The sequence below is a fragment of the Camellia sinensis genome, chromosome 7 (assembly GCF_055761805.1).
Source record: "Camellia sinensis isolate YWXY chromosome 7, ASM5576180v1, whole genome shotgun sequence".
In the NCBI taxonomy this organism is placed as follows: domain Eukaryota; kingdom Viridiplantae; phylum Streptophyta; class Magnoliopsida; order Ericales; family Theaceae; genus Camellia; species Camellia sinensis.
The window spans coordinates 56,153,532-56,441,889 of NC_138967.1; the positions used below are offsets into that span (position 1 = coordinate 56,153,532).

A 288,358-nucleotide genomic window follows, 5' to 3' on the forward strand; every position below is an offset into this window, starting at 1 on the left:
GTTGAGGAAGTTACAAGAGTTGTTAGTCAAAGGTTTTATTGGACCTAGTGTTTTACCTTGGGGAGCACCTGTGTTGTTTGTGAAGAAGAAGGATGGGTCTATGAGATTGTGTATTGATTATAGAGAACTGAACAAAGTCATAGTGAAGAATAGGTATCCTTTGCTACTTATTGATGACCTATTTGACCAATTATAGGGAGCTCAAGTTTTTTCTAAGATTGACTTGAGGTCAGGCTATCACCAGTTGAAGGTAAGGAATGAGGATATTCTTAAGACAGCTTTTAGAACCCGTTATGGGCATTATGAGTTCTTGGTGATGCCTTTTGGTCTCACAAATGCACCAGCCACATTCATGGATTTAATGAACAGAGTATTTAAGCCCAACTGTATAAATTTGTGGTAGTGTTTATTGATGACATCCTAATTTATTCGAGGAGTAAGGAGGAGCATGAGCAGCATTTGAGGGTAGTACTACAGATCCTTAGGGAGAAAAGACTATATGCAAAATTTAAGAAGTGTGAATTTTGGTTGAGCAGTGTATCCTTTTTGGGTCATGTAGTGAGTAAAGATGGGGTATCTGTGGAAAGCACCAAGGTGACAGCAATTGCGGATTGGCCACGACCTACTTCTGTGGCAGATGTACGTAGCTTTCTAGGGCTTGTTGGATATTACAGACGGTTTGTGGAAGGATTCTTCCGTATTGCTTTGCCATTTATAAATCTCACTAGGAAAGAGGTAAGTTTGAGTGGAATGATGATTGTGAGTGTAGCTTCCAAGAGTTTAAACAAAGGTTGATATTAGCTTCAATCCTTGTCTTTCGTACAGGTGGTGGTAGTTTTGTGATTTATAGTGATGTTTCACAATAGGGTTTAGGATGTGTGCTCATGCAACATGGGAATGCGATTGCTTATGTGTCACGATAGTTGAAAGTACATGAGAGAAATTATCCTACGCACGACTTGGAGTTAGTAGCAGTGATTTTCGCTTTAACATCTGGCAACATTATTTGTATGGAGAATCATGTGAGATTTACACTGATCATAAGAGTTTGAAGTATATTTTCACACAGAAAGAACTAAATTTGAGGCAAGGAAGATGGCTTGAGTTGTTTAAAGATTTTGATGTAAATATTTTGTATCATTCGGGGAAGGAAATGTGGTGGCAGATGCCTTGAGTAGAAAGGTCACAATTGGAGATGCAGCTGCTTTGTGTATTAAGAGTCGTTTTGTAGAAGACATGAGACGTTTGAGGCTTGAGGTTATTAAGCCTGGTGATGGGGCTTATTGTAGTCAATTGATAGTTTAGCCAACCTTGAGAGAGCGGATTCATTTAGCTCAGGAGATTGACCCCCAGTGTGAGCATATTAAAGGAGAGATGCAGAGGGTAAGCATGTAGACTTGGTGGTTAGTGATGATGGGTTGCTTAGATTCCGTAGCCGAATTTGTGTTCTTGCTGGTGGTGATTTGAGGAAGGAGATTATGACGGAGGCACATAGTTCTAGTTATAGCATTCATCCTGGAAGCACTAAGATGATTGAGATCTTCATGAACATTTTTGGTGGAATGGTATGAAGGGAGATATTGCAGAATTTGTGGCTCAGTGTTTGGTGTGTCAACAGGTTAAAGTAGAACATCAGAAACCCACAGGGAAACTACAACCCTTATCTATACCAGAGTGGAAGTGGGATCATATTAGCATGGACTTTGTGTGTGGTTTATCTCGTACTAGTAGTAATCACGATGCAATTTGTGTAGTTGTTGATAGATTAACCAAGTCAGCACATTTTATTGCAGTATGGATGAACTATTATCTAGCTCGATTTGCACAGTTGTATGTGAAGGAGATTGTTAGATTGCATGGTGCACCTGTGTCAATAGTGTCAGATCAGGACCCTTATTTTGTGTCTAAGTTTTGGGGTGTGTTACAGTCAGCTATGGGTACTCGGTTAAATTTTAGTTCAGCTTATCACCCTCAGACAGATGGGCAATCAGAGAGGACTATTCAAACCCTTGAGGATATGTTGAGGGCTTGTGCTTTGGAGTGGAGAGGTAATTGGGATGATTATTTGCCACTCATGGAGTTTGCCTATAATAATAGTTATCATTCTAGGTTGGGAGTAGCTCCTTATGAGGCTTTGTATGGGAGGAAGTGTAGGTCTCTTTTGTGTTGGTATGAGGTTGGTGAGAGGCAAATGTTGGGACCTGATTTGGTGGAGGATGCTACACAGAAAATTATCACCATTAGAGAGAGATTATTGACTGCTCAGAGTAGACAAAAAAAAAGTTATGCTGATCATCGTAGGACAGATTTAGAGTTTCATGTGGGGGATATGGTATTCTTGAAAGTATCACCATGGAAAGGAGTCATTAGGTTTGGAAAGAAATGAAAGTTGAGTCCTAGATACATTAGTCCATTTGAGGTATTGGAGAAGGTTGGTGAGGTTGCGTACCGCGTTGTTCTACCCCCTAGGTTGGCAGGAGTACATAATGTGTTTCACGTGTCTATGCTGAGGAAATATGTGCACAGTTCGTCACATGCGATAGATTATGAGCCACTTCAGATTAGAGAGGATTTTTTTGTATGAGGAGATGCCTGTTCAGATTTTGGATTCGAAAGAGAAAATGTTGCGTACAAAGACAATTAAATTAGTTAAGGTATTGTGGCGTAATCATCTAGTTGAAGAGGCGACTTGGGAACGCGAGGATGAGATGCGCAAGAAGTACCCACATCTATTCTCATGATTTACTCGGACTAGTTTCGAGGACGAAACTTTTCTTTCAGGGGGGGAGAATGTGAGAACCCGAATATAAAAATTAAGTAAATAATTAAATAATAATATTACAATCTCAAATATTTTGGTGGTGAATTCTAAGGTGCAAATTAAATATTATTGGAGGATCTTTTAATTAATTTTAAACTTAAAATAAATTTATGATGAAAGTCTTTAATTTAGAGGCAAGATTTATTATATAAAATAAATAAATAAATAAATTTAAGTGCCAAATTAGTAAGCATATTTTGATCTAGTAATAGTTATATTTTATTTAAATTAATGGGTTAGAAAATAAAATAATATTAAGAGATAATAATTTAGGGCCTTTGTTTAGATATATAAAGTAACCCCAGGTTGCCTAATACAATATATAACAACACTAGGGTTCCTAATCAACACTATAACAGCAGCCACAGTAGCCACGGGGAGAGAGAGAGTTTGAGAGAAAAGAAGAAGAAAAGAAGAGGGGATTGCAAACAATGAGTAATTTTTGGGTATGTGGTAGGTCTTTATCTTTCTTCTTCCTTTTGGTTTTGTTTTTATCCTTATTCCATTATTATTTTATACATTCATGGAGGTTGTAGGTTTATATATTTTGTATATATATATATACTGTTAAGAAATTTGAGGAGTTAAATTCATGTATAAAGAATGGGTATTATTCTTAGTTAAAAAAATTCTACGCATAATCAGGAACTTTAAAAATTAAGAAACCATATTAAACGGATGAATTTTAATCTGAAATTTTTACAGTAGATCACTTACATATTGTATTGAATATCTGATTTTTTTCATAATTTTTGGGAGTCGAAATCCATATAAATTGAGGTATTCAAATCTGTCCAGGAAACCAGTCCGAAACAGTAAATTCGGGAGTGTTGTTCTATTTGGGTATAAATCCAAAAATTATCAAATTAGTGTCATTAGAACCGGTTACGAGTCTAGTTTCGTACGTTTTTGGCCTTGCATTGATTGCTCGTGTATATTAAGAGAACCGTCAATTTCTTTAAAGTGCTACAGAAAACAACCTGTTTGGATATAATAAATTGTAGATAATTATTTTGATAAGCAAATCAAGTGAAACCAATTGAGTTTGAAACTTAGGATATATTAGTTGATATCTGGAGGTTTTTGGAATTTTTTGAATAGTGTGGAGTGGGTTTTGTAATTTTCAAAGTTAACGAATAGGTTAGGAAGGCTTGTTTGAAATTCTGTTTTATCTTAAAGTCACAATTAATTAAGTTTTGACCGGAACCCATGTCTTGGGTGATTTTAAACCTTAAAGAACATGAACTTAGGTAATATTTAAGAGTAACGGTGAGTTGGGTTGAGCCGTGTTAGTGCGCTTTAGTTGAGGTTACTTAGTTCCTATTTTTTTGTATTTTTAAAGTAGTTGCGACGTGTAGTTTTTATACTTGGTTCAGGGCACTAGTTGGACTTTTACACTCTATTCGAGGATTATATTATTTCGTTTTCAGGTGAGTAGTTTCATGCTACATATTTTTATAAATGTTCTCCTACCCTGAACTATTGAAAAATTAAATTGTTGTTTTAAGATTAAACTGTTTTGATAAATTATTATATTATTAATGGAATCAAATGATTTCTAAAACATGTGTGAACTTGGCATACTGTAAACTATTTGTTTTGGTCTCATGTTTATAATGATGAACTACCATGTTTTGCGAAACTGATGTGTATTGATTATTGGGACCATGTGTGTATTTAATCCAGGGAAATTATTCCATTGTGTGTGGTGACTCTGGCCACTAGAGAACAGATCCGGGTTGGGCCGTGATGACTCTAGTGCTCAACGATTGTAAGGAAAAGACCTTTAAAAACAACTAGGTGACCTTCAATCGGATCGTCTTTGAGAAAAGGCCCAGGTGCCACCCTGAGGATGACTCTTAGTTCGGTATTGGATCCAACGGGGCTTATAGTCTTGAGAACTGTGTGGCAGATTATTTGTTTTTATTGGTACCCAGAAAATTATTGATGTTCATGTTATAATCTGTTTTAAGTGGAAAATGTTGTTTATCATGTTCTTGCGAGACACGAGTATTTTAAGTGTTGAACTGTGGAACCTTCTTTTTGAAACAGATTGTATTTACCAAACTGTATGTCAATCTAGTTTCTATGATATATATCTTATTTTGGAATTGAACCCGGTTTTCAAAACTGTATTTACTATCCATGTTGCTACTCACTGAGCTATCAGCTGACTTAGTTGTTTACCATTTCCAAGTGTTAGAAGGACTTAGAGTCGACTCATGGCGTAGCGGGGACTCAATTGCATGGACCTCTAGGGCATTTATTTAATTTGTTTTAGGTTGCTTTGTCGAGTTTTTTGCATACATAGTGATTGGGTTTTATTTAGAATTATTTTAATTTATGGGCGGTTTGTGTCCCATTTAGTATATATATATTTTTAGGAAGTTGGTTATGACTTGTTTTCACTTGTGGTATGTCACTGGATTGAGTGTTGATTTATTTATTTCTGGGCTATCATCACATTTATTCTTTTTGGTTTTTGGGTTCATGTTTAGGCTTACGTGTGCCTTGGGCTAAGTCCCTGTGGGCTACGGCCGGTCATGCCCGGATTGGGGGTGTGACAGTGAGTAAACATTTATCTGATTTGTCAAAATCAATCTATCACAAAATGAACGGTTTTAATGGTCTGAATGGACATATGTAGATATAATTTTTTTTAATCTACCTAAATTAGGACAGATGATGGTTGACCCAACCCGATTCAACAACTCCTAAGAAAATGAAATTATCTTTTTTATGCTGTGTGTTAAAAAATGACATTTTTTTTAATAATTATATTTTTGCTTTTTATGAAATATGAAAGTTGAGATTGTATTATAAAAAAGTTGAGATTGTATTTTTATTATAAAAAATAAATAATAAAAAAAATTGGCACAAAATGGTAAAGAATTATTGAAAGATAATTTGGAAAAAGGTCCAAAATAATAATGTATTAACTGCCAAACCAATTCATATCCGCTAACTAAATAAATAATAAAAAAAAATTGGTGCAAAATAATAAAGAATTACTAAAAGATAGTTTGAAAAAAGGTCCAAAACAATAATGTGTAAACTACCAAACCAATTCATACCTGTTAACTAAGCGAACGAACGCAAATTGATTTTTTTCAATCTACCAAGTTTGGACATATAGCATATGAGAAGGGATTGTGATCCTCTCCTTTTCATATTTATAATGGAGAGATTCCATTCCATCATCTAACATTGAGTGTAATGATCTTTTATAATTTAATTAATTATAAATTTACATTCCTATTTCATAGTCATTAGATATGCAATGTAAATTTTCCATTATATATATAGAATGGAAATGATCAAAATCCGATGATAGCAGGGAGGGATCTAGAATTACCATTATGAGAGTGCGAAATCCTTATAATTTTAAGAGAGATTAACCAATAAATCCTATATTTTGGATTTGTGACCCATATAATTTCATATTTTTTCCTGGAGTGTTGCTATTTGCACCCCATTAATTATTTTAGACCTTCCTTTTTAGTTTTTTGTTTATTGCAATAATAATCTCAAATGAAATTACTAAAAAGGACATCAATAATCTTGGAACACCCATCTCACAATTAAGCCTACACACCCGCTACATCATGAGTTATGATTTATGAGAGCACCCACCTCCATCACCACCCATCTATTTTCCCTAAATTCCACCTGTCAAAACTTACCTATCCTCAAAACCTTGAAAACCCTTTGAATGTAATATTCTGGCGGTAATGGTGACAACCATTTGATAACCCACACTTCTCCGGCAATGACAATGAGTGGAAGTTTTTTCGGCAACCATAACTCCATGAGACGAGAAGAGTACAACAGTAAAAAGCTCAGAAGAGGTTCATAGATTTGATGGTGTTTTTAGCTTAGAGGAGATTGATCTTGTAAGGGTGAGTTTCTTGAAAAGAAAATGACAAAAATAACAAAAACTGTTTGTCATTTTTTTGGGTCTGAACTTTCGATTACATGACCGAAATTCGAGAACACAGTCCCGAACATTGTTTATTTGTTCGGGAACAGGTAACCGAACATTTATTATTTGTTCGGGAACAGATAACCGAACATTATTAATGAACCTTTTCCAAACTTTAAAATCACAAAACCCGGGTAAGATAAGGAACAAGAATTGAAACTGTCAAAGAATTCAAAGAAACTCACCTGCACCAATCCAAACTCCTGGAGTTCACAAAGCTCACAAAAGCAGAATTTTGAATCAATAACAAAAAATCCTACATTTATTTTCTCAGGTCATGACCAAGTATGTGGAGATGAAATAGTTATCACCTTCATGAATTTTGTTAGGATTTTTGGAAGAGAAACTTTTTGGGGGTGTGTATTTAATTGAATGGATGAAATATTTTTACAAAGATAAGTTTGGTATTATTTGGGGGGATAAAAGAAATTTTAAGAGCTTTAGAATTTATAAATGGTGGTCCAAAGAAATGGGGGGTCCAAAATAATTGATGGGGTGCTAATAGCAGCATTTTTTTCTCTTTTGCGATCCATTTAGTCCTTTTAGATGCGTAATAACTCATTTGCTCACTACATTGGAGTATCACATTTGGAAAAAATACACTAAGGAGTTTTTAATTTTTTTTTAGAGTGTTACATATTACATTTGGAAAAAATACACTAAGCAGTTTGTAGTTTTTTTAGACCATGTTTGATTCATAAGACTAATAGTGAATGAATTAATAATCCCATCAAATTAATGTGGTATTCACTATTCAATTAGATTAGTAAGATAAATTATCTCCTTATCCATTGTTTGATTTGTATTGGATAAGAAAGCATATGCATATAGAATTACAACTATATTTATCTTCTTTTCCAATCTTACCCTCCATTAATATTTCTTCACAATCTTTATTTTATCAAAATTTCTTCATATATGTGGTTTTGAAAAAAAAATATAAATAAATAAATAAAAGCAAAATAAAAATACAAAATACAAAGGCCATGTTTGGTTTGTTTTTTAATTTTTTTAAAAAAAATATAAACTAATTTGATAAAATAAATATCAAAAAATATTTTTAAATTTTTAAAAATTATTTTTAGTCTTCTAAAATATAAAATTATATAAAAATAATAAGTGTTTTAATTTTTAGTCAATGGTAAAAGAGTTTTTTATTTTATTTCCCAGCTCAGAATATATAATCCCATCCCTATCTCATTACTAACAATCTTACAAATTTGTTGGATTACTTATCCATTGGATTAATAATCCTAAAATAAAATTTCAAAACAAATACAAGATTATTGGGCCTACAGATAAATAATCACAATCCTATGCTCTAATCTTGTCAATCAAGCATGCCCTTAAAATGTTACATCATACCCTTTACGTTGTCACATTTGAAAAAAGTATACTAAGAAATTTTTAATTATTTTAGAGTATCATATTATATCCGCCAAGTTTTCACATTTGAAAAAAATACACTAAGAAATTTTTAGTTATCACATCGTACCTACCATGTTGAAGTGCCACATGTTACATTTGGGAAAAGAATACTAGGATTTTTTAGTTTTTTTTGGAGTGTTACATCATACTTGTTACGTTGGAGTGTCACATTAATATATGTAATATTAGAATCTCACATCGTATCTACCATATTAATAAAATGGTATAACCATCTACCAAAACATTATCAAAATTAAAAATAGGACCAAACGAAAACAAATTCTCTACTAATAATAAAACTTAACAGATCAATAGAAAAAATTAAAAACTAATTGAAGTACTTATTTATAAGATGAGATTTGTTGATAAATATCTTAACAAATTTTTAATTATTTAATTGTTTTAATATAATATATAATATTTTAAAATTTTTTGAATCCGGCCCATCCTATCCAATCCCATTAGCAAATAAATACAGACTTGGTTTGGGAAGTGGGTTGGTTTTTGATTTTTTTGACTATTTTAGTCTGAGGTTAAAAAGCCTAGTTTTGGAAGGACTTTTGATTTTTTTGATTTTTTTTGTAAGAAAAAAATATATAATGATTATGAATTAAATGTGATATTTTATCTTATTAAACTTAAAAACCAATTTATTTTTTGTGACTAAAATAACCCAAACCCACTTCAAAAAACAGAGGCAGAAACTCTCAAATTTATTGAAAAAAAGATAATGCGTCTGATTCTGACGCTGCTTGCTCCAAAATCGGGGGCTTTTCCCAAAATAAGCCAAAATACAAAGCTATTTCCCAAACTAGGCTTTGTTCGGACGGAATTCCCAACATAGGCTAAAACGTGATTACAAACCACGCTTTTACCATTTTTGTGGTTCTTCCGTGGAAAATTTGTAAAATCGTAAAGCGTGGTTACAAACCACGCTTTTAACAATTTTTTTTTTCCAGAAAACGTGATTAGGAACCGCATTTTTGATTAAAATGTAAAAACGTGTTTTGAAAACACGTTTTCAGTGTTGCACTCACTCTTCATTTTCATTCTCACACTCACACACACAGACTCTCTCTCTCTCTGACACACACGCACACCCACCACACTCACATCTTTTTAATATATATAAATTTTATTTTATAAATTTGGGACCAATATTAAATAAATAATAATAATAATAATTTATAATAGCAAATAATAATCAACTATATAATTTTTATAATTTTTGTAAATACAAATCATTTTTATATTATTTTTATTTTTCGAGTGGTTAGAATTAATTTTTTACAAATTAAATTGAAACAACCAAACGTATGTATATAACCTGCCCAAAAGTTAAAACGATAATTATATTTTACCCTTAAATGATAATTAGTTTTTAATTTTTATTTCTTAACCAAATTAATTTTTAATTTTTTTAAAAAAATTCTAGAAATCAAACCATACATAGCCTAAAAATCTTTTGATAGGTCATTTCTTACGTTGATAACTTATTTAATTATTTGTTAATTTTATGACATTTTTACCATTTGAGGCATGTTTGGTAACCATTTCGTTTTCAGCTTTCAATTCATATTTACAAAAATTTTAAAAACTATCATAAAAACTTCTTTGATAATTTTCTTGGTTTATAAAAGGTTGTCTCAATTTGTAAATTTGAGGAAAAAACGTAAATTCAAAAAATGAGTTTACGTTGGTTTTTAAACAAAAATTAAAAAATTTTACTAATAAATTTTTTTTTCAATTAATTTTTTTTCAAATAAATTCAAAAAATGAGTTTACGTTAGCTTGTAAATAATTTTTTTTTCAAATAAAATTAATTGAAAAAAAATTTTATTAGTAAACTTTTTAAATTTTTGTTTAAAAACCAATATAAAATCATTTTTTGAATTTACGTTTTTTTCTCAAATTTACAAATTGAGACAACCATTTATAAACCAAAAAATTTATCAAACAAGTGTTTATGATAGTTTTTTAAATTTTTGCAAATATAAATTGAAAATTGAAAACGAAATGGTTACCAAACATGTCTCAGATGGTAAAAATGTCGTAAAATTAACAAATAATTAAATAAGTTACCAACGTAAGAAATGACTTATCAAAAGATTTTTAGGCTATGTATGGTTTGGTTTTTAGATTTTTTTAAAAAAAATTAAAAATTAATTTGGTTAAGAAATAAAAATAAAAAATAATTATCATTTAAGGGTAAAAAATAATTATCATTTTAACTTTTGGGCAGGTATATACATACGTATGGTTGTTTCAATTTAATTTGTAAAAAATTATTTCTAACTACTCGAAAAATAAAAATTATATAAAAATGATTTGTATTTACAAAAATTATAAAAATTATATAGTTGATTATTATTTGCTATTATAAATTATTATTATATATATTTAATATTGGTCCCAAATTTATAAAATAAAATTTATATATATTAAAAAGATGTGAGTGTGGTGGGTGTGTGTGTGTCAGAAAGAGAGAGAGAGAGAGAGAGAGAGAGAGAGAGAGAGAGAGAGAGAGAGAGAGAGAGAGAGAGAGAGAGAGAGAGAGTGTGTGTGAGAGAGAGAGTGAGTGTGAGAATGAAAATGAAGAGTGAGTGCAACACTGAAAACGTGTTTTCAAAACACGTTTTTACATTTTAATTAAAAGCGCGGTTCCTAATAACGTTTTCTGAATTTTTTTTTTTTGTTAAAAGCATGATTTGTAATCACACTTTTACGATTTTACAAATTTTTCATTAGAGAACCACAAAAATGATAAAAGTGTGGTTTGTAACTACGTTTTAGCTTATTTTGAGAATTCCGTCCGATCTAAACCTAGCTTGGAAAATAACTTGGTATTTTGACTTATTTTGATATAAACAGAGGTCATTTAATTCGACGAAATCAACGAATTTTTAACATTGAGAGGGGCTAGGTATCATAATTTCAAATATGAAAGAAAAATAAAATAAAATGAATACATAATAAATGGTTACCTCACTAATTTTATTTGATACCTAATTTTACATTAATTCATAGGATTATAAATCATTTTACTGTTAATCCTGTTAATCAAAAAAGGCCTAAGAAAATTTGGTTCCGATTAGGAACCCTTAATAGATTTATGGACGATAGCAAGCATGGCGGACATTGATAATAATAAAACACAACTCACTCATATATATAAACCAAAACTTGTAGAGATGTATGACCTTCAGCTCCTAAGGAACTCTCCTATTCAATGGAGAATGCGCTTTGGAGAATTTTGTGGAAGTTTTTGTAACTCTTTTGATATTGTGTGATCATGTGATGCAAATTGCCAATTGGTATCTAGGTGTGGTGCCTAGAATTTTGTTTTCCTCATTTTTCTTAAATCTTTTTACACTTTTAGCATCTAATAACCCCTTAACCAGATCTGATTGAACCTTCTTTCTAAATCTTGATTGAACTTTATTTTATATCAATAAACCCTTCAAACCACCTCAAGTCAGCCCTTTATCATTCTACAAATATTGCACACAAAAGAGTCAAAATTTAGCATGGTACTGTACACATTACCCAAAACAGGCACCAAAATCCTTTCCTTTCATTTCTTACCCTTACCCTTTAGTCACCCCATACAAACCTTAAAATCTTATCTTACATATTTTTACCAACTTATCAATCACACTATGTTAATTTTTGGCATTAGGACTGTAGCACTCTGCTGCTGCTGCACATTAATTTTGGACTTGCTAAGAGACTCACTTATGTAGGAGACTGTGTTGTGCACTCTTCCTACAGCAAAGAAACCACTTAGTTTTTAAGATGTTCAAAACCATCTGGTTCTAGATTTCTTGGATCCTTAATCATAAACTGCAAACAAAAAATGCTTTAATTGTTAAACTACACTTAGAAAAATTGACCAAAAAAAGGCTTTCTTGAAATTTTAAGCAGCAAGTGTGTGGCCTGGTCTCATGTTTAGAGCAAATCATTCTTAATGATTGATCATAGAAATGATATTGCTAATATTTTGCTTTAATTGTTGGTAGGCAGCTGGATCCTTTAACCACCATGGGATGCGATACTCAACTACAGTGCCAAATTATCCTGACACACATGAGGACTTCATGCCCACTAATAAGCTTCAGAATTCTGACCCTTCTTTGAAGGACATTGTTGAGCAAGTTGACAGTAGTCATCTGTACCTTTCACATTAGATATTGAGTCTTAAGCCTTTTTTTTTTCTCTCTCTCTAATTATCCAGATTAAAGTTTTAGTCTTGTTTTTTAGTCTTTTTTTATTGATAGCTTTTGGCTTCTATGGCAGGATGTCAATGACAACCCTGTGACGATTTACATGAAAGGATTGCCTGATCTTCCTCGGTGTGGATTCAGCTCATTAGCAGTGAGAGTGTTGAAAGAATATAGCATGTGTTCTATCGCTTCGTTTTTCAACAATATTCATACATTCTCTGGTTCAGTTGAGGGTTGAGCAACCATATATTTATGTGAGCTTGAATAATTTGTGATTTTTTATGTGGTGTACATGTGACTATTTGGTATGGTAGGTGGCCTCTTCTAAATTTTTGAAGTATGTGTTAAGACACTGAACACTTGAGTAAGGGTATACCGTATATGATGTGTGACCAACATGCTTATTTAGAGATGCACCCATCAAGTATGGATAAGTGGTCAGGTTTCCTATGCACAATACTCCCATTATATGCATAAAATGTTGTATGTTAGTTTGTAAACTTCATTTTATCATAACAAATAAAAGAAATATTTTATAAATATGACCTCTAGCCTTGTCCTAGTATCCTTGGATATGAATATTAGATAAATTTGACACTTGAACACATACCTTCTAAGAAGTATAGAAACGGGCATGTGGCAGGAGACGGACACAACATCGATACACTAACACAGAATTTTTCAAAAAAAATAAAGGACACATCACGTGGGGGACATATGCAAAATATATAATTTTATATATTTATTGTATGGCATACATAAGAATAAGCCTTTAGTATATGTCATATATGTTAATAATCAATTCAGAGATAATAGTTTTTAAAGTCTAAAAAAGATGAGAATAGGTATGAATTTACTTTGTTTTTTTTTTATTATTATTGTTGGATTTCAAGTGATTTTATTCAAACTTGTAATGTGTTTTATGTGTGTTTAAACAATAGACATGTGTTTTACAAGTGTCTGAATTGTGTCCAAGTTCTAAAAAAATTTAAAAATAGTTGGACATATTTGGATGTGCTTGACTAGTGTCATTGTCGTGTCGGTGTACACCACCTCTTTAGAAGTGTCCGTGCTTCTTGATATACCTCCAGCCAAGACTTGCCTTTGGGTGTTTAGTCAACTATGTCAAAATGACAAATTAAAGAGCATTTTTGTTTTTGTTTTTGTTTTTTTTGGTTTTATGAAAAAAGAATAGTTGTGAGAGATGACCATGTAGTTGGCTTAAGTTGTCTTAGGAAAGCACAAGAAGATGAGACAATGGAAGCTCTAAAAGAGGAGCTGACTGGAGCTAATTTTGTAGCTGGAATTTTATTTAGTGTCATACTTCTTGAACTTTGAGCTGGGCCTTGCACCTTGCCGACTTGACTACATTAAGTTGTTTGTGGCATTCTACTGTTGATATGCTTTTTTCAGATGTTCCTTTGAGTGCCAGAAACATATTGGAAGACCCTGAGCTTAAGAATGCTGTCAAATCATTCAGGTAACATAGTACTTTATATCGTTCTCTAGAACATCCATTTAGCATTGTTATACATCTAGAGAGCAGCAAGAGCCCGCTTCTCAGATATAAAGCACCCTCCTATTGGCAATTCTTAATAATACAGGATGAACTCAAATTACTGTAATAATTGACATTATTGTTTATTGGGAGATATGAGTTGCATCAGGGGCAATGGTTGCAAAATTGTATAAGTTCTTCAAGGTGTATGACTGCGTGTTCTGTTTTTGCATTTTGTTTTCTTGATGTTTCAAGAACTGAGCTAGTGCATAGATTACATCGTTTCAATTGCCCCCTTGCAATAAAAGTAGCTGGTGTTTGTGAATAATTTTTTAATGTGAGACTTAATGTTTCTTGTTGTTTCCTTATCTTTTGGGCAAATTACATGGACCTCCCCCGTAGACACCTCAGGAGATCAATGTTAAAAAAAAAAAAAAAAATGGAAAGTAGGCAGAGAACTTGTTTTAATTAAGAACATGATATCATAAAAATAGAGTATATTTATTCTAAAATTAACATGGTGTGGAACTTAAAATGAATTTCCTAATGATGTATTTGAATAGCAGTTATTTCAAGTGAGGTTACAATTTATCTAATTGAATGTTCCATCCAACAGTGGCCAAAGGATACATGGCCATGCCAGAATATTTTCAAAAGTTGGTGGGTTCAGGTAGTTTTTCATTTATCAAATTTATTTCCATTTCAACAGTTTACTTTTATAGTAATTTTCCTTGTTGCCTTATTGATAAAGGTATATGTTTTTCTTTTGGGAAAATTACACGGACGTTCCCTAACAATTGCCCAAACTACAATTGCCTCGGAAGTACGGATACAGGCCATGGGACACAGTAATTTCAAAAAATTCAGGACATGGATACAGTGGGGGGATATGTAAAAAAAATATTTTATTTGCTATGTATGTAAATATTACATTCATAAACAACTAGAATTAATAAAAACCAGCACTAATTTAATATAAAAAAAACTAAATTTTAATTAACCAGAGACTAAGGCTTTGTTTGGCATGTGTTAAACAATTATCTTATTTGGGTCACATCGCCTCTTATTTGGATCACATCACCTCTCTACTACATCACTTCAACCCCAACCCACATTTCATATTTTTTCGTAAAAAGTCAAAAAGTATACTAATGTAGCACTGTGCAAACAATCCCTAAATCTGTGTTCCATTAGGCTCCAAGGATTGTTAGAAGGTTGTTTCTCCACTTCACAAATGTGTTTTAGATGTGTGTTACATTGCTGATGATTTCATATGATTTTTATATTTTTTAAAAAACCAATCATTTTGTTTCCAAATATTATAGTATGACCCTAGAAATTAGCTTTGAAAAATTAAAATAAGACTTGTCATGTCCCGAATCGTGTCCCATCATGTCTAACATGTCTCTCGCCGTGTTTACATGCACCCCTGTTGTGTACCCTAAAAAAAATGGACACGACTACAACACTTATTTTGAAGTGTCACTGCTTCATAGATAGTTGATCCCATTAGCATAGGACAATGACACTGACTCCCCTAACATTTGAGTAGGCATATCATTGAGTGCCTCACTGTTAGGTGTCAAGAAAGAGAGATGGATGGAATATTATGGTGTCGATAATTTTTGGATTAAATTTTCTATTTTTACCCTTCAAGAAATGGGTCAACTCTTTAACCTTTACTAGTTTACCTTTATTCACTCTTACTCTTTTCCCCTATCCATTCCCCCTCTCTTTGTGTTCCCATTTCCCCTCTTAGACTTCGCTACCACTCACCATGCCACGACTGCCTCCTACCCCACCCCACTGCCCCCAACGATCCCTCCCTCATGCCATTGCCTCAGCTCCCCAAAGACCATACCTTTCCTTCCCTCAATTCCATTGTGTCGCCACCAACCTCTCACCTCAACCTGCTTGCCACCCAACCTTCTCGCCCAGACACAAACAAGAGATATATAGCTTGGCTCTAGGTTCATGTCAATGATGATCCCCAGTGGCCTCCACGTCAAACCCCATTGCCTTCTATGGCCCTCCAATGCCGCCTCCAGTACAATCCTAGTTGCGACCCCAACTCCAGTGCCATCTATGAAACATGGGTACTTTGAAAAATATGTCGAACCCGTACCGGTTAATTATCGGCGTATGGTACCTCATATGATACTTCTGCATACATACCGAGTACACAAAACACGTATCCACATTTTTTCTTCTTAATTTTTGGTGTACCTAGACGTATCTGTTATATACCCAAGCCGTACCATACCTCAGTTGAAACAATATTTTCTTCTGCTACAGAGATGAAACTCCTTTCACTAGGCTTCTTTTCTATTTTTAGTTTTATACTTAGCATGTTTTTGGTTTGTAAGTTATTTAATATATTGACATTTAATTTTGATTTATACCTTTACTTTTGGCATTAAATGTTAATTGTAGGTTAAATCTTAACAAATTAAACCATTTAATTAATTTTTGCATTACTCTAAATTAAAAATAAATATTTTTTTACAAACGTACCAAGCCATACCCGTACCCTACTTTTTTTAGATTTTACTTTATCGACGTATCTGTATCGTACCAGTACCAATACTCGTACTCGTACTCGTACCCATACCCGTACCCGTGCTTCATAGAGTGCCATGATCCAACGCCTTCCAACTTCAAAGCCCCCCCATTCCTTTATCAACTGAACATGTTTGATTTGTGTTTTTTTTTTTCGTTGATTGCTTTATGAATTTTTTTTTTTGTTTTGTTGGGGGCTTAATTTAGGGATTTTTGGTGAAACCTCCCTTTTGGGCCTTTTTATTAGGGTAAAGGATAACCCAATCAATTTTCTTTCAAAATGCCCCTGAGTAGGAAATGCCTACCTTAATAAGGACATTTTATAATTTCTATTTTTTTATCACAATATTGCCCTTCTATATATACGTATCATACATTTGAAATATTTGAAATCTGAGCTGAAGATCTCGCATGAATGAAATCAGGAACGAAATTGATGAAGGCGATCTCCAAATCTAAAGATCTCGCAGCCAAAGATCTCTCACTTGGACAACAATAGACGATCTCGTCGCCGATGATCAACACTCTCAATTAAATGAGAGTTTCATTGAGATTTGTGATTGTTGATTGAGTTTTAGAAGTTTTTCTTCTCAATTAGATATGTTGATTTGTTGATTAATTTGTTTTGTTTTGTTTTGTTTTTGTCTGTTTGTTTGTTTTTTTTTTTTTTTTGGATTTATTTTTGTTGTTTTTGATTTGATTTCATTTGATAGAACCAGAGTAAAATTAATCAAAAACAAATCATCGGCGACGAGAGTAAAATTTTACTCTGGTTCTATTGCTCTGCTTTTTGTTTTAGATAATGAAAGTAAAATTTTACTCTTGTTCTATTGCTCTGTTTTTTGTTTCAGAGAATTAGAGTAAAATTTTACTCTGGTGTTAGAATGACAGTAAAATTTTACTGTCAAGAGGTGGTTATTGCCAAACACTTCAGCTGCCACAAACACTGCCTCTACTTTTTTACTTTTGTGCAGAGTAACATTTTACTTTTAGATTCAGAGTCTAACATTTTACTCGTTTTTCACAGTAAAATTTTACTTTTATACAGAGTAAAATTTTTCTTTTGTGCAGAGTCTAACATTTTACTAGTTTTTCAGAGTAAAATTTTACTTTTATACAGAGTAAAATTTTACTTTTAGTTTCAGAGTGTAACATTATACTCTTATTCAGAGTAAAATTTTACTTTTATACAGAGTAAAATTTTACTTTTAAATTCAGGGTGTAACGTTTTACTCTTAGATTCAGAGTATAACATTTTATTCTTATTTCAGAGTAAAATTTTACTTTTACATTCATGTCTCAAGTTGTGTTGGTGACACACTGTATGAGTTGTTAATCTTTGGCAAACCTAATAGTAAAAATTAACTCTAAAATATAGTACAATGTTACACTAAACCACAACAAAATTTTATCAACACAAATTGACTTTTGGACTTGTGGTGACAGTAAAATTTTACTTTGATAGTGATAGTAAAATTTTACTTTGATTGATAGTAAATTTTTACTGTTAATTGTTTCATATTTCCACACTTATATGGAAGGACATTTCAGTCAATTCATGACATTTTTTTAATTGAGGGGCTTTTGGAGTCATTGTTTAATTCCGTGGGCTTCACACAAAATAGGCCCAATGGGAGGGGCTTTTCACCAAAAATTCCCTTAATTTAGAGGGGATGAAGAGGGTGTTTGATGAATCAAGGGTAGAGTTTTTTTTTTAGCCTGATTATGTTGTGTATTGTTTTGATTTTGTTGTGTATTGTATTGATTTGTGGTTTTCTTGTTCTTTGTGTGTGGTGGTAGTGGTCGGTGTTGGATTGTTATAGGGGGAATTGGAGGATGAGGTAGGGTGGAGGAGATGGTAGAGGAGTGTGGTAGAGGAAGGTGAGAAAGATGGAGAGAGGTAGGGTGGAAAAATGGCTTATCGGCCCGAGGCCCGACCAGGCCTGCCCATATCCCCTCGTGCTAGGGCATGGGCCATTGGTTTTTTGGCCTGGCCTAGCCCAAGGCCCATTGGCCCAATCTGAGGCCCGGCCCGTGCGACACATAACTTAATTTTTAAGCTATTTTTGATTTAAAAAAAAAAGACTAAAAAAAAACCAAGCCCTCTTCAGGCCCAATTACCCACTAGGCCCAGATTTTGCACAAGTGGCTTGACCCGATTTTTTTGGGGAGCTTGACAGGCTTGACGGCGGGTTGACTCGGGCCGGGCCAAAATTACACCCGTAGAGAGGGCATTTTTATCACTTCACATTTTCTATTAATGGAGTTAACTTTTGAGGTGGATTAGGGGATGCCAATCTCATTTCTCCATACCATTGGGCCTGTTGTTATTTGGGCAATAGTTAGGGAAGGTCCTTGTAATTTGCCATTCTTTTTTTAATGGCACTTCATTTGTTGTTTTACATATGTGGCCAAGTCTTGATTGAATTTTTCGGGATGTGGTTGCGTTATATATATATCCACAAGGTTGTCTGTTTGTCTGTCGCACATGTTGTTGGGATCATTTGTGAGAATAAGCTATTAAGCTCAGTTGTCATGACTCCTGGTTAATTGATGCAAATTACTGAGAAACAACATTTTCGAACGGAGTTGCTGTTGGTCTTTACTTAGCAGCCATTTTGGTCCAAAATGTTGATAAACAAATGTCTAGTTTCTAAGTGTTTCAATTTGTCCCATGGTCTTTCATTGCAGCAACTGGCCCACGTTTCCACAGATATTCATCAAGGGGAGTTTGTTGGAGGATCAGACATCATTCTCAACATGCACCAGGTATTCTCATACCAAACTTGCTATTCTTTAGCCTGGTATACATTACTTTAATGGTTTGGTCTGTCATGTAGACTGGCGAGTTGAAGGAAATGCTTAAAGATATTGCAGCCAACCAGGAGAATTAAGAGTAAGTTTATCATTACTGAACATGTAGAGTCACCAAGGAATATAGTTGTCTTTGATGATGAAGAATTATGAGATATAAGCATGTTCAGCTTTGAATGTTTGTTGACTTGATCCAATAATGTTTAGTTAAAGTACGGATCCCATTCCTTTGATGTTTAATGTTCTTGGCTACCAAAATTTTGAATGTGAGTCTGTGTAGAAAACTTTGTGAATAATTGGACCATTGAGGATAAAGTAAGTTAGCCCTCTCTCTAAGCTTTTAGATGAGTTGATGACCAATAATTCAACATGGTATCAGAGTTCATATTGCAATCTTATGGTGAGACAATAGCAACAATCATATCAACTTGTCTATTCAAGCATATAAAGACATCATGCATGTATTTTGAGGCTCCTCAGTTCTTGTTCTTTTTATTTTATTTCCCTCCAAATTATTTCCTTTTTTTTGTCTTCGTTTTTGTGCTTTACTCTTGCAAGTTGGTAGGTGCCTCCTGAATACATTTTGTAGTAAGCTTGTATGGTATGGGTATTGGTAAGACAGTCCTCTTTCTGCAGGTGTTATGGCAACTAGCCTGGTTGCTTAAGTCGCGGTGGTTCCTTCAATGTTTTGAGGTCTAGAAACTTCATTTTATGTAGATTTTGATTTACCAGATGAAGGGTTTGTCTAGTCAAATTGTGACCCAGTTTCATATATTAGGGTCAAGTTTGACAATGTTACAGCACAAAACTGATGTGTGTCCTGAGCAGATAAAATATTGTGGTTCACTCTTGCTCTTCCGTAACACGTTCATGCTGATTCATAGTTTGGATTTGAGGAACATAATTCATCTAGGTGAACCTAATTTTGTGATGAGAGAGGATTTTGGAATTAGACTTTTTGTTTGTTAATTTATTTTTTTTTTAAACAACCTGGATTTGGAATATGTCTGTGGTTGGCATCATTCTCTCAAAAAATTGTCATAGTCTATGGACAACAATCGTGAGGGAAACAAGTGTGCGGGCATATTATGAATAGAAGGTTTTAACCAAAATGGTCCTTCACTGTTTTTTCTACTATTCTGGGTTGTATTTCATTCCAATTATTTGAAGATGTTAGGGGTGTTGAGTACCGCCAATATGTAACTTCTTAGTTTTTAATAATGTAATCTTTTTTATTTGTCAAAAAAAAAAAAAAAAGCGGGTGGCTTACTTGGGCTTTGGTTTCAGCAACAAAATTAGCATTCAACCTATATGTTTTCAAACATGCCAAACTCCTCACTTTCAAGATGGTGCACGTTTAAAAAATATAAAATTGGAAAGAGTTTGTTTCTTCCTAAAAAATAGGATTTTTTTTTTCTTTTGTGGCTGCATCGTGCAAGAATGATTATACACTTCTGAACAGCTCCTAGTATGAACCAGGGATGGTGCCAAAGAAAAACAAATATTCAATTTCTCTTTTAAAAAGTGTCAACGTAGGGGGTTCTGGGGAAGATGGTGATGTTTTTGTTCTGGGCCCCCTTCTTAGTTAATGGACTGATAGTTGAAGGGATGTGATCATGATTTGCCCTCTAGGTTTGTAAGTGAAGGAAGGAACGACTGTAAGTTAAGATTTCAATGGAGTTGAACCTGCAACCAAGCTAGAGAAGGAACTGAAGGAAGCTAGTAGTTCAGTTTCAATACTCAAGTTCCAGCGCTTGTAGAAAGAGGTAGGTTTGTCAGGTTAGCCCCATTTTTTAAAGCTTAGGGAGGGTAGCTTTGCTTAGAGAAGAAATCCACTTTGTTTTTTTGGAAAAGACAGATGTCAATTTCTTGGGAAGTTATACTTCTAGCGCAATTGGCTTAGAGAATATTCCTTTTGTTGCTTGGGTGATTTAGCTCTTAGGAAAAAAGAATCCATCCATCAAGCTCTTTTAAGCTTTGAAGACTAATACTCCCGTTGTAGGCACTCAGCAGTAAAGTTGGTTCTTTTTGCATTGGCGGTAGAAGAGAGCTATGGTTGCATATTTAGTTCAAAGGACCTTTCAAAGCAGCGCTTGCTCTTTCATCACTATCTTTAACTCGTTTATCAAAAGTAAGCCCCTATCACACACATGCAAGCCAGACTGTTTTGGATCAATTTGGTTCATCTAACTATGGTCTAATCTAATCATATGAAAAGTAAGGGTTTGTTTCTGGTTCAGAATTGATGCTGGTTCACCTCTCTAATTAAGTGTGTACGTGTCTTGTTTCCTGCTCATTGAGTAAAGAAAGGTGATCCTCTGCCCAATAGAGCCTGGCCCAAGAGACTGAATTCTCTGGAAGCCAGTCCCCAAATTGTAGAAGTTCTTCTCTAACTTGAAGAGTAGCAACCTAGACTTCTGAGAGAAAAGGTTTATTTTAGTTTTATCAATACAATTATCTAACTAAGAAAGTAGTCTACTAATGTACTCTAGCTTTGCTAATTAGATAGGGTAGTTGACTTATTTGTTAGAGAGAAGAGGATGCTTGTGTATGGATGAAAAGAGCTTAGGATGAAGAGGTGGGACTAGACAAACGAGCCAGCCATTTGCCTTCTGTAAACTGGAATACAGAAGTGGGAGTTAGTCTAGTCTGCTCGCTCTGCCGTCATCCAACAAGCTCTTTAACACTAGCTAGCACTTAAGCCCACTTTAGCTTATCTGTCCTCTCTTTTTTTTTTTTTTTTTTTTTCCTCTGAACAGTAAACTAGTCACTTAACTTTCTAGCAAAGCAAGTAGGCGCATCTCTTCCCTCTTCGGGCCAACTATTCACTTCCTCTCTTGGTGGTAGAGGCAATTTTTATTTCCTCTAAGGAGCGAGTAAACTTTGTTCACCACTTATTACGTTCTTTCCTTAGATTCCTTGAAAGTGAGGGTGTGGAACAGCAGTAGCTAACAAGTATACGAGTAAATATTGCGTAAATGAACGGAATGTTGTTGGCATGTTTGAGCTTTTGGATGATGGTGTAAGGCGAAGTCATCTCCATGAGTTGGGAGTTAGTCTGTAGGGGTGCTTGTCCTTAACTTTGAAACGGAAGTGAATGGAGCAAAAACACCTCTAATGTTTAGTTTAGGTAGTGCTCTACTTGCTCTATCAGGGAAGTACTCTGACTCATCAATATCTATTCTTTTTAACTTGCCTTGTTATTGTAGGAGGATTCATTAGCATTAGTTGTGGCATGAGTGATTACTGATTCACCTTCTTACATCTGTGATCATGGACCTCTTCTCTTCTCTTTTGTTGATTGTTCTATTCTCCTTGCTCTGAGACCTTCACTAGTAAGCTCTTTATTACTTGGTACTCTCCTCAAAATAAGAAGGCCTTCCCGTTTTTTCTCTTTTGTCTCACCTCGCGGTGTAGGCTTAGGAAGAAGAAAAACAATGTCTAAGAAAAGTTTTGTTATCCACTTCCATGGCTCAGGCCCTCACAAGAAGAAGTTTGAGAATGGGGAATGGCAAGAAAAGACATTTCATTTTATTTGACGACATCGTGTTGGTCAAGAAAAGGAATGTCGAGACTGCTAACAATCTCAAGAAAGCAGTCCATTGCTAATAGAAATGACTCCTAAGGAAGAGGGCCCCCTCTGGAGAATGTGTTCTTGAGATAGAAGTAGTAGATGCAGACAACAAGACACGTCTTCGGTTGATAACTAGGAGAAATAAAAGACACCCAACATAAAGGCATAGATTTGATTCTAGGTTGGACAAAAAGGATATCTATTAAAATAAAGGAATTTGTGGTAGATTGATTGATTTTTTGTCTTGCTCTCGCAACCCTTTGGCCGCCAATGTTGCCATTTTATACGACAAAGCAATATGGTACATGGAATGGCCCGTATCGCACTTTATCTTATAGGTACTATTTTTTCTAGTAATGGTATTCAAACTCATCTTGAGGTTAAAGGAGAAAAACAGAACTGTGAATATTGACATTTTTTAATGTGTTTTTTGGGATTTTAAATGAAGGTCTTATATAATGTACTTATATAACATTAAGGCCCTATTTCGGAACAAGTTTTGTGGCTAAAATAGCCAATACAGAAAAAAGAAGAAGTTAAAATAGTCAATTAGACAAAATGTAACATCTTACACATCAATCAATCACTTTTTTTCTCACAATCATCTATTCAACTATCAAAAAAAAAAAAAAAAAAAAAACTACAAATCATTCCAAACTCAATTTTTCTTTTTTTAATCTTAAAAAATGGCTAAAAAGTCAACTAAAATAGTTAAGGTTCCAAACGAGGCCTAAGTTTCACCTCAAGTTTTTAGCTTTGTGAAGTCCCAAGTGTAACCAAATGACCAAAATACTCATTGGTATATTGTGTATTACCTTGTTTTGGTCCCTTCATTCCAAGTTGACAAAAGGCAGTCCCTCACTTATTAAAATCCTTATGGCCTGTTTGGTGCAGTTTATTATAAGTTAAAAGTTGATAATTAGAAAGCAGAAAGTCAAAAGCACCCTTCTCCAAACTTCTAGATAATCAATTTTTTTTAGCTTATTCAAGTTATTTTTAATTTATAAGTTGTGATGACCCCGCCACGTATAATATTTTATTTGGTTAATTAAGGAGATTTGAGATTTTAATTAGTTGTTATCCTAATTTAATTTAGGATTTATGAGAATTGTGGAATCTGATTCATATATGATTCTATTAAAGATTTATTTTGAAATTAAAAATTAAGGGTCCAAATGGCTTAAGGAAGTAAAATTAAGAAGTTGAATCAATTTAATTTTAATTACGGACCCATTCAGGAGTTTAATTAAATATTCGATTCAATTTAGTAAAATTGAGATTCGATTAATTAGGTCCGAATTGGAGTTAATTAAGTTAATTAAGTTATGAAGGTTGAGAATTGTGATTATTACGAATTAAATTTACTTATGAGGTGTCTAATTCGAATATGTAATTTAATTGATGGAAATTTGAAGTCTGATAAGAAATTGAAGGCCTAAATGATTTGAGAAATCAAAATTGATGATGACAATAAGTTTAATTTAATATTTGGAGTTTTTGAGAGTTTGATTAAAAATCTGATAAATTTAAACATTATTAATTGGGCTCTAAAGGAAGTTAAATTAGACTAATTAAATTAAGTGGATTTGTGATTAGTCATGATTGATTTAATTATGTGTTAATCAAGATTTATTAAGACTAATTGTTACTTAATTAAATTAATTTTGATCATACATTAAATTGTTGAATAATCTAAAATTGAGCGTGTATTTGGAGGTGGGTGTGCAGAGAAATCTGTGTGTGCAGAGAAAGCTGTGGGTGTATGTGTATAAGTGTGAATATAAGGAGAGAGAGAGTAGGCAACTTCTTCCTTTCTTTGTACTGGGTAAAACCGTGAGTTAGAGAGAGAGAGAGAGAAAGCTTTGTGCTGGTGGGTTTGAAGGAAATTCAAGAAAGGAAAATGCAAGATCATCAAGAAGCTATCAATTGAAGATTAAAGGTAGGGATTTCAATCTTGATTTTTGAAGAATTCATGTATTACACTTGAAATTAATGATGGGTTTGAATTCAATTTCATATAATTTGGAAGAAATTAGAAAACAAAGATGAAGAGATTAAGTTAGGTTCATAGTTGTGGAAATTAATTGTTTTGGGTTTAATGTTGTGATCTTGCATGAAATTAAGCCTCATTGTTACATGCATAGGCAAACTCTACAAGATTAATACTTTAATTAAACATGCATTATAAAATTTCAAGGGTTTGAGATTTTAATTCATGTTTAAAAGGCTTATGGATTTGAATTTGGGTCTAATATGGAGAAAATAAATTAAATCTAAATTTGGACAAATTTGAATATAAATTATAAGTTATATTTGAGAATAAAAAATTAGTTCGATCTTGATTTAAATTTCTTACATGTAAATATTTTTGAAAGGGCTTTATAGCTTAAATTTATGTTTTATAAAATAAAGAAAGAAGAGTGTTGGAATTATTATATTCATGAAATTATTGGTTTACTGATCAATTGGATGGCCGTTTTGGAGATTGAGATTTGAGTTAATCTAGGTTTGAATGTGATGTAAAAATTGGGAATTTCGGTGCTAGGAAATTTATATATTGAAATTGATTTGATAAATGGTGGATTGGGTATCTCTATGTTCAATAAACGATTTTGGAGGAATTTTATTAATGATTGAAGTGGTTTTACCTAAGTTGTTGGGTTTATGAAAATGTTCATTTTTGACTTTTGTGGCTTAATTGATGGTGGTATTGTGCATATAAATTGGTTGGATATTTAAAAAGGTTAATAACTCAAAAATGTACAACGGATGGGTGTTGTGGAGATTGGGTAAGTTGTTTGTTTGGGTGACTTGAAGTTGGAGGAGTTCTTTAGCTTGTCATGCCATAGCATGTCTTATTTAGGATCAATTTTGTAGATATTGTAATTTTCATTGAAAGCTTTTCCTTAATTTTAGATCCTATTTACTAATTGTTAGGATTGAAGGAAGGCGTCTCTACACCTCTTGGGAATTAATTCGTAGGGTTTCAAATCTACGCTTTTGCTATTTTTAGAGGTGAGTATACTTACGATGGAAATTTACCTTATCTCTATCTTTAATACAAAGTTTGAAAATATTTTTTGAATTAAAGGAAGTAACACATTTCATCATGATATATGTATAAGAAGAAAATCTATAAATTTATTGAGGTCAAATGTTAAGCTTAAATAAATATATGATTTCATTTGTATAATAAAGCACTAATTTTTTTTATGAGAATTTATTTAAGTTGAGTCCTTCAAAGTTTATGATGATGATGATTAAATGACAATGAAACATCATGCGAGAGTATTTATTTTTATTGATCATATAACCGAATATAGCCTTTGGGGCCACAAGGGCCGAAATGCTTTGCGGTCCTGGGGACCGAAATGTTTTAAGGACCATAAGGGTCGTTGTACATAAGGGGTCCTAGGGACCGAAACATTGAAATGAGAATTGAAGTGCTACGATGACAAAAGTTATGTTCCTATGATTATGTTTTGGGTAACAGTATCGTCACCACCTAAGTCGTGAGGTAACGCGACCCTAAGGCTATGTAATGGTTTGTATGATGGACATGAAATCTTAAGGTATTGAAAAGTTGTATTTTTGTTTATTTTCCTTATTAAAATGTATTTTTCCTGCATTATGAGATTCTTTGAAAAAATCTTGATAACGGTTTATGCAAAATTTTCTCAATTTTTAAAAATTTCAGTCCAATTAAGCTATTGTGTTTATTATCTTATTTTGAACCTAATTGGAAGGAGCAAGCTTTATAACTCCATGGGATTGGTATACTCATTGGGCTCTAGAACATTTTTTTTAATTTTTTTTTTTTTCCAAATTTCTAGACTTTTGTGTGGCTCGTCTCAACTTGGAAGATTAGAGTTTTTGGAGGATTAAATGTGAACATCTGGTAGTTGAGGTTTTGTTTAGGGTCACTCTAGGATGTAGTTTTATCCTTTGTTTTATGAAGCTGGTTGATTATAAATATTTGCTTGTGAAGTTGGATGTATTGATAGATTCACGAATAGTATGATTTATTTTGGGGGGTAGTGGTGCATGGGAACTATCTTAGTAACATGATGATATTTTTGTCTTTGAATGGATCATCTCATATATGTTGCCCAATTGAAGGGTCTTATGCACTATTGGTGATGTGATATAAGAATTAAACAGGTGATTATTGTGTACAGACATTATAGCATTTGATCTCGATAAATAAATTTCATAAATATCAAATTTAGACATTGGATGCATAGAATGAAAGATGATGTTTTGAAGATTGACAAAAAAAAAAAAAAAAAAAAAAAAAAAAAAAAAAAAAAAAAAAAAATTTACCTAACAGCTGAACACACCTTTGACACCCTTGCGCATCTTAAATATAAGGGTGACGCCATCTGACAATAGATGATAATTTAAAAAGGCTTTTAATCTCCCAAACAGTTTTAATGTGGGTTAACAAACTTACGTTAGGACCTATCCTTTGATAAGTTCTTATGGTTAAATGTTACACTAATTTTTCGTATTATTTTGGCCCTCTAATTAAGTAAAATGATGTAAAAGAATGCTAAATTTAAAATCTTCCTTTTCACTGATTTAATCTACCAAGCAACCTGAGAATACAACTAAATTGTTAAGTAACCTAACAATCAACACAAAAATCCCTATTAAAGAAGATTTATGTAGTCGATCCTACTTGATTGGAACATAAGACTAATTTGATTTAGATTTAGTTTGATTTTGTATGAAGGTCTCACAACTTTCAAAATACTTATTATTCATCAAATGTTTTCCAAAAGTTGAGTTACATGGTATGAACCTTCTGTCCATTTACTTGATATGAAAAATGAGATCAACTAATGTCAAAATGTCAACTTGATCAAAAAGTGGGATGCAACATGGGTAGTGCCAGCATGAGCTTTTTGGTTCGTAAGCAAACTTTTATGATGGATTCTTCATACATATTCAAAAAAAAAAAAAAAAAAGAAAAAAAAAGAAGAAAAAATTGTGAGTAAATAACAAGTACTCACATCCACATAAAATTTACTTGTATATATAATTACTTAAATTATATGCTAAAATTTGCTTCCGTACATTAGATCTGAAGAAATCATTATAAGAACTCAAAAACATAAAATCTGGTCTTGTTTCATAGTTTAACAAAATCTAGTTTATAAGGAAAAAAAAAAAAAGCCAAAAACAAAATCCAAAGTCATAATAAAAATGAACTAGATCCAGTGAAAAATTACTATGAAACTCATCTATATATTTGTTTCAAAAAAAAAAAAAAAAAAACAAAGAAAACTCATCTATATATCTTGAATTTTAGATTCCATTCTTTTCTTGCTAAATGTAAATGAAATGGCTCTTTGGATGCTGGACTTGAATAGAGACCCTCATTTGAATGAGGATTAAAAGGATAATTTTATTCTATTTATGAGTAAAAAATTGGAGCTTTTAGCAGTGATTTGTGCGCTTATGCACAAGGCCAACCTTGGTGGATCATGAATCACCCCTACAACGATAATATTTGGAGCAACCTCTACTATAAGGGTTAAATTGTGGTGGAAGACAACCACCAGTCTTACTGTAAGCTTCACCACTTGCACCACCATTGCATACTGGTTGATTTCTCTTTAAAGCTCCTGGTGATATGTACTTCTTCATCTCCAGAAACCTTTGGCTTACCTCTGACTCCATCACCATCTCCAAGTCGACATTACATTCTGCTATCGATTCGTTGCATTGTACAATTGCATCATTGGTCATAGAGAGAGAGAAACATCTAGACAAAGAAGGCAAAGGAGTAGGAGAAAGTAGAGATGGAGAGGTATAATGGCAGGGCTTGTTTCCATGGCTTCTGTGGCTTTAGTTTGTTCCTTCCCACTATGAAGCACTTATAATGGAAATGGAGAATCCAAACTTTTTAAAAGGATGATAGTGGAAGCCAAACTAGATGCAGATGGACGACACTTTTACCGACCTTGTGACCTTACTTTGATGGTGTTTGTTTAGAAGGATTTAAGTATGGGATCGAACTAATAATAGTCAATTCATATTAATAGTATGTTGTTTGATTGAAAATTTTTACACCGGACTATGAATTCCAAATCTACGGGATTATTTTATCTTAGGGGATGGGACACCATCTATAGGATAACTCATTCTATGAGATTAGGTAGTGAAATTAATTTTTTGACCCTCTATTATTTAATATCTTTTTAAAAATAAAATTTATGTATTAAATTATTTATACTATTATACTTAATAAAATTTATTTATTAAATTATTTATACTTTATTAAATTATTTATTTTAGTAATATGGTATTAATTATACTTAGTAAATTAAAATAAAATTTCAAAATCTCAACTACAAATTAAAATAAATTTGTGTAATTTTTATTAATATTCTATTTATTTATTTTTTTAAAAGTTCTAGTAAAAAAATAAATAAAATTTATAATTCATATTTAGTATTCCTATTATTTAGTAAATAATTCAAAAGGGCAAAATAGTCTTTTGAGCATTATCATTCTCCATAATATTCCAAACAAACATAGGATTCAATAGAATAGTTCAATCCAGACATATAATCCCATGACGAAACAAATATAAGATACAAATCCAGTCTAACCAAATAGTTTGGGGGCAATATATCTAAGGACTAACAGTTTGGTGGATTACAATCCTCCCTTATCCAGTCCGTTCAAACAAACACACTCTTTAGTTATTATAATAATGTCTTTTTTTAATTAAAAAAAAAGTAAGTTTTTTTTTGTTGTGAAATATTTTTAGGTTGTGTTTGACTTTTGAATTTGTAGAAAAATTTATGAAGAATAATGAAAAATAGGGGGAAAAAAAAAACCTTCTACTTTATTTATTTATATTGCGTTGATTAAGAGTTTTGTAAGTACGATTAATTCTTGATTACAATTGTAGTTTTCAATGGCTTTGTGGGTTTGGTTGTGAATTGAAGTGATTTTGATTACGAGGCTTTGTGGTGTTTTATTATGAGCTGAAAGGGGCCTTGGTTATGAAGCTTTTGTGGTGCTTTTGTAGTGAATCACTTTGGCTTTGGTTATGATCCAAATTCGTAGAACTTATGAATCTTTGTGGCAGAAATTTTTAATGCATACGGTATGTATCTTTCAGGAGTGTGTATAGTTTCAAGAATTTTGTAGGTAGATTCTACTGGTACATTGTTAATTTTTCTTGGGATAAAACATGATGTCCAGTGTCCACAAAGTTATGGTCGTTTCTTCTCTTTAATGATTATCAATTTATTAGTGCCGCTGATGCTGACATTTTTAGCTCATCAAAACATTCAAGTAGGAAAAAATTGCCCAACATAAATCCACTAGTATAAATAAACTTAACAAATATAAAAAAGACCCTATACACACATAAGAAACAAAGACATACATATACACAAAAAGTGAAAAGAACCAAATTCAAGCTCTCTTACAGAGATGCATAGACTCTTTGCTAACCGATTTACTCATCATAATCCGAGTCAGACATTGATCCACTCCGTCCTGCATCAGAATTTAAAGTTGGAAACAGTTCATCAGACATTGATCCACTTCGTCCTACATCATAATTTGAAGTTGGAAACAGTTCATCAATAGAGAAGACGTTGCTCAGTTCATCAATAGAGAAGACGTTGTTGTAAGAACTAGGTTCGGTCATAGATAACTCAACACCAATCTCGATACGAGTCTCCCAAGTCTCCTGCAATTGCAATGCTAGCTGGAGACTCGTTACCACATCATTCATCGAGGGTCGTTGGATTACCCGATAAAGAATACAACTCAATGCAATCTTGACAAACTCCTTGAAGCATTCTGGTGCTATTTTCCCAATCAGATATGGATCAATGATTTGATCAATGGTTCCTCTTTTGCAGCTACTTTTGAACCAACAGTGAAGGGAGTACTCACCTTCATTCGGGCCGGAAGTATGCAATTTCTTGGCACACAATAATTCCAACAACACCATACCAAATGAATATACGTCAGATTTTGTTGTCAATTTTCCATGTAAGTACTCTGGTGCAATATATCCAATAGTGCCACAAATCATTGAAACTGTTAATGATTCATTTGCAAAGTTATTGGGTATTAGTTTAGAGATTGCAAAATTAGTAACTTTTGCAACCCAATTCTCGTCCAACAGAATATTGGCTGGCGTTACGTCGCAGTGGATAACTCTATGCTTCACACTCGAATGGAGATGTTGTAGTCCACGTGCTACAGCAATGCAAATCTTGAGTCGCTCTTTCCACAAAAGTGGATTGCGATTTATTTTGAATAAATGATCTTCCAAGGATCCATTTGTCATGTAATCATGCACGCGGATTAACTCTGGTTTCTCATAGCAGAATCCAATTAAAGAGACTATGTGGGGGTGACTGTCGATTAGGGAGAGTACCTCAATCTCAACCCTAGCTTCTTTCCAGAGTTGCAATGATTTCGACTCCTTGAACCTTTTGATCGCAACAATACCAGTTTCCCCATCCAAATACCCTTTGTACACCTTGCAAAGCTGACCTTCTCCAATCAAACGATCCTCACTGAAATCATTTGTGGCTGCTCGAATATCAGCTAGTGAGAAGCGACGGAGTTGTCGGGTGACACTATCTGGAAGTGGTTCCCAAAGTGAATCATTTGATGGTCCATTCTCATTTCTCTCCCTCCACCAACGATTCATACCTTTAGGCACAGTTGCAATACCCCGAAGCACCTTTCCGATTATTCCCCCTGATCGTCCTTTACGTTGTGACAACAATGCAAGACCAAGAGTCCCCACCACTTCAGCCATTGTAGGCCTTTCCTTTGAACCAGTATGTAAACAATTGCAGGCAACTTCTACAAAGTACTTTAGACTTTGTGGTGTTATTTGCCCAATCAATGAGGGATCAATGATTCGATCAACCTTTCCCTTTTTAATGTGTCGTTGAGCCCAAAGGATTAAGCTAATTTCCTCCTCCTCGAGTCTTGTATTCACCGGCGGCCTCCCGCAGAGAACTTCCAACAACACCACACCGAAGGCATACACATCAGATTTCTTGGTTAGTCTCTGGGTATAGAAATAAACTGGATCAAAATACCCAAATGTACCTTTGACTTTTGTGCTAACATGGGTTGCTGAATTGCTTGTACTGCCTTTGGACAGCCCAAAATCTGAAATCTTGGCTACGCAATTCTCATCCAACAGAATGTTTGTGGTCTTCACATCTCGGTGTATGAAACTTTGATCGGTACCAGAATGAAGGTAGTCTAACCCTCGTGCTGCACCGATGCAAACGTTGAGCCTTCGCTCCCATGTGAGATGAAAAGTACTAATTTCAGTCTGGTTTCTACTGGTTTTATAGAGATGATCGGCTAGGGTCCCACGAGCCATGTATTCGTAAACAAGGATCATTTCTTTGCAGTCGCTGCATTGGCCGATCAGAGAAACAAGATGTGTATGTCGGAGCTTAGACAACATCTTGACCTCATTCCAGAACTCCTCTGCGCCTTGATTGGACTCTGCTTTCAACCTCTTTATGGCAACAGCTGTAGCACCATTGTCGATGAACCCCTTGTATACCTTACCAAAGCCGCCAATCCCAATAACTAATTCTTCATTAAAATTGTTGGTCATTGATTGTATCTCAGCTAGTGAAAAGCAACGGCATGGGTACTCAGATTTAATCACAACGCTTGAAATTGCATCATCAGCACTTAAATCAGACATATCTTTGATATTTGGTACCAGTAACCCTAGAAGATGATGAAAAAAGATGAATTTTTGCCGTATGATTTGTGTTGTATCGGAAAATATATGAAACAAAAGATGAGTGTTTTAGAAGATGATCAAAAAAGATGATCAGAATATATGAAAGAATATACCAGTAACACTAGAAGATGATAAAAAAAGATTAGTTCTTAGAGATGAGAAAGAAACAAAGAGTGGTCTCTGATTGAAACAGGAGTTAATGTAAGTCGCGGTCAATGTAGCACACCGACGACTTGTCAACGAACCCATTAATATACCTTACCAAATCCACCAAACCCAATAACTAATTCTTTATTAAAGTTGTTCGTTGTTGAAATCGCATCCTCACCGTCTAAACCTGACATATCTTGAGCTTTGGGGGATATATATATATCAAAGAATGTGGCAGTTACACTGGATTCAGATCTCTAGTGATGTTCAAAGATGAGTTTTCAGAGACGAGAAAGACAAAGTGCTCTCTGGTTGAAACGGTATTAATCAATCAAACTGTCCTCTGCTCTCTTTTTGAAACATTGACTTCAATGTTTTGCCCTATGATTTGCGTTGTATCGGAAAATATCATTTCGCCCATTAAACTTTCATGTATTTTTTAATTTGACTTCTATATTTTGATTAATATCAATTTCACATTCAAACTTTTAAAATTTTGATAAATTTGGCCCCTGTTATAACATTTCGCCAATAATTGGATGGAATGTGCTGATGTGGAGGGCTAATTGATTTTTAAGGTATAGTTTGAGGAGTACAATGAAATTTCAAATGAACTTTAGTGTTACGTCAACACATTCCGTCCAATTGTAAATGAAATGTGATGACAGGTCAAATTTATCAAAATTTTGAAAGTTTGAATGTAAAATTGATATTAATCAAAATCCGCAGGTCAAATTAAAAAAATGCGAAAAAGTTTAAGGAGCAAAATGATATTTCATCTGTATCCTTTTAGTAGTGATGTTTAATGTAGAATTAAAATTATTACTGTATTATTGTTATTATTATTATTATCAACGGGAAAAGGTCAAGGACCAAAAAAATAATATACAATTTGACTTTTTTTAGTCATCTTTTTATACAGAAAATATTGGAAGTGGACTAATGAGCAGCCACCATTATTCTAACTCTACCCTTTGGACCCCCACTCCAACAACCTTCCTTTGGTAGCTCCCCCTTCTGTCACCTCCTCCGGTTCCCATCCCCTACTGCAAATCCTTTTCTTCATTGGTGACCCCCTCTCTCTTCCTCCTTGACAACCCTCATCTCCCTTGAAACTATAAGTGCATGTTTGATTAGTAGAATTATAGCATATGATTCAAATTGTTAATTCATGGATTCACAACCTTATATTTGATTGCAAATTTTATTAATCAAATTACATGTACAACGGTCATTTAATTCGATGAAATCAACAAATTTTTAACATTGAGGGGATGTGGATCATAATTTCAAATATGAAAGAAAAATAAAATAAAATGAAGATATAATAAATGGTTACTCCAACAGCTGTAGCACCGTTGTCGTTGAACCCCTTGTATACCTTACCAAATCCGCCAATCCCAATAACTAATTCTTCATTAAAATATTATGTTCGTTGTCTTATAAAATCTTAATACCATGCCTTTAAACTAAAATCCTTTGAAAAAATCTATGAAATAAAAAATATATCATTCAAAACGGACTTGTAAAATTATGACATGTTGAAATTTTAAAATCATAAATGATTTGTTTTTTACTTTAAGCTTCAAGTACCTATTTGTCCAAATCAGGGCAACAAATAAGTTAAAATAATTTGAACAAATAAATAAAAATATTAGGACAAATAAATTAAAATAATTTGGATAGATATGTTAATATATGGGAAGATAGGTTAAAAAAATTTCAATAGATAAATAAAAAGGATATGACTTCCCTTAAGTTGTGATCTCAGTTTGAGAGAGCATTTGAATTTGATAAATTCATTTTAAAATGAATTTCGATGATCCAAACTATTAAACAAATACCCAAAATTATGAATATTTTAATTTCAGCCAGTGAACATGAAAATTAATATCCATTAACAACACTACAATTTATCAAACCACATACATGTAGCATAAGTGATGATACAAAATTCAATCTCTTAAATCTTAGAAATATATATGATCAAATATATTTGATGCATTTTTTTTTTTTAATTTTTTTATTGAAACAGGAGTTAATCTAAGTAGCGGTCAATGTATCAAGCCGACGACTTGACTCAGGCAATAGAGTTCAACAGTCGGTGTGGTGTGATTTCAGTGTGGACCCATCAACAATCATTTCGTCTCCTAAATTATTACCTATTTTTTAATTTAATTGTTAAATTTTGATTAATATTAATTTTATATCTAAATTTTTAAAATTTTGATCGATTTGATCATTGCCGTCACATTTCGTCAATAATTAGATAGAATGTGATGATGTGGGGGATAAATTGATTTTTAAGGTATATTTGAGGGACAAATTGATTTTTAATTTGGGCGACAAATTAATTTTTAAGGTATAATTTGTGAGGTAAAATAAAATTTCAAATGAACTTTGTGCCACATTAGTACATTCCGTCTAATTATAGACGGAATGTGACAGCAATGGTCAAATTGATTAAAATTTTAAAAATTTAAATATAAAATTAATATTAATTAAAATATGAATGTCGAATTAAAAAATACGTAAAAATTTGAAGGACAAAATATTTTCTCTATATTCTTTTAGTAGTGATGTTTAATGTAGAATTAAAATTATTAATGCAGTATTGTTATTATTATTATTATCGACGAGAAAAAGTCAAGGACAGAAAAATAATATAAAATTTGACTCTTTTTAGCCATCTCTTTATACAGAAAATTATTAGTAGTTGACTAACGAGCACCCACCATTATTCTGACTCTACCCTTCAGATCTCCACTCCTACAACCTTCCTCGAGTAGCTCCTCCTCCTGTCACCCTGCCCCAGTTCCCATTGCCTATGGCAAATCCTTTTCTCTATTGGTGACCCCCTCTCTCCTCTTCCTTGACAACCATCATCTCCATTGAAATTATAAAAGCACGTTTGATCAGTAGTATTAAAGCATAAAATTGAAATTGTTAATTCACAAAGTCATAATCTTATGTTTAATTGTAAATTTTATTAATAAAATTATATGTACGAGACACATTTAATTCGACGAAATTAGCGAATTTTTAACATTAAGAGGGGGCTAAGGATCATAATTTCAAACATGAAAGAAAAATAAAATAAAATGAATACATGATAAATGGTTACCTCACTAATTTTATTTGAGAACTAATTTTACACTAATTCATAGGATTATTAATCATTTTACTATTAATCCTGTTAATCAAACAAGGCCTAAGAAAATTTAGTTCCGAATAGGAGCTCTTAACAGATTGATGAACTCTATCAAGTATGGCAGACATTAATAATAATAAAACACAACTCACTCATATATATAAAACAAAGCTTGTAGATATGTACGACCTGAAGGTCGTACATGGCTCCTAAGGAGACACAAATACCTCAATAAAAACTCTATATATTCAAATTTCTTTTTTTCCTTTCTTGTTTTGTCTTTATTATATTGTTATAATGATCACTAACCTCTTTATAGAGAGGACTTTTTACATTCACCAAATACATTCATGTACTTTCCTAAATAAATACATTCACCAATACACATTGAACTTAACCAAATGACACTTCAAACTTTAAGATTCTAATACATAAACTAAACATTTTAATGTATCTAACATTAATTCTAAATTAAATTCCAACAAATTCCTCTTTAATTTTGAATTTCGTCACTCCATGTTTTCACCAATGATTCTTCACTAGGATCAAACACATCTTTCAGCTGCTTCTTCAAGTTTTCATTTTCAGCAAATTTTTTTTTGTACGAGTCACACAAATCTGCATACAAACTCGTTAAAGTTGATATTATAGCAATTCTAGTTTAGACTTGACCCATTTGGTGTTTTGAATCTGGATTTCATTGTCTTATATGGTTGTTCATCTTGTACTTCATTAAGTTTGGTTAGTAGAGTGTCTTGTTGGCGTTTGGAACAGCTTGTTCATGTCTTTTTGGCCTCTTTGCTCTAGCGTAATTCTTACGCTCGAGCAGTTTTTGAGAACTCGCAGTACTTTTACAAGCCTACAAAGATGCTGGGAGGGTGGCATTCTTCGCTGAAGCAGTCTTTATTGTGCTCAAGTGGTGTTGGCTCGAGCGATGTTTCTTTAGCTCGAGCTGTGGTCCTCTGCTTGTAAAACTTTTGAGAGTTGGTATTCTTCGCTTGAGAGGTCACTTTGTGCACTCGAGCGGTCCCACTTATTGTGTCTGGTTGTTCAAGCGACATTTCTTGCGCTCGAGGGGTCTGAGCGTATATGAGTTCGTAAAAGTCACTTTTTGGGTCACTTTTTCATCTCTCTGTCTCTAAACATTCTAAAACCCCTAAATCTAGAGCCTCTCTCTGTAGAACTCACATTCTCTCTACAAATATACCTAAATCCCTTGATTTCTTCACCCTAGTTTCCTTGTAAAAAACGTAAAGCTCGACGAGGGCTTCCATTTAATTTGAGCGGATCGTCTTTTCGTTGTCGGTGGTTTTTTCGGCTTGTCTTCTCTTCACTTCAAGAGGTAGGGTCTATTTCTTTAACTCGACGTGAGTTTGTTGGTGTATTTGTGGTATATTTTGATATATAGATCTTGTGATGCTTATTTTGATTTTTGGGGTATATTTTGTGGGTTGAAGGTTTGTTCAAATTGGGGGTTGTTAGTTATGATTTTGCTATTAAAAGTATTGTTGGTATACAAAACTTGCATACGAATTTGTAAAAGAGAAAACCCCCAATTTATAGAAGAATCCTAAATGAAGTTGATTTTGGGAATTTGGGTAGAATTATGGAAAATGGATTTGGTTGGAAAAGTATGTTGATGTTTTGGAAAAACACCGAGTATTAAATACTCTTTTGGAAATGTTCTAGAAAAGTGATTGTTGAAATTGTTGGATTGTATATCCGTAGTGTTGTCTTTTAATTATTGTATTAGAGATAACTGTTTTGGCAATTCGGTAGAGAATAGCATTGCCGTCTGTTAGAAACTGCATGTGGATTAGGCAAATTAAAATCATACATGTCATGTGCACGTTATGGATTTTGAAATGGATTTTGGAACTGGAACTGGAACTAGAACTGTGTATTTTCGAAAATCTTGTTTTGGAAACTCTCGTATTATGTGTTGGAACATTTGCATTGTTTTGGAAAACAATATTTTGGATCATATGTATTGTGCTATCGGAAAAAGGTAAATAAAGTGATAAAGCTGTGAGGGGGTGTTAAAGCCGAATTAAGTTGGCTTTTGTGTCCATGGTGCAAGAAGTAAACTTGCACAATAGGTGTCAAGCCTTCTAGTTAGTGCCGGTAAAAATGACCTTGTAACTTGTATAGTTACTCGTATGAACATCAGCCCTGGAGATTTATCCATTTTATTTATTATCATTTTGGTTTTGGAACATGATGTTTGGTTATGGTTTTAACAATGTATTTGTTGGCTGGTATTGAGATACCTAGATTGGTTTTTGGAAAGAAATTTTATATCTACCAGATGTTTTGAACTCGAAAAGCGTTTTGATTAAACGTAAGGTTTTGATAATTGGAAAGAAAGGATTTTGTTCAGAAATCAAATGGATTTGAAATTGCATTTGGGGATGTTGTATATATGTATTGCATCATGATCATTTATGCTGGTGGAGTATGTTTAGTTTTTGAAATATTCTCTACTAGGCTTTATGCTCACCCTACGTGGTTGAAAATATTTTTCAGGTGCACATGTGTGGATGTGGACTGAGATTTGAAGTTGTGTTCGAAACCGTGTAGGGTGGTTCTGTTATTTGTAGGCCATGGCTATTCATGCCATTTATTGGCTGTGTGCCATTTTGTTAAGGGTTACACCCTTTGTGTATGATATAAGCCTCTGGGCATTCAATTTAATGTATAACACCTGTGTATGTTTTCATTACAGGACATCTATTCGATTTAGATGTTGTATCTAGGAATATATGAAATTGGATAAACACACGTATTGTGCAACTATATTATATACATCTGCATGAGGATTGTTATCTATTATTTATTGTTGGGTGGTCTATTCACGTGGGCCAGACTCCATAAATCCAGGGCGTGACAAATATCGCGAATCTAAATTCCATAACGACTTTTCAGATGTTCAGTTGCTTGAAATGTAGCTTGTTGCTCAGCTTCTTTATTTCACTACTAAAAAAAGTACTTTTTGTGACCACTACAAGCCATCGCAAATAATAGATACCGTCGCAAAAGACCTTTTGCGATAGCCCATGCAACGGGTAATGGGGGTTGCAAATGTGGGGGTGAAAAATACTTTTTGTGACGGCAAAGCAGCTATGGCGGCCGCTATTTTGCTGTCACAAATATCAAAGAAAAAATGCTAACATGTTTTTTAGCGACTATCTTGTTATCGTCGCAAATAATTTTCAATGACATTTGTCGCAAATAATTATTTATTAGAAGATTTAGATGAAACTCCAAAGTAGCATTATTGTACCACGCATATCACAAGCAAGAAAACAAAATGAATAACAATAATAATAGGTACATCCGTAGCGCACAAACACAAAAGCAAACCGCTAGATATCAACTAAGAGACATCAAAACATCTTTATTGCTTCTCATATGTAAGCTTACCATGCCCCATCTTTAGATCATATGGCCTCAAATTCTAACTCTGATAGATCTGGAACCTTATCTCCAGTTTTTGAAACAACATTTATTGTAGTCACAGCAGCACTTATTGTATCTAGAACGTTGTTGTTTGTGCTTCTCATTTCTTTGCGGCGTGTAGGCCAAAAATAAACAGAAAGCAAAAATTTAGGTTGAATAATTGCAGGAAAAAGTAGCATTTGAAAAAATGCTTTAGAAAAAACACGCAAGTAAGGGCACCATAAAAGCACCCAATACACTTACATAGAGAGTAGTGATAAAACCAAAAAATGCACAGCATATGTGCACTTGAGCATGTAAAATGCGAGGATCAGAACACCTCTATGCATTATCATCTTACTAATTCGTAAGTTTACATACCTCAGTATTGCTGTGAGGTCTAAAAGAAAATGCATCACTTGGAAGAATACTAAATATCTTGCTAACTATAGCAGGATATACTCCCTTAAATATGTCATGCATTGCAGTTTTAAATTTTTCTTTATCTAGTCAAGTACTTTTCAGATATTCATCTATGGGAGCAGTACTAAGTGAAAAAAAAAAAGAAAAAAAAGTAATACTAAGAGCAATCAAAAGAGAGAGAAGGACCAAGGTAAAGTACTTGCAATAAATAAGTGAACTTCAGCACTGGAATTTTGCTTCCTCAACTCTTCTAGTAACTGCAACATAATGTCAATACAAGCAAGATTTTAGATGGTGATGTAAATGAATGAAGAAAAGAGGATCTAAATTTCAATAAAATAAGATCATTGCCCTCGTCAATTAGGAACATGAAGGAAGCGAACTGTTTAAGGAATTAAACATGTAGATATAGATGCTGAAAAATTAAAGAAACTGGAAAAATAAAAGAAAATTATAAAACCATAAATTAGAGAGAATTTACCCATGTTGGAAATATTCAATTCCAGTATATGCACATGTTGTGGTTATTGTAATCCATTTCTTATATCTATTTATCCAAAAAAAAAAAAAGCCATTTCTTTTATCCATTGGAGAAGAACTCAACAGTCTAATAACTTTGTTGATTCATGTCTGAACATCTGAATAAAAATAAAAGGGCAGACAGTATATGTGCATAGGTCATACCTCTCTAGGATGTATAATAGTTTTGTACTTCTTCACAAATGGTGAGCATGCCTTTTCATTGAACTGAAAAAATAAGCAATGCAACAGTAAGCAGAACTACAGGTGAATAGTTTGTGAACACAAAAACTAACAATTTCTTAATTTTTTTTTATTATAGAAAATTGGCCTCGGTACTTATGGAATCAATTCCAAGTACCACCAAATTAAAAAGTATTCAGATTTTTCCCCATTGATGTCCGTGAACAAAGTGGTGAATTTTCTAATGCAGGTCTACTTTGTTCTAAATATGGACTGAATTCATCAGAAAATCCCTAAAAATTAAAAATTAAAATAAAAGAAGAACTTAATCTCTTGCAGACCAAAATTTTCAAGGAGCACATTGCAAATTTTGTTCCAAAAATTACAAAAAGCCTTTACAGCACCATTACTCTACATCTTACATATAATGCGCTCGTGTATATATATGTACGGACAAAGAAAAATAAAATGAGAAAAGTTAGGGATCAAGAAAAAACTTTCATGAAAATGATCATGAAAGATTTATGACTCTTGGATTACCTTGATTAGTGTGTGGTGCTTTATTTTAAGTGTAATCCAAAAGTTATAAATCTTTCATGATCATTTTCATAAATTTTTTTTCATGATACCTTGCATTGCTGAAATAAAATTAGATATATAAAAACATACAAACAAAATCGAGAGAGAGAGAGAGAGAGAGAGAGAGAGAGAGAGAGAGAGAGAGAGATATTACCAGCAAGTGGATTTCGGGACCTCTGAACTAAAGAGGCCTCGAACTAAAGAATCTTGGGAGTAGCCTTCTCAGTCCGCCATGCCCGCTTTAAGAGCTTCACATTGGTAGTTGAAATCAGCGACTCATAGTCAAATTTTGGGATCTGTTGATTTTGTTCGATCAACAAGAAAATAAATTAGAGTAGTACTCCAATTATACTGAATCAATACCTCTAATTCAACGAAACCCTATCGTTCATGAACCAGAAAAGTATATATGTAAGGTAATGTATGGTTGGTAGATATAGAGATTGAGAGAGCAAGAGATCGAGAGAGACATTTATATCGGTGTTCTTCAGACTATGATCAGTGAGAGATAGAGAGAGAGAGAGAGAGCGAGAGCGAGGAATGTCCAGATTTGGCTAGGGAAATTATAAATCAAAGAAAATAGGAGAAATAAATGGGGCAAATATAATATTTTTTGCCACGGCTAAACAGACGGTGGCAAAAAAATAGACAAAAAGTCAATTTTCTAGTAGTGTTTGCTGTTTTTTTCTTCCATAAATCCTCTTTTTCCAGTACTCATCTTCAACAGTTGTTATGAAAAATGGATTATGATTTGGACCATACCTCTCAACTGCATAACTTGCTGGTGGAAGCAACAATTTCTCAAGAATTTCCTTGATTACAACTTTGAATGAAATCACCACTTCAATTTGTCTGTTCTCCATTATGGTCTTGCACTGCATCCAAAAACACACTTCGATAATTACCTATCCTCAGTTTCAGATTGTCTTTGGGCTTCACACTTTTCAAGACACTCTTGTCTTGTGTTCTAGTCACTGTAAACAAATTTTTTTTATCACAATCTTCTGAACGAGTCAAATCCATATGAACCCGGAGAAACACTTGTTCAACGGGTCAAATCCTTATGAATTTGTAGACACACGCATCTAGAGAGTATCAGACAACAATTTTTGTTTTCTTCTTTTTCTTTTGGACCATCCGATCATATACTCTTAACTCGCAGAAATTTGGAAAAAATAAAGACTCAAGTATATACATATATATATATATATATTATGGGGATATATTTTTGACTACCAACACGTGGCAAGGTGACGCCGACGTATCAGCCGAGGTGCCACGTGTCCTGGTCGTTATGCCGAGGTCATCTCGGTTAGGCCGAGGTTATCTCTGAAGATATCGAAATCCGAGATAAGCGGATAAGGGATAAGGGATAAGGGACAAGAGTCCTAGAATAAAGAAGAGACTTAGCCAAGATAAGGATAAAACTCTTAGGGAGTTTATCTTTATCTCTTGAGGAGTCCAAAGTAAGTACTGAACAGGAATCCATAGAAGTCAGGCTTCTATTGGGATTAGGATTGAGGTAACTATAAAAGAGAGGCACCCCCGTGGGTCTAAGGTACGCAATTTATATTCGGTCTAGTGAGTTAAGCACTATTGATTATCTTTGAGAGATATACTGACTTGATCGTCGGAGTGCCCCCGGGTGGACAAACCACCGCCGGAATCTTCTCTTTCTATTACAGGTTAGCCAGGTGTCATCTATTCTACCAGTATTCTCTAGCTGAATACTGAGTTGGGCAGTGTGATCGGAAAATCACTCACACAATTTGGCACTGTCTGTGGGAAAGAAAGGAGAATAGATGGCCAGTAACGGATAGAAAGAAAAGGTTAGGGACGACACGCCCACTGGGAGTGGCAGACCAGTTGACCTTGATATCACAGGAGACGAATGCAATGCAGAAACTCGTGACCAGAATCACGGAGTAAAAGACATCGGCCAGACTGGCGACGCACCAAAGAAACCAGATCAAAGTGGGTACTACAACGAGGACGACCTCCAGGTATGGAAGGATAGGTGCCTGTGAAGGGATGAAGAGGTAAGAGATATGGAAAACAAATTGGCAGACCTACAGTCGGTCGTCAATTTCATGATGCAAAATAACATCATGCAGCCACCATTCCTGCTGCAGGACACGCCGATTCCAGTGGCCAATACCCAGAAGGGAGGGCAGAAAACAATTCCCATAGCCCCTCAGCACAACGGGAGCGAAAGATACTCTCACCGACCATCTAGGGAGGTCGGACGAAGAGAATCAAGAAGAGAAAAATCATGAAGGACGCATCGCACAAAGAAGGCAGACCCTAAAGGACATCGGCATGTTCAGGGGTAGGCACTATGCTTCGACACAACTCATGGAGAAGGGTCGAAAAGGGCTCACCACGAGGCCGAGAGTAGTATACCGAAAAGACTAAAGTCGAAAGATATCCGAGCTCTTGGGCGGAGCAAAGAAGACTTAAGAGATTATATCAAGAGGAAGCAACAAAATCCCGATGCCGAGGTAACCTCCCTAGATAAGCTGAGGACACCATTCTCGGTGGAATTAGATAGGTTTGAGGCACCGAGAGATTTAGTATGCCGAGGTTTCAAATATATGATGGTAAGTCAGACCCCAACTTCCACGTTGGACTGTATTTGAACTCAATGGCATTATATAGTGGGAACGAGCCGTTGCTCTGCAAAGTGTTCCCCTCATCCTTCGGGGAGATTGCATCAGATTGGTTCTACAAACTACCGAAGGGAAGCGTGAAGACATGGGAAGGCCTGGCCGAGATGTTTGTGGCCAGGTTCGTGACAAACAAGTTGCAGCCATTAAGGGCGGACGCATTGATGGCTCTAAAGATCAGCAAAGATGAAGGCCTTAGGGCCTATGCAAAAAGATACTATGAGGTGTTCAATCGAATACCCGAATGTAATCAAGAGGTGGCAGTCGTATCTTTTAAGAACGACCTGAAAGACAACTGTCCACTACGAAAGTCTTTGGCAAAGACATTACCAAAAAGTATGGAAGAGCTCATGAAAAGAATCGAGAAGTATGCCAGAGTCGAAGAAGACACGTCGGGGGCTAAGGAGATAAAACAAGAGAAAGGAAACGGCTCGTCGAAGCCAGGCCGAGGTAACAATGGATTGAGCAAACAAGAAGCAGAATTGAGAGCCACACAGGCAGTAACAACTGTGTTTTGAATCCCGATTTACAAAGTCCTGGATCAAATTTGAAACCAGCCCTATTTCAGAACGCCAAAGAGGACTCCAGAAGAGTTCATGGGAAGAAACATTGGCAGGCATTGTGCCTACCATAATGAAGATGGGCATACAACTCAGGGTTATAGAGCCCTGAAAGCACATTTGGAAGACCTGGTGAGACAAGGACATCTGAGAGACCTTGTCGATGAGACCAGGATAATGGAAGAACGGGCAAGATTGCCTCAGGCACCAGCAGCCCCACCTCCCCCAGCACAGCAGCCATAGGCAGGAGGACCTCGGGTAATCAACGTAATCCACTCGAAGGTCAACGAAAACGAAATTCGAGGAGAGACCCAGGAGGTAAAACACCTACAACATGTCTACCAAGTCGGGGAGAAAAGACATCGGGCAGAAGAATGCCAGGGACCAATGATACCCTTTACTGAAGCCGACCTAGAGATGGTCCAACATCTGCATAATGATGCCTTGGTAGTATCCCTCCAGGTTGGGGAGTGCCAAGTGAAATGCATCCTGATTGACCAAGGCAGCTCCTGTGACATCATGTACGTCCGATGTTACAAGGAGCTCGGCCTTCACCCAGATGATATGGAACAATCCAATGGCCCAATGGTTGGGTTCAATGGAACGCCAACATGGGCACTGGGAACAGTAAGCTTGGAGGTGCAGGCTGGCACTAGGAAGATCAAGATAGAATTCACCATCATCGACACACCCTCCCCTTACAACATCATCTTGGGAAGGCCATGGTTGCATGCAATGGGGGCAGTTCCCTCAACATTGCCTCAACTATTGTGATTCCCAACAGAGCATGGGATAGAAGAAGTCAGAGGCGATCAGCTGCAGGCGAAGAATTGCTCCATGGCAGCAATGAAATCTACCTGCAGCATACGAGAGCCAAAAAAGGCAGAAATTGAAGATGAGGACATAGAAGTCCTAGAAGACGTCGGCAATGAGCCAGCCGAGAAGAGTGAAGAGGCACTGAGGAAAATCCTCATCCAGGATGGAGATGAAGAACGCTTCTTTCTTCTCGGCTCGGGCTTAGCCGAAGAAGACGAAAAAGAATTGGAAGCTTTTTTCAGAACAAATATTGAGGTGTTCACTTGGACACCTTATGAAATGCCTGGCATTGACCCCGAGGTCACTTGCCACAAACTGAATGTTGACAGGTCGGCCAAACCTGTAATTCAACGAGTCAGAAGACCGACGTTGATGCACGTCGAAGCAGTAGAGGAAGAAGTAGACAGACTTCTAAAGGCCAAGGCCATTAGAGAAGTACACTACCCGACATGGTTATCCAATACAGTGGTGGAAAAGAAGAAGAACGGTAAATGGAGGGTCTGCGTAGACATCACCAGCCTCAACAAAGTCTGTCCCAAAGACAGCTTTCCTCTACCCAAGATTGACCAGCTAGTAGATGCCACTTCAGGGCATGGAAGAATGAGCTTCCTAGACGCCTACAGGGGGTACCACCAGATAGCCATGTACCCCCCAGATGAAGAGAAGACCGCGTTCATCACCCCAAAAGGCTTGTACTGTTATAGAGTAATGCCTTTCGGGTTGAAAAATGCAAGAGCAACTTACCAAAGGCTGGTAACCAAAATGTTCAAACACCTGATTGGCCGAACAGTAGAAGTCTACATTGACGACATGGTCATTAAAACCAAGGAGCCTGAGGGTTATCTCGCAGATCTAAAAGCAGTCTTTGAAATCCTTAAAACATATCGGTTCCGACTCAATGCATCGAAGTGTGCATTTGGAGTTGGATCTGGTAAGTTTTTAGGATACTTGGTGACTAGAAGGGGCATCGAGGCCAGCCCAGATCAAATCAAGGCCATCCTAGAGTTGAAGAGCCCGACGTCAGCAAAACAGGTCCAGATGCTAGCTGGAAGGGCCACAGCCCTGAACAGATTCATCAGCAGAAGCTCAGATAAGTGCAGACCTTTCTTCAACTTAGTGAAGAAAGCCATAGACTTCCTGTGGACAGAAGAATGCGAAGCCGTTTTGGCCGACCTGAAGAAGTACTTGACCATAGCTCCAGTTCTTTCAAATCCAGAACCTGGGGAGGAGCTGTTCCTGTACTTAGCCGTTTCAAAACATGCGATAAGTGCAGTACTAATCTGAGAAGAAAAAGGGGAGCAAAGGGCTGCTTACTATGTAAACAAAACCCTAGCCGATGGAGAAACGAGGTATCTACCCTTAGAGAAATTGGCACTAGCTTTAGTAATGGCTTCAAAGAAGTTGAACCACTACTTCCAGGCCCATAAAATTGTGGTGTTAACAGAGCACCCCTTGAAGTCCTTACTGCAACAAGGAGACCTGACAGGAAGAATAGCCAGGTGGGCAGTCACCCTAGGCCAGTATGACCTGGAGTACAGGCCAAGGACAACAATTAAAGGCCAGGTTCTGGCCGACTTCGTGGTTGAGTTCACACCAGAATCCATAGAACATCGGGCTTCGTTGAGAAAGGATGAACGATGTCCAAACAAGCAGGGCGAAGCCCAGGCAAAGGCGAAAGAACAAAAGAAAGAATAAAAACTCAGACCCTGCAGCATTTACATCGGCGACTCCTTTCGACTGTTTGTTGATGGGAGTTCAAACCGACAGGGAGCAGGGGCAGGAGTAGTGTTAATATCCCCAGATGGGCAGGTACTAGAACAGTCAATTCGTTTGGGGTTCAAGATGTAGGAACCCACATTTTATGTCCTCATCATGTTCATGAGCATCGGTATGATTATGACTTGTTTAGCTTGCATGTGTATGTTGTGATTTGTTTAGCTTGAGCTAATGTGATCCATGCCTTGTTTTGAAGCGTTGTGATTTGTCTAAGTGTAGTATGCTTGTCTTGTTCCTTCCTTGATGTGAAACTTAGGTCACGCCTTGCCTGAGTTATGCTAGCCGATGTTATTCCAAGCCGAGGTCATCCTTAGTCTAGTAGTAGCATCTTGGAACCCCCTGTTGACCTCCGTTCTCGCCTTGACACATTAGCCGAGATGTTACCTTGCACCCAAGCGATCTCGTCCTGGAGTGGTACGACCTAGGCCGAGGTGTGGCGCATCTAGGCCAAGATGTGGCACAGCTTAGTCAAGTGTTGTCCTTCCTAGCCGGGGTCATTGTCACCTTAGTTGCCGAAGTCCTCTTGTTAGCCGATGTCACCCATTGCCGGAGTGCCATTCCGTGTAGCTTGTTAAATACGTCTTGTTATTAGCCGATGTCATTGCCTCGTCAGAGAGCCCATACCGCTTTACTTGTTAAACACCCTTCCACCATGCTTTGTCTGGTCTGTCAGCCACCTTTCCAGGGAAAACCCAACCAGTCGCCGCCACGTGTCTCAGCAGAGGGTTAACCCCAGAACCGGGTAAAGAAAACTATCATTTTGGTATCATAACCTTGCCTTGTAGAGAGAGAAACTCTAGGAGGAAGAAGGAGTTTTAGAGTGAGGAAGTAGATCTTCAAGCTTGATTCCTAGAGATCGAACCGTCAGATCTGTGTTCTAAGGTTAGATTCTTGATCTGCTCAAGATGTTCTCTATGTTCATGTTATTGCATTGCATGATCGGACTTGATTTGTAAGCCATGCATCGTTTTGAAGTTCGATTTTAGAAAGAGAAAATGACATTCATGTGTTCTTCAAGAAAGTCTTGTTTTGATCCGAAAGCTTGCATAAAGAATCATGATTTTGTGTTTATTTCTGCAAGAATTCCAAGAACGGGTACCCAGGTCCATGTTTTCAAACTCATAGCACGAAAATCCCAGATTTGTGATGACAAGATTATGATTGAACATCCATATTTTTCATGTTTTCACACTCATGTTCTTCATGTTCATCAGCAGAGGGAAACCCAGAGTTTCCCGACCTCTTTTCCTTGCATGTGGCCCTCGGGAACACACCTCGGCGAGGAGGTGTGGAACCTCGGCCTAGACCTGGTTGGTGCCCAGCATGTTTTCCGAAATCAATTGTGTACATACGAAACTGTTGAGGGTGCATTCAATAGGCTTTGCCATGTGTTTGTAGGACTTGGGGCTTGTCTCGACCCCGACGTTTGAAGAAACTATGTGAGTGGTATTTCTAATAAAGCTATGTTACACTTGCTTTCATAAATCTCGTCTTGCCTGGTTTTGAAAAGTACTTGTTCTAGCATGAATGACTATCCCTACTTGTATATCAAGCTCTATCTTGTTTTGATGACATTTCTTGAAAGTCCTTAGTTGCAGGGGACTATAATGCAACTGCACTCTTGTCTTGAAAGTCCTTAGTTGCAGGGGACTATAATGCAACTGCACTCTTGTCTTGAAAGTCCTTAGTTGCAGGGGACTATAATGCAATTGCACTCTTGTCTTGAAAGTCCTTAGTTGCAGGGGACTATAATGCAACTACACTCTTGTCTTGAAAGTCCTTAGCTGCAGGGGACTATAATGCAACTGCACTCTTGTCTTGGAATTGTCATCACCCCCTTGTATTAAGTAGATGTAATAACATCCAAAGAACTTGAAAGGCCGGCAATGAACTTGATTTCCCCCCTTGATTGTAAAGTATGCTATGTATTGTTGTGAAAGAAATCTTGGATATCAATCATGCAAAACCTTTATTTCTAATATCATTCACTGAGTATCCAAGCCCACCCTCTCTATATATATGTAGGTGATGAGCAAGAAGGCAATGAGGCCTAGACGTGTAGCCGATGTGTTTTTGGGTGCATTGCCGACGTGTTTTGGATTAGCATTTTGTACCATCTTGAAGATTATGCTTCTTAGTCTATATTTCATGTGTACTTGTATATGTCGGCTTGAGAAGCCTTTTGGTCAAGATGTATTTTGTATCTCATTTTCTTATTGTATCTAAGTTGTAAGACCTTGTAAAAAAAAATGTATGTCATCTCATTGGACTTAAGCACGGCTCTCATGGACTATTTAGATTCTGTATATGTATATATATTATTTCCGTACTTGTAAGCCCCATATTTTATACTCTGGTTGTGTGTGATTTTGTAAGTCGGCCTTCGGTAATCTCGGATTACTGGCCATCACGGCACCAAACTACTAGGGGCGGTTTGGGGGCGTGACACAAGGCCTCAAACAATGAAGCTGAGTATGAAGCACTCATTGCAGGACTGAAGTTGGCAGCAACAGTGCAAGCAGATGAGGTAATAGTTTTTTGTGATTCACAACTGATAGTTAACCAGACAATAGGCGAGTTTGCAGCCCGAGATGAACGAATATCGGCCTATGCAAAGGAAGTCATCAGACTGTCAGCCTTGTTTCAGAACTGCCGACTACTTTAGGTAAGCCGAGATGATAACAGCTACGCCGATGCGTTGGCCAACCTAGCTAGTGCAGTATAACCTGGAAAAGCAAGGACAATAATGATTGACTACCTGTTGGGCCCGAGCATTGAACCAGTAACCACAGAGCATGAAGCAATGTACGTAGACATGGGACCAAGCTGGATGGACGCAATTGTTGCGTTCCTAAAAGAAGGAAAGCTGCCAGATGACCGCAAGGAGGCACACAAGATCAGATTGAAGTCGGCAAGATTCAGTCTGACAGTAGAAGGACATCTCTACAGAAGGTCCTTTATTGGACCCCTTTTAAGGTGTGTACACCCTTTGTAGGTTGAAGATTTTTTATATGAAATCCATGAAGGAATTTGTGGAAGCCACGCTGGGGGCAGATCACTCGCCCATAGGGCCATTACCCAGGGGTATTGGTGGCCTTACATGCAAAAAGATGCAGAAGCCTACGTGAAGAAGTGTGAACAATGCCAAAGGTTTGCACCTTTGATACACCAGCCAGCTGCTGACCTGAACCCTGTATCCAGTCCTTGGCCATTTGCCCAATGGGGCATGGATCTCGTTGGGCAATTACCCTAAGCAACTGGACAAAGAAAGTACTTGCTGGTAGCAACGGACTACTTCACAAAATGGATAGAAGCTGAACCTCTTGCTAAGATCCGAGATATGGACGTGAAGAACTTCATTTGGAAAAACATTATCACCAGGCTTGGGATTCCAAGAGCAATTGTTGCAGACAATGGAACTCAATTTGACAGTAAGCTAATCAATAACTTCTGTGCAAAGTTCAAGATCAAGAACTACTTTTCGACCCCAAGCTTTCCACAAAGCAATGGACAAGAAGAAGTATCCAACAAAGTAATTCTAGATGGAATAAAGAAGAGGCTACAGGCAGCAAAAGGCAAGTGGGTAGACGAATTACCCAATGTACTCTGGGCATATCGGACTACGCCGAGAAGATCAATGGGGGAATCCCCCTTCGCCATGGCTTATGGCACAAAAGCAGTCATTCTGCTGGAGATCGGCATCCCAGGAATCAGAACCCAGGGAGTAGAGAACAGGACTAATGATGTACTCTTAGCCCGATATCTGGATCTTTTAGAAGAAAGAAGAGAGAAAGCTGTAATCCAGCTCGCAGCATACCAGCAGCAACTTGCAAAAGCTTATAACAAAAAGGTTAATCCGAGAGAATTTCAGATTGGTGACCTCGTCCTAAGAAAAGTCATCGGCAACAAAAAGGATCCTAGAGAGGGCAAGCTCGGCCCAAATTGGGAAGGACCCTACAGAATCATCTCGGTATTGGGTAATGGGGCATATCGGCTTGAAGATAATGAGGGCAAAGAGTTGCCAAGACCTTGGAACACTTGTAATTTGAAATTTTTCTATCATTAGAATTTCTTTGTTCCTTTGCCATTTGCCGAAGTAAAGATTCAGCTGGTTCTCTTTTCAAAATACTTGACATTATCTCTAGAATACATGCATAATGAGAACCCAAGTGGAACTTAGGTTCACATTAGGGGGTAGAGAGAAGAAGAAAGAAGAATATGTTTAACACTTGTTGAAATTTGTAGCAATTTACAAGTTGAAGTTAAACCGAAATCATTGTTTAACACTTGTTAAAATTTGTGGACAATTTACAAGTTGAAGTTAAATCGAAATCATTGTTTAACACTTGTTGAAATTTGTGGACAATTTACAAGTTGAAGTTAAACCAAAATCATTATTTAACACTTGTTGAAATTTGTAGCAATTTACAAGTTGAAGTTAAACCGAAATCATTGTTTAACACTTGTTGAAATTTGTGGACAATTTACAAGTTGAAGTTAAACCGAAATCATTGTTTAACACTTGTTGAAATTTGTAGCAATTTACAAGTAGAAGTTAATTCGAAATCATTGTTTAACACTTGTTGAAATTTGTGGACAATTTACAAGTTGAAGTTAAACCAAGATTATTGTTTAAACACTTGTTGAAATTTGTGGACAATTTACAAGTTAAAGTTAAACCCAAATTATTGTTTAAACACTTATTGAAATTTGTAACAATTTACAAGTTGAGTTAAACAAGTATGATGTTCAACACTTGTTAAAAGTTTACAAGTTAAAGTTAAACCGGGAAGTTTTCCGAGGTGTGTCACCCCGAGAAGATTGCACAAAGAAGGAAGAGTATGTTAAAGACATGCAGAATATTCTAAGTATAGAATCACGCAAAAACAGTCAAAAGAAGACAAAAGTACAAGCATTCAGAGAAGGAAAGTTATATTAATATTCAGAAAAGGCACGTCGGCCAAAAGCTTACAATTGTTCCCACAAAAGGAAAGCAAACATGCAAAAGACAAAAAAAAAAGACATGAAAATTAAGATTCCTCAGCATCGGCAGTAAGATGGGTTGGGACCTCGGAAGACTGTTGAGAAGCCACCTCGGCCGCCTTCTCCGCCACAAGCTCAGCATCAATCTCTTGCAAGGTTTCATCAATACTCTTGTCGGCGATAGGGACGTCGGATAAAGCTTTCTCAGGAGCAGCTTCTTTGCGAACCTCCTCATCCTCCTCATATTGAGCCAAGTCTAGGACTTGCTCATTTTGAGGAGGAGACTTGGCCCTAGTTGCTTCCTTGGGTCTTCTCACCAGGGTCTCGTCTTCAGATTCAGATTCGTCATCGAATTGAGCTGGTGGAGGAGTTGAAGGAAACGGAAGAGGAATGGCGTCGGCTTTCCGAAGTGGCGAGTACTCGGGGACCTCAAGCTTCTTTAGAAGAGACATCCAACCAAGGGTGAAACCCTTGTTGCATGCCTGCTTCACTTGAATTTCATAAGCCTCCGTAACGTCGGCCATATCTTGAGCATATGCCTTCTCATCGGTGCCCTTAATTTCAACCTCTTTGGTGGCCATGGCTTCTTGAAGCTCTTTTTTAGCTTGGGCCATCTTCTCCTCAGCCCCTTTTCTTTGAGGCTCAGAAGCCTTTCTGATGGCTTCGGCAGATTCAACCTTCTCTTCGGCGTCAGTTTGGGCTTTGATTGCAGCCTCAGCTTGGTCCTCCAACTTTTTCATCTTTGATTGTAAACTCTTGTTGGCTTTTTGAAGAGTAAAGAACTTCCTCTTCATCTCGGCCAGCTTCTCCCGATTTTCAAAAGATTGAATAGAGAAAGAATGGGCATGCTGGATAGCCTAAAAAAAACACAAAACAAAAGTTATTAAGAAATTTTCTAAGTATAAGAAAGAAGGAAAAAATGCCAGATGAAAGACACTTACTTGAATAGAATGTTGAAGCATCAAAGCGTAGTTTCCGTGCTCGCTCATCTCGGGGTTTCGATTAAGATCGCCGGGGAGGAGCAGAGCAGTACTGAGGGCTACGCCGATTTGATGTCATCAGCACTGTCGTTAGCCATGACTGGCTTATCTTCCAGAGTAATTTTTGGAGCCTAGGGGGCATCATTCTTTTTAGACCCCAAGGTGGTCGCAGAAGATGACCTCGGCTTTTTTGATTTTGGGGATTCTGATGGCTGGGCTTCAGAGCGCCTCTTCCCAGTAGAGGGTTGAGATTTGTCACTCTCAGCCAACTTGGAGATCATCAAAGTATCCATAGATTCAGTCTGAGTGACCTTAGCCTTTGGTTGAGCCTTCTTGATTCGTTTTGGCTTTGGAGGAGGCAGGGTTTGTGTTGGTTGTGCATCAACATCAGAAGGGATGCTGGCCAAGAGATCTTTTGCAATTGGTTTTGGGCGACCCATCTCGGCAGTAGAAACTGTTCGGTGTCGACGACGGCGTTGTGATATTGGAATCAAGTATGGAGCCGAGGTTGATGGCTGATCAGCTGGATCAGAAGTTGACCCTTGAACTGTCCGAGATGTGGACGCAGTCTGTGGAGTTGTGGCAGAAGGTGGAGAAAGGCTTTTCTTCTTCCTCTTATGGACGTTGGGCAAAGCTGACTTATAGGTTGGGATAAAGTTGAGAAGCAGAGGCGCCTTCCGTTTGTGAACCAGAAGGTTCAGTAGCTTCTTCAAATCCTTGCTGGGGAGGAAGGATTGGCGAAAGTTCTTTGGAGGCTGAGGAAGAACTGCAAAAATAAAACAACACAGACATTAGAACAGAATACTAAAAACTTTATGCAAGAAGATAAGAAAACTTATGATGGGTGGCCGTTACCAGCTCCTTCCCCGAGAACTGTTCGGCTTAAGGGATAAAGATGGAGGTCATCGTTAGGCTGAAACTCCCAATTGCCCGAGACGACGAAGTAATCGTCTCCAGCTCCCTTGTTAGAGTCTGGGAGGTCGGCTACAATTTTATTTTCAGTGGATCTCGGCTTGAGGTAGTAGACATAATCCGTGTCTTTTCTAAGACGACACATGGTATAACAGTACTGGAAATCGGCCAGCGTAATCCTGGCATTCTCTTGTTTGACTAAAGCTATGGTACCAGTAATAACTCGGTAAGAATTGATGGCGAGTTGCATTGGGTTCAACTTATAGAAGTGAAGGATTTGACGGAAAAAAGGGTCAAGTGGAAACCGAAGTCCACACTCAATAAAGGCAACCACAGGGAAGGGCATGGAGTATTTGTAGGCATGATGGAGTCATCATCCCCAGCCAACCTCAGATTGACATCGGCTGGGATTTCAAACTCTTGCCTAAAAAATTCTAGCCTGGAGGGGGTGTCTACACGATGTTTCCACATACCCATAATATCGGGATAAATAAAGGTATTGGATTTCAGAAAGAAGGTGTTTCAAAAAGGGTTATTGGGACCTCGGCAAAAAACCTAGGTTTGAGCTGGTGCAAAAATTTGTAAGGGATGTTTCAGTTTTGCCCTAAATTGTGGGTTCTACAGACAAATCCCAAACCTAAGTCTATGGAAACAAAGTTGAAGGTACGAATCTGGAAAAGACACAAAAAACAGAAAGCAAAAACGGAGTTTCAGAATCAAGAACAGAGATGGTCTATCAAGAGCATAAAGAATACAAGAAGTATAGGGCCAAGAACAGTGGCAAAAATATAGGGAAGTGGTGAAACAGTGCGTGTGTTCAAGATATAAGCAAGGGAAAAATCGTGAAAAAAACACATTCAGATGTATGATTCACAAGATCGAATGTTTAAGCAAAGCAGTAATGGCAACAAGTTCAAGAAAAAATTAAGAAACTGAAATAAAAAGGAATAGTATATTACCAGAGGAAGAGCGAAGCCGGTGTTAAATATTGCCGAGGTCAGACGACGGTGGCGGACTGGAGAATCAGCATGAACCTAGTCGAAGAAAGTGAACGCCGGTGGCTGCAGAACTTTGGAAGCTTGAGCAATGGAGGATTTCGAAGGGTAAAGCAAGAAAGAGAGAGAAAGAGCTTCAGACGCGAAAGAGTAAAGTGAAAAGACGGGAGAAAAAGAAAGAGTTTTGATTAAACTTAAAACGGCGGCAAAAAGGAAATTAATGATTCTAGAAAAACGAATCTGTCAGACGGCGCATATAGGCGCAAAAACGATCTACAAGCACGTCCGGAGTACGATCCAGTAAGAAGAAGACGCGTGGCTGAAACAGTTGAGTTGTTTGTCCACGACAGCTCACAAACAAGGAAGAGCACTTAGAATTCTTGATCTTTAAGAAGACATGTCGGCCTACGATGATGATCTCGGATTAACCCGATGAATTAGCATGAGGTACTGATATAGGTTCCATCACCTCAGAATGCCGAGGTAATAGAACCTAGGGGGCAGTTGTGGGGATATATTTTTGAGTACCAACACGTGGCAAGGTGACGCCGACGTATCAGCTGAGGTGCCACGTGTCCTGGTCGTTATGCCAAGGTCATCTCGGTTAGGCCAAGGTTATCTCCGAAGATATCGAAATCCGAGATAAGCGGATAAGGGATAAGGGATAAGGGACAAGAGTTCTAGAATAAAGAGGAGACTTAGCCAAGATAAGAATAAAGCTCTTAGAGAGTTTATCTTTATCTCTTGAGGAGTCCAAAGTAAGTACTGAATAGGAATCCATAGAAGTCAGGCTTCTATTGGGATTAGGATTGAGGTAACTATAAAAGAGAGGCACCCCCGTAGGTCTAAGGTACGCAATTTATATTCGGTCTAGTGAGTTAAGCACTATTGATTATCTTTGAGAGATATACTGACTTGATCGTCGGAGTGCCCCCAGGTGGACAAACCACAGCCGGAATCTTCTCTTTCTGTTACAAGTTAGCCAGGTGTCATCTATTTTGCCAGTGTTCTCCAGCTGAATACTGAGTTGGGCAGTGTGATCAGAAAATCACTCACACACACACATACACATTTATATACATATATATATCAAATCCTAAATGTTGATTAATAAACTCAACTCGAATCCATTTGCAATCAATCTCGCTCTCATACCATGTTAAAACTATAAGAGAATTTAGTTCTAATTAGAAACTCTCAACAAATTTATGGACGCTGTCAAGCATGATGGACATTAACAATAATAAAACATAACTCAGTCATATGTTGAATATGGGCTTCTTAATTGCTATGCTAAGATTATCTTATTGTGTTTTAGATCATAAATTAGATAAAGACTAGCGTAAAACCCGTGCTATACACGAGCAAGTAATAAAATGTAATAAACAATACTAAAATATATTAAAAATTAACTAAATACTAGGATATTAATTTAGATGGGTATTTAAATAATAGATTTAAGTAATTTTACTATGTTTATATAGATATTCAGGACTAATTAATTTTTTTGAAATACACTCAATGGAATAAACTTAATTGAAAATGGAGAGTAAAAGTGAAATTCCATAAATATAAGATAAAAATTAAAAAAAAAGAAGTTTAAATTTGAAGATGAATATAGAAAGAGAAAATTAGATAAATCTACAAAAAAGGAATGAGCTCAATTGAAAATCAAGAGCGAGAGTAGATGCTATAAATATAAGATAAAAATTAAAAAAAAAATTAAGTTTAAATTTGAGGATGAACTATAAGAATATAAAAAGAAAAAATTAAGTAAATTATAGAAAAATGAGGTAGAGAGAAATTCAGTAAATATCAAATGAAAATTGAAAAAAAGAAATCAAGTTGAAATTTAAAAATTCAAAAATAAAATAAGATAAACTTGGAAAAAAAAAAAATCTAATATAACTCTAATACTAGAAGCACACAACATGGTGGTAGTTTAAAAATTAGATATGAGTGAAATATTACCTATAATTTTTTAAAATTTGTAAAAAAAAAAAAATCTCAAAAATAAGAACTGAGATGTAGTAAGTTAAAAATTAGATAAGAGTTAAATGACAACTATAATTTTTTAAAATTTAAATTTTGTGTAGTTAAAAAATAGGCATTTACGATATCTTATTATAAAAATTTTAACTCTATTTTGTGTCTACTACTAATAATTTTTAACAATTTTTGTATTCTGAAGCTACTTAATTAAAAAAATATATATTGAAGGGATCACCTTTTATTTCTTAAATTTTATTTTCTGTCAATAACCTATAAATTTTAACAGTTTTTGTATTTTGACGCTACTAAAAAAAAAAAAAAATAGCATCACTTTTCTTTTTAAAATCTTAGTCAGTTTCATTTTAATTTTGTTGTGTGTCAGTAACCTATAAATTTTAGTAATTTTTGTATTCTGAAGCTACTAAATAAAAAATAAAAAATCACTTTTCTTTTTAAAATTTTAGTTAGTTTTATTTTTATTTTGTGTTAAGAGTCGGTAAAGTGGTCTTCGTAGTGCTATGCATGAGTATAAATAAATAATCAAAAATTAGTTTTAAAATTAAATAATAATATAAAATTTATTAGTAAAAATTACTTATAATCAATTAAATTTTATTCCTTTTTATCAGAGTTACACATGTATATTTATGCCAACGTAACCTTCACCTAATCATTAAAAATTGTTTTGGTCTATGCCCGAACTTATGAATCATTTGACCTATTTATTTATTAAATTGGTAAATAAATATCTCTAAGTATTTTTTATTTTTTAAATAAGAAATATGAACATATTTTATGCATATCTATTAAAAAATTTGAACTTAGGTAAAAAATTATATATTTATGTTAACACTCTGAAATAAATTGTCACATATATTCATATATTAAAAAATTATTTAAGATAGAGCCGTCCTAAATTATGTCATACTTTAGCTTCAATCTTAGTAAAAATATTTGATAATAATAAATTTAAACATTATGTATAAACTATATAATAATTTATCGATTCGTGACCTGTATAAGCTAATTTGAGGGGTTATAATATCGGATTAAATATTCAATATGCCAATTTTGGGGTCCCGTTTTGATAATCCAAAACGTTCACTTTTTATGATTCGTTGAGTGCATCATCACTGCAAAAATTCAAGTCGATCAGATAACAGAAATAATGTGTTTGAATCAATTTTGTCTGAATTGTTTATTTTCTCATTGTCTATTTTTTTTTTTTTCATACAAAACTAATACAAACATATGGTTATTGTTATCTGATTGACTTAATTTTTTTACAAGGATGATGTACTCCACGAATTCTAAAATATGAATAGTTCAGATTATCAAAACATATGGTTATTGTTATCTGATTGACTTAATTATGGTGTACATTCTTTAAAGTTATGAATAATCATTGTTATGCTTATTGTAGTAAAAGTTATACTTTTTTATGAGTTCATCTCAATGAAATTAAAGCCTAAGGCTTGCACAAAAATCATTATATCAAATAAACAAAAGGAAGCTCTTGGCTCCAAGTTCTCCCAAGCTATGTCCTTAGTGGAGGCATATCATTAGCACCTTAAAGTTGTTTTTCACATAGGGTGAGTTAAAATCCAGTAGAGATATTGTAACACAATATATGAATATTAACAAAGTCATAAGGTGGCTGCACATGCATGCTAATTGTCAAAAATTTTACATTTCCATCTCAAAACAATGCAATGCTAGATTATATATCAATTCATGAAAATAACCTTTTATATAAGAAAATATAGCAGTATATACAAAACACTGGAAATCTCTAGGTACGTGTCTGCCAATAGGCTATACATGCACTACCAAAGCCATTTTACCGGTACTAATCGAAAAGTCCAGCACCTAACCGCATGGGTTTCTAGACTTTCACCACGGACACACAGGCTAACATAATAACCAGAACTACACCCCTTAACCAGATTCACCAAGGTATTCACCTCTTTTTCTCAAGGACCCATTTGAAAATCCCTATTTTACAATTCAAAATGAAACCCTAGGTATAACCCAAACTCCCTAAATCACTAGATTTTTTCAATGGATAGATAACTAAGGTAAAAATCATACCAAAGGTTGAAGAAATCCCTATCTCAAGATTAGAAGACAAGAGAGAGCAAGGGTTGAAGTCTGGCAAAGTTGAAAATGAGATTCTCTCTGATTAGAATGAAGCTTAAGACGATCTACCTTTTTCTCCAAAGGACTAGGGTGAAGAAATCAACGGATGATGGAGTATTTGGTACTCTAAGTCAAGAACTATAGAGAGAGAGAGAGAGAGAGAGAGAGAGAGAGAGAGAGTGTGTGAAGAACTAGGGTTTTGGAATGTTTTAGAGAGATAGGAAGTGAAAAGTGATTCAGAAAACCCTTTTTCAGAAAACCCTGACACGTGCCAAAGGCCACGTGTCCATCATCGCCAAAGTTGCCTCGACTCGGAAACTTGGGTACGAGGGGGGAAGGTCATGAAATGAGCACCCCCGCTCGCCCGATCAAAGGATCGGCCTTTACTAATCATGATATGTTGTTTTGAAAACATATGTGTTCTTATTTTGGTCATTTAGCTAACTTACTATGTGATGCGCATAGCATACAAGTATTGACTAGATCGCCTGAGTTGGAACAAAACAATTCAATGTTTGTTTTCGAAAATGGTTTGAATTTGCCACCCTCAAGTGGGCTTAAAACATGATGATTTGCCACTCCAAGTGGGCTTAAAACTCACATTTTGATGAATTGTTTCAATTCAAGTAATGAAGCCTTCATCCACAGGCATTCATGCAGTTATAGCAATTAAGCAAATAGCCTCATGGCAAGCATGCTATCATGGCAACACTTACACACATGCAAGGATGCTAAAGCGTAAACACTTACAGTGTACTCCGAGCCAAAACAAAAGCTAGTTAGAAATCATGCATGATCCTTGCTATGTTAAAATGCCTAATGCAACACATGTAAAATGCAACTAAGTAGGCTCAGCCACCTAATCATGACATATGAATGCGACATTTGATACATGTATTCAAATCGGTATTGAAATACAATGCAGTTTGAATGATGCGCCGAGCCCGGTGCATGCAAAAACAAATGAATGAATGCAAACATGCAAGCATAAGGTATGCTAATCGAAATATGCCCTAAACTAATACACACACACACACGCACCCTTATTACAACATTATGCCCTCTCGACGGAGGGTTTGAATAAACAAACTAACTAGCTACGCTAAGCTAATTAGAATATTACAAACTAACTAATTAACTATGCTAAGCTAATTAATTACAAACCGAATTGAAACTAGCTATGCTAAGCTAATTACAATATTACAAAGATGAATTAAATGAGCTAAGCACATTAACTAATTAATTACAAAAATAGGCAAATTAACTAACTAAGTGAAGTAGTTAAAATGGCCTCGAGCGGAGAGAGACATGCATACTCGGTTTGCTTCGCCAGGACATGCATTGCTTTGCCATGAGTTGTCTCTTTTTGCACTCGTGGTGATCTCATAGCATCATACACACTTCCAGGTTGCATCTTCCCCAAAACAGGAACATTTTGGAAAATTTTGCCACAAGTGGCCGGCCGGCCACCTCAACTGGTCGGTAGGCTACCCCAACTGGCCGGCCGGCCAGTGCAAGTGGTCGGCAGGCTAGTGCAAGTGGCCGGCCGGCCACTTCCCTTTCCAGAATCCCAATTTTGCTGCAACAGAGATCAACAAAGGCACAACAATGCATTTGCATGGAAATGTGTGTGCAACTACTCCCCTTATCATTTCTCAAGCGCAAAGGAGCGTAGTGCTCGGCTCTCAAGCCACCAATCACGCATCTCAATGCATGATGGCCAAAGAGTCAAGCTTGCACAATGTTAGTGAATGCACAAACAAGACTCGAAGAGCCTACACCTTATCATGCATGATCAAGGGTGTCAGCGACCGAGAAACGCAACACGTTTCATCACTTCGAGTATGAAACGTGCCACATTCCTTGTGTTTGAATTAACGTCCGATCCAAACACAATGCAAGGCAAATAACATGCTCATCTTTCAATGCTAAAGTGGCATGCACAAGACTCTATCATGTAAACAATGCATGCAAGACATGTTAAGGGGCCAAGAGCACTAAAGCAAGTAAAGAACATTACACATGAGGCATGCACTATCGATCTCAAATGGTCAAACCAGCTATGTACAGACCTAAGATACTCCAAAATAGTGGCCAAAACACACTAAAACTTAGGCACAAAAAGCAAGAAATGCATGCTCATTTATTTGCTCGCAAGCAAGGCACAAAGCTTAACTTTCAAACACATTGAAAGAGTGATATCTATGAGAGCATGACAGAGGTACAAGCGCTGAAATCATGTGCCAAATGATGACATATCATGCAAACAACACAAGTATAGCATGTTAGACGACTTAAGCATTAAAACTAGTGAAGTACACGACACTAAGACTATGCAATACAATGCTCAATGGACTAAATCAGCCCTAAATAGACGTCATGCATGCCAAGACAGTGGCCAAAACGCTCTGAAATGATAGCATGAAAGGTAAGAAAATGATGTTCATGCATTGGCTCATCCACAAGGCATGAGACACAACTCTTAAACACAATTAAGGAGTGATATACATGAGAGTATGACAAGGCTATATGCTCTGAAATTATGTGTTAGATGATGACATATTATTTAAACAACACAAATAAGGCATGCTAGAAGGCCTAAAGCACAAGATTAGTAAAGAGCACTACACAAGGAGCATGCAATGCATAGCCTAAACAACCAAACCAGCCTTGGACAGAGCTCAATTATGCCAAAACAAAGGTTAAAACATGCTGAAATGGTAGCCCAAACGCTTAGATAAGCATGCATACGTATTGGCTCATGATCACGGCACAAAGCACAACCCACAAAAGCTACGAAAGAGTGGAATATGTGAGAGCGTGACTATGCTATATACGCTGAAATCATGTGAGAAATGAGGCTAAGGCATGCAAACACCACATGCATAACATGTTAAGGCCTCAAAACTCGAAGCTAGTCAAGGCCCTTTACACTACAACCATACTAAGCAATGCTCAAATGACCTTAACCACTCAAAATAGACCTAAGGGAGGTCGAAATAGTAACAAAAACATGCTAGACTTGTAGCATAGATGGCAAGAAAAATAAGCTCATGTATTGGCTCACAAACAAGGCATGGGGCTCAACTTCTCAAAAGCATTGAAAGAGTGATACATATGAGAGTATGACAGTGATATATACTCTGAAATCACATATCAAATGATGCCAAATCATGCAAACAACCCAAGCAAAGCATGGTAGAGGACTCAAAACACAAAGCTATCAAAGCCTATCATGCTATAGCCATACAAAGCAAGCCTCAAAGGGCCAAGACCACTCAAAATAGAGTTCAAGCATGCTAAAATATGAGCAAAAACATGCTGGAGTGTAGCCAAAATAAGCTAGCATAATGGACTAAAGTAGCAAACATGCAAAGCTAGTGAGCAAGGTTACACTACAAGTGTAAGAAGCATGCAAGAGGTGACTCAACCAGTCCAAAGCAGAGTTACAACATGGTAAAATAAGACCAAAAATAGGCTTAGGTTAAGCCAACACATGCTAGAATAACAAGCTAACTCATTAGGCATGCAAGGCTATTGAGCAAGATTACACTACAAGTGTAAAGAGCAAGCAACCAATGATCAAACAAGCCAAAAACAGAGTTATGGCAGGTCTAAAAAGTCACAAAAACATGCTTGAACAAAGCCACAAAGAAGTAGAAACACATGCTCATTTAGTAGGCCATCAACACATGCAAGCATGACAAGAAGAGGGGGGACCACCCCCTCCTATTTGGGACCTCAAAACCGCATTTCCACCACTGAAATTCCTTTGGAATTCAGTGGTTAAAAGGCCAAAAAGAGATAGTTTGAATAGCCTTAAAAGGTGGTACAAAAGCTTAGCAAATAAGCAACCAAAGAGGGTAGACCACCCCTAACCTCAACAAGGACTCAAACCAACATTTTTAACACTAAAAAATAGAGCTTTTTGTAGTTAACAACCAAGCCTAAAACAGCATGCAAAGGTGGCTAAGATTGTATACAAAAATAAGCTTAAAAAGGGAATATGCTCACCCTTGAAGTACAGCAGCAAGGCAGGCCTTCCTCTTAGCCAAAACTAGCTTTTTGAGCTCCAAACAAACCTTCAAGAACCTCAGCTCCAAGGTAGTGGTGTTTGACTAGGTGTTCTAGTGCAAATATGTGAAGAAAACACACTTTTGAACTCAATATAGCACAATATAAAAAGAGAGTGAGAATTCTAGAGAGAGAGGGAGATTTTGGCTTAGAAATCTTGTGTACCTCAAACAAAGGGGAGGGACCTCCCCTTATATAGGAAATGCAAGCAAAAGCTAGCTTGACAAGATAAAAGCTTGTCTCCATCCCTCCAGTGTATAGAGGATAGCTTCAATGTCCAACAGCTGGCTGAAAAGATCTGAAAATATCTAAACAAGGAGAAAAAGTGGCTGCCGACTAGTTAAGGTGGCCGGTCGGCCACTTTCCCTAGCTGACTGGCCACTCCAAGTGGCCTACAAGAGTGAAAAGTGGCTGGTAGATGCCAAAAGTGGCCGGCAAGGCCCTCTTCTGCCCAAGGCAAGAGGCAACAAGGTTTGGCCCAAAAACCAAGGCCAAAACACAAAGTGTTAAGAGGCTCAAAGACAAGGCACTCAGCTGAGACCTTCGAGCGCTCGAAACAAGCACAAATATGCGCAATCATCGCGTGCACAAACGATGACGTCAAAGTCTTAAGGTCGATTGAAAATAGGGTGTCAATAGTTGCCCTGTTTGACAAAACTTGGAAGTCATGAAATAACAGGAGTGAATCTCAAAACCCAGAGACGACCCATTTTTGACAAGGCCGAAGACTTAGACAAACAGGCAAGATATCAAAAAAAGATGCGCCTGCAGGCAAGGGCAAAATGCAAATGACATGCACAATGCAGAACGTAACTTATGATTATGCAAAGAGGGCTGTAAAGAAACATCTAGATGCAAATGTTATGCAAAGAAATGCTACAGCAAACTCGTACATAAACAAGTAAACACGCCACGCGTGGGAATTACAGACCGAACTACATGTCATGCAGAAAGGATGTAAGAAAATTATGCAATCATCACTGCGCCTTTCGTGGAGAAGGCCCAAAGCGATCGTCGGGAACACCCGAAGTCTCAAACAAGATCCCGACGCGTTGCACACGAAAGGAATAGGAGTGGTACAAGCATTCCGAACGCTCTCAACCGAAGAAAGTCTAACCCGTCGCACGAGCGAGGAGAAAAAACAATAATGCCCAAGGCATACGAGATTAACGGTGATAGATACACAGAGTAAACATATGCGATGGATACATAAAGCGAACGTGTGATAGATACACAAAGTGAGCATGTGTGATAGATACACAAAGCAAATGTGTGTGATAGATACACAAAGTGAACGTGTGATAGATAAACAAAGCGAACGTGTGTGATAGATACACAAAGCGAATGTGTGATAGATACACAAAGTGAGCATGTGTGATAGATACATAAAGCGAATGGGTGTGATAGATACACAAAGGGAGCATGTGTGATAGATACACAAAGCGAGCGTGTGATAGATACACAAAGTGAGCATGTGTGATAGATACACAAAGCGAACGTGTGATAGATACACAAAGTGAACATGTGTGATAGATACACAAAGTGAGTATGTGTGATAGATACACAAAATGAACAAAGTGTGATGGATACACTAAGTGAAGAGAGTGTGATAGATACACTAAATGAACAAAGTGTGATAGATACACTAAATGAACAAAGTGTGATAGATACACTAAATGAACCAAGTGTGATAGATACACCAAGTGAAGAGAGTGTGATAGATACACTAAACGAACAAAGTGTGATAGATACACTAGACATAATCAATCTTAAACGGAACTTCTCTGAATGAACCGTACATACAATATTGTCTGGTTGTGCCAGCTTCAAATGAATCGTATATACAATAGCGTGCCTCTATAAGAAAGAAACCCGGTAGATATAATGCAATACCATGCATGTCTCCTGCGAGACAAACGACAACGATGCATGTGCAGTACAAGATAACCAACATCGCATATTTAATGCAAGATAATCAATAGTGCATATTCGATGCCAAATAATGCATGTTCAATGCAACAATTCATAATGCATACTCCATGCAATAATAAAAGCGATGTTCATTCTATGCAACGATAAAAGCATATGATAAAGACAACTCAAAGGTAACTCCCGATTTACCTCTTGGAGAGTTGCACTATGTTAAAAAAGATACACCTTATGTGTGTTGAAGAGCGATGATCACCGTGTACAAAGAACACAATTCTGACTTTTGCAGAGGCATTTTGAATCAAACTTTGAGCATTCCTTGCATTTCTTGGAACCCAAGGACACATAACAGTCTGAACACACTCAGAGAGTACATCGGGCACCTGCCGGCCACTTTAAAACATTGCCGGCCACTTTTTTCAACTGCCGGCCACTTGAGTGGACGGCCGGCCACAAAAACTAGCCGACTGGCTAGTTTAAGAAAATCGAGGTAGTTTGGACCTTTTGCACACGGGTCTTTAAAAACTCAAACCCCAAACACTTTTCCTTACACACCCATTGCCAAAAATCGTTGTTCTTCATCCCTAGACCTTTTTTCTCCCTCAGATCCGCACTTTATACGCGTGTTCCAACACTCCCGCGAAGTTGATTCGCGAAAACCTTTCGATTCTCTTCGTTTTGAACTGAACAAAAGGTGTTTTCAGATCCTTTTCCTCCATTTCGACCATTTGAGGTTTGTTTCTCCCAACTTTGACTTGAGTTTTGCGCCCTTTTCCCGAGTTTTGACTTTTTTGACTTTTTTCTCTTCCCGAGAGTTGACTCTATGTTGACTTTGTGCATTTTTCGCCCACTTTGCTCATTTTGTCTGTCTTTCACCCTCTTTTCAGATGGCAGATGACGCGTCACACGGTGGGGATCCTCCGAGGATGGAGGAGGAGCCGGAGCACATCTCGTTGCCGCCCTGAGTTTGGCCATTTGATCCAGCGGCATACCACCCTGAGGTACACGTGCTACCACCTAGCATGGTGCGTCATTTTACCAGATTTGCGCGGTGCGCGCCCACAGATCTTCTGCTACGGGAGCCCGAGTACCATTTATCCCATGATGCCCCAGAGGTACACACTGCACTTTTACATTTTCTGCGATGTACTCTACATTTATTGCATAGGCTCGCACTTTTTGCATTGTATTTCATTTGCTCATTCTGAACATTACCAACACTGTATCTCTGCTAATTCTGAACACTCACACACTGTATCTCTGCTCATTTTGAACATTCCCGACACTGTATTTCTGCTCATTCACATAGATTGACTCCTGTTTCACTCGCGGGTACGGGTCGACCACGACGAGGGAGTGGTACTTGGAGCTCCCTGACAGTGCCCAGCAGATTATCAATGAGGCAGGGTTCGGCCTATTTTGCTCGGGGCTCTCGCATCTCTTTGCGAGTAGGATCATCTTAGGCGTATTGGTAGAGAGATGATGGGACACCACCAACTCTTTCCATTTCTCTACCACGGGGGATATGACTATGACCCCATACGACTTCGCGATGCTGACAGGCCTAGAGATAGGAGGCCAGCCGATCCCATATGATTCCGATATGGGTGAGTGGGAGGCAGCTTAGACCTACTTGCTAGGAGCACATCTACCTATTTACCGCTCATCAGGCTCCGTTCGGTATACTTGGTTCGTTGACCACTTCAGAGGGAGAGAGCCTACGACGACCGAGGCTACAGAGCAGTACGCTCATGGTTTCCTCATGTTCCTCTTCGGCACTACTCTGTTTGTCGACAGGGCGAACACTGTGGGGCTATATTTGCTGGGTGTCTTAGTGGACCTGTCCCAAGTGTGACATTATGATTGGGGGGGCGCCACCCTTGCCACCTTCTACTGCTATATGAGCTCAACCTCCCGTAGGAGCGAAAACAGAGTAGGCGGCTACTAGAGAGCCTGAGAGGTATGCTTTACTTTTTAGTTTTACAGTTTTTTTCGTGCTTTCTGCTTTGCACTTGCTGCACACCGTACATACCGCACACTGCACATGCACAATCTACTTTCCGTTTTGCATCTATACTTTCTACACACTGTACTGTACTCTACTTTATGCATTTTCTATATTCTGCATTCTCACTGCCACTGTCTTGTTTTTCATAGTTGTGGGCATATGCTTGTTTCCCGACACTTGCACCTGAGCTAGAGGTTGAGACGCTGCCTAAAGTACCCTACTAACGTCGCTATGACGGCTGGTGCTAGCTGAGGACCCGAAAGACACTTTCCTACCTGCGCCAGTACTTCGACACAGTGAGACCAGCAGAGGTAATTCAAAACTCACAGTTTTTTTTCCGCTTTCAGCTTTACTTCACTTTGCATATCTACTGGCAACTAATGCACTTGCTGGCTGTAGATTACATGGCATCCTTGGAAGGTGATGCCAGAGTTTGCCCGATTCCATTTTATTGGAGCTCGGGGCGCCTCCGGATACCGGATCTTGTTAGAGGGACCAGTGGGTTGAGCCTGGTTCTTAGGTGAGCGCTTCAGGCGCCAGACATTAGGCTTGCAGTTATAGTCGATCCCTTTGCCACCTCCACCATTGATGCAGGACACAGAGAGTTTCTCCCCCTCAGAAGCTCATTGATGTTATGTAGGGCGCGGATCCAGATTGATTCACTGAGGAGGGGGACTACACAGCTTACATCCTAACATACCTCATGCCTCTGTTGGCAGGTGCTCGCACTCCTGCGTGGAGGACAGTTGCTACTGCTTCGTCAAGCAGGGCTAGAGCGGTAGGTGCCCCTTGATGAGTAGGTCTCGAGCATAGAGAGGCAGAACTGGGGAGATGTCCACCACCAGACAAAGTGTTGGATGGCCAGACTTGCCTACCTCACTGACTTACCGGAGACGTTTTGGGAAGACTTGCCAGATTCCCATCGAGCCTGCACCGGCCGGGTGTGCACTTGCTGGAGTTCGAGGCCGGACCCCAGTAAGTACCGAACTTTACATTCTGTATATTTACTTTATTTCAATTATGCTTTATGGAATACTAATCTCTTTAATGCACTTACAGGCACCTATTGAGTACACAGGACAAGCTCTTGACTAAGTAGCTTCCTTGACAGAGATGATGCAGATGAGCTTGGACCTACTCAGCCTCTACAGGATCTCGGTAATCTTTCTTCAATTTGCATTTCATGCCATGAAACCCTCTGCTATTGCATTAGCATTTACACAGTTCCATACTACACTGATATGATACTTTGCACTAAAACACTGCATTAATACACTGTTCTCATACACTGCTCACAGCATACACACTGCAACCATTTACTGCTCAGGGCACATCATCTCTTGCATCTAATATACTGCATCTACTATATACCATAATTAATACATTCTGACAAGCTCCTCTTTTTTTCAGATCCCTTTCGAGACGTCAGCTCCATCAGGTGCCCTAGCAGGAGTGGCGGTAGGACCTTTAGTACCACCTCCAGCAACACACAGTCGAGGGAGACGTAGGAGGCCTACCAAACGCGGTGATGACGATGAGTCTAGTGAGGACGAGGAGGCAGCAAGTCCTTAGTAAGAGTCAGCCGAGGATGGCTCCGAGGATCAAAGCTAAGATGACTCTGGTTCAGACAACAGTGCTGATGGAGACGATGTTCAAGAGTTCCTTCAGTCGAGAAAGAGGATGAAGAGGGCCTCTGAGTCCTGAGTTGGATGACACCGATTCAGATTTTTTTTTGCTTTGTTTTCTTTTTGCTTTAGTATTTGCCCATTGTACAGCCTTAGGCAGTTTTATTTTCTTTAAAACTTTGTACTTTTTGTAAAGAGAAACCATGATGGAATGAAAATAGCTTTTTGATCAAAAAGTGTTGCATTTGTATTGTAAGCATCGCATCGCACCATTTTGCACAAAAATGAGATTAATGGAATATGAACATTTGTTTATTGCATAGTCAAGTAGTGAATCGCCATAACAAAAAAATCAAAACAACTTAAAGAACAACTCGATAAGAAAAATGACTCGATAAATAAATTGCAACAACTCGATAAGCAAAGTTCAACAACTCAATAAGCAAAAGCGACAAACTTGAGGATAAGTTGAAAAAACCACAGCAGAACGCATCCAGAGTGGAACAAAACACAGATTTTCAGCACTCCCAGCACATAGACAAACCAAGACAAATCTGCTGGGGACAAACAGTGGCTGCCGGCCACTTATAGCCATTGCTGGCCACTTTTTGTTTTTGTGGACCACTTAAGTGGCCGGCTAGCCAGTTAAGGTGGTCGATCGGCTACTTGAATTGGCCGGCCGGCCAGTAATTCTGGGAATCTCCAGATTTCTGCCATCTATTCTCCACACAATGCTCTATCTTCTATAAAGGTTCCAGCTTTGTGAGTTCCTCATTCCAACTTCATTTTTACCCCAAATGGAAGCATTTCTTGCCCAAAACCTCACAAATTGGATTGCAAGCTTAGATGGCTCGAAAAAGTTAAATTTCTGGGGTTTCGGAATAAATGCACTATTCACGTTGAGCCGCACCCCGCTGTGTTTTCCGTTCCTCCATGGCGCGGCCAGGTGTTGGAATCCTGTAACTCATGTTTTTAGCTTTGGCGAACAAGAGATATGTCCCACTTTTGAAGATTTCCAAGCTTTAATGGAATCTCAGCGTGATGAAGAGATCTTGCCCCAATTTCGCTTTGGCCACATCTAAGCCTTAGGACGGATGTGTGGGCTTACTTTGCATGATGCTCGGTATTTGATTCGCGACGGAGAAATGGACATTCTGAGCTTGATTCATCAGTTTTTTGACGCCGGTGACCGCGACGACCATCTTTGGCAGAGTTTTCGGTGACACGCCCTCTACTTATACATGTTGTCTTATTTCTTGCTTGCTCCAAGCTTTGGAGGGTCTAGCATCCGTTTGATTAAGGTTGCCCAAGGCTTAAAGGAGGGCAAGAGCTGCATTGCCATGACACTAGCTGAGACACTGATGGGTTTGGATGCCTTCCATTGCTGGGAGACAACTAGATTCGCGAGGAGTCCACTATTGCTGCAGGTATGTTTCCCTCCCTACTCACATGTGTGTCTCACATCACTCGGCCCTCAGGCTTTGTTTTTCTTTCAAAACCCTTTTCTCTGTTTTCTCTCTACATACACCTCTCTATTCTTTAATCTCTCTCATTTTTCATCCCTCCCCAGATATGGTTGATGGACAAGTTGAGAGTGGTGGAGTCATGCCCAGCATATTCAGCACGCGACTATTTCTTCCGGCAACGACTAGTTGATGCCCCAGATGAGGGATGGTGGTGCGAATGGATGTGCAGCTTATCTGCTGCTGACATTGCTTGGTGCTGCCCCTGACTTAATCTGCCGGTGATGAGCTACAACATGTCTCGCTAGCCGGGCATTCAGCTGGTTGGCCTGACACACTATGTCTTCTACTTTCCATTCAGATTTCGGTGTCAGTTTTGGCATGATCAGACTTGCCCAAAAGATGGGGTAGAGTACCCTACTGCGTTTTCAGTCCAAGGCTAACATCTGGCTCAATATGCCACAGCATGGAGGCCCCCGCTCCCACTTTTAGTTGCACCCTTTCTGGCAAGTGCATAGTTTGGCTCAATGAAGAAGCACAGACCTGGCCTACTTTGGCCTCAGAGGCTTCCACACGCTCTGGGAGGGGATGCAGGAACACTTGACTTATCTATGCCCCTAGTTTATTTTCTTTAATCAGTACTTTCAAGTTTTCTTTATGAATGTAATAAAAAGCAACTTCAATTTGTATTCAAGAGTAGGAGAACTCTCTACTGAAATCAAAGTAACTGAAGGTTGGGTATTGAAAATTTTCCATTATGGTCCAAAAATGGTCTAAGTCGTAAAAAGATTAATTTGAACAAAATCAACTTTTATTAAAACTTTTCAAAACCATTTTCTATATGGATCACAACTGGACACACCCGAGATCTATCCCTAAGATGTACAACCCCAGATCCCAACAACTGGAAGGTTTTCCCTAGTCTGAACAGCACTACACTGGAGATCACAACCGAGCTCTTGGATGCAGAAAAGACAAAGATGACCAACATGATCACATGGACAAAGTTGATTTGGAAGTGTTTATGGCTGGACTTCAGAATGAAGTTGCCTACGTATCCCAAAGATGGGAATCAAACCTTACGTAGTTCAGTTCGGGTTCAGTCGTGTATTAACACTCTCATTTTGCACTCTAACTTTTGCCAAGGCTGCCCTTTCTTGGTTTTCAACCTTGCGAGCTCAGTTTTTATTATTTCAAAATTTTCATGCTCTAACTTTTGCCTAGGTCGCCCTTTCAGGTTTTCGACCTGGTGAGCCACTCAGGGATAATATTTCTTCAACTTGTCCATGTTGATCGGTTGGGAGAACTCAAGGCCATCTAAATCCATCAGAATGACAGCTCCACCCGACTAGATAGACTTGATAATGTAGGAACCAGTCCAATTAGGTCTGAACTTGCCCCTAGGGTCGTGGATGGGAGCTCGGTTGTCTTTAAGCACCAAATCCCCTTCCTTCAAATTCTTGGACTTAACCTTCTTGTTGAAAGCCCTGGCAATTCTTCGTTGATAACCTTGGATGTGATACAGTGCTTTCAGCCTTCTCTTGTCAAACAGCATGAGTTCTTCAAATCTGCTCTGCTGCCAATCTGCCTCAACTATAACCCACAATGACGGAACCTCAACTTCGATAGGCAGAACATCCTCCATCCCATAGACCAAGGAATATGGAGTTGCCCTAGTAGAAGTTTGAATTGAAGTCCAGTAGCCCCAAAGAGCAAATGGCAGCTTATCTGGCTAGTCCCTGTAGGTTTCCACCATCTTCTGCAGAATGTGTTTGATGTTCTTGTTGGCAGCCTCAACAGCTCCGTTGGTTTGCGGCCGATATATGGATGACTTATAAAAAGCCACGTTGTACTTCTCCAACAAGTTGATCACCTCCTTCATGAAGTGGGAACCATTATCTGAAATAATCTCATTCGGGACTCCATAGCGACAGGTGATGTTGTTCCTGATGAACTTAGCAACATGCAACGCCTTCAACACCGCGTAAGATTAGGCCTTAACCAACTTCGTGAAGTAGTCTATCGCTACCAAAATATACTCATGCCCGTTGGATCCCTTCGGAGTAACTGCCCCAATCACATCAATCTCCCAGACTAAAAATGGCCATGGCGAAGTCATGTTGTACAGCTTCGACGGCGGAATGTTCATGTGATTTGCATGGATCTGGCATTTGTGGTATCGCCGAACAAAGCCAATACAATCCTCCTCCATGGTTGACCAGTAGTAACCCTGTCTGAGAATTTTTCGAGCTAGCATCACCCCACTCATGTGCGCTCCGCACTCTCCTTCATGAATGGCCTCCATTAGGCACTTGGACTCTTCAGCATCGACACACAGTTTATGCATCCCAAGATGACCCCGCTTGTATATTTTACCCCCGCAAATGATGAACTAAGCAGCCATTCTTCGTATTTCCCTCTTGTCTTTGGCATTTGCCCCTGGTGGATAAGCCTCCTTTTCCAAGAAGTTCCAAATGTCGTAATACCAGGGGTTTTGATCTTGTACTTCATCTATGGTGGCAATCAGCTCGTAGGCCGATACATACCACTGTTCAATGATGATTGGACGCATCCGGACTCCCAAAAGGATGTCTATTATAGAAGATAGAGTTGACAAAGCATCTGCGAACCTGTTGCTCTCTCTCAACAGATGGGTGAAGGTTAACTTCTCAAACCTGGGAATTAGAATGTCCAGAGTTTGGTGGTAGATTTTCATCCTTCACCTTCCAGTCTCCTTTAGCCTGAGACACAACTAAATTCGAGTCCCCGATGACATCCAACCTTTTTGCCCTTAGTTTCAAGGCGGCTTCTAAGCCAGCGATACATGCCTCATACTCTATTTCATTATTTGATACTTTGAACCGGAGTTTGAAAGCTAAGGGTATGTGGGAATTGTCGGGTGCTATCAATAACACCCCTATCCCATACCCATACTGATTTGACGCTCCGTCATAGTACATAGTTCAGACTTCTTCTTCAACCTGCAGAATGGCCTCATCTGGGAACAGATACTCTACTGCTTCATCCCTACTGGGTGATCGACTAGGAACTCTGCTACCGCTCTCCCTTTCACTAACTTGCGCGTCATGTACTTCAGATCGAATACGGAGAGAAGAAGCAACTAACGAGCTAGCCTACCCGTAAGTGCTGGTTTCGCGAAGAGATACTTGATGGGATCTAATCTCGAAACCAGTATTACAGAGTGAGTAACAGGTAGTGCCTCAACTTCCGGGTAGCCCATACCAAGGCCAGAAAAGCCTTTTCCAGCAGCGTGCAGCGGGTCTCGTATTCTAGCATTTTCTTACTCAGGTAGTAGATAGCCTTCTCCACTTTATCCTCAGATTCCTGTGCAAGCATGCAGCCCATTGTCGTGTCGGTCACTGATAGGTATAGAATCAACGTTTTTCTTGGCTCTGGTGGTGACAACATAGGTGGGTTCTGTAAATATTGCTTGATCTACTCGAAAGTAACTTGGCATCGGTCGTCCTATTGGAATTTCTTTCCTTTCTTCAGGAGACCAAACAGTGGTTCACAAGTCAAGGTTAATTTTGCAATAAACTGTCTTTTGAATTGCACATTACCCAGAAAGCCTCGCACCTCCTTTTTAGTCCTCGGTGGTGGCATTTCTAAGATGGCCTTGATTTTGGAAGGATCGACCTCGATACCCCTTTGTGTGACCAAGAACCCCAGCATTTTCCCTGCTGTAACACCGAAAGTACATTTCTGAGGATTCAGCCACAACCGATACTCTCTGATCTGTTGGAAAAATTTCTTTAAGGCGGTGTAGTGGCCCTCAATTTCCTTGGACTTGACAATCATGCTGTCCCCGCACACCTCAACCTCTTTGTGGATCATATCGTGCAAAATCGTGGTTGTAGCTAGTTGATATGTAGCCCCAGCATTCTTCAAACTGAACGGCATCACCCTAAAACAGTAAGTTCCCCACGGGGTAGTGAAAGCAGTTTTCTCCCTGTCTTCGGTTGTCATCAAAATCTAATTGTAGCCTGAAAACCCATCCATGAACGAGAGCAGCGCATACCCAGCAGTGAAGTCCACTAATTCGTCGATATGCGGCAGAGGAAAGTCGTCCTTCGAACTGGCTTTGTTCAAATCCCTGAAGTCTACACATACCTGAATTTTGCCGTCCTTCTTCAACACCAGAACTATATTGGCCAACCAAGTTGGATACTCAGATACTAACAGGAACCCTGCGTCGATCTACTTGGTGACCTCTTCTTTGATTTTCAGGGCCTAGTCCGGGCGAATCCTTCGGAGCTTCTGCTTAACAGGTTGGACCTCTAGGTCAAGAGGGATCCGATGCTGTACAATCTCAGGATCGATTCTAGGTATGTCTTTGTAGGACCACGCGAAAAACATCTTTGAAATCTTTTAATAAAGCGACTAAGCGCTTGCGTTCCTTAGAAGACAACGTGGACCCGATCTGGACCAGCCGCGGATCCTTCTCAGTACCAATGTTAATTGAGGTGATTTCATCAACCAAAGGCTTTACAAACCTCTTCTGCTCTCGATCAATCAAGTGCTTTAAAACTGGAGGAAATTCTTCCTCGTCGTTTTCATCAAAATTTTGAAAATCCTGATTAATGCAATAAACTAAAGGCACAGAAAAGTACTCAAAAGCCATAGCAGCACCATTCTCATTAGCAACTTCTAGATCGTCTGATTCTTCGGTTACAACAGACTCAAAGGAAAATGAAAAAGACGACCTGGACAGGACAGTGGCATCCGGGTTATCACCCCCAGGAATACCTGACTCCGACTCAGATGAACTAGAATCTGATTCTGACTCCACGGACTCTGTGGAATTAGATTCTGGTTCATTACCTAATCCAGAACTGCTTGATAAAAAGCCTTCCTCGTATCGCCAGATGAGGGAAGGTGCGATGGATGCATCCAGAATGCCAGAAGATGGGCACACAGCCGAGCTATCTCCAATCATGGATACCGAGAAATCACCCCTTGAGCACTCCGATGTGATCTGAGGATCTGAGAGGAGGCAAACTAGTGCTACCCCCATTTCAAGTTCTGCACTATAAGACTCATCTTTATTGCACTGCTCAGCCTCAGCTGTTGGGTCAGTCTGCTCTTTGGCAACTTCATCCTCGGACAACTGCAAGTCAAAAAAGATCTTAAAACTCGGCAAGCGTCGCCTCTCTGAATTCAGCCATGGCTCCGGAAAGCCGCAAAATGGGAAATCTTCCCCCTCCTAGACGAAGCGTTCGTTCAGGGTCCCTTGTATAGGTCTATGCACTAACTCATAGTGCTTTCCAGCTTGTTTAGCCCTGGCTCTTCTAGCGATCTCCCTTCCTTTCCTTGCCCAATCCTCCTTGGTAGACGAGTAACCTAAACCAAAGGTATATGGGTTATGTGGTACTTCAGTCAATGCGGCAACACCATTCCGGCCACTCCGTCCTAATCCTATTCCGAGCATGTGTTGAAGCTTGTTCATGAGGTAAACAGATTGCGCGCTGATATACAACCCGAGCCTCAGCCAAGGTGAATCCTGACAAAAATACATCCTCCACGCCGTGCTCAATTTCCAGAACTAGTGTAGAAACCTCTAGCGGCGGATATATTGAAGAGTTCCCAAAAATAATTGCCACCCCTTTTACGTGGGGGTACTTCAATATACGGGCCAGCAGGACATTGAGTTTCATGTCTTAGATATTCCAGCTACCTTCAATTTACTCCTTGGGTGGTCGTGGCTACACTAGGTAAGAGCCAACCTGAGTTTTGATTTGTACTGTCTACATCACCTCCCGACTAGTGTTATCATAGGCCCGTATCACTTGGGCTGTAGGCACAAAATCCCCGGGCTTCAACCCGATAGCATACTCCGTTCTCGACAGACATACATTGATTGCAGACCCAGTGTTGACCAGGATCACCGGTATCCATTTCTCTCCACATTCCATAGAGATATAGAGCGACTTGTTATGATTAGAGCTCTCAGGCGGTAGTTCTTTGTCTGTGAAGGTTAAGGTCGGGGAAGCTCTACCCGGGAAAACCAACCCCACCAACTGCTCAGGCGTTGTATCAATTGAAAGCTTAGCTTTGTCCATGGCGGAAAGGACAACTTGTCTATGCATCCTCAAGGCCAAAAGCAGTCCCCAGATGGAGATGTCTACTTGAATTTTCTTTAGCTGTTTCAGCACAGCTTCCTCCTCTAGCAGTTTTTCTTTCTGCCTCTTAGCTTCTTTGTCCTTCCCAGACGCCTCCGGCTGGTCCAAGTGTAGGGACTTGAAGTACTGCCCACTCCGGGTCATATGGTCGACCTCCTCAATACACCAGGTGTCATCTGGGAGATTCTGTCCTCAGTCTTCGTCAGTATGGGCCAAACGTAGATCGTTGTCTTCCCACCACATGCCCTCAGCAACTGACAGACAATTGTCTGGTCCTGCTGTAGTTGTTTCCGTGCTCACAGCACATTCCGTCCCCGCAGGGGCCTTGGCCTTTCTTGCCCTATCTTCATTCTAGATCTTCTCTTGCTCAAACTGCCTTAACGCGACTTCCTGTTCAGTGTCTGCTGTACACGTACTGCCCAAGTCCCGAGCAAAATTCTTCGCATCGGTGCTCTGCAGCGATTCTTCCTGATTCTCGGCCATTCCGGCCACTACAGATGTTCCTGTTTCTGACTGCCCCTGTTTCGGCTGAGACTCCTCAACAACATCTGGCTCATCACTAAGCCACCCTGTAGCATCTGTCGCTCCATTCAGGTCAAACCAATTGACGCTCACATCCCCTAGATCCTGCTTGTTAATGAACTGCAAACTGGCAATATCCTCTTCCAACTCTGCTAGGTCATCTAGCCCCTGACTCGGTCCATCCTCCCGAACCACATTGATCTCTACTCCAGTTGGCAACTCCATCCTTGGCTTAGCTTGATCTGTTGACACAATATAACCGCATAAGTTATATGCTTCCTCAGTTATGCTCCCAGGTCTATCAGATTCTGAACCAACATTCCCATTCTCCTCCAAGGTCACCCCAGTTCTGTCTTCGACAGTCACCACCACTGGCTTGGGCTGGGTTGGGGAGGTGCTCATCATGCACAAGTCTATGCTATCTGGGAAGAACACCTCAGGCTTAGGCAGGTGCGAGGGAGTGATGTTTATGGTGGGGTCATACGGGATGGCCATGGTTTGGATTAGGTTTATCTGCCTGGGTGGTGGAGCTTGGTTATGTGGTGGGAGTGGGTTGGTAGTGACATTTGGTTTGTCGGGGGGTGCAATCACCTTGTTGTCAATGAGATCTTGAATCTCATGATGTAGTTTGAAGCAAAAGTCGGTGTCGTGACCTTGCTGCTGATAGAAAACATAGTATTTAGTCGGGTCATGCTTTGGAGGGAGAGGATCGGGTAAAGGCCATTGTTCTAACGATTTTAGATGTCCTTTCCTGAGTAGGACCCCTAGAGCTTCAGACAAAGGCATATAAAGTGGGGTAAAAACCATCTTGCCTTGGGGTGGATTCTTTGCTGGTTGTGAACTGGTTCCGGATGTACCGGTGAAGGGTGTAGCGGTTTTGGGCGTGGTGGTGACCATGTCGACGTCTGAAGTTCTTGTGGCTGTAGCACTGTTCGTGGCCATATTTGAACCACGTGCAAATGCCCTCTTGGGCTGTTCCCTCTCTTGGTCAATCAGACCTTGCTTCATAGCATCTTCAATCTGTACCCCAATCTCATGCAAGTCAGCCAAGATGGGGAGGGGTAAGACGATCATTTTCTGTATTAGCTTGGGTTAAAGGTTGCGCACAACCATCCTTATCTGATCTTTCTCAAGTGGCCGAGTTGTCATCAGGGAGGCTTTAGCCCTCCATCGAGTGACAAAGTTAGAAAAGCCCTCCTTCCGCTCTTGCCTGGTTGCCTCAAGATCATGGGTCGTGACCTCGATCTGGGTGTTGTATGAATATTGTGCAACGAAGGCCTCGACTATCTCCCCCCAACTTCTTTTCACTGAGTCCTCCAGCTTGCCATACCAGATGGCCGCAATACCCGACAGGGTCCGACCGAAGAGTGAAAGTTTCTAGAGTCTCGTTAAGCCCATCGGGCGCAAAATATCAGAGAACAACCTCAGATGAACCATAGGATCACCTGAACCATCAAAACGATCTATGTGAGGCATCTTGAACTTGTTCGACAAGGTCTCCGCCGAATTAGTGTATCCATCTTCTATGTCTGGGATCAAGTTAACTCCCTGGGCTCGCTTGAATAGTTTTTCGAGCTTACTCATTTTCAAAGCAGTTAGATTAATCTTAGATTCAAACGGGGTATCTGTTGAGAAGGCTGGTGTCTTTGAAGTCTGTGGTAGGAACGGTGGCGGGATTGGCCCTGTTGGAACGTCCGTATTTTCCTAGACGTTTGCTGTATCCCTGAGTGTTGGAACTCTAGGTGGGGGAGGGGGTGGATTCGAAGCAGATGCTCCGGCTTGTTGTGGTTGCTGCTTTTGTTGAAGCCTGGAAATCAGTTTTGCCTATTGAGCTACAACCTCTGCCTGACGAGCAGTATCCCGCTGCATGGCCTGCATGGTCTCTTGGAGTTGATGCATTATTTCTTCCATATTGATTGTAAAGTGCTGATCTGACTGAACAGGTGTATATTCTCTCTCTGTGGTAGAAACATAAATCTCAACCCAACCGCACACAGGTGGGGTAGACAATGACTGCTGATCTGGTAACCGCTGTACTGGTGATCTGTGCCTAGACGACCTCCGTCTTGTAACCGGGGGTAATGACACAAACACTGGTTGTCTGTCAATAAGATCCTCAAATCTGGAAAGCCTCCTACCTCTGATCCAGAGTGCTCGGGGGGTAACTGCCTCGTCGGAAGCAATGATGCAATACTACCTTGCAAAAAGAAAAATAAAGCAAAATAAGGAAACGACAAGCAGAAAAACGGATAGCATCTCGGCTTAGATAAAGACAACACACAGTTGATATCATAACCTGAATAAACTGTTCTCAAACACCTATCTCTACCCCCAAATCACTGTCTCAAATCTGATACCTCCAAATACTGATGTCCTCAGACCGATACCCAGACTTGCAACGGATACATACAACTTGTAGAGATACACTCTAGCAGCACATATCAAGCAAGTAAGAGCCAAAACACCCCTATGGTAGGGTGGGGCTTCCCTGTCCTAGTTTCGTCAGGAGCTAGGATTTCACTACGCACACATGCAGTTTCAAACAACCTACATTTGGGTAAATGACCTGTCATAGTTTGGAACAGTCTCTAAAGCTTCTGATATGCACCAGGTCGAATGGTCAAAAAGGGTGCCTCGGTAAAACTGTGGTTTGTGTTTCCATCGTGGCAGGGCCCGTAACCGGTTAGCCTTATGGCACGCTTTTCCAAACAAGTCTCTGACAAATCGTTCAGTAATAACAGATGGCAAACACTGTGACTTAAGCACACCAATGCAAATGCAATGCAAAGAAACACATAAGTATAAATAAAACAACATATTATGATGTTCGAGTCAAGTTCTGTAAATCCCCAACAGAGTCGCCAGAAACTGTAGACCTCCCGAACTCGCTCCGCGCAGCCCCCTTTTAAGAGAGGGCACGGATTTGGGTTCTAGCTACAACAGTTCGGACTCCTCTCATGGTTCTGTATCTAATCTCACAAAGTGCAGTGTAAGACTGATAAATCACCAAAAAGTCCAAATCCGGCAAATCGTTTTGGAAAATCAATTTTAATCAAAAAGGGCCAAACATGGACTGCTTTGCCAGATTACAGAGTCGCCACCTAAATGTTTTATTTTTGAAAAATTTAGGAAACTCTGACTCGTGCCAAAGGCCACATGTCCGTCATCGGCCTCTACTAATCATGATATGTTGTTTTGAAAACACATGTGTTCTTATTCCGGTCATTTAGCTAACTTACTACGTGATGCGCACAGTATACAAGTATAGACTAGATCGCCTGAATTGGAACAAAACAATTCAATGTTTGTTTTCGAAAATGGTTTGAATTTGCCACCTTCAAGTGGGCTTAAAAAATGATGATTTGCCACTCCAAGTGGGCTTAAAACTCACATTTTGATGAATTGTTCCAATTCAAGTAATGAAGCCTTCATCCACAGGCATTCATGCAGTTATAGCAATTAAGCAAATAGCCTCATGGCAAGCATGCTATCATGGCAACACTTACACACATGCAAGGATACTAAAGGGTCAACACTTACAGTGTACTTCGAGTCAAAACAAAAGCCAGTTAGAAATCATGCATGATCCTAGCTATGTTAAAATGCCTAATGCAACACATGTAATATGCAACTAAGTAGGCTCGACTACCTAATCATGACATATGAATGTGACATTTGATACATGTCTTCAAATCGGTATTGAAATACAATGCAGTTTGAATGATGCGCCGAGCCTGGTGCATGCAAAAACAAATGAATGAATGCAAACATGCAAGCATAAGGTATGTTAATCGAAATATGCCATAAACTAACCATCAAAAGCTGATAAGTAAGAGGGAGAAAGAAATGGGGTTGGAAGACATGCACACACACACGCACCCTTATTACAACATTATGCCCTCTCGACGGAGGGTCCGAATAAACAAACTAACTAGCTACGCTAAGCTAATTAGAAAATTACAAACCAACTAATTAACTAAAATAAGCTAATTAATTACAAACCAAATTGAAATTAGCTATGCTAAGCTAACTAGAATGTTACAAAGATGAATTAAATGAGCTAAGCACATTAACTAATTAATTAGAAAAATCGGCAAATTAACTAACTAAGTAAAGGAGTTAAAATGGCCTCGAGGGGAGGGAGGCAGGCATGCTCAGTTTGCTTTGCCAGGAAATGCGTTGCTTTGCCTTGAGTTGTCTTTGTTTGCACTCGCGGTGATCTCATAGCATCATACACACTTCCAGGTTGCATCTGCCCCAAAACAGGAACATTTTGGAAAATTTTTCCACAGGTGGCCGGCCGGCCACCTCAACTGGTCGGTAGGCTACCTCAATTGGCCGGCCGGCCAGTGTAAGTGGTCGGCAGGCTAGTGCAAGTGGCCGGCCGGCCACTTCCCTTTCCAGAATCCCAATTTTGCTGCAACAGAGATCAACAAAGGCACAACAATGCATTTGCATGGAAATGTGTGTGCAACTACTCTCCTTATCATTTCTCAAGCTCAAAGGAGCGTAGTGCTCGGCTCTCAAGCCACCAATCACGCATCTCAATGCATGATGGCCAAAGAGTTAAGCTTGCACAATGTTAGTGAATGCACAAACAAGACTCGAAGAGCCTCCACCCTATCATGCATAATCAAGGGTGTCGGTGACCGAGAAACGCAACACGTTTCATCACTTCGAGTATGAAACGTGCCACATCCCTTGTGTTTGAATTAACGTCCAATCCAAACACATTGCAATGCAAACAACATGCTCATCTTTCAATACTAAAGTGGCATGCACAAGACTCTATCATGTAAGCAATGCATGCAAGACATATTAAGGGGCCAAGAGCACTAAAGCAAGTGAAGAACATTACACATGAGGCATGCACTATCGATCTCAAATGGTCAAACCAGCTATGTACAGACCTAAGATACTCCAAAACAGTGGTCAAAACACGCTAAAACTTAGGCACAAAAAGCAAGAAATGCATGCCTATTTATTTGCTCGCAAGCAAGGCACAAAGCTTAACTTTCAAACACATTGAAAGAGTGATATATATGAGAGCATGACAGAGGTACAAGCACTGAAATCATGTGCCAAATGATGACATATCATGCAAACAACACAAGTATAGCATGTTAGACGACTTAAGCATTAAAACTAGTGAAGTACACAACACTAGGACTATATAATACAATGCTCAATGGACTAAATCAGCCCTAAATAGACCTCATGCATGCCAAGACAGTGGCCAAAACGCTCTGAAATGATAGCATGAAAGGCAAGAAAATGATGCTCATGCATTGGTTCATCAACAAGGCATGAGACACAACTCTTAAACACAATTAAGCAGTGATATACATGAGAGTATGACAAGGCTATATTGTAATAACCCACATTCATGTCTTAGTCATGTTCATGAGTATTTGTATGATTACGACTCGTTAAGCTTGCATTTGTATGTTTGTGGCTTGTTTTGCCTAAGTAAGGTCCATGCCTTGTTTTGATGCCTATGTGATTTGTCTAAGTGTTGTGTGCTTGCTTTGTTCCTTCCTTGGTACCCAAGCCTAAGTTATGTTAGCCGTTGTTATGCCAAGCCTAGGTTATGTTAAGCCTAGATCATTCCAAGCCGAGGTCATCTTCAGTCTAGAAGTATCTTGGAACCCCTTCGTTTGACCTCCACCTTTGCTTTGACATATCGGCCGAGATGTCATTGTCTAGGCCGAGGTGTGAATCACCAAGGCCGAGATGTGTATTATCTAGGCCGAGATGTTACCTTTGCACCTGAGTGACCTTGTCCTGGAGTGGTATGACCTGGACTGAGGTGTGGAACATCTAGACCAAGGTGTGGCACAGCTTAGCCAAGAGTTGTCCTTCCTAGCTGAGGTCATTGTCACCTTAGTTGCTGAAGCCTTGTCCTTAGCTGATGTCACCACTTGCCGGAGTGCCATTCCGAGTAGCTAGTTAGATATGCTTTGTCATTGCCTTGTCTTGTCAATCTATCACCTTTTTGAAGAGAATCAACCAGCCATTGCCACATGTCTGAGCTGAGAGTTAAGTCAGCCGATAGGGAGGGAGAACCCATCATTTTGTTGTATCTTTGTTTTGAAGAGGAGAGAGAAGCTCTAGGAGAGGAAGAAGAGTTCTTGAGAGAGAGTGGATTTCCAAGCCTGATCCCTAGAGATCGAACCGTTAGATTCGTGTTCTAAGGTTAGATTCTTGATCCGCTCTTGTCATCCTTTATGTTCATGTTATTGCATTGAATGATTGAATATGATTTGTAAGCCATGCATTTCTTTGAAGTTCGGTTTTAGAAAGAGAAAATAGCATTCATGTGTTCTTCAAGAAAAGTCATGTTTTGATCCGAAGGCTCATGCCTAAATCCATGTTTTTGTGTTTGTTCTTGCATGATTTTCAAGTATGGGTACCCAGGTCCATGTTTTCGAACTCATGAAATGAAATCTCAGATTTTTGTAACAAGTTACGATCTTGCATTCATCCTTCTCATGATCATGTTCATCATGTTCTTCATGTTCTTCAAAGGGAAACCCAGGTTTTCCCGACCTTGCTTTTGAATGAGGCCATCGGGACCACACCTCGGCAAGGAGGTGTAGGACCTCGGCAGCATGTCTCCCTGACATGTAAAACAGTGTTTTGACTTCTAGCATGTTTTCCTCGAGATCATTTGCATGCATGTAAGACTTGTTTTGAGATGAATGTTCAGTAGATTTTGCCATGTGTTTGTAGGACTTGGACCTTTGCCTTGACCCCGACGTCCCAAGAATTAATGTGAGTGGTATTTTTAATAAAGTTATGTTCTTAAGGTTTTGATAAAGCTTTGCCTTGTTTTGATAAAAGTATTTGTTAAGCAAGAATGATATCCCTATTTTATGTATCAAGTATAAGCTTCGTTTTGAATGGCAATGTATCAAGTAAGCTTTGTTTTGATGACCTTCTCGGATAGTCCCTTGTGCTGGAGGACTCTAAACTTTCGCAGTACTAAGTATAAAAGGATACGGTCCTTTCTTGGAGAGACTACTGTGTTAAAGCGGGCTACGGGCCTAAGTAACACAAGTGCCATCGTGTTAAAGCAGGCTATGGGCCTAAGTAACACAAGTGCCATCGTGTTAAAGCGGGCTACGGGCCTAAGTAACACGAGCTCCATAGTGTTAAAGCGGGCTACGGGCCTAAGTAACACAAGTAAGCTTTGAAGGACCAAGGTTATGCCGAGGTTATGTTATAAGATTTGACGCATGTTAAGTATGTAAGTTTTGCAAGATCAAGTTTGATGAACAAGATTTATCTCATGTTTTGTACAAGCTATGATATGTATGGTTTTGACAAGGATATACTATGTATTGTTTTGAAAGACCTCGGGAATCATTCATTTAACCCTTTATTACTTATACCATTCACTGAGTATCCAAGCTCACCCTCCCTATGTATATATGTAGGTGACAGGCAAGAGGTCGGCTACGTCGAGATGTGTGTTTTGTATGCATGTTATGTCGGCTGTAAGGATGTCGGCAATCCTGAAGATTATGTTCCATGTTTTGTAACTCAAGTGTTTTGTTTATGTCGGCAATTTTTGAAGCTTATGTATTTTGAACATGTCGGCTTGAGAAGCCTTTTATCAAGATGTAACATGTATTTTGTACCTTATTTTATTTGTATTGAAGTTCTAAAAGCTATGTAAAGATGTATGCCATTTCATTCGACTTATGCACTGCTCTTATGGACCACTTGTATTTTAGATTATTGCTTCCGTGCTCGTGAGCCCCCCTATATCTATACTCTGATTGCGTGTGAATTTTAAGAGTTGGCCTTCGGTAATCTCGGATTACTGGCCATCACGGTACCAAACTACCAGGGGCGGTTTGGGGTCGTGACAGAATGGTATCAGAGCACAAGATCCTTATAGTACGTTATTCACACACTTTGAGTCCTAAAGAGCATAGGATGTCCCTTAGAAGAATGTTAGGATTGCATCATGTTGCTTGCTACTTGACAAGGTGTGGATCATCTCGGCATGATCATTTATTACTTGCATGCATGTTTACTTGCTCATTTTGTTTAAGAGTCATATCTTGCATACCTCTAGCATCATGAGAAGGGCTAGACCCCCAGTCGGCCGAGAACAATACGAGGACAGAATAGATAGATTAGAAAGATTGGTTGAAAGTTTGACCGATGAGTTAAGGCAAGCAAGGCCGCAGAACACCGGTACCACCTCCACCCAGGCCGAGCAGACAGATGGCCGACATGCAGTTCCGCCACCGCCAGTACCACAAGTGTCTCCGCAGCCAGCTATGTACGGAGATGACACATTGACCCTGATAAAAGAATTCGAAAAGATGAAACCGCCGAAGTTCCATGGAGGTATAGAGCCAATGAAGGCAGAAGCATGGGTTCTTGAAATGGAGAAGTTGTTTGAGGTTTTTCCCAGCACCGACGCTCAGAAGGTGTCACTAACAGCATTCACATTGGAAGACGACGCCCGTAGATGGTGGATGATGATTCGAGAAGGCAACCCAGACTTGACTTGGGCCAGATTTTTGAAGCTGTTCTATGACAAGCACTTTCCACTCAGTGTCCGAGATCGCAAGACTACAGAATTCCAGATGTTGACACAGGGTGGCAAAACAGTGGCAGAGTATGATCGTGCGTTCACTGAGTTGGCAAGGTATGCACCTCACATGGTCGGCAACGAATACATGAAAGCTAGGAAGTTTGAGAGTGGACTTCGAGGGCCGATACAAGATCAGGTTAATTTACTCGACATGCCGACGTATGCTGGAGTATTAGATAAAGCCATCCTTGCAGACGCGAACCTGAACAGAAGTCAAAGTTCGGGGAAGAGTCAGAGGAAGAGGCAAACCTACGACAATCGCGAAGAAGTGGCAGACCCGAATGATGCCAAGGAGAGGATAGAGGAGGATAGTCCCAACAACGCGAATCAGGAAGGTGGCACCAGGCCAACGTGTGCGAGTTGTGGGAAGCTACATTTTGGGGTTTGTCTTCGGGCGACTGGAGCATGTTTTGGATGCGGAGAGAGAGGTCACTGTATTAAGGATTATCCCAAGATAAAGGCTAGAGGGGATAAGCAGGGATGAGAACTTGACAGCCGGAGTCGTTTTGGGAACAAGGTAAGTGAAGTTTGGGGACCAAACTTCTTTAAGGAGGGTAGACTGTAATAACCCACATTCATGTCTTAGTCATGTTCATGAGCATTTGTATGATTACGACTCGTTAAGCTTGCATTTGTATGTTTGTGGCTTGTTTTGCCTAAGTAAGGTCCATGCCTTGTTTTGATGCCTATGTGATTTGTCTAAGTGTTGTGTGCTTGCTTTGTTCCTTCCTTGGTACCCAAGCCTAAGTTATGTTAGCCGTTGTTATGCCAAGCCTAGGTTATGTTAAGCCTAGATCATTCCAAGCCGAGGTCATCTTCAGTCTAGAAGTATCTTGGAACCCCTTCGTTTGACCTCCGCCTTTGCTTTGACATATCGGCCGAGATGTCATTGTCTAGGCCGAGGTGTGAATCACCAAGGCCGAGATGTGTATTATCTAGGCCGAGATGTTACCTTTGCACCTGAGTGACCTTGTCCTGGAGTGGTATGACCTGGACCGAGGTGTGGCACATCTAGGCCAAGGTGTGGCACAGCTTAGTCAAGAGTTGTCCTTCCTAGCCGAGGTCATTGTCACCTTAGTTGCCGAAGCCTTGTCCTTAGCCGATGTCACCACTTGCCGGAGTGCCATTCCGAGTAGCTTGTTAGATATGCTTTGTCATTGCCTTGTCTTGTCAATCTATCACCTTTTTGAAGAGAACCAACCAGTCGTTGCCACATGTTCGAGCTGAGAGTTAAGTCAGCCGATAGGGAGGGAGAACCCATCATTTTGTTGTATCTTTGTTTTGAAGAGGAGAGAGAAGCTCTAGGAGAGGAAGAAGAGTTCTTGAGAGAGAGTGGATTTCCAAGCCTGATCCCTAGAGATCGAACCGTTAGATTCGTGTTCTAAGGTTAGATTCTTGATCCGCTCTTGTCATCCTTTATGTTCATGTTATTGCATTGAATGATTGAATATGATTTGTAAGCCATGCATTTCTTTGAAGTTCGGTTTTAGAAAGAGAAAATAGCATTCATGTGTTCTTCAAGAAAAGTCATGTTTTGATCCGAAGGCTCATGCCTAAATCCATGTTTTTGTGTTTGTTCTTACATGATTTTCAAGTATGGGTACCCAGGTCCATGTTTTCGAACTCATGGCATGAAATCTCAGATTTTTGTAACAAGTTACGATCTTGCATTCATCCTTCTCATGATCATGTTCATCATGTTCTTCATGTTCTTCAAAGGGAAACCCAAGTTTTCCCGACCTTGCTTTTGAATGAGGCCATCGGGACCACACCTCGGCAAGGAGGTGTAGGACCTCGGCAGCATGTCTCCCTGACATGTAAAACAGTGTTTTGACTTCTAGCATGTTTTCCTCGAGATCATTTGCATGCATGTAAGACTTGTTTTGAGATGAATGTTCAGTAGATTTTGCCATGTGTTTGTAGGACTTGGACCTTTGCCTTGACCCCGACGTCCCAAGAATTAATGTGAGTGGTATTTTTAATAAAGTTATGTTCTTAAGGTTTTGATAAAGCTTTGCCTTGTTTTGATAAAAGTATTTGTTAAGCATGAATGATATCCCTATTTTATGTATCAAGTATAAGCTTCGTTTTGAATGGCAATGTATCAAGTAAGCTTTGTTTTGATGACCTTCTCGGATAGTCCCTTGTGCTGGAGGACTCTAAACTTTCGCAGCACTAAGTATAAAAGGATACGGTCATTTCTTGGAGAGACTACTGTGTTAAAGCGGGCCACGGGCCTAAGTAACACAAGTACCATCGTGTTAAAGCGGGCTGCGGGCCTAAGTAACACAAGTACCATCGTGTTAAAGCGGGCTACGGGCCTAAGTAACACGAGCTCCATAGTGTTAAAGCGGGCTACGGGCTTAAGTAACACGAGCTCCATAGTGTTAAAGCGGGCTACGGGCTTAAGTAACACAAGTAAGCTTTGAGGGACCAAGGTTATGCCGAGGTTATGTTATAAGATTTGACGCATGTTAAGTATGTAAGTTTTGCAAGATCAAGTTTGATGAACAAGATTTATCTCATGTTTTGTACAAGCTATGATATGTTTGGTTTTGACAAGGATATACTATGTATTGTTTTGAAAGACCTCGGGAATCATTCATTTAACCCTTTATTACTTATACCATTCACTGAGTATCCAAGCTCACCCTCCCTATGTATATATGTAGGTAACAGGCAAGAGGTCGGCTACGCCGAGATATGTGTTTTGTATGCATGTTATGTCGGCTATAAGGATGTCGGCAATCCTGAAGATTAGGTTTCATGTTTTGTAACTCAAGTGTTTTGTTTATGTCGGCAATTTTTGAAGCTTATGTATTTTGAACATGTCGGCTTGAGAAGCCTTTTTGAAGCTTATGATGGACCACTTGTATTTTAGATTATTGCTTCCGCGCTCGTGAGCCCCCCTATATCTATACTCTGATTGCGTGTGAATTTTGAGAGTTGGCCTTCGGTAATCTCGGATTACTGGCCATCACGGCACCAAACTACCAGGGGCGGTTTGGGGTCGTGACATATATACTCTGAAATTATGTGTTAGATGATGACTTAACATGCAAAAACAACAAATAAGGCATGCTAGATGGCCTAAAGCACAAGACTAGTAAAGAGCACTACACAAGGAGCATGCAATGCATAGCCTAAACAACCAAACCAGCTTTGGACAGAGGTCAATTATGCCAAAACAAAGGTTAAAACATGCTGAAATGGTAGCCCAAAAGCTTGGATAAGCATGAATACGTATTGGCTCATGATCAAGGCACAAAGCACAACCCACAAAAGCTATGAAAGAGTGGAATATGTGAGAGCGTGACTATGCTATGTACACTGAAACCATGTGAGAAATGAGGCTAAGGCATGCAAACACCACATGCATAACATGTTAAAGGCCTCAAAACTCAAAGCTAGTCAAGGCCCTTTACACTACAACCATACTAAGCAATGCTCAAATGACCTTAACCACTCAAAATAGACCTAAGGTAGGTCGAAACAATAGCAAAAACATGCTAGACTTGCAGCATAGATGGCAAGAAAAATAAGCTCATGTATTGGCTCACAAACAAGGCATGATGCTTAACTTCTCAAAAGCATTGAGAGAGTGATACATATGAGAGTATGACAACGATATATGCTCTAAAATCACATATCAAATGATGGCAAATCATGCAAACAACCCATGCAAAGCATACTAGAGGACTCAAAACACAAAGCTACCAAAGCCTATCATGCTATAGCCATACAAAGCAAGCCTCAAAGGGCCAAGACCACTCAAAATAGAGTTCAAGAATGCTAAAATTTGAGCAAAAACATGCTGGAGTGTAGCCAAAATAAGCTAGCATAACGGACTAAAGTAGCAAGCATGCAAAGCTAGTGAGTAAGGGTACACTACAAGTGTAAGAAGCATGCAAGAGGTGACTCAACCAGGCTAAAGCAGAGTTACAACATGCTGAAATAAGACCAAAAATGGGCTTAGGTTAAGCCAACACACGCTAGAATAAAAAGCTAACTCATTAGACATGCAAGGCTAGTGAGTAAGATTACACTACAAGTGTAAAGAGCAAGCAACCAATGATCAAACAAGCCAAAAATAAAGTTATGATAGGTCTAAAAAGTCACAAAAACATGCTTGAACAAAGCCACAAAGAAGTAGAAACACATGCTCATTTAGTAGGCCATCAACACGTGCAAGCAAGACAAGAGGAGAGGGGACTACCCCCTCCTATTTGGGACCTCAAAACCACATTTCCACCACTAAAATTCCTCTGAAATTTAGTGGTTAAAAGGCCAAAAAGAGATAGTTTGAATAGCCTTAAAAGGTGGTACAAAAGCTTAGCAAATAAACAACCAAAGAGGGTAGACCACCCCTAACCTCAACAAGGACTCAAACCAACATTTTTTACACTAAAAAATAGAGCTTTTTGTAGTTAACAACCAAGCCTAAAACAACATGCAAAGGTGGCTAAGATATTATACAAAAATAAGCTTAAAAAGGGACTACGCTCACCCTTGAAGCATAGCAGCAAGGCAGGCCTTCCTCTGAGCCAAAACCAGCTTTTTCAGCTCCAAACAAACCTTCAAGAACCTTAGCTCCAAGGTAGTGGTGTTTGACTAGGTGTTCTAGTGCAAATATGTGAAGAAAACACACTTTTGAACTCAATATAGGACAATAGAGAGAGAGAGAGAGAGAGAGAGAGAGAGAGAGAGAGAGAGAGTGTGAGAATTCTAAAGAGAGAGGGAGATTTTAGCTCAGAAATTTTGTGTACCTCAAACAAGGGAGAGGGACCTTCCCTTATATAGGCAATGCAAGCAAAAGCTTGCTTGACAAGCTAAAAGCTTGTCTCCATCCCTCCATACACGCGTATGGAGGATAGCTTCAATGCCCAATAGCTGGCTCAAAAGATCTGAAAATATCTAAAAAAGGAGAAAAAGTGGCTGCTGGCCAGTTAAGGTGGCTGGCCAGCCACTTTCCCTAGCCAACCGGCCACTCCAAGTGGCCTACAAGAGAGAAAAGTAGCCGGCAGATGCCAAAAGTGGCCGGCAAGGCCCTCTTCTCCCCAAGGCAAGAGGCAACAAGGTTTGGCCCAAAAACAAAGGCCAAAACACAAAGTGTTAAGAAGCTTAAAGACAAGGCACTCAGCCGAGACCTTCGAGCGCTTGAGACAAGCACAAATATGCACAATCATCGCGTGCACAAACGATGACATCAAAGTATTAAGGTCGGTCAAAAATGGAGTGTCTACAGAACCATACGCTTCCACTTTGCCCTTTTGCATTAATACATAACCCAAACCTTCTCGAGATGCATCATAATAAACCAAATAAGGCAAACCCCTCTCCGGAATAATCAATACTAGAGCAATGTTGAGTCTAACCTTAAGCTCTTGAAATGAATTTTCACAAGTCTCACTCCACGCAAATTTAATTCCCTTCCTCGTCAGTTTAGTCAATGGTGAGCCAATCTAGAGAAGTCTTTCACAAAACATCGGTAATAACCGGCTAAGCCCAAGAAACTCTAGATCTCAAAGGCATTCTTAAGTTATTTTTAATCTTGCATTGCCTCTATCTTAGAAGAATCTACAGTCACCCTTTCTCTGGATATCACATGGCCTAAGAACATAACTTCTTTTAACCAGAACTCGCACTTCCCAAACTTAGCATATAAATAGTGTGCTCTAAGCAACTGAAGTACAACCCACAAGTGTTCCTTGTGTTCCTCTTCAGAGGGTGAATGGATTAAGATGTCGTCAAAAAAAATAACCACGAAACGGTCTGGGAACTCACGGAAGATTTGATCCATCAACTCCATAAACAAAGCCATTGGTTAGCCCAAAAGGTATTATTAAGAACTTGTAATGGCCATATCGCAAACGGAATGCCGTTTTCTAAATATCCTTCTCCTTCCTCAACTGGTGATAACCCGATCTCAAGTTAATCTTAGAAGAACAACGAGACCCTTTTACTGGTCAAACAAATCATCTATACGTGGTAATGGGTACTTGTTCTTACTAGTTACCCGGTTCAACTTTTGGTAATCGATGCGCAGTCGCAATGTGCCATCCTTCTTCTTAGCAAAGAGAGTCGGTTCTCCCCAAGGCGATGTACTAGGGCGAATGAAGCCCTTATCTAGTAGTGCTTGGAGTTGAATCTTTCACTCTTACAAATTGGCAGGTGCAAATCTATACGGTGCGATGGAAATTGGTGCTGCGCCAGGCACTAAGTCAATGGAGAACTCAATCTCTTTATGGGGTGGCAAACTAGTAAGATCTTTTGGAACGATGTCTAGGTATTCACAAACTACCCTCGACTATTCAACTCTGACCACATCACTCTCATTACCCAAGAAAGTTGCAAGAAGGAAATTAAGCTCGCCCCGACCACATGAGTTAGACATCAATGACAAAACTCTCTCAGCTCGGTCCCCTAGAAAATAAAAATAGTCACTACTCGAGGTGTACACCATACTCTCTGACGGTAACAATTTACAATTGCACGGTATGAAGACAACAAATCCATACCTAAGATGACATCGAAACCTGACATGTCTAACAATACGAAAGCAAAAAAAAGTCGGCGACTGGCAACCTCTATCTCTCAACCGCGACATCCCCGGTCTAAGACAACCTTACCCCCAACTAGTGACTCTACCTTGAGCAGGGATGCTAACTAAGCCACTTCTAACCCCAAAACTAATGCCAATGCAGATGAAATGAAGGAATGAGATGTACCAGTATCAATCAACACATTGGCAATAGAGTTTAATAATAAAAAGTTATCTCTCACAACGGAAGGCGCTGGCAACTGATCTGGCATGGTAACATCATACACGCGTCTTGTGGGTCTCTGCTCTACATGCTCACCCCTCGAAGCATAGGTCTGATACACTGATTAAGCCAAAGAGGCTTCCTAATTGGCCCTCAAGGCTTATGCTGAATGGGTAGGTTGATGGCTTTGTGTCTGTCTCGAACCAGACACACCAAATGTGCCACCCGCTCGAGGGAAAAACCTCTTCAAGTGCCCTAACTTCCCACATTGATAACAGGTAGGCAGCTACCCTCTCCCCTAACTCTAGCTTTGAGAATGAGCCAAAGATAGTGCAGACTGTTGCCCCCTCCTCTCTGCGAGCAAACTGAAGACTTGTGGCCTAACTGACTACAGTTGAAACAAGTGATCCTACCCTAACTACATATCCCTGAACTAGAACTCGATACAGGAAAAATGGATCTGAATTGTGCTGCCTAGGATTGCTACGGGGTGGAACCCTCTACCGTTTGTTGTGTCGTAGCTCCCCCTAACCTTCCTGACTCTTTTGCTTGGAGCCCCTCATTTGTTCCTTCTCAAATTGGATCATGGTCTCTAGGTAAACTGCCGTCGCCTCCACAAGGTGACCGTAATCCCTAATCATAGACCCAACCACCTTGAAAAGGAGCCTGGTCCTTAAGCTCTTCTCGAACTTGATGCAATGGCATTCCTCTGTCGTCACAAGTTTCAGTGCTAATCTAAAGAGGTTAGTAAAAACAGCCTCAAACTTAGCTATAGGTGTGTTCAGCTACTTGAGCTTCAAGAATTAATCTCTCAACTTTTGCCTAACAGTGGGAGGCAAAAGCTTGTCTTGGAAGGCGTTGACATAGGCTTCCCTAGTCACCCCAATGCGCTTGCACACATACTTCCACCATTGACCCGCAACTCCCTTCAGCTGGAAAGATGCCAAGGTCACCCTCAACCTGTCTTTCTCGATGCCAAGCATCTCAAACGTCTTCATTATCTGCTTAAACAACTTACCTGCCTTCAGTGGCTCTTTCAAATCCCCCAAAAACTCATCCGGATTCGACCGAAAGAACTTCATCTTTAGAAAGGACGACCCTGCCTCTGTAACATAGGCCTGGACTTGACTCTTAGCCTTGAGAATGTCCATGGATTCTCGTAAAGTTCCAAACATTTCATGGGCCAAAACACCCATGGCTTGCTGACCTGGTGGCTTGGCTACAGTGGCCAGACCAACTCTCTCCTCTTATGCCAGAATATCATCTGGTAACTGCATCTCTTGCCTCCTAGGCCTGCCACGCCTACCACTACCACGTCCTGACATCCCAATAAAGGTAACCCAATAGATTAACACATTTAAAAATATGCTAAAGATAATTCACTCACGTCCTAATATGGTAGACAACAAATAATTCACTCCACATAAGCACCTAATCACATAAACACAAACAAACTTCCTTTCTAGATTATGACTGTTCTACGACTTTGCCAGAGTTCTAGTTAGAAATAGGAGTGATCAAGTGCTCTTTTAATAGGACTTCTAGAAACTCGTAGACCCAATCAATATCTTAGAAATTAAATCCCATACTCATTTAGTCACATAAGTATGTTATTACATAGTATACTAGGTCTACTTCTAATATCATCTAGCGAGATAACCCATTATGGTAAAAATCACATCCCATGATCCTAAAGTATTCAGACTCGGTAGCTCTAGTACCAAGTTGTAATGCTCCAAAATAATAATAATAACCCATCTCATAATATTCCTTATAATTGATTAATAACATTTTATTTTATATTCTATTTATAATCCTTGATCATAAAAAAGATGACATATGCATGTATACATTCATAAATCCTAGATCCTGAATCTATAGCATATGACATACATACAAACATTGAAATAAAAGAAAACCCAAGTAATTATATGCCCTAATGGCTATATCTTTCTAAGTCAAAATTTGGGTACATCAAAATGAGTTTATCTTAATACAATTAAAGCCCAAGGTTTGCACAAAAATCATTGCATCAAATAAATAAAAGAAAGCTCTTGGCTTTAAGTCCTCCCAAGCCATGTCCTTGGTGGAGGTATATGTAGACACCCCATTTTTGACGGCCCTTACGACTTGGACATCTTTGCAGGTACACCCGATGATGAGTTTGTTTGCTCACCAAGCCCTTGAAGTCCTCGGCGGAACGCCACAACTTTGAGCCTTTCTCATCCTCAATCATTTTTGTCATATTTTTTGGACCATGCCTTGTATTTCTAGCCTGCATGCTATCCCTAGAGGCTGTCGGCCATCACTTTTGGTTTGCCATCCACTAATGTTGCTTGCCGGCCACCAGTGATGGTCGGCCGACCACCAGTGTTTTCTGCAGATATTTTATGCCAGTTGTGCCAGCTGTTTGCACAGATGCATGCATCTGTCCACACGTGGAGGGCTAGATCTCCTTGTAGCAATTTCTTGTTTTCTATACATAGGGACCCCCTCTCTCATGTTTTGGGGTTAGAAAATTTTAGACTAAAAAATTTTCCTCTCTCTCTAAGAATTCCCTACACTTTTGCCTACTTACACTACAATCTTGCTTATACTTCCTTAACCAAATCCTCTCACCTTTGAGCTGAGGTTCCTTGAGGCCTTCTTGGAGCTCTTAAAGTTGGTTTTGGCTTAAATTGTGGCCTAGAATTACTCTTTGCTTCAAAAGGTATAATATTTGCTTTATTAGCTTGCTTTGCATATTTGTTTTTTCTGTCTTTTGCCACTGTTTTTGGGCTGTTTTTGAACTGTAAAAAACTCTATTTTTGTGGGCTTGTTTTTGGCCATTTAAGGTAAGGGGGTAGTTCACCCCTCTTCATTCCTTGTTTGAAAGGCCATTTCACCTTTGTTTCCCATTTTCAAACCATCTATTTTTGGGCCTCTAAACACTGATTTTCAGAGTTTTTTCAGTAGTAAAAATTAGATTTTAAAGTCCAAATTTGGAGGGGTTAGCCTCCCCTACTTGTGTCTTGTTTGCTAGCCTAGTTGGTGCCATGCCTGAGCTTATTTTTCTAGATTGTTGTAGCTTTATTCCAGCATGCTTTACGCTCTATTTTGGACTATTTTAACTTTATTTTTGGGTTGGTTATTGCATTTGAGTCTTGTATTGTTTAGTTATAGTGTAATAGTCCTCACAAGCATAGCATTTTAGGCCTTTAGCCACCACTTGTTTGAGTTTATTGCATGTTTTTAGTGCTTTTCACACTTAATTTCAACACTAATCATCTCTGCAACCTTCCTCACTTCTTGGCTTTTAGTTTTTCTTTGAAAATGGTTTCAAGTCGCTTGCTTGCCTAAGTGTGAAATTGAGGTTTCATACTTAATGGTTTAATCCCTTAGGGGGTTCATTACCAACGGTATGATACTTCTTTCATACCTAAAGCAACTTGTGTTTTGAGCCCTCTTTCCATTAGAGGACTTTAATTCACCTAATGGACTTAATTGGATTAAAGAATGGTTGGTAAACTAAAATGAGTAACTAAAACTTAGGATTAAAAGTGAGCAAGATAATAACTTGGTGTGTTCAATCGGACGTTAATTGAACACAAGGTAGCTTGGGCCATTTCATTCTTGTTAGTGATTGAAATGATCCAAGTCTCCAAGGTCAACTTCTTCCCTTGATCTTTCATGAAAGGAAGGAGGTTTGTGTCTTGTTTTGCATTTATTGAGCTTGCATTTCTTCCCTTGATCTTTCATGAAAGGAAGGAGGTTTGTGTCTTGTTTTGCATTTATTGAGCTTGCATCTCTTGAGTCACAAGCCATCATGCAATGAAGTTGCTTGAATTGGTAGTTTATGGCATAAGTTCACCACTCCTTGGACTTACTCATGAAAATGAGGGGTGAGTTGTGCAAACAATCTGTGAGAATATCCTATTTTTGCTCTGTTTGTCCTTTATTGCAGCAAGATAAACCAGTGCATCAGTGGCCGGTAGGCCACTTTCCATGGCCAGCAGGTGGCTGGCAGAATACCATCCATGGTCGGTAGGCCACTTTCATGGCCGACAGATGGCCGACAATTTTCACCAATGGCCGGCTGGCTACTAATGCAAATCTCAACAAAGTGTTGGTAAGGTGGAGCAAAATTGTTTTAGAGGTGTTCAATTGTGCAAACAGAGACTTTTGGGAGCCAAACGGTGGTCTTTTCGGGTTGAGATCGAGCATGCGCATGCACGTCCTTCGTTTCCCGAGGCAGAGTAGCTAATTAGTTTAATTTACTTGCTTAGTTTAATTATTAGTTGCAATTGTTTTGTAATTATTTAATTAGTTAGTTAGCTAATTAGTTCATTTGTTGTTGTAATAATCGTTAATTAGTTTAACTAGTTATTCATTTTGGTTTGTAATAATTAGCTTAATTAGCTTAGCTTAGTTGTCCATTTGGACTCTCCTTTGTGAAAGCGTGATGTAATAATGTGTATGTCTTCCAAGCCCACGTCTTTCTCCCTTTTATTTAACTGCTTTTGATGGTTAGATTAGGAGGAACATGTTTCAATTAGCATACCTTATGCCTGCATCCATTCATTTTGTATTGCATGCACCGAGGCTTGGCACATCATTCAAACTGTATTGTCATTTCAAATATTTCATTGAATACGTGCTTAGACCACATGTTATCAAATCAATTCATATGCCATGTTTAGTAGTCGAGCCTATTAGTTGCATTGGGCATATTGCATAAGTTAGGAATCATGCATTTTTCTAACTAGTTTCTTTTCTCGGCTTGGAGTACTATGTGAGTTTTTAGTGCTTTAGCATACTTGCATGAGTGTAAGTGATTGCCATGATTCGCATGCTTACCATGAGGCTAAATGCTAACTTGTTGAACTACTTGAATGTGTGTGGATGAAAGCTTGTTGTTTGAATTGGAACGATTCAATAAATGTATGTCTAAGCCCACTTTGTTGAGTGGCAAATTTGCAAACTTTAAGCCCACTTGAGGTGGAAAAATTAAATCCTTTTCGCAAAACAAATATGAAATTGAATTGTTCCAATTTAGGCAAACTAGATTGTACTTGCTTGTGTGTACATCACATAGTAATGCTAGCCTAATAATTCGACGTGGAAGGGTGCTCAATTCATGACCCTTCCCTCTCATACCTAAGTTCCCGAGTGTAGACGTCCCCGAACGCCCCGGGAGGATGAGTCCCGTTCTGTTCGTTTTTCGTGTCTACTACAGTTCAGGACTCTCAAATTGTCACGGTCCTTAATCTAAACCAAAGAGTCCAAATCTGGCAAATGGTTTTGAGAAATAGATTTTTGAAAAGAAGTGTCAAACATGAACTGCTTTGCCAGATACAGCGTCGCCACCTAAATATTTTTTATGGGGGAATTTAGGAAACCCTAACTCGGTGCCAAAGGCCACGCGTTCGTCATCACCAAAGTTGCCTTGGCTCGAGAGCTTGGGTACGATTGGGGAAGGTCAGCTATGAGCACCCCCTCTTGCCCGATCCGAAGATCGGTCTATACTAACCATGATATCCAGTTTTGAAAACATTATGTATTCTTATTCCATTTATTAGCCTAGAATTACTATGTTATGCGCGCAGCAAACAAGTATAGACCAAATTACCTAAATTGGAACAAAACATTTCATGCTTGTTTTGAAAGTGGTTTGCTACTCGCAAGTAGGCTGAAATGTAGGTTTTGCCACCCTCGAGTGGGCTTTAGAAAAGATGGTTTTGCCACTATCTAGTGGGCTTAAAACTCACAGTTTTAATGCATTATCCTAATTTAGGTAATTCAACCTCCATCCACAGGCATTCAAGCAGTTATATCACATAAGCAGCTAGCCTCATGGTAATCATGCTGTTATGGCAACACTCACACGCATGCGGTATGCTAAAGCATAAATGCTTACCGAGTACTCCAAGCCAAAACAGAAACTAGTTAGTAATCATAAGCATGATCCTAGTTTAAGATGGCTAATGCAACACATGCGAAATGCAACTAGAAATGGGCTCGGCTGTTCTAAACATGGCATGTGAAATGCTACAACTAACACGTATTCAATTTGGAATTGAAACACAATGCAGTTAGCATGATGTGCCGAGCCTGGTGCATGCAAGACAAATGTATGAATGTACGCATGCATAGAATAAGGTATGCTAATTTAAATATGCCCTAGTCTACCATCATAAGCGGGTAAATAAAAGGGAAGAAAGACGTGGGGTTGGAAGACATACACACACTCACGCACACTTATTACACAATTGCCCTCGCTTGGAGGGTCCGAATAAATATTTCAGTCCGAATGAATAGTGCTAAATTAATTATTACAAAATTTCTAATTAATTAACAAATTAAATGCAGAAAGAAGGAGGCCATAGCCCCGTATCGGGATGTGTGAATGATGCATGCTTGACTCGTCTTGCCCGAAAATCCGTACCATGCCACTGTTGCCTTTGTTAACACTGCCTTGCTCCTCTGAGGACTGCCAAAGTCCAAGGATATGCTCTTTGGATGCTGGGGGGTATCACCGACCAAGTAGAAACGCCACCCGCCGGAAGATATGATCACCGGCCACTGAATAAGCTATCAGCCAAACATGTTTTGCCAGTCGGCACCCAACTCTGCCGGCCGGCCAATTCTTTCTGCTTAAACCTGCAGCTGGCAGCAGCAGAGGGCAAGCAGTGTATGGCATGGAATTTTCAGGCAAATTTATGCATGGCTACACCCCCTATCATGCAATGGACTCGAGGGAGCATGGCCCTCGACCCTCGGGCCATCAATCATGCATTTCAATGCATGATGGCCCAAAAGGCAAGTGTGTAACTTCGATATCAAATGAAATGCAAGCACAAAATACATCAAAGGGCACCAACCCCTATCATGGTTGATCAAGAGGTAAGGGATGCATGCTTAATGAAATGCAACCTAGGCATGGAGGCTAAGTATGCAACATGAACATGCAAATGAGTAATGTATACTAGGCACGCAACCTAAACATGTAAGCAAACATGGCGTGCAACAACGTGCGATGATGGACTTAAACTAATATGGATAGCTCGCAAGCATGCCAAAATCAGTGGCCATGTGATGAAAATGAGGCAACCAAGATGCATGCAAACATGCACGATGCAATGGCCCCGAGTTTGAGGCACAAAACACAACTCCACAAAGGCATTGAAAGGATGAATTATGGCATACAATGGCATATGTTCCAGAACTAAAGTATGATGCTCAATGGTCCCGAAACATGCAAATATGCCACCCAATGCATGAAATAGCCCCCGAAACTCAAAACTATGCACATGTATTGAACTATAACTATACAAAGTATGCATTATTTGACCATGAAGCACAAAGACAGAGCCAAGGCGGTTCTAAAACATGAACATTTCTAGTTCAAAGCATGACCAAAAGATGCTAGCATGATGGACTAAAATAGCATGCAACTTTGACTAGCAAACATGGTTTACAAGGCATGCATATGAAGCATATGAAATCTTACCAAACTAGCAAAAATCAGTGAATAAAACATGCCAAAATATGTCCAAATAATCACTGAAATGCATCCAACATGTGCAAAAATGAGGGGCTTCTTTGGAAGGGTATACAAGGGGTAATTAAGCACATGCATCAAGGACACTTAGCATGGCACAACAAACTCTAGAAATCAAATATGACAGCCCTAAAACTCACCAAATTGACCCTAAAATTGGTCTAGGGAACATGCAAAGAAAGGCCTCTTTGAAGGGCCTTGAACGGGATTGGTCTACACATGCAACATAGACCTAAAATATGGTGAAATGGGCCTCAGAAAGAGCCAAGGAAGGCCTCAAAACCCTCAAAATGAGGCTTGGAAAGTGACTTCGATGTATGAAAAATAGGGTCCCTTTGGAAGGCCTAAAAGACCCCCAAACAAGAGAAGGAGAGAGGGGGTCACCCCCCTCTAATCTTGGCTCTCAAAATAGTGTTCCAGCCACTGAAAATCCACTGGATTTCAGTGTCTAGAGGTCAAAACAAGGCCAATGCAAATGCTCCCATGTATGGCTCAAAACATGAAGAAATAAGGCATGCAAGGAAGGAGATGACTTCAAACAAGAAAATGACCTTAATCAAACATCAAGAGGGCCTCAAAACAAAACTTTTTCCAGTTTATAATAAATCTCAAAAACAAACACAAATAGGGCTAAACTATCATGCAAAGATGGCCCTAAAAGAGAGAATAGAGACAAGGGATAGAATCTGGCCTGAAAAAGTGAAGAGCCCTTCAATAAAGTTTAAGAGAGGCTCAAAATAAGGCACTTTACAGTTTGGCTTGAAGCCTAGAAATGCTTACAAACAGGGATAACATATCATGCAAGAAATAGCCATAAAAGAGGGATAAAGGGAAAGGGGTAGCAGGTGGCTTCAAACAGAGAAAAACCCTTGATCAAACATGAAGATGAGCTCAAAATATGACTATTTCTAGTTTGGGTCGGAGCTCAAAAATGTAAGCAAAAGGAGCTAAAATATAGAGAAAAATAGTACAAAAAAGGGGAACATAGGAGCTTACCCTTGTAGAACAACAACACAACAGCTTTTGGTCCAAGGAAATGAGCTTCTAGCCTCTAGAAATCAGCCTCAAGTTGTTAGAATGGAGTATGGAGGTTGTAGGCTATGAGTGGTAGTGTAAAAGGTGGGGAGAACCTTAGGGCTTGAAGGGTTTGGAAGAGAGAGATAGGGATAGAGTTGAGAATTTTAGAGAGGAAAATGTTTTTCTTCTTTCAAGTTGTATCTCTCTTTTCTTCTCCTCTTCTTTCCCTCTTGAGAGAGCTTGATTGATATAGATATATCAATCTGCAGCCCCCCTCAGAACTCCCACGTCCAGGCATGGGCTGGGGTATGGCTTGGAATGACAGCTGCCAGCTGTCTACAGAAATATCTGTTGAAAACCACATTTGGCCGGCCGGCCATCAAAGTGGTTGACCGGCAGTCAAATTGGTCGGCCGGCCATCACATTTGGCCGATTGAAAATCAAGGCAGCCGGTGGGCAGGAGACTTGGTCGACAGGCTCCCCCCTTTCCTCAGGAACACATCCACAAGCTCTTGGTGCAAAACCAGACACAAAGCAGTCGAGCCAAGAGATTCTGAGGCAAGGCGTACAGCCGAGGCCTCCGGGAACTCAAGACGAACACAAACAAGGAGGATCACCGATTGTTCAGACGGTGACGTCCAAGTCTTGAGGACGGTCAAAAATGGGGTGTCTACACCGAGCCGAGGCTACTTTGGTGATGACGAACATGTGGCCTTTGTCACAAGTCAGGGGTTTCCTAAATTTTTCCAAAATAAAATATTTAGGCGGCGACTCTGTATCTGGAAAAACTGTCCAATTTTGGCATTTTTGATTCAAAATCAAATTTTCAAAAGATTTGCCAGATTTGGACTCTTTGGTGTTTATCAATTTCACATTGCACTTGTGAGATTAGATTCAGAACCGCAGGAGTCTAAACTGTAGGGCTATTTTCGAGTTTTCGAAAGGAGGCGCGAAAAAGTCGAGCTACAGTTTCTGGCGATTCTGCTGGGGATTTAGAAAACTTGACTCGTAGTCATGATATGACATTTTATCTACACTTATGTGTTTCTTTCCATTTGCATTTGCATTGATACGCCTAAGTCACTGTGTTTGCCATATGCTATTCTTGGACGGTTTGCTGGAGACTTGGTTAGAAAAGCGTGCCAAAATGCTGACCGGTCACGAGCTTTGCCACGATGGGAACACAACCCTTGGATCTGAACTACCACTGTACCGTTTGATCCTCGTTTCACTTCTCGGTGTTAGGTGTGAGAGGTATATTAGGTAGTCTTGCTAAGGTACCCTTTTTGACTAATCGGCCTAGATGCATATCGAAAAGCCATAGAGATTGTTCCAAATTAGGACATGTTGCTCACCCAAATGCAGAATTGTGTGAAACCACTTTGCTTGAATAGTCAACCCTAGTTCCTGACAAAACTAGGACATGGTAATCCTACCCTCTCATAGGGGTGTTTTGGCTCTTACTTAACTGGTATGTACTTTTAGAGCGAAACTTTATAGGAATGTGAGTATCAGTTGCAAGTTTAGGTATCAGATTTGGGGGGAAAAATTAGTGTTGAGTGCAGTTCTACAGCTTATGATTACAACTGTGTCTTGTTCACACCCGAGCTAAGGTGCTGTGCGATTTCTGATTTTCGTTTTCCTTTTTGCTTTATTTCTTTTTTGCAAGATAGTTTATCACAATTGCTTCAAACGGTTCTATTACCCCCCAAGCACTTTGGACCAGTGTAAGAAGACTTTACAGATTTAGGGATCTTGTTAGGGGGATAGCCTATGTTTGCTTCACTCCCACCGATTACTAGACGAAGAAGGGTTAGGCATAATTCACCAGTGCAATAATTACCCGTATTCAGTTAGGCTTCATCTTCTACATCTAGGCCAACAAGAGATTACTCGCCTATTCAGATGACTCAGTACCCTGCAGCTAGTATGGAGGACTTGATCCAAATCTCCAACAAACAGTGGAAACCATGCAACAAGATCCTGCCCGCCAAGCTGAAGTTACAGGCCATCAAGCTGCAGTGATAAATAGGTTACAACAACAGCAACCACCATAGCAAGAAGTGACTTTTGCTTCCCATGCACCTCCTGTGGGAATACTAGCACCCGGAATCACTGTTAATGTCCAAGAGAATCTGGGCAATCCAGTAGATCTCATTCTACTGCAAGCCTCCAAGGCACCAGTTTACCAAACCGAGCCTCTAGTAGAATTCAAAGTTGACCCAACTGTACTGAAGGTCAACAAGCTGGAGAAGCTTCTCAAGAGAGTACAAGGTGTGAACTCAATCCCCGATATTGAAGATGAATACACCGACACTGCAGTAACTTTGCCAGATCAGTTCAAAATGCCACATATAGACTGGTTCGATGGCTCTGGGGATCCTATGGTCCATTTGTAGTTGTTCTTCGATATCCTACGACCGATGGGCCTTACTAGACTTCAAACGTTGTCGCTTTTCGGCCAAACCTTGTTAAGAATAGCGGCTATCTGGTATGTAGAGCTTGAAGACTCTACGAAACGGAGCTGGGAGGAAATGGCTGAGGCTTTCATCGCATAGTACTCCTATAACACCCAGATCGAGGTCACAACTTGTGATCTTGAAGCAACTCATCAGGGGCCAAAAGAGGGCTTTTTGGACTTTGTGAGGAGGTGGAGAGCCAAGGCTTCAATGATGATTACAGGGCCGTCCGAGAAGGATCAGATCAGAACGGTGGTCCGCAATTTACAAGGGAAATTACTATAGATGATGATTGTCTTACCATTGTTCACATTCACAGAGCCCCAGAAATAGGAGTTCAGATTAAAGATGCAATGAAACAGGGGTTGATAACCAATGAAAAGGAATAGGTCAAGAGGCCTTTCACATGCAGTTCCAATGCAACCATGACTGGAAGCACAACTGTGCGACCATCTGATGTGAATGTCGTCACTACTACAGCCAAGACAGCCAGCCCTTTCGCCAGCACAACTCCACAAACCTCAAATCACCAGGCCCAATCTTAGAGGACCTTCACCATGCTCTATATGCCTTTGTCCCAAGCCCTGAGGGTGCTAATCGAAAAGGGGTATCTCAAGCCGTTAGAGCCTCGCCCACTACCCGATCCTCTCTTGCCTAAACACAACCCAGCCAAATATTATGTTTTTCACTAGCAGAACAGTCATGACATCGACCAATGCTACAGGCTGCGCCATGAGATTCAAGATCTTATCGATAACAAGGTGATAACACCACCCCAAAAGCCAAATGTGACCACCAACCCTCTTTTGGCCCACAACCAAGTTCCCCCACCCTGGAACCTAAACCTAATACACACACTGGCATATACATCACCCCAGCCCATTTACCCAAGCCTGAAGTGTTCATTCCAGAAAGCACAAACTTGTACATGATGGACATGTCCACACTCCGACTTGAACCCATGGTGGTGACAATGGCAGAAGGAGGGAAGTTGGCCTTGGAGGAGAATGCCAGTCCATTGTCTGAGGGCTCTACGGACTTATCTGAGGGGGGTAAGAACCGTGCTGTTACATTGTGTCAGTTGATCAAGCTAAACCAGAAGTGGTATTGCCGACAGCGACGGAGGTCAATGTGGTAAAAAAGGATGGCCCAAGTCAGGGTTTGGATGATCTAGCGGAGTTGGAAGAAGACTTAGACAATCCGTAGTTTTATGACAAGCAAGATCAGGGGGACGTGTAGATTGATTGGTTTGATCTGAATGGGTCGACAGACAACTTTAGGTGGTTGAGCGATGAACCCGACGTGGAAGACGGAATTGAACCAAAACCTGCAGTGGCTGGAATGGCCGAAGAAAAAGGGAAATTGCTGGAGAGCACCGACATCAAGAATTTTGTTCAGGAACTGGGCGCCGTGAGTACCACAGATACAGAACAGGAAGCCGCGTTGACGCGATTTTTGCAAGAAAGGGATCAAGACAAATAGGAAGCTGGAAAAACCTAACTCCCTGCGGGGAATACTTGTGATGAGAGAATGGTCAGACCGGAGTCGGACAATTGTTTGTTAGTGACCGGAGGAATATGGTGGGAGGACGACGATTTACTGCTGGCTGACATCGATGAGGACTAAGGTGAGTCCCCTCTAGACAATACCTGGTATACTGAGGAAATTGACCACATGACGAGGAACGGGGGGTATTTTAAGCCCCCGCACTTGGACCAAGCTGAAGCTTCCGCGAAGGATAGAGAGGTTAAGAAGCAGAAGGAAAAAAAGTTGGAAAAAGAGGCAGTGCTAAAACATCCGAAGAAGATTCAAGTCGATATTTCAACTTGGGGTCTGCTCATGGCTTCTCGGGTGCATCGACAGGCTGTATTATCAGCAATGGGCAATGCCAAATTGTCCATTGACACCACTCCTGAACAGGTTGTGGGACTAGTTTTCCCAGGTGGTGCTAGTCCAACCCTAACTTTTTCCGAGAAAGAACTGCCGCTAGAAGGCTCAACACATAACAAACCTCTGTACATATCAGTGGAGTGCAGAGAAAAGTGGGTACCAGTGGTATTGGCCAACACCGGATCAGCAATCAGTGTCTGTCTATTGCACACAGCCTATGCCATCGGTCTGAAACCAGCAAATTTCGTGCGTACAGCCTAGGTGATTCGGGCGTACGACAATATGAGCAGAGATATGATGGGTACAGTACAGATCAGAGTTCAAGTGGGCCCAGCGCCACAGGATATTGAGTTCTATGTCCTGGATGTGCCGGCCACTTTCAATCTATTGCCAGGAAGGCCGTGGCTACACCAAGTAAAAGTTGTCTCCTATTCCCTTCACCAAATGCTGAAATATCCCCGTGAAAAGAGGGTGGCTATTGTGTTCGGGAATTCATCTATCCATCCTCCGCCAGAGGTAACTACACCTGTGCTGGAAATTTTTTATGGCGAGGAGGATGTTTTCCTTTCTGGATTGTGACGCCCCAAATTTTTGAAATATCAAGGGAAATTAAATAAACAAAATGACTTAATAAACCAAAAAGTTGACATCTTAATAGGGTAATCCAACTCTCGTACATAACCAAATGTCCAAATAACAATAGATAAAAACTTAAAATTATCCAAATACAACATAAAATGAAATTATAAAGTCCTTAATAGCTATTATATAAAATAATATAATTTACTCAGCTTTACTCGGGTTTTCAGGTCAGACAAGGCTCTACGTTAGCGTCGACTCTATTTTAGCTTCAATTATTTTCTCGTCAAGACCTGACATAAAACGCCAGGGCAACAAAAATATATGCCATGAGTTTTGCAACACAGTAAGAAAACATAACCAATCTACCATTCTTTTTAAGAGAAAAGTAATGAGATTATAAACACGAGATAATAATATAATTGTAAACATGAATTACAACCATTAAAATAATTTCAATAATTTTAATAAATTAGGTGACACTCGAAATCTCACCAAAGAGATTGAACTTACCAACCACTAGGCATGGCAACGGTTAATTTGAAACCCTCCCTTGGTCAAATATTTAAGTGTTACCAACCGTAACTACCAGGGATGCCCATGTCCGGAGTTATATACCCAAGTAGTAGCATCCGTGGTCTGCCCCAAGGAAATGGTCTGCCAGGGGTACGTAACCTCCCTGTGTGCCACCGGTACATCCACCCTTATTCCAAAACCAAATATCGAAAAGGGTTCAAATAAGTCTCGTGCCATCTTAGAGTTTCGCAACACAATTTACGTGAGAATTCTCAAAACCAGGGCTCACCCTGAACAACCGGTATTAACCGTCAATCCCTTGGTTTCATACACTCTTTAAAACCAAGACTCACTCTGAAAACTAGTATTAACCGTCAATTGTTAACTTTGTATATGCCTTTAATCCTTTCAGTTAATTTTGATATTAATCACAAATAATTCCAATTTTTAATCACAAATAATGTTATACTAACTCATTAAAATTCCCAACATAAGATATTACACATGTCGCACAATAATAAATAAATGTACAACATTTAAATAAACAATTTATTTAAACCATGGTATGAAATAATAATTTAGATACAAAAAAATAAACCAAAGTCACACACGTGCATGGATTTTTAATTTACAAGATTAGACTACCACAATATTAAATAAACCACAATACACCCATACATGGATGACTAATTTACTATATTTGATGGATTAGACCAACACATTAACTGATTTTTATCCAAATAAATAATTGAAGTGATGATCTTAAACCTGTCTAGAAATTTTCAGGTTATACCTTAGGTAATAAAAATTATAAATAAATTATTTATATAGTTCTAAAATTCGTGAAAATGTACAGAATATTCAATAAACATGTTTGGGTCATTTTTCAGAAATAAATTCCCAAAAATAAGTTATAAAAAATTCTGTAAAATTCCCAGAAATTTTATGACATAGATTTATCATATTTTCTTAAATTAATTCCATACTTAAATTTATAAATCAAATCCATAATCTAAAAATTTAGGATGAAATTAGACTTCTCAAATTTCATATTTTAGTTAGAAATTACCAGATTTGGTTTAATATAGAATTTTTAATAAGTTTTTAAACATATAGTAAAATCTATCTTACAGTAGCATATTTAATTATAAATTTGTATAAATTCGTACCAAGCTCAATAATTGTTGAAACAATTCCTAGATGAACTAGACATCATTATCAACAACTTTGTAGAAGAAATCATTTCAAAATTTTGAGCATAAAATTATCTAAAAATTCGTACAAGTTTCTGGCAGATTGAAGAGTTATATAATCAAACCAAATAAAATCTTTAATCATCTCTTTAATGGCACAAACTACACATGCAAGTCTAATTCGAAGATTATATCATGATTTTAAGGCTACTAATAAAGAAATGACCTTCAAATATTTAACATACCAATCACAAATTTACATATAACTATAAACAAAATTTTATCTAAAGTTTTAGCTATGTTAACATATGAACACAAATCTAAAAATTTAACAATTAAAAAGAATGAGATGGTTATGAGAATTTTCTTACTATGTTAGGTTGCTAACGATTTATCGTCTGAATTTGATTTATGATTCTGAACGTAAGATATGATCGTCCTGGCTCCATGATCGTCTTGCTGAAATTTCACATCAATCGGACGCGATCTCACCGTTGATCTGCCATTGGATTCTCTTAGAACTTTTAGTTGTTCATCATCATCTTAGACTCAGAATTTATAAGATCTAACCCCAAAAATGGATTCTACACGTCGAAAAACCTAAGGGTGGTCATCCCCAAAGTCATAGGACCACTCAATTAACCTAAATGTGCTAGGATGCACCGTAGCACCATGAGTTGAGAAACACTGGATAAAATTTAGTTCATCTTCTCCAACAGCCACAGCATGCACGACAAAGAGACCCAGAATTTTAGTTTCAATGTCCCCAGTTCATATACTTGTATCTTCTTCATCGTAACTCCGTTTTATCTTATTTTTCTGTCATTGGATTTACCTCACGGCCTAGTTTTTGGTTCACTACTCACACGCCTTGTTCCATCTCTTTTTGCATGCCGTTGGATCTCTAAAATTTGACGAAAAATTAGATTTTTTCCTACCATCTCGGACATTTCTTCGAACCATCTTTTGGACCCCATAACTTTCTTAATTCTTAACGGTTTTACTTCATTCTTTCGCCAATCTCTTCAACTTACTTCGTACTTCATCTTACATGGCCTATTTGTCTCACTTTTTCCTAGAATGGATGGTTTTGGCATGCCGAAACTAAGCCGAAAACCAACTTTTGAACTTCAAAATAAACTTCTCTAACTTTGCTTCTTTCTCCTCCATCTTCCTTCTTCTTCTCTTTCTTCACCTACAACACTTTGTGAATGGTGGTTCTAGATGATAATGGAAATAGGTGATGGTGGTGGTGGTGGCAGTCCGACGGTGCGCCAATGGTGGTGAAGTTCGCGGGTTGGTGGTTCGGTGGTGATAGTATGGGTTGAGGCCATGGCTATGGAGGTTGGGGGGAGGAGGAAAAACATAGATAAAGAAGGAGAAAGAGAGTTTTGAGAATGAGAGGTGGAGGGAGAGGGAGAACCGAGAGAGAGAGATATATGAGACAAATAGAGAGAGATATCAAATTAGAAGAGAAGCAAAATGAGGAAGATGAAAAGAAATTAAAAAAAAAGGAGAAATAGAACACTTGGTGGTATGGCATCAGCATGTTCACCACGTTTTGTTTTGGTAATGATAGCTGAGAGAGGGGTGAATGTGGAATGTGAGAAAACATGGGGAGCAAGCCCATGGTTTTTTTTTTTTTTTGGATTGGATTTTAGTACATAAAATATTAGGTTCCAGTGTAATTTGATTACAAAAAAACATAGAGAAAAATATAATAAAAATAGCATAAGGTTCAGAAATTAATATTGAGTAATAACATAAAGTCAAAAAATATTTTATTTCATTTTATTTTGAATAAATGTTCAGTATAAAAATATACAAACTATTAAATTCAAAATATTGTGAATAATTATTTAAGAAAATTATATATTATTTTTATTATATAAAAATACAGGATTTCACATGGATTTACCCTAGCTGAGGCCCAGGTAGTGCACAATATCTTGGCAATAGATGAGGGCTTGTATGTCAGTGCCCAATCAATCAATTTCACGAACAAGCTCCAACATGTGCCAGGAATGGGGTTGGGAAGAAGTGGCTGGAAGGGCGTCACAGCATTGGCTGATGTGCCACGTAATCCACGTGCCTTTAGTCTTGTCTATACACCCACCAAAGACGATTGGGTTAGGAAAGGAAAAGAGATGGCAGGAAGAGCCAGAGCTAAGCAGATTGGGAAGCGCTATGAGCTGGTGCATAGACCAATCCGGGGAACCCTAAATGGTCAGTTTCCTTGAACCCTAGTTCAACTCTGAGAAGCAGCGAGTTCCTGGCTTTGAAAATTTCTTTGATTTGTAGCTACAAGACAGTGATACAGAGGAAAGGGCTGAGCCAATTACTGCTGAAGCTGAAAAGATCATAGAAAATGACTCAAGCAGTAGCGAACTTGAAGTAGGGGCAGCACTGGCATGTCTCATTTCGGATCCCCCACTTGACTCAGAGAGCTTGGAGGATAACCTGACTGTTTCCATGATTGGGGACCAACTGGGTGTGAACCCTTCTAGCTGTATTTTGGATGCATCTGATGTACCATCTCTCATTTGGCAGCTGGAGGAGGGCTACTTGCCTAGTAGTTTTGAGTTGGGTAGTGAGCCAGAATCTAATTCCACAGAGTCTGCGGAGTCAGAATCAGATTCCGGTTCTTCTGAGTCTTAGTCTGGTATTCTTGGGGGTGATAACCCGGATGGCAATGTCTTGTCCAGGTCGTCCTTTTCTTTTTCTTTTGAGTCAGTTGTAACCAAAGAGCTAGAGAAGCTGGACTTTATAAATGAGAATGCCACTGCAGATTCTGAGTATTTCTCCATGCCCCTTGTTTATTGCATTGATTAGGACTTTCAAAATTTTAATGAAAACAATGAGGAAGGAATTCCTTTGGTTTTGAAAATTTTGATTAATCGAGAGGATGAGAGGTTTGTAAAACCCCTTGCTAATGAAATCATTTCTTTTAACGTGGGTATTGAGAAGGATCCACGTCTAGTCCAGATTGGGTCCACGTTATCTTCGGAGGAGCGCGAGGGCTTAGTCTCTTTATTAAAAGATTTCGAAGATGTTTTCGCATGGTCCTACGAAGACATCCTTGGAATCAATCTGAAGATTGTACAGCATCAGATCCCTTTTGACCCTGATGCCCAACCCATCAAACAGAAGTTGCGGAGAATACGTCCGGATTGGGCGTTGAAGATTAAGGAAGTGGTCACCAAGCAGATAGACGCAAGGTTCTTGTTAGTATCTAAGTATCTAACTTGGTTGGACAACATTGTCCCAGTGTCGAAGAAAGATGGCAAAATTCGGGTGCATGTGGACTTCACAGTTTTGAAGCCAGTCCAAAGGACGACTTTCCCTTGCCGCACATCGATGAGTTAGTGGATTTCATTGCAGGCCATGCATTGCTCTCCTTCATGGATGGATTTTTTGGGTATAACCAGATTCTGATGGCATCCTAAGGATAGAAAGAAAACTACTTTCACTACGCTGTGGGGAAACTACTGCTATGGGGTGATGCCGCTTGGGTTGAAGAATGCCGAGGCTACTTATCAAAGGGTTGCAACCACTATTTTGCATGATATAATCCATAAAGAGGTGGAGGTGTACGTGGACGACATGATTGTCAAGTCCAAAGAAAAAGAGGGCCACTACATCGCCTTGAAGAAATTATTTCAACGAATCAAAGAATACAAACTGAGGTTGAATCCGTATAAATGTACTTTCGGCATAACAACAGGGAAAATGCTGGGTTTCTTGATCACACAGAGGGGCATTGAGGTCGATCATTCCAAAATCAAGGCCATCCTAGAAATGACACCACCAAGGACTGAAAAGGAGGTGTGAGGCTTTCTAGTATGTAAGCATGATGTGTATTAGATGCAAGCATGATGTGCAGAATCAGTGTATGTAGAAGTCAGATACAATGTGTGAATCTAGTATGTAAGTGCAATACGACAGATGTAGTGTATCATTACAGTTTGGGAAGTTTTCAGTTGAATTTTCAGCGTCAGTGTGTCAGTGGAAATTTGATGCCTGGTATGTGAAACTGAAGAAATTACCTGAATACCGTAGAGGCTAAGCAGTGCCTCTCTCATTTGTACTATCCCCATCAGGGAGGCTATAAACTCAAGAGCACCTCCTGTATACTCGATGGATGCTTGTAAATGTAGTTTGAATGATCAGTATCAGCAAATAAACATATCTGAGATGAAGTATGGGGTGCAAATGTAAAGTGTGGTTCATACCTGAGTCAGGCCTCGGACCCCGACAGGTCGTGACCAGCCGCCATAGGCTCAATCAGAACCTGGTAGGCATCCCCTGCGTGTCACTAGCAAGTCAGCGTGGTAGGAAGCTCTGGCCAGTCAGTCCTCTGCCTCGCCCGAGAAGCTCCTCTACCACGGGCCCTGCTCGCCCGAGTCACTCTAGGCCTTTCTCTTGTGGCAGGCGCTCTCACCTCCTCACCTCCACGAACACCAGTTAGAGGCAGCATCAAATGTGTCTGGATGAAGGCTGCATAGTCACCCTCCACTGGTAAGTAGTCGGCGTCCAGGCCCACCATAAACTGGATGACCTCCTCAATGGATAAGCCATCTGTAGATCGCATAGACCATGACAGAACCATCGGAATGATCGAGTCAGGTAGGCCCATAATCTGGTGCACGAAGCGCTCGCCCAAGAACTAGGCCCAGCAGACTGGGTCCTCGAGTAGAATGTGGTAGCGGGAGGTGGTCCAGGCCCCAGCATACTGGTCCCGAATCCCAGCTGGCATCAAGGCCCATGGCTGCCACTTGATCTAGAAATAGAGGTTGTACAGATTATTAGTTGCTGTCAGTTGCTAAATGTGAATCAGAATAGTTTCAGAGAAAAAATGACTATGTTTCGGATTGCCTCATGGGCAGCTACTGTGTCGAAGTGATGCCTGAAGAATGTGAAGGGCTCACAGGTCCTACGTTGGAGTCGACTGTCATATCTTTACGAATAGGGGACTGCCAATGGAAGCTCCTCTATAGGCTCTGAGGCGAGAGTTGGAAAGTATGCATGCACCTATAGCTGCGGGGAGAATGTAGTGGTATGTGATCAATACAGTGTGAGCAGATATAGAAGTGCAAAGCAAAAAGCATACAGTATGAGCAGATACAGAAAGTGCAAAGCAGAAAGCATGTGTGTTAAAAAAGATGTAAAGCAGAAACTGTAAAGAAACTGCAAAGTGCTAAGTGGAAATTGAGATGTGTACCTCCCAGGCTCGCTAGTAGCCTCCAATCAAGTCTCCTCGCAGACGGGAGGTAAAGCTCATGTATCCGTATAAAGTGGCGAGGCCGGTTCCACCCCAGTCGTAAAAACGAACCTGAGGGAGGGTCACCAGGGCACTTAGCAAATGCAGGTGTACGGTGTTCCACCTGATCAAAAATAAGGTGGTACCGAAGACGAACATCAGGAAGCCCCTAGCGTATTGCTCTGTCTCCTTTACTGTCTTGAGCTCGCTACCTTTGAATCTCTCGGTAAACCAGGTGTATCTGACCATGCCCGTCCGGTATGTAGGTGGATGTGCCCCCAACAGCTCGAACCAGGCTGCCTTCTACTCCTACATGTCTATATCAAGAGGGATCAGGTCGCCCCCTACGTCCAAACCAGTGATCATGGCGAAGTCATAGAGAGTTATCGTCTTCTCCCCTGTGGTGGAAAAGTGGAACGAGTTGGTGGTATCCCACCACCTCTCCATGAGCGCTACTAAGAGAGGACTACTCGTGACTACTCGAGTCAGGCCAGAGCAGAAAATGCCAAAGCTAGCCTCATCAATGATGTCGTGAACTCCAGTGAGGAGCTCGTCCTACTAATCTCAAGCAATCGTAACATCGTAGCCTCTGAAGGCGCAAGACTCACCATGCGGCAAAGACAGATGAATCAGATATAAGGCAGTGCATGAAATGCAATCAGATGAAGGCAGTGCAAGAAATGCAAGTAAAGAAAGGCAAAATGCATGAAAATAGAGTTCATACCTCAACAACAATAGCCAACAAGTGAAAAGCCAACTCCCTCTGTAGGAGGTCCTCCGGTGCGTCGCAAGCAAACTCAGTGAAGTGTTTGATGCCTCCGACAGTAGGCAATATATGTGTATAGGGGTGATATCTCTTCGGATTGAAAGGTCGTACCCTCAGCGGTAGCGGCTCTGGCTCAGCCTTAGGTTTGAACTCTGCCTCTAGGTCGGCCTCAAGGGTAGCTACTGGATCCTCTACCTTGGGAATAGGTAGAACTACTGCGGAAATCTCGGGAGGAGCCCCGTCATGAGGAATCTCGTCCGCCATTTGGAAAATGGGTGCGAAGCAAGTGAAAAAGTGAAGAAAAATGCCAAAAAGAGGGTAAACTTAGAAAAAGTCAAACCCTAAGAGAGAGAAAGTGGAAGAAAAAGTCAAAGCTGAGAAAAGTACACAGAACTCGAGAGAAACTTGAGGGGAATAAGCCTAGAATGGTGGAAATGAGGAAAGAAGCACCGAAATCAAATTTCAATCGGTTTATAGTGAAGGAAACAAAGAGGGTTTAGTGAATCAACTTCGCGCGAGGCGTTGGAAAATGCATAGAAAGCACGAATCTAGAGAGAAAGAGTGTCTAGAGAGAGAGGAAGGAAGATTTTGGATATGAGGTTGTGAGGAAATGAAGAGTTGTGGCCTATATTTAAAGCCCCGAGGCTAAAAGACCAAAAAGCCCCGAATCTGCCATGGATGGTTGGCAGAGGGCCGGCAAAGCCCATCGGTGGCCGACAAGGCTCATTAGTGGCCGACACTTGGCTAGCAGCCTCCCCTTGTGGCCAACAGGTGTCCCATGGCCTCCCTTGGGGTCTTGATGCTGTTTTGTGTCCTTGGTTTCCAAGAAGTGTAAGGACAACTTACTGCTTGGTTCAATTTGTCTCTACGAAAGCTTTAGGCTGTGTTTTTCGGTGCACGATGTTCGTCACTTGTCAACATGAACGAGGTGTATCCTTTAAACATATGGTAACTCTTCCGGGAGGTAAATCAGAAGTTTGCTATTGACTTTGTTTTTGTTATGCTTTTGTACCTTGCGTAGAATACGCATTTTGTTTTGTTGCATGAATATGCATTTCTCCATTGGTGTATCGAATATGCATTTCACGTTGTTGCATGAATATGTATTTCACTTCTTTACGTAGAACATGCATTTCATATATGTTGTTACACAAGGTATGTATTTCACTCATACTGCATGTCCGTCTTGTATCCGTTATGAATCATGCATAGAACATGCTTCCGCTCTTGAATCACGTATATAATATCCTTTTTTTTTTGTTTCGCATAGAACATGCCATTAACATTGCATCTCGAGTGTTTGTTTCTCATAGAACATGCCATTGCCATCATATCTCGGTTGTTTGTCTTGTATTGAACATGCCTTGTTACTGTATCACACTTGTTAAGTTTCTTTCTTACACATGCACGATATTGTATGTACGGTTCATTCAGAGGAGTTCTGGGTAAAATCATTTGTCCCATTTTCGGATCATATCCTTTTCTCCCATCGTGTGAGACGCGTTAGGATTGTTACCTTTAGGTTAAAAACATTCAGGTACGCCCGGTGTTCACACCACCCTTCAGTTAAAAACATTCGGGTACGCCTGATGTTCACACCACCCTTCAGTTAAAAACATTCGGGTATGCCCGGTTTTCACACCACCCTTTGGTTAAAAACATTCGGGTGCCCCTGGTGTTCACACCATCCTTCATTTAAAAACATTCGGGTGCGCCCGGTGTTCACACCACCCTTCGATTAAAAATATTTGGGTATGCCCGGTGTTCAAACCACCCATCGGTTAAAAACATTCGGGTGCACCTGGTGTTCACACCACCCTTCGGTTAAAAACATTCGGGTGCACCCCGTGTTCACACCACCCTTTTTCTCCTCACTCTTGCAACACGTTTGGATCTCGATTGAGACCACGGGTGTGCCTGACGGTTACATCGCTCTTCGCCTTTGCTACAGGACGCATAGTTAAGCTTTAGTTTTCTTACATCCTTTCAGCATGAAATGTGGTTTGGCTTGTGTTTCTCACGCGTGGTGTGTTTATCTACTTACTTCTTTTCATGATTGGAATTGTTGTACCTTGTTTCAGTTTGTTTAAATGTGGCATTTTCTTTACATTGCATTTGCATTCAATTGTTTCAGTGTACAGCCACATTGCATGATCATAAGTTATGTTCTTGCGCATATCATTTGCATTTTGCTCCAGAACTACACGGGTTTGATTCCTTACAAAGGGCTACGTAGGCAGCCTATGGGCACAACCATTTATTTTTGTCTTGATTGTTTGTCCAAGTCTTACGCCCTTATCAAAATGGGCCGTCTCTGGGCTTTGACATTCACTCACGTCATTTCAAGACTCCGAGTTCTATGAAAGGGGGGCAACTGTAGACACCCTATTTTTGACGGCCCTTACAACTTTTACGTCCTTGCAGGTACACCCGATGATGAGTCTATTTGCTCACCAAGCACTCGAAGTCCTCGGCGGAACGCCACAACTTTGAGACTTTCTCATCCTTTATCCTTTTTGTCTCATTTTTTGGACCATGCCTTGTATTTCCAGCTTACAACCTCTGGTGGCTTGCCGGCCATCCCTAAAGGCTGCCGACCATTACTTTTGGTTTGCTGGCCACTGATGTGCCTTGTCGGTCACTAGTGATGGCCGGCCGGCCACCACTGATGGCCGGCCGGCCACCACTGATGGCCGGCCGGCCACCACTGATGGCCGGCTGACCACCAGTGTTTTCTACAGATATTTTGTGCCAGCTATTTGCACAGATGCATGCATCTGTCCACACGTGGAGGGCTGGATCTCCTTGTAGCAATTTCATGTTTTCTATATATAGGGACCCCCTCTCTTATGTTTTGGGGTTAGAAAATTTTAGACTAAAAAATTTATCTCTCTACAAATTCTCTACACTTTTGCCTACTTACGCTACACTCTTGTCTATACTTCCTTAACCAAATCCTCTCACCCTTGAGCTGAGGTTCCTTGAGGCCTTCTTGGAGCTCTTAAAGTTGGTTTTGGCTTGAATTGTGGCCTAGAATTACTCTTTGCTTCTAGAGGTATAATATTTGCTTTATTAGCTTGCTTTGCATATTTGTTTTTTCTATCTTTTTCCACTGTTTTTGGACCGTTTTTCAACTGTAAAAAACTTTATTTTTATGGGTTGAAATTCGTGTTTTTGGCCATTTAAGGTAAGGGGGTAGTTCACCCCTCTTCATTCCTTATTTGAAAGGCCATTTCACCTTTCTTTCTCATTTTCAAGCAATCTATTTTTGGGCCTTTAAACACTGATTTTCAGTAGTAAAAATCAGGTTTTGAAGTCCAAATTTGGAGGGGTTAGCCTCCCTCTCTCTTGTCTTGTTTGCTACCGTAGTTGGTGCTATGGCTTAGCTTATTTTTTTAGGTTATTGTAGCTTTAGTCTAGTATGCTTTAGGCTCTATTTTGAACTGTTTTAACTTTTTTTTGGGTTGGTTATTGCATTTGAGTCCTGTATTGCATAGTTGTAGTGTAATAGTCCTCACAAGCTTGGTGTTTTAGGCCATTATCCACAACTTGTTTGAGTTGATTGCATGTTTTTCGTGTTTTTCACACTTAAATTCAGCACTAATCATCTTTGCAACCTCCCTCCTTTCTTGGCTTTTAATTTTTCTTTGAAAGTGGTTTCAAGTCACTTGCTTGCCAAAGTGTAAAATTGAGATTTCATACTTAATGGTTTAATCCTTTAGGGGGTTCATTACTAACGGTATATACTTCTTTCATACCTAAAGCAACTTGTGTTTGGAGCCCTTTTTTCCATTAGAGGACTTTAATTCACCAAATGGACTTAATTGGATTAAAGAATGAAATGAGTAACTAAAACTTAGGATTAAAAGTGAGCAAGATAATAACTTGGTGTGTTCAATCGGACGTTAATTGAACACAAGGTAGCTTGGGCCATTTCATTCTTGTTAGTGATTGAAATGATCCAAGTCTCCAAGGTCAACTTTTTCCCTTGATCTTTCATGAAAGGGAGGAAGCTTGTGTCTTGTTTTGCATTTATTGAGCTTGCATCTCTTGAGTCACAAGCCATCATGCAATGAAGTTGCTTGAGTTGGTGGTTTGTGGCTTAAGTTCACCATTCCTTGGACTTACACATGAAAAGGAGGGGTGAGTTGTGCAAACAATCTGTGAGAATACCCTCTTTTTGCTCTATTTGCCCTCTGTTGCAGCAAGATGAACCAGTGCATCAGTGGCCAGTAGGTGGCTGATAGACCACCATCTATGGCCGGTAGATGGCCAGCAATCTTCGCCAATGGCTAGATGGCTACTGATGCAAATCTTAGCAGAGTGTTGGTAAATTGGAGCAAAATTGTTCTGGAAGTGTTCAATAGTGCAAACAGAGACTTTCGGGAGCCAAACGGTGGTCTTTTCGGGTGGAGATCAAGCATGAGCATGCACATCCTTCATTTCCCGAGGTAGAGTAGCTAATTAGTTTAGTATAGTTACATAGTTTAATTATTAGTTGCAATTGTTTTGTAATTATTTAATTAGTTAGTTAGCTAATTAGTTCATTTGTTGTTGTAATAATAGTTAATTAGTTTAACTACTTATTTATTTTGGTTTGTAATAAATAACTTAATTAGCTTATCTTAATTAGCTTAATTAGCTTAGCTTAGTTCTCCATTTGGACTCTCCTTCGTGAAAGCGTGACGTAATAATGTGTATGTCTTCCAGGCCCACGCCTTTCTCCCTTTTATTTAACTGCTTTTGATGGTTAGATTAGGAGCAACATGTTTCAATTAGTATACCTTATGCTTGCATCCATTCATTTTGTATTGCATGCACCGAGGCTTGGCGCATCATTCAAACTGCATTGTCATTTCAAATACTTCGTTGAATATGTGTTTAGACTGCATGTTATCAAATCAATTCATATGCCATGTTTAGTAGCCGAGCCTATTAGTTGCATTATCGCACCTGTTGCATTAGGCATATTGCATAAGTTAGGAATCATGCATTTTTCTAATTAGTTTTTTTTTCTCGGCTTGGAGTACTAGGTGAGTTTTTAGTGCTTTAGCATACTTGCATGAGTGTAAGTGATTGCCACGATTTGCATGCTTGCTATCAGGCTAAATGTTTACTTGTTGAACTGTTTGAATGCCCGTGGATGAAGGCTTGTTATTTGAATTGGAACGATTCAATAAATGTATGTTTAAGCCCACTTTGTTGAGTGGTAAATTCGCAAACTTTAAGCCCACTTGCGGTGGAAAAATCAAATCCTTTTCGTAAAACAAACATGAAATTGAATTGTTCCAATTTAGGCAAACTACTCTATACTTGCTTGTGCGCGCATCACAGAGTAAACCTAGCCTAATAACCAGAACAAGGGCATATAATGTTTATAAAAATCATATCATGATTAGTAGAGGCCAATCTTTGATCGGGTGAGGAGGGATGCTCAATTCATGACCTTCCCCTCTTGTACCTAAGTTCCCGAGCCGAGACAACTTTGGTGATGACGGACACGTGGCCTTTGTCACAAGTTATGGGTTCTCTAAATTTTCTCAAAATAAAATATTTAGGTGACGACTCTGTATCTGGCAAAATAGTCCAATTTTGGCATTTTTTTATTCAAAATCAATTTTTCAAAAGATTTGTCGGATTTGGACTCTTTGGTGTTTATCAATTTCACATTGCACTTGTGAGATTAGATTCAAAACCGCAAGAGTTCAAACTGTAGGGCTATTTTTGAGTTTCCGAAAGGGGGCGCGAAAAAGTCGAGCTACAGTTTTTGGCGACTCTGCTGGGGATTTAGAGAACTTGACTCGTACTCATGATATGACATTTTATCTACACTTATGTGTTTCTTTCCATTTGCATTTCCATTGGTGTGCCTAAGTCACTGTGTTTGCCGTCTGCTATTCCTGGACGGTTTACCGGAGGCATGCTTGGGAAAATGTGCCAAAAGGCTGACCGGTCGCTGGCTCTGCCACGATGGGTACACAACCCTTAGATTTGGACTACCGCTGTACCATTTGATCCTCCTTTCACTTCTCAGTGTTAGGTGTGAGAGGTATATTAGGTAGTCTTGCTAAGGTACCCTTTTTGACCAATCGGCCTAGATGCATATCGAAAAGCCATAGAGACTATTCCAAACTAAGACATGTTGCTCACCTGAATGCAGGATTGTGTGAAACCATTTTGCTTGAATAGTCACCCCTAGTTCCTGACGAAACTAGAAGAGGGTAACCCTACCCTCTCATAGGGGTATTTTGGCTCTTACTTAACTGGTATGTACTTTTAGAGCGAAACTCTACAGGAATGTGCGTATCAGTTGCAAGTTTAGATATCCGATTTGGGGGTAGAAATCAGTGTTGAGTGCAGTTCTATAGCTTATGATTACAATTGTGTCTTGTTCACACCCGAGCTGAGGTGCTATGCGGTTTTTGATTTTCGCTTTCCTTTTTTTATTTATTTCTTTTTTGCAAGATAGTTTATCACAATTGCTTCAGACAGTACTGTTACCCCCCAAGCACTCTGTACCCGTGTAAGAAGACGTTACAGATTCGGGGATCTTGTTAGGGGGACAGCCTGTGTTTGCTTCACTCCCACCGATTACTAGATAAAGGAGGGTTAGACATAATTCACCAATGCAGCAATCACCCACATTCAATCAGGTTTCATCTTCTACATCTAGGCCAGCAAGAGATTACTCGCCTATTCAGATGACTCAGTACCCTGTAGCTTGTATGGAGGACTTGATTCGTCATCTCCAACAAATAGTGGAAACCATGCGGCAAGATGCTGCTTGTCAAGCTAAAGTTATAGCCCATCAACCCGTAGTGATAAATAGGTTGCAGCAACAGCAACCACCACAACAAGTAGGGACTTCTACTTCCCATGCACCTCCTGTGGGTATACCAGCACCCGAAATCACTGTTAATGTCCAAGAGAATCTAGGCAATACAGTAGATCTCATTTTACCGAGCTGTAAGCCTCCAAGGCATTAGTTTACCAAACCAAGCCTCCAGTTGAATTTGAAGTTGACCCGACTGTACTGAAGGTCAACAAGCTGGAGAAGCTTCTCAAGCAGGCATAGGGTGTGAACTCAATCCCTGATATTGAAGATGGATATACCGACCCCGCAGTAACTTTGCTGGATTGGTTCAAAATGCCACATATAGACCGGTTCAATGGCTCTGGGGATCCTATGGTCCATTTGTGGTTGTTCTTCGATATCTTACGGCTGATGGGCCTTACTAGAGTTCAAAAGTTGTCGCTTTTTGGCTGAACCCTGTCAGGAATAGTGGCTATCTGGTATGCAATGCTGGAAGACTCTGTGAAACAAAGTAGGGAGGAAATGACTGAGGCTTTCATCGCACAGTACTCCTACAACACCCAGATCAAGGTCACAACCCGTGATCTTGAAGCAACTCGTCAGGAGCCAAATGAGGGCTTCTCGGACTTTGTAATGAGGTGGAGGGCCAAGGCTTCGATGATGACTACCAGCCGTCCTAGAAGGATCAAATCATAATGGTGGTCCGCAATCTACAAGGGAAATTACTGCAGAAGATGGTTGTCCTACCATTGTTCACATTCACTGAGCTCCTTGAAATAGGAGTTCAGATTGAAGATGCAATAAAACAGGGGTTGATAACCAATGAAAAAGAGCAGGTCAAGAGGCCTTTCATATGCAGTTCCAATGCAACCACAAGTGGAATCACAACTACGCGACCATCTGATGTGAATGTCGTCTCCACTACATCCAAGACAACCAACCCTTTTGTCAGCACAACTCCACAAACCTCAAATAACCAGGCCCGATCCCAGAGGACCTTCACCCCGCTCTATATGCCTTTGTCCCGAGCCCTAAGGGTGCTGATCGAAAACGGGCATCTCAAGCCGTTAGAGCCTCCCCACTACCCGATCCTCTCTTGCGTAAACACAACCCGGCCAAATACTGTGTTTTTCACTAGCAGCACGGTCACGACACTGACCAATGCTACAGGCTGTGTCATGAGACTCAAGATCTCATCGATAACAAGGTAATAGCACCACCCTAAAAGCCAAATGTGACCACCAACCCTCTTTTGGCCCACAACCAACTTCCCCCACCCTAAACCTAATACACACACTGGCATATACATCACCCCTACCCACTTACCCAAGCCTGAAGTGTTCATTCCAGAAAGCACAAACTTGTGCATGATGGACATGTCCACACTCCGACCTAAACCCGTGGTGGTGACAATGGCAGAAGAAGGGAAGTTGGCCTTGGAGGAGAATGCCAGTCCATTGTCTGAGGGCTCTACGGACTTATTTGAGAGGGCTATGACCCGTGTTGTTACATTGTGTCAGTTGATCAAGCTAAACCAGAAATGCTATTGCCAACAGCGACAGAGGTCAATATGGTCAAAATGGATGGCCCAAGTCAGGGATTGGACGATCTAGCGGAGTTGGAAGAAGACTTAGACAAACCGCAGTTCTATGATGAGCGAGATCAGGGGGACGTGCAGATTGATTGGTTTGATCTGAATGGGTCGACAGAGAACTCTGGGTTGTTGAGCGATGAACTCGACGTGGAAGAGGGAACTGAACCAAAACCTGCAGTGGCCAAAATGGCTGAAGAAAAAGGGAAATTGCTGGAGAGCACTGACATCAAGAATTTAGCTCAGGAACTGGGCACCATGAGTACCGCAGATACAGAACAGGAAGTCACATTGAAGCGATTTGTGCAAGATAGAGATCAAGACAAACAGGTAGTTGGAAAAACCCAAATCCCTGCGGGGAATATTTGTGATGAGAGAATGGTCAGATCGGAGCCAGACAATTGTTTGTCGGTCGTCGAAGGAATATAGTGAGAGGACGACGATTTACTCCTGGTTGACATCGATGAGGACTGGGGTGAGTCCCCGCTAGACAATACTTGGTATACTGAGGAAATTGACCACACGACGAGGAGGGGGCGGTATTTTAAACCCCCGCACTTGGACCAAGCTGAAGCTTCCAGGAAGGATAGAGAGGTTGAGAAGTAGAAGGAAAAACAGTTGGAAAAAGAGGCGGTGCTAAAACAGCTGAAGAAGATTCAAGCCGATATTTCTATTTGGGGTCTGCTCATGGCTTCTCGGGTGCATCGATAGGCTGTATTATCAGCAATGGACAACACCAAATTGTCCAGTGACACCATTCTTGAATAGCTTGTGGGACTAGTTTTCCCAGGTGGTGCCAGTCCAACCCTAGCTTTTTTCGAAAAAGAACTATCGCCAGAAGGCTCAGCACACAATAAACCTCTGGACATATGAGTGAAGTGAAAAGAAAAGTGGGTACCAATGGTATTGGTTGACACCGAGTCAACAATCAGCATCTGTCCATTGCGTACAGCCTATGCCACTGGTCTGAAACCAATATATTTCGTGCCTACAGCCCAGGTGATTTGGGCGTACGACAATATGAGTAGAGAGGTGATGGGCACAATACAGATCAGAGTTCAAGTGGGCCCAACGTAACTGGATATTGAGTTCCATGTCCTGGTTGTACCGACCACTTTCAATCTATTGCTAGGAAGGCTGTGGCTAGGCCAAGTAAAAGTTGTCTTCTCTACCCTTCACCAAATGCTAAAATACCCCTATGGAAAGGGGATGGCTATTGTGTTCGGGAATTCATCTATCCATCCTCCGCCAGAGGTAACTACACATGTGATGGAAATTGTTTATGGCGAGGAGGATGTTTTCCTTTCTGGATTTACCCTAGCTGAGGCCCGGGTAGTGCAGAACATCTTGGCAATAGATGAGGGCTTGTATGTAAGTGCCCAATCAATCTATTTCCTGAACAAGCTCCAACATGTGCCAGGAATGGGGTTGGAAAAAAGTGGCCGGAAAAGCATCACAACATTGGCCAATGTGCCACATAATGCACATGCCTTTGGTCTTGGTTATACGCCCACCAAAGAGGATTGGGTTAGGAAAGGAAAAGAGATGGCAAGAAGAGCCACAGCTAAGCAGACCACGAAGCACTATGAGCTGGTGCACAGACCAATTCAGGGAACCCTGAATGGTCGTTTTGTTCGGGAGGGAGAAGACTTCCCATTTTGCGGTTTCCCCGAACCCTGGTTCAACTCTGAGAAGCAGCGAGTTCCTGGCTTTGAAATTTTCTTTGATTTATAGTTACAAGATAGTGATATAGAGGAAAGGGCTGAGCCAATTACTGCTGAAGCTGAAAAGAGCAATGACTCAAGCAGTAGCAAACTTGAAATAAGGGCAGCACTAGCATGTCTCCTTTCAGATCCTCCAATTGACCCAGAGAGCTTGGGGGATAACCTGACCGTTTCCATGATTGGGGACCAACCGGGTGTGAACCCTTCTAGCAGTATTTTGGATGCATTTGACGTACCATCTCTCATTTGGCAGCTGAAGGAGGGCTACTTCCCTAGTAGTTCTGAGTTGCGTAGTGAGCTAGAATCTAATTCCACAGAGTCTGTGGAGTCGGAATTAGATTCCGGTTCTTCTGAGTCTCAGACCGGTATTCCTGGGGGTGATAACCCGAATGCCAAGGTCTTGTCTAGGTCATCCTTTCTTTTTTCTTTTTTTTGAGCTAGTTACAACCGAAGAGCTAGATGAGCTGGACTTTATAAATGAGAATGCCATTGCAAATTCTGAGTATTTTTCTGTGCTGCTTGTTTATTGTATTGATCATAACTTTCAAAATTTTAATGAAAACGATGAGGAAGGAATTCCTTTGGTTTTGAAAATTTTGATTAATCGAGAGGATGAGAGGTTTGAAAAACCCCTTGCTAATGAAATCATTCCTTTTAACGTGGGTATTGAGAAGGATCCACGTCTGGTCCAGGTCGGGTCCACGTTGTCTTCGGAGGAGCGCGAGCGCTTAGTCACTTTATTAAAAGATTTCAAAGATATTTTTGCATGGTCCTACAAAGACTTGCTTGGAATCGATCTGGAGATTGAACAGCATCGGATCCCTCTTGACCCTGAGGCCCAGCCCGTCAAACAGAAGTTGCGAAGAATACGTCTGGATTGGGCATTGAAGATTAAGGAAGAGGTCACCATGCAGATAGACGTATGGTTCTTGCTAGTATCTAAGTATCAAACTTCGTTGGCCGACATTGTCCCAGTGCCGAAGAAAGATGGCAGAATTCGGGTGTGTGTGGACTTCAGGGATCTGAACAGAGCTAGTCTGAAGGACGACTTTCCCTTGCCATACATCGATGAGTTAGTGGACTTCACTGCAGGCCATGCATTGCTCTCCTTCATGGATGGATTTTTCAGGTATAACCAGATTCTGATGGCACCCCGAGGATAGAGAGAAAACTGCCTTCACTACGCCGTTGGGAACCTACTGCTACGGGGTGATGCCATTTGGGCTGAAGAATGCTGGGACTACTTATCAAAGGGCTACAACCACTATTCTGCGTGATATGATCCATAAAGAGGTCAAGGTGTACGTGGATGACATGATTGTCAAGTCCAAAGAAAGAGAGGGCCACTACACCGCCTTGAAGAAATTCTTTCAACGGATCAGAGAATAAAGACTGAGGTTGAATCTGCAGAAATGTACTTTCGACATAACAGCAGGAAAAATGCTGGGTTTCTTGATCACACAGAGGGGCATTGAGGTAGATCCTTCCAAAATCAAGGCCATCCTAGAAATGCCACCACCAAGGACTGAAAAGGAGGTGCGAGGCTTTTTAGGTAAAGTGCAATTCATAAGACGGTTTATTTCTAAATTAACCATGACTTGTGAACCACTTTTTGGTCTCCTGAAGAAAGGAAAGAAATTTTGATAGGATGATCGATGTCAATTCGCTTTTGAGCAGATCAAGCAGTACCTTCAGAATCTGCCTGTGTTTTCGTCACTAGAGCTAGGGAAGCCCTTGATTCTGTATCTGTCAGTCACCAACACAACAATGGGATGCATGCTTGCTCAAGGATCTAAGGATAGGGTGGAGAAAGCCATCTACTACTTGAGGAAGAAAATGCTGGATTACGAGACCCGCTGCACTTCGTTGGAGAAAGCTTGCCTAGCCTTGGTATGGGCCACCAGGAAGTTGAGGCACTACTTGTTAGCTCACTCCGTAATTCTGGTTTCGAGATTAGATCCCATCAAATATCTCTTTGAGAAACCAGTGCTTACGGGTAAGCTAGCCTGTTGCTTGCTTCTTCTCTCTGAATTTGATCTGAAGTATGTCACTCGCAAGTTGGTCAAGGAGAGAGCAATAGCAGGGTTCTTGGCAGATCACCCAGTAGAAGGGGATGAAGCGGTAGAATACCTATTCCCAGATGAAGCTATTTTGCAGGTCGAGGAAGAGATTTGGACAATGTACTTTGACAGAGCGTCTAATAAATATGGTTATGGGATAGGTGTGTTGCAGATAGCACTCAACAATTCCCATATACCTTTACCCTTCAAACTCTAGTTCAGCGTATCAAATAATGAAGCAGAATATGAGGCATGTATCGCTGGTTTGGAAGCCACCCTGCAACTATGGGCAAAAAGGTTGGACGTCATCGGGGACTCAAACCTAGTTGTTTCTCAAGCGAATGGAGATTGGAAGGTCAGTGAAGAAAAGATGAAGATCTATCACCAAACCTTGGACGTTTTGATCCCTAGGTTTGAAAAGCTAACTTTCACGCATCTGTTAAGAGAGAACAACAGGTTCGCTGACGCCTTATCAACTTTATCTCCCATGATAGACATCCCGCTTGGAGTCCGGATGCATCCGATCATCATTGAGCAGAGATATACACTGGCCTACGAGGTTATCGCCGCAATAGAGGAAGTACAAGATCAAAACCCTTGGTATTATGATATCTGGAATTTATTGGAAAATGAGGCTTATCTACCAAGGGCAAATGCCAAAGATAAGAGGGTAATATGGCGGATGGCCATTCAATTTATCATCTGCAGTGGTAGGCTGCACAAAATGGGTCATCTGGGAATGCACAAGTTGTGTGTCGAAACAGAGGAATCAATGCGCCTAATGGAGGCTATCCGTGGGGGAGAGTGTGGAGCACACATGAACGGAGTAATGTTAGCTCAGAAGATTCTTAGGCAAGGTTACTACTTGTCTACCATGGAGGAGGATTGTATCGATTTTTTTCAGCGATGCCACAAATGCCAAATTCATGCTAATCGCATGAATATCCCACTGTCAAAGCTGTACAACATGACTTCACCATGGCCTTTCTCAGTTTGGGGATTCGACATCATCGGTACAGTCACACCGAAAGGGTCAAACAGGTATGAATACATTCTAGTGGCACCGATTACTTCACGAAGTGGGTGGAAGCTCAGTCCTACGCAGTGTTGAAAGCAGCGCATGTGGCCAAGTTCATCCGAAACAACATCATTTGCCGATATGGGGTCGCAAATGAGATTATATCAGACAATGGTTCCCACTTGAAGAAAAAAGTGATTGACGTATTGGGGAAATACAACATGGCTTTTCATAAGTCATCTACATACCGGCCGCAAACCAATAGAGCTGTTGAGACTGCCAACAAGAACATCAAGCATATTCTACAGAAGATGGTTGAGACCTACAAGACTGGCCAGACAAATTTTTGTTCGCACTCTGGGGCTATAGAACTTCAATTTGGACGTCTACAGGGAAAACTCTTTACTCTCTTGTCTATGGGATAGAAGCTGTTCTGCCAATCGAAATAGAAGTCCCATCACTGCGAGTTATGGCTAATTATCAAATAGCAGAGGCAGACTGGCAGCAGAGCAGGTTCGAAGAATTGATGCTGTTTGATGAGAGAAAGCTGAAAGTATTGTACCATGTTCAAGGTTATCAACGCAGGATTGCCAGGGCTTTTAACAAGAAGGTTAAGTCCTCGAATCTCAAATAGGGGGATTTGGTGCTGAAAGACAACCAAGCTCCCATCCATGACCCTAGGGGCAAGTTCAGACCCAATTGGACTGGTCCTTACATCATCAAAACTATCTGGTTGGGTGGAGCTATTATTCACATGGACCTGGATGGCCTAGAATTTTCCCAACCGATCAACATGGACAAGTTGAAGAAATACTATTCCTGAGAGGCTCACTAGGCCGAAAACCCGGAAGGGCGACCTAGGCAAAAGCTAGAGCACAAAAAATTAGAAAGAAAGAAAAACTGAGCTCGCAAGGTTGAAAATCCTAAAGGGAAGCCTTGGCAAAAGTTAGAGCACCAAAGGAGAGTGTTAATACTCGAGTGAACCTAAACTGAACTACGTAAGGCCTGATTCCCATCTTCGAGATATGTAGGCAACTTCATCCTAAGGTTCAACCATAAACACCTCCAACTCAACTGTCATGTCCATATGTTGAGTCATCTTCGTCTGTTCTTTATCTAAAAGTTCGGTTGTGATCCTTACTCTGAGAGAAGAACTGGTTACAGTGCTAAGCAGTGTTATTCAATCAAGGGGCAATTTGTGATCTTTGGATTCGGGGTTGTGCATCTCGAGGATAGATTCTGTGTGTGTAGAGTGGTGATCCTTTTCAAAAATGGTTTTGAAAAGTTTTGATAAAAGTTGATTTTTGCTCAAATTTTACCTTTTACAACTTGTACCATTTTTGGACCAAAAGGAAAACTTTTAATGCTCACAACTTTAATTTCGTTGATTTCAATACAAAGTTCTCCAAACTCTTGATACAAATCAAAGTTGCTTTTATTACATCATAAGACTTGAAAAGTAAAGATCAAGGCAATAAACTAGGGGCATAGATGAGTCAGGTGCCCCTGCGTCCCCTGCTCGTGCTTATGGAAGCTTCTGATGCCAAAGTGGGCTCGGTTTGTACCTCATCTTTGAGCCAAGTTAGGTACTCACTCGAAAGGGCGCAGCTGAAATTAGGGGCAGGGGCCAGAAGTTCTCTCGTCCTCCAAGCAGTGAGGTACCTAGCCAAATGTGAACCTCGGACGGGAAATGAAACCAGGTACTCTACCCCCTCCTCTAGACAAGTCTGATCATGTCTAAACTGACGTTTGAACCAGAAAAGGAAGTAGAATACACAGTGTGTAAGGCCGATCAGCTGAATGCCAGGTTGTCGAGTCATGCTGTAGCTATAATTTTGGTTGGATTAAGTCAGGGGCAACACCAAGAAATGTCAGCAGCAGACATATGGCACATCTAATGGCGCCGCCATTCCTTATTCGGGAAATCCACTAGCTGTTGGCGGAAAAAGTATGCTCGAGCTGAGTATACGGGGAAAGAGTCCACTACCTTCAGTTTGTCCATTAACCACACCTGAGGAGGCATGAAAGAAAAGAGAAATTAAGGAATAGAGAGATGTACGTTGAGAGAAAAGTGAGAAAAGGGCTTTGAGAGAAAAACAGAGCATGAGTGCCAAGAGATGTGAGAAACACATATGAGAAAGGGTGGGAAACATTACCTAAAGGAGTATTGGACTTCCTGCGAATTTGGTGGTCTCTCACCGATGAAAGGCGTGTAGGCCCATCAAAGTCTCGACCAGCACCAAGTCGATGCAACTCTTGCCCTCTTTCAAACCTTGGGCCACTTCAATTATCCGAATGCTAGGCCCGTCGAAATTAAGGGCAAGAAGGAAATGTGCCAGCATACATAAACAAAGGGCGTGTTACTGAAAACCCTGCCAAAGAAGATCGCCACGGTCACTGATCTCAGGAAATCGGTGAATCAGACTAGGAATATTCAGCTCTCCATTGTGGACTAAGGATCGAGCCTTGTGTAGAGTGAGCCCACACATCCGTCCTAGAGCTTGAATGTGGCCGAAACGGGGCTGAGGTATGATTTCCTCATCGCGCCGAGACTCTATTTGTGCCTCAAATTCCTCTATTATTGGGTATATCTCTTGTCCCCTGAAACTAAAGATATGTGTAATTGGGTTCCAGCATCTAGCCGCGGCATGAAGGAACGAAAAACAAAGCGGAGAATGGCCCAGCGGGAAAAGTGCATTTATCCCGAAACCCCAGAAATTCATCTTTTTCAAGCCGTCTAAAGTCGGGATCCAATCTGAAAGTTTTTCGGTGAAAAATGGCTCCATTAGTGAAGAATTTGCAGCTAAAATGAAGAAATCACGAAGCTCAACCTTTTGTAGAAGATAAGGCAGTAAATGGAAGCCAGGTGTCAACAATCTGGAGGTCCTGCACATTGATGGCAGGCAGGTAGCTGGCAAGCCACATTGGTGGCCGGCAAGGGACATTGGTGGCTGGCAGACCACCTCTCATGGCCGGCATATGGCCGACAACCCCCATTTGTGGTCTGTAGTCTCTCACTCTAACCTACTATCCTCCTTTGTACTGAACAATGCTGAAAGCATGTGTTTTGTTTTGCTCTTTGTGTGTCTTGAGGTCTTGTTTTTAGTCCTTTTGGCTTTTAGCAAGTTTGTTGAGTTTGTATCTTTGTTGTGTTGTTTTGTTTATCGAGTTGTATGTTGTTTATCAAGTTGAATATTGCTTTTTGTGTCAGCTGTTGGTCAGCTCGTTACCCAATTAAGTTTTTTATTTCAATCAAGGGTGCTCCTGGCCAATTCAATTCACTGTCCATTTCATGCTATATGGTGTTCATGATGCAAAATACAACACTTTTTCATAAAAATTGGTTTTCATTCCAATCATGGTTGTTTTTACAAAAGTGAAGTACAAGTTTTTAAAGCAAACAAAACCTGTCTGAAGCTACAATGTACTAAAAACATAAACAAAAAAAACTAAGCAAAAATACAAAAAAATCAATGCTGGTTGCCTCAGGCTCGAGTGGCCCTCTTCGTTCTCTTTCTCGGAGGGGAAGACTCTGGAGCGTTGTCTTCGTGAGCGCCACTATCTGAACCTGTATTAGAACCCGAGCTGGCATTATCTCTACTATCTGCCTCAAAGCCCTCCTCAGCATCGTCATCATCGCTCCCGAAACTAGAGCCAGCGTCGTCATCTCCACTCTCAGATGATTTCGAATGCTGACTCGCTGCCTCCTCAGAGTCGCTCGTCTCAATGTCATCATCATTCAGAATAGGCTCTGAAGGACCACCCTCTGCTCGGGTGCCCCTAGCTGTTCCTCGATTGTGTGCCGGAGCCTCTCTCTCTCTCTCTCTCTCTCTCCTCCCTGCTGTTGGAGGAGGTACTGTTGGTGCAGGTACTGCAGCTGCCGCTGGTGCAAGTACTGCAGTTGCCGCTAGTGCCATCGGTATAGGTGGGATCTGAAAAGACCGTTGTCACATGTCAGTTACAATATGCATATTAGATGCAAGCATGATGTGCAGAATGAGTGTATGCAGAAGTCAAATACAGTATGTGAATACAGTATGTAAGTGCAATATGTCAGATGTAGTGTATCAGTGCAGTTTGGGAAGTTTTCAGTTGAATTTTCAGTGTCAGTGTGTCAGTGAAAATTTGATGCCTGGAATGTAAAACTGAAAAGATTACCTGAATACCGTAGAGGTTCTCATTTGTATCATCCCCATCAGGGAGGCTATCAGCTTGAGAGCACCTCTTGTATACTCGATGGATGCCTGTAAATGTAGTTTGAATGATCAGTATCAGCAAATGAACATATCTGAGATGAAGTATGGAGTGCAAATGTAAAGTGTGGTTCATACCTGAGTTGGGCTTCGGACCCCGACAGGCTTGTGACCAGTCGCTGCAGGCTCAATCGAAACCTAGTAGGCATCCCCTGTGTGTCGCCAGCAAGTCAGCACGGTAGGAAGCTCTGGCCAGTCAGTCCTCTGCCTTGCTCGGGAAGCTCCTCTACCACGGGCCCTGTTCGCTCGAGTCACTTTAGGCCTCTCTCTCGCGGCAGGCGCTCTCACCTCCTCACCTCTATGAATGCCAGTCAGAGGCAGCATCAGATGTGTCTCAATGAAGGCTACATAGTTACCCTTCACTCATAAGTAGTCGGTGTCCAGGCCCACCAAAAACTGGATGACCTCCTCAGTGGATAGGCTATCTATAGATCACATGGACCCAGGCAGAGCCATTGGAATGATTGGGTCAGGCAGGTCTATAATCTGGTGCACGAAGCGGTCGCCCAAGAACCAGGCCCGGCAAACTGGGCGCTTGAGTAGAATGTGGTAGCGGGAGGTGGCCCAGGCCCCAACATATTGGTCCCGAATCCCAGCTGGCATCAAGGCCTATGGCTGTCACATGATCTACAAATACAGGTTGTACAAATTATTAGTTACTATCAGTCGCTAAATATGAATTAGAACAGTTTCAAAGAAAAAATGTATGTGTTTCAGATTACCTCATGGACAGCTACTGTGTCGAAGTAATGCCTGAAGAATGTGAAAGGCTCATGGGTCCTGCCTTGGAGACGACCGTCATATCTCCGCGAATAGGAGACTGCCAATGGAAGCTCCTCTATAGGCTCCAGGGCAAGAGTTGGAAAGTATGCATACACCTATAGCTGTGGGGAAAATACAGTGGTATGTGATCAATACAGTGTGAGCAGATACAGAAGTGCAAAGCAAAAAGCACACAGTGTGAGCAGATACAGAAAGTGCAAAGCAGAAAGCACGTGTGTTGAAACAGATGTAAAGCAAAAACTATAAAGAAACTGTAAAGTGCTAAGAGGGAATTGAGATGTGTACCTCCTAGGCTCGCTAGTAGCCCCCAATTAAGTCTCCCCGCAGACGGGAGGTAGAGTTCATGTATCCGTATAAAGTGGTGAGGCCGGCTCCACCCTAGTCATAAAAATGAACCCGAGGGAGGGTCACTAGGGCACTTAGCAAATGCAGGCCTACGGTGTTCCACCAGTTCAAAAACAAGATGGTACCAAAGACAAACATTAGGAAGCCCCTAGCGTATTGCTCTGTCTTCTCTACTGTCTCGGACTCACTCCCTTTGAATCGCTCGGCGAACTAGGTGTATCTGACCATACCCGTCAGGTATATAGGTGGATGTCCCCCGAACAGCTCAGACCAGGTTGCCTCCCACTCCTCCATGTCTGTATCAAGAGGGATCGGGTCACCCCCTACGTCCAAGCCGGTGATCATGGCGAAGTCGTAGGGAATCATCGTCATCTCCCCTGTGGTGAAAAAGTGGAAGGAGTCCACGAGCGCTCCTAAGAGAGGACGGCTCGCGATGACTCGAGTTAGGCCAGAGTAGAAAATACCAAAGCCAGCCTCATCAATGATGTTGTGAACTCCAACGGGGAGCTCGTCATACCAATCTCGAGCAGTCGTAGCACCGTAGCCTCTGAAGGCACATGACTCACCCTGCAGCAAAGATAGATGAATCAGATATAAGGCAATGCATGAAATGCAATCAGATGAAGGCAGTGCAAGAAATGCAAGGAAAGAAAGGCAAAATGCATAAAAACAGAGTTCACACCTCAACGGCAATGGCCGACAAATGAGAAGTCGGCTCCCTCAGTAGGAGGTCCTCCGGTGCGCCGCGAGCAAACTCAGTGAATCGTTTGATGCCTTTAGCAGTAGGCAATATATGTGTCTGTGGATGATGTCTCTCCGGATCGAAATGCCACCCTCAGTGGTAGCGGCTCTGGCTCGGCCTCAGGCTCGAACTCTGCCTCTAGGTCGGCCTCAAGGTCAGCTACCGGCTCCTTTACCTTGGGAATAGGTGAAACTACTGGGGAAATCTCGGGAGGAGCCCCGTCATGAGGAATTTTGTTCGCCATCTGGAAAATGGGTGCGAAGCAGGTAAAAAAGTGAAGGAAAATGCCAAAAATAGGGTAAACTTGGAAAAAGTCAAACCCTAAGAGAGAGAAAGTGGAAGAAAAAGTCAAAGCCGGGAAAAGCGCGCAGAACTTGAGAGAAACTCAAGGGGAATAAGCCTAGAATGGTGGAAATGAGGAAAGAAGCACCGAAATCAAATTTCAATTGGTTCAAAGTGAAGGAAACAAAGAGGGTTTAGTAAATCAACTTCCGTGGGGCGTTAGAAAACGCGTAGAAAGTGCGAATCTAGAGAGAAGGAGTGTCTGGAGAGAGAGGGAGGAAGATTTCGGATATGAGGTTGTGAGGAAATGAAAAGTTGTGGCCTATATTTAAAGACCCGAGGCTAAAAGACCAAAAAGCCCCGAATCTGCCATCGATGGTTGGCAGAAGGCCGGCAAAGCCCATCGGTGGCCGACAAGGCTCATTAGTGACCAGCAGCCTCCCCTTGTGGCTGACAAGTGTCCTACGGCCTCCCTTGGGGTCTTGATGCTGTTTTGTGTCCTTGGTTTCCAAGAAGTGTAAGGATAACTTACTATTTGGTTCAATTTGTCTCTACGAAAGCTTTACACTGTGTTTTTCAGTGCACGATGTTCGTTACTTGTCAACATGAACAAGGTGTATCCTTTAAACATATGGTAACTCTTCCGGGAGATAAATCAGAAGTTTGCTATTGACTTTGTTTTTGTTATGCTTTTATACCCTATATGGAATATGCATTTTGTTTTGTTGCATGAATATACATTTCTCCATTAGTGTATAGAATATGCATTTCAAGTTGTTGCATGAATATGTATTTCGCTTCTTTACGTGGAACATGCATTTCATATATGTTGTTACACAAGGTATGTATTTCACGCATGCTACATGTGCGTCTTGCATCCGTTATGAATCATGCATAGAACATGCTTCCGCTCTTGAATGACGCATAGAATATGCTTCTTTTTTTTCACACAGAACATGCCATTAACATTGTAGCTCGATTATTTGTTTCGCATAGAACATGCCATTGCCATTATATCTCGGTTGTTTGTCTTGTATTGAACATGCATTCTTACTTTATCGCACTTGTTAAGTTTCTTTCTTACACATGCACAATATTGTACATACGGTTCATTTAGAGGAGTTCTGGGTAAAATCATTTGTGCCACTTCGGATCACGTCCATTTCTCCAATCGCGTGAGATGCGTTAGGATTGTTACACTTCAGTTAAAAACATTCGGGTACGCCCGGTGTTTACACCACCCTTTGGTTAAAAATATTCGGGTATGCCCGGTGTTCACACCACCCTTCAATTAAAAACATTCGGGTGCGCCCGGTGTTCACACCACCCTTCGTTTAAAAACATTTGGGTGCGCCTGGTGTTCACACCACCCTTCAGTGAAAAACATTTGGGTGCACCCGGTGTTCACACCACCCTTTTTCTCCTCATGTGTGCAACGTGTTTGGATCTCTGTTGAGACCTCCGGTGTGCCCGACGGTTATGTCGCTCTTCGCCTTTCCTGTGTGACGCGTAGTTAAGCTTTAGTTTTCTTACATCCTTTCTGCCTGAAATGTGGTTTGACTCATGTTTCTCACACGTGGCGTGTTTATCTACTTACTTCTTTTCATGATTGGAATTGTTGTACCTTGTTTTAGTTTGTTTAAATGTGGCATTTTCTTTGCATTGCATTTGCATTTGCATTCAATTGTTTCATTGTACGGCCTCATTGCATGATCATAAGTTACGTTCTTATGCATATCATTTGCATTTTTCCCTAGAACTACACTAGTTTGATTCCTTGCAAAGGGATACGCAGGCAGCCTACGGGCACAATCATTTATTTTTGTCTTGATTGTTTTTCCAAGTGTTACGGCCTTATCAAAATGGGTCGTCTTTGGGCTTTGACATTCAGTCACATCATTTCAAGACTACGAGTTTTGTCAAAGAGGGGCAACTGTAGACACTCCATTTTTGGCGGCTCTTACGACTTGGACGTCTTTGCACATACACCCGATGATGAGTCTGTTTGCTCACTAAGCACTCGAAGTCCTCGGCGGAACGCCACAACTTTGAGCCTTTCTCATCCTTTGGTGGCCTGCCGGCCATCCCTAAAGGCTGCCGGCCATCACTTTTGGTTTGCCGGCCACTGATGTGGCTTACGGGTCACCAGTGATAGCTGGCCAGCCACCACCGATAGCCGGCTGACCACCAGTGTTTTCTGCAGATATTTTATGCCAGCTGTGCCAGCTGTTTGCACAGATGCATGCATCTGTCCACACGTGGAGGGTTGGATCTCCTTGTAGCAATTTCATGTTTTCTATATATAGGGACCCCCTCTTTCATGTTTTGGGGTTAGAGAATTTTAGACTCAAAAATTTTTCTCTCTCTACAAATTCTCTACACTTTTGCCTACTTACACTACACTCTTGCCTATACTTCCTTAACCAAATCCTCTCACCCTTGAGCTGAGGTTCCTTGAGGCCTTCTTGGAGCTCTTAAAGTTGGTTTTGGCTTGAATTGTGGCCTAGAATTACTCTTTGCTTCAAGAGGTATAATATTTGCTTTATTAGCTTGCTTTGCATATTTGTTTTTTCTATCTTTTCCCACTGTTTTTGGGCTGTTTTTGAACGGTAAAAAACTCTATTTTTGTGGGCTGAAATTGGTGTTTTTAGCCATTTAAGGTAAGGGGTAGTTCACTCCTCTTCATTCCTTGTTTGAAAGGCCATTTCACCTTTCTTTCCCATTTTCAAACCATCTATTTTTCGGCCTTTAAACACTGATTTTCAGAGTATTTTCCGTAGTAAAAATCAAGTTTTGAAGTCCAAATTTGGAGGGATTAGCCTCCCTTTCTTGTGTCTTGTTTGTTAGCCTAGTTGGTGCTATGCCTTAGCTTTTTTTTTTAGCTTGTTGTAGCTTTATTCTAGCATACTTTAGGCTTTATTTTGGACTGTGTTAACTTTTTTTTTGGTTGGTTATTGCATTTGAGTCTTGTATTGCATAGTTGAAGTGTAATAGTCCTCACAAGCTTGGTGTTTTAGGCCTTTAGCCACTACGTGTTTGAGTTGATTGCATGTTGGTCGGCAATCTTCACCAACGGCCGACTGGCTACTGATGCAAATCTCAGCAGAGTGTTGGGAAGGTGGAGCAAAATTGTTCTAGAAGTGTTCAATTGTGCAAACAGAGGCTTTCGGAAGGCAAACAGTGGTCTTTTTGGGTGGAGATCGAGCATGCGCATGCACATCCTTCATTTCTCGAGGCAGAGTAGCTAATTAGTTTAGTTTGGTTACTTAGTTTGATTATTAGTTGCAATTATTTTGTAATTATTTAATTAGTTAGTTAGCTAATTAGTTCATTTGTTGTTGTAATAATAGTTAATTAGTTTAACTAGTTATTCATTTTGGTTTGTAAAAATTAGCTTCATTAGCTTAGCTTAGTTGTCCATTTGGACTCTCCTTTGTGAAAGCGTGATGTAATAATGTGTATGTCTTCCAACCCCACGTCTTTCTCCCTTTTATTTAACTGCCTTTGATGGTTAGATTAGGAGTAGCATGTTTCAATTAGCATACCTTATGCTTGCATCTATTCATTTTGTATTGCATGCACCAAGGCTTGGCGCATCATTCAAACTGCATTGTCATTTTAAATACTTCATTGAATACGTGCTTAAACCACATGTTATCAAATTATTTCATATGCCATGTTTAGGAGCCGAGCCTATTAGTTGCATTAGGCATATTGTATAAGTTAGGAATCATGCATTTTTCTAACTAGTTTCTTTTCTCGACTTGGAGTACTAGGTGAGTTTTTAGTGGTTTAGCATACTTGCATAAGTGTAAGTCATTGCCATGATTCGCATGCTTGCCATGAGGCTAAATGCTTACTTGTTGAACTGCTTGAATGCCTGTGGATGAAGGTTTGTTGTTTGAATTAGAACGATTCAATAAATATATGTTTAAGCCCACTTTGTTGAGTGGCAAATTCACAAACTTTAAGCGCACTTGAGGTGGCAAAATCAAACCTTTTTCGCAAAACAAACATGAAATTGAATTGTTCCAATTCAGGCAAACTAGTCTATACTTGCTTGTGCGCGCATCACATTGTAATGCTAGCCTAATAACCGAAACAAGAGCATATAATTTTGATAAAAATCATATCATGATTAGTAGAGGCCGATCTTTGATCGGGCGAGTAGGGGTGCTCAATTCATGACTTTCTCCTCTCGTACCTAAGTTCTCAAGCTGAGGCAACTTTGGTGATGACGAACACGTGGCCTTTGGCACGAGTCATGGGTTTCCTAAATTTTTCCAAAATAAAATATTTAAGTGACGACTCTATATCTGGTAAAGCAGTCCAATTTTGGCATTTTTTATTCAAAATCGATTTTCTAAAAGATTTGCCGGATTTGAACCCTTTGGTGTTTATCAATTTCACATTGCACTTGTGAGATTAGATTCAGAACCGCAAGAGTCAGAACTGTAGAGCTATTTTCAAGTTTACGATAGGGGGCATGAAAAAGTCAACTTATAGTATATCATCAGCATCTAAAAGTTGTTTTCCACATAGGGTGTGTTAAAGTCCAATAGAGATACTTTAACACAATATATGAATCTTTACAAAGTCATAAGGTGGATGCATATGCATGCCAATTGTCAAACATTTTACATTTTCATCTCAAAATAATGCAATGCCAAATTATATATCAATTTATGAAAATAACCTTTTATATCAAAAAACATAGTAGTGAATACAAAACACTAGGAATCTTTAAGTACATGTCTGCTAATAATTTATACACGCTTTACCAAAGCCATTTTATTGGTACTAATCGGAAGGATTAACACCTAGCCGCATGGGTTTCTAGACTTTCACCGTGGACACATAGGCCAACATAATAACCACAACCATATCCCCTAACTAGATTCACCGCGGTATTCACCAATTTTTTCAAAAACAATACATTTTCAATGTTTAAGTATGAAATAATACTCAATGCAAGATGTATGAGCAATTAGTTTCAATTCACTTAATCCTTATGCAATTTCTACAACAATCAAAACTATCTTCCACCGATAGCCCAAAATAGATATTTCTATTTAACACATAATTTCCAACAAAAGATATAATCTCATTATTCTCAAAATGAGAGTGATATTACATATCAAACTCCACCATCATTATCAACATATACATTAGTTCCATTCTTGCAAAACCCAATATTATTTCCCTTTTTCTTCCACAAATCAAACATCCATGATTTTAGAACAAAAACGCCTTTACTTTCGAAAATCAAATTTAAGTAAAGAAATCCACCATTTTAACATATCTCAACCATAAACACATCGCTAGAATCTTTCTCAAGAACCCAATTAAAAATCCCTCTTTTACAATTCAAAATCAAACCCTAGGTTTAACCCGAACTCCCCAAATCATTAGATTCTTTCAATGAACAAATAACTAAGGTAAAAATCATACAAAAGGTTGAAGAAATCCCCACCTCAAGATTAAAAGACAAGAGAGAGCAAGGGTTGAAGTTTGGCGGAGCCAAAAACAAGATTCTCTTCGATTAGAACAAAACTTGAGATGAGCTCTACCTTTTTCTCCAAAGGACTAGGGTGAAGAAATCAACACGTGATGGATTATTTGGGACTTTAAGGCAAGAACTAGAGAGAGAAAGTGAAGAACTAGGGTTTTGGAATGTTTTAGAAAGAGAGGAAGTGAAAAGTGATACAAAAAACCCTTTTCCCGAACTGATATACGCACAGATCGCTCGAGCGACCAAAACACCACTCGAGCGTCAGACATAAAAAGTGACACCGCTCGAGCATGTAATGACCTCCTCCCAGAAACTCAGACCTATAAAAGATAGCTTGAGTGCAAGAAATACCACTCGAGCAGAGATACTGTACTTCTAGAAGTTTTGCAGACTGTTAAAGACCACTTGAGTGCAAGAAAGACTGCTCGATCGAACAAGCAAAGATCTGGACAGCAACTCTTTGAAAAACTAACCCCCAACTTGTTCTAAACACAACAATAACTCCTAAGTAGCCAAACTCAACTATCAACAAGGTGATAATGAAATGAACAATTGTTAAGGATATGGATTCTCGGATGCAAAAGCAAGAATTGGGTCAGGTCTAAACCAAAATCGTTATAATAAGTACTCACTCAACAAGTCTCTTTATCTGCACTTTAGGGAGAAAAGGGTGGTGTTGTTAACCTTCATCTCCTCTCCATTTCTTCTCTTGCGATTTCTATCACCATACTAGCCACTGCTGCTCATCTTTTCTCTATCATCGGCTTGCCACTGGAGAAACTTTTAGATTTAGATTCAGATTTGATTCATGATCGAGATTCGATGATATTAAACACATTTTTATATGCTAGGCCATCATCTCAGATCTATAATGTTTTATTTTGTAATGTAGAGACAGGGATTAAGGTACCAAAGTTACTAGTTACGACGATAAATGGATCGTGAAAGTGATTGGTATTGCTTGTTATTGTTTGTCTAGTAGTTATCATTTTGTTTTGTTTTTTTTTTCTTTTCTGTTGCAATAATATCTCTCTATGTAGAGGTTTCCTCCTTTCTTGGAGGTTTACTCCTTGTGTGGAGGTTTGTTTTTCTCTCTCTATGGAGACTCATATCCTTCACGCATGAAGGTTCTTGTTATTCCTTTTGGGATCTATTTGGTACTCCGATGTACTTCAGTGGATGGATTATTGTCAGATGTGCAATATATTAAGCCTTGTGTTTTTTCCCTAAAAAAATAAAACCTTATTTAATGTTTTTGTCTTTGAAAAATAAATGTATCGTTTTTGACAAGGAACCAACCATATTGTAAAGGAAGAAATTCATTTTTATCTCCAAAACTATACATCGATGATCAATTTGATCCCTGCACTTCTTATAGTTTCAATTTTACACCTAAACTATTAGATTTTGAATCAATTTTACCCTTGTTGTTACCGTTTATAATCAAATGGAAGTTGCCGACGTGGCACCAAAGTTTTGTTTGAAATTTTATTTTGCCCTGCAAACTATCTCAAAAATATCAACTAGACACCCAAAGTTCATTTTGTTTAGGGGTCTAATTGATATTTTGGGAATAGTTTGGGAGTAAACTGAAATCTCAAATAAAGACGGTAGCAATTGTCGTCTAATTATAGACGGTAGCTAACGACATGGGTGTAATTGATCCAAAATTAAATAGTCTAGGTGTAAAATTGAAATTATAAGACAGAGGTTAAATTAATTATCGAAATATAGTTTGGGAGGCAAAATAAAATTTCCTCTATTATATACACTACAACAATTTACTCTTTTGGTGACTAAACGTTTTTTAATCGCCAAAAGTTGTAGAATAGGCAACTAAAAATTACATTGGTCACCGCTGAATATGGTTTTTAGCTACTAATTTATTTATTTTTTATTTATTTATTTATTTTTTTTTTGTAATTGTATCTTAATTATTGGCGACAAAGAAAAAATTAGTCGCTAAATATGTCACCATAGGTGACTAAAAATTGTTTTAGTCGGCATTAGATCATGTTTTAGGCTACTAAAATTTTTGTTAGTCGTGGTATTCTAAAATAAATTTAGTCACCAAAAAGCTAGCATAATGTTTGCTATTAAACTTTGGTGACCAAAGTTTTGGTTGGCAAATATTCATTTTCGGTGACTAAAATTTTTTTTTTGTCACTGTAAGGTAATTTCTTCCTACTAAAATAATTTAGTCACTATATAAAAAGCATAAATTTTACTTTTATCTTTGGTGACTAAATATTTGGTCAATGAATATTTCTTTTCGTTGACCAAAATACCTTTAGTCTCCAAAATGGTTACTTTTGGCGACTAAAATATTAGTCGCTGTTAGTTAAATGTTTGGCTACTAAATAAATTAGTCGTTATAAATTAACCTTTGGTGACAAATAATAAGTTTAGTTGTTAAAGGTATATAAAATTTTAGTGGGAAACATTAAAATATTGGCGCCCAGCTCTTCTCAGTATTTTTGAAAATAGGGGTTCTTTTTTTCTCTTTTTCTCTCACACACTCATTGAACTAGTCACCACCAAACCTCACCTCACTATAGTCGCTCCCTACCGTTGCTCACCGTAAGTTGCACATCGCCACCGCCACCGTCGCAATACAAATGGTTCTTTCTCACTCTCTTTATCTCTCTCTCTCTCTCTCTCTCTCTCTCTCCCTCTCTCTCTCTCTTTATCTCTCTCCCTTTCGTTTATCTCTCCATCAATGTCGACACTACCTACACCCAAACAAAAGCCTACAGTCACTTGTTTTTCTTCTTCTCGCAGACTCACCATCCTTGCTAACAGCCACCACCGCTAACAATTGCAACTCTTGCTACTGTCGGTCACCATCGTAACTCCTCCCTCTCATCCACATTTGAGTTTTTCTTTCTCTCTTTCTCTCTCTCCATTCCCTCACCATCGCGGATCTAGGGTTCGATTTTATTTTTGATGTTGTAGAATTTTGCTAAAATCATTTAAGGGTTTTACTCTTTTTCTACATTTGAAGCATATATGAGCTCCAAGTTGTGTTTAATTCCACACTTTTGTTGCTCCAAGTGGTAAATTCGATCATTGTGTACATTTGATAAGAGATGAGCAATGGCAACCATAACTCAAGAAGCAATTTATCAGTTCAAATCATTAATGGACCAAGGTCTCTCTCTCTCTCTTTCTCTCCCCTAATATAATAGGCACTTCATTTTAATACTATCTTACATTCACTTTCAGTTTCTCATTTTGTTTTATATTTTTTTTAATTATTATTTTTAAATTTTAAATTTTTTACTTTTCTACGAAATTCAGATAGCTGACAAATCGCTAAAAAGGGCTTTCCAGGTTCGCATTTTTCTTCTTTATGTATTTTTCCTTCATTTTTTTTATTTGTTTATAAATATGTTTGCTTTGTCTGATCTATTTGTCAACAATGGTCAATTTTGAAGAAAAAGTAACACTAATTTTAAGAATGTCTACTATCTTAGCACAAAACATGGGACGAATTTCATTAGTCGAAATGCTCTTCTGGAATGTCTTCTCTGGTGAGATTAATCAATGAAAAACATATTTGACAAGTAACTAAGAACCCCTAAATTTTACCTTAACCCCCCCCCCTCCCCACATCTTTTTTGACAGGTAACTAAGAACCCCTATCTTTTTTGAACTTGCATTGAGACAAAATTTGCTTGTATATATAAATACTAGAATTACTAGTTTTTACTAATGCTATGCACAAAAATTATTTAAAATATTAGGTGATAAGTCCAATTTGAAAATATTGTGTATTTGCTCGATTATGATTTATCTTTCACAATAATTATAATATGGGCTAATTACTTAAAAGTCCTATTGGTAAGGTTCATATTCCATTCAGTTCTCATTCTTGTGTTTTTTAACCCATAAAGTTCTACTTTCAAAATATTTATGTATATAAGACTGTTTTATCTTTATTAAAATGTGAAAGAAATTGATATGCGTCAATTCATTGTGTATTAACAAAAATTATTATGTGTTACAAGTACACTACATGACGATGCTATCTATTAATCACCAAACATTATATCTCATGCCCCAATATAAAATTGTGAGCTCCAGTTTCTCCACTAATCACAAATCTTTTGGTAATCACCTAATCATGTCTCAAAAACATTAGGTACTTTCTCTTATCCAAGTGATATTCCTTATGTGCCATTTTACTTTTGTTTTTTTTTTTTTTTTTGTTTCAAAACTTAAAAATTTCATAATTTTTATTACACATTTATTTTTAATAAAATTTATATTTCTAGAGTCTACATAATGAGATCTATCAAACAAGACCAATATTGAATATAAAATTTTATAAAAATAAAATATTAATTTTTTAGCTACACAAAACTAATACTTTCTCAATTTGCGAAACTATGTAGTAAAACAGAGAAAGTTTTAAATTTTTTTCAGTATTAACAGAGAATATTCTCAGTTTTTGAAAATTTTCTCAAATTTTTTTGATATTTAAAACTGAGTCAATTTTTTCAATTTTAAACTAAGAATATTTTCATTTTTAAATATAGAAAAACTAAAAAAATTAGACTAAAAAATATTGTTAATTAAGTAAGTTAAGAAAAATTACTATTAAGAATGGTTTAAATTGTAAATTTAAAACAAAAAAATGTATTTTTATTTTTATATAATTTGTATTTAATATTAATTTCGTTTGATAGATTTCGTTGTGTTCATTCTAGAAATATAAATTTTATAAAAAATAAATGTATATTGCAAAAATTATGATGATTTGAAATTTTAAAAATCAAAATAAATGTCACATCACCATACTTTTTTTATAAAAAATTACAAATGATGAACAATCATTATTTGAAGGGTAATTTCGTTTATTAAAAATTAACGAGATTTGAAGGAGTAAAAAATCTTATCTAGGACTCAATGGAGTATAAGTTCACAAAATGAGACTTGTGTATAAATGTCCCTTATAATATTTTATTTTCTGAGTAATTTCATATGATTTTATAATTGATATAATTATAGTTACTAAGATAGACATAAATTGTAATTATTGAAATATATTTTGAACATTTTCAATGATTGACATTATTAATTTATGGGGCATCGTTTATTAACGTTTCAGTTTACAAAAAAATATGAAATAACGTTTCGTTTACTTCTATAAAAAAAAACAAAAAAACTTGTTTGGTATACAAAAATGTTTTGAAAAACAAATTAAAAAAATCGAGAAATATATTTTATGAGTTGCCGGATTTGGTGGCCGAAAATGGAGGGTGGATAGATGTGGTGATCAGTAGTGGCGGGTAGCTAAAGATGTCTAATGGATTTAGTTAGGAGGGCAAGAGATAGCCAAAAGAATGTTAAAAGGTGGCCAAAGATCACGACAGTGACCGACCACCCACCATGTAACAACCCCGACCTATGATTAGCTGATTAACCATGATTAATTATGCCTAATGAATAATTAAGAGGAAATTTGAATTAATTGCATGTGCATTGCATTATTTATGTTTATATCTGTCTGCAATAGGAATATATGTTTCTGTTTCTGTTTTGTTCTACGAATTGAAGGCCTTATAGGCATCCGATCAAGAAATTGACTTGGTATATGTGTTGGTTGGAATGTTTAGAACATTGTGGTAGGTTTAATTGAAATTTGATTCGAAGCAAAATAATTAGAATAATTACTACTCATTTGATTAGTGGTAAGCTTAATTAATTAATTTTATTAACCAAGCCTATAAAAGGCTTATACACCACTTTTGAGTCACCTTCTACTCATCATTTTGAGCCTATACAATGTGAGAGAGAGGAAGAAAGAGACCAAGAGTGAGAGTTTGATATTAACACTTGAGATTGGGAGGATTTAGCTAGAAATTGAAGGCATTGTATATGGAAACTCAAGAATTACGCCTCTAGCACACATCTTGGGAAGCCTAGGTAAGAATTCAACCTTCAGATTGTACAATTATGATGTGTAGGACATGAACTCTAAAGAATTAAGTTGGATGATACAAGAATTGAGTTAGAATTGAAGAAATGAACTCAAACCATGCATGCATGCATATTTCATAACATTTTGAAGATGTTTTCCAAGAATTTCCTCATGCATGTTACTAATTCACCTTAGTTTTGAGAATTCATCAAGTTTCATGTCGTTTTGTGTCATTAGATCATGTTTTAGAAGTTTTGAAGTCAAGGCAAAACATGCATGCTATGTTTTCTAAGAATTGAGTTTTGTTTTGCATAATTGGCAAGTCTTTGGGGTTTGATTTTGCGAAATGATTTAGAATTTCTAATGTTTTCCAAGTTCACATATGATTCCTCGAGTTTTTGGCCCAAAAGGGTGAGTTTTGATGCATTGACTTTGAGCTTTGCAGCTTGGAGGTGAATCTGAAAATTCCAAAATTTGACCTCCCCACTCAAGCGACAGAACCGGAAGTTCGCTCGAGCGTAAAATGCAAGCTCCCAGAAGTTTCATGTTTTTGCAGACTGCTCGAGCGACAAGAGTTGTGCTCGAGCGAGGACCTGAGTCTCATGCTCGAGTGACCGCCGAGCGTGCGTCGAGCAAAAAAATCACACAACCAGTACTTTTGCAGAGTTTACAGACCGCTCGAGCGACCGAAGTTGAGCTCGAGCGAAAACTTACATTTTTGAACCTCTGCTTGAGCGAAGGAAGTTGCGCTCGAGCGGGGACCCTATTTTCAGCAAATTTTCCCAAGTGTTGAACAGCATAATTTGGCATCCTCATTGCACCTTAAGCATTCCTGGGCCATGATTAAGACATAATAATGAGGGTCAAACGTAGAAACACACTAAGAACAAAACGTAATGAGTTAAGTATATTCTGAGCGTGTGTTTCAAATGTGTATGTTATGTGTTGATGTAGGTCACGTGTTGTAAACCATTTGATTAGTCTACTCTGTCTGTCTGCGCTCGAAGCTATCTATGAGTAATAACTTGGTAAAGTTATGTTCAATTTTATTTATTTTCTGTATGATGAAATAAGATCTGTTTTCTGAAATGTTATGTTCAATATAATAAATGATTGTCCAATTTCTAACGTGTATTCATGGCATCCTTAGCACCATGTGATATCTGTTAGCTGTTACTCGGTATCGGAGGTTCCATTATGGAACTTATTATGTTTGTCATTTGTTACCCGTACCGGAGGCTCCATCATGGGCCTCAACATATCTATTCTCTATTACCCTGATCCGGAGGTTCCTTTATGGAACTAGTTACTTATAACCACCATATGTTCTCCATCTGTTCTGTATCTGTTTTGTTAGCGCTAATGGATGTACCACATATGATTAACTATGAACTTTGATTTTTTTGTATGATTTAAACAAGAATATGAATATGAATATGAATATGAATCTATTTATGAATCTGAATTCTGATTTCTGAATCAGGTATGGACATCATTCATTAAAACCCATTATTCTGTTCTTATTCACTGGGCTACTACTCACTATTTACATTATGTATGTAGGTGAGCAAGTGTGCGACCAGACCTAAGTTGATGCCTGGAAGTTTTGGGGTCAGCCAGCCACCGTGCCTCTCGGGGAGGTTCCCGTGTCTAGAAGTCAAATTTTGTGGGCCATGTCAAGAGTTATTTTGTGTATCATGTTAAGAACGTTTTTGTTTTGTCTTACTTTGATATCTGTATACTGGGCTAAGTCCCTTTTGATGACGCTTGCACAGTGTTGCAAGACTTATATGGACGTGACATCTTATGTGTATATTTTATAAGGTTTCAAATTTTCGTCCCATATATGTTTGCATAGATCTATGGACTATGTATATCTAGTATATTTGCTTCCACAACCCCTAATTATATGTTATTCTATTAAGAGGCCTTTGGTAATCCAAGGATTATTGGCCGGTTACGATGCTAAATCTATAGGGGCGGGTTTGGGTCGTGACCCACCCGCTGAAGACTCACCGGAAGTTATTCGGAGCTCACTACCCACTGGCAGCGAGAGGAGGTTGTGATCAGTGGTAATAGCGGTGGGTGGTGGCCAAAAGTGGTGAATAAGGGGAGAAAGTGAATACTTGTTTTAAAACCAGGTAAAAACAACTTTTTTGTGTTTTTTGAAAACTTTAAAATCAATTTTATTTTTTTTTGAAAATGAAAATAATATACCAAACAAGTTTTTGTTTTTAATTTTGAAAAAAAAAATGAATCAAAAACTGAAAAGAAGAAACAAAAATATTAACAAATGACCCCTAATAAATCATATATCCATTATTTATGGATCATTTAGTCCCATAAATAATCTTATGAACCCATAAATCTTTTCTCACATCAAAATATCTCAAATGAAACATACTTACATTTGGAAACATAATAAGATAGTAGTGCAAACATTAAAATTATATCACATTATCACATTTTAAGAATGACACATTTGGTAAAAATTTAATAAGACAATAATGCACAAATGTTTCATTATCATATTTTAAGAAGAATGACACATATGGTAAAAGTTTAATAAGACATTAGTACATATATTAGACTAATGTCTCATTATCATATTTTATAATGAAATATTTGGCAACGAATGTCTCCTTCTCACATTTAAGAAAATTCATTGTCACATTTGGCAAAAATTTAGAAAGATAATAGTGCATACATTAGAATGATGCCATATTTAAAAATGAGGTTCTCTCTTCTCTCAAGCCTTCTCCTATACTATTGTGGGTGTTCATCCTATTCAAATCTAGCTTCTAGAAGTGTCCAAAGTACGGCAGCAACGGTGGCAGAGTTATAGGCAAGAGCAATGGGAACGGTGGGTTTTGATGCAGATCTTACTTGGTTTGATGTAGATCTAGCTTTTCAAACTACATTATGAGAAGATTGATGGTTTTTTCTGGATCATAATTGGTTTTTTTGGCGGATTTATTGTTTTTTGTTCTTGTTTTGTTGTATGGTTGTTTGTTCAGCCCTTTAGGATCTTGTTGTTTTTCTTGTGTTGATTGCATGTTGTTTACCTTTTTAATATAACTATTTTTCATATTTTCAAAAAAAAAAAAGAAATAAAAAAGAGACACATTTGACAAAAGTTTAATAACATAATATTGCACAAATGAACTACTCTCACATTTGTTGTTTCCATGAAATATAGTGAAAGGACCTCATGGTATACCTTTCAAATTTAATAGGACTTAATAGTCTATAAGAAAATTGAAGGAACTTTCCGGCTCATACGTTTTTAGAATGAGACTTCTGGCATATTCTCCTTAATTTATTCAATCTTTTTTTACGATGTAGTTGATTGAATGTAAAATTTGATCAGTTTGAACTTTAAAGAAATTATTTATCAAGAGGCAATTAGACAATATTTTATAAACAATCAACATATTTAACAAATAACCATCCATTATTATTAAATAATTCACCACTTCAATTATAAAAAAAAAATAGTGAAATTTCATTTTAAATTACTAATACAATAAAGCAATATTTGGTTCATTGAAATGAAATTGAACTAAATAAAATTGTCGTTCCTTAGCCTCTCACAATGGTGAACAATAATTTTGTTTATAATATATTTTTTGATCATTTTTTAGTGAACTGAACGTGAAGAACATTATAATGGAATGATTATTTCATTCCAGTTCATTTCAATTAATTGTACCTAACATAAGAACTAAATCATTTGGGAGCACTATTTTTTTAGAGAGAAATCGGAGACTAATGTCTTTCTGGCCTTACCTCAGGGTCGGCTCTAGTCTGGGTGTTTGCATAGTGCAAGTAATAATGGATGCACCAAGCTAAACCAAGTATAGTTAAAAATTAAAAAAAAATAATAAATAAATAAAAGAGCCAACCCAAATAGATATTTATGTGATTTTTTTATTTTTTATTTTTTTCTTTCATTTGTAGAAGATATACCCTTGTGGATCATCACCTTATCAAATTAAACAATTAACCATCATGGAAATCCCAACACCTTCACATTCAAGAGAACATAAAAATTCAACAAGAGAAACTCTCATCAATCCGAAAATCCAACTATGAAAAATTGTCTAACATATATACACCAACATATGACAAACATAACAATTAAAAAAAAAGAAGACTCCGAACAAAATAAAATGGAAAGACGTACACGTAGTATAAAAGAATCAAATCCAAAAGCTTCTTAATTAACGAATGAATTCGTCAAAATCTGGATTTGACAAGCACCCATTCGATCCTCCGTCAAGATTTGAAGCAAGATCATCATCAATATTTGACGGAAAAAGGCTCAACCCACCAATTGTCAAGTAACCATCAATAGAGAAGACGCTACAACAATAAAGGTCAATCACAGGTAACTCAGCACCAATCTCAAAATGATTCTCCCAAGCCTCCTGTAGTAGTAATGCAGATTGGAGGCTCCTTACCACATTGTCTATCGAGGGTCGCCGGTTGGCCTGATCAAGTAGACAACTTAATGCAATGTTGACAAATTGCATCAAGCATTATGGTGCTATTTTCCCAATCAGATTTGGATCAATGATTTGATCAATGGTTTTGATACTATTCATGAACTGACATACTAACGACTTATGATCCCAATCTAGCTCATAATATGGCTTCTTAGCACACAATACTGACAACAACACCATACCAAATGAATATATGTCAGATTTTGTTGTCAATTTTCCGTGCATTAAGTACTCTGGTGCCATATATCTGCAGATCATTGAATCCATTAGTGGTACATATGTAGTGTCATTGGGTAGTAATTTGGAAAACCCGAAATGAGTAAGTTTTGCAACCCAATTCTTATTCAACAGAATATTAGTTGGCTTTATGTCACAGTGGATGACTTTTTGCTTCATATTCTCATGGAGATGTTGTAGTCCTCGTGCTGCACCAATGCAAATTCTGAGCCGTTCTTTCCACAGAAGTGTATCGTTGTTTGTGTTGAATAAATGATCTTCCAAGGATCCATTCTCCATGTAATCATACACGCCAATTAACTCTGGTTTCACAATGCAAAATCCAATCAAAGAGACTATGTGGCGGTGATTTTCGAATAGGGAGTGTACCTCAATGTTAGCCCTTACCTCTTTCCAATTTCGCAATGCCAAGGCACTGAACCTTTTGATCATAACGATACTAGTTTCCCCATCCACGCAACCTTTGTACACATTCTTAAACATATCATTTCCGATCAAAAGTCCCTCATTGAAATCATTTGTAGCCACTCGAATCTCATCAAGTGAGAAATGACGGTGTGATCAGGTAAAACCATCTGGAAGTGGTTCCCAAAACAAATCCTCTGACAGTCCACTCTGAGAACTGTCTTCCTTTCTCTCCCTCCACCAATGATTCATACCTTTTGACATAATTGCAATACCCTTAAATACCTTTCCAATTATTCCTTCTGTTCTTCCTTTATGTTGTGACACCAATGCGAGATCAAGAGTCCCCACCACTTCAGCCATTGTAGGCCTTTCCTTTGGACGATTATGTAAACAATTGTAGGCAACTTCTACAAAGTACTTTAGACTCTGTGGTGTTATTTGTCCACTCAATGAGGGATCAATGATTCGATCAACATTTCCCTTTTTAATGCATTGTTGAGCCCAAAGGGTTAAACTAATTTCGTCCTCCTCGAGTCTTTCATCCACAGGCGGCCTCCCACAGAGCACTTCCAAGAACACCACACCAAAGGCATACACATCAGATTTCTTGGTTAGTCTGTGGGTATAGAAATAATCTGGATCTAAATACCCAAATGTACCTTTGACTCTTGTACTAACATGGGTTGCTGAATTGCTTGTAGTGCTTTTGGACATCCCAAAATCTGAAATCTTGGCTACCCAATCCACATCCAACAGAATGTTTGTGGTCTTCACATTTCGGTGTATGAAACTTTGATCGGTACGAATATGAAGGTAGTCTAACCCTCGTGCTGCACCGATGCAAATGTTGAGCCTCCGCTCCCATGTGAGATGAAAAGTACTAATTTCAGTTTGGTTTCTACTTGTTTTATAGAGATGATCGGCTAGGGTCCCACGAGCCATATATTCGTAAACAAGGATCATTTCTTGGCAGTCGTTGCATTGACCGATCAGAGCAACAGGATGAGTGTGTCGGAGGTTAGACAACATCTTGACCCCATTCCAAAACTCCTCTGCACCTTGATTGGACTTTGCTTTCAACCTCTTTATGGCAACAACTGTAGCACCGTTATCGATGAACCCCTTATATACCTTACCAAATCCTCCAATCTCAATAACTAATATTCTTCATTAAAATTGTTGGCCATTGATTGTATCTCAGCTAGTGAAAAGCAACGGCATGATTCGATCACAACGCTTGAAATTGCATCATTAGCACTTAAACCAGACATATCTTTGATATTTGGGAGCCTAAATATATGAAAGAATATATCATTAACACCAGAAGACGATAAAAAAAGACTAGTTTATGAGAGATGAGAAAGAAACAAAGAGTGGTCTGTGATTGAAACAGGAGTTAATCTAAGTAACTTTCAATGTATGTAGCACGCCAACGACTTGACCTAGGCAATAGAGTTCAACACGCGGTGTGGTATGATTTCTGTGTGGCCTCGTGAAACCGTGTTAACCATCATAATTGGGCACTGGCATGACTTTTATGAGTAGCTGTTTGTTTAGTTTAGAATTTTTAAAAATATATTTTTTAATTTTAATTCGTACTATTTTTTTATGAGGGCTCAAGCTATAAATTTAATTTTTAATTTTATTTAGAAATACTTTCATGTGCTAAATTTTTAAGGGAGAATTACAGTGCAGTAACAAAAATAAAAAAAATTACAAAAACATATAGAGTGCAAGTGATTTTGTAATGAGATGAACGTGAAATGTGGTGGGTGCAAGTCATATTTGTGTTAAAAAAGAAAAAAACCCTCTATGCCATTGGAATGTAATTCTCCCAATTTTTAAGGCCATTACGACATTTTTTGATAAACAAATTTATTTTGTATTAAAAAAAATTAAAATCTCATAATTTGCGTTTTATAGTTTCGTTTTTAATAAAATTTATATTTGTATTCATTTCTTTATAAAATTTTTAAAAAAAGTGAACAAAATCATTTTTCGATCAATCAAAACAACAAAGCATGATTTTTTGTGAAATTAAATGCTCAAAATTGCCTTCACCAGTTTCAGATGGATATATATATATATATATATATCAAAGAATGTGACAGTTACACTGGATTCAGATCTCTGGTGATCAAAGATGAGCTTTTAGAGATGAGAAGACAAAGTGCTCTCTGGATGAAATCGTATTAATCAATCAAACTGCTCTCTACTCTCTTTTTGAAACATTCACTTCAATGTTTTGCCGTATGATTTGTGTTGTATCGGAAAATATCATTTTTCCCTCTAAACTTTCACATATTTTTTAATTTGACTCCTAAAGTTTGATTAATATAAATTTTACATTTAAACTTTCGAAATTTTGATCAATTTGGCCCCTGCTATCACATTTTGTCAATAATTGGACGGAATGTGCTGATGTGTAGGGCAAATTAATTTTTAAGGTATAGTTTGAGAGGTAAATTGATTTTTAATTAATTTGGGGGACAAATTGATTTTTAAAGTATAGTTTGAGGGGTAAAATGAAATTTCAAACGAACTTTGGTGCTATGTCAACACATTTCGTCCAATTGTAGATGAGATGTGATGATATGGATCAAATTTATCAAAATTTTGAAATTTTGAGTGTAAAATTGATATCAATCGAAATTCGCGGGTCAAATTAAAAAATGCGAAAAAGTTTAATGGGCAAAATGATATATCATCTATATCCTTTAACAGTGATGCATAATGTAGAATTAAAATTATTATTATTATTATTATTATTATTATTATTATTATTATTATTATCATCAACGGGAAAAGGTCAAGGACCAAAAAATAACATACAATTTGGCTTGTTTTAGTCATCTTTTTATAGAGAAAATATTGGAAGTTGACTAACGAGCAACCACCATTATTCTAACTCTACCCTTTGGACCCCCACTCCAACAACCTTCCTCTGGTAGCTCCTCCTTCAGTCACCCTCCCCCAGTTCCCATCCCCTACTGCAAATCCTTTTCTTCATTGGTGACCCCCTCTCTCTTCCTCCTTGACAACCCTCATCTCCCTTGAAACTATAAAAGCATGTTTGATTAGTAGAATTATAGCATATGATTGAAATTGTTAATTCATGGACTCACAATCTTATGTTTGATTGTAAATTTTATTAATCAAATTACATGTACAACGGACATTCAATTCGACGAAATCAACAAATTTTTAACATTGAAAGGGGCTGGGATCATAATTTCGAATATGAAAGAAAAATAAAATAAAATGAATACATAATAAATGGTTACCTCACTAATTTTTCATTAATTCATAGAATTATTAATCATTTTACTATTAATCATGTTAATCAAATAAGGCCTAAGAGAATTCGGTTCCGATTAGGAACTCTTAATAGATTTATGGACGCTAGCAAGCATAGCGGACATCGATAATAATAAAACACAACTCACTCATATATATAAAACAAAACTTGTAGAGATGTATGGCCTTCAGCTCCTAAGGAATTCTCCTATTTAATGGAGAATGCGCCTCGGAGAATTTTGTTGAAGTTTTTGTAACTCTTTTGGTATTGTGTGATCATGTGATGCAAATTGCGATCTGGTATCTAGGTGTGGTGCCTAGAATTTTGTTTTCCTCATTTTTCTTAAATCTTTTTACACTTTTAGCATCTAATACCCCCTTAACCAGATCTGATTGAACCTTCTTTCTAAATCTTGATTGAACTTTATTTTATATCAATAAACCCTTCAAACCACCTCAAGTCTGCCCTTTATCATTCTACAAATATTGCACACAAAAGAGTCAAAATTTAGCATGGTACTGTACACATCACCCAAAACAGGCACCAAAATCCTTTCCTTTCATTTCTTACCCTTACCCTTTAGTCACCCCATACAAACCTTAAAATCTTATCTTACATATTTTTACCAACTTATCAATCACACGATGTTAATTTTTTGCATTAGGACTGTAGCACTCTGCTGCTGCTGCACATTAATTTTGGACTTGCTAATAGACTCAGTTACGTAGGAGACTTTCCATGCACTCTTCCTACAGCAAAGAAACCACTTAGTTTTTAAGATAAACCATTTAGTTCTAGATTTCTTGGATCCTTAATCATAAACTGCAAACAAAAAATGCTTTAATTGTTAAACTACACTCAGAAAAATTGACTAGAAAAAGGCTTTCTTGAAATTTTAAGCAGCAAGTGTGTGGCCTGGTCTCATGTTTAGAAGAAATCATTCTTAATGATCGATCATAGAAATGATATTGCTAATATTTTTGCTTTAATTGTTGGTAGGCAGCTGGATCTTTTAACCACCATGGGATGCGATACTCAACTATAGTGCCAAATTATCCTGACACACATGAGGACTTCATGCCCACTAATAAGCTTCAGAATTCTGACCTTTCTTTGAAGGACATTGTTGAGCAGGTTGACAGTAGTCATCTATACCTTTCACATTAGATATTGAGTCTTAAGCCTTTTTTTTTTGTCTCTCTAATTATCCAGATTAAAGTTTTAGTCTTGTTTTTTAGTCTTTTTTTATTGATAGCTTTTGGCTTCTATGGCAGGATGTCAATGACAACCCTGTGACGATTTACATGAAAGGAGTGCCTGATCTTCCTCGGTGTGGATTCAGCTCATTAGCAGTGAGAGTGTTGAAAGAATATAGCATGTGTTCTATCGCTTCGTTTTTCAACAATATTCATACATTCTCTGGTTCAGTTGAGGGTTGAGCAACCATATATTTATGTGAGCTTGAATAATTTGTGATTTTTTATGTGGTGTACATGTGACTATTTGGTATGGCAGGTGGCCTCATCTAAATTTTTGAAGTATCTGTGTTAAGACACTGAACACTTGAGTAAGGGTATACCGTATATGATGTGTGACCAACATGCTTATTTAGAGATGCACCCATCAAGTATGGATAAGTAGTCAGGTTTACTATGCACAAAACTCCCATTATATGCATAAAATGTTGTATGTTAGTTTGTAAACTTCATTTTATCATAACAAATAAAAGAAATATTTTATAAATATGACCTCTAGCCTTGTCCTGGTATCCTTGGATATGAATATTAGATAAATTTGACGCTTGAACACATACCTTCTAAGAAGTACAGAAACGGGCATGTGGCAGGAGACGGACCCAACATCGATACACTAACACAGAATTTTTCAAAAAAATAAAGGACACATCACGTGGGGGACATATGCGAAATATATAATTTTATATATTTATTGTATGGCATACATAAGAATAAACCTTTAGTATATGTCATATATGTTAATAATCAATTCAGAGATAATAGTTTTTAAAGTCTAAACAAGATGAGAATAGGTATGAATTTACTTTGTTTTTTTTTTTTTTATTATTGTTGGATTTCAAGTGATTTTATTCAAACTTGTAATGTGTTTTATGTGTGTTTAAACAATAGACATGTGTTTTACAAGTGTCTGAATTGTGTCAAAGTTCAAAAAAAATTTAAAAATAGTTGGACATATTTGGATGTGCTTGACTAGTGTCATTGTCGTGTTGGTGTACACCACCTCTTTAGAAGTGTCCGTGCTTCTTGATATACCTCCAGCCAAGACTTGCCTTTGGGTGTTTAGTCAACTATGTCAAAATGACAAATTAAAGAGCATTTTTGTTTTTGTTTTTGTTTTTTTTTTTTTGTTTTATGAAAAAAGAATAGTTGTGAGAGATGACCATGTAGTTGGCTTAAGTTGTCTTAGGAAAGCACAAGAAGATGAGACAATGGAAGCTCTAAAAGAGGAGCTGACTGGAGCTAATTTTGTAGCTGGAATTTTATTTAGTGTCATACTTCTTGAACTTTGAGCTGGGCCTTGCACCTTGCCGACTTGACTACATTAAGTTGTTTGTGGCATTCTACTATTGATATGCTTTTTTAAGATGTTCCTTTGAGTGCCAGAAACATATTGGAAGACCCTGAGCTTAAGAATGCTGTCAAATCATTCAGGTAACGTAGTACTTGATATCGTTCTCTAGAACATCCGTTTAGCATTGTTATACATCTAGGGAGCAGCAAGAGCCCGCTTCTCAGATATAAAGCACCCTCCTATTGGCAATTCTTAATAATACAGGATGAACTCAAATTACTATAATAATTGACATTATTGTTTATTGGGAGATATGAGTTGCATCAGGGGCAATGGTTGCAAAATTGTATAAGTTCTTCAAGGTGTATGACTGCGTGTTCTGTTTTTGCATTTTGTTTTCTTGATGTTTCAAGAACTGAGCTAGTGCATAGATTACATCTTTTCAATTGCCCCCTTGCAATAAAAGTAGCTGGTGTTTGTGAATAATTTTTTAATGTGAGACTTAATGTTTCTTGTTGTTTCCTTATCTTTTGGGCAAATTACATGGACCTCCCCCGTAGACACCTCAGGAGATCAATGTTAAAAAAAAAAAAAAAAATGGAAAGTAGGCAGAGAACTTGTTTTAAGAACATGATATCATAAAAATAGAGTATATTTATTCTAAAATTAACATGGTGTGGAACTTAAAATGAATTTCCTAATGATGTATTTGAATAGCAGTTATTTCAAGTGAGGTTACAATTTATCTAATTGAATGCTCCATCCAAACAGTGGCTAAAGGATGCATGGCCATGCCAGAATATTTTCAAAAGTTGGTGCGTTCATGTAGTTTTTCATTTATCAAATTTATTTCCATTTCAACAGTTTACTTTTATAGTAATTTTCCTTGTTGCCTTATTGATGAAGGTATATGTTTTTCTTTTGGGAAAATTACACGGATGTTCCCTAACAATTGCCCAAACTACAACTGCCGCGGAAGTACGGATATAGGCCATGGGACACAATAAATTCAAAAAATTCAGGACATGGATACAGTGGGGGGATATGTAAAAAAAATATTTTATTTGCTATGCATGTAAATTTTACATTCATAAACAACTAGAATTAATAAAAACCAACACTAATTTAATATAAAAAAAACTAAATTTTAATTAACCAGAGACTAAGGCTTTGTTTGGCATGTGTTAAACAATTATCTTATTTGGGTCACATCGCCTCTTATTTGGATCACATCACCTCTCCACTACATCACTTCAATCCCAACCCACATTTCATATTTTTTCGTAAAAAGTCAAAAAGTATACTAATGTAGCACTGTCCAAACAATCCCTAAATCTGTGTTCCATTAGGCTCCAAGGATTGTTAGAAGGTCGTTTCTCCACTTCACAAATGTGTTTTAGATATGTGTTACATTGCCGATGATTTCATATGATTTTTATATTTTTTTTAAAAAACCAATCATTTTGTTTCCAAATATTATAATATGACCCTAGAAATTAGCTTTGAAAAATTAAAATAAGACTTGTCATGTCCCGAATCGTGTCCCATCATGTCTAACATGTCTCTCGCCGTGTTTACATGCGCCCCTGTTGTGTACCTTAAAAAAAATGGAAACGACTACAACACTTATTTTGAAGTGTCACTGCTTCATAGATAGCTGATCCCATTAGCATAGGACAATGACACTGACTCCCCTAACATTTGAGTAGGCATATAATTGAGTGCCTCACCGTTAGGTGTCAAGAAAGAGAGATGGATGGAATATTATGGTGTCGATAATTTTTGGATTAAATTTTCTATTTTTACTCTTCAAGAAATAGGTCAACTCTTTAACCTTTACTAGTTTACCTTTATTCACTCTTACTCTTTTCCCCTATCCATTCCCCCTCTCTATGTGTTCCCCCTTCCCGTCTTAGACTTTGCCACCACTCACCATGCCACGGCTGCCTCCCACCCCATCCCACTGCCCCCAACGATCCCTCCTCTCATGCCATTGCCTCAGCTCCCCAAAGGCCATACCTTTCCTTCCCTCAATTCCATTGTGCCGCCACCAACCTCTCACCTCAACCTGCTTGCCACCCAACCTTCTCGCCCAGACACAAACAAGAGATATATAGCTTGGCTCTAGGTTCATGTCAATGATGATCACCAGTGGCCTCCACGTCAAACCCCATTGCCTTTTATGGCCCTCCAATGCCGCCTCTAGTACAATCCTAGCCGCGACCCCAACTCCAGTGCCATCTATGAAGCATGGGTACTTTGAAAAATATGCCAAACCCGTACCGGGTAATTATCGGCAGATGGTACCTCATATGATACTTCTGCATACATACCGAGTACACGAAATACGTATCCACATTTTTTCTTCTTAATTTTTGGTGTACCTAGACGTATCTATTATATATCCAAGCCGTACCATACCTCAGTTGAAACAATATTTTCTTCCACTACAGAGATGAAACTCCTTTCACTAGGCTTCTTTTTTATTTTTAGTTTTATACTTAGCATGTTTTTGGTTTGTAAGTTATTTAATATATTGACATTTAATTTTGATTTATACCTTTACTTTTGGCATTAAATGTTAATTGTAGGTTAAATCTTAACAAATTAAACCATTTAATTAATTTTTGCATTACTCTAAATTAAAAATAAATATTTTTTTACAAACGTACCAAGCCATACCCGTACCCTACTTTTTTAGATTTTACCTTATCGACGTATCTGTATCGTACCAGTACCAATACTCGTACTCGTACCCGTGCTTCATAGAGTGCCATGATCCAACGCCTTCCAACTCCAAAGCCCTCCATTCCTTTATCAACTGAACACGTTTGATTTGTGTTTTTTTTTTCCTTGATTTCTTTATGATTTTTGTTTTGTTTTGTTGGGGGCTTAATTTAGGGAATTTTGGTGAAACCTCCATTTTGGGCCTTTTTATTAGGGTAAAGGATAATCCAATCAATTTTCTTTCAAAAAGCCCCTGAGTAGGAAATGCCTACCTTAATAAGGACATTTTATAATTTCTATTTTTTTTTATCACAATATTGCCCTTCTATATATACGTATCATACATTTGAAATATTTGAAATCTGAGCTGAAGATCTCGCATGAATGAAATCAGGAACGAAATCGATGAAGACGATCTCCAAATCTAAAGATCTCGCAGCCAAAGATCTCTCACTTGATCAACAATAGACGATCTCGCCGCCGACGATCAACACTCTCAATTAAATGAGAGTTTCATTGAGATTTGGGATTGTTGATCGAGTTTTAGAAGTTTTCTTCTCAATTAGATATGTTGATTTGTTGATTAATTTGTTTTGTTTCGCTTTGTTTTTGTTTGTTTGTTTGTTTTTTTTTTTTTTGGATTTGTTTTTGTTGTTTTTGATCTGATTTCATTTGACAGAACTAGAGTAAAATTATTGCTCTGTTTTTTGTTTCAGATAATGAGAGTAAAATTTTACTCTGGTTCTATTGCTCTGTTTTTTGTTTCAGAGAATTAGAGTAAAATTTTATTCTGGTGTTAGAATGACAGTAAAATTTTACTGTCAAGAGGTGGTCATTGCCAAACACTTCAGTTGCCACAAACACTGCCTCTGCTTTTTTACTTTTGTGCAAAGTAACATTTTACTGTTAGATTCAGAGTCTAACATTTTACTCATTTTTCAGAGTAAAATTTTACTTTTATACAGAGTAAAATTTTACTTTTGTGCAGAGTCTAACATTTTACTAGTTTTTCAGAGTAAAATTTTACTTTTATACAGAGTAAAATTTTACTTTTAGTTTCAGAGTGTAACATTTTACTCTTATTCAGAGTAAAATTTTACTTTTATACAGAGTAAAATTTTACTTTTAAATTCAGGGTGTAACATTTTACTCTTAGATTCAGAGTATAACATTTTATTCTTATTTCAGAGTAAAATTTTACTTTTATGCAGAGTAAAATTTTACTTTTACATTCATGTCTCAAGTTGTGTTGGTGACACACTGTATGAGTTGTCAATCTTTGGCAAACCTAATAGTCAAAATTAACTCTAAAATATAGTACAATGTTACACTAAACCACAACAAAATTTTATCAACACAAATTGACTTTTGGACTTGTGATGACAGTAAAATTTTACTTTGATAGTGATAGTAAAATTTTACTTTGATTGATAGTAAATTTTTACTGTTAATTGTTTCATATTTCCACACTTATATGGAAGGACATTTCAGTCAATTCATGACATTTTTTTAATTGAGGGGCATTTGGAGTCATTGTTTAATTCCGTGGGCTTCACACAAAATAGGCCCAATGGGAGGGGCTTTTCACCAAAAATCCCCTTAATTTAGGGGGGACGGAGAGGGTGTTTGATGAATCAAGGGTAGATTTTTTTTTTTTAGCCTAATTATGTTGTGTATTGTATTGATTTTTGGTTTTGTTGTTCTTTGTGTGTGGTGGTAGTGGTCGGTGTTGGATTGTTATAGTGGAGAATTGAAGGATGAGGTAGGGTGGAGGAGAGGGTAGATGAGTGTGGTGGAGGAAAGTGAGAAAGATGGAGAGAGGTAGGGTGTAAAAATGGCTTGTCGGCCCGAGGCCCGACCAGGCCTGCCCATATCCCCTCGTGCGAGGGCATGGGCCATGGGTTTTTTCGCCCGGCCTAGCCCAAGGCCCATTGGCCCAATCTGAGGCCCGGCTCGTGCGACGCCTAACTTAATTTTTAAGCTATTTTTTATTTTTAAAAAAAAAGACTAAAAAAAAACCAAGCCCTCTTCAGGCCCAATTACCCACTAGGCCCAGATTTTGCACAAGTGGCTTGACCCGATTTTTTTCGGGAGCTTGACGGCTGGCTGACTCGAGCGGGGCCAAAATTACACCCGTAGAGAGGGCATTTTTATCACTTCACATTTTCTATTAATGGAGTTAACTTTTGAGGCACATTAGGGGATGCCAGTCTCATTTCTCCATACCATTTGGCCTGTTGTTATTTGGGCAATAGTTAGGGAAGGTCCTTCTAATTTGCCCTTCTTTTTTTAATGGTACTTCATTTGTTGTTTTACATATGTGGCCAAGTCTTGATTGAATTTTTCGGGATGTGGTTGCGTCATATATATATCCACAAGGTGGCTTGTTGGTCCGTCGCACATGTTGTTGGGATCATTTGTGAGAATAAGCTATTAAGCTCAGTTGTCATGACTCTTGGTTAATTGATGCAAATTACTGAGAAACAACATTTTCAAACGGAGTTGCTGTTGGTCTCTACTTAGCAGCCATTTTGGTCCAAAATGTTGATAAACAAATGTCTAGTTTCTAATTGTTTCAATTTGTCCCATGGTCTTTCATTGCAGCAACTGGCCCACGTTTCCACAGATATTCATCAAGGGGAGTTTGTTGGAGGATCAGACATCATTCTCAACATGCACCAGGTATTCTCATACCAAATTTGTTATTCTTTAGCCTGGTATACATTGCTTTAATGGTTTGGTCTGTCATGTAGACTGGCGAGTTGAAGGAAATGCTTAAAGATATTGCAGCCAACCAGGAGAATTAAGAGTAAGTTTATCATTACTGAACATGTAGAGTCACCAAGGAATATAGTTGTCTTTGATGATGAAGAATTATGAGATAGAAGCATGTTCAGCTTTGAATGTTTGTTGACTTGATCCAATAATGTTTAGTTAAAGTACGGATCCCATTCCTTTGATGTTTAATGTTCTTGGCTACCAAAATTTTGAATGTGAGTTTGTGTAGAAAACTTTGTGAATAATTGGACCATTGAGGATAAAGTAAGTTAGCCCTCTCTCTAAGCTTTTAGATAAGTTGATGACCAATAATTCAACATTGTATCAGAGTTCATATTGCAATCTTATGGTGAGACAATGGCAACAATCATATCAACTTGTCTATTCAAGCATATAAAGACATCATGCACGTATTTTGAGGCTCCTCAGTTCTTGTTCTTTTTATTTTATTTCCCTCCAAATTATTTCCTTTTTTTTGTCTTCGTTTTTGTGCTTTACTCTTGCAAGCTGGTAGGTGCCTCCTGAATACATTTTGTAGTAAGCTTGTATGGTATGGGTATTGGTAAGACATTCCTCTTTCTGCAGGTGTTATGGCAACTAGCCTGATTGCTTAAGTCGTGGTGGTTCCTTCAATGTTTTGAGGTCTAGAAACTTCATTTTAAGTAGATTTTGATTTACCATATGAAGGGTTTGTCTAGTCAAATTGTGACCTAGTTTCATATATTAGGGTCAAGTTTGACAATGTTGCAGCACAAAACTGATGTGTGTCCTGAGCAGATAAAATATTGTGGTTCACTCTTGCTCTTCCATAACACGTTCAAGCTGACTCATAGTTTGGATTTGAGGAACATAATTCATCAAGGTGAACCTAATTTTGTGATGAGTGAGGGTTTTGGAATTAGACTTTTTGTTTGTTAATTTAATTTTTTTTTTAAACAACTTGGATTTGGAATATGTCTGTGGTTGGCATCATTCTCTCAAAAAATTGTCATAGTCCATGGACAACAATCGCGAGGGAAACAAGTGTGCGGGCATATTATGAATAGAAGGTTTTAACCAAAATGGTCCTTCACTGTTTTTTCTACTATTCTGGGTTGTATTTCATTCCAATTATTTGAAGATGTTAGGGGTGTTGAGTACCGCCAATATGTAACTTCTTAGTTTTTAATAATGCAATCTTTTTTATTTATCAAAAAAAAAAAAAAAGCGGGTGGCTTACTTGGGCTTTGGTTTCAGCGACAAAATTGGCATCCAACCTATATGTTTTCAAACGTGCCAAACTCCTCACTTTCAAGATGGTGCACGTTTAAAAAATATAAAATAGGAAAGAGTTTGTTTCTTCCTAAAAAATAGGATTTTTTTTTTCTTTTGTGGCTGCATCGTGCAAGAATGATTATACACTTCTGAACACCTCCTGGTATGAACCAGGGATGGTGCCAAAGAAAAACAAATATTCAACTTCCCTTTTAAAATGTGTCAACGTAGGGGGTTCTGGGGAAGATGGTGATGTTTTTGTTCTGGGCCCCCTTCTTAGTTAACGGACTGATAGTTGAAGGGATGGGATCATGATTTGCCCTCTAGGTTTGTAAGTGAAGGAAGGAACGACTGTAAGTTAAGATTTCAATGAAGTTGAACCTGCAACCAAACTAGAGAAGGAACCGAAGGAAACTAGTAGTTCAGTTTCAACACTCAAGTTCTAGTGCTTGTAGAAAGAGGTAGGTTTGTCAGGTTCGCCCCATTTTTTTAAAGCTTAGGGAGGGTAGCTTTGCTTAGAGAAGAAATCCACTTTGTTTTTTGGAAAAGACAGATGTCAATTTCTTGGGAAGTTATACTTCTAGCGCAATTGGTATAGAGAATATTCCTTTTGTTGCTTGGGTGATTTAGCTCTTGGGAAAAAAGAATCCATCCGTCAAGCCCTTTTAAGCTTTGAAGTCTAATACTCCCATTGTAGGCACTCAGCAGTAAAGTTGGTTCTTTTTGCATTGGTGTTAGAAGAGAGCTATGGTTGCATATTTAGTTCAAAGGACCTTTCAAAGCGGCGCTCGCTCTTTCATCACTATCTTTAACTCGTTTATCAAAAGTAAGCCCCTATCACACACATGCAAGCCAGACTGTTTTGGATCAATTTGGTTCATCTAACTATGCTCTAATCTAATCATATGAAAAGTGAGGGTTTGTTTCTGGTTTAGAATTGATGCTGGTTCACCTCTCTAATTAAGTGTGTAAGTGTCTTGTTTCCTGCTCATCGAGTAAAGAAAGGTGATCCTCTGCCTAATAGAGCCTGGCCCAAGAGACTGAATTCTCTGGAAGCCAGTCCCCAAATTGTGGAAGTTCTTCTCTAACTTGAAGAATAGCAACCTAGACTTCTGGGAGAAAAGGTTTATTTTAGTTTTATCAATACAATTATCTAACTAAGAAAGTAGTCTACTAATGTACTCTAGCTTTGCTAATTAGATAGGGTAGTTGACTTATTTGTTAGAGAGAAGAGGATGCTTGTGTATGGATGAAAAGAGCTTAGGATGAAGAGGTGGGACTAGACAAACAAGCCAGCCATTTGCCTTCTGTAAATTGGAATACAGAAGTGGGAGTTAGTCTAGTCTGCTCGCTCTGCCGTCATCCAACAAGCTCTTTAACACTAGCTAGCACTTAAGCCCACTTTAGCTTATCTATCCTCTCTTTTTTTTTTTTCTTTTTTTTTTCCCTCTGAACAGTAAACTAGTCACTTAACTTTCTAGCAAAGCAAGTAGGCGCATCTCTTCCCTCTTCGAGCCAACTATTCACTTCCTCTCTTGGTGGTAGAGGCAATTTTTATTTCCTCTAAGGAGCGAGTAAACTTTGTTCACCACTTATTACGTTCTTTCCTTAGATTCCTTGAAAGCTAGGGTGTGGAACAGCAGTAGCTAACAAGTATACGAGTAAATATTGCGTAAATGAACGAAATGATGTTGGCATGTTTGAGCTTTTGGATGATGATGTAAGGCGGAGTCATCTCCATGAGTTGGGAGTTAGTCTGTAGGGGTGCTTGTCCTTAACTTTGAAACGGAAGTGAATGGAGCAAAAACACCTCTAATGTTTAGTTTAGGTAGTGCTCTACTTGCTCTATCAGGGAAGTACTCTGACTCATCATTATCTCTTCTTTTTAACTTGCCTTGTTATTGTAGGAGGATTCATTAGCATTAGTTGTGGCATGAGTGATTACTGATTCACCTTCTTACATCTGTGATCATGGACCTCTTCTCTTCTCTTTTGTTGATTGTTCTATTCTCCTTGCTCTAAGATCTTCACTAGCAAGCTCTTTATTACTTGGTACTCTCCTCAAAATAAGAAGGCCTTCCCGTTTTTTCTCTTTTGTCTCACCTTGAGGTGTAGGCTTAGGAAGAAGAAAAACAAAGTCTAAGAAAAGTTTTGTTATCCACTTCCATGGCTCAGGCCCTCACAAGAAGAAGTTTGAGAATGGGGAATGGCAAGAAAAGACATTTCATTTTATTTGACGACATCGTGCTGGTAAAGAAAAGGAATGTCGAGCCTGTTAACAATCTCAAGAAGGCAGTCCATTGCTAATAGAAATGACTCCTAAGGAAGAGGGCCCCCTCTGGAGAATATGTTCTTGAGATAGAAGTAGTAGATGCAGACAACAAGACACGTCTTTGGTTGATAACTAGGAGAAATAAAAGACACCCAACATAAAGGCATAGATTTGATTCTAGGTTGGACAAAAAGGATATCTATGAAAATAAAGGAATTTGTGGTAGATTGATTGATTTTTTGTCTTGCTCTCTCAACCCTTTGGCTGCCAATGTTGCCATTTTATACGACAAAGCAATATGGTACATGGAATGGCCCGTATCGCACTTTATCTTATAGGTACTATTTTTTCTAGTAATGGTATTCAAACTCATCTTGAGGTTAAAGGAGAAAAACAGAACTGTGAATATTGACATTTTTTAATGTGTTTTTTGGGATTTTAAACGAAGGTCTTATATAATGTACTTATATAACATTAAGGCCCCATTTCGGAGCAACTTTTTTGGCTAAAATAGCCAATACAAAAAAAAAAAAAAGTTAAAATAGTCAATTAGATAAAATGTAACATCCTACACATCAATTAATCACTTTTTTTTCTCACAATCCTCTATTCAACTATCAAAAAAAAAAAACTACAAATCATTCCAAACTCAATTTTTCTTTTTTTAATCTTAAAAAATGGCTAAAAAGTCAAGTAAAATAGTTAAGTTTCCAAACGAGGCCTAAGTTTCACCTCAAGTTTTTAGCTTTGTGAAGTCCCAAGTGTAACCAAATGACCAAAATACTCATTGGTATATTGTGTATTACCTTGTTTTGGTCCCTTCATTCCAAGTTGACAAAAGGCAGTCCCTCACCTATTAAAATCCTTATGGCCTGTTTGGTGCAGTTTATTATAAGTTAAAAGTTGATAATTAGAAAGCAAAAAGTCAAAAGCACCCTTCTCCGAACTTCTAGATAATCAACTTTTTTTAGCTTATTCAAGTTATTTCTACCTTATAAGTTGTGATGACCTCGCCATGTATATTATTTCATTTGGTTAATTAAGGAGATTTGAGATTTTAATTAGTTGTTATCCTAATTTAATTTAGGATTTATGAGAATTGTGGAATCTGATTCATATATGATTCTATTAAAGATTTATTTTGAAATTAAAAATTAAGGGTCCAAACAGCTTAAGGAAGTGAAATTAAGAAGTTGAATCAATTTAATTTTAATTACGGGCCCATTTAGGAGTTTAATTAAATATTCGATTCAGTTTAGTAAAATTGAGATTCGATTAATTAGGTCCGAATTGGAGTTAATTAAGTTAATTAAGTTATGAAGGGTGAGAATTGTGATTATTACGAATTAAATTTACTTATGAGGTGTCTAATTTGAATATGTAATTTAATTGATGGAAATTTGAAGTCTGATCAGAAATTGAAGGCCTAAATGATTTGAGAAATCAAAATTGATGATGACAATAAGTTTAATTTAATATTTGGAGCTTTTGGGAGTTTGATTAAAAATCTGATAAATTTAAACATTATTAATTGGGCTCTAAAGGAAGTTAAATTAGACTAATTAAATTAAGTGGATTTGTGATTAGTAATCAAGATTTATTAAGACTAATTGTTGCTTAATTAAATTAATTTTGATCATTGTCGAATAATCTAAAATTGAGGGTGTATTTGAAGGTGGGTGTGCAGAGAAATCTGTGTGTGCAGAGAAAGCTATGGGTGTATGTGTATAAGTGGGAATATAAGGAGAGAGAGAGTAGGCAACTTCTTCCTTTCTTTGTACTGGGTAAAACCGTGAGTTAGAGAGAGAGAGAGAGAAAGCTTTGTGCTGGTGGGTTTGAAGGAAATTCAAGAAAGGAAAATGCAAGATCATCAAGATGCTATCAATTGAAGATTAAAGGTAGGGATTTCAATCTTGATTTTTGAAGAATTCATGTATCACACTTGAAATTAATGATGAGTTTGAATTCAATTTCATATAATTTGGAAGAAATTAGAAAACAAAGATGAAGAGATTAAGTTAGGTTCATAGTTGTGGAAATTAATTGTTTTGGGTTTAATGTTGTGATCTTGCATGAAATTAAGCCTCATTGTTACATGCATGGGCAAACTCTACAAGATTAATACTTTAATTAAACATGCATTATAAAATTTCAAGGGTTTGAGATTTTAATTCATGTTTAAAAGGCTTATGGATTTGAATTTGGGTCTAATATGGAGAAAATAAATTAAATCTAAATTTGGACAAATTTGAATATAAATTATAAGTTATATTTGAGAATCAAAAATTAGTTCGATCTTGATTTAAATTTCTTACATGTAAATATTTTTGAAAGGGCTTTATAGCTTAAATTTATGTTTTATAAAGTAAAGAAAGAAGAGTGTTGGAATTATTAGATTCATGAAATTATTGGTTTACTGATCAATTGGATGGCCGTTTTGGAGATTGAGATTTGAGTTAATCTAGGTTTGAATGTGATGTAAAAATTGGGAATTTTGGTGCTAGGAAATTTATATATTGAAATTGATTTGATAAATGGTGGATTGGGTATCTCTATGTTCAATAAACGATTTTGGAGGAATTTTATTAATGATTGAAGTGGTTTTACTTAAGTTGTTGGGTTTATGAAAATGTTCATTTTTTACTTTTGTGGCTTAATTGATGGTGGTATTGTGCATATAAATTGGTTGGATATTTAAAAAGGTTAATAACTAAAAAATGTACAACGGATGGGTGTTGTGGAGATTGGGTAAATTGTTTGTTTGGGTGACTTGAAGTTGGAGGAGTTCTTTAGCTTGTCATTCCATAACATGTCTTATTTAGGATCAATTTTGTAGATGTTGTAATTTTCATTGAAAGCTTTTCCTTAATTTTAGATCCTATTTACTAATTGTTAGGATTGAAGGAAGGCGTCTCTACACCTCTTGGGAATTAATTCGTAGGGTTTCAAATCCACGCTTTTGCTATTTTTAGAGGTGAGTATACTTACCATGGAAATTTACCTTATCTCTATCTTTAATACAAAGTTTGAAAATATTTTTTGAATTAAAGGAAGTAACACATTTCATCATGATATATGTATAAGAAGAAAATCTATAAATTTATTGAGGTCAAATGTTAAGCTTAAATAAATATATGATTTCATTTGTATAATAAAGCACTAATTTTTTTTATGAGAATTTATTTAAGTTGAGTCCTTCAAAGTTTATGATGATGATGATTAAATGACAATGAAACATCATGCGAGAGTATTTATTTTTATTGATCATATAACCGAATATAGCCTTTGGGGCCACAAGGGCCGAAATGCTTTGGGGTCCTGGGGACCGAAATGCTTTAAGGACCATAAGGGTCGTTGTACATAAGGGGTCCTAGGGACCGAAAGATTGAAATGAGAATTGAAATGCTACGATGACATGAGTTATGTTCCTATGATTATGTTTTGGGTAACGGTATCGTCACTACCTAAGTCGTGAGGTAACGCGACCCTAAGGCTATGTAGTGGTTTGTATGATGGACATGAAATCTTAAGGTATTGAAAAGTTGTATTTTTGTTTATTTTCCTTATTCAAATGTATTTTTCCTGCATTATGAGATTCTTTGAAAAAATCTTGATAACGGTTTATGTAAAATTTTCTCAATTTTTAAAAATTTCAGTCCAATTAAGCTCGTGTTTATTATCTTATTTTGAACCTAATCGGAAGGAGCAAGCTTTATAACTCCATGGGATTGGTATACTCATTGGGCTCTAGAACATTTTTTTTAATTAATTTTTTTTTCCAAATTTCTAGACTTTTGTGTGGCTCGTCTCAACTTGGAAGATTAGAGTTTCTGGAGGATTAAATGTGAACATTTGGTAGTTGATGTTTTGTTTAGGGTCACTCTAGGATGTAGTTTTATCCTTTGTTTTATGAAGTAGGTTGATTATAAATATTTGCTTGTGAAGTTGGATGTATTGATGGATTCACGAATAGTATGATTTATTTTGGGGGGTAGTGGTGCATGGGAACTATCTTAGTAACATGATGATATTTTTGTCTTTGAATGGATCATCTCATATATGTTGGCCAATCGAAGGGTCTTATGCACTATTGGTGATGTGATATAAGAATTAAACAGGTGATTATTGTGTACAGGCATTATAGCATTTGATCTCGATAAATAAATTTCATAAATATCAAATTTAGACATTGGATGCATAGAATGAAAGATGATGTTTTGACGATTGAAAAAAAAAAAAAAAAAAAAAAAAAAAAAAAAAAAAAAAAAAAACCTAACAGCTGAACACACCTTTGACACCCTTGCGCATCTTAAATATAAGGGTGAAGCCATCTGACAATAGATGATAATTTAAAAAGGCTTTTAATCTCCCAAACAGTTTTTAATGTGCGTTAACAAACTTACGTTAGGACCTATCTTTTGATAAGTTCTTATGGTTAAATGTTACACTAATTATTCATATTATTTTGGCCCTCTAATTAAGTAAAATGACGTAAAAGAATGCTAGATTTAAAATCTTCCTTTTCACTGATTTAATCTACCAAGCAACCTGAGAATACAACTAAATTGTTAAGTAACCTAACAATCAACACAAAAATCCCTATTAAAGAAGATTTATGTAGTCGATCCTACTTGATTGGAACATAAGACTAATTTGATTTAGATTTAGTTTGATTTTGTATGAAGGTCTCACAACTTTCAAAATACTTATTATTCATCAAATGTTTTCCAAAAGTTGAGTTACATGGTATGAACCTTCTGTCCATTTACTTGATATGAAAAATGAGATCAACTAATGTCAAAATGTCAACTTGATCAAAAAGTGGGATGCAACATGGGTAGTGCCAGCATGAGCTTTTTGGTTCGTAAGCAAACTTTTATGATGGATTCTTCATACATATTAAAAAAAAAAAAAAAAGAAGAAGAAAAAATTGTGAGTAAATAACAAGTACTCACATCCACATAAAATTTACTTGTATATATAATTACTTAAATTATATGCTAAAATTTGCTTCCGTTCATTAGATCTGAAGAAATCATTATAAGAACTCAAAAACATAAAATCTGGTCTTGTTTCATAGTTTAACAAAATCTAGTTTATAACGAGAAAAAAAAAATCCAAAAACAAAATCCAAAGTCATAATAAAAATGAACTAGATCCAGTGAAAAATTACTATGAAACTCATCTATATATTTGTTTAAAAAAAAAAACAAAAAAAACTCATCTATATATCTTGAATTTTAGATTCCATTCTTTTCTTGCTAAATGTAAATGAAATGGCTCTTTGGATGTTGGACTTGAATAGAGACCCTCATTTGAATGAGGATTAAAAGGATAATTTTATTCTATTTATGAGTAAAAAATTGGGGCTTTTAGCAGTGATTTGTGCGCATATGCACAAGGCCAACCTTGGTGGATCATGAATCACCCCTACAACGATAATATTTGGAGCAACCTCTACTACAAGGGTTAAATTGTGGTGGAAGACAACCACTAGTCTTATTGTAAGCTTCACCACTTGCACCACCATTGCATACTGGTTGATTTCTCTTTAAAGCTCCTGGTGATATGTACTTCTTCGTCTCCAGAAACCTTTGGCTTACCTCTGACTCCATCACCATCTCCAAGTCGACATTACATTCTGCTATCGATCCGTTGCATTGTACAATTGCATCACTAGTCATAGAGAGAGAGAGAGAAACATCAAGACAAAGAAGGCAAAGGAGTAGGAGAAAGTAGAGATGGAGAGGTATAATGGCAGGGCTAGTTTCCATGGCTTCTGTGGCTTTACTTTGTTCCTTCCCACAATGAAGCACTTATAATGGAAATGGAGAATCCAAACTTTTTAAAAGGATGATAGTGGAAGCCAAACTAGATGCAGATGGACGACACTTTTACCGACCTTGTGACCTTACTTTGATGGTGTTTGTTTAGAAGGATTAAGTATGGGATAGAACTAATAATAGTCTATTCATATTAATAGTATGTTGTTTGATTGAAAATTTTTACACCGGACTATGAATTTCAAATCTACGGGATTATTTTATCTTAGGGGATGGGACACCATCCATAGGATAACTCATTCCATGAGATTAGGTAGTGAAATTTAATATCTTTTTAAAAATAAAATTTATGTATTAAATTATTTATACTATTATACTTAATAAAATTTATTTATTAAATTATTTATACTTTATTAAATTATTTATTTTAGTAATATGGTACTAATTATACTTAGTAAAGTAAAATAAAATTTCAAAATCTCAACTACAAATTAAAATAAATTTGTGTAATTTTTATTAATATTCTATTTATTTATTTTTTTAAAAGTTCTAGTAAAAAAATAAATAAAATTTATAATTCATATTTAATATTCCTATAATTTAGTAAATAATTCAAAAGGGCAAAATAGTCTTTTGAGCATTATCATTCTCCATAATATTCCAAACAAACATTGGATTTAATAGAATAGTTCAATCCAGACATATAATCCCATGACGAAACAAATATAAGATACAAATCCAGTCTAACCAAATAGTTCAGGGGCAATATATCTAAGGACTAGCAGTTTGGTGGATTACAATCCTTCCTTATCCAGTCCGTTCAAACAAACACACTCTTTAGTTATTATAATAATGTCTTTTTTTTTTAATTAAAAAAAAAAATAAGTTTTTCTTTGTTGTGAAATATTTTTAGTTTGTGTTTGACTTTTGAATTTGTAGAAAAATTTATGAAGAATAATGAAAAATAGGGGGAAAAAAAAAACCTTCTACTTTATTTATTTATATTGCGTTGATTAAGAGTTTTGTAAGTACGATTAATTCTTGATTACAATTGTAGTTTCCAATGGCTTTGTGGGTTTGGTTGTGAATTGAAGTGATGTTGATTACGAGGCTTTGTCGTGTTTTATTATGAGCTGAAACGGGCCGTGGTTATGAAGTTATTGTGGTGCTTTTGCAGTGAATCACTTTGGCTTTGGTTATGATCCAAATTCGTAGAAGTTATGAATCTTTGTGACAAATTTTTAATGCATACGGTATGTATCTTTCAGGAGTGTGTATAGTTTCAAGAATTTTGTAGGTAGATTCTATTGGTACATTGTTAATTTTTCTTGGGATAAAATATGATGTCCAGTGTCCACAAAGTTATGGTCGTTTCTTTTCTTTAATGATTATCAAATTATCAGTGCCGCTGATGCTGACATTTTTAGCTCATCAAAACATTCAAGTAGGAAAAAATTGCCCAGCATAAATCCACTAGTATAAATAAACTTAACAAATATAAAAAAGACCCTATACACACATAAGAAACAAATACATATACACAAAAAGTGAAGAACCAAATTCAAGCTCTCTTACAGAGATGCATAGACTCTTTGCTAACCGATTTGAAGTTGGAAACAGTTCATCAATAGAGAAGACGTTGCTCAGTTCATCAATAGAGAAGACGTTGTTGTAAGAACTAGGTTCGGTCATAGATAACTCAACACCAATCTCGATACGAGCCTCCCAAGTCTCCTGCAATTGCAATGCTAACTGGAGACTCGTTACCACATCATTCATGGAGGGTCGTTGGATTACCAGATAAAGAATACAACTCAATGCAATCTTGACAAACTCCTTGAAGCATTCTGGTGCTATTTTCCCAATCAGATATGGATCAATGATTTGATCAATGGTTCCTCTTTTGCAGCTACTTTTGAACCAACAGTGAAGGGAGTACTCACCTTCATTCGGGCCGGAAGTATGCAATTTCTTGGCACACAATAATTCCAGCAACACCATACCAAATGAATATACGTCAGATTTTGTTGTCAATTTTCCATGTAAGTACTCTGGTGCAATATATCCAATAGTGCCACAAATCATTGAAACTGTTAATGATTCATTTGCAATGTCATTGGGTATTAGTTTAGAGATTGCAAAATTAGTAACTTTTGCAACCCAATTCTCGTCCAACAGAATATTGGCTGGCGTTACGTCGCAGTGGATAACTCTATGCTTCACACTCGAATGGAGATGTTGTAGTCCTCGTGCTACACCAATGCAAATCTTGAGTCGCTCTTTCCACAAAAGTGGATTGCGGTTTATTTTGAATAAATGATCTTCCAAGGATCCGTTTGTCATGTAATCATGCACGCGGATTAACTCTGGTTTCTCATAGCAGAATCCAATTAAAGAGGCTATGAGGGGGTGACTGTCGAGTAGGGAGTGTACCTCAATCTCAACCCTAGCTTCTTTCCAGAGTTGCAATGATTTCGACTCCTTGAACCTTTTGATCGCAACAATACCAGTTTCCCCGTCCAAATACCCTTTGTACACCTTGCAAAGCTGACCTTCTCCAATCAAACGATCCTCACTGAAATCATTTGTGGCTGCTCGAATATCAGCTAGTGAGAAGCGACGGAGTTGTCGGGTGACACTATCTGGAAGTGGTTCCCAAAATGAATCATTTGATGGTCCATTCTCATTTCTCTCCCTCCACCAACGATTCATACCTTTAGGCACAGTTGCAATACCCCGAAGCACCTTTCCGATTATTCCCCCTGATCGTCCTTTACGTTGTGACAACAATGCAAGACCAAGAGTCCCCACCACTTCAGCCATTGTAGGCCTTTCCTTTGAACCAGTACGTAAACAATTGCAGGCAACTTCTACAAATTACTTTAGACTTTGTGGTGTTATTTGCCCAATCAATGAGGGATCAATGATTCGATCAACCTTTCCCTTTTTAATGTGTCGTTGAGCCCAAAGGATTAAACTAATTTCCTCCTCCTCGAGTCTTGTATTCACCGGCGGCCTCCCGCGGACAACTTCCAACAACACCACACCGAAGGCATACACATCAGATTTCTTGGTTAGTCTCTGGGTATAGAAATAAACTGGATCAAAATACCCAAATGTACCTTTGACTTTTGTGCTAACATGGGTTGCTGAATTGCTTGTACTGCCTTTGGACAGCCCAAAATCTGAAATCTTGGCTACGCAATTCTCATCCAACAGAATGTTTGTGGTCTTCACATCTCGGTGTATGAAACTTTGATCGGTACCAGAATGAAGGTAGTCTAACCCTCATGCTGCACCGATGCAAACGTTGAGCCTTCGCTCCCATGTGAGATGAAAAGTACTAATTTCAGTCTGGTTTCTACTGGTTTTATAGAGATGATCGGCTAGGGTCCCACGAGCCATGTATTCGTAAACAAGGATCATTTCTTTGCAGTCGCTGCATAGGCCGATCAGAGAAACAAGATGAGTGTGTCGGAGCTTAGACAACATCTTGACCTCATTCCAGAACTCCTCTGCGCCTTGATTGGACTCTGCTTTCAACCTCTTTATGGCAACAGCTGTAGCACCATTGTCGATGAACCCCTTGTATACCTTACCAAATCCGCCAATCCCAATAACTAATTCTTCATTAAAATTGTTGGTCATTGATTGTATCTCAGCTAGTGAAAAGCAACGGCATGAGTACGCAGATTTAATCACAACGCTTGAAATTGCATCATCAGCACTTAAATCAGACATATCTTTGATATTTGGTACCAGTAACCCTAGAAGATGATCAAAAAAGATGAATTTTTGCCGTATGATTTGTGCTGTATGGGAAAATATATGAAACAAAAGATGAGTGTTTTAGAAGATGATCAAAAAAGATGATCAGAATATATGAAAGAATATACCAGTAACACTAAATATATGAAAGAATTTACCGGTAACACTAGAAGATGAAAAAAAAAGATTAGTTTTTTAGAGATGAGAAAGAAACAAAGAGTGGTCTCTGATTGAAACAGGAGTTAATGTAAGTCGCGGTCAATCGCATTCTCACCGTCTAAACCTGACATATCTTGAGCTTTGGGGGATATATATATATATATCAAAGAATGTGCCAGTCACACTGGATTCAGGTATCTAGTGATAGTTTTCAGAGACGAGAAAGACAAAGTGCTCTCTTTTTGAAACATTGACTTCAATGTTTTGCCCTATGATTTGCGTTGTATCGGAAAATATCATTTCGCCCATCAAACTTTCACGTATTTTTTAATTTGACTTCTACATTTTGATTAATACCAATTTCACATTCAAACTTTTGAAATTTTGATCAATTTGGCCCCTGTTGTAACATTTCGTCAATAATTGGATGGAATGTGCTGATATGGAGGGCAAATTGATTTTTAAGGTATAATTTGAGGAGTAAAATGAAATTTCAAATGAACTTTGGTGCTACGTCAGCACATTCCGTCCAATTGTAAATGAAATGTGATGACAGGTCAAATTTATCAAAATTTTGAAAGTTTGAGTGTAAAATTGATATTAATCAAACTCGGCAGGTCAATTTAAAAAAATGCGAAAAAGTTTAAGAAGCAAAATGATATTTCTTCTGTATCCTTTTAGTAGTGATGTTTAATGTAGAATTAAAATTATTACTGTATTATTGTTATTATTATTATTATCAACAGGAAAAGGTCAAGGACCAAAAAAATAATATACAATTTGACTTTTTTTAGCCATCTTTTTATACAGAAAATATTGGAAGTGGACTAATGAGCAGCCACCATTATTCTAACCCTACCCTTAGGACCCCCACTCCAACAACCTTCCTTTGGTAGCCCCCCCCCCCTTCAGTCACCTCCCCCGGTTCCCATCCCCTACTGCAAACCTTTTCTTCATTGGTGACCCCCTCTCTCTTCCTCCTTGACAACCCTCATCTCCCTTGAAACTATAAGAGCATGTTTGATTAGTAGAATTATAGCATATGATTCAAATTGTTAATTCATGGATTCACGACTTTATATTTGATTGCAAATTTTATTAATCAAATTACATGTACAACGGTCATTTAATTCGACGAAATCAACGAATTTTTAACATTGAGAGGGGCTGTGGATCATAATTTCAAATATGAAAGAAAAATAAAATAAAATGAATATATAATAAATGGTTACTTCACTAATTTTATTTGATACCTAATTTTGCATTAATTCATAGGATTATTAATCATTTTACTATTAATCCTGTTAATCAAAAAAGGCCTAGGAGAATTTGGTTCCGATTAGGAACCCTTAATAGATTTATGGACGATAGCAAGCATGGCGGACATTGATAATAATAAAACACAACTCACTCATATATATAAACCAAAACTTGTAGAGATGTACGACCTTCAGCACCTAAGGAACTCTCCTATTCAATGGAGAATGAGCTTTGGAGAATTATGTGGAGGTTTTTGTAACTCTTTTGGTATTGTGTGATCATGTGATGCACATTGCGATATGGTATCTAGGTGTGGTGCCTAGAATTTTGTTTTCCTCATTTTTCTTAAATCTTTTTACACTTTTAGCATCTAATACCCCCTTAACCAGATCTGATTGAACCTTCTTTCTAAATCTTGATTGAACTTATTTTATATCAATAAACCCTTCAAACCACCTCAAGTCAGCCCTTTATCATTCTACAAATATTGCACACAAAAGAGTCAAAATTTAGCATGGTACTGTACACATCACCCAAAACAGGCACCAAAATCCTTTCCTTTCATTTCTTACCCTTACCCTTTAGTCACCCCATACAAACCTTAAAATCTCATCTTACATATTTTTACCAACTTATCAATCACACGATGTTAATTTTTTGCATTAGGATTGTAGCACTCTGCTGCTGCTGCACGTTAATTTTGGACTTGCTAAGAGACTCACTTATGTAGGAGACTGTTCCATGCACTCTTCCTACAGCAAAGAAACCACTTAGTTTTTAAGATAAACCATATGGTTCTAGATTTCTTGGATCCTTAATCATAAACTGCAAACAAAAAATGCTTTAATTGTTAAACTACAATCAGAAAAATTGACCAAAAAAAGGCTTTCTTGAAATTTTAAGCAGCAAGTGTGTGGTCTGGTCTCATGTTTAGAACAAATCATTCTTAATGATTGATCATAGAAATGATTTGCTAATAGTTTTGCTTTAATTGTTGGTAGGCACCTGGATCCTTTAAACACCATGGGATGCGATACTCAACTACAGTGCCAAATTATCCTGACACACATGAGGACTTCATGCCCACTAATAAGCTTCAGAATTCTGACCTTTCTTTGAAGGACATTGTTGAGCAGGTTGACTGTAGTCAGCTGTACCCTTCACATTAGATATTGAGTCTTAAGCCTTTTTTTTTTTTTCTCTCTCTCTCTAATTATCCAAATTAAAGTTTAGTCATGTTTTTTAATCTTTTTTTATTGATAGCTTTTGGCTTCTATGGCAGGATGTCAATGACAACCATGTGATGATTTACATGAAAGGAGTGCCTGATCTTCCTCGGTGTGGATTCAGCTCATTAGCAGTGAGAGTGTTGAAAGAATATAGCACGTGTTCTGTCGCTTCGTTTTACAACAATATTCATACATTCCCTGGTTCAGTTTTGGCTTGAGCAACCATATATTTATGTGAGCTTGAATAATTTATGCTTTTTTATGTGGTCTACATGTGACTATTTGGTATGGTAGGTGGCCTCTTCTAAATTTTTGAAGTATCTGTGTTAGACACTGAACACTTGAGTAAGGGTATACCGTATATGATGTGTGACCAACATGCTTATTTAGAGATGCACCCATCAAGTATGGATAAGTAGTCAGGTTTTCTATGCACAATACTCCCATTATATGCATAAAATGTTGCATGTTAGTTTGTAAACTTCATTTTATCATAACAAATAAAAGAAATATTTTATAAATATGACCTCTAGCCTTGTCCTGGTATCCTTGGATATGAATATTAGATAAATTTGACACTTGAACACATACCTTCTAAGAAGTATAGAAACGGGCATGTGGCACGAGACGGACACAACATCGACACACTAACACAGAATTTTTCAAAAAAATAAAGGACACATCACGTGGGGGACATATGCAAAATATATAATTTTATATATTTATTGTTTGGCATATATAAGAATAAACCATTAGTATATGTCATATATGTGAATAATCAATTCAGAGATAATAGTTTTTAAAGTCTAAAAAAGATGAGAATAGGTATGAATTTACTTTGTTTTTTATTATTATTGTTGTTCAATTCCAAGTTATTTTATTCAAACTTGTAATGTGTTTTATGTGTGTATAAACAATAGACATGTGTTTTACAAGTGTCTGAATCGTGTCCAAGTTTTGAAAAAATTTAAAAATAGTTGGACATATTTGGATGTGTCTGACTAGTGTCATTGTCGTGTCGGTGTACACCACCTCTTTAGAAGTGTCCGTGCTTCTTGATATACCTCCACCCAAAACTTGCATTTGGTTGTTTAGTCAACTTTGTCAAAATGACAAATCAAAGAGCATTTTTGTTTTTGTTTTTGTTTTTGTTTTTTTTTTTTTTTTTTTTTTTTATGGAAAAAGAATAGTTGTGAGAGATGACCATGTATTTGGCTTAAGTTGTCTTAGGAAAGTACAAGAAGATGAGACAATGGAAGCTCTAAAAGAGGAGCAGACTGGAGCTAATTTTGTAGCTCGAATTTTATTTTGTGTCGTACTTCTTGAACTTTGAGCTGGGCCTTGCACCTTGCCGACTTGACTACATTAAGTTGTTTGTGGCATTTTTACTGTTGATATGCTTTTTTCAGATGTTCCTTTGAGTGCCAGAAACATATTGGAAGACCCTGAGCTTAAGAATGTTGTCAAGTCATTCAGGTAACGTAGTACTTGATATCATTCTAGAACATCCATTTAGCATTGTTACACATCTAGAGAGCAGCAAGAGCTTGCTTCTCAGATATAAAGCACCCTCCTATTGGCAATTCTTAATAATACAGGATGAACTCAAATTACTGTAATAATTGACATTATTGTTTATTGGGAGATATGAGTTTGCATCAGGGGTAATGGTTGTAAAATTGTATAAGTTTTTCAAGGTGTATGACTGCGTGTTCTGTTTTTGCATTTTGTTTGCTTTATTACATCTTTTCAATTGCCCCCTTGCAATAAAAGTAGCTGATGTTTGTGAATAATTTTTTAATGTGAGACTTGATGTTTCTTGTTGTTTCCTTATCTTTTGGGCAAATTACATGGACCTCTCCTGAGGGATCTGATAATTACAAGGACCTCCCCTGTAGATACCTCAGGGGATCAATGTAAAAAACCAAAAAAAAAAAAAAAAGTAGGCGGAGAACTTGTTTTAAGAACATGATATCATAAAAATAGAGTATATTTGTTCTAAAATTAATATGGTGTGGAACTTAAAATGAATTTCCTAATGATGTATTTGAATAGTAGTTATTTCAAGTGAGGTTACAATTTATCTAATTGAATGCTCCATCCAACAGTGGCTAAAAGATACATGGCGATGCCAGAATGTTTTCAAAAGTTGGTGAACACTTGTTCAGCCAGTTTTTCATTTATCAAATTTATTTCCATTTCAACAGTTTACTTTTATAGTAATTTTCCTTGTTGCCTTATTGATGAAGGTATATGTTTATCTTTTGGGAAAATTACACGAACCTTCCATAACAATTGCCCAAATTACAACTGCGTTGGAAGTACAGACACAAGCCCTGGAACACAATAATTTCAAAAAATTCAGGACATGGAGACAGTGGGGGGATATGTAAAAAAAATATTTTATTTGCTATGTATGTAAATATTACATTCATAAACAACTAAAATTAACAAAAACCAGCACTAATTTAACATAAAAAAAAAGTAAATTTTAATTAGCGAAAGACTAAGGCTTTGTTTGGCATGTGCTAAACAATTATCTTATTTGGGTCACATCACCTCTTATTTGGGTTATATCACCTCTCTACTATATCACTTCAACCCCAACCCACATTTCACATTTTTTTCATAAAAAGTTAAAAAGTATACTAATTTAGCACTTCCCAAACAACCCCTAAATCTGTGTTGCATTAGGCTCCAAGGATTGTTAGAAGGTTGTTTCTCCACTTCACAAATGTGTTTTAGATGTGTGTTACATTGCCGATGATTTCATAAGATTTTTATATTTTTTTAAAAAACCAATCCTTTTGTTTCCAAAAATTATAATATGGCCCAAGAAATTAGCTTTGAAAAATTAAAATAAGACTTGTCGTGTCCTAAATCGTGTCCCACCATATCTAACGTGTCTCTCGCCATGTTTACAAGCACCCTTGTTGTGTACCCTAAAAAAAATGGACACGACTACAACACTTATTTGAAGTGTCATTGCTTCATAGATAGCTGATCCCATTAGGATAGGACAATGACACTGGCTCCCCTAACATTTGAGTAGGCATATCATTGAGTGCCTCGCCGTTAGGTGTCAAGAAAGAGAGATGGATGGAATATTACGGTGTTGATAATTTTTGGATTAAATTTTCTATTTTTACCCTTCAAGAAATGGGTCAACTCTTTTAACCTTTACCAGTTTACCTTTAGTCACTCTTACTCTTTTTTCCCATCCATTCTCCCTCTCTGTGTTCCCCCTTCCCCTCTTAGACTTCCCTACCACTTACCATGCCACGGCCTCCTCCCACCCCACCCCACTACCCCCAACGATCCCTCCCCTCATGCCATTGCCTCAGCTCCCCAAACACCATGCATTTTCTTCCCTTTATTCCATCATGCTACCACCAACCTCTCACCTCAACCCAACCTTCTCGCCCAGACACAAACGAGAGATATAGCTTGGCTCTAGGTTCATGCCAATGATGATCATCGATGGCCTCCACGTCAAACCTCATTGCCTTCCATGGCCCTCCAATGCCGCGTCCAGTGCAATCCTAGCTGCGACCCCAACCCCTGCGTCATGATCCAACGCCTTCCAACTCCAAAGCCCCCCTTTCCTGTATCAACTAAACATGTTTGATTTAAGTGTTTTTTTCCTTGATTGCTTGACTCACGGATGTTTTTTTTTTTTTTGGCTTAATTTAGGGCAGACAGAGAGGGTGTTTGATGAATCAAGGGTAGAGAGGAATTTTTTTTTTGCTTGATTATGTTGTTTATTGTTTTGATTTTTTTGTTCTTTGTGTGTGGTGGCAGTGGTCGTGTTGGATAGTTATAGGGGGGAATTGGAGGATGAGATAGGGTGGAGGAGAGGGTGAAGGAGTGTAGCGGAGGAAGGTGAGAAAGATAGAGAGAGGTAGGGTGTAAACATGGCCTGCCGGCTTGAGGCCTGACCAGACCTGCCTATATCCCCCCGGGCTAGGGCATGGGCCATCGGTTTTTTGGGTGGGCTAGCCTAAGGCCCATTGGACTAATCTAAGGCCAGGCCCACCCCGCCCAACGCCTAACTTAATTTTTAAGCTATTTTTGTTTTTTTTTTATTATAAAAAAACTAAGAAATGCCAATCCCACCCCAGGCCCGATGACCCACTAGGCCAAAATTTTGCACAAGTGGCTTGGCCCGATTTTTTGCGGGAGCTTGACAGGCTTGACGGCGGGCCGACTCAGGCCGAGCGAAAATTACACCCCTAGAGAGAGTTCATTTTTATCACTTCATATTTTCTATTAATGGAGTTAACTTTTGAGGCGCATTAGGGGATGTCGGTCTCATTTCTCCATACTAGTGGGCCTCTTATTATTTGGGCAATAGTTAGGGGAGGTCCTTGTAATTTGGCCTTCTTTTTTTAACGGTACTTCATTTGTTGTTTTATATATATGGCCAAATCTTGATTGAATTTTTCGGGATGTGGCTGTATCATCTATATATATATATCCACAAGGTTGCCTATGTGTCCATTGCACATGATGTTGGGATCATTTGTGAGAATAAGCTATTAAGCTTAGTTGTCATGACTCCTGATTCATTGATGCAAATTACTGAGAAACAACATTTGCAAATGGAGTTGTTGTTGGTCTTTACTTAGCGACCATTTTGGTCCAAAATGTTGATAAAAAAAATGTATAGTTTGTAATTGTTTCAATTTGTCCCATGGTCTTTCATTGCACATGATGTTGGGATCATTTGTGAGAATAAGCTATTAAGCTTAGTTGTCATGACTCTTGATTCATTGATGCAAATTACTGAGAAACAACATTTGCAAACGGAGTTGCTATTGGTCTTTACTTAGCGACCATTTTGGTCCAAAATGTTGATAAAAAAATGTCTAGTTTGTAATTGTTTCAATTTGTCCCATGGTCTTTCATTGCAGCAACTGGCGCACGTTTCCATAGATATTCATCAAGGGGGAGTTTGTTGGAGGATCAGACATCATTCTCAACATGCACTAGGTATTCTCATACCAAAATTGTTATTCTTTAGCCTGGTATACATTGCTTTAATGGTTTGGTCTGTCATGCAGATTGGTGAGTTGAAGGAAATGCTTAAAGATATTGCAGCCAACCAGGAGAGTTAAGAGTAAGTTTATCATTACTGAACATATAGAGTCAACAAGGAATATATTTATCTTTGATGATGAAGAATTATGGGATATAAGCATGTTCAGCTTTGAATGTTTGTTGACTTGATCCAATAATGTTTAGTTGAAGTATGGATCCCATTCCTTTGATGTTTAATGTTCTTAGCTACCAAAATTTTGAACGTGAGTCAGTGTAGAAAACTTTGTGAATAATTGGACCATTGAGGATAAAAAATTAGCCCTCTCTCTAAGCTTTTAGATGAGTTGATGGCCAATAATTCAACATGGTTTTAGAGTTCACATTGTAATCTTCTGGTGAGACAATAGCAAGAATCATATCAACTTGTCTATTCAAGCATATAAAGACATCATGCACATATTTTGAGCTCCTCAGTTCTTGTTCTTTTTATTTTATTTCCCTCAAAATTATTTCCTTTTTTTGTCTCTGTTTTTGTGCTTTACTCTTGCAAGCTGGTAGATGCCTCCTGAATACATTTTGTAGTAAGCTTGTATGGTGTAAGACAGTCCTCTTTCTGTAGGTGTTATGGCAACTAGCCTAGTTTCTCAAGTCGCGGTGGTTCCTCTTCCTTCAATGTTTGAGAGGTCTAGAAACTTCATTTTAAGTAGATTTTGATTTACTAGATGAAGGGTTTGTGTAGACGCACCCGAACGTCCTGGGAAAATCCTGTTTTGTTCATATGGGCTCACTACAGTTCGGACTCAAATGTCACGGTTCTGAATCTAATCTCGCAAAGTGCAATGCAAGACCGATAAATCACCAAAGAGTCCAAATCCGGCAAATCGTTTTGAAAAACTAATTTTCAGAAAGACGTGCCAAACATGGACTGCTTTGCCAGATACAGAGTCGCCACCTAAATATTTTATTTTGGGGGAATTTAGGAAACCCTGACTCGTTGCTTAAGGCCACGTGTCCGTCATCACCAAAGTTGTCTCGGTTCGGGAACTTGGGTACGATTGGGGCAGGTCAGCTATGAGCACCCCTGCTCGCCCGATCAAAGATCGGCCACTACTAAGCATGATATTTTGTTTTGAAAACATATGCGTTCTTATTCCGGTGTATTAGCCTAGAAATACTATGTGATGCACGCAACAAACAAGTATAGACTGGTCGCCTGGATTGGAACAAAACATTTCATGTTTGTTTATTTGAAAATGGTTTGATGGTGCTACTCGTAAGTAGGCTAAGACGTGGATTTGCCACCCTCAAGTGGGCTTAGAAAACAGGGTGATTTGCCACTCTCAAGTGGGCTTAAAATTCGCAATCGATGAATTGTTCCAATTCAAGTAACCCAACCTTCACCCACAGGCATTCAGGCAATTATATCACATAAGCAGTTAGCCTCATGGTAAGCATGCTATCATGGCAGTCACTCACACACATGCAAGGATGCTAAAGCATAAACACTTACCGAGTACTCCGAGCCAAAACGGAAACTAGTTAGTAATCAATGCATGATCCTAGCTATGTTAAGAATGCCTAATGCAACACATACAAAATGCAACTGGAAGTAGGCTTGGCTATTCTAAAATGGCATGTGAAATGCAACAATCGATACATGTATTCAACTTGGAATTGAAATACAATGCAGTTAGTATGATGCGCCGAGCTCGGTGCAAGCAAGACAGATGAATGGATACAAACATGCGAGCATAAGGATGCTAATTGAAACATGCCCTAAAACTAACCATCATAAGCTGGTAAATAAAAGGGAGAAAGGCGTGGGGTTGGAAGACATGCATCACACACACGCACACGCACACGCACGCCCTCTCGACGGAGGGTCCGAATAAATAATACAACACCAACTAGCTATTCTAAGCTAATCTAATTAAGCTAGTTATTACACAACCAAAATGAATAATAAATTACAGCTAATTATTACACAACTCTAATTAATTAACAAATTAACTAAGTAAGCAATTAAACTAGCATGCAAGCTACATGAATGTGGACTGCCTCAGCTCTGCCTTGAATGATAAAGGATGCATGCATGCTCGAGTCGCCTTGTCGGGAAATCCATCGCGATGCCCTGGCTTGCCTTTGTTTGCAATTAAACTCAGAAACTTGCACAAAGCTCCAAGGAGATGAAACTCCACCCTGGGAATCTGAGGGAAGGCTACCGACCAGCTATAGGCATTGGAGACCACCTACCGACCACCCTTGGTGGTGAAAACCAGAAAAGGTGGTCGGCCTGCTAGAAAACCTGGTCGGCCGGCTAGTTTCTTCTCCTGGTTTCTGTATTTCCTGCAACAAAGTCAAGAGAGAGAGAGAAAGCAAAGTATTTTCAACATATGTGTGCCCGACCACTCTCCCTGTCATTACACAAGCTCTAGGGAGTGTAGTCCTCGATCCTCACGCCATCAATCACGCATCTCGATGCATGATGGCTGAGTCGTTGAATTGCACGACTCAATGTGAAATGAATGCACATGTAAACACCTAAAGCCAACAACTCTATCATGGATAGTCAAGAGTGTCGATGACCAAGAATCGAGGCGTGTTTCGTCACTTTGAGTACGAAACGTCCCTCGTTTCCCGTGTTTGGACTAAACCCTACTCCAAACACAATGCAACAAACAATGTATGGACAAATGCAACTCTAGCATGCGATCTAAATGCAATGCAACTAAGTGATGCGAAGATGCATGGAATGACATGCAAGCATGCAAATGGCATACACAATGCTATGAACTAATCGATGGCATACTCAATGCACATGGATTATATGGCATGCACACAAAATGTACTGACATACGCAATGTTATGAACGAGGCATACGCAATGCAATGATCAAACATGCGATGACATGGACTATAGGGCATACACAATGCAAGATGGACTTAAACCAAGATGGATGGGCCTCGGCCACACCCAAATCAGTGGCCAATATGATGAAAATGAGGCAACAAGATACATGCAAACATGCACAAATGCAAGGGACCAAACGTAGGGAACAAAGTGCAACTCTACCAAAGCATGACAAGGGTGAAATATGGCATACAATGACACATGTTCCAGCTCTGAAATGACATACAAGATGGTCCCGAATCATGCAAACAACTCACCCGATGCATGTTGGATGGCACAATTATCGAAACTAGTGAAGTGCATTACACTAGAGGTATGCAAAGCGATGCCTAAATGACCAAACTAACCCCAAACAGTCCCTATGCAGACCCAAAATAGTGGCAAAATAGACTAAAATGATGGCTTGAAATGCACAAAAATGAAGCTCATGCAATGGCCCATAAATGAGGTATACAAGCACAACTCTCAAACGCATTTAAAGAGTGGAAAACATGGGAATATGGCACAAGTATAAGCTCTAAAATAACATGTTCAATGATGCCAAAGCATGAAAACAACTCAAGTTAAGCATGCAAGAGGCTTCAAAACTCGAAGCTAGGCAAGGGTATTACACTACAAGTATGCATGGAAAGCATCATTCGACCATGGGACCTCAAAACAGAGCTAAGACAGCCCAAATCATGAACAAAATTAGTTTAGAGCGTGGCCAAAATATGCTAACATCAAGGGCCAAAGCAACATGCAATGTAAGCTAGTGAGCATGGATTACACTACAAGCATGTGAAGCATTCAAGAGGCCACTAAACCAGAAAAATTTAGAGAGATGACATGCCAAATAAAGCCCAAAAATCCACTGAAACATAATCAATGCATGCAAGAATGACATGCTCCTTTAATAGGCTATAAGAGGGGTTATTCTACACATGAAAGAGACACACCCAAGGTGACAAAACCAACTCTAGAAAGAGCCTAGGAAGGCCCTAAAAGTCACTGAAAAGGGCCTGAAATAAGGCTTGGAGGTGTGCAAATGAAGGCTCCTTTGTAAGGCCAAAAATGCTAGTGAAGAAGACAAGGAGGGAGAGGGTCACCCCTCTCTGATTTTGGGTCTCAAAAACACATGTTAACCACTGAAAATCTGCTGGGTTTTACTGGTTAAAAGGCCAAGAAAAGGTCAACACAAAGGCCTTAGGGCATGGCTCAAAACAAGGCAAAATAGAGCATGCAAGGGGGTAGATGACCCCCAACAACAAAATGACCTTAAACAAACATCAAAAGGACCTCAAAACAATACTTTTTAGTTGACAACAAAGCTCAAATATACATGAAAATAAGGCTAAGAGATGGATCAAAATAAAGCTTAAAAGAGGGAAATAGTGTGTTACCCTTGAAACTCAGCAAAATCAACAGCCTTTTGGACCAAAAACTCAACCTTTGAGACCTCTCAAGACCCTCCAAGAACTCAGTGACAATGGTGGAGGTGTTAGGCTATGAGGTGGTGTGCAAAGGTGCAAGAACAATACACTTTTGAACCCCAAAATATAGAGATATAGAGAGATATGTATGCTATGCTTTAAACAAAATCTGAACCATGGCAAAGGAGGGGGAGGCCTTCCTTTATAGCCAAAAGAGACCAAAGCTTCTCAAAGAAGCTAAAAAACAAGGGCAAAGATCCTCCATACACGTATATGGAGGATGCAGTCTGTGCCTCCCAGTTGGCACAATTGGCAACAACTCATAGAGACAAAACTGGAGGGAGTAGGCCGACCAGTTCAGGTGGTCGGCCGACCAGGTCAAAAGGGTCAAGACAAAGAAAGGTGGTCGGCTAGCCCATTTAGTGGTCTCCCAACTGAATGCAAGCTAGTGGTATGGTGGAAGACTAGTAAATGTGGCTCAAAGACCAAGGAAACCAGCTTCCTGACAAGAAAATCGGCTGGCGGGAGAAAAGTGGTCTCCAAGGATAAAAGGTGGTCTCCCACCCTTGTACCACCTCCCAAACAATGAAAACAAGGTCCATGCCAAAAATGAACCAAGACAGATGCAAAACGAGGGTTCGGGGGTTAAAACAGGCAGCCGGGTGCCCCGAAAACAGGCTGTTAAGCAACGAAAGTGGTGTGCGACGACAAAGGTGGTCTCCCAGGCCATAGTGTCCCTCTAGAGAGAGGAAGCAAGGTGTGTGCCAAAAACCGTGCCAAACGGAGAAAGTTAAGTGGTCCCGAACCGAGGCGCACGACGGACGGCCCCGAAAATCGGAAACTAGTCTCCAAACGGGAACAGTGGCCTACGACCACAAAAAGTAGTCTACGACCACTGAGAGATGGTCTACAAGACCTCTCTCTCCCTTCGGGAAGAGAAAACAAGACCTAATCCGCAAACCGAATCAAAGCACGAAAAGTTCCGAGGCCCGGAGGCAAGGCTCTCAGCCGAAACTCCGAAACCTCAGAACAAGCACAACAAGCACCATCACCGAGTGCTCAATCGATCACGTCTGAGTCTTAAGGTCGGTCAAAAATGGGGTGTCTACAGTTTGTCATCAAATTGTGACCTAGGTTCATATACGAGGGTCAAGTTTGACAATGTTACAGCACAAATTGATGTATGTGTCCTGAGCAGATAAAATATTGTGGTTTACTCTTGCTCTTCCGTAACACGTTCAACCTGATTCATAGTTTGGATTTGAGGAACATGATTCATCTAGGTGAACCTAATTTCGTGATGAGTGAGGGATTTGGAATTCGACTTTTTGTTTGTTAATTTAATTTTTTTTTAAACAACCTGGATTTGGAATTCGTCTGTGGTTGGTATGATTCTCTTAAAAAATTGTCATAGTCTATGGACAACAATCGTGAGGGAAACAAGTGTGCGGGCATATTATCAATAGAAGGTTTTAACCAAAATGGTCCTTCACTGTTTTTTCTACTATCCCGGGTTCCATCTCATTCCAATTATTTGAAGATGTTAAGGGTGTTGAGTACTGCCATCATGTAACTTCTTAGTTTTTAATAATGCAATCTTTTTTATTTGTCAAAAAAAAAAAAAAAACTATGGTTAGGCGGCAGCCTACTTGGTCTTTGGTTTCAACAACAAAATTAGCATTCAGCTTATATGTTTTCAAATGTGCTAAACTCTTCACTTGCAAACTGTTGCACGTTTGCTGCATAGCCATATCGCAGGCTTGCAGCAAAACTATTCATTGTTACCTGCGAAGAAGTCAGGCTTCATATGCTCCTAGCACCCCAAAAAGTGAAGGATGGCTGCCCTAAAAAAATATAAAATAGGAAAGAGTTCGTTTCTTCCTAAAAAATATGACATTTTTTTTTTTTGCTGCATTGTGCAAGAATGATTATACACTTCTGAACACCTCCTAGTATGAACCAGGGATGGTGCCAAAGAAAAACAAATATTTGACTTCCCTTTTAAAAAGTGTTGACGTAGGGGTTTTGGGGAAGATGGTGAAGTTTTTGTTCTGGGCCTCCTTCTTAGTTAATGGACTGATAGTTGAAGGGAAGGGATCATGATTTTGACTGTAAGTAAGATTTCAATGGAGTTGAACCTGCAACCAAACTAGAGAAGGAACCGAAGAAAGCTAGTAGTTCAGTTTCAATACTTAAGTTCCAGCGCTTATAGAAAGAGGTAGGTTTGTCAGTTTAGCTGCATTTTTTAAAGCTTAGGGAGGGTTTCTTTGCTTAGAGAAGAAATCCGCTTTGTTTTTCGGAAAAGACAGATGTCAATTTCTTAGGAAGTTATACTTCTAGGGCAATTGGTTTAGAGAATATTCCCTTTCTTGCTTGGGTGCTTTAGCTCTTGGGAAAAAAGAATCTGTCTGTCAAGCTCTTTCAAGCTTTGAAGTCTAATACTCCTGTTGTAGGCACTCAGCAGTAAAGTTGGTTTTTTTTGTATTGGCGGTGCAAGAGAGCTATGGTTGCATATTTAGTTCAAAGGACCTTTCAAAGAGGGGCTCGCTCTTTCATGAATTTAGTCTAGGGCATCTTGCTTTCCGGTACTTGTGAAGACTTTCAAGTAGGCGATGACAAGTCATCACTATCTTTAACTCGTTTATCAAAAGTAAGCCCCTATCACACGCATGCAAGTCAGACTATGTTTTGGATCAATTTGGTTCATCTAGCTATGGCCTAATCTAATCATACGAAAACTAAGGGTTTGTTTCTGGTTCAAAATTGATGCTGGTTCACCTCTCTAATTAAGTGTGTAAGTGTCATGTTTGTCGCGTAAAGAAAGGTGATCCTCTGCCTAATAGAACCTGGCCCAAGAGACTGAATTCTCTAGTGTAGACCAAAACGGTCTCTGGAAGCCAGTTCCCAAATTGTGGAAGTTCTTCTCTAACTTGAAGAGTAGCAACCTAGACTTCCGGGAGAAAAGGTTTATTTTATTTTTATCAATACAATTATCTAACTAAGAAAGCAGTCTACTAATGTACTCTAGCTTTGCTAATGAGATAGGGTAGTTGACTTATTTGTTAGAGAGAAGAGGATGCTTGTGTATGGATGAAAAGAGCTTAGGATGCAGAGGTGGGACTAGACAAACAAGCCAGCCATTTGCCTTCTGTAAACTGGAATACAAAAGTGGGAGTTAGTCTAGTCTACACGCTCTGCCGTCATCCAACAAGCTCTTTAACACTAGCTAGCACTTGAGCCCTCTTTAGCCTATCTGTCCTCTTTTTTTTTTTAACCTCTCAATAGTAAACTAGTCACTTAACTTTCTAGCAAAGCAAGTAGGAGCCTCTCTTCCCTCTTCGAGCCAACTATTCACTTCCTCTCTTGGCGGTAGAGGCAATTTTTATTTCCTCTAAGGAGCGAGGAAACTTTGTTCACCACTTATTATGTTCTTCCTTAGATTCCTTGAAAGCAAGGGTGTGGAACAACGGTAGCTAACAAGTAAACGAGTAAATATTGCGTAAATGAACGGAATGCTGTTCGCATGTTTGAGCTTTTGGATGATGATGTCAGGCGGAGTCATCTCCATGAGTTGGGAGTTGTTCGGTAGGGGTGCTTGTCCTCAACTTTGAAATGGAAGTGAAGGGAGCAAAAACACCTCTAATGTTTAGTTTAGGTAGTGCTCTACTTGCTCTATCAGGGAAGTTGTCACGTTCCAAGCTCCGTAACAACGCCGCACACTCATTTAAGTGAGCATGCAAGGCTAAGAGTCCAACACATAACCAACAATGTAAAATACTCCAATTAAATCCTTAATTATCATAATGCTAAAATCCATAAAAATTGATTATTTTTATCATATGAACTTATCCACCAAGTCCACTAATAAAATCCATTAACAAAACAAATAATCCAAGTACTTAAATCATAGTCCTACTCTCGGCACATTGTCATGTCCCAAGCTCCGTGACAATGCCGCACACTCATTTAAGTGAGCATGCAAGGCTAAGAGTCCAACACATAACCAACAATGTAAAATACTCCAATTAAATCCTTAATTATCATAACGCTAAAATCCATAAAAATTGTTTATTCTTATCATATGAACTTATCCACCAAGTCCACTAATAAAATCCATTAACAAAACAAATAATCCAAGTACTTAAATCATAGTCCTACTCTCGGCACTCCCACATGTCCCGCGCAGCTCTACTCTTCAGAATCTGAAAAAATAAAACAAAATAAGGGTAAGCTAGACAGCCTAGTAAATAACCAACCATCACTGCCAGCTAGATCAAGTATATCAAAAAGAAGTAAATAAATAGTCGATAACCAATAAATATAATTTTTGATACAAATCAATAAATGACACGATTATTTGTAAGATGGTTTCATAGTTGAAAATAAACAGTGTAGCAATACATTTTAATTAAAAGTCAATGGGGTAACTCGATGAAATTTCGTTATCCAAAATTTATAGATCGATATTCAGATGGTTCAATGATCGATTCACAAAACCCAAGTCTTAATGACTACGGTCACTTAGCCCGTGACAAGGCCCAGAACCACACATAGGCTGGTGGTAAAGCCCTAAAAGAAACTAGTTTATGTGCCAATAAATAACCCCCATTGGCTAGGGTCCAAATGATAGTCAGACTAGAGTGATGTTCAAAATCCACACAATACACAAATTTTAAATAAAACATTCGATATTTTCAGAATAAATGTTTAGTATAATTTTCAGAATAGTTTCACCGAATATTCAAATAATTTTCATAATAATATTCGATGTTGTTTTATACTTGACCCATATTTTATTTTAAGAGAACAGGAAAGCTACGAATAAATATTTATGATTTTAAACGATTCGATAGGATTAAAAATAAACCAACAGTGATAGAGGGTTACTTACCTCAAACGCTAAAAATAATATTCCAATACTAACTCTAAACACCCAGCTCCACCACTTCAATCACACAAACCTAATAAAATATTATACCACATAAACAGTTATTACTGATCACCATGATGCATCTATCATTCTTTTCTTTATAATATAATAATCTAATAATATAGTGTACAAGTAAAATCCAAAAGCCCAAACCCCAAAATATAGCTTCCTCAATCTTCAAGACTTCATCTATTCTATTGTTATTATTATTTTTTTTTTTACATATATAAACCCATAGTTGTTAGAAGTCAAAGCCAATAGGATTGCTTATCACATATCAGACCCAAACACGCACACCCAAACCACATACCAGATACTTGTAGAAAGGAATAGTTAGGAGTACCATAAAAAAAAATCTTACCTCCAAGAGATGATTAGATCAAAATCACCAATCTATGAATCTTCTTTCTTTTCTTTTCTTCTTTCTCTTTTTCTCCTTTTTTTTTTTTTTTTTTTTTTTACTACTCCTAAATCTGCCGCAGCAGCCACAACATCCAATACCTCTATTTGTTTGTGCTTATATGTTTCCAAGACCTAAAGCCCAAGTGGGCTTATAACCCAATATCCCAAAATTACAAACTTAACCATCTAAGTAATAAAAATTATGAAGCCACCTCATAACTAATTCCTTGATAGTACTAAATGACCCATATAAATTAATTTAACTACTACTCAAAAAAATAATTCTACACATAAAAATTTGGATTTTACATCCTTCCCCACTTAAAAGAAATTTCGTCCTCGAAATTTGACATACCTGGAGTCTTAAAAAGTTGTGGATACTTTCATTCCATTTCATCCTCAAGTTCCCAAGTGGCTTCTCTTTCCGAGTGATTACTCCATTGAACCTTAACGTAGTGAATGACACGACGCCTCAAAACCTGTTCCTTCCTATCAACAACTCGTACAGGGTGTTCCATATAAGTCAAATCCTCCTTAAACTGCAACGGTGCATGATCAATCACATGACTAGGATCCGGTATATACTTCCTTAACATTGAGACATGAAAAGCATTATGAACTCCAGCTAGTGATGGTGGTAGAGCAAGTCTGTAAGCTACCTCTCCAATTCGATCTAAAACCTCAAATGGTCCAACAAATCTAGGACTCAGTTTACCACGAACACCAAACCTCATTACTCCTTTCATAGGAGACCTTAAGGAACACATGGTCTCCAACCCCAAATACCAAATCGCGTCTCCTGTTATCTGCATAACTTTTCTGTCTACTCTGTGCAGTGCGAAGTCGCTCTCTAATAAGATTGATCTTGTCCACTATTTGTTGCACAATCTTAGGCCCTAACAACTTCCTTTCGCCCACATCATCCCAACAAATAGGTGATCTACACTTCCGTCCATATAAAGCCTCATATGGTGCCATCTGAATGCTCGCATGATAACTGTTATTATAAAAGAATTCCACTAAGGCCAAATGCTCATCCCAAAAACCTCCAAAATCAATAACAGAAGCCCTTAACATGTCTTCCAAGGTTTGAATAGTTCTCTCTGACTGTCAATCAGTTTGAGGATGAAAGGCAGTGCTAAAATTCAAACTAGTACCCAAAGCTGCATGCAAACTCCTCCAAAACATAGATACAAATCTGCTATCTCTGTCTAACACTATAGTCATCGGAATACCATGCAACCTCACAATCTCTTTGATATACAGTTTTGCAAACCTCTTTAAGGAGAACCCCACCTTAAGAGCTAGAAAGTGAGCGGATTTGGTCAATCGATCAACGATAACCCAAATAGCATTGTTACCACCTTGGGTGCTAGGCAACCCTGTCACAAAATCCATGGTAATATGTTTCCACTTTCACTCGGGAATAAGAAGAGGTTGTAACTTACCTGCAGGTCTCTGATGTTCAACTTTCACTTATTGACATACCAAACATTGAGCAACATACTGAGCAATTTCCCTCTTCATATTATTCCATCAAAAGTTCCTCTTCAAGTCTTTATACATTTTAGTGCTCCCTGGGTGTACTGTATATCCTGAACTGTGAGCTTCTTGCAGGATTTCTCTCTTGAGCTCCAAATCATTAGGCACACACAACCTCTCTCCAAACCTCAAGGTTCCATCTTTATGCATACAAAATTCCATCTGTAGCCCTATTTCCATTTCAGCTTTAAGTTTTTGCAACTGAGGATCTCTTCCTTGAGCATCTTTAATTCTATCAATCAATATGGGTTGAACCCTAAGGTTTGCCAACTGCATTCCATGGTTATGCCATCTAATCTCAATATTCAACCTCTGCTAGTCCTCCAAGATATTCTTTTGGTCAGTGATCAAGGTAGCCAAATTACTCGGGGTCTTTCTACTCAAGGCATCCGCCACTGCATTGGCTTTTCCTGGATGATAATTGATAGTCAAATCATAGTCCTTTAATAGCTCCAACCATCTCCTTTGCCTCATATTCAATTCTTTTTGAGTGAAAATATACTTCAAACTTTTATGATCAGTGAATATCTCACATTTCACCCCATACAGGTAGTGCCTCCAGATTTTCAATGCAAACACCACGGCAGCCAACTCCAAATCATGCGTAGGATAACTCTGCTCATATGGCTTCAACTGCCTGGATGCGTATGCCACTACTTTATCATTCTGCATCAGGACACAACCCAAGCCTATCTTCGATGCATCACTATAGATAGTAAAACCTTCATCTCCGGACGGAACTATAAGTACTGGAGCACACACCAATCGACTCTTTAGATCTTGGAAACTCTTCTCACAATCATCAGACCACTCAAATTTAACCCCTTTTTGTGTTAAACGAGTTAAAGGCATAGAAATTTGGGAAAATCCCTCAACAAACCTTCTATAATATCCTGCTAAACCCAAGAAGCTACGAATTTCAGTGACACTAGTAGGCCGATTCCACTCCACCACCGCCTCCACTTTCTTGGGGTCAACAAACACCCCATCTTTAGATATCACATGACCCAAAAATGATACACTCTCCAACCAAAATCCACACTTCTTTAATTTAGCAAATAACTTCTTCTCCCTTAATATCTGCAACACTATTCTCAGATGTTCTTCGTGCTGCTCTTTACTCTTCGAGTACACAAGAATGTCATCAATAAAAACTACCACAAACTGATCTAAGAAGGGTTTAAATACTCTGTTCATTAAATCCATAAAAGCTGCAGGCGCATTGGTCAACCCAAATGGCATCACTAAAAATTCATAATGCCCATATCTAGTTCGGAAGGCTGTCTTAGGTATATCTTCCGCCTTAACCTTCAACTGATGATAGCCAGAACGAAGGTCAATCTTAGAAAAGACTTGTGCTCCTTGCAACTGATCAAATAGGTCATCTATCCTAGGCAAAGGATATTTATTTCGGATTGTCACCTTGTTCAACTCTCGATAATCAATGCAAAGGCGAAAACTACCATCCTTCTTTTTCACAAATAAAACGGGCGCACCCCAAGGAGAAACACTAGGCCTAATAAAGCCCTTATCTAATAACTCTTGTAACTGTTCCTTCAACTCTTTCAACTCTGCTGGAGCCATCCGATACGGAGCCTTGGAGATAGGGCCCGTACCGGGTAACAATTCAATGGCAAACTCAATCTCTCTATCTAGTGGCAACCCCGGTAACTCTTCTGGAAAAACATCGGGAAATTCCTTCACAACTAGAATATCCTCTAACTTCAATTTAGTCTCACGGGTATCTCTCATAGAAGCTAAATAGCCCTCACACCCATTCCTTAACAACCGTCTAGCTTGCAAAGCTGAGATTACCAAAAGAGGAGTGTTAACTCCACTACCCACAAAACAAAATTCTGGTTGATTAGGAATCTGAAATACTACCCTTTTTCCTCGACAATCAACAGAAGCATAATTGGTTACCAACCAATCCATTCCAAGAATTATGTCAAAGTCCCGCATATCTAAAACAGTTAAGTCTACAAGAAATTTTCTGTCATCTATACTAACCACACGAGATTTGCAAATTAAGTCAGCAAACACATAAGTCGATCTCTCTAGAGACACATTTCCATCCATGTTTCTCAACAAATCCCATAGACATAAATGAATTGTAGCGCCAGAATCAAATAACACATGTGCATAAACAGAAGACACTAAAACAGTACCTGACACCACTGTATTGGAAGTCTGAACATCTTGTTGCGTGAGTGCGTACACTCGACCCTGAGTCTTTGGCTTATGACCTCCATTTTTGTTTTGGCTTCCTAAAGACCCTTTGTCTGTTGATGCTCCTTTATTTGTCCATGTCTTCTGTTCAATCTCATGCCCCTTCCGGTTAGGGCAATCAGCTATCCTGTGCCCTTGTTGCCCGCAAGAGAAACAAGCCCCAGTATTCCAACGACACTCACTATCCCGATGGAATCCATTACACCTAGTGCATTGTACCCGATCATTCTTTTTATCAACACTACTAACCATAGTTCGACTTCCCCAACTCCCAACCGAAGAAGTGTTTTGTCTCTTAGCATTGCCCTTCGAACTGCTAGTTTGGAAGTTGGAAGAACTAGGCCTCTTCTTATAATTCTCTTCTTTCTCTTCTTGGGCTCTAGTGAGGCCACTCTCAACCAACAAAGCCTTATTCAACACTGCTCCAAAAGTAGGTAACTCGAAAGGAACCACCTATTGCATAATGTTCGTTCTTAGCCCACCTTCAAACTTTCGTGCTCTGCTATCCTCATCTGTTTCAAATGCTGATGCAAATTTAGACAACTTCGTAAACTCAACATCATATTCTACAACCGTCTTATTCCCTTGCTCTAACTTCAAAAATTCCCTCTGTTTTTGTAGACGAACACTCCTAGGGAAGTATTTCTCATTGAATGCATTCTTAAACCTTTCCGATGTATAGGGGTTGTCATCATGCTCGTGTATGCGCTTCTCCATCTGCCACCAATCATTAGCTATCCCTTGTAGCATAAACGTAGCATAGGTCACCTTCTGATCATCCGTACACTCAAAAACAGGAAACAACTTTTCCATTTCTGTCAACCATTTTTCAGCCTCCAAAGGGTCTGTGGCTCCATCAAATGCCAAGGCTATCTTCTTAAACTCAGTAATGTTACAACGTGGCCTTGGTTGTGGCCCAACGCCTGGCTGCATCCGTTGTTGTTGCTCCATAAGTCTAGTCAAGTTATTCCCTATGGTGGTTTGCTGTAGCACCACCCCGGCCAACGTCTGAAGCACTTGAACCATTTCAATTGGATTGGGGATTGCAGTTTGTTCTTGTTGTCCCAACTCTTGCCCCTGATTTCCTCCGACTGCTTGAGAACCACTACCATTATTAGTCACGTTCCCTCGCCAATTGTTACTACCAGTCCATCGATTCATTTGACCCTGACATGTGTTCCTAGCCATATTTGCCAATGTCTCCTCATGTTCCATCGCAACCTAAATGCAACAATAATTAAACCTCATCTTATTCTATTCTCAAGCTCCTATAACATAAAAAAAAATAATAAAATTAACATTATATCAAATTATAAGCGTTCCCAATCCTACATTTACCCAATCTCACCACTATTCTATACCAACCTTTAAAATTACAACCTGGCTCTGATACAACTAAATTATCACGTCCCAAGCTCTGTGACAACGCCGCACACTCATTTAAGTGAGCATGCAAGGCTAAGAGTCCAACACATAACCAACAATCTAAAATACTCCAATTAAATCCTTAATTATCATAATGCTTAAATCCATAAAAATTGATTATTCTTATCATATGAACTTATCCACCAAGTCCACTAATAAAATCCATTAAAAAAACAAATAATCCAAGTACTTAAATCATAGTCCTACTCTCGACACATTGTCACGTCCCAAGCTCCGTGACAATGTCGCACACTCATTTAAGTGAGCATGCAAGGCTAAGAGTCCAACACATAACCAACAATGTAAAATACTCCAATTAAATCCTTAATTATCATAATGCTAAAATCCATAAAAATTGATTATTCTTATCATATGAACTTATCCACCAAGTCCACTAATAAAATCCATTAACTAAACAAATAATCCAAGTACTTAAATCATAATCCTACTCTCGGCACTCCCACATGTAAAAAAAAATCCCGCGCAGCTCTACTCTTCAGAATCTGAAAAAAAAAAATAAGATAAGGGTACGCTAGACAGCCTAGTAAATAACCAACCATCACTGCCAGCTGGATCAAGTATATCAAAAAGAAGTAAATAAAAAGTCGATAACCAATAAATATAATTTTTGATACAAATCAATAAATGACACGATTATTTGTAAGATGGTTTCATAGCTAAAAATAAACAGTGTAGCAATACATTTTAATTAAAAGTCAATGGGGTAACTCGATGAAATTTTGTTATCCAAAATTGATAGATCGATATTCAGATGGTTCGATGATCGATTCACAAAACCCAAGTCTTAATGACTACGGTCACTTAGCCCGTGACAAGGCCCAGAAGCACACATAGGCTGGTGGTAAACCCCAAAAGAAACTAGTTTCTGTGCCAATAAATAACCCCCATTGGCTAGGGTCCAAATCATAGGCAGACTAGAGTGATGTTCAAAATCCACACAATACACAAATTTTAAATAAAACATTCGATATTTTCAGAATAAACGTTTAGTATAATTTTCAGAATAGTTTCACCGAATATTCAAATAATTTTCATAATAATATTCGATGTTGTTTTATACTTGACCCATATTTTATTTTAAGAGAACAAGAAAGCTACGAATAAATATTTATGATTTTAAACGATTCGATAGGATTAAAAATAAACCAACAGTGATAGAGGGTTACTTACCTCAAACGCTTAAAATAATATTCCAATACTAACTCTAAACACCCAGCTCCACCACTTCAATCACACAAACCTAATAAAATATTATACCACATAAACGATTATTATTGATCACCATGATGCATCTATCATTCTTTTCTTTATAATATAATAATCTAATAATATAGTGTACAAGTAAAATCCAAAAGCCCAAACCCCAAAATATAGCTTCCTCAATCTTCAAGACTTCATCTATTCTATTGTTATTATTATTTTTTTTTACATATATAAACCCATAGTTGTTAGAAGTCAAAGCCAATAGGATTGCTTATCACATATCAGACCCAAACACGCACACCCAAACCACATACCAGATACTTGTAGAAAGGAATAGTTAGGAGTACCATAAAAAAAACTTACCTCCTAAATCTGCCGCAGCAGCCACAACATCCAATACCTCTATTTGTTTGTGCTTATATGTTTCCAAGACCTAAAGCCCAAGTGGGCTTATAACCCAATCTCCCAAAATTACAAACTTAACCATTTGGGCAATAAAAATTATGAAGCCACCTCATAACTAATTCCTTGATAGTACTAAATGACCCATATAAATTAATTTAACTATTACTCAAAAAAATAATTCTACACATAAAAATTTGGATTTGACAGAAGTACTCTGACTGATTGGTATCTCTTCTTCTTAACTTGCCATGTTATTGTAGGAGGATTCATTAGCATTAGTTGTGGCATGAGTGATTACTGATTCACCTTCTCACATCTTTGATCATGGACCTCTTCTCTTCTCTTTTGTTGATTGTTTTATTCTCCTTGCTCTGAGACCTTCACTAGCAAGCTCTTTATTACTTAGTACTCTCCTCAAAATAAGAAGGCCTTCCCCGTTTTTTTTCTCTTTTGTCTCACCTCGCGGCATAGGCTTAGGAAGAAGAAAAACAATGTCTAAGAAAAGTTTCGTTATCCAATTCCATGGCTCAGGCCCTCACAAGTAGAAGTTTGAGAATGGGGAATGGCAAGCTAAGACATTTCCTTTTATTTGGCGACATCGTGCCAGTAAAGAAAAGGAATGACGAGACTGCTAACAATCTCAAGAAGGCAGTCCATTGCTAACAGAAATGACTCCTAAGGAAGAGGGCCCCTCTCTGGAGAATGTGTTCTTGAGTTAGAAGTAGCAGATGCAGACAACAAGACTCGTTTGATAACTAGAAGAAATAAAAGACACCCAACATAAAGGCATAGATTTGATTTTAGGATAGACAAAAAAAATGGGTGAGGATATCTATTAAAATAAAAGATTTTGTGGTAGATTGATTGATTTCTTGTCTTGCTCTCGCCACCCTTTGGCCGCCAATGTTGCCATTTTATATGACCGAGCAATATGTGTAGACACCCCATTTTTTACCGTCCTCAAGACTTGGACGTCACCGTTTGAACACTCGGTGATCATCCATGTTTGTGTTCGTTTGGAGTTCCCGGAGGTCTCGGCTACGTGCCTTGCCTCAGGACCTCCGAACTCGACCGTTTAGTGTCTGGTTTTGCACCAAACACTTGTATTTTGCCTTGGAAGGGCAGGGAATGCCTTGTGAGGCATCCCCACACACCACCCGCTATGGCCAGAGGTTACCGGCTGGTTTTTGCTGCCACCGGCAATGTATATTGCCGGTCGGCACTATTTGTTGCCGGTCGGCACTCTTTTTTGCCAAAATGGCATCTTTGGCCAGTCGACTACTGTGCATCTGCTTTTGCAGATATTTTGTCACAGCTGTCTTGCATTTGGCTCCCCTCCATACACGTGTATGGAGGGATCTCCCTCTTTAGAAGCTTGTCTTGTAAGCTTTACAAGACAAGAGGCTCTATAAGAGGAGCCTTCTCTCCCTTGCTTAGGGTTGGTTGGTTAGACATTTTAGAGACAAAAAACACAGAGAGAAGCTCTGGTTTTTAGGGTTAGGATCCATACATATCCTATCTCTCTTTTTCTCTCTTTGTGTTCTAGGTGTTTTAGTCCATACTATTGCACACAAACACCTAGTGTTTCACCTTCCTTTGGCTCCTGAGGTTCTAAGAGGTTGGTTTTGAAGTTTTGGAGTTGGATTCAAGCCAAGGAGGGCTGTTGGAGCACCATTGTTGAAGGTGTCTTCAAGGGTAAGAAACTAGCCCCTTTATTCCCCATTTTTGCATCTTGTTTTTGCCTACCTTTGAACTATTTTTGTGCTTAGTGTATAACATAAAAAGTTCTGTTTTTTAGCCCTCTTGATTGTTTATTAAGAGTGTTTTGTGGTTTGGAGGTGTTTGACCCCTCTTAGGCCTTGAAAGGCCCCATTTTGTGCTATTTTGAGTGAGTTTCGAGACTTTGGTGTTTGGGCCTCTTCACCACTGAAATATTGAGGGATTTCAGTGGCGGAGATGGTGCCTTGAAGTCTCCAAAAGGGGAGGGCCACCCCCTCCCTTTGTTGTCCTTGAAAGGGACCCTTTTTGGCCTCTTGAGGGAGCATCATGTTAGAATGTATGTTGATCATGTCTTGGCTGTTTTCCATGCTTATTATGCCATGATATAATCTTTTTGTGTGTTGGTTTTGGTACACCATGCATGCTTAGCATACCTACCATGTAATGCCTTGTTATTGCCTTAATATGCCTTAGGTTGTTAGCCCTTGTTCAAGCATGTTTTAGGCTTAGTCTTGTGAAGGTTTTGTGCATATTTTGCCATGTTTTAGGTCTGTCCATAGTTGTTTGGGTCGGCTTTGGCATGTTTAATATAGCCCCTTTGCATTTCGGCTTGTTGGCCTTAAGTGTATGAATGTATAGCATGACATTTTTGCATTGATTTGGTGATTTGAAACCATCCACCATGTCATTTCACTCCCCTTTGCATGCCTATATGTTTGCCTTGGATGCCTCTTTAATGCTTTGAAAGCTTGTGTGGCATGTCCCATGTTTTGGCCATTGTGCATGCTTTGAAATTGAGCCACTTAGATGCCATCTAAGGGGCCCCCTTTGCATAGTCTAGGTCTGTCTTGAACCTATCTTAAGCCCTCTTAGCCTTGTGAGACTTGGTTGGCTTAGCCATGGTTCAAGTACCTTTGACTTGCTTCAAGTACTTGGGCCATTATTGTATGCTTGGTCTATTTTGTTTGCTTGGTTTGACACCATCCTAACATGATTTTCAATGCTTACCTTGCATGCCATATGTCCATGATTCCCTTTTAAATGTGCTTAGAAGTAGCCCTTTGAGGCTTAAGCATTTGTGCCTAAGTGTTGGTCTAACCTACTTGCATGTGTGTATGTATGTTTGATTCCAATTCCTTGACTTTTGGCCACTGTTTTGGGCCTATTTAGAGTTGCCTAAATCATGTATAAGTCCATCTTTTCATCCATTTGCATTGCCTCATGTTTGCTTGTATGCTTGCATAAGTGCCTCGCCATGCCATGTTGCATCCTTAGCTTGCATGCCTAGGTTGTATTGCATCTTGCATGCATGCCTTGTTCCTTGACTTGGTGATAGGAATTGGGCCTTGGTTTGTTTGTTTGGTTTGCATTTCATTTGACATGAAAATTGCACACTTGATTCTTTGGGCCATCATGCATGGAAATGTGTGATTGGTGGTTCGAGAATCGAGGCACATGTCCTTTTGAGTCACAAACATGATAGGGGACATGATTGGTGCATATATGCCTTGAATTGTACTGCCATGCTTTGCCTTGCCCTCTGTTGCTGTCAATTGCAGATTCTGCAGGAACACTTTGCCGACCGGCAGTGCCAAGTGCCGACCGGCAATCCTTTCTCTGCCGATAGCTTCACTGATGGCCGGTGGCCACATCCCACTGCCGGTGGCAATCCCATTCAGCCGGTGATGTCTCCCAGCATCCAGAGAAGCAATCCTGAGGTTTTGACAGCCTCCAGAGGAGTAAAGGAAGGAAAACAGAGGCAGCCTATGCATTGCGGTGCATTTCCGAGCAGGATCGAGCATGCATTGCATCGAGCTCTTCTCCCGGGGCGGTTTATCTGTTTCCTAGATTAGTTAATTTGCTTAGCTGATTAGGCAATTTGTAATATTTAATTAGCTTGCGTAGTTAATTAATTTGTATTATTTATTTGGTCCCTCCGAGCGAGGGCAAATCTATAATAAGTGTGTGTGAGTGGTGCGTATGTCTTCCAATCCCCACTTCTTTCTTCCCTTTTACTTACCTGCTTTGATGGTTAGTAATAGGACATGTTCAATTTAGCATACCTTATGCTATGCATGCGCGCATTCATGCATTTGTATTACATATATCAGGCTCGGTACATCATGCTAACTTCATTTGTATTTCGATTCCAAATTGAATACGTGCATCAAATTGATCGCATTTCACATGCCATGTTTAGGGTTAGCCGAGCCTATCTAATTGCATTTTTGCATGCGATGCATTAGCCATTTTTAACATGAACTAGGACATGCATGTTTGCTAACTAGTTTATTGTTTTGGCACGGAGTACGATGTAAGTATTTATGCTTTAACATCCCGCATGCGTATGAGTGCTATCATGACGGTATGCTTACCATGTGGCTAGATGCTTATGTGATAAATTGTTTGATTGCCTGTGGGTGAAGGTTGGATTGTCTGAGTTGGAAAAACCAATTGAAATCCGTATTTTAGCCTACTTGCGAGTAGCAAATTCTAAAGTATTTTTCAAAAGACAAACGGATATGCAATGCTTGTTTCCAAATTAGGCAATCTAGTCTATACTTGTTTGCTGCGCGCATAATATAGTAATTCTAGGCTAATAACTGGAATAAGAACACGTAACGTTTTCAAAAACGGATATCACGGTTAGTAGAGGCCGATCTTCGGATCGGGCGAGAGGGGGTGCTCATAGCTGACCTTCCCCAATCGTACCCTAGGTCCCGAGCCGAGACAACTCCGGTGATGACGGACATGTGGCCTTCGGCACCGAGTCAGGGTTTCCTAAATTCCCCCATAAAAAATATTTAGGTGGCGACTCTGTATCTGGCAAAGCAGTTCATGTTTGGCACTTCTTTTCAAAAAAATCTGTTTCTCAAAACGATTTGCCAGATTTGGACTCTTTGGTTCAGATTAAGAACCGTGACACAAATCGAGTCCGAACTGTAGTAACGAGGGCCCCACGCGGGCGTGTCTACAGTTTCTGGCGACTCTGCTGGGGATTTTTTTTAGAGAGCTTGACTCGAACTCGTGATATCCCGTTTTGATTTCGTTTATGTGTTTCTTTGCATTGCTTGTGCATTGGTGCGCCTAGGAACACCGTGTTTGCCATCTGCCATTCCTGAACGGTTTGCCAGAGGCTTGTCTTGTCAAGGCATGACCATAAGGCTGACCGGTTATGGGCTCTGACAGTATGGGAACACAAACCCCGGTTTTACCGGGGCACCCTTTTCGACCATTCGACCTAGTGCATATTTGGATCCATAGTGACCATTCCAAACTAGGACAGGTTGCTTACCCGATGTTAGGTTGTTTGAAAACTGCTGTGTGCATAGTGAAACCCTAGCTCCTGACAAAATAGGACAGGGAAACCCTACCCCAACATAGGGGTGTTTTGGCTCTCTTTACTTGCTATGTGCTTTTAGAGCGTATCTTTACAGGAAAGTACATACCAGTTTGCAAGTTTGAGTATCGGGCCCGAGGACACCAGTATCAGTGTTGTTGGGAATCAGTTATCTGCGGGTATCCGGATTCAGTTTTGGAGACAGTAATTCTGGGGAACAGTGATCAGTAATGGAGTACAGTTGTTCAGCTACACCTGTGTTTGATCCGTTTTGGGCTGAAATGCTGCTTGTTTTCCCTTTCAATTCAGAAAGTTCAAAGAGTTGATACAGAATAAGCCAGCGTTCCCCCTTGCTGAGGCAGGACTTATGACAACGCAGAATTCAGAAGAGTTCGTGGTTATGACAACTGCATTAGATCAAGGGATCACTCTGCAAAGCGAGACCAACATTGATATGCCACATCCACCCAGGTCGCCTATTGTGCACCCGGTCTGGGCCCCCCAGTTGTATCAGGCTCGTGAGCCCACCACCTTTGAATTAATGGGGATGATAGGTGATCTCCAGAGGTCTGTGGCGGATCTCGCCTACGGAATGTCAGCTCCACCTCCAGCCGCACCATATGCCGAGAGTTTTGTACCCCAGGAGCCCCCGTTGTTGGGGCGAATTGTGATTGAACTTAGCCAACCGGAGATGGCCTCCAGCTATGGTAATGACATATCGACATCAACCCAAACCCTCGATCAGGCTGAGGCCAAAGGAAAAGGCAAAATGAAGGCAGATGCCGATCCTATTGAACAACTGCTGTGGGCAGTCGAGGCTTTGAAAGCCGGGGGGATGAACAAGCAACAGATATCCGCAGTTGTGGCAAAAACTATGGAGGATGCTTTCCCCAGTCCACCTGAGGGTAGTTCAAGTCAGTCAGAAAATCGGGATAGGCCCCGTCATGCCAGAACAGTTCCTCCTATTCCCAGCCCTGCACCTGGGAAAGATCAGAAAGCTAAGGCGGCGCCTGCTGATCCTTTCGCTTGTGCGGCTAGTAAGAGCGCTCAGACTCCAAAGTACCTGCCCCGAGGGCGCAGGGCCTTTCATGCTCTCTACATGCCTCTGTCCAAGGCACTTCAGATCCTTGCCGAGAGGGGGCACCTTAAACCCTTGGAGCCTCGGCCACTCCCGAAGAATCTCCTTGCCACGCATGATGCTGCTCAGTACTGCGCGTACCACCAGCAGACAGGCCATCCAATCGATAATTGTTCCCGCCTCCGTCATGAGGTGCAAGATTTGATTGACAACGAGGTTATCCTCCCACCTACCTCAGCCAAGTCCGTTACCACCCAGTTATTGGATTTCGTGTCACGCCCCAAGCTCCGTGACAACGCCGCACACTCATTTAAGTGAGCATGCAAGGCTAAGAGTCCAACACATAACCAACAATGTAAAATACTCAAATTAAATCCTTAAATATCATAATGCTAAAAACCATACAAATAGATAATTCTTATCATATGAAATTGTCCACCAAGTCCACAAATAAAAGAAATAATAATAATAATCCAAGTACTTAAATCATAGCCCTACTCACGGCACTCCCACAAGTAAAGACCCCGCACAGCTCTACTCCTCAGAATCTGAAAAATAAAATAAGGGTAAGCTAGACAGCCCAGTAAATAATCAACCATCACTGTTAGCTGGATCAAGTATACAAAAAAAATAGTCGATAACCAATAAATATATTTTTTGCTACCATTCAATAAATGAACAATTATTTTGTAAGATGTTTCGTAGCTAAAAATAAACAGTGTAGCAATACATTTTAATTGAAAAGACAATGAGGTAATTCAATGAAATTTCGTTGTTCAAAATTGATGGTTCGATATTCAAATGGTTCAATGATGCAATTCACAAAACCCAAGTCTTGGTGACTACGGTCACTTAGCCCGTGACAAGGCCCAGAACCACACGTAGGCCGGTGGTAAAGCCCCAAAAGAAACTAGTTTCTGTGCCAATAAATAACCCCCATTGGCTAGGGTCCAAATCATAGTCAGACTAGAGTGATGTTCAAAATTCAAACAATATACAACTTTTAAATAAAACATTCGATATTTTCAGAATAAACGTTTAGTACAATTTTCAGAATAGTTTTACCAAATATTCAAATAATTTTCATAATAATATTCGATGTTGTTTTATACTTGACCCATATTTTATTTTAAGAGAACATGAAGGTTATAAATAAATATTTATGATTTTAAACGATTCGATACGAATGAAAATGAACCAACAGTGATAGAGGGTTACTTACCTCAAACGCTGAGAAATAACACTCCAACACCAATTCCAAACACCCAGCTCCACCACTTCGATCACACAAACCTAATAAATAAAACCTCAAATAAATTAATATTTTTTACATGTTACATACACCCACAAAAGCCCTACTGTATTAGATTAATGTATTGCTTTAATATCCAAGAGATCAAACCATTCAACCCAACTTTATAGCCAAACACACCCTTACCCATGATACAAAACTCCATTGTTTCTATTACCCACCCAAAGTTACACTTACACATTGCACCCAATTCTCACAACCTAAGTAGGCACCTATAGATCTTCCAAATCTCCTTAATGCATTGATTGTTAAATTCCTCAACATAAACTTAATAATTAACAGTAAAGACAGATTTTACCTTAACTAGTGGGTGTCCCAAAATCACCAATGTGCTGCCTTCAATCCCTATTGCGGCCTCACTTGAACCTCTCTTCGCTTTTTCTTTTCTTTTTTCTTTTACCTTCTCAAACCCTAGCCGCCTATGGAGCAATTCACAGCCTCTGTTTTGTTTGTTTTCCAAGACTTAAAGCCACAATAGGTGAGCTTATTAACCTAATTTCGCAAAGTTACAAAATTACCCATCTAAGTAATAGGAAATATAATGCCATCTCATAACTAATTCTTTGATATTAATAAATGACCCATATAAATTAATTTAATTACTAATCTATCCAATAAAATAATCCTACACATAACTTGGGTTTTACATTTCGAGGGCTCAGATGCTGCAAGCATGTAAAGTGAACCACCTGCGGGCAGCATTCGGCGTATTTTGGATGTAGCGTCTGGCACGCATTTTTGAGCAGCGGTGAAATCGAGTTTTGTAAATTCTGGCTTGGGTACCGTGGCAGTCTTTTGTTTTGAGTCTGTCTCTTTGTTTTGAGTCAGTCTTTTTGCTTAAGGGTCTGTCTTGTTGTATTGAGTCAGTCCCCTTTGTATAGAATACCAGGTGATTCTGGGGTTGTTGTCCCGAACACCGTTTTGTCTTGTAATTACCCGCTTTTGTTTTTGAGTCTGTTTCTGCCGAGGGGCCAGCTACACCAACGAATCTGAATGAAACAGCTGTTGCTATCTTACTTTCGTGCTTGCTTTCAGTATAAGTGCCAGAGGATTTGAATGGGCTGACAGTACATCTTGCCAGCTCTCCCGCGCGCCATGCTCATTGCATTAGCCTAAGTTTTTCAAAAACCCCTTTTAACACTGCGGTGACAAAAACGAAGAGGAAGGAATTCATCGGGTTTTGCAAAATTTTGATCAATTGAGAGAAAGAGAAGCATGCTAAGCCTTTTGATGAATAAAATCATGCTTGTCAGCGTAAGTACTGGGAAGGACCCTGGCTTGATCCAGATTGGTTCCACACTATCTTCGGCGCGAGCGAGTCGTCGCTTTCTTAAAAACTTTCAAAAACAAATGTTTTACACGGCCCTGTGACGACCTGTGTGGAACCGCTCTTGAGATTGTGCAGCCTAGGATCGCTCTCAGCCTCAAGATTCAACCCATCCGTTTCAAACCTTGAACCCGTTCAGAAAGTTCAACGGTCAAACGTCATGCCAGGGCCTCGTGGCCAGTTCTGAAGCAGCCCTCGAGCAAGAGGCACCGAAGCCGAATCAGAAGGACTAGATCTCGCCGGAAGGAGCTTGTGGAGCAACCGGGATGGATTCTTCCGCAAGTTAGTGCGACAGCCGTTCTCCCAGATACAGAGAGGCTTCAACTTCATAAACCATTTGGCATGGACTTGTTACACTTTTACCCTTTGAGAGGCTCGCTGGGCCAAAAACCCGGAAGGGCGACCCGGACAAAAGTTAGAGCAAGAAGAAAATACAAAAAATACCAAAAGAAAAAAAGCAAAAAGAAAAAAAGAAAAGAAAAGAAAAGAAAAGGAAAAAATGCGAAAAAGAAAAGAGAAAGAAATAAAAAGAAGGAAAATGAAAAGAAGCTCGCAAGGTCGAAAACCCCCATCGGGCACCATGGCAAAAGTTAGATCCTGAAAGGTGAAGGTTAAAATACCCGAGTGTACCTTAACCTGAACTACGTAAGGCTTGATTCCCATGTTTGGGATACGTAGGCAACTTCATCCTGAAGTCCAGCCCCCAACGCTTTCATAGCGTCTCAGTCCATGCAATGGTTTCGACTTCATCCCAAAGTCTAGTCGCCAATGCCTTCCAAGGTGATTGTGTCCATATATTTGTCGTAACCGTCTTCGTCATCTCTATGTCCAAGAGTTCGACCACTACCAATGAAGACTGTTTGCGGATCGCTACGGCATCATCCAAACAAGGGGCAACTTTCCGTTGCCACCAGTCGTCGCAAGATGCCATTCAAACCAGGGGCAACTTTCCGTTGCCATCCACCCCCCTTCAAGCCAGGGGCAATTTTCCATTGCCTCTGATCCGAGGTTGCGCATCTCAAAGAGTAAGTTCCATGCTCGTTGAGCATCAGCCGTTTGCAAAAATAGTTTTTGAAAATTTTTACTGAGGTTGACTATTTTCTCGAAAACTATTCCATTTTCCAAAACTGGACCATTTTCTTGGACCCGAAAAGGAAAATTTTCAGTGCTTACAGCCTGATTTGCATGGTTTACAAATCAAAAATCGGGTAAGTACGTTAATCCGACTCTCATCTTGATCGAAACTGTTTTAGTTTGAAAAGCAAAAACAAAAATGGTTAAAGTGATGAATTAGGGGCGCAGTTGAGTCAGGCATTCTGTCTTTCCCCCGTCGTCAACATACTTGCCAGGAGGGCACTCTACCCACCAGAAGAAATAGCTGTGAGCTAACGGCATCGGGCATGAACCCACAACTTCCTATTCATTCATTAATCACCCTGGGGAGGGACGAAAAAATGAGAGAATAAAGAATAGAGAGGTTTAAGTTGAGAGAAAAGTAAGAAGAAGGGTTTTGAGAGAAAAACCGAGCCTGAGGGCCGAGTGATGTGAGAATCACAGATCAGAAAGGGTGGGAAACAATACCTAAAGAAACTGGCTCCTCGTGATCCGAAGTCTCCGACCTTCGTTAACGCGCCTGTGTGTCGGGTCTTTTGTTTTGTTTACCACAACCTTTGTTCTAGGTTTCTCCCGAGTGTGTCTCGTTGTGTTTAGGTTGTGTACCTCTTTGTTTGAGTCCTCTCCGCCGTGTTCAGTTGTAGGCTCGATACCCCGGTTTGAAAAACCCTTATTTAATTTCAAAAATCGTTTATGCCCAGAATGTTGTGCCATTCTCTATATTCGACTGTGTTTCAACCCCAGCTGGTTTCACCTCTGTAGTCCGTCTTGTCAGATTGGGCTGTTTGTTCGGGATGTGCTATATGCAGAATAAACCAAGTGTTGGGTTACGGGCTGTATGCAGATTAATCCCCAACAGAGTAAGGGCTGTGTGTCCAGAATCAGGCAGTGGGTTGCTTGGGTTATTTTGCTGTTGGCTGTTTAGTTATCTGATTATTACAGTGCAAGTGTTCAATTTTCAGACAACCAATCAATTTCATGGTGTGATGCGATGCAAAGTATGAAATGTAAAGATATACGAATGTAACACTTTTTAAGACAAAAAGTTTGTTCATTTCATAATCTTTTAAGTACACAAGTTTTGGAAAACAAAAATCTGCCTGCGGCAGTACAAAGTATCCTAACTACCAACAAAGGAGAAAAGTACAAGAAAGAAGAAAAATAACAAAAATCCGCATCCGTGTCAAGCACTTCGGGGGCTATCAGTCTGTCCTAGTCCTCTTCCTAGACGAGGGTCCAAGAGCATCATCAGCATCGTCGTCAGAGCCCGAGCTAGTGCCGTCTCCGGTCTCCTCCTCTGATGACTCTGACTCCGCCTCTGCCTCCGCCTCTGACTCCTCGTCGTCATCATCATCCGGGACTGGAGCTCGCGAGCTACTCCCGATATGAGTGCGCCCCGCCTTCGTGCGGGGGAATGCTCTGCCCTCCTCATCTCTCCCTCGGGCGGGGACGGAAGGTCCAGCTGGAGCACCTCCTGCCATGGGAATCTGAAAAGGAGGCTGAAAAAGTACATAAAAGGGAAATGCATCAGTATACTGTGAGCAGTTTATCAGCGCAGAATGTAGTATATGACTACAGTGTGTGAATGCCATGGGCAGTTTAACAGTGCAGAATGCAGTATATGAGTACAGTGTGTGAATGCCGTGAGCAGTTTATCAGTGCAGAATGCATAGTACAATGTATGAATGCTGTGAGCAGGTTATCAGCGCAGAATACAGCGCAGAATGCAGTGTATGCAGTGTATCAGATGCTGTGAGATCAGTGTATCAGGTGTCATGCCGTGCATCAGATTATGTGAAGCAGTGTATGAATGGTTTGAGGCCAGCGTCAGAAGAACATACCGGAATGTTGTAGAGGGCCAGGAGATCAAAGGTCCGCTGAAGCATCCCCATCATGGAGGCATTCATCTCCAATGACTGCCGGGTATACTCAGAGGAAGCCTGCAAAAGTATTAGATGCATCAATATTCTGTGGAATATCAAATAAACAGAAATGAAATGACTGTACAAAAATGCAGTAATACATACCGGAGGTAAGTCGGGGACACCAACAAACTCGCGATCAGCCGGAGGAGGGGCGAAGGGGATCTGATAGGTCGCCCCACCCTGCCCTCGAATAGTCAACAAAGCAGGCAGAGCAGGCCAACCGGTCCCCCGTCCTCCCTGGACTCCGCTCCTGCCGCGGACTCGGCCCTCCTCAAAGCCCCTGCCCCAGCTCTCGCTCCCGTCCCAGCTGCTGGCGCCACAGGCCTGGCTCCCTCCGCTCGACGGCCACCGCTCAGAGACCGCATAAGGTACGTCTGCACGTACTCTCGGTAGTCGCCGATGCCTCTGAAGCGGGTCGCCTCCCAGCCAATAGTGTAATTGGCCATCTGCTCGGTAGTGAGCCCCTCGGTCTCCCTCATATCTGCAGGAGGGTGAACCGGGACTATCTGCTCAGGTAACCCTAGGGTCTGGCGTAGGAAACGCTCACCCAGGTACCAAGCCCGACAGACCGGGCCCTCCAATAAGATCCGAAAATGCGAGGTCTCCTCAGCACCGGCAAATCGGTCCCGCATCGTCGCCGGCAATGGAGCCCAAGGCCGCCAAGTGATCTGAAAATGACATACAGTCTGTTATCTACTATTTTTGAAATTTGCAGTGGAAAGGCGAAGCTTAAATGAACTGTAAGTAAAACATACCTCGGCAGGGGTAATGGTGTCGAAATAGCGGCGGAAAAAGCCGAATGTCTCTCGCGGCCTTCGGGTGCATCTCCTGTCAAAGCGACACGAAAACGGGACAACCAGAGGAGTCTCCGTGACTGGTACGGGAGCGAGCCTAGGAAAGTAGGCATAAACCCACAGCTGCAAGGTAAATACCAGTGCATTTATCAGATGAAGCAGAGTATAGAGTAAAAGCAGAAATCGCAGAGCCATGTGTTGTGCAGTGTATTGTGCAGAGTGTGCAGTGTAAGCAGTGTACAGTCAGTGTAAAGCAGAGTATGTGTGTGCCGTGTATACAGTATACAGCAAGCATAAAGCAGACTACAGTGTGTGCAGTGTACAGAATACAGAAAGCAGAAAACAGAAAGCAGAAATGTAAAAAGGGAAAAAGATGTACCTCCCAGACACGCCAATAGCCTCCAAGCAACTATCCGCTACCGCGGGAAGCTGAGCTCATATATCCGTAGAGAGTGGCCAGAGCGACGCCACCCCAATCGTAATACAAGATGTCCCTGACGTCCACCAGTGCGCTGAGTAGGAAGAGAGGCACGGTGTTCGCCCGGTCGGCGAAGATAGTCGTCCCGAACAAGAACATGAGGAAGCCGCGAGCGTACCACTCCACGGCCTCCGGAGTCATCGGGGCTGCATCAACAAGGGTGGCCTGGACCCTGAACTGCACCTCGAACCAGGAATATCGGACAAAGCCTGGACGAGCGAGAGGTGGCGCCTCACCCGGCAGATAGACCTGAGCGGCAGTCCACTCATCCATGTCAATATCAAAGGGGATCGGATCACCCCTACCCCGATGCCTGTGAGCATCGAGAAATCGTAAGGGGTCATCGTCATATCCCCTGTCGCGGATAAATGGAATGAATCGGTGGTGTCCCACCACCTCTCCACCAGAGCGGCGAGGAGAGGTCTGCATGTAGTGAGACTGGAGAGTCCTCTGCAAAAAGCGCCGAAGCCCGCCTGGTCCACTATGCGACAGACCGCATCAGGATGCTCGGCGTACCACTCCCGAGCGCCGGTGTTCCCATACCCACGGATGGTATGGGAATCCCCCTGTAAACAGAAAACAACAGTTGCAAGGCAATATTCAAAATACAGTTCTAAGAAGCATACAGATGCAGCATGCGTGCAAGTTTGACAGATTTGAACAGATACCGGGTGTCGGTGTGCTTACAGTGAACTACAGCGTGTGATGCGTCAGCGTGTTTGGGTGGTTCAGAGCAAATGTAGCATGTGTGCAAGTTTGACAGATTTGAACAGATACCGGGTGCTGGTGTGCTTACGGTGAACTACAACGTGTGATGCGTCAGCGTGTTTGTGTGGTTCAGAGCAGATGTAGCATGTGTGCAAGTTTGACAGATTTGAACAAATACCGGGTGTCGGTGTGCTTACGGTGAACTACAGCGTGTGATGCGTCAGCGTGTTTGAGTGGTTCAGAGCAGATGTAGCATGTGTGCAAGTTTGACAGATTTGAACAAATACCGGGTGCCGGTGTGCTTACAGTGAACTACAGCGTGTGATGCGTCAGCGTGTTTGGGTGGTTCAGTACAGTATAGCATGTGTGCATGGTTTGGCAGATTCAAGCAAATGTTGGGTACCAGTGTGTATGCAGTGAAATACAGTAAGTGCAGTGTGTTTAGGTGATTCAGTGCTAGTGCAGTGTGTGTGGATGTGTCAGTTTCAAGATATCAGTTGCACGTATGTTTACAATCAACTATAGCATATAAGGTATCTGAGCTAAAGCAGTTAAAGAGCATAAATAAGCTACGATAGTTTTTGTGCCCTACATTGCAGAAAGTAAAGTAGAGAAAAGAGAGTTACCTCAGAAGCGCCGAAGGACAGGTGGGAGGTAGGCTCACGCAGTAATAACTCGGGTGGCACGTGCCTCTCGAAGCTCCGAAACTGGCGCAGTCTATCGGGGGGCAGAACATGAATCGCCGGCCGGTAGGTCGCCGGGTCGAACGGGCGCTCGCTCAAAGGTAGAAGCTCGACCCCAGGATCCATCTCGTGATCCGGGGGAGTCCCGCCGCGTGAAATGTCGTCCGCCATGTCAAGAGTGATGAGAAAATAGCCGGAGGAAGGAAAACCGGGCTAGAATACGGAAAGTCAACCGAAAGGTCAAACCCCGAGAAGGTTGAAAATGGCCGGAAAGGCCGAGATGTGAAAAGGGCACGGAAATCAAGAGGAAAGCGAGGGAAACAAACCCTGAAATGGTGGGAACGGCAAACGAGGCACCGAAACAAAGATTTGTTCGGTTGAAAATGTCCGAAATGCGAAGAAAATCGCGAATCCGACGATGAAACGGGCGTAGAGCGCGAAGAAACGGGCAAAAGAGGAGAGAAAAACGCTCTAGAGAGAGAGAGTGTGAGATTTCGGCAGAAGAGAAAGTGAAAAATAGGGTTTAGAAACCCTATTTTAAAACACCCATGGTGAAATGTCGAATCTGCCCCGACTCAGCGACTTTTTGCCGGTCGGCAACATTTTGCGCCGGCCGGCATAATATTGTGCCGATGGAATTATTTTTCATCCGGTGGACAGCCGGTGGCTTCCCCTCCCGGCCGGTGGTGTTCCCACAACCTTGTTTAGGCCATATGAGAAGTTTTTGGTCTTCATAGCTCAAGAAAGTGCAAGAAAGTGTATCTCCGACGCTCAACCGGCCTCCGTTTTTGACCTCGGACCGCGTCTTCTGTACGTAGCACTCCAACTCATGCAATGATTGTATCCTTTGATATCCTTTTTGCCTTTTACGAGATCCAAAAGTTGCCCCGTGTGCGTTGCACGCGTTCATCGCACGCGTTCATCGCACTATCTCGGTGCATTACATCGCGCTATTACGCGCCTCACAGTTGCATTGTCATGCACATACTACATGCGTTGTAATACACACCCCTTGCATTGTCATGCACATCTCTCATGCGTTGTCATTATTACAAGCATTGTCATGCATTTCAATGCATACGTCGCCTCGCGCATTGTTCACGTTGTCGTGCATTCCCTTACCATGCATTGTTATGCATTCCGAAACACATGCGTAGTTACGCATTTAAGTCCATTTACATTTCACATTTCGTGTGGCATGCGTGTCACACTTAGCATCGTTTTACATTCCGTGTGGCATGCGTGTCACACTTCGCATCGTTTTACATTCCGTGTGGCATGCGTGTCACACTTCGCATCATTTTACATCCCGTATGGCATACGTGTCACACTGGGCATCATTTTACATTCCGTGTGGCATACGTGTCACACTGGGCATCATTTTGCATCTTATGAGGCGTGCGTGTCTCATTTGTTTCATTTTGCATCTTATGAGGCACGCGTGTCTCATTTGCTTCATTTTGCATCTTGTGAGACATGCGTGTCTCATTTGTTTCATTTGGCATCCTATGGGGCATGCGTGTTTCATTTTGTGTCATTTTCATCGGCATGTGCACCTCATTTGCATAGAACATGCATTCACTCGCACTATCTTGTGCACTTACGCTTTGTATCTCACTCGCACTGTTTTGTGCAGTTTATCATTCGCCCTATTTTGCGCATCACACTGTTCTGTGCAGTTTATCATTCGCGCTATTTTGCGCATCGCACTATTTTGTGCAGTTTATCATTCGCTCTATTTTGCGCATCGCACTGTTTTGTGCAGTTTATCATTCGCGCTATTTTGCGCATCGCACTGTTTTGTGCAGTTTATCACATCGCGCTATTTCGCGCACCTCTCTACACTTGTTAGTGCATTGCATCGCGCTATCTTGCGCACCAAATCAATCGCACTGTTTTGTGCATTTCAAATCAATCGCACTGTTTTGTGCATTTCAAAATCCATCGCACTGTCTTGTGCACTTCATGGTCTGGCGAGACCTTAAATACGCACGGTCTAGGAGACCCAAAATCCTCTGAAGGTGCAAGTCCTTCGGTGTTTGTCGTGCCCGAACCACTGTTGATAAGTTGTGTCATCTTAAGCCGCGTGTTGTCACGCGTTCCATGCAATATGCATTTTATACATCATTTGCATTGCATAACAAAAACAAAAAAAAAAACACGCATTGTCATGCATTATCGTAAATAGTTGCATTATCATGCATCATTGGAATATAGTATCCATTGCATTATAGCTTGCATGCATTCACTGCATCACTTCCATCTATGGCTCGCGCCTTTCCGGGTTGAGCTTGGTCTGGTATGTGCCCTTACTTTTCACGTTAAAGCACAGTTCTGCATGTGTACGCGCCTATTCCACGCTGGTATGTTGGTTTGAGGGTTGCGGCACCTTTTCTGTGTTAGACAAGGCTCGTATGCGTACATGCCTTTCCTAGGCAAGATTTGGTTTGGCCCGCGTGCCATATCCATTGCATTGTAGATCGCATGCATTCGTTGCATCACCTCCCATCTATGGCTTGCGCCTTTCCATGTTGAGCTTGGTCTGGTATGTGTCCATACTTCTCGTGTCGAAACATAGTTCAGTGGACCGTTCTATGTTAGACGTGGCTTGTATGCGTACATGCTTTTCCTAGGCAAGATTTGGTTTGGCCCGCGTGCCTTATCCATTGCCATTTTTCCCAGCATTTTCATTGTATATATTACATTATAGTGTAATTGTCGCATCCAGCATTAGGATCATTATCCTTTCCCCAGCGGGTCGTTTCCCCACCTTTGTCATCCCCCCCAATACTTGTTCTTGTGTCTGTCTACGTTGCTCATAGTTCAGTTGACCGTTCTATGGTAGACAGGCTTGTTACCTCCATCAATCTATTTGACATAGGTGTGGTTTCGAACCACTCGTGATTGGATCGTGATTCAATTGCTTTGCATATAGTTTGCATTGTTTCAATTACATTGCATCTTCATTTGCATTGTTTATACATTGCTTTGTATATATTGCATATCATTTTGCTTTCGTTTGCATTGTCATGCATGTTGCTAACAATATTATACCTGTTAAGTTTGTTTTCTTTGCAGGCACGATATTGTATGTACGGTTCATTTGAGGCTGGTGCAACCAGACGAGCCGCACAGGTATTGTATCCTCCGAGTGAGACGTATCGAGAATTGCATAATTCTCTTGCATCCCCTCTGCATTGTAGTGTAGTTCGGTGTACGCTAGCTTAAAATTGTCGCATGTGTGCTTCATTACAGCTTTCTTTGCATGATCATAAGTTATGCTTGGCTTCGTGCATTGTCTTGCATTTTGCCCCTGCCTTCGGGCGCATACCTTGTTTGTCTTGCATGTTTGTCTAAGTCTTCGGCCTTGTCAAAAATGGGTCGTCTCTGGGCTTTGACATTCACTCCCGTCATTGTTATGACTTTCGAGTTCTGTCAAAGAGGGGCAACTGTAGACACCCCATTTTTGACCGTCCTCAAGACTTGGACGTCACCGTTTGAACACTCGGTGATCATCCATGTTTGTGTTCGTTTGGAGTTCCCGGAGGTCTCGGCTACGCGCCTTACCTCAAGACCTCCGAACTCGACCGTTTAGTGTCTGGTTTTGCACCAAACACTTGCATTTTGCCTTGGAAAGGCAAGGAATGCCTTGTGAGGCATCCCCACACACCACCGGCTATGGCCAGAGGCCACCGGCTGGTTTTTGCTGCCACCGGCAATGTATATTGCCGGTCGGCACTATTTGTTGCCGGTCGGCACTCTTTTTTGCCAAAATGGCATCTTTGGCCGGCCGACTACTGTGCATCTGCTTTTGCAGATATTTTGTCACAGCTGTCTTGCATTTGGCTCCCCTCCATACACGTGTATGGAGGGATCTCCCTCTTTAGAAGCTTGTCTTGTAAGCTTTACAAGACAAGAGGCTCTATAAGAGGAGCCCTTCTCTCCCTTGCTTAGGGTTGGTTGGTTAGACATTTTAGAGACAAAAAACACAGAGAGAAGCTCTGGTTTTTAGGGTTAGGATCCATACATATCCTATCTCTCTTTTTCTCTCTTTGTGTTCTAGGTGTTTTAGTCCATACTATTGCACACAAACACCTAGTGTTTCACCTTCCTTTGGCTCCTGAGGTTCTAAGAGGTTGGTTTTGAAGTTTTGGAGTTGGATTCAAGCCAAGGAGGGCTATTGGAGCACCATTGTTGAAGGTGTCTTCAAGGGTAAGAAACTAGCCCCTTTATTCCCCATTTTTGCATCTTGTTTTTGCCTACCTTTGAACTGTTTTTGTGCTTAGTGTATAACATAAAAAAGTTCTTTTTTTTAGCCCTGTTGATTGTTTATTCAGAGTGTTTTGTGGTTTGGAGGTGTTTGACCCCTCTTAGGCCTTGAAAGGCCCCATTTTGTGCTATTTTGAGTGAGTTTCGAGACTTTGGTGTTTGGGCCTCTTCACCACTGAAATCCTGAGGGATTTCAATGGCGGAGATGGTGCCTTGAAGTCTCAAAAAGGGGAGGGCCACCCCCTCCCTTTGTTGTCCTTGAAAGGGACCCTTTTTGGCCTCTTGAGGGAGCATCATGTTAGAATGTATGTTGATCATGTCTTGGCTATTTTCCATGCTTATTATGCCATGATATAATCTTGTTGTGTATTGGTTTTGGTACACCATGCATGCTTAGCATACCTACCATGTAATGCCTTGTTATTGCCTTAATATGCCTTAGGTTGTTAGCCCTTGTTCAAGCATGTTTTAGGCTTAGTCTTGTGAAGGTTTTGTGCATATTTTGCCATGTTTTAGGTCTGTCCATAGTTGTTTGGGTCGGCTTTGGCATGTTTAATATAGCCCCTTTGCATTCCGGTGTATGAATGTATAGCATGACATTTTTGCATTGATTTGGTGATTTGGAACCATCCACCATGTCATTTCAGTCCCCTTTGCATGCCTATATGTTTGCCTTGGATGCCTCTTTAATGCTTTGAAAGCTTGTGTGGCATGTCCCATGTTTTGCCCATTGTGCATGCTTTGAAATTGAGCCACTTAGATGTCATCTAGGGGGCCCCCTTTGCATAGTCTAGGTCTGTCTTGAACCTATCTTAAGCCCTCTTAGCCTTGTGAGACTTGGTTGGCTTAGCCATGGTTCAAGTACCTTTGACTTGCTTCAAATACTTGGGCCATTATTGTAGGCTTGGTCTATTTTGTTTGCTTGGTTTGACACCATCCTAACATGATTTTCAATGCTTACCTTGCATGCCATATGTCCATGATTCCCTTTTAAATGTGCTTAGAAGTAGCCCTTTGAGGCTTAAGCATTTGTGCCTAAGTGTTGGTCTAACCTACTTGCATGTGTGTATGTATGTTTGATTCCAATTCCTTGACTTTTGGCCACTGTTTTGGGCCTATTTAGAGTTGCCTAAATCATGTATAAGTCCATCTTTTCATCCATTTGCATTGCCTCATGTTTGCTTGTATGCTTGCATGCCTAGGTTGTATTGCATCTTGCATGCATGCCTTGTTCCTTGACTTGGTGATAGGAATTGGGCCTTGGTTTGTTTGTTTGGTTTGCATTTCATTTGACATGAAAATTGCACACTTGATTCTTTGGGCCATCATGCATGGAAATGCGTGATTGGTGGTTCGAGAATCGAGGCACATGTCCTTATGAGTCACAAACATGATAGGGGACATGATTGGTGCATATATGCCTTGAATTGTACTGCCATGCTTTGCCTTGCCCTCTGTTGCTGTCAATTGCAGATTCTGCAGGAACACTTTGCCGACCGGCAGTGCCAAGTGCCAACCGACAATCCTTTCTCTGCCGATAGCTTCACCGATGGCCGGTGGCCACATCCCACTGCCGGTGGCAATCCCATTCAGCCGGTGATGTCTCCCAGCATCCAGAGAAGCAATCCTGAGGTTTTGACAGCCTCTAGAGGAGTAAAGGAAGGAAAACAGAGGTAGCCTAAGCATGGCGGTGCATTTCCGAGCAGGATCGAGCATGCATTGCATCGAGCTCTTCTCCCGGGGCGGTTTATCTATTTCCTAGATTAGTTAATTTGCTTAGCTGATTAGGCAATTTGTAATATTTAATTAGCTTGCGTAGTTAATTAATTTGTATTATTTATTTGGTCCCTCCGAGCGAGGGCAAATCTGTAATAAGTGTGTGTGAGTGGTGCGTATGTCTTCCAATCCCCACTTCTTTCTTCTCTTTTACTTACCCGCTTTGATGGTTAGTAATAGGACATGTTCAATTTAGCATACCTTATGCTATCCATGCACGCATTCATGCATTTGTATTACATACATCAGGCTCGGTACATCATACTAATTGCATTTGTATTTCGATTCCAAATTGAATACGTACATCAAATTGATCGCATTTCACATGCCAGGTTTAGGGTTAGCCGAGCCTATCTAATTGCATTTTTGCATGCGATGCATTAGCCATTTTTAACATGAACTAGGACATGCATGTTTGCTAACTAGTTTATTGTTTTGGCATGGAGTATGATGTTAGTATTTATGCTTTAGCATCCCGCATGCGTGTGAGTGCTATCATGACGGTATGCTTACCATGTGGCTAGATGCTTATGTGATAAATTGTTTGATTGCCTGTGGGTGAAGGTTGGATTGTCTGAGTTGGAAAAACCCGTTGAAATCCGTATTTTAGCCTACTTGCGAGTAGCAAATTCTAAAGTATTTTTCCAAAGACAAACGGATATGCAATGCTTGTTTCCAAATTAGGCAATCTAGTCTATACTTGTTTGCTGCGCGCATAATATAGTAATTCTAGGCTAATAACTGGAATAAGAAAACGTAATGTTTTCAAAAACGGATATCATGGTTAGTAGAGGCCGATCTTCGGATCGGGCGAGAGGGGGTGCTCATAGCTGACCTTCCCCAATCGTACCCTAGCTCCCGAGCCGAGACAACTCCGGTGATGATGGACATGTGGCCTTCGGCACCGAGTCAGGGTTTCCTAAATTCCACCATAAAAAATATTTAGGTGGCGACTCTGTATCTGGCAAAGCAGTCCATGTTTGGCACTTCTTTTCAAAAAAATCTGTTTCTCAAAACGATTTGCCAGATTTGGACTCTTTGGTTCAGATTAAGAACCGTGACACAAATCGAGTCCGAACTGTAGTAGCGAGGGCCCCACGCGGGTGTGTCTACAATATGGTACATGGAATGGCCCGTATCTCACTTTATCTTATAGGTACTATTTTTTCTAGTAATGTCGTCTTGTGAGAGGTTAAAGAAGAAAAACGGAACTGTGAATATTGTTATTTTTTAATGTGTTTTTTGGGATTTTAAACGAAGTTCTTATATAATGTACTTGTATAACATTGAGGCCATATTTGGGAACAACTCTTTTGGTTGAAATAGCCAATACAGAAAAAATTTAAAATAGTTAATAAGACAAAATGTTACATCCTACACATTAATCAATTACTGTTTCTCTCACAATCATCAATTTAACTACAAAAAAAAAAAAAAAAAAAAAAATCTACAAATCATTCCATACTCAATTTTTTTTTTTAAATCTCAAAAAATAGCTAAAAAGTCAATTAAAATAGTCGAGTTCCCAAACGAGGCCTAAGTTCACCTCAAGTTTTTAGCGTGTGAAGTCCCAATTGTAACCAAATGACCAAAATACTCATTGGTATATCGTGCTAATGCAAATCAAACATTTATTACCTTGTTTTGGTCCCTTCATTACAAGTTGACAAAAGGCAGTCCCTCACCTATTAAAATTCTTAGGGCCTGTCTGGTGAAGTTTATTGTAAGTTAAAAGTTGAGAATTAGAAAGCAGAAAGTCAAAAGCACCATTTTCCCAACTTCCAGATAATCAACGTTTTTTTAACTTATTCAAGTTATTTCTATCTTATAAGTTATAAGTAGAAGTTGCACCCAAAGATATAAGCATCTTAGATAACTTGCACCAAACAACCCTTAGTCACTAACAACCATGCTAGTTGTCTACGGTAATTGGAATCTTGCAAGGTTTACGAGATATGTTGTTATGATGAACTAGCACATTGAATAACTTTCCCATCTTGTCCTAAAACGAATTGAGATAGTTGCTGATGCATCGTCTGCTGCACAACTAGCACATTATGTTGTCATGATGTGCATATCATGAGAGCTGTGTTTTTAGGTAAACTAGCGTATTGAATACCTTTGCCATCATGTTCTAAACAAATTGAGGTAGTCAATGCATATCATATATTGCCATCCAGTTGTTTTCGTCACTAACGCCATACAAGAGCCTACTTGAGCAAAACCAAGAAAAGCCCATACACATGCCACCGTAGGTTCTTGATAAGCTGAACAAGCTCGAATCTAACAGTCTTTACTCATAGGATGAAGTTAGCAAAGCATTGGATGACATACTAGAGACTTATCGAGTGGTGTTCGACCCATTTTTTTCATGTCAACTGTGAAAAATTGTGAATTGAAGGAAGTTCAGTAGTTTTGAGAAATTTCTCATGTTTTGCAATTGAAAAGTTTCACTATTTTAATTTGAATTGAGAAATTTCATAGTTTTGAGTAATTTCTCAATTTTTTATTTTTATTTTTACATAATTTCTTATTCAATATGAATCTTATTTGTTTGATCTCAATAAATAAATTTCATAACTATCAAATTTATAGAAATTGGATGCATAGAATGAAAGATGATATTTTAAAGATTAAAAAAAACAATTTTTTTTTTTTTACCTAATAGCCAAACATACCATTGACACCCTTGGGCATCTTAAATATAAGGGTGAAGCCATATGACAATAGATGATAATTTTAAAAGGCTTTTAATCTCCCAAACAGTTTTTAATGTGGGTTAACAAACTTACGCTAGGACCTATCCTTTGATAAGTTCTTATGGTTAAATGTTACACTAATTATTCATATTTTTTTGGCCCTCTAATTAAGTAAAATGATGTAAAAGAATGCTAAATTTAAAATCTTCCTTTTTACTGATTTAATCTACCAAGTAACCTAACAATCAACACAAAAATCCCTATTAGATACGAATCCTAATATGAGATAGATCAAATGGTGAAAGAAGATTTGTGTAGTCGATCCTACTTGATTGGAATGTAAGACTTAATTTGATTTAGATTTAGTTTGATTTTGTATGAAGGTCTCACAGCTTTCAAAATACTTATTATTCATCAAATGTTTTCCAAAAGTTGAGTTACATGGTATGAACCTTCTGTCCAATTACTTGATATGAAAAATGAGATCAATTAATGTCAAAATGTCAACTTTGATAAAAAAGTGGGTTGCAACATGGGTAGTGCCAGCATGAGCTTTTTAGTTCCTAAGCAAACTTTTATGATGGATTCATAAAAAAAAATTTGAAATTTTTTGAGTAAATAACAAGTACTTACATCCACAGAAAATTTGGTTGTATATATAATTACTTAAATTATATGCTAAAATTTGCTTCCATACATTGAGATCTGAAGAAATCATCATAACAACTAAAAAAGATAAAATCTGATTTTGTTTCATAGTTTAGCAAAATCTAGTTTATAACGAGAAAAAAAAAAAAAAAGAAGCCAAAAACAAAATCCAAAGTCATAATAAAAATGAACTAGATCCAGTGAAAAATTTCTATGAAACTCATCTATATATTTGTTCCCAAAAAAAAAAAAAAACCTCATCTATATATCTTGAATTTTAGATTCCATTCTTTTCTTGCTAAATGTAAATGAAATGGCTCTTTGTTGGACTTGAATAGAGACCCTCATTTGAATGGGGGATTAAAAGGATATATTTATGAGTAAAAATTGGGGCTTTTAGCAGTGATTTTGTGCGCTTATTCACAAGGACAACCTTGGTGGATCATAAATCACCCCTACAGTGATAATATTTGGAGCAACCTCTATTATAAGGTTTAGATTGTGGTGGAAGACAACCACCAGTCTTACTGTAAGCTTCACCGCTAGCACCACCATTGCATACTGGTTGATCTCTCTTTAAAGTTCCTAGTGATATGTACTTCTTCGTCTCTAGAAACCTTCGACTTACCTCTGACTCCATCACCATCTCCAAGTCGACATTACATTCTGCTATCAATCCATTGCATTGTACAATTGCATCACTGGTCATAGAGAGAGAAACATCAAGACAAAGAAGGCAAAGGAGTAGAAGAAAGTAGAGATGGAGAGGTATAATGGTAGGGCTTGTTTCCATGGCTCCTGTTGTAACGCCCTCAAAATTAACCCATTATATATCTATCATTGACATGCATTATTTAAAGAAGACAATTTATTAATTCATTCATCAGAGTATTACTAAATAAAGCATTACATGTAACATTGAATAAAATGCCTTACAGGCTTACATCTTTCCAAGCCAACACTTGGATACAAAAATATGAGTTCTAACTCAATACAAGAAAAGCCCGAGGCTTGAATGTTTACATGTACTAATAAATAAAGACAATTAACTAAAGGTAGTCTTCTTCAAACCAGAAGCCAAACCCTCCCAAGCTAAGTCCTTGGAGGTAGTTTATCACCTGAACCTGAAAATGATGTTCCCATAAAGGGTGAGCCACAGCCCAGTAGAAATATTCTAAACCACATATAAGCAATGAATAAAGCAATAGCATTCAACAGATGGTTAACCAAGATAATCAATTACTTCATTTTACAGCCTCATGACACTATTGTCTAAGATACATTTTACTTTCCAACTTAATCAACATGGCTCAGAACCTGGCCGAACTTACAACAGTGAATTATATATATCATATTCACATTCTTCCAATATCAGCAAACAAATGAGACTCAAGCTCAATTCAAAACACTTCATACTTCCAGATTGACACACATTTTAGTGCTGTATCAATAAAACACTTCTATATAAATAAGCACACATAAAAGTGATGCTAATGGAGTCCATCCCCTATCTCCTCCCAAACAAAAAATCCGGTTTAGAGGTCCATCCCCTATCTTCCCCTAAACCATGGAGTACATCCCCTATCTCCTCCCACACAAAACAATGTATGCAAATGCAATGCTCAATCAATACACGTATTTTCTGTATCAATGCAATAGTCAAAATTAATGACTTAACCAATGTGATTAGTTTCAGTTATTCCTAATCCACATGCAATGTCTACAACAATCACGACTATCCTCCACCGATAGCCCAAAACAGTTATTTCTAAAGTGAAAATAACTATGTCAACAATTCAATAGACAAATAATTCAAATTATCCAACTACGCCATTTAATCAATGAATTCCCCAATTCTATGAATTAAACCATGTTTTCCCAACTCCATGAATTAATTATACAAATTAATTTAATAATACAACTAGGGTTTTTCCCAGAATTTACCAAAGTATCCCCAACATATCAAAATACCAAAACTTAGAACAAAACCTATAAAATGGAGTAGGAAATCCCTACCTCAAAGAAAACAACCCAAATGGTGAAGACAGAGATGAGTGCCCAAATACCAAAGTGCTCCAAATCGCCAAATGTTCAGATTAAATGGAAGCCCTCGACTCACTCTATCTTTTTAATGAAGGATCTAGGGTAGAAACACTCCCTAAGTGGATCAAATCTAAGAGAGAAGGTGAGTAGGGAGAGAGAGAAGTCGGACCTAGGGTTTGGAATCAAAAAGAAGATAAAAAGGACTGATCAAATCCCGCTGCTGTGTATATAAACTGGACAGGCTCGCTCGAGCGAAGCCTTTGTCGCTCGAGCGACCAGACACAGAAAAACTACGCTCGAGCCAAGGAAACCTTGCTCGAGCCAACAACCCAAAAGCTTGCTCGAGCGAAAGAAAACTCGATCGAGCGAAGAACTCAAATCCTCAGGTCTGTAATCAGACTCACGCTTGAGCGAAGGAACCATCGCTCGAGCGAAGAACAAACTAACTCGCTCGAGCGAAGAAAATCTCGCTCGAGCCAAGAATGCAGAGCTACAGGTCAATACTGGACGCCATCTCTCGCTCGAGCGACCAACTCATCGCTCGAGCGAAGAACCAAAATCCTGGACAGCAACATTTGGTTTCTAAACCCAACCAACCTGAAACAAACCTGCCCAACACATCCTATAATTCCAAATGAGAAAAAAAAAGACAACAACAACAATTATACAATGACAGAATCTACGGAACCTGAGTCTGGATACAATAATCAAATGGGAAAAGACCGGGGTCGCTATAACCTCCCCCCCTTCAAAGAATTTCGTCCCCGAAATTAAGCATAAATTTTTTTTTTGAAAACAGGTTTTTTTCTCAATTCCCAAGATATTATAAAACAATAATAAACAACTTGACCCAATACTGGTCATTTCATCTCTTTATCAAGAGGCATCTCACAATATATATATAAAAACAACATATATCTCAACCTGCATTACTATTGTGCATTATTCCTTCCAATGATAGCAATTCCCATAACGAATTCAATTCCAAAATATAACCATTGACCAAAACATACCCAGTGTTTTACAACTTAAGACATTTATAAAGCTCTTAAGTTCAACAATATTACAAAATCTAAATACAAGATTACAAATCAATAAACATGTCCGGGTATTTTTCGCGGACTTCCAATTCACGCTCCCAAGTGGCTTCCTCCACTCCATGATGTTTCCAAAAAACTTTTACCAAAGGGATGGTCTTGCCTCGCAAAACTTGATCCCGCCTATCCAAGACCCGAACCGGTCTCTCCTCATACGAAACATCCTCATCAACCACTAAATCGGTCCAATCCAACACATGTGATGGATCCGGCTCATACTTCCGAAGCATACTCACATGAAACACGTCATGTACTCCGGACAACTGCGGCGGCAAAGCTAAACGATAAGCAGCCTCGCCAATCCTCTCAAGGATCTCAAACGGACCAATGAACCGAGGGGACAACTTCCCACTCTTCCCAAACCTCATCAAACCCCATCTAGGTGATATCTTCAGAAAGACATGATCACCCACCTCAAACACCAAAGGTCTCCTCCTACGGTCGGCATACGATTTCTGACGACTCTGTGCTGTAACAAGCCTCTTACGGATAAGCTCAACTTTCTCCGTCGTTTCCCTCACCAACTCTGGACCCAACAGAGGTGCATCACCCACCTCGGCCCAACACACAGGAGATCTACACGGTCGGCCATACAAGGCCTCAAAAGGTGCCATACCGATACTAGACTGGAAACTGTTGTTGTAGGCAAACTCCACCAACGGCAAGTGCCTCTCCCACGACCCACTAAAGTCTAGAACACAACCCCGAAGCATATCCTCAAGTATCTGAATAGTACGCTCAGACTGTCCGTCAGTCTGAGGATGATAAGCCGTGCTAAAGGTCAACTTAGTGCCTAAGGCACTCTGCAAACTCTGCCACAACCTGGCAGTAAAACGAGGATCTCTATCTGAGACGATCGTCACTGGGACCCCGTGCAATCTCACTATGTCCCGAATATACAAGTCGGCAAGATGATCTACCGTATCTCTCACGCGCATAGGAATAAAGTGCGCCAACTTAGTCAACCGGTCTACAACGACCCAAATAGCATCACTACCCCGCTGAGTCCTTGGAAGACCTACAACGAAGTCCATAGTGACATGCTCCCACTTCCACTCGGCAATAGGCAAGGGTTGCAACAAACCCGCTGGCCTCTGATGCTCGGCCTTCACTTGCTGGCAAGTAAGGCACTTAGATACGAAAGCTGCCACATCTCTCTTCATACCCTGCCACCAAAACTGGCGACCCAAATCCCGATACATCTTAGTGCCTCCCGGATGCACCGCAAGGCGTGAATGATGAAACTCTCGGAGTACCTCCTCTCGGCAAGACTCCGGCACAAACAGACGGTCTCGGTATCTCACACTCAGGTCGGAATACACCGTCAAACCCTTCTCAACCTTCCCACCGGAAATCTTTTCACGGAGAGATTCTACCTCAAAATCACCTCTCTGAGCCTCTAACACTCGAGTCACAAGTGAAGGCTGTGCAATAACAGAAAACAAGGCCGCAGCCTCAACGGATTCGCCCAGAAGTAAATCAAACTCCCCAAGTGCACCCAACATCTCCCATTCTCGGATGGCTATACTAGCTATGTCACCAACAGGTTTCCTGCTAAGGGCATCGGCCACCACATTGGCCTTTCCCGGATGATAATGCAACTCAAAGTCATAATCCTCTATAAATTCCATCCACCTCCTCTGCCTCAAGTTCAAGTCTTTCTGTGTAAACAAATACTTCAAACTCTTATGATCCGAGAACACCTCGAACCTCTCACCATAAAGATAATGCCTCCAAATCTTCAAGGCAAATATCACAGCTGCTAACTCTAGATCATGTGTAGGGTAATTCTGCTCGTGAATTTTCAACTGACGTGAGCCATAGGCAACTACTTTTCCCTCTTGCATTAACACACAACCCAGACCCTCTCGTGAGGCGTCACAATAGACTGTATAACCCAACCCTCTCTCTGGAATAATCAATACTGGAGCGGTAGTCAGTCTAACTTTCAACTCCTGAAACGACTTTTCACAAGTCTCACTCCATACAAATTTGACTCCCTTCCGAGTCAGTCTAGTCAACGGTGATGCTAACCTGGAGAAATCTTTCACAAACCGACGGTAATACCCAGCTAATCCCAAAAAACTGCGGATCTTAAATACACTCTTAGGCTGTGCCCAATCCTGCACTGCCTCTACCTTGGATGTATCAACAGACACTCCTTCACCGGATACCACATGGCCTAAGAATTTGACTTCTCTCAGCCAGAACTCACACTTCCCAAACTTGGCATACAGCCTATGGGCTCTAAGTAACTCAAGCACCACTCTCAAGTGTTCCTCGTGCTCCTCCTCAGAAGGCGAATAGATAAGAATATCATCCACAAAAACGACTACAAACCGATCCAAGAATTTCCGGAAGATCCGGTTCATCAAATCCATAAAAACTGCCGGTGCATTGGTGAGCCCAAATGGCATCACCAGAAACTCATAGTGGCCATACCGCGTACGGAATGCCGTCTTCGAAATGTCCTCTTCCCTGACCCTCAACTGGTGGTAACCCGATCTCAAGTCTATCTTAGAGAAACAACGGGAACCTTTCAACTGGTCAAATAGATCATCTATACGAGGCATAGGGTACTTATTCCTAACCGTAGCCCGATTCAATTTCCGGTAATCTATACAAAGTCTCAAAGCGCCTCCTTTCTTTTTAACAAAGAGGGCTGGTGCTCCCCACGGCGAAACACTAGGACGTATAAAGCCCTTATCTAGCAACTCCTGAAGTTGGATCTTCAACTCAACTAACTCAGCTGGGGCAAAACGATAAGGTGCCATCGAAATCGGCGCCGTGCCGGGCACTAGGTCAATGGAGAACTCAATCTCCCTATGCGGTGGCAAACCAACAAGATTCTCGGGAAAGACGTCCGAGTACTCACAAACCACCCTTGGCAACACAATCTGTGTTTCCTCATCCTCACTAATCGAAAGGTTAGCAAGTAGACCACTAAGCTCACTCCGTCCTCGTGGAACATACCCCGGTGGCAACACATCACCAACCCGGTCCCCCAGAAAATGAAAATACTCTCCGCTCACAGTACAACAAGTGACCCTCTGGCGGTAGCAATCAATAACTGCCCGGTATGATGATAACCAGTCCATACCCAAAATAACATCGAAACCCCTCATAGGCATAACTACAAAGGAAAATGAGATTCTATGATAATCAACCTCTATATCACAACCCCTAACGCCTTGTTTCAAAATCAATTCACCCCCAAGAGGTGACACTACAAAAATAGGAGATGCTAGTTGTGCTAACTCCAACTCTAAAACAGATGCAAATGCAGCAGACACAAAGGAATGAGATGCACCCGTATCAATCAAAACATTAGCAACCGAGTTGCAAAACAAGAAGGTACCTCTCACAACTGATGGTGCTGGCACAAGATCCTGCGCGGTAACAGCATACACGCGCCCAGACTGTCACGTCCCAAGCTCCGTGACAACGCCGCACACTCATTTAAGTGAGCATGCAAGGCTAAGAGTCCAACACATAACTAACAATGTAAAATACTCCAATCAAATCCTTAATTATCATAATACTAAAATCCATAAAAAAAAAAAATTGATTATTCTTATCATATGAAATTATCCACCAAGTCCACTAATAAAATCTATTAACAAAACAAATAATCCAAGTACTTAAATCATAGTCCTACTCTCGGCACTCCCATATGTAAAAAAAATCCCGCGCAGCTCTACTCTTCAGAATCTGAAAAAAATAAAATAAGGGTAAGCTAGACAGCCTAGTAAATAACCAACCATCACTGCCAGCTGGATCAAGTATTAAAAAAAAAAAATAAATCGATAATCAATAAATATAAATTTTTCTACAGTTCAATAAATGAACAATTATTTTGTAAGATGGTTTCATAGCTAAAAATAAACAATGTACAATACATTTTAAATGAAAAGCCAACAAGATAATTCATTGTTCAAATCGATGGTTCGATATTCAGATGGTTCAATGATTTGATTCACAAAACCCAAGTCTTATTGACTACGGTCACATAGCCCGTGACAAGGCCCAGAACCACACATAGGCCGGTGGTAAAGCCCCAAAAGAAACTAGTTTCTGTGCCAATAAATAACCCCCATTGGCTAGGGTCCAAATCATAGTCAGACTAGAGTGATGTTCAAAATTCACACAATACACAAATTTTAAATAAAACATTCGATATTTTCAGAATAAACGTTTAGTATAATTTTCAGAATAGTTTCACCGAATATTCAAATAATTTTCATAATAATATTCGATGTTGTTTTATACTTGACCCATATTTTATTTTAAGAGAACAGGAAAGCTACGAATAAATATTTATGATTTTAAACGATTCGATAGGATTAAAAATAAACCAACAGTGATAGAGGGTTACTTACCTCAAACAGCTAAAATAAATTTCCCAAGCTAATCTCAAATTACCAAGATTCACCTCAATCTCACAAACCTAATAAAATATTATACCACATAAACAATTATTATTGATCACCATGATGCATCTATCATTCTTTTCTTTATAATGTACTAATCTAATCCTATAGTCTACAAGTAAATTCCAAAACCCCAAAATACATACACCCAATCAACATACAAGATACTATGTCTAAAGAAATAGTTAGGAGTACCATAAAAACAAATCTTACCTCCAAGAGATGATTAGATCAAAGTCACCAACCTATGAATCTTCTTTCTTTTCTTTACTTCTTCTTCTTCTCTCTCCTTTTTTTTTTTTTTTTTTTTTCTATATTGCTAGATCTGCCGCAGCAGCCACAACAACATCACTACCTCTATTTGTTTGCTTCTATGATTCCAAGACCTAAAGCCCAAGTGGGCCTATAACCCAATCTCCCAAAATCACAAACTTAACCATCAAAGTAATAAAAATTTTAAAAAACCACCTCATAACTAATTCCTTGATGTTACTAAAATGACCCATATAAATTAATTTAATTACTACTTTATCCAAAAATAATTCTACACATAAAAAATTTGGATTTTACATTCTTCCCCACTTAAAAGAAATTTTGTCCTCGAAATTTGACATACCTGGAGTCTCAAAAAGTTGTGGATACTTTTGTCTCATTTCATCCTCAAGTTCCCAAGTAGCTTCTCTTTCCGAGTGATTACTCCATTGAACCTTAACATAGTGAATGACTCGACGCCTCAAAACCTGTTCTTTCCTATCAGCAATTCGTATAGGGTGTTCCTCATATGTCAAATCCTCCTTAAACTGCAACGGTGCATGATCAATCACATGACTAGGATCCGGTATATACTTCCTTAACATTGAGACATGAAAAACATTATGAACTCCAACTAGTGAAGGTGGTAGGGCAAGTCTGTAAGCTACCTCACCAATTCGATCTAAAACCTCAAATGGCCCAACAAATCTAGGACTCAATTTACCACGAACACCAAACCTCATTACTCCTTTCATAGGAGACACCTTAAGGAATACATGGTCTCCAACCCCAAACACCAAATCACGTCTCCTGTTATCTGCATAACGTTTCTGTCTACTCTGTGCCGTGCGAAGTCGCTCTCTAATAAGATTGATCTTGTCCGCTGTTTGTTGCACAATCTCAGGCCCTAACAACTTCCTTTCACCCACATCATCCCAACAAATAGGTGATCTACACTTTCATCCATATAAAGCCTCATATGGTGCCATCTGAATACTCGCATGATAACTGTTATTATAAGAGAATTCCACTAAGGCCAAATGCTCATCCCAAGAACCTCCAAGATCGATAACACAAGCCCTCAACATGTCTTCCAAGGTTTGAATAGTTCTCTCCGACTGTCCATCAGTTTGAGGATGAAAGGCAGTGCTAAAATTCAAACTAGTGCCCAAAGCTGTATGCAAACTCTTCCAAAACATAGATACAAATCTGCTATCTCTATCAGACACTATGGTCACCGGAATACCATGCAACTTCACAATCTCCTTGATATACAATTTTGCAAACTTCTCTAAGGAGAACCCTACCTTAAAAGCTAGAAAGTGAGCGGATTTGGTCAATCGATCAACGATAACCCAAATAGCATTGTTACCACCTTGGGTCCTAGGCAACCCTGTCACAAAATCCATGGTAATATGTTCCCACTTCCATTCGGGAATAGGAAGAGGTTGTAACTTACCTGCAGGTCTCTGATGTTCAACTTTCACTTGTTGACATACCAAACATTGAGCAACATACTGAGCAATTTCCCTCTTCATATTATTCCACCAAAAGTTCATCTTCAAGTCTTTATACATTTTAGTGCTTCCTGGATGTACAGTATATCCTGAACTGTGAGCTTCTCTTAGGATTTCTCTCTTGAGCTCTAAATCATTAGGCACACACAACCTCTCTCCAAATCTCAAGGTTCCATCTTTATGCATACAAAATTCCATCTGTAGCCCTATTTCCATTTCAGCCTTAAGTTTTTGCAACTGAGGGTCTCTTCCTTGAGCATCTTTAATTCTATCAATCAATGTGGGTTGAACCCTAAGGTTTGCCAACTGCACTCCATGGTTGTGCCATCTAATCTCAATATTCAACCTCTGTAAGTCCTCCAAGATATTCTTTTGGTTAGTGATCAAGGTAGCCAAATTACTCGGGGTCTTTCTACTCAAGGCATCCGCCACTGCATTAGCTTTTCCTGGATGATAATTGATAGTCAACTCATAGTCCTTTAATAGCTCCAACCATCTCCTTTGCCTCATATTCAATTCTTTTTGAGTGAAAATATACTTCAAACTTTTATGATCAGTGAATATCTCACATTTCACCCCATACAGGTAGTGCCTCCAGATTTTCAATGCAAACACCACGGCAGCCAACTCCAAATCATGCGTAGGATAATTCTGCTCATATGGCTTCAACTGCCTAGACGCGTATGCCACTACCTTATCATTTTGCATCAGGACACAACCTAAGCCCATCTTCGATGCATCACTATAGATGGTAAAACCTTCATCTCCGGACGGAACTATAAGTACTGGAGCACACACCAATCGACTCTTTAGATCTTGGAAACTCTTCTCACAATCATCAGACCACTCAAATTTAACCCCTTTTTGTGTTAAACGAGTTAAAGGCATAGAAATTCGGGAAAATCCCTCAACGAACCTTCTATAATATCCTGCTAAACCCAAGAAGCTACGAATTTCAGTGACACTAGTAGGCCGATTCCATTCCACCACCGCCTCCACTTTCTTGGGGTCAACAGACACCCCATCTTTAGATATCACATGACCCAAAAATGATACACTCTCCAGCCAAAATTCACACTTCTTTAATTTAGCAAATAATTTCTTCTCCCTTAATATCTGCAACACTATTCTCAGATGTTCTTCGTGCTGCTCTTTACTCTTTGAGTACACAAGAATGTCATCAATAAAAACTACCACAAATTGATCTAAGAAGGGTTTAAATACTCTGTTCATTAAATCCATAAAAGCTGCAGGCGCATTGGTCAACCCAAACGGCATCACTAAAAATTCATAATGCCCATACCTAGTTCGGAAGGCTGTCTTAGGTATATCTTCCGCCTTAACCTTCAACTGGTGATAGCCAGAACGAAGGTCAATCTTAGAAAAGACTTGTGCTCCTTGCAACTGATCAAATAGGTCATCTATCCTAGGCAAAGGATATTTATTTCGGATTGTCACCTTGTTCAACTCTCGATAGTCAATGCAAAGGCGAAAACTACCATCCTTCTTTTTCACAAATAAAACGGGCGCACCCCAAGGAGAAACACTAGGCCTAATAAAGCCCTTATCTAGTAACTCTTGTAACTGTTCCTTCAACTCTTTCAACTCTGCTGGGGCCATCCGATACGGAGCCTTGGAGATAGGACCCGTGCCAGGTATCAATTCAATGGCAAACTCAATCTCTCTATCTAGTGGCAACCCCGGTAACTCTTCAGGAAAAACATCGGGAAATTCCTTCACAACTAGAATATCCTCTAACTTCAATTCAGGCTCACGGGTATCTCTCACAGAAGCTAAATAGCCCTCGCAACCATTCCTTAACAACCGTCTAGCTTGCAAAGCTGAGATTACCAGAAGAGGAGTGTTAACTCCACTACCCACAAAGCAAAATTCTGGTTGATTAGGAATCAGAAATACTACCCTTTTGCCTCGACAATCCACAGAAGCATAATTGGTTGCCAACCAATCCATTCCAAGAATTATGTCAAAGTCCCGCATATCTAAAACAGTTAAGTCTACAAGCAATTTCCTGTCATCTATACTAACCACACGAGATTTGCAAATTAAGTCAGCAACCATAACCCCTCCTATCGGGGTTTCAACACATAAGTCGATCTCTCTAGAGACACATCTCCATCCATGTTTCTTAACAAATCCCATAGACACAAATGAATTTGTAGCGCCAGAATCAAATAACACATGTGCATAAATAGAAGACACTAAAACAGTACCTGACACCACCGTGTTGGAAGTCTGAACATCTTGTTGCGTGAGTGCGTACACTCGACCCTGAGTCTTTGGCTTATGACCTCCATTTTTCTTTTGACTTCCTGAAGACCCTCTGTCTGTTGATGCTCCTTTATTTGTCCATGCTTTCTGTTCAATCTCATGCCCCTTCCGATTAGGGCAATCAGCTATCCTGTGCCCCTGTTGCCCGCAAGAGAAACAAGCCCCAGTATTCCAACGACACTCACTATCCCGATGGAATCCATTACACCTAGTGCATTGCACCCGATCATTCTTCTTATCAACACTACTACCCATAGTTCGACTTCCCCAACTCCCAACCGAAGAAGTGTTTTGTCTCTTAGCATTGCCCTTCGAATTGTTAGTTTGGAAGTTGGAAGAACTAGGCCTCTTCTTATAATTCTCTTCTTGGGCTCTGGTAAGGCTACTCTCAACTAGCAAAGCCTTATTCAACACTGCTCCAAAAGTAGGTAACTCGAAAGGAACCACTTGTTGCATAATGTTCGTTCTTAGTCCACCTTCAAACTTTCGTGCTCTGCTATCCTCATCTGCTTCAAATGCTGATGCAAATTTAGACAACTTCGTAAACTCAGCTTCATATTCTGCAACCGTCTTATTCCCTTGCTCTAACTTCAAAAATTCCCTCTGTTTTTGTAGACGAACACTCCTAGGGAAGTATTTCTCATTGAATGCCTTCTTAAACCTTTCCCATGTATAGGGGTTGGCATCATGCTCATGTATGCGCTTCTCCATCTGCCACCAATCATTAGCTATCCCTTGTAGCATAAACGTAGCATAGGTCACCTTCTGATCATCCGTACACTCAAAAACGGGAAACAACTTCTCCATTTCTGTCAACCATTTTTCAGCCTCCAAAGGGTCTGTGGCTCCGTCAAATGCCAAGGCTATCTTCTTAAACTCGGTAATGTTACAACGTGGCCTTGGTTGTGGCCCAACACCTGGCTGCATCCGCTGTTGTTGCTCCATAAGTCTAGTCAAGTTATTCCCTATGGTGGTTTGTTGTTGCACCACCCCGGCCAACGTTTGAAGCACTTGAACCATTTCAATTGGATTGGGGATTGCAGCTTGTTCTTGGTGTCCAAACTCTTGCCCCTGATTTCCTCCGACTGCTTGAGAACCACTACCATTATTAGTCACATTCCCTCGCCGATTGCTATTACCAGTCCGTCGATTCGTTTGACCTTGGCGTGTATTCCTAGCCATATTTGCCAATGTCTCCTCATGTTCCATTGCAACCTAAATGCATCAATAATAAAATCTCATCTTATTCTATTCTCAAGTCCCTATAACAAGTAAATAAAAATAACATTATATCAAATTATAAGCGTTCTCAATCCTATATCTACCCAATCTCACCACTATTTTATACCAGCCTTTAAAAATTACAACCTGGCTCTGATACCACTAAATTGTCACGTCCCAAGCTCCGTGACAACGCCGCACACTCATTTAAGTGAGCATGCAAGGCTAAGAGTCCAACACATAACTAACAATGTAAAATACTCCAATCAAATCCTTAATTATCATAATACTAAAATCCATAAAAAAAAAATTGATTATTCTTATCATATGAAATTATCCACCAAGTCCACTAATAAAATCTATTAACAAAACAAATAATCCAAGTACTTAAATCATAGTCCTACTCTCGGCACTCCCATATGTAAAAAAAATCCCGCGCAGCTCTACTCTTCAGAATCTGAAAAAAATAAAATAAGGGTAAGCTAGACAGCCTAGTAAATAACCAACCATCACTGCCAGCTGGATCAAGTATTAAAAAAAAAAAAATAAATCGATAATCAATAAATATAAATTTTTCTACAGTTCAATAAATGAACAATTATTTTGTAAGATGGTTTCATAGCTAAAAATAAACAATGTACAATACATTTTAAATGAAAAGCCAACAAGATAATTCATTGTTCAAATCGATGGTTCGATATTCAGATGGTTCAATGATTTGATTCACAAAACCCAAGTCTTATTGACTACGGTCACATAGCCCGTGACAAGGCCCAGAACCACACATAGGCCGGTGGTAAAGCCCCAAAAGAAACTAGTTTCTGTGCCAATAAATAACCCCCATTGGCTAGGGTCCAAATCATAGTCAGACTAGAGTGATGTTCAAAATTCACACAATACACAAATTTTAAATAAAACATTCGATATTTTCAGAATAAACGTTTAGTATAATTTTCAGAATAGTTTCACCGAATATTCAAATAATTTTCATAATAATATTCGATGTTGTTTTATACTTGACCCATATTTTATTTTAAGAGAACAGGAAAGCTACGAATAAATATTTATGATTTTAAACGATTCGATAGGATTAAAAATAAACCAACAGTGATAGAGGGTTACTTACCTCAAACAGCTAAAATAAATTTCCCAAGCTAATCTCAAATTACCAAGATTCACCTCAATCTCACAAACCTAATAAAATATTATACCACATAAACAATTATTATTGATCACCATGATGCATCTATCATTCTTTTCTTTATAATGTACTAATCTAATCCTATAGTCTACAAGTAAATTCCAAAACCCCAAAATACATACACCCAATCAACATACAAGATACTATGTCTAAAGAAATAGTTAGGAGTACCATAAAAACAAATCTTACCTCCAAGAGATGATTAGATCAAAGTCACCAACCTATGAATCTTCTTTCTTTTCTTTACTTCTTCTTCTTCTCTCTCCTTTTTTTTTTTTTTTTTTTTTTTCTATATTGCTAGATCTGCCGCAGCAGCCACAACAACATCACTACCTCTATTTGTTTGCTTCTATGATTCCAAGACCTAAAGCCCAAGTGGGCCTATAACCCAATCTCCCAAAATCACAAACTTAACCATCTAAGTAATAAAAATTTTAAAAAACCACCTCATAACTAATTCCTTGATGTTACTAAAATGACCCATATAAATTAATTTAATTACTACTTTATCCAAAAATAATTCTACACATAAAAAATTTGGATTTTACACAGACGACCTCTGATCAACTTGCTCAACCCTAGGAGCATAAGATTGCTGCACCGACTGAGACGATGAAGCCCCCCCCTGATTGGCCCTCGAGGCCTGACCCGACTGAGCTGGCTGCTGACCCTGAATCGGCCTCAAACCAGATGCACCAGATGTGCCACCCAACTGCGGGCAATACCTCTTCATATGCCCTGGCTGACCACACTGATAACACGAGAGTGGCTGACCTCTACCCTGACTCTGGCTCTGAGATCGAGCCGAAGAAGATGCTGCTCTCTGAACTCCTCCCCTCTGAGGACAAACTGGAGACTTGTGGCCCAGCTGGCCACACTTGAAACAGGTAATGTCTCCCTGACTGCCTTTCCCCGAACTAGCACTCGGTACAGGAAAAGTCGATCTAGAAAAGCTACCCTGAGACTGCTGGGGATTAAAACCCTTCTGTCTCCTACCATCATTCTGACCATCCTGACTCCTCTTGGAGCCCTTCTGCCCTTCCTCCTCCTCCTGCATCATGATTTCCATGTGGGCTGCAACATCAACCATACGTCCATAATCCCGAATCATAGTTCCCCCAACTCTTAGCTTGAGGCCACGCCTCAACTTCTTCTCAAACTCAATACAACGGCGTTCCTCAGACGCCACCAACTCAGGTGCAAACCTGGACAAACTAGTGAATGCAGCCTCAAATTCGGCCACTGAAGAACTCGCCTGCTTAAGCTGACAAAACTGGTCTCGCAGCTTCTCCCTGACTGCTGGAGATAAGAACTTCTCCTGCAAAAGCATTCACAAAAGCCTCCCACGTACCTCCTATACGCCCCTTAGTAAACTTCCACCACTGACCTGCATCCCCCTTCAACTGGAAAGACGCCAAGGTCACTTTCAACCCCTCGTCTTCGATGCCAAGCATCTCAAACGTCTTCGTTGTCTGTTCGAGCCATTCATCTGCCTTAAGCGGCTCTTTAGGATCACCCACAAATTCATCCGAATTAGACCGGAAGAACTCCCTCTTCAGAAAGGAAGGTCCTGCATCAGCAGCAACAACCTGAGCTTGATTCTCAGCTCTGAGAATGCCTATTGACTCCCTGAATGCTCCTGCTATCTCTCGAGCTAAAGCGCCCATAGCCTGCTGGCCTACTGGCTCGGCCACATTAGCCTGGCCAATTCCCTCCTGAACTGCCGGAATCTCCTCTGGCACAGGCACCTCCTGCCTACCCGGCCTACCACGCCTACCGCGTCCTCGTCCTCATCCTGACATCCTAATAAAGGAAACAGAGACATTAGCACATTAATAAATGTGCCGAAGCTAAACACTCGCGTCCTAATGCAATAGACAACAATAATACATTCCACGTAAGCACATAATCACATAAGCACCTACGAATTTCATTCCCGGATAATGATAGTCCCAATGCGTTACTATAGTTCCGGTTGGAAGCAGCAGTGATCAAGTGCCTTTCCAACAAGACTACTAGAAACTCAAGGGTCCAATCAACATCCTAGAAACTACATTCCATACTCACATAATCACATAAACATGTTATCACATAAGCATATAACATTACACTAAGTCTTTATCAAACGAGACGAACCCAATGTGATGCTAATCACGTCCCACGTACCCAAAGTATTCAAACCCGGTACGCTCTGATACCAAGTTGTAACGCCCTCAAAATTAACCCATTATATATATATCATTGACATGCATTATTTAAAGAAGACAATTTATTAATTCATTCATCAGAGTATTACTAAATAAAGCATTACATGTAACATTGAATAAAATGCCTTACAGGCTTACATCTTTCCAAGCCAACACTTGGATACAAAAATATGAGTTCTAACTCAATACAAGAAAAGCCCGAGGCTTGAATGTTTACATGTACTAATAAATAAAGACAATTAACTAAAGGTAGTCTTCTTCAAACCAGAAGCCAAACCCTCCCAAGCTAAGTCCTTGGAGGTAGTTTATCACCTGAACCTGAAAATGATGTTCCCATAAAGGGTGAGCCACAGCCCAGTAGAAATATTCTAAACCACATATAAGCAATGAATAAAGCAATAGCATTCAACAGATGGTTAACCAAGATAATCAATTACTTCATTTTACAGCCTCATGACACTATTGTCTAAGATACATTTTACTTTCCAACTTAATCAACATGGCTCAGAACCTGGCCGAACTTACAACAGTGAATTATATATATCATATTCACATTCTTCCAATATCAGCAAACAAATGAGACTCAAGCTCAATTCAAAATACTTCATACTTCCAGATTGATACACATTTTAGTGCTGTATCAATAAAACACTTCTATATAAATAAGCACACATAAAAGTGATGCTAATGGAGTCCATCCCCTATCTCCTCCCAAACAAAAAATCCAGTTTAGAGGTCCATCCCCTATCTTCCCCTAAACCGTGGAGTACATCCCCTATCTCCTCCCACACAAAACAATGTATGCAAATGCAATGCTCAATCAATACACGTATTTTCTGTATCAATGCAATAGTCAAAATTAATGACTTAACCAATGTGATTAGTTTCACTTATTCCTAATCCACATGCAATGTCTACAACAATCACGACTATCCTCCACCGATAGCCCAAAACAGTTATTTCTAAAGTGAAAATAACTATGTCAACAATTCAATAGACAAATAATTCAAATTATCCAACTACGCCATTTAATCAATGAATTCCCCAATTCCATGAATTAAACCATCTTTTCCCAACTCCATGAATTAATTATACAAATTAATTTAATAATACAACTAGGATTTTTCCCAGAATTTACCAAAGTATCCCCAACATATCAAAATACCAAAACTTAGAACAAAACCTATAAAATGGAATAGGAAATCCCTACCTCAAAGAAAACAACCCAAATGGTGAAGACAGAGATGAGTGCCCAAATACCAAAGTGCTCCAAATCGCCAAATGTTCAGATTAAATGGAAGCCCTCGACTCACTCTATCTTTTTAATGAAGGATCTAGGGTAGAAACACTCCCTAAGTGGATCAAATCTAAGAGAGAAGGTGAGTAGGGAGAGAGAGAAGTCGGACCTAGGGTTTGGAATCAAAAAGAAGATAAAAAGGACTGATCAAATCCCGCTGCTGTGTATATAAACTGGACAGGCTCGTTCGAGCGAAGCCTTTGTCGCTCGAGCGACCAGACACAGAAAAACTACGCTCGAGCCAAGGAAACCTTGCTCGAGCCAACAACCCAAAAGCTTGCTCGAGCGAAAGAAAACTCGATCGAGCGAAGAACTCAAATCCTCAGGTCTGTAATCAGACTCACGCTCGAGCGAAGGAACCATCGCTCGAGCGAAGAACAAACTAACTCGCTCGAGCGAAGAAAATCTCGCTCGAGCCAAGAATGCAGAGCTACAGGTCAATACTGGACGCCATCTCTCGCTCGAGCGACCAACTCCTCGCTCGAGCGAAGAACCAAAATCCTGGACAGCAACACTTGGTTTCTAAACCCAACCAACCTGAAACAAACCTGCCCAACACATCCTATAATTCCAAATGAGAAAAAAAAAGACAACAACAACAATTATACAATGACAGAATCTACGGAACTTGAGTCCGGATACAATAATCAAATGGGAAAAGACCGGGGTCGCTATACCTGTGGTTTTACTTTGTTCCTTCCCTCTATGAAGCACTTAGGGGCACTTTGGGAAGAGGTTAAAAAGCCAGCTTTTTTATTTTTTAACTTTTTTAGTCAAAAAAGTCAGTTTTTTTACTCAAAAGAAGCCAATTTTTTGTCAAAAAAGTCAAAAAGTCAACTTTTTACCAGCTTCTCAAAACGCCACTTATAATGGAAATGGAGAATCCAAACTTTTTAATAGGACGATCATGGAAGCCACACTAGATGCTGATACCAACCTCGTGGCCTTACTTTTTAGTTACTATAATAATGCCTTTTTTTAATTTTTTTTTTAAAAAAAGTAAGTTTTTTTAATTAGGTTGTGTTTGACTTTTGAATTTGTAAAAAAAGTTATGAAGAATAATGAAAAATAGGAAAGAAAAAAAAAATTCTACTTTATTTATTTATATTGAGTTTTGTAAGTACGATTACTTCTTGATTGCAAATGTAGTTTTCAAGGTGTGTTTGGTTACGAGGCTTTGTGGGATTTGGTTGTGAAATGAAGTGATTTTGATTAGAAGGCTTTGTGGTGTTTTATTATGAGCTGAAATTTTTGTGGTGCTTTTGTAGTGAATTACTTTGGCTTTTTTTATGATCTAAATTTGTAGAAGTTATGAATCATTGTGATAGAAATTTTTAATGCATGCTTTATGTATCTTTCAGGAGTGTGTATAGTTTCAAGAATTTTGTTGGTAGATTCTACTGGTTCATGATTTTTTTTAATTTTTATTTATTTTTTGATTAAAATATGATATCCATAAAATTATGATTGTTTCTTCTCTTTAATGATTACCAATTTATCAGTGCCGCTGATGCTGGCATTTTTAGCTCATCAAAACATTCAAGTATGAAAAAATTGTCCAACATAAATCCACTAGTATAGATAAACTTAACAAATATAAAAGAGACCCTAAACACACATAAGAAACAAAGACCGAGATATACACAAGTGAAAAGAACCAAATTCAAGCTCTCTTACAGAGATGCATACACTCTTTGCTAACGGGTTAACTCATCAAATCCGAGTCAGACATTGATCCACTCCATCTTACATCCCAAGGAGGATAGCTCTGTCCATCAATAGAGAAGATGTTGTTGTAAGAACTAGGTTCGGTCATAGATAACTCAACACCAATCTCGATATGAGTCTCCCAAGTCTCCTGAAATTGCAATGCCAACTGGAGACTCGTTACCACATCATCCATCGAGGGTCGGTGTCTTGCCATATAAAGAGTACAGCTCATTGCCATCTTGACAAACTCCTTGAAGCATTCTGGTGACGGAGTTGTCGGGTGACACTATCTGGAAGTGGTTCCCAAAATGAATAATTTGGAAGTGGTTCCGAAAATGAATCATTTGATGGTCCACTCTCAAAACCATTGTCCTTTCTTTCCCTCCACCAACGATTCATACCTTTAGGCACAGTTGCAATACCCTGAAGCACCTTTCCGATTATTCCCTTTGATCGTCATTTGCGTTGTGACAACAATGCAAGATCAAGAGTCTCCACCACTTCAGCCATTGTAGGCCTTTCCTTCGAATCAGTACGTAAACAATTGTAGGCAACTTCTACAAAGTACTTTAGACTTTGTGGTGTTATTTGCCCAATCAATGAGGAATCAATAATTCGATCAACGTTTCCCTTTTTAATGTGTCGTTGAGCCCAAAGGATTAGACTAATTTCCTCCTCCTCGAGACTTTTATCCACAGGCCGCCTCCCACAAAGCACTTCCAACAACACCACACCAAAGGCATACACATCAGATTTCTTGGTTAGTCTCTGGGTATGGAAATAAACTGGATCAAAATACCCAAATGTACCTTTGACTTTTGTGCTAACATGGGTTGCTGAATTGCTTGTACTGCCTTTGGACAGCCCAAAATCTGAAATCTTTGCCACCCAATTTTCATCCAACAGAATATTCGTCGTCTTCACATCTCGGTGTATGAAACTCTGATCGGTACCGGTATGAAGGTAGTCTAACCCTTCTGCTGCACCGATGCAAATGTTAAGCCTTTGCTCCCATGTTAGATGAAAAGTACTACTTTCAGTTTGGTTTCTACTTGTTTTATAGAGATGATCGGCTAGGGTCCCACGAGCCATGTATTCGTAAACAAGGATCATTTCTTGGCAGTCGCTGCATTGGCCGATCAGAGCAACAAGATGAGTGTGTCGGAGCTTAGACAACATCTTGACCTCAGTCCAGAACTCCTCTGCGCCTTGTTTGGACTCTGCTTTCAACCTCTTTATGGCAACAGCTGTAGCACCGTTGTCGATGAACCCCTTGTATACCTTACCAAATCCGCCACTCCCAATAACTAATTCTTCATTAAAATTGTCGGTGATTGATTGTATCTTAGCTAGTGAAAAGCAACGGCATGATTCAATCACAACGCTTGAAATTGCATCATCACCACTTAAACCAGACATATCTTGGCATGAGTACTCAGATTCAATCACAACGCTTGGAATTGTATCATCAGCACTTAAACCACACATATCTTGGCATGAGTACTCAGATTCAATCACAACGCTTGGAATTGAATCATCAGCACTTAAACCAGACATATCTTTGATATTTGGGAGCCTAAATATATCAAAGAATATACCAGTAACACTAGAAGAAGATGATCAAAAAAGATGAGTTTTTGAGAGAGGAGAAAGAAACATTGAGTGGTCTCTGATTGAAACAGGAGTTGATCTAAGGCGCGGTCAATGTACCACACCACCGACGACTTGATTTAGGCGATAGAGCTCAACAGTCGGTGTGTGGTGTGTGATTTCAGTGTGGACCCCATCAACAACCTTACAGCGTGATCATGCGCCTTGTGAAACCGTGCTAGCCGTCGGGTACAGAAATGACTTTTAGTTTAGAATTTTCAAAATTTAATTCGTACTATTTTGTTATGAGGGCTCAAGTTATAAATATGATTTTTGATTTTATTTAGAAATTCTTTCACGTGCTAAATTTTTAAGGAAGAAATGGAAAAATTTTAAAAAAAATTACAAAAATATGCAGAGTGGAAGTGATTTTGTAATAGGATGAAAGTGAAATGTTGGTGCAAGTCATATTAAAAAAAAAAAAAAAAACACCTATGTGCCATTGGGATGTAACTCCCCCAATTTTTAAGGCCATAAGGACATATTTTTTGTTAAACAAATTTATTTTGTATTAGAAAAATTTAAAATCTCATAATTTGAGTTTTATAGATTTGTTTTTAATAAAATTCATATATGTATATTCATTTCTTTTGATATTTTTCAAATAAGATTAATATTAAATATAATTTTAAAAAAAAGTGAATAAAATGATTTTTTAAGCAATCAAAACAGCAAAGTATGAATTTTTTGCAAAAGTAAATGCTCAAAATTGCCTTCACCAATTTTAGATGGATAGATTTTGAAAAAGGATAAATCAGTAAAACATCTCTCTCCAACTTTTGGTAGTAGTAGAGATTCGATATATTTTTTCTTATTAGTTAAGGTTCCTTGATAATATTATGAGCTAAAATTTTTCTGTGAAATTGAAATTTCTCTATAAAATTTTACTTCAAACCCTTTACTGAAATTTTTCTGTGAAATATTGAAGGACATTAACTATTATGAAAATATTATGTTCGTTGTCTTATAAAATCTTAATACCATGACTTCAAACTAAAATCCTTCGAAAAAATCAATGAAATAGAAAATATATCATTCAAAACGGACTTGTAAAAATATGACATGTTGAAATTTTAAAATCATAAATGATTTGTTTTTAACTTTAAGCTTCAAGTACCTATTTGTTCAAATCAGGGCAACAAATAAGTTAAAACAATTTGAACAAATAAATAAAAATCTTAGGACAAATAAATTAAAATAATTTGGATAGATATGTTAAAATATGGGGAGATAGGTTAAAATAATTTCAATTGATAAATAAAAAGGGTTTGGCTTCCCTTAAGTTGTGATCTCAGTTTGAGAGAGTATTTGAATTTGATAAACTCATTTTAAAATGAATTTCGATGATCCAAAACTATTAAACAGATACCCAAAATTATGAATATTTTAATTTCAACCAGTGAACATGAAAATTAATATCCATTAACAACACTACAATTTATCAAACTACATACACGTAGCATAAGTGATGATACAAAATTCAATCTCTTAAATCTTAGAAATATATATGATCAAATATATTTGATGCATTTTTTTTTTAATTTTTTTTATTGAAATAGGAGTTAATCAAGTAAGTAGCGGTCAATGTAGCACGCCGACATGACTCAGGCAATGGAGTTCAACAATCGGTGTGGTGTGATTTCAGTGTGGACCCATCAACAATCATTTCGTCTCCTAAATTTTTACCTATTTTTTAATTTAATTGTTAAATTTTGATTAATATTAATTTTACATCTAAATTTTTAAAATTTTGATCGATTTGATCATTGCCGTCACATTTCGTCAATAATTAGATAAAATGTGGTGACGTAAGGGTAAATTGATTTTTAAGGTATAATTTGATGGGTAAATTGATTTTTAATTTGGGGAGTAAATTAATTTTTAAGGTATAATTTGAGAGATAAAATAAAATTTCAAATGAACTTTGTGCCACATTAGTACATTCCGTCCAATTATAGACGAAATGTGACAGCAATGGTCAAATTGATCAAAATTTTAAAAGTTTAAGTGTAAAATTAATATTAATTAAAATCTGAATGTCAAATTAAAAAACACTTGAAAATTTGGAGGACAAAATATTTCCTCTATATCCTTTTAGTAGTGATGTTTAATGTAGAATTAAAATTATTAATGCAGTATTGTTATTATTATTATTATCGGCGGGAAAAGGTCAAGCACAAAAAAATAATATAAAATTTGACTCTTTTTAGCCATCTCTTTATACAGAACAACAATGTTACAGACCACTAAATTCCTACCACTAACACCACCACTAATGATGTGGAAAAAAAAAAAAAAAAAAAAACTAAGACACAAAATACATGTGGCAGTGGGTGGGACCCACTTCCACATAATTAAAACAACCACTAATTAGTGGTCTGCATCATTTTTCTATACAAAAAAATGTTAGAAGTTGACTAACGAGCACCCACCATTATTCTAAATCTACCCTTCAGACCTCCAGTCCTACAACCTTCCTCGGGTAGCTCCTCCTCCTGTCACCCTGCCCCAGTTCCCATTTCCTATGGCAAATCCTTTTCTCTATTGGTGACCCCCTCTCTCCTCTTCCTTGACAACCATCATCTCCATTGAAATTATAAAAGCACGTTTGATCAGTAGTATTAAAGCATAAAATTGAAATTGTTAATTTATAAGTTCGTAATCTTATGTTTAATTGTAAATTTTATTAATCAAATTACATGTACGAGGAACATTTAATTCGACGAAATCAGCGAATTTTTAACATTAAGAGGGGGCTAAGGATCATAATTTCAAACATGAAAGAAAAATAAAATAAAATGAATACATGATAAATGGTTACCTCACTAATTTTATTTGAGAACTAATTGTACACTAATTCATAGGATTATTAATCATTTTACTATTAATCCTATTAATCAAACAAGACCTAAGAAAATTTAATTTCGAATAGGAGCTCTTAACAGATTGATGGACTCTATCAAGTATGGCAGACATTAATAATAATAAAACACAACTCACTCATCTATATAAAACAAAGCTTGTAGATATGTACGACCTGAAGGTCGTACATAGCTCCTAAGGAGACACAAATACCTCAATAAAAACTCTATATATTTAAATTTCTTTTTTTCCTTTCTTGTTTTGTCTTTATTGTATTGTTACAATGATCACTAACCTCTTTACAGAGAAGACTTTTTACACTCACCAAATACATTCATGTAGTTTCCTAATTACATTCACCAAAACACATTGAAGTTAACCAAATGACACTTCAAACTTTAAGATTCTAATACATAAACTAAACATTTTAATGTATCTAACATTAATTCTAAATTAAATTCCAACAAATTCCTCCTTAATTTTGAATTTCATCACTCCATGTTTTCACCAATGATTCTTCACTAGGATCAAACACATCTTTCAGCTGCTTCTTCAAGTTTTCATTTTCAGCAATTTTTTTCATGTACGAGTCACACAAATCTGCATACGAGCTCTTTAAAGTAGATATTATAGCAATTCTAGTTTAGACCTGACCCATTTGGTGTTTTGGATCTGGATTTCATTGTCTTATATGGTTGTTCATGTCTTGTTCATCTTGTACTTCATTAAGTTTGGTTAGTGAAGTGTCTTGTTGGCGTTTGAAACAGCTTGTTCATGTCTTTTTGGCCTTTTCGCTCGAGCGTAAAGCGGTGGTCCTCTGCTTGTAAAAATTTTGAGAGTTGGTATTCTTTGCTTGAGAGGTTACTTTGTGCACTCGAGCGGTCCCACTTATTGTGTCTGGTTGCTCAAGCGACATTTCTTGTGCTTGAGGGGTTTGAGCGTATATCAGCTCGTAAAAGTCACTTTTTGGGTCACTTTTTCATCTCTCTATCTCTAAACATTCTAAAACCCCTAAATCCAGAGCCTCTCTCTGTAGAACTCACATTCTCTCTACAAATACAGCTAAATCCCTTCATTTCTTCACCCTAGTTTCCTTGTCAAAAACGCAGAGCTTGACGAGGGCTTCCATTTAATCTGAGCGGATCGTCTTTTCATTGTCAGCGGTTTTTTCGGCTTGTCTTCTCTTCACTTTAAGAGGTAGGGTCTATTTCTTTAACTCGACGTAAGTTTGTTGGTGTATTTGTGGTATATTTTGATATATAGATCTTGTGATGCTTATATTGATTTTTGGGGTATATTTTGTGGGTTGAAGATTTGTTCAAATTGGGGGTTGTTGGTTATGATTTTGCTATTAAAAAGTATTCTTGGTATACAAAACTTGCATATGATTTTGTAAAAGAGAAAAACCCCAATTTATAGAAGAATCCTAAATGAAGTTGATTTTGGGAATTTGGGTAGAATTATGGAAAATGGATTTGGTTGGAAAAGTATGTTGATGTTTTGGAAAAACACCGAGTATTAAATACTCTTTTGGAAATGTTCTAGAAAAGTGATTGTTGAAATTGTTGGATTGTATATTCGTATTGTTGTCTTTTAATTATTGCATTAGAGATAACTATTTTAGTAATCAGTAGAGGATAGCATTGCCGTCTGTTAGAAATTTCATGTGGATTAGGCAAATTAAAATCATACATGTCATGTGCACGTTATGGATTTTGAAATGGATTTTGGAACTGGAACTGTGTATTTTCGAAAAGGTTGTTTTGGAAACTCTCGTATTATGTGTTGGAACATTTGCATTATTTTGGAAAACAATATTTTGGATCATATGTATTGTGCTATCGGAAAAAGGTAAATAAAGTGATAAAGCTATGAGGGGGTGTTAAAGTCGAATTAAGTTGGCTTGTGTGTCCATGGTGCAAGAAGTAAACCTGCGCAATAGCTGTCGAGCCTTCTAGTTAGTGCCGGCAAAAATGACCTTGTAACTTGTATAGTTACTCGTATGAACATCAGCCCTGGAGATTTATTCATTTTATTTATTATCATTTTGGTTTTGGAACAGGATGTTTGGTTATGGTTTTAGCAATGTATTTGTTCGCTAGTATTGAGATACGTAGATTGGTTTTTGAAAAGAAATTTTATATCTACCAGATGTTTTGAACTCGAAAAGCATTTTGATTAAACGTAAGGTTTTGATAATTGGAAAGAAAGGATTTTGTTCAGAAATCAAATGGATTTGAAATTGCATTTGGGGATATTGTATATATGTATTGCATCATGATCATTTATGCTGGTGGAGCATGTTTAGTTTTTGAAATATTCTCTACTGGGCTTTATGTTCACCCTACGTGGTTGAAAATATTTTTCAGGTGCACATGTGTGGATGTGGACTGAGATGTGAAGTTCTATTCAAAACTGTGTAGGGTGGTTCTGTTATTTGTAGGCCATGCCCATTCATGTCATTTATTGGCTGTGTGCCATTTTGTTAAGGGTTACATCCTTTGTGTATGATATAAGCCTCTAGGCATTCAATTTAATGTATAACACTTGTGTATGTTTTCATTATAGGACATCCATTCGATTTAGATGTTGTATGTAGGAATGTATGAAATTGGATAAGCACATGTATTGTGCAACTATATTATATACATCTGATGAGGATTGTTATCTATTATTTATTGTTGGGTGGTCTATTCATGTGGGCCAGACTCCATAAATCCAGGGCGTGACAGATATTAAGAATCTAAATTCCATAACGACTTTTCAGATGTTCAGTTGCTTGAAATGTAGCTTGTTGCTCAGCTTCTTTATTTCACTACTAAAAAAAAGCACTTTTGTGACCACTACAAGCCATCGCAAATAATAGATATCGCCGCAAAAGACCTTTTGCGATGGCCCATGGAACGGTTAATGGGGGTCGTGAATGTGGGGGTGGAAAATACTTTTTTTGACGGCAAAGCAGCTATGGCGGCCGTTATTTTGCCATCACAAATATCAATGAAAAAATGCTAACATGTTTTTTAGCGACTATCTTGTTACCGTCGCAAATTATTTTCAATGACATTTGTCTCAAATAATTATTTATTAGATGTAGATGAAACTCCAAAGTAGCATTATTGTACCATGCATATCACAAGCAAGGAAACAAAATGAATAACAATAATAATAGGTACATCTGTAGCCGACAAACACAAAAGCAAACCGCTAGATATCAACTAAGAGGCATCAAAACATCTTTATTGCTTCTCATATGTAAGCTTACCATGCCCCATCTTTAGATGATATGGCCTCAAATTCCAACTCCGATAGATCTTGAACCTTATCTCCAATTTTTGAAACAACACTTATTGCAGTCACATCAGCACTTATTGTATCTAGAGTGTTGTTGTTTGTGCTTCTCATTTCTTTGTGGCGTGTAGGCCAAAAAATAAACAGAAAGCAAAAATTTAGGTTGAATAATTGCAGGAAAAAGTAGCATTTGAAAAAATGCTTTAGAAAAAACACGCAAGTAAGGGCACCATAAAAGCACCCAATACACTTACGTAGAGAGTAGTGATAAAACTAAAAAATGCACAACATATGTGCACCTGAGCATGTAAAATGCGAGGATCAGAACACCTCTATGCATTGTCATCTTACTAATTCGTAAGTTTAAATACCTCAGTATTGCTCCGAGGTCTAGAAGAAAATGCATCACTTGGAAGAATACTAAATATCTTGCTAGCTGTAGCAGGATATACTCCCTCAAATATGTCATGAATTGCAGTTTTAAATTTTTCTTTATCTAGTCAAGTACTTTTCAGATATTCATCTATGGGAGCAGTACTAAGTGAAAAAAGAAAAAGAAAAAAAAGTAATACTAAGAGCAATCAAAAGAGAGAGAAGGACCAATGTAAAGTACTTGCAATAAATAAGTGAACTCCAGCACTGGAATTTTGCTTCCTCAACTCTTCTAGTAACTGCAACATAATGTCAATACAAGCAAGATTTTTGATGGTGATGTAAATGAATGAAGAAAAGAGGATCTAAGTTTCAATAAAATAAGATCATTGACCTCGTCAATTAGGAACATGAAGGAAGTGAATTGTTTAATTAAACATGTAGATATAGATGCTGAAAAATAAAAGAAACACTACAAGAAATGTGGGTATATGAGACGGGACTATTTGCGACGGCACACTTGCCGTCTCAAAAAGTCACTTTTTGCGACGGCAAAAAATGCCGTCTCAAAAAAGCAAAGTATTTGCGACGGCACCATTTGCCGTCTCAAAAAAACAGAGCATTTGCAACGGCACAATTTGCCGTCTCAAAAAATGAGAGCATTTGCGACGGTATTTTCTACCGTCGCAAATACTCTATTTTTTTGAGACGGCAAATTGTGTCGTCGCAAATGCTCTGCTTTTTTGAGACGGCAAATGGTGTCGTCGCAAATACTCTGCTTTTTTGAGATGGCATTTTCTGCCGTCGCAAAAAGTGACTTTCGTGTTTTTTTTTTTAATTTTTAGTGAATATTTTTAAAATTTTAAATATTTTTTTTAGATGCACCTTACTTAGATGTATCTAAAAAAAATTATGAAAAAATATTTTTAAAAATTAATAAATACATAAAAATACAAAAAAAAAAATGTATTGTATTTTTGGTATTTAGTGAATTTTTTTAAAAAAAAATTTACAATTTTTTTTAATTTTTAGGTGTATTTATATTAGGCGTGTCTAAAAATTAAAAAAAAATACTTAAAATATTTAAAAAATTCAGTAAAAACAATATAACACGGAAAACAAGAAAGTATAATTTTCTCAAAAGAGTTTTTGAAAAACTCTAACCTAGCATAGTGATTGTGGTTTTGAGACAGCTTCATATATATACAGTCACAAAATGGTTTGAATAAATTCTAGTACTTTTTTCTTTCACAAAAAAATTTAAAAAAACAATGTCTTCTTACTCTTTTGATGTAACATTTCTCTTTTCATTCATTTTTTCATCTTCATGTCTCTCTGCCTCTATCTCTCTCTCTTCTCTTTATCTCTTTCACTCATCACTCTTCTCTCTCTGTCTGTCTGTTTCTCTCTCATTTTCTCTCCGTGTCTCTCGCCTATCTCTCTTCTCTCTATCTCTCTCATCTGTTTTCTCTCTCTGTCTCTCTCGCTCATCTCTCTTCTCTCTATCTGTCTCATTTCTTTTCTCTCTCTCTCTTATCTTTCTATCTCTCTCGCCCATTTCTCTTATCTCTCTGTCTCTTTCCTTTTCTGTGTCTCTCTCTTGCTCATCTCTTTTCGCTCTATTTCTTTCTGTTTTTGTCTATCTTTCGCTCATCTCTTGTTTCTCTCTTTTTTTCTATCTTTCCCTCTATCTCTATCTCTATCTCTCTCTCTCTCTTTTTCTCTCTATCTCTTTTTCTGTCTATCTCTCTCTCCCTGTCTCTTTCTCACTCATCACTCTTTCTCTCTCTTACTCATTACTCTTCTCTGTCTGTCTGTCTGTCTATCTGTCTTTCTCTCTGTGTATCTCTCATTCATCTATCTCTTCTCTCATCTCTTTTCTCATTTATTTTCTCTCTATCTCTTTTGCTCATCTCTCTTCTCTTTATCTCTCTCGCTCATCTCTCTTCTCTCTATCTCTCTCATCTCTCATCTTTTTCTATCTCTCTCGCTCATCTCTCTTTTCTCTATCTCTCTCTGTCTCTCTCGTCCATCTCTTTTCTCTCTATGTCTATTTTCGGTCTCTCACTCTCTCTCTCTCTCTCTCCTACTGTGTTTGCGTTGCTCACTTTCTCACTCTCGTCTTCTCTATTTACTGAGCTCCCTCTCGATTTATCGATCCACTACAAGAAAATGCACTTTTAGCGACCACTTTATCTCTTTCTCGCTCATCACTCTGTCTCTCTCCTCTCTCTCTTCTATCTGTCTCTCACTCATTTCTCTCTCTCACCACCCATCTCTTTTACCACCTTTACCACTATTGCAAACACCATTCCACCACCACCACTACTTCCACTGTCGCCACTTCACCATTACTACTACCATCGCCACCACTCCACTACTACCACTACCACTACTGCCACTACTACTACCATTCCCTCTTTTTCACCCCTGCCACTCCATTTACACTACCACGACCACAATTTCACCACTAATTTCTTTCGCTATCACCATCACCACCACCACCACCACCACTATTGCCACTCAATTTCCTCTACCATAAAAAATTAGATCGTGATTTTTAGTAACCCAAAAAAATAGGCCACAGAAAAATATTTTTCATTAACTACAGAAAATTAATTTTTATTTTAGTGAAAAATATTTTTCATTAAAATATTACCCCTACTTCTACCAAATAAAAAATAATAATATTTTTTTCATTAAATTAAAAATGAAACAAATAATTTTTCAATCTTAGTAACTAAAAAAAATTAAAAAAATTCATTAACTACAAAAATATATATATTTTAACAAAAAATAAAATTTTTTGACGACGATAACCCCGTCACAAAAAAAAAAAAAATTAATGATATTATTTTATTATTTAAATTTCATTTGTGACTAAAAAAAAATATTTTCTTATTTTTTATTACCGCCCATTTTTTTTCTCAAACCCCAAACCCAAAAATCCCTACCCCGCCCCCCCAAATCCCTAATCTCACCGCCCCTTTTTTTCCCATTCCCGCCCGCCCCCGCCGCCCCAAATCTCCAATCTCAAACCCCAAACCCAAAAATCCCTACCCCGCCCCCCCCCAAATCCCTAATCTCATACCCACAAATTCGCAATCTCAAACCCAAAAATCACTACCCCCCCTCCCCCCCAAAATCCCCAATGTCAAACCCACAAACCCACAAATCCCCAATCTCAATCCCTACCCCACGGCCAGCGGCGGAGGAGTAGCGTCGGAGCAGTGTCGTCGGAGCAGTGTCGTCGGAGGAGCAGCATCGGAGCAGCAGCAGCGTCGGAGCAGCATCGGAGGAGCAGCTTTGAGTTTTATGTGCAAGAAGAATGATCTGAACTCTTCTCAGGTATGTAACCCTGCTTCTTTTGATCTCTCCTTAGTGAAGATTATGTTTGTATGAACATGAATGGTGATGGATGTCAGACTGGGTAATTATATTTATAGTTTCAGACTCAATATATCAAAGAATTCTAATATTTTGGTTGATTGATTTCATGTTTTAGTAATTTATATGTTGGTTGATTCTAATTCTAATATTTTTTTTCTTGCCTGATCCTTAATTTTTTTTTCCAAATTTTATTAAACTGCATTACTTTTGAAAATGGAAGAAAAAAAATTTAAACTATGGTTGAGCAGTCTCTCAAGTCTAAATAGTTTGGTCCGAAAAAAAATCAATTCTAGATCAGGGTTTTTATTCATAAATTAATAATTGACTAATAAAATAGTTTGATTTTGAAGTACAAATTAGAAAGTAAGCAAAAATAGTAACTCTATGGCCTATCCTGATTAAATTATTTTATATAAAGATATATATATATATATATATTTTAAATTATAGAAACATTTGAACAAAATTATTTACAATTAAAAAATTAAAATAGTGGCCTATAATTTGAACCATAAGATTGGCTTTATAGTTGGCTGGATTAAGAAGAGTTTACCCAAATATTAGATTGGTCTAACTTGATCTTAACTGCATCCTCACCATAAGGTAACACAAATAATTCTACACGTATATATACTATATAAATTATTGAAGATTGAAATAAGATTATATGGTTGAAAAATCAAATTATTTTTTACAACTCGTATTTATTCATTCAAATTTTCTAAAATTTTCGCATTGAACTATTAAAATTATTTTTATAAAAAATTATCTCAAACTAATTTTTTAATTTATATGCATTTATATTATTTAAGAAAAAAAATTACATTAGCAATGTATAAAAAATTTAGAGGGCCAATTACATTTTTCTAATCATCTTTCTTGGTAAAATCGTTAAAAGTTGTCATAAGCATTGCATTTTGATATTTAAGTTGTTTAGTAGAATATTTTCATTTTAAGTTACGTCTTGCAAAATGAAGCTTTTTAAGATTAATATTTAGCCTTAATATGTCAATTTAATTTTTAAGGATTTTCTTTTTAATCATTACTCTCGCTTTTCTAATTTATACATATGTGTTTATGTGTATGTATGATTTATTCAGAAAATTAAAATCCTACTATTATCCAGTGACTTGGATGTTCCTCTTGTTCTCTTCACTTGGCTTTTGTGTAGTAAGGGACATTGATTTAATGTAGAGGATTGCAATGTCATTTATAGTGCATTCTATTACATGTAATTTAAACACCGTGTAGCTGGCGAGTATCATCATGATTCTTGTAGAATGTAGATGAAGGTGAAGATGATTGTTACAATTTTTTAAGAACAATAATGGTAAGCCCTGTTTTTCTCAATCTTATTCTGAAGCTCTTCCTTTCTGACTCCTGTAACCTTGTCAACTACTCTCCCTTTCTTTATTAATATGAATGTCGGCATTGCCTGCACCCCATATTCTTGAGACACATCCTGCAATTCATTCGTTCATACCTATTAGCAGCACTTCATTTTTCAGAGAGAGAGAGAGAGAGAGAGAGAGAGAGAGAGAGGCAATTTAAAGAGAAATACCATTAACTCATCCACATCTATCTTGATGAACTCAACTTCTGTGTATTTAGCAGCAAACTCATCAATGGCTGGTTCCATGAAGCGACAAGGCACACACCATGAGGCAGTGAAGTAAATAACCATCTTCATTTCAAAACAAAACCCCCCAAAAATAAAGAGATTAGCAGACCCAAAAACAAGATTTGATTGTAAATTTCAGATGAAAAAAAAAAGAGAAGTTGAATGGGTGGTTAATTACCAGTTTGGAAGTTGCTTTGGAGGCTTCAAAATGGGCTTTCCATTTTGATGGGGAATGGAATGCAAGAACTTGAGAAGTTCTCATTGATGAAGTCTGCATCGACACCAATGACGACGTCGACGACGATCTTCTAACATGCTGCATTGTAGAAGGAAATTGAAACTTTGAACGAAGCTCTCTCTTGTTGTTGTCACTGAATTTGATCTTTTGACAGAAGGTTTTTGGCTTGGAGTTTGATAGTTGGTGGGAAAGCTCTTTATATAGAATTGATGATAGTGGAGAGTAGAGAAGTTTTAAATGTGAACTGTTTTTAAAATATGAAGTGGAGCACAGGATTCTTGTCATTGACATTGGTCCTTTTATTTTTTAACGGTTGAAGTTTAATTTGGAGTGTCTCTCCAAATTTATATTAAAACAAAATGATATAAACAAAAGTGACAAGGTGCTCTTCTATAAAGGTTTACACACCTAAATGTTAAGTTACGTGTGTTTTTGCATTAAAAAATTATGGAAGTGTTTTTAAGAGAGTTGTTATTGATTTTGCTATTGAAGTGCCTTCCAATTGACAACACGACTATACAGGTACTAATCTTCATTTTTATCGTTTTCAATCTCAGAAATCACAAGTTTTATCGAATATCTATTGTTCTCAAACCTTGTATGATCATTAAAGGTATTTATTTTTTAGACTGACCAAATATCAACCTTGCAACTGGAACTCCCTACGAGAATGGTGTTTTCCGCATGAAATTGATATTGTCTCATGACTTCCCGCATTCCCCTCCCAAAGGTTTGTTGAGGCTTATGAGTTAAGAGAATTTATTTCACCAAAGGTTGTGACATTTGTCTTTCCTTTGGCCTGTAAGTAGTTTAAATTGATTGAGGTGTGAACTTAAAGAAAAATTATATATTATATGTTGCAGGACTGCCATTGGCTTCAACTACAACATTCACCAAAGGGGAAAATGGGCAGGATCAGCCAGCCTCGGCCTTGAATTCAACAACCGAGACCGGAGTTAGCAGTGACTCAGTGGCGGCACCACCACCAACAGGATCAGCAATATCCTCTACATGTTTATATTTTTCCCTTTCGAAAGACTTATTGTTTGTTTTGAATGCTTGGATTTGGGCTGCCCTATAATCTCCAAAAGCGAAAGTTCTCATTGTAGGCCTTTTTAAATAAATGGAAAATAATGGTGAATTTTAGATTTTATTTTATTATTTTATTTTTTTTTAGGATTTGGGTGAATTTTATAATTTAAATATGCTTTTATGAACATGTACAGTTTAATTATTCTTTGTAAAATATTGAATTTGATGGTTTGATCAATTTTTATTTTTATTTTCTGTTATGATATTTTTGTGAATGGAATGTAAATAATCAGTTCTTAAAGAGTGAGAGACGGTACCACCGTCGGAAAAAATAGAAAATTTTAATATTTTTATTAATTTTGTTATAGGTTTTATTTTTTGAGACGACATTATACTGTCACAAAAAATAGAAATTTTATTATTTAAAATAAAAATTTTATTATTTTTTAATATTTTTTGCAACGGCATTACACTGTCGCAAAAAATAGAAAATTTCATATTTTTTATACTTTCTGCGACGGCACCACACCGTCGCAAAAAATAGTGTTTTTTTTAAAAAAAAAAGACTATTAGTGACGGTATTTTTTGCCGTCTCAAATAACATTTTTAGCGACGGTAAAATAGGGTCGTCGCAAAAAAGTCAAGAAATTTCAAATTATTAGCGACTGCACGGTGCCGTCGCAAAAAGGTAAAAAATGCCGTCGCAAAACATTAGCGACAGCACTTACCGTCGCAAAAACTCTTTTGCAACCCCTGCAGTTGCGACCCCCTCTTGCCGTCGCAAAAAGTCATTTTGCCGTCGCAAAAAGTATTAGCGACGGCATTAGGAGTATTAGCGACGGTATTTTACCGTCGCAAAAAGTCAATTTTTTTGTAGTGAAACTGGAAAAATAAAATAAAATTATAAAATCATAAATTAGAGAGAATTTACCCATGTTGGAAATATTCAATTCCAGTATATGCACATGTAGTGGTTATTGTAATCCATTTCTTAGATCTATTTATCCCCCCCCCCCCAAAAAAAAAAAAATCCATTTCTTATATCCATTGGATAAGAACTTAACAGTCTAATAACTTTGTTGATTCATGTCTGAACATTTGAATAAAAATAATAAGGCAGACAGTATATGTGCATAGGTCATACCTCTCTAGGATGTATGATAGTTTTGTTCTTCTTCACAAATGGTGAGCATGTCTCTTATTGAACTGAAAAAATAAGCAATGCAACAATAAGCAAAACTACAGGTGAATAGTTTGTGAACATAATAACTAACAATTTCTTAATTTTTTTTAAAAAAAAAAAAAAAAATAGAAAATTGGCCTCAGTACTTATGGAATCAATTCCAGGTACCACCAAATTAAAAAGTATTCAGATTTTTCCCCATTGATGTCTGTGAACAAAGTGGTGAATTTTCTAATGCAGATCAACTTTGTTCTAAATGTGGACTCAATTCATCAAAAAATCCCCAAAAATTAAAAATTAAAATAAAAGAAGAACTTAATCTCTTGCGGACCAAAATTTTCAAGGAGCACATTGCAAATTTTGTTCCAAAAATTACAAAAAGCCTTTATAGCACCATTACTCTGCATCTTACATATAGGTCCTGTTTGATAAAGTTGTGGGAAAGTACTTATAACTTATGCCTTAACAGCTTATAGTTTATAATTATGAACATAAGCTGATTTCTGACTTATAAATTAAGCTTCTCCTGTCACACTCAAAGGATAAGCTGATTTCTGACTTACAAAAAGGTATAAGCTGCATTGTTAAGCTAAACCAAGCACGTCAAAATAACTTAAATTAAGCTAAAAAAAAATTGTACCAAATAGGACCATAATGCGCTCGTGTATATATGTACAGACAAAGAAAAATAAAATTAGATACATATAAAAACATACAAACCAAATAGAGAGAGAGAGAAAGAGAATGAGAGAGATTACCAGCAAGTGGATTTTGGGACCTCCGAACTAAAGAGGCCTCGAACTGAAGAATCTCGGGAGCAGCCTTCTCGGTCCGCCATGCCCACTTCAAGAGCTCCGCATTGGTAGTTGAAATCAGCGACTCATAGTTGAATTTTGGGATCTGTTGATTTTGTTCGATCAACAAGAAAATAAATTAGAGTAGTACTCCAATTATACTGAATCAATACCTCTAATTCAGCGAAACCCTATCGTTCATGAACCAGAAAAGTATATATGTGAGGTGATGTATGGTCGGTAGATATAGAGATTGAGAGAGCGAGAGATGGAGAGAGACATTTATGTCGGCGTTCTTCAGACTATGATCAGTGAGAGAGAAAGAGAGCGAGCAATGTCCAGATTTGGCTAGGGCAAATATAAATCAAAGAAAATAGGAGAAATAAATGGGGCAAATATAATATTTTTTGCCACGGCTAAACAGACGGTGGCAAAAAAAATAGACAAAAGTCAATTTTCTAGTAGTCTTTGCTGTTTTTTTCTTCCATAAATCATCTTTTTCCAGTACTCATCTTCAACGTTTGTTATGAAAGATGCATTATGATCTGGACCATACCTCTCAACTGCATAACTTGCTGGTGGAGGCAACAATTTCTCAAGAATTTCCTTGTTTACAACTTCGAATGAAATCACCACTTCAATTTGTCTGTTCTCCATTATGGTCTTGCACTGCATCCAAAAACGCACTTCGATGATTAGCTATCCTCAGTTTCAGATTGTCTAGCTGTTTGGGCTTCACACTTTTCAAGACACTCCTGTCTTGTGTTCCAGTCACTGCAAACAAAATTTTTTTTTTTATCACAATCTTCTGAACGAGTGAAATCCATATGAACCCGGAGAAACACTTGTTCAACAAATCCTTATGAATTTGTAGACACACGCATGTAGAGAGTATCAGATGACAACTTTTAACCTTCACCATAGAAAGGAAAAAGACTAGACTCTCATCACTCACTCACTGTTTTTTGATTGGTCCAAATTTTATTTTATTTTATTTTATTTTTTTTTTTAGGCTTGGTCTCATGCCTCCCCACGTGGAGGTAAGGGTGCTGGGGTCACCCCTCACTGGGGTCCTAGCACTGCTGCCATAAAAAACTCAATTTTTGTTTTGTTCTTTTTCTTTTGGACCATCCGATCATATACTCTTAACTCGCAAAAATTGAGAAAAAATAAGGACTCAATTATATACATATATATATATATATATCAAATCCTAAATGTTGATCAAAAAAACTCAACTCAAATCCATTTGCAATCGATCTCACTCTCATACCATGTTAAAACTATAAGAGAATTCAGTTCTGATTAGAAACTCCCAATAGATTTACAGATGCTGTCAAGCAGGGTGGACATTAACAATAATAAAACATAACTCACTCATATGTTGAATATGGACTTCTTAATTGCTATGCTAAGATTATCTTATTGTGTTTTAGATCATAAATTTAGATAAAGACTAGCGTAAAAACCCGTGCTATACACGAGCAAGTAATAAAATATGATAAACAATACTAAACATGTTAAAAATTAACTAAATGCTATGATAGTAATTTAGATGGGTATTTAAATAATAGATTTAAGTAATTTTACTATGTTTATATAGATATGCAGGACTAATTAATTTTTTTGAAATACACTCAATAGAATAAACTTAATTGAAAAAGGAAGAGTAAAAGTGAAAGTCCATAAATATAAGATAAAGATAAAAAAAAAAATGTTTAAATTTGAAGATGAATATAGAAAGAGAAAATTAGATAAATCTTCAAAAAAGGAATAAGCTCAATTGAAAATCAAGAGTGAGACTAGATGCTATAAATATAAGATAAAGATTAAAAAAAAAATCAAGTTTAAATTTGAGGATGAACTATAAGAATATAAAAAGGGAAAATTAAGTAAATTATAGAAAAATGAGATGGAGAGAAATTCAGTAAATATCAAATGAAAATTGAAAAAAAAGAAATCAAGTTGAAATTTAAAAATTCAAAAATAAAATAAGATAAATTTGAAAAAAAAAATCTAATATAACTCTAATACTAGAAGCACATAACATGGTAGTAGTTTAAAAATTGGATATGAGTGAAATGTTAACTATAATTTTTTAAAATTTGTAAAAACAAATCTCAAAAATAAGAACTGAAATGTAGTAAGTTAAAAATTAGATAAGAGTTAAACGGCAACTATAATTTTTAAAAATTTAAATTTTGTGTAGTTAAAAAATAAGCATTTATGATATCTTATTATAAAAATTTTAACTCTATTTTGTGTCTACTACTAATAATTTTTAACAGTTTTTTGTATTCTAAAGCTACTTAATTAAAAACAAATTCGAGGGATCACCTTTTTATTTCTTAATTATATTTTTTTGTCAATAACCTATAAATTTTAACAGTTTTTGTATTTTGAAGCTACTAAATAAAAAAAATAAAAAAATAGCATCACTTTTCTTTTCAAAATTTTAGTTAGTTTCATTTTAATTTTGTTTTGTGTCAATAACCTATAAATTTTAGTAATTTTTGTATTCTGAAGCTACTAAATAAAAAATAAAACATCACTTTTTAAAAAAAAAATTTAGTTAGTTTTATTTTTATTTTGTGTTAAGAATCGGTAAAGTGATCTTTGTAGTGCTATGCATGAGTATAAATAAATAATCAAAGAATAGTTTTAAAATTAAATAATAATATAAAATTTATTAGTAAAAATTACTTATAATCAATTAAATTTTATTCGTTTTTATCAGAGTTATACATAAATGACTTGTATATTTATGCCAACGTAACCTTCACCTAATTATTAAAAATTGTTTTGGTCTATACCCTAACTTATGAATCATTTGACCTATTTATTTATTAAATTGGTAAATAAATATCTATAAGTATTTTTTATTTTTTAAATAAGAAATATGAACATATTTTATGCATATCTATTAAATAATTTGAACTTATGTAAAAAATTATATATTTATGTTAGCACTATGAAATAAATTGTCACATATATTCATATATTAAAAAATTATTTAAGACAGAGCCGTCCTAATTATGTCATACTTTAGCTTCAATATTAGTAAAAATATTTGATAATAATAAATTTAAAAATTATATATAAATTATATAATAATTTATCGATTCGTGACCTGTATGAGCTAATTTGGGGGGTTATAATATCGGATTAAATATTCAATGTGCCAATTTTTGGGTCTCGTTTTAATGATCCAAAACGTTCACATTTTATGATTTGTTGAGTTCATCATCCTTGCAAAAAATCAAGTCGATCAGATAACAGAAATCATGTATTTGGATCAATTTTGTGTGAACTATTTATTTTTTCACTGTCTATTTTTTTTTCCATACAAAACTAATACAAACATATGGTTATCGTTATCTGATTAACTTGATTTTTTACAAGGATGATGTACTCCACGAATTCTAAAATATAAATGGTTCATATTATCAAAATGGGGCCTAAAAGTGAGCCCACAAGGCCCAACAACACCTCCCCAATCCAATGGAGGATTGGAGAAAAGCCCAAACCATGTTAAAGAATCAATAATATTTAATTTTAAGTTAAGGAATTAATTATTTTCCATATGTGTATAAATGATGTATGAAAATCATGCATTAATGCAATCTTAGGGAAGCAATTTTGAAAATAAATTTGGTATTGTAAACATAAATTAAGGAAGTAATTTGAAATGGTAATTACGGTGGCATAATATAAGGGTTTAATAAAACTCTATGAATTTAATTATGAATTAATTAAAATGCAACACATAATGACACTTAGTATTTTTATTATTAAAGAAATTTTAAAAAAAAGGAGTCGAGAGTTTGAACCTTAAAGAAAACCCTATTAACATTTACTGTGTATGGAAATAATGAGATTTGATATATACGTTAAATAGTAGTGGCCATGGTGAAAAAAAAAAAAATGTTATGAAATTTTAATTATATAAATTATTTTATGTTTTATGGTGAAGAATTTGAAATAGTTTAATAGAAAATATTTTGCGACCAAATATTTTTGAGTGTGTGATTTATTAATTTTTTTTAATTGAAAAACTCTTTTTTGAGTGTGTGATTTATTAATTATTATTTTTTAATTGGAAAATTCCTTCCTCGTTTGATAGTAAGGAAGGAATGATTTTAGGAATAAAAAATACATTCTTTGTTTAAAAAGGAAGTGTTAGTATGTGATTTATTAAATTTTTTTTTAAATTGAAAAATAAGAAAATTAGATTAGGCACATAGAGTTCTATTAGTTTTTCTCACTAAAAATCCCTTTTTGCTTATATAATATAGAGAAAATTAGTGAAAAATCCAATTTGGAGAGTGTTTAAGGTAATAGGTTCAGTGTATTTTTTTAATTGGTGGGTGAGCGGTGTCTTTACTTGTTTTGAAGGATATTTTGTTTCTAATTTTATCCCGTAATTTATCTGTAGACTTTTTTTTGACTATTTGTTCAAAATTTTATCTATCTGTTCAAATTATTTTCTATCTGTTCAATTTTTTTATCTATCTATTCTATTTTTTCTGTGTAAATTTTTTATCTGTCCAAATTTTCTTCTGAGCCTCACATCTGACTTTGAACCTCACATCTTCATCCTTGTTACCCTGCAACATCACAGCATCACATACACAATTACTTTATATTGTATTATATTATATATATAACACCATTCAAAACCATCATAGATCATATTTTATAAAAAAAATATTTACAGGTTATTTTTTTCTAATTAAAAATTAGATAATAGAAGAGCCATTTTTAATCTTAGTAATTACAGAAGAACCAATCAAATTTAATACTTACAGGAGGATGTGATGTGGTGACTGTTTGACCATTGGGAAAATCTAATAAGACCATTTAGCAAGTCTAGTGTAGGAGAGAGATCTCATCAGCACTAACCTTTGTTCACACCTCAACCCCCATAATCCAAACCAAACACAGATCTCTCTCTCTCTCTCTCTCTCTCTCTCTCTCATTTGTGTGCCGATGCCGTATATATTATATATATAGAGGGATATTTTAGTATTTTATCTAAACTTGTATTTTTAGACAAGGTCCAAATAAAATTAAAATTTGAATTTAAGAATAGAATACCCCATAAAATATAGATTTGTGACAGAAAATAAAAGGATGAGAAAATGTATTTTCTTACATTTTCATGTTATTTTTTTTCCTTCATAAATTTTATCCAAATCTAACATTCAAACACAACCTTATCACACCAGGATGCAAGCACAAGATTGATCATCCAAGATCAAGGCCACTCAAAGATTTCAGAACTGTTTCAAAAACATTAAAAAAGAAAGTAAGAAATTAAAGCCTGATTTTAGGCATGAGTACTTTGAATGTTTTATTTATTTTTTATTTGTACACATTAGTTATGGCGGTATTATTATTTTCAGTTTTTGCCTAGTAGCCAAATGTCATGGAGTTCGTTATAAATATGGCATTGTGTAGAACATTAATATTTTGAAATAAGTTCATTAAAATTTGGTGTTGAGGGTTTTATTGTGATTATGGAAATACAAAATTATGAATCATTCAATAAATAAAATTTACTTATTTATTTATTTCATCCTTTTATAGGCAAATAGGGAAGATTATGTAAGAAAGGAAATGTTGCAATGTGCATTTGCATATCGTAATAAAAATTACCATTTTTATGGCGAAAGTTACTATTTTTGTATTGAAAGTTATGAATAGTGAAATTATGGTGTACATTCTTTAAAGTTATGAATAATCATTGTTATGCTTTTTGTAGTAAAAGTTATACTTTTTTATGAGTTCATCTCAATGAAATTAAAGCCTAAGGCTTGCACAAAAATCATTATATCAAATAAACAAAAGGCAGCTCTTGGCTCCAAGTCTTCCCAAGCTATGTCCTTAGTGGATGCATATCATTAGCACCTTAAAGTTGTTTTTCACATAGGGTGAGTTAAAATCCAGTAGGGATATTGTAACACAATATATGAATATTAACAAAGTCATAAGGTGGATGGACATGCATGCTAATTGTCAAAAATTTTACATTTCCATGTCAAAACAATGCAATGCTAGATTATATATCAATTCATGAAAATAACCTTTTATATTAGAAAATATAGCAGTATATACAAAACACTGGAAATCTCTAGGTACGTGTCTGCCAATAGGCTATACATGCACTACCAAAGCCATTTTATTGGTACTAATCGAAAGGACCAACACCTAACTGCATGGGTTTCTAGACTTTCACCACGGACACACAGGCTAACATAATAACCAGAACCACACCCCTTAACCAGATTCACCAAGGTATTCACCTCTTTTTCTCAAGGATCCATTTGAAAATCCCTATTTTACAATTGAAAATGAAACCCTAGGTATAACCCAAACTCCCTAAATCACTAGATTTTTTCAATGGATAGATAACTAAAGTAAAAATCATACCAAAGGTTGAAGAAATCCCTATCTCAAGATTAGAAGACAAGAGAGAGCAAGGGTTGAAGTTTGGCAAAGCTGAAAATGAGATTCTCTCCGATTAGAATGAAGCTTAAGACGATCTACCTTTTTCTCCAAAGGACTAGGGTGAAGAAATCAACGGATGATGGCGTATTTGGTACTCTAAGTCAAGAACTAGAAGAGAGAGAGAGAGAGAGAGAGAGAGAGAGAGAGAGAGTGAAGAACTAGGGTTTTGGAATGTTTTAGAGAGATAGGAAGTGAAAAGTGATTCAGAAAACCCTTTTTCAGAAAACCCTGACACGTGCCAAAGGCCACGTGTCCATCATCACCAAAGTTGCCTCGACTCGGGAACTTGGGTACGAGGGGGGAAGGTCATGAAATGAGCACGCCTGCTCACCCAATCAAAGGATCGGCCTTTACTAATCATGATATGTTGTTTTGAAAACACATGTGTTCTTATTCTAGTCATTTAGCTAACTTACTACGTGATGCGTACAGCATACAAGTATTGACTAGATCGCCTAAATTGGAACAAAACAATTCAATGTTTGTTTTCGAAAATGGTTTGGATTTGCCACCCTCAAGTGGGCTTAAAACATGATGATTTGCCACTCCAAATGGGCTTAAAACTCACATTTTGATGAATTGTTTCAATTCAAGTAATGAAGCCTTCATCCACAGGCATTCATGCAGTTATAGAAATTAAGCAAATAGCCTCATGGCAAACATGCTATCATGGCAACACTTACACACATGCAATGATGCTAAAGCGTAAACACTTACAGTGTACTCCGAGCCAAAACAAAAGCTAGTTAGAAATCATGCATGATCCTAGCTATGTTAAAATGGCTAATGCAACACATGCAAAATGCAACTAAGTAGGCTCAGCTACCTAATCATGACATATGAATGCGACATTTGATACATGTATTCAAATCGGTATTGAAATACAATGCAGTTTGAATGATGCGCCGAGCCCGGTGCATGCAAAAACAAACGAATGAATGCAAACATGCAAGCATAAGGTATGCTAATCGAAATATGCCCTAAACTAACCATCAAAAGCTGATAAGTAAAAAAGAGAAAGAAATGGGGTTGGAAGACATGCACACACACACACGCACGCATCCTTAGTACAATATTATGCCCTCTCGACGGAGGGTCCGAATAAACAAACTAACTAGCTACGCTAAGCTAATTAGAATATTACAAACTAACTAATTAACTATGCTAAGCTAATTAATTACAAACCGAATTGAAACTAGCCATGCTAAGCTAATTACAATATTACAAAGATGAATTAAATGAGCTAAGCACATTAACTAATTAATTACAAAAACCGGCAAATTAACTAACTAAGTGAAGTAGTTAAAATGGCCTCGAGGGGAGAGAGACATGCATACTCGGTTTGCTTCGCCAGGAAATGCATTGCTTTGCCATGAGTTGTCTCCTTTTGCACTCGTGGCCGGCCGGCCACCTCAACTGGTCGGTAGGCTACCCCAACTGGCCGGCCGGCCAGTGCAAGTGGTCGGCAGGCTAGTACAAGTGGCCGGCCGGCCACTTCCCTTTCCAGAATCCCAATTTTGCTACAACAGAGATCAACAAAGGCACAACAATGTATTTGCATGGAAATGTGTGTGCAACTACTCCCCTTATCATTTCTCAAGCTCAAAGGAGCATAGTGCTCGGCTCTCAAGCCACCAATCACGCATCTCAATGCATGATGGCCAAAGAGTCAAGCTTGCACAATGTTAGTGAATGCACAAACAAGACTCGAAGAGCCTACACCTTATCATGCATGATCAAGGGTGTCGGCGACCGAGAAACGCAACACGTTTCATCACTTCGAGTATGAAACGTGCCACATTCCTTGTGTTTGAATTAACATCCAATCCAAACACAATGCAATGCAAACATCATGCTCATCTTTCAATGCTAAAGTGGCATGCACACGACTTTATCATGTAAGCAATGCATGCAAGACATGTTAAGGGGCCAAGAGCACTAAAGCAAGTAAAGAACATTACACATGAGGCATGCACTATCGATCTCAAATGGTCAAACCAGCTATGTACAGACCTAAGATACTCCAAAACAGTGGCCAAAACACACTAAAACTTAGGCACAAAAAGCAAGAAATGCATGCTCATTTATTTGCCCGCAAGCAAGGCACAAAGCTTAACTTTCAAACACATTGAAAGAGTGATATATATGAGAGCATGACAGAGGTACAAGCGCTGAAATCATGTGCCAAATGATGACATATCATGCAAACAACACAAGTATAGCATGTTAGACGACTTAAGCATTAAAACTAGTGAAGTACACAACACTAGGACTATGCAATACAATGCTCAATGGACTAAATCAGCCCTAAATAGACGTCATGCATGCCAAGACAGTGGCCAAAACGCTCTGAAATGATAGCATGAAAGGTAAGAAAATGGTGTTCATGCATTGGCTCATCCACAAGGCATGAGACACAACTCTTAAACACAATTAATGAGTGATATACATGAGAGTATGACAAGGCTATATGCTCTGAAATTATGTGTTAGATGATGACATATTATGCAAACAACACAAATAAGGTATGCTAGAAGGCCTAAAGCACAAGACTAGTAAAGAGCACTACATAAGGAGCATGCAATGCATAGCCTAAACAACCAAACCAGCCTTGGACAGAGCTCAATTATGCCAAAACAAAGGTTAAAACATGCTGAAATGGTAGCCCAAATGCTTAGATAAGCATGCATACGTATTGGCTCATGATCACGGCACAAAGCACAACCCACAAAAGCTACGAAAGAGTGGAATATGTGAGAGCGTGACTGTGCTATATACACTGAAATCATGTGAGAAATGAGGCTAAGGCATGCAAACACCGCATGCATAACATGTTAAAGGCCTCAAAACTCAAAGCCAGTTAAGGCCCTTTACACTACAACCATACTAAGCAATGCTCAAATGACCTTAACCACTCAAAACAGACCTAAGGGAGGTCGAAATAGTAACAAAAACATGCTAGACTTGCAGCATAGATGGCAAGAAAAATAAGCTCATGTATTGGCTCACAAACAAGGCATGGGGGCTCAACTTCTCAAAAGCATTGAAAGAGTGATACATATGAGAGTATGACAGTGATATATGCTTTGAAATCACATATCAAATGATGCCAAATCATGCAAACAACCCAAGCAAAGCATGCTAGAGGACTCAAAACACAAAACTATCAAAGCCTATCATGCTATAGCCATACAAAGCAAGCCTCAAAGGGCCAAGATCACTCAAAATAGAGTTCAAGCATGCTAAAATATGAGCAAAAACATGCTGGAGTGTAGCCAAAATAAGCTAGCATAATGGACTAAAGTAGCAAACATGCAAAGCTAGTGAGCAAGGTTACACTACAAGTGTAAGAAGCATGCAAGAGGTGACTCAACCATGCCAAAGTAGAGTTACAACATGCTGAAATAAGACGAAAAATGGGCTTAGGTTAAGCCAACACATGCTAGAATAACAAGCTAACTCATTAGGCATGCAAGGCTATTGAGCAAGATTACACTACAAGTGTAAAGAGCAAGCAACCAATGATCAAACAAGCCAAACACAGAGTTATGGCAGGTCTAAAAAGTCACAAAAACATGCTTGAACAAAGCCACAAAGAAGTAGAAACACATGCTCAATTAGTAGAAACACATGCAAGCAAGACAAGAAGAGGGGGGGACCACCCCCTCCTATTTGGGACCTCAAAACCGCATTTCCACCACTAAAATTCCTTTGGAATTCAGTGGTTAAAAGGCCAAAAAGAGATAGTTTGAATAGCCTTAAAAGGTGGTACAAAAGCTTAGCAAATAAGCAACCAAAGAGGGTAGACCACCCCTAACCTCAACAAGGACTCAAACCAACATTTTTAACACTAAAAAATAGAGCTTTTTGTAGTTAACAACCAAGCCTAAAACAGCATGCAAAGGTGGCTAAGATATTATAAAAAAATAAGCTTAAAAAGGGAATATGCTCACCCTTGAAGCACATCAGCAAGGCAGGCCTTCCTCTGAGCCAAAACTAGCTTTTTGAGCTCCAAACAAACCTTCAAGAACCTCAGCTCCAAGGTAGTGGTGTTTGACTAGGTGTTCTAGTGCAAATATGTGAAGAAAACACACTTTTGAACTCAATATAGCCCCATATAGAAAGAGAGTGAGAATTCTAGAGAGAGAGGGAGATTTTGGCTCAGAAATTTTGTGTACCTCAAACAAAGAGGAGGGACCTCCCCTTATATAGGAAATGCAAGCAAAAGCTTGCCTGACAAGCTAAAAGCTTGTCTCCATCCCTCCAGTGTATGGAGGATAGCTTCAATGTCCAACAGCTGGCTGAAAAGATCTGAAAATATCTAAACAAGGAGAAAAAGTGGCTGCCGGCCAGTTAAGGTGGCCTGCCGGCCACTTTTCCTAGCTGACCGGCCACTCCAAGTGGCCTACAAGAGTGAAAAGTGGCTGGTAGATGCCAAAAGTGGCCGGCAAGGCCCTCTTCTCCCCAAGGCAAGAGGCAACAAGGTTTAGCCCAAAAACCAAGGCCAAAACACAAAGTGTTAAGAGGCTCAAAGACAAGGCACTCAGCTGAGACCTTCGAGCGCTCGAAACAAGCACAAATATGCACAATCATTGCGTGCACAAACGATGACGTCAAAGTCTTAAGGTCGATTGAAAATAGGGTGTCAACAGTTGCCCTCTTTGACAAAACTCGGAAGTCATGAAATGACAGGAGTGAATGTCAAAGCCCAGAGACGACCCATTTTTGACAAGGCCGAAGACTTAGACAAACAGACAAGATAACAAAAAAAGATGCGCCTGCAGGCAAGGGCAAAATGCAAATGACATGCACAATGCAGAACATAACTTATGATTATGCAAAAAGGGTTGTAAAGAAACATCTAGATGCAAATGTTATGCAAAGAAATGCTACAGCAAACTCGTACATAAACAAGTAAACATGCCACGCGTGGGAATTACAGACCGAACTACATGTCATGCAGAAAGGATGTAAGAAAATTATGCAATCATCACTGCGCCTTTCGTGGAGAAGGCCCAAAGCGATCGTCGGGAACACTCGAAGTCTCAAATAAGGTCCCGACGCGTTGCACACGAAAGGAATAGGAGTGGTACAAGCATTCCAAACGCTCTCAACCGAAGAAAGTCTAACCCGTCGCACGAGTGAGGAGAAAAAACAACAATGCCCAAGGCATACGAGATTAACGGTGATAGATACACAGAGTAAACATATGTGATGGATACACAAAGCGAACGTGTGATAGATACACAAAGTGAGCATGTGTGATAGATACACAAAGTGAATGTGTGATAGTTACACAAAGCGAACGTGTGTGATAGATACAGAAAGTGAACGTGTGATAGATACACAAAGCGAACATGTGTGATAGATACACAAAGCGAACGTGTGATAGATACACAAAGTGAGCATGTGTGATAGATACATAAAGCGAATGGGTGTGATAGATACACAAAGGGAGCATGTGTGATAGATACACAAAGCGAGTGTGTGATAGATACACAAAGTGAGCATGTGTGATAGATACACAAAGCGAACGTGTGATAGATACACAAAGTGAACATGTGTGATAGATACACAAAGTGAGCATGTGTGATAGATACACAAAATGAACAAAGTGTGATAGATACACTAAGTGAAGAGAGTGTGATAGATACACTAAATGAACAAAGTGTGATAGATACACTACGTGAAGAGAGTGTGATAGATACACTAAATGAACAAAGTGTGATAGATATACTAAATGAACAAAGTGTGATAGATACACCAAGTGAAGAGAGTGTGATAGATACACTAAACGAACAAAGTGTGATAGATACACTAGACATAATCAATCTTAAACGGAACTTCTCTGAATGAACCGCACATACAATATCGTCTGGTTGTGCCAGCTTCAAATGAATCGTACATACAATAGCGTGCCTCTATAAGAAAGAAACCCGATAGATACAATGCAATACCATGCATGTCTCCTGCGAGACAAACGACAACGATGCATGTGCAATGCAAGATAACCAACATCGCATATTTAATGCAAGATAATCAATAGTGCATATTCGATGCCAAATAATGCATGTTCAATACAACAATTCATAATGCATACTCCATGCAATAATAAAAGCGATGTTCATTCTATGCAACGATAAAAGCATATGATAAAGACAACTCAAAGGTAACTCCCGATTTACCTCTCGGAGAGTTGCACTATGTTAAAAAGGATACACCTTATGTGTGTTGAAGAGCGATGATCACCGTGTACAAAGAACACAATTCTGACTTTTGGGGAGGCATTTTGAATCAAACTTTGAGCATTCCTTGCATTTCTTGGAACCCAAGGACAAATAACAGTTTGAACACACTCAGAGAGTACATCAAGCACCTGCCGGCCACTTTAAAACATTGCCGGCCACTTTTTTCAACTGCCGGCCACTTGAGTGGACGGCCGGCCACAAAAACTAGCCGACTGGCTAGTTTAAGAAAATTGGGGCAGTTTTAACCTTTTGCACACGGGTCATTAAAAACTCAAACCCCAAACACTTTTCCTTACACACCCATTGCCAAAAATCATTGTTCTTCATCCCTAGACCTTTTTTCTCCCTCAGATCCGCACTTTATACGCGTGTTCCAACACTCCCGCGAAGTTGATTCGCGAAAACCTTTCGATTCTCTTCGTTTTGAATCGAACAAAAGTTGTTTTCAGATCCTTTTCCTCCATTTTGACCATTTGAGGTTTGTTTCTCCCAACTTTGACTTGAGTTTTGCGCCATTTTCCCGGGTTTTGACTTTTTTGACTTTTTTCTCTTCCCGAGAGTTGACTCTTTGTTGACTTTTTGCATTTTTCGCCCACTTTGCTCATTTTGTCTGTCTTTCACCCTCTTTTCAGATGGCAGATGACGCATCACACGGTGGGGATCCTCTGAGGATGGAGGAGGAGCCGGAGCACATCCCGTTGCTGCCCTGAGTTTGGCCATTTGATCCAACGGCATACCACCCTGAGGTACATGTGCTACCACCTAGCATGGTGCATCACTTTACCAGATTTGCACGGCGCGCACCCACAGATCTTCTGCTACGGGAGCCCGAGTCCCATTTATCCCATGATGCCCCAGAGGTACACACTGCACTTTCACATTTTCTGCGATGTACTTTACATTTATTGCATAGGCTCGCACGTTTTGCATTGTATTTCATCTGCTCATTCTGAACATTCCCAACACTGTATCTCTGCTCATTCTGAACACTCACACAATGTATCTCTGCTCATTCTGAACATTCCCGACACTGTATTTCTGCTCATTCACATAGGTTGACTCCTGTTTCACCCGCGGGTACGGGTCGACCACGGCGAGGGAGTGGTACTTGGAGCTCCCTGACAGTGTCCAGCAGATTATGAATGAGGCAGGGTTTGGCCTATTTTGCTCAGGGCTCTCACATCTCTTCGCAAGTAGGATCATCTTAGGTGCATTGGTAGAGAGATGATGGGACACCACCAACTCTTTCCATTTCTCTACCACGGGGGATATGACTATGACCCCGTACGACTTCGCGATGTTGACAGGCCTAGAGATAGGAGGCCAGCCGATCCCATATGATTCCGATATAGGTGAGTGGGAGGCAGCTTGGACCTACCCATTAGGAGCACATCTGCCTATTTACCACTCATCAGGTTCCGTCCGGTATACTTGGTTCGTTGACCACTTCAGAGGGAGAGAGCCTACGACGACCGAGGCTACAGAGCAGTACGCTCATGGTTTCCTCATGTTCCTCTTCGGCACTACTCTGTTTGTCGACAAGGCGAACACCGTGGGGCTATATTTGCTGAGTGCCTTAGTGGACCTGTCCTAAGTGCGACACTATGATTGGGGGGCGCCGCCCTTGCCACCTTCTACTGCTATATGAGCTCAACCTCCCGCAGGAGCAAAAACAGAGTAGGCGGCTACTGGTGAGCCTAGGAGGTATGCTTTACTTTTCAGTTTTACAGTTTTTTTCGTGCTTTCTGCTTTGCACTTTCTGCACACCGTACATACCGCACACTGCACATGCACAATCTACTTTCCGTTTTGCATCTATACTTTCTACACACTGTACTATACTCTACTTTTTGCATTTTCTATATTCTGCAATCTCATTGCCACTGTCTTGTTTTTTATAGTTGTGGGCATATGCCTGTTTCCTGACGCTTGCACCTGAGCTAGAGGTTGAGACGCCGCCTAAAGTACCCTACTAACGTCGCTATGACGGCCGGTGCCAGCTGAGGACCCGAGAGACACGTTCCTACCTGCGCCAATACTTCGACACAGTGAGGCCAGCAGAGGTAATTCAAAACTCACAGTTTTTTTCCTGCTTTCAGCTTTACTTCACTTTGCATATCTACTGGCAACTAATGCACTTGCTGGCTATAGATTACATGGCATCCTTGGAAGTTGATGCCAGAGTTTGCCCGATTCTATTTTGTTGGAGCTCGGGGCGCCTCCCGATACCGGATCTTGTTCGAGGGACCAGTGGGCCGAGCCTGGTTCTTAGGTGAGCGCTTCAGGCGCCAGACATTAGGCTTGCAGTTATAGTCGATCCCTTTGCCACCTCCACCATTGATGCAGGACACAGAGAGTTTCTCCCCCTCAGAAGCTCATTGACGTTATGTAGGGCGCAGATCCAGATCGATTTATTGAGGAGGGGGACTACACAGCTTACATCCAAACATACCTCATGCCTCTGTTGGCAGGTGCTCGCACTCCTACGTGGAGGATAGCTGCTACTACTTCGTCGAGCAGGGCTAGAGCGGCAGGTGCCCCCTTGATGAGTAGGTCTCGAGCACAGAGAGGCAGAGCTGGGGAGATGTCCACCACCAGACAAAGTGTCGGATGGCCCGACTTGCCTACCTTACTGACTTACCGGAGACATTCTGGGGAGACTTTCCAGATCCCCATCGAGCCTTCACCGGTCGGGTGTGCACTTGCTGGAGTTCGAGGCCGGACCCCAGTATGTACCGAACTTTACATTCTGTATATTTACTTCATTTCAATTATGCTTTGTGGAATACTAATCTCTTCAATGCACTTGCAGGCACCTATTGAGTACATAGGACAAGCTCTTGACTAAGTAGCTTCCTTGACAGAGATGATGCAGATGAGCTTGGACCTACTCAGCCTCTACAGGATCTCGGTAATCTTTCTTCAATTTGCATTTCATGCCATGAAACCCTCTGCTATTGCATTAGCATTTACATAGTTCCATACTACACTGATCTGATACTTTGCACTAAAACATTGCATTAATACACTGTTCTCATACACTGCTCACAGCATACACACTGCAACCATTTACTGCTCACGGCACATCATCTCTTGCATCTAATATACTGCATCTACTATATACCGCAATTAATACATTCTGACAAGCTCCTCTTTTTTTCAGATCCCTTTCGAGACGTCAGCTCCATCAGGTGCCGTAGCAGGAGTGGCGGCAGGACCTTCAGTACCACCTCCAGCAGCACACAGCCGAGGGAGACGTAGGAGGCCTACCAGACGCGGTGATGACGATGAGTCTAGTGAGGACAAGGGGGCAGCAAGTCCTTAGTTAGAGTCAGCCGAGGATGGCTCCGATGATCAAAGCTAAGATGACTCTGGTTCAGACAACGGTGCTGATGGCAACAATGTTCAAGAGTTCTTTCAGTCGAGGAAGAGGATGAAGAGGGCCTTTGAGTCCTGAGTTGGATGACATCGATTCAGATGTTTTTTTTGCTTTGTTTTCTTTTTGCTTTAGTATTTGCACATTGTACAGCCTTAGGCAGTTTATTTTCTTTAAAACTTTGTACTTTTTGTAAAGAGAAACCATGATCGAATGAAAACAGCTTTTTGATCAAAAAGTGTTGCATTTGTATTGTAAGCATCGCATCGCACCATTTTGCACAAAAATGAGATTGATGAAAATTGAACATTTGTTTATTGCACAGTCAGGTAGTGAACCGCCATAACAAAAAAATCAAAACAACTTAAAGAACAACTCGATAAGAAAAACGACTCGATAAACAAATTGCAACAACTCGATAAGCAAAGTTCAACAACTCAATAAGCAAAAGCGACAAACTGGAGGATAAGTCGAAAAAACCACAGCAGAACGCATCCAGAGTGGAACAAAACACAGATTTTTAACACTCCCAGCACATAGACAAACCAAGACAAATCTGCTGGGGACAAACAGTGGCTGCCGGCCACTTATAGCCATTGCTGGCCACTTTTTGTTTTTGTGGACCACTTAAGTGGCCGGCCGGCCAGTTAAGGTGGTCGGTCGGCTACTTGAATTGGCCGGCCGGCCAGTAATTTTGGGAATCTCCAGATTTCTGCCATCTATTCTCCACTCAATGCTCTATCTTCTATAAAGGTTCCAACTTCGTGAGTTCCTCATTCCAACTTTATTTTTGCCCAAAATGGAAGCATTTCTTGCCCAAAACCTCACAAATTGGATTGCAAGCTTAGATGGCTCGAAAAAGTTAAATTTCTGGGGTTTTGGAATAAATGCACTATTCACGTTGAGCCGCACCCCGCTGTGTTTTCCGTTCCTCCATGCCTCGGCCAGGTGTTGGAATCCAGTAACTCATGTTTTTAGCTTTGGCGAACAAGAGATATGTCCCACTTTTGAAGATTTCCAAGCTTTAATGGAATCTCAGAGCGATGAAGAGATCTTGCCCCAATTTCGCTTTGGCCACATCTAAGCCTTAGGACGGATGTGTGGGCTTACTTTGCATGATGCTCGGTCTTTGATTCGCGACGGAGAAATGGACATACCGAGCTTGATTTATTGGTTTTTTGACGCCGGTGACCGTGACGACCATCTTTGGCAGAGTTTTCGGCGACACGCGCTCTACTTATGCATGTTGTCTTATTTCTTGCTTGCCCCAAGCTTTGGAGGGTCTAGCATCCATTTGATTGAGGTTCCCCAAGGCTTAAAGGAGGGCAAGAGCTGCATTGTCATGACACTAGCTGAGACACTGATGGGTTTGGATGCCTTCTATTGCCAGGAGACAACTAGATTCGCGGGGAGTCCACTACTGCTGCAGGTATGTTTCCTTCCCTACTCACATGTGTGTCTCACATCACTCGGCCCTCAGGCTCTGTTTTTCTTTCAAAACCCTTTTCTCTCTTTTCTCTCCACATACACCTCTCTATTCTTTAATCTCTCTCGTTTTTCATCCTTCCCCAGATATGGTTGATGGACAAGTTGAGAGTGGTGGAGTCATGCCCAGCATATTCATCATGCGACTATTTCTTCCGGCAACGACTAGTTGATGCCCCAGATAAGGGATGGTGGTGCGAATGGATGTCCAGCTTATCTGCTGCCGACATTACTTGGCGCTGCCCCTGACTTAATCTGCTGGTGATGAGCTACAACATGTCTCGCTAGCCGGGCATTCAGCTGGTTGGCCTGACACACTATGTCTTCTACTTCCCATTCAGATTTCGGTGTCAGTTTTGGTATGATCAGACTTGCCCAGAAGATGGGGTAGAGTACCCTACTGCGTTTCCAGTCCAAGGCTAACATCTAGCTCGGTATGCCACAACATGGAGGACGAGAGAGGTTCTGGCCCCCGCTCCCACTTTTAGTTGCACCCTTTCTGGCGAGTGCATAGCTTGGCTCAATGAAGAAGCACAGACCGGGCCTGCTTTGGCCTCAGAGGCTTCCACAAGCTCTGGGAGGGGACGCAGGAACACTTGACTTATCTATGCCCCGAGTTTATTTGCTTTAATCAATACTTTCAAGTTTTCTTTATGAATGTAATAAAAAGCAACTTCAATTTGTATTCAAGAGTAGGAGAACTCTCTACTGAAATCAAAGTAATTGAAGATTGTGGGCATTGAAAATTTTCCATTATGGTCCAAAAATGGTCTAAGTCGTAAAAAGATTAATTTGAACAAAATCAACTTTTATTAAAAATTTTCAAAACCATTTTCGATATGGATCACAACTGGACACACCCGAGATCTATCCCTAAGATGTACAACCCCAGATCCCAACAACTAGAAGGTTTCCCCTAGTCTGAACAGCACTGCACTGGAGATCACAACCGAGCTCTTGGATGCAAAAAAGACAAAGATGACCAACATGATCACATGGACAAAGTTGATTTGGAAGTGTTTATAGCTGGACTTCAGAATGAAGTTGCTTACGTATCCGAAAGATGGGAATCAAACCTTACGTAGTTCAGTTCGGGTTCACTCGTGTATTAACACTCTCATTTTTCACTCTAACTTTTGCCAAAGCTGCCCTTTCTTGGTTTTCAACCTTGCGAGCTCAGTTTTTATTATTTCAAATTTTTCATGCTCTAACTTTTGCCTAGGTCACCCTTTTCAGGTTTTCGGCCTAGCGAGCCACTCAGGGATAATATTTCTTCAACTTGTCCATGTTGATCGGTTGGGAGAACTCAAGGCCATCTAAATCCATCAGAATGACAGCTCCACCCGACTAGATAGACTTGATGATGTAGGGACCAGTCCAATTAGGTCTGAACTTGCCCATAGGGTCGTGGATGGGAGCTCAGTTGTCTTTAAGCACCAAATCCCCTTCCTTTAAATTCATGGACTTAACCTTCTTGTTGAAAGCCCTGGCAATTCTTCGTTGATAACCTTGGACGCGATACAGTGCTTTCAGCCTTCTCTCGTCAAATAGCATGAGTTCTTCAAATCTGCTCTGCTGCCAATCTGCCTTAGCTATCTGGCACTCAGCTATAACCCGCAATGACGGAACCTCAACTTCGATAGGCAAAACATCCTCCATCCCATAGACCAAGGAATATGGAGTTGTCCTAGTAGAAGTTCGAATTGAAGTCCAGTAGCCCAAAAGAGCAAATGGCAGCTTATCTGGCTAGTCCCTGTAGGTTTCTACCATCTTCTGCAGAATGTTTTTGATGTTCTTGTTGGCAGCCTCAACAGCTCCGTTGGTTTGCGGCCGATATATGAATGACTTATGAAAAGCCACGTTGTACTTGTCCAACAAGTCGATCATCTCCTTCTTGAAGTGGGAACCATTATCCGAAATAATCTCATTCGGGACTCCATAGTGACAGATGATGTTGTTCCTGATGAACTTAGCAACATGCAACGCCTTCAACACCGCGTAAGATTGGGCCTTAACCAACTTCGTGAAGTAGTCTATCGCTACCAGAATATACTCATGCCCGTTGGACCCCTTCGGAGTAACTGCCCCAATCACATCAATCCCCCAGACTAAAAATGGCCATGGCGAAGTCATGTTGTACAGCTTTGACGGCGGAATGTTCATGTGATTTGCATGGATTTGGCATTTGTGGCATCGCCGAACAAAGCCAATACAATCCTCCTCCATGGTTAACCAGTAGTAACCCTGTCCGAGAATTTTTTGAGCTAGCATCACCCCACTCATGTGCGCTCCGCACTCTCCTTCGTGAATGGCCTCCATTAGGCGCTTGGACTCTTCAGCATCGACACACAGTTTATGCATCCCAAGATGACCCCGCTTGTATATTTTACCCCTGCAAATGATGAACTGAGCAGCCATTCTTCGTATTTCCCTCTTGTCTTTGGCGTTTGCCCCTGGTGGATAAGCCTCCTTTTCCAAGAAGTTCCAAATGTCGTAATACCAAGGGTTTTGATCTTGTACTTCATCTATGGCGGCAATCAGCTCGTAGGCCGATACATACTGCTGTTCAATGATGATTGGACGCATCCGGACTCCCAAAGGGATGTCTATTATAGAAGATAGAGTTGACAAAGCATCTGCGAACTTGTTGCTCTCTCTCAATAGATAGGTGAAGGTTAACTTCTCAAACTTGGGAATTAGAATGTCCAGAGTTTGGTGGTAGATTTTCATCCTTTCTTCCTTCACCTTCCAGTCTCCTTTAGCCTGAGACACAACTAAATTCGAGTCCCCGATGACATCCAACCTTTTTGCCCCTAGTTTCAGGGCGGCTTCTAAGCCAGCGATACATGCCTCATACTCTGCTTCATTATTTGATACTTTGAACCGGAGTTTGAAAGCTAAGGGTATGTGGGAATTGTCGGGTGCTATCAATAACACCCCTATCCCATACCCATACTGATTTGACGCTCCGTCAAAGTAGATAGTCCAGACTTCTTCCTTAACCTGCAGAATGGCCTCATCTGCGAACAGATACTCTACTGTTTCATCCCCTTCTACTGGGTGATCGACTAGGAACTCTGCTACCGCTCTCCCTTTCACTGACTTGCGCGTCATGTACTTCAGATCGAATACGGAGAGAAGAAGCAACTAACGAGCTAGCCTACCCGTAAGTGCCGGTTTCTCGAAGAGATACTTCATGGGATCTAATCTCGAAACCAGTATTATAGAGTGAGTAACAGGTAGTGCCTCAACTTCCTGGTAGCCCATACCAAGGCCAGACAAGCCTTTTCCAGCAGCGTGTAGCGGGTCTCGTATTTCAGCATTTTCTTGCTCAGGTAGTAGATAGCCTTCTCCACTTTATCCTCAAATTCCTGTGCAAGCATGCAACCCATTGTCGTGTCGGTCACTGATAGGTATAGAATCAACGTTTTCCCTAGCTCTGGTGGTGACTGTAACAAGCCCGCGGGGGGACCTCGCTACAGTTCGGACTCGATTTTGTGTCACGGTTCTAGGTCTGAACCAAAGAGTCCAAATCCGGCAAATCGTTTTGAGAAAAACAGATTTTGAAAGAAGTGCCAAACATGGACTGCTTTGTCAGATACAGAGTTGCCACCTAAATATTTTATTTTGGGAAATTTAGGAAACCCTGACTCGTTGCCTAAGGCCATGTGTCCGTCATCACCAAAGTTGCCTCAGCTCGGGAACTTCGGTACGATTGGGGAAGGTCACTTCGTGAGCACCCCCGCTCGCCCGATCAAAGATCGACCTCTACTAACCATGATATCTATTTTTGAAAACATTGTGTATTCTTATTCCGGTTATTAGCCTAGGTTACTATGTGATGCGCACAGCATACAAGTATAGACTGAGTCGATTGAATTGGAGCAAAACATTTCGTGTTTGTTTTTGAAAGATGGTTTGCTACTTGCAAGTAGGCTTAAAATACAGATTTTGCCACCCGCAGGTGGGCTTGGAAAAGATGGTTTTGCCACTATCTAGTGGGCTTAAAACACACATTTGATGAATTATTCCAATTTAAATAACCCAACCTTCACCCACAGGCATTCAGGCAGTTATATCACATTAACAATTAGCCTCATGGTAAGCATGTTATTCATGGCAGTCACTCACACGCATGCAAGGATGCTAAAGCATAAAACTCACCGAGTACTCCAAGCTAAAAAAAGAAGTTTATTAGAAATCATGCATGATCCTAAATGTACAGAAATGCCTAATGCAACACATGCAAAAAAATGCAACTATAGCAGGCTCGGCTATTCTAAACATGGCATATGAAATGCTACAACTAACATGTATTCAATTTGGAATTGAAAGTACGATGCAGTTAGTATGATGCGCCGAGCCCGGTGCATGCAAAAACAGATGAATGATGCAAACATGCTATCATACTGTATGCTAATTGAAATATGCCCTAATCTAACCATCATAAGCAGGTAAATAAAAGGGAGAAAGACGTGGGGTTGGAATACATACAATGCACACACGCACACTTATTACAATTATGCCCTCGCGCAGAGGGTCCGAATAAATAACACAGTCCCGACTAAAAGAATAGTACAGTCCAAATATTACAGTCTGAATAATATACAAATTCCTAATTAATTAACAAATTAACTAAGAAAACTGTAAAACTGGCATGCAAGCCAGGGATTGCCTTGCTTCTGATGAATGATGCATGTCTGGGCTGCCTTGCGCGGAAATCCACTGGGATGCCCCAATTAGCCTCTATTTAGCAGTTATTCTTGGAAAGCGTGCCAAGCTCCGAAAAGTTGCTGATTCTTCATTTTGCTGCAACAGAGAGCAGGAAAGGGGCATAGCAATGTATTTTCACAGATATATGCATGCCTCGATCCTCGTGCCACCAATCACGCATATCGATGCATGATGGCAGAGGAGTCGAAATGTGCAACTCAATATAGAATGAATGCACGTATAAACACAACAAGAACTTAACTCCATCATGGGTAATCCGGAGTGTCGGTGACTGGGAATTGAGGCACGTTCCGTCACTCGGAGTACGAAACGCACCTCGTTTCCCGTGCCCAGGCTAACTCCTATCCCGGACACGATGCAATATGCATGACATGCATGATTGCAACTAAGATACTGCCTAGCATGCACAATGCTATGAAAATGAGATGTCTTGAAATACGTGCACACGGGCACGCAAACCAAGGAAATGCATATGCAATGGAAATGACATGGAAATATGATATGGGCCTACACTAACATGAGAGAGCCTCAGCCACACTCACATAAGAGGCCGATAGATAAAAAATGAAGTGTCTCGAAATGCGTGCATACGGGCACGCAAACCGAGACAATGACATACGCAATGCAAATGACATGAAAATGGCACATAGAATGCAACATGGACTTATACTAACATGAGAGAGCCTCAGCCACACTCACATAAGAGGCCGATGAATGAAAATGAAGTGCCTCGAAATGCGTGCACACGGGCACGCAAACCGAGGCAATGGCATACGCAATGCAAATGACATGAAAACGGCACATAGAATGCAACATGGACTTATACTAACATGAGAGAGCCTCGGCCACACTCACATAAGAGGCCGATGGAGGAAAATGAAGTGCCTCGAAATGCGTGCACACGAGCACGCAAACCGAGGCAATGGCATACGCAATGCAATGGCATGGAAATGGCATATAGAATGCAACATGGACTTATACTAACATGAGAGAGCCTCAGCCACCCTCACATAAGAGGCCGATGGAGGAAAATGAAGTGCCTCGAAATGCGTGCACACGGGCACGCAAACTGAGGCAATGGCATATGCAATGCAATGGCATGGAAAATGATATGCAAACATGCTAATGGAATTTCAGCACTGAAATGTGGGGGAAAACAGCCCCGAAATGAGGCGAAAACACACCCGATGCATGGAATCTCTCCCGAAATGCAAAATTAGGCACATAGAATGAACTACAGCTATACAAAGCATGCATAATTGGTACATGGAATGAAAAGACAGAAGCAAGGCATCCTCAAAATAAGCATTTTTCCAGTACAAATCATGGCCAAACAGCAAGCAAGGATAGGGCAACAATGGCATGCAAAAATGGCCCTAAACATGAGGTTATGAAGCAACTCACAGCTGCTAACTCCAAATAGGTTAGGGCCCTTCAACAACATTGAAGAGGGGCCCAAAATAAGCCACTTTTCAGAACTGTAAAAACCCCAAAAACAAACATAGGTATGGCTAAGCTTTTATGCAAGAAAAAGGGCCAAAAGGTGGCCAAAGAGGCAAGTGGTATATGCACAGCCCAAACTGAAAAATTCCCTTCTACAACATTGAAGAGGGACCAAAAATAAACATATTTACAGAACTGTAAAAACTCCAAAACAGTATACAAACATGCTAAAAATGCGATGCAAAATGAGGCTCAAAAGATGGCTATAACACAAAGTATGCAAAGCATTCACCAAACAGCCAAAGACCCTTAATGAAAAATGTTAAGAAGGTCAAAATAAGACTATTTCTAGGCCTGTAAAAAGACCAAAAACAGAAGCATGATAGGCTGCCAAAGCATGCAAGAAAATGGCATTTAAGGAGGATATTGAAGCAAGTGAAATATGGGGGGGCTCAAACAGGGTTGAGCCCTTAATGAAACAAGAAAATAAGCTCAAAAAAATGACCTTTTCAGTTTTGGTCGGAGCTCAAATCAATAAGCATGTATGGCTTACAAAAGGTGCAAGAAATGGACCAAAAAGGGGGAAATGCTACTCACCCTTGAAGACCAATGCTTTTGTTGCTTCTTGGACCAAATTTGATGACTTTAAGCTGCTGGAATTTCTCCCCTTGCTTCTGGAATGGAGGGGTGGTGGTAGAGCTTGATGATGATGAAGAAATGGAGCCCAAAACTTGAAGGAAATGGGGTGATATGTATGTATATGCTCCAACCAACTCTTGTAACCCTCTTTCTAGAGTTGGGAGGCCAGCAAAATCCAAGAGAGAGGGAGAGAAGAGTCTAGCAAAGTGTAGGGGAAAATCAAGCCCTTGTTCCCCCACAAAATATCCCCCGGATATAGATATTTTCTGGGGGAAACAGCAGTACAGCTGTAAAGTGGATCTTGCAAGGAACATGGCCGGCCCATTATTGGACTTGGAAGTGGCCGGCCGGCCACCCCCCCTAGCCGGCCGGCTAGGGGTCAAAAAGGCCAAGTAGAAATAGTGGCCGGCCACCACATATTGGTGGCCTCCCAGGTCTCCTCTTCACAACCCTGTGGTTCGAATTTGGAAACTCTGAAACAGGAGAGAGAACAAGCCATTTTCAAGAGGGGTTCAAAAGGGTCAAATGGAAATAGTGGCCGGCCATGAACTTTTAGGGTCCTCCCACGTGTGTACAACACAAATATGTGGTTCAAAGTTCAAGAAAGTGGCTCCAGGGTGTTCAACATTGGCTCAGAATGAGGGGTTCAAAAGGGTCAAGTGGAATTAGTGGCCAGCCACCAACTTTTAGGGTCCTCCTATGTGTGTACAACACAAGTATGTGGTTTGAAGTTCAAGAAAAAGGGCCCAGGTTGTTCAACATTGGCTCGGAAGTGCGAAAAATGGGCGCCGGAGGGAGAAAATGGAATATAACTGGTTGCTAAGATAATTGCTGGCCTCCCACCCTCCAGTGACCTTCCTGGTGATAAAACAGAGGCACCTGCCAAAAATGAACAAAAACCGATGCAAAACGAATGCTCGGGGGCCAAAACACGCAGTTCGGGGTCCCGAAAATGGGCTGTTAAGCACCGAAAGTGGCGTTCGGCCACGAAGTGGGTTTCTCAGACCCCAGTGTCCCTCAAAAGGGAGAAAATAAGATGTATGCCAAAAATCAGAGCAAATGGAGATGGTTAAGCGGTCCCGAACCGAGGCACACGGCCAACGGTCCCAAAAAACCGGAAACCGGACTCCGAAATGGGCAAAATGGCCTGCGGCCACAAAATGTAGCCCACGGCCACTGAGAGATGGTCTACGGGACCTCTCCCTCCCCTCGAGAAAAGAAACAGAGAAAATCGAATCTGGTTCGCAAACCGAGACAAGACAAAGAAGAGAGTTCGGAAGTTCGGAGGCAGGGCTCACGACCGCGACTCTGAAACTTCTGAACGAGCGCGATATGCAACATCACCAAGCGCTGAATCGGTGATGTCTGAGTCTTAAGGTCGGTCAAAAATGGGGTGTCTGCAGTGACAACACAGGTGGGTTCTGTAAATATTGCTTGATCTTCTCGAAAGCAACTTGGCATCGGTCGTCCTATTGGAATTTCTTTCCTTTCTTCAAGAGACCAAACAGTGGTTCACAAGTCAAGGTTAATTTTGCAATAAACCGTCTTTTGAATTGCACATTACCCAGAAAGCCTCGCACCTCCTTTTCAGTCCTCGGTGGTGGCATTTCTAAGATGGCCTTGATTTTGGAAGGATCGACCTCGATACCCCTTTGTGTGACCAAGAACCCCAACATTTTCCCTGCTGTAACACCGAAAGTACATTTCTGAGGATTCAGCCGCAACCGATACTCTCTGATCTGTTGGAAAAATTACTTTAAGGCGGTGTAGTGGCCGTCAATTTCCTTAGACTTGACAATCATGTTGTCCCCGTACACCTCAACCTCTTTGTGGATCATATCGTGCAAAATCGTGGTTGTAGCTCGTTGATATGTAGCCCCAGCATTCTTCAAACTGAACGGCATCACCCTATAACAGTAAGTTCCCCACGGGGTAGTGAAAGCAGTTTTCTCCCTGTCTTCGGGTGTCATCAAAATCTAATTGTAGCCTGAAAACCCATCCATGAACGAGATCAGCACATATCCAACAGTGAAGTCCACTAATTCGTCGATATGCGGCAGAGGAAAGTTGTCCTTCGGACTGGCTTTGTTCAAATCCCTGAAGTCTACACATACTCGAATTTTTCCGTCCTTCTTCGACACCAGAACTATATTGGCCAACCAAGTTGGATACTCAGATACTAACAGGAACCCTGCGTCGATCTGCTTGGTGACCTCTTCTTTGATTTTCAGGGCCTAGTCCGGGCGAATCCTTCGGAGCTTCTGCTTAACAGGTTGAGCCTCTGGGTCAAGAGGGATCCGGTGCTGTACAATCTCAGGATCAATTCCAGACATGTCTTCATAGGACCACGCGAAAACATCTTTGTAGACGCGCCCGCGGAGGGGGTCCTCATTGCTACAGTTCGGACTCGATTTGTGTCACGGTTCTTAATCTGAACCAAAGAGTCCAAATCTGGCAAATCATTTTGAGAAATAGATTTTTGAAAAAGTAGTGCCAAACATGGACTGCTTTGCCAGATACAGAGTCGCCACCTAAATATTTTTAAAATGGGGAAATTTAGGAAACCCTGACTCGGTGCTGAAGGCCACATGTCCGTCATCACCGGAGTTGTCTCGGCTCGGGAGCTTGGGTACGATCGGGGAAGGTCAGCTATGAGCACCCCCTTTTGCCCGGTCCGAAGACCGGCCTCTACTAACCATGATACCCGATTTTGAAAATGTTATGTGTTCTTATTCCATTTATTAGCCTAGAATTACTATGTTATGCGCACAGCAAACAAGTATAGACTAGATTGCCTAATTTGGAAAGGAACATTGCATATCCGTTTGTTTTGAAAATGCTTTGGAATTTGCTACTCGCAAGTAGGCTAAAACACGGATTTCAATGAGTTTTTCCAACTCAAACAATCCAACCTTCACCCACAGGCATTCAAAACAGTTTAACATATAAGCATTTAGCCGCATGGCAAGCATACTGTCATGTTAACATTCACACGCATGCGAGATGCTAAAGCGAAAATACTTACATCGTACTCCGTGCCAAAACAGTAAACTAGTTATCAAACATGCGTGTCCTAGTTCATGTTGAATTGCCTAATGCAACACATACAGGATGCAATTAGATAGACTCGGCTAACCTAAGCATGGCATCTGAAATGCGATCAACTATCACATAGTCAATTTTTGAATTGAAGTACAAATGCAGTTAGCGTGATGTACCGAGCCTAAGGCATGCAATACAAATGCATGGATGCACGCATGCATAGCATGAGGTATGCTAATTTAAACGTGCCCTAATCTACCATCATAAGCAGGTAAATAAAAGGGAAGAAAGACGTGAGGTTGGAAGACATACACACACTCACGCACACTTATTACATATTTACCCTCACTCGGAGGGACCAAATAAATATTACAAATTAATTAATTTAATTAACAAATTAAATTAAGCTAAGAAAACAAATAAACCGCCTCGGGAAATGCGCCGCCATGCATAGGCTGCCTCTGTTTTCCTTCCTTCACTCCTCTGGAGGCTGTCAAAACCTCAGGACTGCGTCCTTGGGCATCGGGGAGTGCCACCGGCTGAGTGGAATTACCACCGGCAGTGGTGTGTGGCCATCGGCATAAAATGAAGCTGTTGGCAGAGGAATTGTTGCCGGTCGGCACCTTACACTGCCGGTCGGCAGAGTGTTCCTGCAGAATCTGCAAATGACAGCAACAGAGGGCATGGCAAAGCATGGCAGCACAATTCAAGGCATATATGCACCAACCATACCCCTTATCATGATAATGACTCAAAGGGGCATGTGCCTCGATTCTCAGACCACCAATCACGTATTTCCATGCATGATGGCCCAAAGAACCAAGTATGCAACTTTGATTTCCAATGAAATGCAAACCAATCAAACCAAACAAGGCCCAATTCATATCATCAAGTCAAGGAACAAGGCATGCATGCAAGATGCAATGCGACCTAGGCACACAAGCTAAGGATGCAACATGGCATGGCAACAAACTTATGCAAGCATACAAGCAAACATAGGGGCATGCAAATGGATGCAAAGATGGACTTATGCATGATTTTAGGCAGCTCCAATAAGGCCTAAAACAAGGGCCAAAATGCTATAATGAGGGACCAAATACACATGCACACATACACATGTTGGAAGGCCAACACTTAGGCATAAATTGAACAACCCTCAAACACATTTGAAAGGGGGAATCATGGACTAATTAGCATGCAACATAAGCATTGAAATCATGCTAAAACATGGTGCCAAACCAAGCAATAAATCAAACCAAATATGCAACAAATGGCCTAAGTGCTCAAAACAAACCAATGGAGCATTGGACTACACTAAGCAAGACCAAACATGGCATGAGCTTATTGACCAAAAACAGAGTTTTGGGACATTAATACAAGGCCTAAGGATCACTTAGATGGCATCCAAATGACTCAAAACAAAGGCATGCATAATCACCAAAACAAGGAGCATGAGATGACAACCTTACAAGGCATTAAAGGGACATCAAATGCGAACTCTCAGGCATACAATAAGGTCTAAAATGGCATGGTGGATGGTCCCAAATCACCAAAACAATGCAAGGATGGCATGCTATACATTCACATACTTAAGGCCAACAAGCCAGAATGCAAAGGGGCTATATGATGCATGCCAAAATCGACCCAAACACTTATGGACAGACCTAAAACATGGCAAAATAAGCACATAATCTTCACAAGACTAAGCCTAAAACATGCTCCAACAAAGGCTAACAACCTAAAGCATATTAAGGCATAAACAAGGCATTACATGGCAACTATGCTAAGCATGCATGGAGTACCAAAACCAACTTAAAATCATGTTATATTATGGATATATAAGCATGAAAAACAGCCTAAACATGCTCAACACACACTCAAGCATAATGCTCTCTCAAGAGGCCAAAACATGCCCTTTTCAAGGACAACAAGGAGAGGGGGTGGCCCTCTCCTTCTTGGGACTTCAAGGCATCACCTTCACCACTGAAATCCCTCAAGATTTCAGTGGTAAAGAGACCCCAACACCAAAATCCCGGAGTTCACACAAAATGGCTCAAAATGAGGCCTTTCAAGGCCTAAGAGGGGTCAACCAACCTCAAACAACAAAACACTCTTAATAAACAATAAAGAGGGCCTAAAAAAAGAACTTTTTTGTATTATACACTAAGCTTAAAAACGAATTCAAGATAGGTAGAAATACAATGCAAAAATGGGGTAAAAAGGGGTGAGATTCTTACCCTTGAAGCCTTCTTCAACAATGATGCTCCAATGGCCTTCCTTAGCTTGAATCCAACACCAAAACTTCAAAACCAGTCCCTTAGAACCTCAAGAGCCAAAGGAAGGTGAAACACTATGTGTTTGTGTGCAATAGTATGGACTAAACACACTAAAACACACACAAGAGGGAAAAACAGAGAGATAAGGTGTAACAAACCCTAACCCTAGATCTCAAACCCTAACAATGGCTGTCTAAGCTCTCAAAATATCTTAAAATGTCTAACCCCCTAAGCCAAGAGACCCCCCTCTCTCTATATGGCACTTCTTGTCTTGTAAAGCTTACAAGACAAGCTTCATAAGAGGGAGATCCCTCCATACACGTGTATGGAGGGGAGCAAAAGCAAGACAACTGTCTTAAAATATCTGCAAAAGCAGATGCACAGTAATCGGCCGGCCAAAAATTCCATCTTGGCCAAAAAGAGTGCCGGCCGGCACTAAAAAGTGCTGACCGGCAACAAATAGTGCCGGCCGGCAATATACATTGCCGGTGGCAGCAAAAACTAGCCGGTGGCCTCTAGCCACTGCCGGTGGTGGGTGGGGATGGTCTACAAGCCCTACCCTACCTCTCAAAGGCAAAACACAAGTGTTTGGTGTGAAACCAGACACTAAACGGTTGAGTTCGGAGATCCTGAGGCAGGGCACGCGAGCCGAGACCTCCGGGAACTCCAAACGAACACAAACACGGATAATCACCGAGTGTTCCAAGCGGTGACATCCAAGTCTTGAGGATGGTCAAAAATGGGGTGTCTACAATCTTTGAAATCTTTTAATAAAGCGACTAAGCGCTCGCGTTCCTTAGAAGACAACGTGGACCCGATCTGGACCAGCCGCGGATCCTTCTCAGTACCAACGTTAATTGAGGTGATTTCATCAACCAAAGGCTTTACAAACCTCTTCTGCTCTCGATCAATCAAGTGCTTTAAAACTGGAGGAAATTCTTCCTCGTCGTTTTCATCAA

At 39.0% G+C, this 288,358-nt stretch overlaps 6 protein-coding genes, 1 long non-coding RNA gene and 4 pseudogenes across 10 annotated transcripts; 4 read left to right on the forward strand and 7 right to left on the reverse strand.

Moving 5' to 3' along the window:
* Positions 1-1,478: 1,478 nt before the first annotated feature.
* On the forward strand, positions 1,479-19,405 carry LOC114284388 (monothiol glutaredoxin-S15, mitochondrial-like). Its single transcript, XM_082880744.1, has 5 exons — positions 1,479-1,565; positions 12,251-12,385; positions 12,528-12,605; positions 19,203-19,280; positions 19,352-19,405. Exons 1-5 carry the CDS (start codon positions 1,479-1,481, stop codon positions 19,403-19,405), a joined length of 432 nt encoding a protein of 143 aa, XP_082736870.1.
* Positions 13,812-161,046, forward strand: LOC114305773 (monothiol glutaredoxin-S15, mitochondrial-like; annotated as a pseudogene). Its single transcript, XR_014335344.1, has 9 exons — positions 13,812-13,934; positions 14,569-14,622; positions 19,203-19,280; positions 19,352-19,407; positions 153,787-153,921; positions 154,062-154,161; positions 155,408-155,474; positions 160,666-160,743; positions 160,815-161,046. The product of XR_014335344.1 is annotated as a monothiol glutaredoxin-S15, mitochondrial-like (transcript).
* LOC114284389 (uncharacterized) lies at positions 30,225-34,134 on the reverse strand. The gene is made up of 2 exons (XM_082877970.1): positions 30,471-34,134; positions 30,225-30,416 (listed from the first exon to the last, which is right to left on the reverse strand). Exons 1-2 carry the CDS (start codon positions 32,621-32,623, stop codon positions 30,380-30,382), a joined length of 2,190 nt encoding a protein of 729 aa, XP_082734096.1. The 5' UTR covers positions 32,624-34,134; the 3' UTR covers positions 30,225-30,379.
* LOC114284387 (receptor-like protein kinase FERONIA pseudogene) lies at positions 148,404-150,810 on the reverse strand (annotated as a pseudogene). Its single transcript, XR_014335342.1, has one exon. The product of XR_014335342.1 is annotated as a receptor-like protein kinase FERONIA pseudogene (transcript).
* LOC145788873 (receptor-like protein kinase FERONIA) lies at positions 148,560-149,564 on the reverse strand. Its single transcript, XM_082880745.1, has 2 exons — positions 148,956-149,564; positions 148,560-148,829 (listed from the first exon to the last, which is right to left on the reverse strand). The coding sequence occupies exons 1-2, from the start codon at positions 149,562-149,564 to the stop codon at positions 148,560-148,562; spliced, it is 879 nt and encodes a 292-aa protein (XP_082736871.1).
* Positions 161,047-166,130: 5,084 nt separating the features above from the next.
* LOC114284391 (monothiol glutaredoxin-S15, mitochondrial-like) lies at positions 166,131-181,818 on the forward strand (annotated as a pseudogene). The gene is made up of 8 exons (XR_014335343.1): positions 166,131-166,263; positions 167,262-167,339; positions 171,326-171,401; positions 176,337-176,471; positions 176,618-176,717; positions 177,974-178,040; positions 181,478-181,556; positions 181,628-181,818. The product of XR_014335343.1 is annotated as a monothiol glutaredoxin-S15, mitochondrial-like (transcript).
* Positions 171,643-172,971, reverse strand: LOC145795107 (receptor-like protein kinase FERONIA). The gene has a single exon (XM_082877971.1). The coding sequence runs from the start codon at positions 172,969-172,971 to the stop codon at positions 171,658-171,660; it is 1,314 nt and encodes a 437-aa protein (XP_082734097.1). The 3' UTR covers positions 171,643-171,657.
* Positions 173,026-173,975, reverse strand: LOC145795108 (putative receptor-like protein kinase At5g38990; annotated as a pseudogene).
* Positions 181,819-241,060: 59,242 nt separating the features above from the next.
* On the reverse strand, positions 241,061-243,038 carry LOC114284394 (putative receptor-like protein kinase At5g38990). Its single transcript, XM_028227296.2, has one exon. It carries the CDS (start codon positions 242,771-242,773, stop codon positions 241,673-241,675), a length of 1,101 nt encoding a protein of 366 aa, XP_028083097.2. The 5' UTR covers positions 242,774-243,038; the 3' UTR covers positions 241,061-241,672.
* A 10,929-nt stretch (positions 243,039-253,967) lies between these two features.
* On the reverse strand, positions 253,968-254,838 carry LOC114304635 (thioredoxin H-type). Its single transcript, XM_028249778.2, has 3 exons — positions 254,578-254,838; positions 254,340-254,462; positions 253,968-254,240 (listed from the first exon to the last, which is right to left on the reverse strand). Exons 1-3 carry the CDS (start codon positions 254,719-254,721, stop codon positions 254,094-254,096), a joined length of 414 nt encoding a protein of 137 aa, XP_028105579.1. The 5' UTR covers positions 254,722-254,838; the 3' UTR covers positions 253,968-254,093.
* A 448-nt stretch (positions 254,839-255,286) lies between these two features.
* On the forward strand, positions 255,287-255,929 carry LOC145794663 (uncharacterized). Its single transcript, XR_014334596.1, has 2 exons — positions 255,287-255,367; positions 255,501-255,929. It is a non-coding gene; the product is annotated as an uncharacterized LOC145794663 (long non-coding RNA).
* The last annotated feature ends 32,429 nt before the right edge of the window (positions 255,930-288,358 follow it).

Coding starts and splice junctions, on each gene's coding strand:
- LOC114284388 (XM_082880744.1), top strand. CDS start 1,479: ATGACGGAGGCACATAGTTCTAGTTATAGCATTCATCCTGGAAGCACT. Junction 12,386..12,527: donor TGAAGGACATTGTTGAGCAA/GTTGACAGTAGT, acceptor CTTCTATGGCAG/GATGTCAATGACAACCCTGT. Junction 12,606..19,202: donor GTGGATTCAGCTCATTAGCA/GTGAGAGTGTTG, acceptor CTTTCATTGCAG/CAACTGGCCCACGTTTCCAC.
- LOC114284389 (XM_082877970.1), bottom strand. CDS start 32,623: ATGTCTGATTTAAGTGCTGATGATGCAATTTCAAGCGTTGTGATTAAA. Junction 30,417..30,470: donor TCAAATTATGATGTAGGACG/AAGTGGATCAAT, acceptor TGATGCAGGACG/GAGTGGATCAATGTCTGACT.
- LOC145788873 (XM_082880745.1), bottom strand. CDS start 149,564: ATGTTTAAGAATGTGTACAAAGGTTGCGTGGATGGGGAAACTAGTATC. Junction 148,830..148,955: donor ATTGGGATCATAAGTCGTTA/GTATGTCAGTTC, acceptor CTACTTGATCAG/GCCAACCGGCGACCCTCGAT.
- LOC145795107 (XM_082877971.1), bottom strand. CDS start 172,971: ATGGCTGAAGTGGTGGGGACTCTTGGTCTTGCATTGTTGTCACAACGT.
- LOC114284394 (XM_028227296.2), bottom strand. CDS start 242,773: ATGTCTGGTTTAAGTGCTGATGATTCAATTCCAAGCGTTGTGATTGAA.
- LOC114304635 (XM_028249778.2), bottom strand. CDS start 254,721: ATGCAGCATGTTAGAAGATCGTCGTCGACGTCGTCATTGGTGTCGATG. Junction 254,463..254,577: donor CCAAAGCAACTTCCAAACTG/GTAATTAACCAC, acceptor TTTGAAATGAAG/ATGGTTATTTACTTCACTGC. Junction 254,241..254,339: donor TAGATGTGGATGAGTTAATG/GTATTTCTCTTT, acceptor AATGAATTGCAG/GATGTGTCTCAAGAATATGG.